Here is a 259,873-nt window from a genome sequence, read left to right on the forward strand (position 1 = left end):
GTCATTCGTTTGTCACCTGTCCAGATGGCTGCCTGCCCTGGGGACTTCTCTCCTGACTCAGGTGGTCTCTGCACCCCCACCCTTCACCATCGCTGGCTCAGCTGTGCCATGCAGATCTCCCTCATGAGAATTTGGCACTTGCTCTGAGTGAGATACCCAAAGGTGGAAGTTGTCACAAGTCTCAACAGGACAGCTCACTGTAGAGGAGGCCCACAGACTGTCCCCAGGTCCCTGGAGTCTCTCTAGTTTCAGCCCTTCCTAAAGATTGCTTCTTCAGCCCTTTTCGGCATGGCTCGATTGGTTGGATGTCCTCTGGTGCATCACGAAGTCGTGGGTTCCATTCCTGGTCAGGGCACATGCCTGAGTTAGAGGGCCTGCAGGAGGCAGCCGATCACATCAATGTTTTTTTTTCTCTCTCTCCCTCTCCTCCTGGTCTAAAAAAAAAAAAAGATTGCTTGTTCAATTCTGGATTTCTAGAACCCTACCCTCTTTACCTTATTTATTTGTTTTTGGTTAATACTCACTGGAGGATATTTTTTCCATTGATTTTTAGAGAGTGGAAGGAAGAGAGGGACAGATTAAGAGAGAGAGAAACATCGATTGGTTGACTCCCACATGATGCAGGGGATCAAATCTGCAGCCCAGATATGAGCCATTGACGGGGAATCAAGCCCTCAACCCTTCCATGTGTGGGCTGCTGCTCTAACCATTGAGAACACTGGCCAGGGCTTCTTTATTTATTGAGTTGAGAGAGAGAGGAAGGGAGAGAGAGAGACAGATACTGATTTCTTCTTTCACTTATTTATGCATTCATTGGTTTGTTCATGTATGGGTTCTGACGGGAGATCTATCCTGCAACCTTGGCCTATTGGGATGCTGCTCTAACCACCCGAGCTATTGGGGCAGGGCTCCTCTGCTTTAAGTTAGCATAACATTCACCACTCTGATTGCCAGTGGAAAAAACCCCAAGTCCAACCAGCACTGCCTTGGGCCCCCTGGGGCTCTCTCAGGATGAGCACCAGGCTGTGGAGCAGTCTCCATCGTGCCTTCCCTGGCAGCACAACTTCCAAGGCCATTACAGCTTCCATGGTGGAGGACCCTCACGCAGGTGAATCGCCCAAAGGTGTCAAGGGGGCTCAGACCCTGGTTAGCCAAAAAGAGCAAGTAAGTACTGCAGTTCTTTCTTCCATCCTTCTCTCTCACTTTAAAACCCCTTTTTCTACCACAACAGCAATACATGCCTGTGATTCAAAATTTAAATATTACAGAAATGCACACGGTAGAAAGTGAAGTTCCCCAGTATTTCACGCCCCAGAGCTCTCCTTTACTAATGTTTCGGTGTATACTCTCCTGGCTCTTTTTCTATGCATACCCTGAACTATATGGTTATGATACGCATATGTTTTTTATTTCCAAAACTTCCCTCATGGTGACATGTAACCTAGACCTAGTTTATTTAAGCTGTCTCCCTCTGGTGCACATTCGAGCTGTTTCCATTGGTGACATAATTGCTGCAATGCTGCAAATGCCACAGTTACAATTCAATGACCATCCTTGCACATTTTTTTAAAAAATCACATCTCTGATGCTATTTTCAGTATAGATTAATTAAAATGGAACTGCTCAGCCAAAGGGCGCTCCGACGGACAATGCCACAATGACCCAATCACTCACAAGAGAGCGGGCTGCTCCCCACAGCCTCACCAGCACTTGAAATTATCAGTCTCTTAGTCTTTACCAATCTGCTGGGTGAAAATATGAAATTTCAACTTGCATTTTTAAATTGTAAATAACGTTGAAGTTCTTTTCATTTGTTAACTGTGTTGTGAGAAGGGTCTTTGCCAGTCTCAGGGCTGTGTGCAGGGCCACTGGGCCTCCTTCAGGTCACCAGCTGGTTCCAGGAAGTGGTTCAGTAGGAACCAGGGTTCACTGGTTCAGGTAGGTGATGGTATCTGGCGTCTAAACAGACCAAAGCGTTCTAAGAGCATAAACTAAACCATGGCTGGTTGCTCCAAAGAGGAAACAAACATGCCCACCCCTGGCATTTGGAACCTTCCAGGGCACCTGGACACAGATAACGAGAAGGAGGGGGGTTTCTGCATGGCCAGCTCCCTGGCATGGTCAGTCCATCCTCACATTCCACCTGCTCAGAGACTCAGGGGCACCCAAGCCAGGATGGCACTCTCACCCCCCCCAGCTCCCCGTCCCTCACCTGGACTTCATAGCACTCAGCACTGTTTTCAGCCACCTGTGCACATATGTGTCTTGTTATTTCATGTTTGTCTCTGGCCTCTAGGAATCATTACCGTAGCTCCACAATAGAATGGTACCTGGCATGCCCATTCCTGGTTCTTGGCTGGTCACCCCCGTTGCTCAGTGAATATTTGTGAAATAAAAACTGCTGAACAGGGCACTGTGGGGGTGCTTGACATACATTGTCTTTATTATTTCTCTCCCTCAATTTTTATTTGACAGAGATTAAGCATTAAGAAAAATGAAAAGAGCCCTAACCGGTTTGGCTCAGTGGATAGCGTCGGCCTGTGGATTGAAGGGTCCCAGGTTCGATTCCGGTCAAGGGCATGCCCCAATAGGGGGCGTGCAGGAGGCAGCTGATCAATGTTTCTCTCTCATCCATGTTTCTAACTCTCTATCCCTCTCCCTTCCTCTCTGTAAAAAAATCAATAAAATATATATAAAAAAAAAGAAAAATGAAAAGAGCCCTAGCCAGGTTGGCTCAATGGATAGAGCATTGGCCCTCGGACTGAAGGGTCCTGGGTTTGATTCCAATCAAGGGCCATACCTCGATTGCAGGCTTGATCCCTGTCCCTGGTCTGGGTCCATGTGGGAGGCAACCAATCCATGTGTCTCTCTCACATCAGTGTTTCTCTCTCTGTGTCTCCCCTTCCCTTCCACTCTCTGTAAAAATCAATGGAAGAAAGAAAAATTAAAAGATAAAAACACTTGAACACCCTCCACCTAGACTCAGCAGTTAGCATTTTACTGTATTTGCTTTGTCTTTATCTTCATGCAAACATACTTTTGTGGTTATTTCCATAAAACATTTGCATGGACTGCAGACCTGGAGAAATTTCACCCTTAAATACTCAGCATGTATGTTCTATGAATACACGTATCTACCTAAGTGCAGTGTCATTCTCACATCAAGGAGTGAGCAATTAGTCCATGCTAGATGATATATAGAAGTCATATTTAAATTTCCCCAATTTTTTCAAACCAGGATCTAATCAAGTCTCATACATTGCATTTGGCTGTTATGTTTATTTCCTCTTCCTAATAACTGTGAGGAAGGCATGAATATGCCTACTTTACAAGTGAGGAAAGTGAGAGAGTCAGGGAGGTGGAGTAACCTGCCAGATCATGTGACTCTAAGATGGAAAAGTCAGGATGCCTTCATGTGTCTCTGACTCCCAAACATGTCTCTTCTCCCTCTTTCCTGCATCTCGCTCCCCTACATCTTGGTTCCCTAGAGGTTTCATTTCCAGATTCTTGCTTGTCTGGTCCATGCAAGTCATGGGCTGGGGCCAAGGTGGAGGTGCCAACCCAGTTACCTAGCCAACTAGGCTTCACTTTCAAGTCCCTCCAGCCACACCCCCGCTGCAACATGGACTGAGAAAACATTCCACCTGGATATGTGCGTGCTCACCCAAGGAGCCTTAAGGAAGAACCCTAACAGGGCAGAAAAACATCTCCCTGAGTCATCAGCTGCTTGCTCTCTGCAAGTCAAAACGCAGACCCTCCCTTGCTGGGAGCTCCACCCCTAGAATTCATTCCTGTAGACTGCAGTGCGCTAGGATTGTGAGTATAACTAACGTGTGTGAGCAGACAGTCTGACCCACACAGTAACGCATGGCTATCCTCAACTTCCTGTGTATGATTATTTTATGAGTCTAGGCCAGTGGTCGGCAAACTCATTAGTCAACAGAGCCAAATATCAACAGTACAACGATTGAAATTTCTTTTGAGAGCCGAAAACTGACTTCTGTGCATGGGCCACGAAGTTTCAGTCGCACTGTATGTGCGCGCCCGCACGTGGTATTTTGTGGAAGAGCCACACTCAAGGGGCCAAAGAGCCGAATGTGGCTCGCGAGCCATGGTTTGCTGACCACTGGTCTAGGCTTTTAAAAATGAAACATTCAACTCTCCCCTGGGTCTAGGAACACTTCAGTTTTCAGGACAAAAGGTCCAACTGTCCTCTAAAGAGGAAGAAGCAGAAAATAACTTTTTTTTTGGTAATGAGTTTATAGGAAAAAAAGATGGCTACCTATTTTTTCTTACTTATTTCTATATTTATTTGTTTTCTTTTTCTTTTTCAATTATAGTTGACATTCAATATTATTTTATATTAGTTTCAGGAGTACAACTTGATAGTACACCTGAATATAATTTACAAAGTGATCCCCCTGATAAGTCTAGTGCCCAGCTGGCACCATAGTTATTATAGTACTAGGGGCCTGGTGCATGGATTCGTGCACCAGTGGGGTCCCTCGGCCTGGCCTGTGGTGATGGGGCCAAAACCAGCTCTTTGACATCCCCTGAGGGGTCCCGGATTGCAAGAGGGTGCAGGCCAGGCAGAGGGACCCCACCAGTGCACGACTGGGGCCGGGGAGGGACCACGGGAGGGCTCCAGGGCATGTCCAGCCTGTCTTGCCCAGTCCCAATTAGCCAGACCCCAGCAGCAAGCTAACCTACCGGTTGGAGCGTCTGCCCCCTGGTGGTCAGTGTGCATCACAGCGACTGGTTGAACAGTTGAACGAACAGTTGGACAACTTAACATATTAGGCTTTTATTATATAGGATTATTGATTATATTCCCTACGGTGTACTATTTTTTAAAAATATATTTTTATTCATTTTAGAGACTTTGCTGAATACTATTTTTAACTACCAATTTGTACTTAATCCCTTCATGTTTTTCACCAAGTCCCTTAACCCCCCTCACCTCTGAAAACCCTTAATTTGTTCTCTGTATCTATGATTCTGTTTCCATTTTGTTTTTTAGATTCTACATATAAGTGAAATTATATAGTATTTGTCTTTCTCTATGTGACTTATTTTACTTAACATAATACCATTTAAGTCCATCCATGTTGTCACAAGTGGTAAGATTTTATTCTTTTTATAGCTGAGTAATATTCCATTGTATGTATGAACCACATCTTCTTTATCCAATTGTCTATTGATGGCTTGTCTGGTCAATTGATTGCTTCCATATCTTGGCTATTGTAAATAACACTGCAATGAACATAGAGGTGCATATATACTTTTGAATTAGTGTTCTGGACTTCTTCAGATATATACCCAGAAGTGGAATTGCTGAGTCATAATGGAATTTTGTTTTTAATTTTTTGAGGAACCTCCATACTGTTTTCCATAGTGGTTGCACCAATTTGCAACCCCACCAACAGTGCATGAAGGTTCCCATTTCTCTACATCCTCTCCAACACTTGCTGTTTGTTGATTTATTGATGATAGCCATTCTGACAGGTGTGAGGTGGTACCTCATTGCAGTTTTAATTCACATTTCTCTGATGATTAGTGATGTTGAACATCTTTTTATTTTTTAATTGGATTGTTGTGGGGGTTTCTGGTATTGAGTTGTATGTGTTCTTTAAAAGTTTTGGATATTAACCCTTTATTACTAGTGAATATCTTCTCCCATTCCATAGGCTGTCTTTTCATTTTGTTGATGGTTTCCTTTGCTGTGCAAAAACTTTTTAGTTCGATGTAGTCCCATTTGTTTTTTTTTTTTTTTTTTTTTTTTTTTCCTTTTGGTTCCCTAGCCTGAGGATATATATCAGAAAAATTTTTATTAAAAGAAATGTCAGCCCTGGCTGGTGTGGCTCAGTGGATAGAGTGTCGGCCTGCGAACTGAGGGGTCCCAGGTTCGATTCTGGTCAAAGGCACATGCCCGGGTTGCAGGCTCGATCCCCAGTGGGGGGCATGCAGGAGACAGCCGATCCATGATTCTCTCTCATCATTGATGTTTCTATCTCCCTCTCCCTTGCTCTCTGAAATAAATAAATAAAAAATTTAAAAAAAGAAAAAGAAATGTCAGAGTTTATGGTCTATGTTTTCTTCTAGGAGTTTTATGGTTTCAGGTCTTACATTTAAGTCTTTAATACATTTACGTTTATTGTATATGATGTAAAAAGGTGGTCTAGTTTAATTATTTTTGCATGTATCCAGTTTTCCCAATGCCATTTATTGAATAGACTGTCTTTACCCGATTGAATAGTCTTGCTTCCTTTGTCATAGGTTAATTGACCTTGTAAGTTTATGTTTGTTTCTGGACGTTCTCTTCTGTTCCATTGATCTATATTTCAGTTTTTATGCCAGTATCATGCTGTTTTAACTGCTACTGCCTTGTACTATAGTGATATCATGTATTGTGATCCCTCCATCTTTGTTCTTCTTTCTCAATATTGCTGTGGCTACTTTGGGTCTTTTGTGGTTCCATATTAATTTTAGAATTATTTGTTCTAGTTCTGTGATAAATGACATTGGTATTGTGATAGGGATTGCACTGAATCTATGGATTGCTTTGGGTAGTATGGACATTTTAACGATGTCAGTTCTTCCTATACATGAAACAGTATATGCTTCTGTTCATTTGTAACTTCTTCAATTTCTTTTTTCAACATTTTATAATTTCTGAGTACAGGTCTTTTACCTCCTTGGTTAAATTTATTCCTAGGTATTTCATTTTTTTTAAAATGTATTTTATTGATATATTTCACAGAGAGGAAGGGAGAGGGATAGAGAGCTAGAAACATCGATGAGAGAGAAACATCGATCAGCTGCCTCCTGCACACCTCCCACCGAGGATGTGCCCGCAACCAAGGTACATGCCCTTGACCGGAATCGAACCCGGGACCTTTCAGTCCGCAGGCTGACGCTCTATCCACTGAGCCAAACCGGTTTCGGCGGTATTTCATTTTTTGATGCAATTGTTAATGGGATTGCTTTCTTAATTCCTCTTTCTGATAGTTCATTATTGGTGTATAAAATGAAACGAGTTTGTGAATATTAATTTTGATCCTGGTACTTTACTGAATTCATTGATCCGTTCTAGTAGGTTTTGGTGCAATCTTTAGGGTTCACTGTCAGAAAGATGGCTGACTTTAAATCAGACTAATCCTACACATCAGCTTTGTTACTTTTTGTCGGAGCAGAGATGGTGAGTGCTCCACTCAGGGATGCTCAGCCCTCAGAGTCTAGGTGCGTGGCACTCCTTGGGCTTAGGAGTTCACAGCCTGCACTTGAACACATACCCTGGTCAAGAGCCCCTCTGCTGGGTTCTGGTGGATGAGGATCAAACCAATGGGAGAAAGAAAGAGAGAGAGAGAGAGAGAGAGAGAGAGAGAGAGAGAGAGAGAAGTTGGACCAGCTTTTGTCCTAATTATACACATTGTGTATTCTTTGGCCAAGTAGAAGTTGTCTGCCATTCAGCTCTGGCTGACATAAACAAAAGCCTTCTATAAAGGCAAACTTCTGGAGGAAGAATCTTACATCTCTAACAATCTTGGACCAAGTTCATGGATTCCATCAAGGTCCACCCTTCTCCATAAAGAAAGAGACACTTCTATTCCTGGGGGCCCACCAGAGACCCCAGGCCACCAGGGACCACATCATATGCCGTTTTGTGACCATAAGAACCTAGCCTGCACATTCTCAATTATAAATGTACATACATAACCTGGACAGGAGTGTCGAGGTCCAGATTGGGAGAGTAACCATTATCAAGTTGAAAGGTCTTGCTCCCATTGCTAACAATTCTAAATTTCTTGATGAACTTCTACACTTGGAAGAAAATTGAATTTACTGTTTTACCATAAAGACCTGTTAGTGAATGGGAGTTTTGGGGGTAGTAACTCTTTTTTACAATTATTTTTTAAAAATATATTTTATTGATTTTTTACAGAGAGGAAGGGAGAGGGATAGAGAGTTGGAAACATTGATGAGAGAGAAACATCGATCAGCTGCCTCCTGCACACTCCCTACTGGGTATGTGCCTGCAAGCAAGGTACATGCCCTTGACCAGAATCGAACCTGGGACCCTTGAGTCCACAGGCCGACACTCTATCCACTGAGCCAAACCGGTCAGGGCTGGGGTAGTAACTCTTAATAGTTTTTGTATAGATCCCTTTGTGACTCTAACGAAAGCTGGGAGCCCTATCCCTAGTAAAATATACACATTGTGCAGTTCTCAGTTTTCAGGGGTCACAGATCCCCTGAAGCGCACCCATGAGCAGCACTGTAAGAACTCCTGGTCTGCAGGGCGAAGCTCTAACCAGCTGGCTCATTGATTGCATTGTGTTTTTGCCCATGAAGCTTTCATAGGCCATTCGGGAGCAGTTTTACCTGTCTCATCGGATTCCCAGACTGGGATTCTGGATGACTTGTATATGCAACAGACTTGAAAACCATGGCTCAGATAGCATGGGAGCCAATTTGGCCACGTTGCTCAAGAATTAAACACTGAGTTCCAGCCAGAACTGTAACAGGGCTGCAAGCAGAATGTGGAACTAAAACAGGCATTTACGCTATTGTTAACTTTAGGGAGACCTTCATCGTGATGATTAAGAAAGCTTATATGTTCAAACCCAAAGGGGCAACCTCTTGCAAGGCCTATGACAGTCACAGTGACTGGGTTGGCCAGGCATTCCACAGACCCATGCTTCTCTGGCCACTGAGGTATTGCAGGGCCTGTTTGAAACCTCCCTCTCCTTTGTGGTCTGGGACGACACATAAATTAGAGACTGTCTGGCTTGTTTGTCTCTTAGAGATTTTAATGGTTACCTGGGGATCAGACACAATCTTGAGACAAACCTGCACAGAAAAAAAAAAAAAAAAAAAAGCTAATAGCATTTATGAGCTGAACTTCCCCTGTCCCTCCAGCATCTCCTCCTGTCACCATGGCAATGGGTAGAAGATGAGGGTTGTAGTGCTATCTTCTTTGGGGATCTTCCTGTATAGGTTGATTTGTGTACCCCCTCTCCATACATATGTTGGAGTCCTAACCCCTGACTCCCCCTAATGTGACCTTATTTGTGGAAAGGATCACTGCAGATGTGATTAGTTAAGGTGAGGTCATTAGGGTGGGCTCTAACCCAATATACTGGGTCCTTAGAAAAAGGGGAAATTTGGACACACACACAGGGAAGCATCCTGTGAAGGAAGGCAGATTGGGGTGATGTGTCTACAAGCCAAAGAATGGCCCCCAAACCATCAGAAGCTCAGGGAGAGTCATGGGACAGATTCTGCCTCACAGCCCTTGGAAGGAACCAATTCTGCCAAGACCTTGATCTTGGACTTCAGACTCCAGAACTGTGAGACCATACACTCTATTGTTTAAGCCACCTAGTTTGTGGTGCTTTGTTACAGCCACCCCAGCAAATGAATACAGAAATGAGCCAGGCCCACAGAAGCCGAGGAGACCTGGGCTGGGGCTCCATGCGGGAGCCTTTTCTCCAAGGAGGGCCTGGGAACTCCCCGCAGGCCTTTGTGAGAATTAGCAACACCAGCGAGGCACAGCCGGAAGGACTCAGGGCCCTGCTCATAGAGAGCAGGTGAATTTGAAGAGTGCACCCCTTCCTCCAGCACACAGCCCCTTGCCAGGTGGCGTGGCTTTGTGATCAGATAAGGGTTGCACTTACTCCAGCTCCCAATGGCGCCCCAGGGCAGGCACCTGTGTGACTTACATAAACATACAGGGCAGCGCTGATTGCTCCATCTCTCCTCAGATCGAATCTGCTTCTATCCACACTCTTGTCCCACATGGGTGGGGGATTTGTCCAGTCGCCCATGAGTGGCAGCAAAAGCCCAGAGCGGTGGATAAGGTGCTAAGTGCCCCGCATTCTTGGTGCACGGAACCTCAGCATGCAGGCCAAGCTCGCTGCAGGGCGTATTGGCGGTGCCTATTGAGAACCTTCTTTCCCTCTCCCCTCACCTCAACGTCAGACACAGGAGGGAGGAGGTCATCTCCCCGGGAGCCGAGTGCTTGTGGAGAGATGTTATCTCCTTAAAAGGGGTGACTATCCCTCCCTGAGGCCAATGTGGGGGCTTCAGGAAAACCCCTAGTAAAGATGCGGGGTGTCTAAAGGGAGAGAGGCGTCTCACCTGGCCTGAATGTTTGCTGAGCTGTGGAATATACCTGCTCCTTGGGTCTGTGCCTGGAGCAATTGGGATGGGGGGTAGCTCTTGGGGAGACTGTTCCAGGAACCTAGGAGCCTGCCCTCCCCTCCCTGTCTCCAGGGTCCATAACAGGTGCACGGTCTCCCAGAACACCTTACTGACCCCCAACAAATAGTGGGGTTTCTTAAGCAGCAGCCTTACAGACAGGTCTTATGCCTAGTGGGGGCTCCCAGAACCAAGGTCAGGGGGGGTCACAGGCTTCCCACTTTGAAAGAACGAGGGTACTGCCAACAGGAGGCCCTTCCTCTGTGGAGGGGGCCACCAACCCTCCTCCCCAACAGGGTCTGGAATTGGGTCCACTCCCCACCATAGGGCTTCCCCACCCTCGTCCCCCAAACCAGAGCCTTCCAAAGCTGCCCGTTAGACGCCTTCAGGTCAGAACGTAGCAGTCTATCTTGCTGCCACTAGATGGCGACCCTGTAAAGGCAAAGCAACGCGGCACAGGCCGCCGCCACGCCGGGCCGCCTAAGGCCCCCAGGAAGCGCGGACCGCGAACCTTCTTCACCCAGGCGAGGTCCCTCGAGGGATCAAGACTAGCGAGGCTGAATAAAAGGGGCGCTGCTTTCCTGTCCGCCAGCCCAGGGATGGGGGGGGGGGGCGGGGGGAAGCGGTTCTGGAGGGCAGTTCCTCCCCTGGCCAAGAGCAGGGGTCCCGACCCCCTCCCCGGAGCCTCAGGCTGTGCGCAGAAGCAAGTGGCACTTCGCCACGGGATGGGGAACCTGTTGGGACAAGGACTTGAGCCTTGAGGGAGGGTCAGAGAACACCCGCCGGAGGGTCAGGGGCCTCGGAAGCACAGACCCCGGGCTCAAGGCCACGGCCGAGGTGGCGCCGGTGCGCAGGAAGCAGCGCGCGAGCTGCAGAATCCGAAGGTAATTCAGTGCCTCAAAATGTGTTTGGAAGCTCGTGGAATTGCTTCACAGTCCTGCACGCCACAGCGCCCAATCTAAGGTTTTGTGTGCGGATGAGTCTCATGAGGCACGAACAGGGCATTGCTAGCGAATTTTCTGCAACACGATTAGACCTCAGGCTGACGTTAATGCACTCTGCCCCGCGAATATGCGGGCTCAGGTGCCGGAACCTCAGTCCAGGAACCTCAGTCCAGGACGTCAGGTGGAGGCTCCCGGGCCACCTGTGGGTAATCGACAGAAAGAATGAGGGGTGGGCGGGGCTCCAGAGGAACTTGCTTCCTTCGTGGGTTCCAAAGCCAAACCAACGGATATACGGTTGTTAAAAAAAAAAAAAAAAAGGCTGTATTTTTATTCCATTCAAAATGGAAATAGTCTTAGTTCTACAGGGAACAGTGCTTATTCTTACAACATTCACTGTATTAACTCCACTTTTGTTCAAAAAACAAGTATTTAAGTATACTTAAAAAGTGCTTAGAAGCACATACTACTATAATATACCAAACTCAAAAGAAAAGTTGTTTTAAAAATGTATATATTGTTTGCATGAAAACAGCCTATGTATTAGTTTTGTAATAAGAGCATCTGTTTATTTTTGTCAATTTGGGGTTTTTCCTTAAGGTGGAGCTGTTTTCCGTCCCTTGCAGGTCCTGCTACCCTTCAGGGAGAGGGCTAATGCAGAGACAGCGGTTTTGGCAGGGTTATTACTGAGATGTCATTCTCTTCCAGAAGTCAGTCTCTGAGCCAGGACTGGCTTTTCTTTTCTTTAAAAATATATTTTTATTGATTTCAGAGAGGAAGGGAAAGGGGAGAGACATAGGGCGTCCTGCAGAGGGAGGGGGGTGGGAACTGGCCTTGGGGAAGTGGGGACGTGAGAGGGGGAGCCCCTGCCTGGGAAGGCCTGAGAGGTTGGGGCTAACCCCGGGCAGTAGGGCCCACCACCACTCCATGGTAGCCCCTGGAGGTGGCCACATGACAGTGTGGCCAGGAGGTCAGGACTCTGGCCCCAGGATCTCAGCACCATCCAAGACCCCATATCCCATGAAAGGCAGGAAGCAGGACCTGTGGGCTCCGAGGGACATGCTGATTTGACAATGGGTGTCATCCATGACTTGTCTCTCTTTTTTTAAAAAAAATATATTTTTATTGATTTTAGAGAGGAAGGGAGAGCAAGAGAGAGATAGAAACATCAATGATGAGAGAGAATCATGGATCGGCTGCCTCCTGTAAGCCTCACTCTAGGGATCGAGCCCACAACCTGGGCATGTGCACTGACCGGGAATCAAACCCAGGACCCTTCAGTCTGCAGGCCGATGCTCTATCCACTGAGCAACACCGGCCAGGGCCATGACTTCTCTCTTAAGCCTTGGGTGTTCTCATGCAACCTGGGAAGGGCAGCAACCCTCAAAATGGACTGAGATGAAAGGAATGGAGGACTGACACATGCTACAGCAAGGATGGTCCTGGAAAACAAGCTAAGTGAAAGAAGCCAGTCGCAAAAGACCACATATTGTGTGATTCCATTTTTATGGAATGTCTAGAATAAGCAAATCCATAGAGACAGGACGTAGGCTAGTGGTTGCCAGGGGCTGGAGGAGAGGGGATGGGGAGGGACTGCTTGATGGGTGCTGGGTTTCTTTTAGGGTGATGGAAACATTCTGGACTTAGATAATGGTGATGGCTGCATGACATGGTGAGCCATATTAGAAGACACTGAAATGTAGACTTCAAAATAGTTAAAGTGGTGCATTTTGTTATAACAATTTTATTACAATCAAAACATTTTTAAAAATCTGAGATGGAATTTTCTATAACCAAATAGTATGGTGACCTAAAGTTAAAATTAAGTTGATTTAAAAGAAGAAAAGGTGCCCTAGCTTGCTTGGCTCCGTGGACTAAAGGGTCATGGGTTTGATTCCGGTCAAGGGCATGTACCTCGTTTGCAGGCTCCATCCCTGGCCCCAGTTGGGGGAGGTGTGGGGTGTGGGGTGAGGCAACCTATCAATGTGTCTCTCTCACATCGATGTTTCTCTCTCCCTTCCACTCTCTCTAAAAATCAATGGAAAAATATCCCTGGGTGAGGATTAATAAAAAAAGGAAAAAAAAGAAGAAAAAGGAATGTTGGTATTTTTCCTTTGAACGAATGAATTCTTATTACCTAATTTGAAGAAAAGGAGACTGAGTCAATATCCTGAGACAGGGTCACACAGGTTCACCTGGGCTGGAGCCATCTAGAGAAAGGGACATGCAGTGTGTCAGAAAGTGGTTAAAAACAATGCCCAGGGGACAAAGGGAAGGGTGGTGCTGGCCAGGGAAAGTGTGAGCTCTTCCCAGACCTCTGCTTCTTAAGCTGGGAGAGCGTACCCCAATTCTGATCAAGTATCTGTTAGGCCTCCTTACCAGTTATGTGATGTGGGGGTTCCCTGGGGAATTTTTGGTGTCTTGTGGAAGAACCAAAGGGATCTGATAGCAGAGGATTTGGTTCCTGCTCCACCCTTGTCAGACGAAACTGAGTGCCCACCAGGTGGGTAGCACACCCTGCTTGCTCCTAGGGTACAGCGGCCACAGCCTTGCCACCCACATGCCTGAGGAGGGCCAGCTCAAAAACTCTGTGCTCTCTCAGAGCCAGGGCAGGGTGTCTGGGGGGGGGGTGGGGTTTACCTCCTAGCCTCTCTTGGTGACTGCAGCAGCCCCTTCGATTTAGACAGCCCCAATTGCCATTAGTTGGGGGTTTCACCAGAGCAGACCCTGGCCTGGGGATTAAGTGCAAGTAGTTTGTCTGGGAAGTGATCCCAGGAAGCTTTGGTGGGAGCAGGGGAGCCAATAAGGGCATGTGAGGACTCTGGGAGCTGAGTCCTTACCTCTGATCAGGTCCTCGGGGCTGCGGATTGGCCCCTGGGATGCTGCTCAGGTCAGGGCCACCGCCAGGGCTTTGGTGCTATTGTTACTGCTCACCTCCACTGGTTACCGCAGGAGCTTCCTCACTGTCCCACCACTCCCAGCCTTGCACCTGATACCACAGTTGCTGTTTCTGAAACCTGACGATCAGGACGTATCCCTGCTCCAATGCCTTTGATGTTTCCATGTGTCTATGTGACCACATCTGAAGCTTTAGGTCTTGTGTTCCAACCAGGCAGTGGGCTAGAAGCAGGGGATATAGCTGTGCCTGCCCCCACGCAGCTGACCATCTGGCTGGGGAGATGAGCAGTGACAATAGGGTGTGGTCTGGGCCATGGTCAGAAAGGGAGAGGGTGTCCTAGGAACCCAAAGGAGAGGTGCCAGACACAGTCTTGAGTCACAGAAAACTTTTGATGTAGAAACTGTTGGTTGAGCATGGAATCCCTTCTCTCCTTCTTGCTTAACAGATTTCCTGCATTTTGGGGCAATGACTCTTTTTTTTTTTTTCTTCAGATTTTTTATTCACTTGATTTTTAGATTCACTTGTTGGTAGGTATGTATTTGATGTCATTTTGTTGTTCATAATTTTTATCTTTACTTTTTTCTTCTTTTTCCTCTTCTTAAAGAATACCCTTCAGCATTTCATGTAATCCTGGTTTGGTGGTAATGAACTCCTTTAGCTTTTTCTTATCTGTGAAGCTCTTTATCTGACCTTCAATTCTGAATGATAGCTTTGCTGGGTAGAGTAATCTTGGATGTAGGTTCTTGCTGTTCATCACTTTGAATATTTATTGCCACTCCCTTCTGGCCTGCATAGTTTCTGCCGAGAAATCAGCTGACAGTCGTATGGGTGCTCCCTTGTAGGTAATTAACCGTTTTTCTCTTGCTGCTTTCAAGATTCTCTCTTTGTCTTTTGCCCTTGGCATTTTAATTATGATGTGTCTTGGTGTGGTCCTCTTTGGATTCCTTTTGTATGGGGTTCTGTGTGCTTCCTGAACTTGTAAGTCTATTTCTTTCACCAGGTAGGGAAAGTTTTCTGTCATTATTTCTTCTAATAGGTTTTCAATATTTTGCTCTTTCTCTTCTTCTGGCACCCCAAAAATTCGGATGTTGGTACGCTTAAAGTTGTCCCAGAGGCTCCTTACACTATCTTCATATTTTTGGATTTTTTCTTTTTGTTTTTCTGGTTGGGTGTTTTTTGTTTCCTCATATTTCAGATCTTTGGTTTGATTCTTGGGGTACGTTGATCTACAGTTGAGTTTCTGTATATTCTTTATTTCAGACAGTGTATGCTTAATTTCTGACTGGTCCTTTTCCATTTTTTTGGCATTCTCATTAAGGTCCTTGAAGGTCTCACTAAGCTCCTCGGAGGTCTCATCAAGTTTCTCGGCGGTTTTTAGAAGATTCTTGAGTAACCTTATAAATGTGGTTCTGAACTCTATGTCGTCCATTAGTTTGCTTTCCTCCATTTCTCTCATTCGTGACATGTTTCTTTGTCTCCGCATTTTGCTGCTTCCTTCTGTTGATGGAGTGGCTTTGTGTGGTAGGTGACCTATAGGGGCCAGTAGCTCAGCCTCCCCAATCACCTGAGGTGGACGCCTTTGGTACACCCCTTTGTGGGCTGAGTGCAAAGTCTTGGTGTAGTTAAGCCTTGATTGCTGTTGGTACACTGGGAGGAATTGACCTCCAGGCCAATTGGCTGTGAGGACCCGCTGTGTCTATAATGGAAGAACTGCTGCGCTGGAGACACGCTTATGGTGCAGGACTTGTTTCAGTGAGGCTTTGGTGCTCACTGAGTCTGCCTCTTGAATGTATCACTTATGGATGTGAGGAGTTGAAATCTGGTGTCTCACACTGACCACTAGGTACACTGGCTTCTGGATCTCCAATGGGGTGCAGGTCAGCTACTGTCTGAGGCCACCCAGCAGGAGCTACAGCGAGAACTACAGTTTTCTCCTCTTTGCTTGGGGTTTGGAGGTTTTGGAGCTGTCTGAAGCGGGCTGCAGGTTTGCTAGGTTAAGCTGTGATAGGGCAGGCCATTCATATGCTAAAGCCGCTGCTTGGAGCTTGGGTGGGTTCGTAGATTGTGCAGGGTGGGGTCTCAGGGCGTGACTAGGCTAGGGCGTGGCAAACAGCGATGGCTGCCAGTAAGCCGGCTCTGTGGCTCTGCGTCTCTGACCGTGTCCCCGCCTCCCGTGCCCCAGCACAATAAACAATTGTTCCTGCGCGCAGCCCTGCAAGCAAGCCTCCCACACTTTCCGACCCCACGGCAGACAGTCCAGCTTCTCCCCGTAGGAGTTTGGGTTCCCCGCGTCTCCCCAGAAACGAGTTCGGAGTAATCGGGAGCTTATCTCCCTTCGGCTTGAAAACAGCAGCGCTTTTAGTCACCCGCCACCAGCCCGATTCGCGCGTCTCTGTACCTCAGCTTTTCAGCGCTTGTGCACCCCTCAATGCTGTTTGCTCTTTCCTTCTAGTTGTAGAACTTCCACTCAGCCAGTTTTCCCGTGGTTCTGGGTGATAGACGTTCTGTCTTTTAGTTGTAGTTTTGAAATTGTTGTGCGAGGCAGCAGTTTAGGTGCTTACCTATGCCGCCATCTTGGTTTCTCTCTGGGGGCAATGACTCTCGATAAACACCACTACACTCCCCAGACTTCCTGGCAGATAGAAGTGGTCAGTGAGGAGAAACCAAGATGGCGGCATAGGTAAGCACCTAAACTGCTGCCTCGCACAACAATTTCAAAACTACAACTAAAAGACAGAACGGACACCATCCAGAACCACAGGAAAGCTGGCTGAGTGGAAATTCTACAACTAGAAGGAAAGAAAAAAGCTCACGGAGAATCAGAGGAGCGGCAAAGGGCTGAGGTATGGAGACACGTGCGCAGAGAGGAAGGGCGACTGAGTGCCTGGCTGACTTTCTCTGGCGGGAGGGGGAAGGAAGCCCCCGACTGCACTGAACCCCAGTTCCGACTGCACTGAACCCCAGTTCCGACTGCACTGAACCCCAGTTCCGGGTGAAACCCCATGGACCCAGGCTCATACAGGGGGAGTCTGAACTGTCAGGTAGAGAGAAAGGCACACAGAGACTCGGACACTTGGGGGAGCTGCGGCAGGCAGGGGTCTGGAGGCGCGTGTGTGCGAGTAATCGCAGAGAAGACTGAATGTGGAGGTTGCCACAGGCTTTCCCCAGCGGAAGGGAGACGGAAGCTCCTGACTGCACTGAACCCTAGTTCCGACTGCACTGAACCCCAGTTCCGTGCAAGCCCCTGGGGACCAACGCTCCTATGGGGGGAATCTGGACTGTCAGGTGGAAACTCAGGGGAGCCATGGAAGGCAGAGGTCTGGAGGTGTGTGCGCAAGGGCAGGGCTGACGGGAAGCCAAGACTGTCTGCTCCGCCCGGAGACTCTGCCCCATCCAAGCTGAGCACAGAGGCTTTTGCAATTTTGCAAGTCTGATCCTATAAGGCTGTCTCCAGCACCGAACTTCTCCCAGCATAGACACAGCTGATCCTCACAGCCAACTGGCCTGGAGGTCAATTCCTCCCAGTGATACCAACAACAATCAAGACTTAACTACAACAAGGCTGTACACACAGTCCACAAAGGGGTGCACCAAGAGTGTCCACCTCAGGTTAACTGGGGAGGCTGACCCACTGGGCCATATAGGAAACCTAGCACACAAAGCTACCCTACCAACTCAGGGAAGCATTGAAAATGCGGAGACAAAGAAACAGATCACAAATGAAAGAAATGGAGGAAAACAAACGACTGGATATAGAATTCAAAACCACGGTTATAAGGCTTTTCAAGAATATCCTAGAAAAGGCCGATAAATTTAGCGAGACCCTCGAGGATATCAAAAAGGACCAACTAGAAATTAAACATACACTGACTGAAATAAAAAATATTATACAGAGACCCAACAGCAGACTAGAGGAACACAAGAATCAAGTCAAAGATCTGAAATACAAAGAAGCAAAAAACACTCAACTGGAAAAGCAAAAAGAAAAAAGAATCCAAAAAGTTGAAGATAGTGTAAGAAGCCTCTGGGACAACTTCAAGCATACCAACATCAGAATTATGGGGGTGCCAGAAGAAGAGAGAGAGCAAGATACTGAAAACTTGTTTGAAGAAATAATGACTGAAAACTTCCTCCACCTGGTGAAAGAAATAGACTTACAAGTCCAGAAAGCGCACAGAACCCCAAACAAAAGGAATCCAAAGAGGACCACACCAAGACACATCATAATTAAAATGCCAAGAGCAAAAGACAAAGAGAGAATATTAAAAGCAGCAAGAGGAAAAACAGTTAATTACCTACAAGGGAGCACCCATATGATTGTCAGCTGATTTCTCAACAGAAACTATGCAGGCCAGATGGGAGTGGCAAGAAATATTCAAAGTGATGAATAGCAAGAACCTACAACCAAGATTACTCTACCCAGCAAAGTTATCATTCAGAATGGAAGGTCAGATAAAGAGCTTCGCAGATAAGAAAAAGCTAAAGGAGTTCATCACCACCAAACCAGTATTATATGAAATGCTGAAAGGTATTCTTAAAGAAGAGGAAGAAGAAGGAAAAAGTAAAGATAAAAATTATGAACAACAAATACATATCTATCAACAAGTGAACCTAAAAATCAAGTGAATTAAAAATCTGATGAACAGAATAAACTGGTGAATATAATAGAATCAGGGGCATAGAAAGGGAGTGGACTGATAATTCTCAGGGGAAAGAGATATGGGGGGTGCAGGAAGAGACTGGACAAAAATCATACACCTATGGATGAGGACAGTGGGGGGGAGGTAAGGGTGGTAACTGGGTGGAGGGGAGCTATGGGGGGAAAAAGGCGAAACAATTGTAATAATCTGAACAATAAAGATTTATTAAATTAAAAAAAAAGTGGTCAGTGAGCGATAAGAGGAAGTCACTGGATTTCCAGAAAAGCTCTCTAAAGGAGCCCTTTCGTCCTTCCTACTTCCTGCAATTTGGTACCAGTTGTGATGGCTGGAACTACAGTGGCCATATTGTGACTATGAGGGAATCTTGAAGATGGATGTACATGGTAGGGATGATGAGCAGAAAGAGAGAAGGAGCCTGGGTCTCAGAAGACCTCTGAGCTCTCAATTCAGTCCTGAACTGACCACCTCCAGACTTTAAAAAAAAATTTTTTTTTTTATTGATTTCAGAGAGGAAGGGAGAGGGAGAGAGAGATAGAAACATCAGTGATGAGAGAATCATTGATCAGCTGCCTCCTCCACGCCCCTCACTGGGGATTGAGCCCACAACCCAGGCATGTGCCCTTGACAGGAATTAAACCCAGGACCCTTCAGTCCGCAGGCCAATGTTCCATCCACTGAGCCAAACCAGCCAGGGCCAGACTTTTTTTATGAGAGAAAAAGTAAACTTCTTTCTACTTTAGCCGCTGTTATTGGGGTTTTCTCTTATTGTCTGCTGAACCTAATCTGAGTGAATGCAGTGTCCTAGGATGTGCAATCTGCAGCTTTAGCAGAGGTTAGATAGGCAAACGGGGATTCCAGGGGCTGCAGGGAGGGGTTGAGGAGGCCAAGGAGAAAACATGTTTTGGACAGAGGGGAGAGAGTGTCTAAGGCCCAGAGCAAAGACAGAACAGAGTGGATGTGTCTGGGGCCAGCAGAGAAGGGGTAGAGGAGATGGAGCCTGAAATGTGAGCAGGACTAGGACCCTGAGGGACTTGGCAGTCTGGTAACCCACAGGCAGAGGGAGCCCAGACAACTGGTGAGGTTTTCACTTTAGGAAGATCCCTCGGTGCCCAGACAGAGGGGCTGGATTTGAGGGAAGAAGAGTTGAGACACCTTATGAGGCTGCTGCTGTGGTCAGATAAGAGATGAAATTGGTTTGCACTCGGCCAGTGGCTGTAGGAACGGAAAGAAGTGGGCCGACCCCGACTTTAAAAGGGAGAATTCCTCATTATTGACGGGTGTTTGGGTGTGGGGGGAGAGAGCAGGGGGAGCTGAGGACCAGGAGCCACAGATGAGATAGGAAACAGGTGAGAAGTTCAGGGCTGGACGCCTGCAGCTGGAAGTGAGGCTCAGCTGGGGGGAAAGAGTCCGTGGGTGGGGAAGGAGCCCTGGGCTGCGCGTGGGAGAGCGGCCACCCACACACTTGAAGGTGCGGCCTTCAGAATTGCCCTTGGCTTCTTTAATTCCAGTTCTCAACCTAAACTGGGGCTGTCGTCAGCTAATTTATTTATTTTAAAAAATATGTAGCCCTAACCGGTTTGGCTCAGTGGATAGAGCGTTGGCCTGCGGACTGAAGGATCCCAGGTTCGATTCTGGTCAAGGGCATGTACTTTGGTTGCGGGCACATCCCCAGTGGGGAGTGTGCAGGAGGCAGCTGATCGATGTTTCTCTCTCATCGATGTTTCTAACTCTCTATCCCTATCCCTTTCTCTCTGTAAAAAATCAATAAAAATATGTATTTTTATTAATTTCAGAGAGGAAGAGAGAGGGAAAGATAGAAACTTCAATGATGAGAGAGAACCATTATCAGCTGCCTCCTGCACGCCCCCTGCTGGGGATGGAGCCCGAACCCGGGCTTGTGTCCTTGATCAGGATCGAACCTGGGATCCTTCAGTCCGCAGGCGGAGGCTCTGTCCACTGAGCCAAACCAGCTAGGGCTCGTCAGCTACTTCATAAAAGTTCCTGGCGCTTAGTGAAATGTTAACCGAATCTGAAATGTTGCTCCCCGTGTCCCCTCCAACTCCTGCCCTCCCGGTGCTCCCTGATTCTGTCCTTTCCTCTGTGCAGGGTCCCGGCCAAGTCCCAGCTCCGCCCTCTAATCAGGCGCCAGGACAGCCCGGAGGAAAGCCCCTCACCTTCAGAGCCGCACCGCGTCGACCCCTGAACTTTTTTTCCTTTTTAATTGAGCCCAAGAGGAAGGAGGCTGGGAGGTGGGGCTGGCTTAGAAGCCAGGTGTCCTGGGTTTAGGATCCTCGCTCCTCGTTTTGTAGCACCTGGCCTTCCCCACAGGAGAGGCTGCGGGTGGGGTGTCACTGCTCCTCGCCTCCCCCTCCCCCCCGGCGCACCCTCTTCGGCTCCTCCCCGCCCTCCCCGCCCGCGGTGCGCCGAGGCTGCGGCGCGGCAGGGCAGGCGAGGCGTGCTAGGCAGCAGCCACCGGGCGCAGCGGGCCGGCGCGGGGAGCCGGACTCAGCCACTGCCTGCGCGAGCCGCGGCCCTCGCCCACCGAGGTCGGCCTGGGGGGTCCGCAGGGTACGCGGAGCGCCGAGTGCGCGTGGGGCTGGGCCCCGCACCCGGGCGCAGGAGCGCGGGCGCGGCGGGGCGGAGCGCCGGGCATGGAGCCGGCCCGAGAGCCCCCAGCGCGGGCCCGGCCGCCGCCGCCCCCAGCCGCCCGCCCCGCGCCCGCCCCCACCGCGCCCAGGCCGCGCTCGCCCGGGGAGGCGGAGGCCCGCGGCCCCGAGGGACTGCTGCGGCGATCGGGCTCCGGCTACGAGGGCAGCACCAGCTGGAAGGCGGCCTTGGAGGGTAAGGTGCAGCGGCCCTCCATGCCCTGACCCGGGGACCGGGGACCAGGAAGGCGGGTAGAGTCACCTTGGCTGGTGTCCCGGAAGGGGGTGGGGGTGGGGGCGGCGAGTGGGACTCGAATCCGGAGGATTGGTTTGGGGCAATTAGGTGACACATTGCGGGGAGAGGGGTGTAACTGGGGACCACCCATGGTTATAGCCTTGACCCTGTCTCTGCAGCTCACTCACTTTTTGACCTTGGGAGCAGGCTCCATACTCCGAGCCTGTTTGCTCATGAGTGTCCCGTCCTCACCTGATGGGCATGAGGGGGTGCTTGACTGTCTGTGGCAGTGGAAATGCTTTGGGCAAAGTGAGGAAAGCTGTAGACCCCAGAGGTGTTGCCAGTGTCCAGTGAGAAGGGGGGCACCTGGTGGGGACGGGCCACTTAGGGAGGGAGAAGTGGAGGACCCCTGGCTGGCCAGCGGGCAGTGAGCGAAGTGGACAATGGATTCCATGTTCATGAGTTCTAGAAAACTTGTGTTGGCCACTGGTGGTGTGTGCTGTGGAGTGGCTGGAGTCGACAGGACAGAGGACCTGTCCTCAGGAGGCTTCTCATACTCCTGACACCCCAGTTCCAGGGCCGAGGGCCTCGGCAGCGTCACCTGGGGAAGCCCAGAGTCTGGCTCACCCAATCCTTAGGGAGGGCGAGTCAGAAAAGGAGAGCTTCCTGGGGTAGGTGACCTCTCAGGAGATCTGGGGAGGAGAAGGAAGGCGTGCCAGGCGCAAGGAGTGACATGGTCAGGGGCCAAGTGGCCAGAGCCAGCCTGTCCCTTGTGGGGAAGTGAACTCATGAACACCAGGAATGGGGGGGGGGGGTTTGAGGAGGACTGAGCCAAAGAGTTTGAACTTTGTCTGAAGGAGCCATAGAGATTTTAAAGCATAGAATGAGATAGTGGGTTTGTTCTTGGAAAAGCAGTGGTGTCGCAGGGGGGTTAGACCAAGGCCAGGTCAGGAGGAAAGTGGGCAGTGGTGGTGGGGGTGGGGCGGACCATAACCAGCACCTGGCAGGGCAGGTGCCTTGTGGAGGAGGGGAAGGTGGGGATCTACATGTCAGTGTTTGGCCCGAAGGCTGGTGAGCAGGGGATGCGGACTCCGGAGGGGAAGGCTGGTGCCTGGGTGGTGACTTGGGACAAAGGAGGCAAAGATGTTGGATCTTGAGCTGCAGGCTGAGGAGAATTGAGTGGGATCGCAAAGCCCTCACTCTGAAATAGTCTCCAGGTGCGTAGCATTGCTGGATTTGCCCGTGACCCTCCCCGTCTCCACTTTCCTCCTGCCTACGTATTTCCTAAAGTTGTTCACTCCTCTTGCCTGTTGTATTTCTTCATTCATTCATTTGTAAGATTTCTGCAGGGTCTGTCCCAAGTTAACTCTAGTCCCCAATGGGTAAGGTCATTTCAGGGTGGTGTGGTCTCCTTCAATGCCTGGGCTTACCTCTGCTTCCTCCTCCCAGCTGTGGCTGGCCAACCACCTGTAAGTGAGGCAGCAAATAGCCCAGCATCTCTCTTGAGACACTGGGTCTTTCAGCCCCTGGGGAGCCCACTCCCTGCTTAGTGCCTTACCTTTGGCCCAGCCTTGTCTCCAGTCCTGGTCTGGCTCCCTACCTGGCCTGTCTCTGTGTCTCCGTGTCTCATGCTCCCAATGGCACTGCTTCCTCCAGCGGCTCCACCCAGCATCAGCCCCACCCTTGATGCCTGTGGTCCCTGGGGGCTCAGCATCTGGGGCCTATGGACTTTCCCACAGGTGTTTTAGGATCTACAGTCTGAGTCCCTGTGAGGGACCTCCCCTCTGCCAGTCCTCTGAGGGTCTCCTGGGTGTTCCCTGGGTGCCCCATCTCCTGTCAGAAAAGGGGACCTTGTGGGCCAGGCTGGGTGCTCTCCAGGGTGCTGCCGTGTGGGCCCAGGGCCAGCCTTTAGTGCACTGCTCTCCCACATCTGTTCACTTGTCCTCCCCTTGCACAAACATTGATGGGGTGCCCACATAGTCCAGACACAGTGCTGGGCACTGGGAACACCCCTGCCCTTGAACAGTCACAGGGCTGGGGCTGAGGCAGCCTGATGGGTCTGGAGTCAGGTAAACCCAAACCCCGGGTTATCAGGTTTTTGAACTTGTGTGAGCCTCAATTTCCTCATCTGCCAAGCTAGATGATAATTCCTGCCTCTTAAGGCTACACAGACAGGTGCTGGGGTGTGGGCTGTGTGCAGGTGACTCCTCTCCCCACCTCCCTAGACGTGGCCTCCTGCAGTCCTGAAGGAGGAGCTCAGTTGAAATCCTTTGACTGCTGGTCTGCTAACCTTGAGTCCACTCCCCACCCCAAACTGGAGTCCATGTAATGGGCCCAGTCCATGGACACTGGCACCACCCATGATGGGTGAGGGGTCTGCCACTTTTGGGGGCCAAGGGTTTTGTAGCCTCTGCTTAGCCAAGCACATCTGGAAAAAACAGGAGACTTCTTGACTTGACAAAGTTGAACACTTAGGGCAGGGGTCCTCAAACTTTTTAAACAGGGGGCCAGTTCACTGTCCCTCAGACTGTTGGAGGGCCGGACTATAGTTTAAAAAAACAACTATGAACAAATTCCTATGCGCACTGCGGGCCCGGGACGAGTCGGCTGCTAAGCAGAACAGGCAGCGGCACCCGGTGGGCCGGATAAATGTCCTCGGTGGGCTGCATGTGGCCCGCGGGCCGTAGTTTGAGGACCCCTGACTTAGGGGACCTGTGCTCCTTTTTTACCACGAGCTTAACATTTATCAGACACCTACTATGTGCCGGACACTTTGCTGCAGGCTTTCCTATCAGCTGTCTCATTTGACCCTCACATCTACCCTTGCAGGGGGTTGGTGAGTGTCATATCTAGTTCATAGAGGAGGAAACTGAGACTCAGAGAGGCCACGGGTGTTGCCCAAGGACACATGTTGGCTGCTTACACATGAACCCCCCTGTCGGGTTTGCCACAGGGTCCAGTGAAAGCTCTTACACGGTCCCTCGAGGACCAAGCACCTTCGGCGTGGTGAGGCGAATTCGACAGAAACAAACTGCTTTGGGCGCAGGTCAGTCTCTTCAGGCTCCTCAGATGACCCGCCACCTCCTGCACAGACGGGTTAAGTGAAACGGAGAGCTTCTTAAGTCCCACGGTTGGGAATAGAGCCCAGGTCTTCAAGACTTTCCTTAGCTTAGACCAGTGGTCGGCAAACTCATTAGTCAACAGAGCCGCAGTTTGCTGACCACTGGCTTAGACCAACAATTAGCTTTATAAATCAAAAGCCAGTTGGAACTTCTTAATCAAATCTTCTCTCCCTGTGGATGTTAACCTTCCCTTCCACTCCAGCCTCAGGAGAGAGGCTGGGAAGGGTGACCCAGAGCTCTGGCCTGGGTTTTGGAAAGACTGGAGGTGATCTGAGATGGGGATATATCTGGCCTTGGGGGTGGAAGTGGGGAAAGGGGACTGGGGGCACGGGAGGGGGACAGAGTGATCCTGCAAATCTCAGGCCATAGATGTGTCAGTGCTCACCAATTCTGAATTTTTAATGTTGAAAGCTCCTTGGTTATGCATAAACCCACAACTTCCTGATCCAAACCACACATGCATTTAGCAAAGCCTCTTAAAAACTTAAAAATTACCAAACTCTACATTGGATAGTTTTGAACAGTCAAGATTATGCTCGTCAGGCTGTGACCCTGACAACTCAGAGACGTCCGCTGGGAGGCTCTTGGGGGCTGTGGGTGTGAGGGTGATGGGAGATTTGTTGGGGCTTGGAAGTCAGCTTGTTTTTCAGTTGTTCCTCTAACATTAGGCGAAGTCATATACATTCATAAACATAAATAAACTGCACCCCAATAAAGGCCATTGCACTGAAGGAAGGATTGCTGCATTAGACATTTGTTTATGGCTTGAATTGTATCCCCCCAAAGAGATATGTTGAAGTCCTCATCCCCCAGCACCTCAGAATATGACTTTATTTGGAAATGTGGGCGTTGCAGGTATTAGTTAAGATGTGGGCATACAGGGGTAGGGTGGTCTCCTAATCTAATGTGACTGGTGTCCTTATACGAAAATACTCATATGAAGATGAAGATCCAACTGAAGATGGCCATGTGACAAGGCAGAGAGCAGAGTGACCCATCAGTGAGCCAAGGAACCCCCGAGCTCGCCAGCACATCACCAGAAGCTGGAGCGAAGCAAGGAAGGATCCCCCAGGTTTCAGGGGGAGCACGGCCCTGCTGACACCTTGACTGTGGACTTCTGGCCTCCAGAACTGAGTGACAATACATTCCTGGTATTTTAAGCCACCTAGTTCATGGTACTTCGTCGCATCAGCCGTGGGAAATGAGTACAACGTTGCCTTGGATTGTCCACCCCAGAGCCATCCTGTGCGAGGCAGGCTCTCTCGTGCACTCTCTGTGTCCCCAGGGCGGGTCCAGAGCAGTTTTCCCAGGAGGGAGTGGGGCTCCCCAGTTCCGGTGATGTTGGAGACGCCCAGATGCCCCTTTCTTGGAGAGCAGGTGCACCTGTGTCCCTTTCTTACAAACTCAGTTGAGTTTTAGGCTGACGAAGGACATTGCCATTCAGTGTAGCTAAGTTCCCCTGTGTGTTAGTGCCCGTGGTGCTCTGTGATATGCAAGGCCGTGGCTCAGCCCTGTTACAGGGACTCCAAAGGCAAGTAGAACACAGCTCTTACCCTAAGGGAGCCTGTGAGCTTATTACCATCACCACCACCACCACCACCACCACCACCACCACCACCATCATCACCATCACCACCACCACCACCATCACCACCATCATCACCACCATCACCACCATCATCACTACCATCATCACCATCACCACCACCACCATTATCACCACCATCATCACCACCATCATCACCACCATTATCACCATCACCACCATCATCACCATCACCACCACCATCATCACCATCACCACCATCATCACCATCACCACCACCATCACCACCATCACCACCATCATCATCACCACCACCACCACCACCACCACCACCACCATCATCACCAACACCATCATCACCACCACCACCACCACCACCACCACCACCATCATCACCAACACCATCACCACCACCACCACCACCACCACCATCACCACCACCATCACTACCATCATCACCATCATCACTACCACCACCACCACCACCACCAACAACAACAACAACAACACCATCACCACCACTATCACCTCCATCACCACCACCATCACCACCACCACCACCACCACTACCACCATCACCATCACCACCATCACCATCACCACCACCACCACCACCACCACCACCATCACCACCACCACCACCACCACCATCACCATCACCATCACCATCACCACCATCACCATCACCATCACCATCACCACCACCACCACCACCACCACCATCACCATCATATCTCTTACCACTGAAGTAGAGCTTCCATACCAGACGTTGTTCTACGTGCCATCATTGAATTCTCGTAAAGTCCTAAGAGGCAGATACCACTATTACTTCATTTTTAAAGATGAGGAAAATGAAGTAAAATAGGAGCCAAGTAACTTTGCCAAGCTGCTCAGTCATCTAGAAAGTGGCAGCGCTGGGGTTTGAACACAGGCGAGTGGGTTAAGACACTCTGCTCTGATTCTCCATGCACAAAGGGTCACACAGCCAGTGTTAGAGAAGAGGGTGGAGAGGCAGGCTACATCTAGCGTGGTGGCGACAGGCAGCCGTCCTGCAGGGGGATCCCGACGACAGACTGCCTGTGGGGATACAGAGGACACACAGAAAGCCCAGCCCTGGGGGGCGGAGGGGAGCTTCCCCTCTCACTGAGCCTGGAGCCACCCGCCTCTGGACTCCTGGTCACCTGCCAGCGTCAACCTTGCTCACAGGAAGGACTCCAAAATGTTTGTTGGGCTTTCAGATGAAGGTGGCAGCCTGAACACGTGCATTTATTCTCTTTCCTTTCTGAAGCCCACTCAGACAGCAGTAAAGGAGTTTTCAAAAGGCCACAAGGACCACAGAACAGTAGAGGCCAGAAGAGCAATAAACTTGGGAGCTAGGAAGCAACAAGCGGTACCTGACTCCACGGGCAGAGGACCCACCCGAGTGACCCAGGGATGGGGGCGCGGTCATCGCGGTGGTTGGAAACAGGACTATGGGACATTCCTTTAGGAGGATTTAGACCCCCAGCCCCGGCCCACTCCATACAGCTTCTTCCCAGCCTCAGCAGGAGCCGAGGGTAAGTCTTGGGGGAGAGGGTCTCTAGACACCAGAACATTAGAGAACAAGCAATTAGGGTGACATTTACACAGTGAATGTGCAGTGCAGCCTCCTAGTCGCGTCTCCTGACCAAGCCCCTCCGGGAGAGAAAGCAGGAGAGCCTTCTCCAGGGACCGACCCACCTGGGAGGAAGAAGCCCAAGGAGGTCAACGCAGAGCCTGGAGGGTCAGCCCAGCTGGACCAGCTGCTGTGACCCCCCGCCCCCCCACCCAAGTTACCAAGCCCCTCCCATGGTCTCAGGGACACTGGTGAACTCTCTAGTCCTCCTGCCTTAACCAGGAATGAATAACCAAGGCTCTAATAAACAACAACAAAAAGCAAGCTGGAGGACACAGCGACTATAGAGGGAGGAATAAACTTTACTCTCCCCCCTCCCCCAGTAATATCCTCGGACAGCTGAGAGGAAGGGTTGCATCACTAAAATAAGAACAGGATGTTTTAAGAGGAATATTCAGATATCAGTAGCCTCTAAGCCAAAAACAAACAAAAAACTTTGGAGATTGAAAATAATCATAGAAATGAAAAATTTCAACGAAGGGTAGGAAGGGAAAGTTGAAAAAAATCTTCCAGGAAATAGAGCAAGAAGGCAAAGAGATACTGGATAAGGGAGAGGGAGAAGAGAGAGAAACAAAACATCGGTCCAGGAAGCCCAGCATTTCTCAAGCCTTTGTAAAGGACAACACAAGTGAATTACTAGAAGCATGACCATACCTGGGGTGCCACGGCATGCTAAACTGCTGTCAAAGGTTCTAGATACTTCTCATCATGGAGGAATCATGGTGTACAGACCAGCACCCATCTGTGGAGGTGCTGCTTCCAGCTATGTTCATTCATACCTTTGGTTTTAAAAAATGACTTAAAAAAGGGAGTTCTCACTACTAAGATGGCTATAATAATAATAAAAAGGAAACTAACAAGGGTTGGCAAGGTGGTGGAGACACTAGAACACTTGTGCATTGCTGGTGGGAAAGTAATATGGTGCAGCTTCTGTGAAAACAGTCTGGTGGTTCCTCAAAAATTTACCCATAAAATCACCACATGACCCAGCAATTCTGCTCCCAAGTGTTTACCCAAAAGAATGAAAACAGGGACTCAAGCAGATGCTTGTATGCCAATGTTTACTGCAGCATTATTCATAATAGACAAAAAGTGGAAACAACCCCAGTGTCAATCAACAAATGAATGGATAACCAAAGTATATATATTCATACACTAGAATATTATTCAGCCATAGAAAAGAACGAAATTCTTATACAACATGGATGCTACAACATGGATGAATCTTGAAATCATTATATAGTATTAAATGAAATAAGTCAGATACAAAAGAACAAATACTGTATGTTTCTACTTAAATGAAATATCTAGAATAGTCAAATTCAGAGATGGAAAGTAGGTTAGAAGTTACTAGGCCCTGGGGGTGGTGGGAATGGGGAGTTAATGCTTAATTGGTACAGAGTTTCTGTTTGGGGTGATGGGAAAGTTTTGCAAACGGACAGTGGGGATGGTTGCACAATATTGGGTATGCAATTAATGCCACTAATTGTACACTTAAAAATGGTTAAAATGGCATTTTTATGTTATGTATGTTTTATCACAATAAATAAACTTTATTTATTTATTTATTTATTTATTTTTTAAATAAACTTTAAAAGACCCTATGTCTAAAGTCTAAAATGGTTCTTTCATTAAATATAAAAGAAAAATTTAAGTGGTAACAAAAAAATACAAAAAAATTTTTCTTTTTTAAAATGTTTTTTCTTTATTGATTAAGGTATTACATATGTGTCCTTATTGCCCCATTGCCCCCCCCCACCCCCCTACAAAAACTTTTTTTAAAGGGAGAAGCCAGAGGATCTGGAAAGGTTTTGTCAAGAGGGTGGAGGGTGTATGCTCGGCCAGTGTGGCTCAGTGGTTGAGCGTAGACCTATAAACCAAGAGGTCTCTGGTTCAATCCCCGCTCAGGGCACATGCCCTGGTTGTGGGCTCGATCCCCAGAAGGGGGCATACAGGAGGCAGTCCATCCATGTTTCTCTCTCATTGATGTTTCTATCCCTTTCTTTCCCTGGAATCAATAAAAACATATTTTTTTAGAAAAAGAGTGTGGAGGGTGTAGACGTGGGCAGATTTCAAGACCTAGCCTTGGGGGAGCAGACCTTTGGGAGCAAAGATCCAGCCGCAGGGCTAGGAGGGTGGGCTGGGTTATTTCAGTGAGTCTGTGTGGCTGAACGGGGACATAGAGAAACAGCAAGAAATTAAAGATTAGAAAGCTCTATTGACCTATGAACCAGAAGGTCATGGTTCGATTTCCAGTTAGGGCACATGCCCAGGTTGCGGGCTCTATCCCCAGTCAGGGGTGAGCTGGAGGCAGCCAATTGATGATTCTCTGTCATCATTAATGTTTCTATCTCTCTCCATCTCCCTTCCTCTCTGAAATCAATAAAAATACATTGTTGTTGTTTTTTTATTTTTTATTTTTTTAAAAAATATATTTTATTGATTTTTTACAGAGAGGAAGGAAGAGTGATAGATAGTCAGAAACATCGACCAGCTGCCTCCTGCACACCTCCCACTGGGGATGTGCCCGCAACCAAGTTACATGCCCTTGACCGGAATCGAACCTGGGACCTTTCAGTCCGCAGGCTGACGCTCTATCCACTGAGCCAAACTGGTTTTGGCTTTTTTATTTTATTTTATTTTTTTAAAAAAGCTCTGCAGGTCACAGGAGGAGTTCAGGTGTGTAGCCCTGGAGGGAGGGCGATCACACAGGGGAACGTGGGAGTCAGGACTGTGCTCTGGAACAGCGCCTCTCAGGCCTGAGTGAGATCAGAATCACCGGGAGCACTTGTTACAACCCAGATGGCTGGCCCCACCCTGAGTTCCTCACTCCTGGGATGTGGGGCTGGCTGTGGCAATTGGTGGTGAGTGGGTGGCCTGGAATTGAACCCTTTTTCTTCTCCTCAGACACCACCACCCGTCTCCTGCTCGGGGCCATTGCCGTCCTCCTGTTCGCCATCCTGGTGGTGATGAGCATCTTGGGTGAGCATGGATGTTAGGGCATTTATGCGGTTCAGTGTGCCACCTCTTCAGAAGCGTGTCTAAGTAGGTCAAGAAAAGCTCCCGGCGTACCATGAATTCCATGGGGGACAAAGTAAATAGCAAACCGAGGAGTGTTCGTTCTAGAGGTGATTTTAGCTTAGAATACTCTTTTCACACCTCGACTCACAAGTCCCCTTTCTTAAGCGATGTAGGGAAAGTGGAGATGCCGTGAGAACTCAGAGCAAACTCCAGGGGGGTTAGGCGGGCAGTGCTTCTTGGAGGAGATGAGTTTGGGACAAGGGCCTTTAAAGATCACATTCATTCATTCAAGGGACATTTATAGAGCCTGCTGTGTGGTAGGCCCAGGGCTAAGTACTAGTGATAAAAAAAAAAAAAAAGATGTTTGTTATCTCCCATGTGCAAACATAGAGGTGCTCCTGCCTGGGGGAAGGGGGACTTCCCAGAGGGGGAAACACGGGTGCCAGATCCTGGTGAATGAATGGGGGCCTCCCTCCGGGAGGCAGAGGGAACAGAACAGCCCAAGGGGTGGGGCCTGAGCCACAGGAGGGCTGCGTGGGACTGAAAGGGGAGGGATGAAGACAACAGGCACCTTCACTATGGACAGCCACCAGGGAATTTGGCTGCTTTTAATGGATTCAAGGCAACGGATGCCGTGGGACCTGAAGGGTTTGCAAAGTGATTTGTCTTTAACCTTTGAGGCGCACCATCAAACCAGAGGTGGGCACCTCCAAATGGACAAAAAAAATCCACTGATGACATCAGCCCTTACTAAATCCTCGCCTACAGGGGTGCATGATAAGCAGGGAGTTTGTGTTTAGGGAAGAACCTGGTGACCTCTGGCGGCCGCTTGGGTTCCCCTAGAACAGTGGTCGGCAAACTCATTAACAGAGCGGCAAACTGCGGCTCACGAGTCGCGGTTTGCTGACCACTGCCCTAGAATAGTGACTGCAAATGAAATCGGTGCCTCTGGTCTCATTGGGAGGCCGGGAAATGTGTAAAGGTGGCACACTGTGACTTCAGTGAAGTCTCCTCAGAGATCCTGTGGAAAAGCAGCGGAAATGCAGCCACGCCAGGGTCACTAGTCCCGAGGGGACCTGTAGCGCACGGAGCAGGTGTGCCATGTACGCTGGTTAACCGGAGTCCGTGTGGCTGGGATCCCTCTCTTGGCGCTGTCTGGTCTACATTTAATCAATCACTTGTATGAAAACAAACAAAATGAATGCTTATAGAATGCGTAGGTGATACAATCCAAAGAGGGATGTTTAATATGACAGACGAGAAAAAAATCAAGATTAACATGTGTCTTTAAAAACTCAGAGGAGCCAACACGAACGAGATAAACGTGGGAGAAATAAATATAAGACCCTTCATTTGGGTTTGAAATTGACTTATACATGTTCTGGCCACGGGGGAGGCCTGACTTGGAGAGAAAGCATATGAACACGATCAGAGCGTGGCTTAATTCCTATTGGCAAGGAGGCCCTTGGAGAATCTGATGGATGCTCTGGGCTTCCTTCCCAGAACAGCACGCGTGTGCACACAGCCCAGACTCCTCTCTGATGCGGTCTGCAGGCCAGGAGCCCATAGCAGCTGGAAGGCAGCGTGGTGATCGCTGTTGCTGGGGGCGGGGTCCATCCGAGGCTCCTGTCTGTTGAGTGGCAGCGTTGTGATGATGCGGGCACCCTGTGGTGAGCCAGGCAGGATGAAGGGTCTGGGGAGAGGCCGTGTCTAAGCCTCGAGAGGGAGGCTGCTGTCCTTCAAGTGGGTGCTAGACGGCGACCGGCTTTGCTCTGGGTCACCCCAGAGGCAGATCCCGGGCCAGCAGGTCTAGGTCACAGGAGGGCAGGTTGGAACTCAGAACCAGAAAAGAGCTTCCAGCAGTCAGTGGTGGAAGGGCTGCCTTGTTAGCTAATAGGGCATGGCCAGGGCCTGCTGAGCCTGCAGGTGGGTGCCACCCAGGCTGGAGAGAGGACGCGTCCCGTGGCTCCAAGTCCCTTCTGAATCTGAGTTTCTGGGGTTCCATGCCTTGAAGAGTTCGGAGAGAGAGGAGGTCTTAACCCAGTAGCTAACCTGTCACGTCCCTCCTCCCGCCCCAACCCCCGCCCCGTGTCCCTCAAACCTCCCAAATTTCTCTTTCTGCTGCATTTAGCCACCCACCTTCTCCCTGCCAGGCACTGTGAGGTGCTCACCTGAGCCGTGTCAGTGAGGGGCACCCAGGTGGGGCTGGTGGAGGGAGCCGCGGGGGCAGCGTGGGGTTCTTTGGGCCAGGCCTGCTGTGATGCTGACCCCTCTCTTCCTGCAGCTTCCAAGGGCTGCATCAAGTGTGAGGCGCCCTGCCCGGAGGACTGGCTGCTCTACGGCAGGAAATGCTACTTCTTCTCCGAGGAGCCGAGGGACTGGAACACGGGCAGGCAGTACTGCCACACCCACGAGGCGGCGCTGGCGGTGATTCAGAGCCCCAAGGAGCTGGTGAGTGCTGGGAGGGGCCCTCGGAGACCCCGCCCTGGGACTCGGTGTCCGTGTTTCCAGCGCCCCCCCAGCCGCCGCACAGCCAGCGTGTGCAGGCGGGCCCCTCAGGGTCTGCAGGCCCGGGGTGGGTGTCCACTGCTCTGGTCAAGGCCAACTATGTCACCGCAGGCTGGGTTGCTGCGCTCAGCTCGGTATTGTAACGTAAGAATTACAAGTGACCAGTGCACCTGAGAAATCATATCGCATCTCCTAGGCCAGTGGTCGGCAAACTCATTAGTCAACAGAGCCAAATATCAACAGTACAACGATTGAAATTTCTTTTGAGAGCCAAATTTTTTTAATTTAAACTTCTTCTAACGCCACTTCTTCAAAATAGACTCACCCAGGCTGTGGTATTTTGTGGAAGAGCCACACTCAAGGGGCCAAAGAGCCGCATGTGGCTCACGAGCTGCAGTTTGCCCACCACTGTCCTAGTCCAACTGGGACAGGAGCTCTTGTGTCACCCCCAAAACGGTTTTGTCCACAGACACGTGGGAGAAACAGGCCGTCTTTTGGCTGTGTGGGAGTTGGGTGCCATGGTGTGGGGATGTGGGTGCAGAGGTGTGGGGATGTGGGTGCAGTGGTGGCTGTGCGGGAGTTGGGTGCCGTGGTGTGGGGATGTGGGTGCCGTGGTGTGGGGATGTGGGTGCCGTGGTGTGGGGATGTGGGTGCAGTGGTGGCTGTGTGGGAGTTGGGTGCAGAGGTGTGGGGATGTGGGTGCAGCGGTGGCTGTGCGGGAGTTGGGTGCCGTGGTGTGGGGATGTGGGTGCAGTGGTGGCTGTGCGGGAGTTGGGTGCAGAGGTGTGGGGATGTGGGTGCAGCGGTGGCTGTGCGGGAGTTGGGTGCCGTGGTGTGGGGATGTGGGTGCCGTGGTGGCTGTGCGGGAGTTGGGTGCAGTGGTGTGGGGATGTGGGTGCAGTGGTGGCTGTGCGGGAGTTGGGTGCAGAGGTGTGGGGATGTGGGTGCAGTGGTGGCTGTGCGGGAGTTGGGTGCCGTGGTGTGGGGATGTGGGTGCCGTGGTGGCTGTGCGGGAGTTGGGTGCAGTGGTGTGGGGATGTGGGTGCAGTGGTGGCTGTGCGGGAGTTGGGTGCAGACGTGTGGGGATGTGGGTGCAGTGGTGGCTGTGCGGGAGTTGGGTGCCGTGGTGTGGGGATGTGGGTGCCGTGGTGGCTGTGCGGGAGTTGGGTGCAGAGGTGTGGGGATGTGGGTGCAGCGGTGGCTGTGCGGGAGTTGGGTGCCGTGGTGTGGGGATGTGGGTGCCGTGGTGTGGGGATGTGGGTGCCGTGGTGTGGGGATGTGGGTGCCGTGGTGTGGGGATGTGGGTGCAGTGGTGTGGGGATGTGGGTGCAGTGGTGGCTGTGCGGGAGTTGGGTGCCGTGGTGTGGGGATGTGGGTGCAGTGGTGTGGGGATGTGGGTGCCGTGGTGTGGGGATGTGGGTGCCGTGGTGTGGGGATGTGGGTGCCGTGGTGTGGGGATGTGGGTGCAGTGGTGGCTGTGCGGGAGTTGGGTGCCGTGGTGTGGGGATGTGGGTGCAGTGGTGGCTGTGCGGGAGTTGGGTGCAGTGGTGTGGGGATGTGGGTGCAGTGGTGTGGGGATGTGGGTGCAGTGGTGGCTGTGCGGGAGTTGGGTGCCGTGGTGTGGGGATGTGGGTGCCGTGGTGTGGGGATGTGGGTGCAGTGGTGGCTGTGTGGGAGTTGGGTGCAGAGGTGTGGGGATGTGGGTGCAGTGGTGGCTGTGCGGGAGTTGGGTGCAGTGGTGTGGGGATGTGGGTGCAGTGGTGGCTGTGTGGGAGTTGGGTGCAGAGGTGTGGGGATGTGGGTGCAGTGGTGGCTGTGCGGGAGTTGGGTGCAGTGGTGTGGGGATGTGGGTGCAGTGGTGTGGGGATGTGGGTGCAGTGGTGGCTGTGTGGGAGTTGGGTGCCGTGGTGTGGGGATGCGAAAGGCAGAGAACCTAACAACACCTTGTTTGTCTCTGATGCACAGGATAAGAGCCCTTCTTCAGAGAAAGGCCAGAGGATGTAGGTAGAGGGACGATCGCCCTGAGCGCTGAGGGTTGTCCCAGGTGCCTATGAAGTGGGCAAGCCCAGGCTTCCTATGCGTCAGGGAGCTAGCACCTGGGCTGCTGGGCCAGGGCACAACCTTGTGCCAGGGTTCCTGGCCGGGGGCAGGCCCCAGAGCCGGGTCCCCTAGGGCCACTGCAGGCACTGCTGGGCGGTCAGTGTGAGTGCAGGGCACTCTCTGACCCTAGGCCTCACTTCTGGGGTGCAGCTAGGCGCCCCTCTCAGTGTCTGTATATCTTGGGAGCCCTAAGCAGTCAGGAGACCACATCTGACTGAGCCTTCCCCTTTCCTTGGTGCAGGAATTTATGTTCAAGTTCACGCGGAGGGAGCCCTGGATTGGCCTTCGCAGAGTCGGGGACGAGTTCCACTGGGTCAACGGGGAACCCTTTGACCCCGACACGTGAGCTGAGGCTTCGTCTTCGTCCTCCGCCCGAGCTTAGCCCGGGCACCTCCCGAGGGAACCGCCTGGAGCTGTGCTAGCGAGAGCTCCCCCGAGGTTCAGCGGGTGTGACGGCCCTTAACCACGTCGCTTTACTTCATTTCTCGCCCATGAATTTAGCCTGGGGTGCTGGCTCTGCTCCAGCGAGCCTCCTGTGCCGCCCTGTGACTCCCTTGTCTGTGCAGGGCCTGTCTGCACGGCTGTGCGGTTCAGCCCCAGGGGGAGGGAGTCCGTGCCTGGACGTCCCTCTGTGCTGGCCAGGGCACACCACACCTGGCCACAGGGCCGGTGGGGAGGGGGCCTCTGCTCGGGGCAGCCACATGCCACCCAAAGGCTGACACTGCAGGAAAGGGGCGGAGCCTGGGCACTGTGAGCGCTGGAGGCCCTGCTGGGGTGTGGGTGGTGTGTGCTAGACCCACGTGTGGGAGTGAGTGTGTGAAGGGCGAGGCGCCAGGCACTGGTTTGTGGGGTGATGGTGGCAGTGGTCACGGGTGGTGGGGTGTACGATTGGGGCAGTGAGGGTGGTGACAGGTGTGGGGGGCGGTCTAGGTTAGAGAAGGGCAGGGAATAAGGGAATGAATCCTGGCTTTCAGTCCAGACCTTATGGCTGGAGGAACAGGCCACGAGGAGGTGGGGGGCCCTGCTGCTGAGGACCACGCCGGCCCCCAGCCCTCCTTCCCACGGAGGCCGAGTGAGGCTCCCTCCGTCCCAGCAGCCTCCAGCAGCAAGTAGCCGGTTGACAGTTCCTGTCCCCTCTCCATTGCTGCACCTGCCTCTCCTCATCACCTCTTCCTTTTCCCGCTCCCATCGCAGATCAGCTCTTAGCACTGCTGATAAGTCTTCACTTTCTGTCCCCTTATCCCCTTCTGGAAGCTTCCTGCTCCCAGAGGCAGGGAGAGCCCTGGAGATGGGTCCCCACATGCTGACCACCTGGCAACCATGGGCCTTGGGCCATGTTTCCCTGACACTGAGGTGGTCCTGCCCCCACACTCCCTCTCGGGGTCATTCTGATGCCAACGCTTGTGGGACCCCAGCTCCAGGCTTGGCAGGGGGCTCAGATCAGGGTGAACAGAAGAAACCTTGGACTCTGAAGGCTGCTTTCAGGCGAGGAGAGCCCTCCCACACAGGCCCCTGAATGACGTCCGGTTTCCTGGGCAACAGCCCCAGTGTTGAACGTTGGAGTGATTGGGGTCCACCCCAACCTGTGAGGCCCTTTAAATCAGCTCCTCTCTCCCCAGCTCTTCTGTGCGGACACTGTGCCAGGGGACCCCTGTTCAGGAGCTGACCTGGGGGGCTGGAGCCCGGTGCCGGGAGCAGGGAGGCAATGGGAAGCCCGTTAGGAAGGTCTTGGGGCTGGATGTCCTGGGAGGTGTTTGGAGGGGCAGACACCACAGGTTGAGCGCTGGTCGTCTCTCCTGGCCACAGATTCGCCATCGCGGGCCTCGGGGAGTGCGTCTTCGTGGAGCCCACCAGGCTGGTGTCGACGGAGTGTCTGATGACCCGGCCCTGGGTGTGCAGCAAGATGGCCTATACGTGAGGTGGGTCAGGCCAGGCCCGCCCGCCCCAGGCCCCTCTCCCAGGCCCATGAGTCCTGTCTCCTTGGCCCCAGGCAGGTCCTGTGGCTTAGCAGTTGAATCCCATGTGCTCAGGAGGGTAGGGCCCTCTCCCCAAAACACAAGCACAGAGCCCACTTTTAGCACCTAACAACACCCCCCACCGCCCCATTCTGGAACCTACCTTCCTCCTGCGGCCCTGGCACTGACACACCGCATTGATGTTGGCACACACAGCCCCCTCCCCACACTCCCCAAGTCATTTCTCTCGTGGTTGCTGGGGAGGCTGGGAGCAGGGCTTCCCTGGCCTGGGTCCCGCACACCTGCCCTCCTTGCCTTGTTTGGGCCGCTGCCTGGCAGGCCCCGCTGCGTGGCGGTGCTGCGTGGCGTCTCCGATGGAATAAAGACATGACCGGCATCCAGAGGAGTCGGCTGCCATTTGCTCCAGGGCTCGGGGAGGGGCAGAGGGCATGGCTCTGGGTGCTGTGGGAGGGGCCACGTCAAGCCCACTTGACCTAGCTTGGCGGGTGGCAGTACACGGGACCTGAGGGCAGAATCAGTGTGGCCTCAGGGCACCGCTTAACTTTGCAGGCCCCAGTTATTCTTAGATGCAGGGTGGGCTCCTGCTGGCTCCTCATTACTATTCAGCTCAACATGAGGAGCGTTTATTCACACCCACCACGCGCCAGACGCCACGCCAGGCATGGGGATCAACAGCTTTATCCCCCAGGGAGCACGCTGGGAGCAGAGGAAACAGCTTGGAAAGTACCAGAATGTTCTGGAACGTAGCCCAGGGATGGTTTATGCTGTCTCAGGGGAGGATTAGCCATGGGCTAGAGATGATGTTTGTGTTGGGCCTGATACAGTTTGTGCAGGTCCTATGGCCCCTTCCCAGGGCCTTTGGTCTGCCTGGGGCCGGGGGGGGGGGGGGGGCGGGCGCAGACAGGACGAGAGGGGGATGGCAGGTCCACCAGTGCCCCCTCCCCCGTCCACCCCCCCCCCCCCCCCCGAGGGCAGAGCAGCTGGCCGTGGGGCCCAGGCCGCCCCAGCCTCCGCTCGGTGCCCTGGCTGGCGTCACGTGGGCGGCCTGCCTGGGAGCTGCCTGTGTGAACTGGGTCCTGGCCCATTTTCAGAAAATAGCTCAGGGGAACCAGGTCCAACTCTGCCCCGCTCAGCCTTCACTGCTGGGTTTCAGACAACACTGCCAATGTGGTTTTGTTGGCCTCTTTGCATGCTTTCTAGATTTCTAGTAAAACATGGGTATTCTGGGGTTCTGTATCTTGTCATTATTGGGGAGCCAGAGGGGGACTGGGTGTACAATAATGAGGTTAAAGGAATTCAGGGTGGTGATGGGCCTGTGGGGGTGGCAGGAAGCCCACCCCCTCCCAGCACCTGCAGGGAAGTGTTGAGTGGCTGCAGGCTCAGGCTGAGGACTGGCCAGCTGCTCCTGCTGGGGGGCGGGGGGAGTCCTCTCACTCACACCTGTTCTCAGTCGTGCTCAGGTCTGGGGTCTCAGTGTCCTCCCCTCAAAGACAGGGAGGCTCAAAAGCCTAGAGTGGAGAGATCAAGAGACTTGTATGCATGTATATAAGCAAAACCAATGGACGCAGACATCAGAGGGTGAGGGCAGGATTAGGGGGATGGGGGGGCAACGGGGAGATAAACACATTTATAATACCTTAGTCAATTAAAAAAGTCCCTCCCCCTCCTCCCCTCCCCCGCAAAAGAAAGCCTAGTGCCTTGCTTTTCACGTGGCACAGCATTTAATTCTCACAGAAATGCCCGGAGGCAGGCAGTGTGCCACAGCGACAAAGCTATACCTGGGCCGGGGCCCCGGAGGAGGAGGAGGAGGACCCACGAGTTGAGTGCTCTCGTCCTGCCCTGGGGCTCAGGCAGGAAGAACCAGCAACAGGAGGTCTGGGAAGGAGGCCGTGTGACAGGAGCCGTGAACCCTTGCGATTCGACTCTGCAAGGCCTGCTCCAGCTTTGGAGGCACCTGGTGACTAGGCTGTCCTGACCCTGGGTTTGTCCTGGGACCACAGAACAATTCCAATCCATGTAGAAAAAGGAGCCCTGACTGCCGGTCACCAGTTTTGAAGGAGTGTTCCTATCTGGTTACTGCAGGGGGAGGAAACAAGGCAGACACAAAACACAACACAACACTGGCGTGGCCTGTCTTCAGAAAGATAGACCACCTGCCAAAGGTTACTACCAGCCCGGCAGCCCCACTCCCTTGTGGGCTGAGTCCACTGGGTGTGCTGGGCGGTGGAGCCTGGTGCTGTGCTCCTGGCGGCCACAGCGGGGAGGCACCAAGTAAGCTTAGGTCAGAGCCCCTCCTTCCTTGGCCCATTTGAACCCAAAGCCCAGTCCCTTGGAGCCAGCAGGGTGCCTGGGGAAGGCTGGAGCATGCAGACGGCCCTTGTGAAGATGGGGGGTGACAGGGAGGGCTTTTTAAGGAGGACACATTGGGGTGGTAGTGTTTGGTGCTGTGCTGAGTTACTAGTGTTTGCTTAGTGAATCCACACCCTGCAAGGTCGGCACCATCCGCCTGAGGAGACGGGCTCAGAGAGGTAAAGGACTTGCTCATATACACAGCTTGGAGGTGGTGGGGGCAGAGTTTGAACCCAGACCATCCCCACAGGGCTCTTGGGGAGACACTTGTATGGCATGAGCGTCCCCGCCCAGCCAGCCAGCTCCGAGGAGGGAGGGGGTGTCCCTGTGAACCCACGATGGAGAAGGGGCGCCCTGGGAAGATGTCCGGCCACAGAGTAGGGATTGCTAGTAATGACTTCCGTCTCTCCTTCAGGGCCCAGCGCCAGCCTCCCTGCCAGCCTCCCTGCCAGGACAGCAGCAGCCCTGAGCGACCACGCCCTCTCCCCAGCACCTCCACCTCTTGACACTGAGCCTTTCACACGGCGCCTGTCACTTTGCCATCCTGACGTTTCTTCATGTTACCTGACCGCTCCTGCACCTGATGATAAACCCCTGGGGAGCAGGCTTTGTGTGCCCTTGGCCTCTTGAATGTACAAACACGCACTCAAAGATGATTGTACATGACAAGTGTACACAGCATCATCAACGGTCTCCCACGGTGGGAGAGAGCGGGTCCATCATCAGAAGACTTGTGCTTGGCCTTGGTGGGCATGGCATGATTTTTAGAGGCACAACAGAGATGGACTCTTGAGTTTGTTCTGCTTCAATTAAACAAGCTCATGCACACACTGGGTGGGCTGGGTGGGGGTGGCCCGGAAGTACAGGGGAGAGCTGCCTCAGTCTCCAAAACGTCCTTTGCATCATTCACGCAGCCTGATGAGGAGACAGCTGCGAGTGGGACCAGGCTCAGGGAGTTTCCATCAGGGAGGGGGCTGACTGCTGAAGGTTCCTGTGACCCCCTGGATATAGCCCTAATTAATATCACTGCTGTTTCGTGACAGCCGAGACCTGGTTTCCAGAAATGGCCACTGCCTGCTGAGTGCTTACAGCAGGAGGGGAGGCGGGGAAGGAGTAGCTGCCTCTCTCCCCTTCCTGCTCTGTAGCCAGCTCCAAGCTCGGAGTATGAAATTGAAACAGGCATCCAGGAAGGCTCCTGCCACCCCCATCCGAGATCCCACCACTCTGCTAAGGCGGCGGGGAGTGGACACACACTAGGTCTGGCTCCAAAGACCTGCCCTGGGCCAGTCAGGGGCTAGCTCGTCCCAACAAGCAGTTGTGGAGTTCAGCCCGCTGTGCGGAACCTCTCTGACCCCAGGCTTCACCTCTGTCAACTAGAACCATACCTGCCCTGCCTACCTAACAGGGTTTTGAGACTCTTAGATGTTAGAATTTCAGGGGTTAGAAATGATCGACCCCGTTCTGACTATCCATGAGGCCCAGAGAGGTTGAGTGACATGTCCAAGGTCACACAGCTAGTGGCAGAGCCGGGCCCGGTCTGGCGGCGGCGCTCCTGTTTCCTGTTTGTTCTCTCATCCCTGCATGTGTCGTGCTTTGTGTATTTGTCGGCCGCCCACGTGGAAATTAAGCTCCTAGAGGGCAGGGGTCCCCTCGCACACTTTTCTGTTTCTCTGGCGCCTGGTACATACAGAAGGTGCTCAATAAATGTGTGTTGAACTAAACTGATCTTGGCTTCTAGTTCAAGTTCTCTTTCCTCTACACCAGGGGTGGGGAACATCCTGCCCTCGGCCGTATAAGACCCAAGAAATCCTTTGGTCTGGCCTGCCAAGGCACTAGGGGTGAGTTGATTAAGTGTTTGACCACACACAGCAGGCTAATTTTTAAGGTGATAACTTTGTATGGCCTGTGAAAGATGTTATGACTATCCAAGTGGCCCTGGGCAGAAGAAAGGTTCCCACTCCTGCTCTATGCCATGCTGCCTCTGGCCCTGGAACCTGCATTTCCCATTCAGCTGCCCACAAACTAGGAAAACTTTCAGACGTTTTTGAGAAAAAAAATAAGCAAGATACTCACCGGCCTTGTGACACCCATTCTGGACCATAGTCTAGAGCAGTGGTCGGCAAACCGCGGCTCGCGAGCCACATGCGGCTCTTTGGCCCCTTGAGTGTGGCTCTTCCACAAAATACCACGGCCTGGGCGAGTCTATTTTGAAGAAGTGGCGTTAGAAGAAGTTTAAGTTTAAAAAATTTGGCTCTCAGAAGAAATTTCAATCGTTGTACTGTTGATATTTGGCTCTGTTGACTAATGAGTTTGCCGACCACTGGTCTAGAGCACAGGACCCATTTGAGCGAATACATACAATTCTAAGACAAAATTGGAATAACAATAACAATTAATACTAATTACTAGTAAGAACTTGTTAGGGCCAGACATTGTGCTATGCAGTTCACACACGAAGTGCTCGCTCACTTAGCCCAGTGCCTGGTCCACAGTAAGTGCTTAATAACAAACCACATTCTCGGAGGCTTTCTCTCTCACACAGATTCCGCAGATTCTGCCATGGCTCTGGAGACCTGCCTGCCACATTGCCTTAGCATATCAGGATGCTTTCCTCCAAACCGACCAATCACAGTTAGGGGGAGGGAGAACCTGCAGAAGCGTGCATTGCTTCCCAAATGCTTCCACCTGGAAGTGACTGGGACTCCTGAAACCTTTCCTTGATTAAAGGAAAAGCTTGAACACCTAACTTCAAAAAGACCAAGAAGTCCTTCCATGTGCCGGAAGGAAAAGATAGTGAAAAGGCTTGTTGCATGGCAGACCTCTCTGTGACATCCCCACCCACATTCTGTGGGACCCTCTCCATTCAAAGCCCTGGACGGAGTGAAGCTGCTCCCATCGCTGACCTGCATTAGTCAGGCTACAGGCTAGAAAGAGACCTTTATTTTGTTAAACCTCTGCAATTTGGGCATTGTTCTAGAACAAGCATGTCAAACTCAAAGGCTAATATGGGCAAAATAAACAAGGTTTAAGTTTATGTGGGCTGCAAAAACACAAAGGCTTCAATTTTCATAGAAATGTAGGTATATTTCGATAGAGACATGCTGAATACAAAGAGCTGAAATAAATGAGTAATCTACACTAATAAAAGAGAAAGATGCCAATTGACTGTACCTTCGCGATGCCACCAGCCAATCAGGAGTGAGTATGCAAATTAACCCAACAAAGCTGGCGGGTTAATTTGCATACACAGGTGCTGAGCAGCCGGGGGTGGGATGTTTGCGTCATCACCAGGTGTTCTGCACCGCCCCAGCTGCTCTGAGCCTCTGGGCAGTGTGGGAAGGCGGAAAGGTGGCTCCGGGCGGAGCGAAGGTGGTGCTGGCAGCCAGGGGAAGGCCCATTCTTACACGAATCTTCGTGCATTGGGCCTCTAGTCGTTAACATAAAATAATAAAACATTTTAATAAAAATATTTTTTCTTGAACATTAACTTACCAGACACTGCATAACTGCACAAATTAATAAGCGTTATGCAAATAAATCTATTTTTCTTGGTCTCCGAAAGCAAAATATTTTCTGTTGCGCCAAACAAGTCAGTACAAGACTAATGACGTGGCAATCAGCTGCTAAAATACTCGCTGCTAGTATTAGTGGAGAGAAATGGTGTACCTGTGCATAAGGCATGTAAGGAAAATGAATGCAACATGATTATAGTAATCATTAGCGAATGTTGTAGTTCGTTATTAATAATTATGTATAACAGGACATTGTAAAAATTAAGTTATGAAATTCTTATTAAAATGTTTTACATACCGTTATATTGTCTGGGCTGCAAAAATATTCATTGTGGGCTGCATGCGGCCCGCGGGCCATGAGTTTGACATGCTTGTTCTAGAAACTAGCATACTGATACCCTACTCAACCTACATGAGAGCTAAAGTTAAAGAAGATAAGAAGGTAGACTACTTGCAATAATAAATAATCCTAACATTTCAGTGGCTTAAATATAATTGAAAGATTTATCTCTTGCTCTTTTGTGGTTTTATCCAGCGTGGTTTTGCTAGGGGACAGCCACCTGGGCTTCTGCCATCTGGTGGCCCCACCGCTCTCTGGGCTCTCAGAGTCCTGCAGACCTTCCACATCTGCCTAGAAATGGAGGGACAAGAGTGTGGATAGTGACTGAGAGCTTTTTTAGGGGTCAGTTCTGGCCATAATTATCTGCAAAGAAATCTAGGAAATATAAACCTCTGTGTCTACAGGAAAGGACTGGGGAACGTCCAGTCTTCCGCATGTAATGGTATCCCCATTGCACAGATAAGAAAGCTGAGGCATGAGAGGTTAAGTGATTTCCCAGCTCAGTTCCTGGGACTGAACCGGAATACCCTGCCTTCACAGCCCACTCACATTCCCTGGCCACTGAACCGCCTTCTCTCCTAGCGCTTCACTCGCTCAGCACCGCCTCTCCCACTCAGGAGGGCCTCCTCCCAAGAATCGTCTTTTCCTCTGGTCCTGGCCCTTTACCGATGGGAAAATTGTTCTCTTCCCAGCAGCCCCATCCATGGGCTTAGTCTGCAATGGATAAAGATCCTCAGAGAGCCAGTGTAATACAATGTAGGAAGACATTGAAACAGGATGTAAAAAGACTTAAAAGTAGACTGTCCAGTGGTTTCTTTCCAAGGTGCCTGTGGCCCAGAGTCGTTTAGAAGTGCTGCTGATGGCAGTGTCTCAGGAGGAGGGACTAGATCCCTCCTACAGGTCAGCACCTAACCATGGAAGTAGATCCTCTTACGTTCGGACGCATGCCTGGCTCCCAGGTCTGTCTCTTCCCTACAGAGTGAGGATCAGGGGTGTTGCTGGACCCTGCCATGTCCCACCCTCGCGCAGAGCCAGCCAGTGTAAGGGAAGCTGAGGAGGAAGTAAGTCTCGCAAGAGGGCATTTACAGGGCCTGGGGAGTGTGGTGAGGCAGGACCTTGTCCCTCGAAGGCAGAAGCCCGGGGGCAGAGTCCTGAGCTGGCTGCGGGACTTGCTGGGGGACCCTCCTCGGGGTTCCTGGCTTAGCCGGGAAATAGGCCTTATGGACCTAGGCGTCTGCTTCCTGGTCTTCAGTTGGAGAGTAACTAGGACAACCTAAGCCTTGTCACCCAGGATCAGCTATGCCCGAGGGAGCCCATTGAAGGCAGTGAGTTTTTCACTTGAGATTTAATTTTTTTTTTTTTTTATTGATTTCAGAGAGGGAGAGGGAAAGAGAAACATCATTGATGAGAAAGAATCATCGATTGGCTGCCTCCTGCTTGCCCCCTATTGGGGATGGAGCCAGCAACCCAGGCATGTGCCCTGATTGGGGAATCAAACCGTGACCTGGTTCATAGGCTGACGCTCAGCCACTGAGCCACGCCGGCTGGGCTCACTTTAGATTTAAATCAGTTTCCAAACTCACTGCTGGCGAGACCCTTCCACACAGCTGCCCTGCATCACCTGGGCGTCCTCTCACCTCTCTCTCCACTCCCGTGGCTGTGATCCCCGGACACATTCATCGTGTAAAGAGCAGTATGACAGAAGACTTTTGTCCAAGTCTTTTGCCTGGATTTTTTTATGGAACTTGAACTTGGCTCAACCTAGTTTAACCCACGTTCAAGTATTGTCTGTTTTGGGTTCCATTGGTCTCACCTGAATTCTAGGAGACACAGAATGTGGAGTGGAAACGAGGGTTGATTGGGGCATGAAAATGGGCTGAGTAATTTGTCCACTTATCCAAATGTTTACTGACCACCCTCTCTGCCTGGCGTTGTAACAGATGCCCTAGAAAGAGAAATCCTTCCCGGGAGGATTTTGTGGTTTTGTGGGGAAGGAAATCAGCAAAGAAGTCTGACAGTGTGGTAAAATGACAATTATACGGGGGTGGGAGGGAGGGGAAGGAGGATGTAGACAAAAAGCACCTACCTCATCAGGAGCCTGAGGGCAACCTTCCCAGAGATGACGCAACTGGTTCTCGAAGGGCATAGGGTCCAAAACAGGGAGAGGAGGCTACACAAGGGCGGGCTCGGGCTCGGGGCGAGGTGGGCGCAGGGCCTTCTTCCTGAGGCTGAGGGAGAGACCTGCCGGCACACAGCCTAGTGGGAGGGGCAGGGCTGAGGGAGCCGCATGGCCACCTGGATTCCTCCAGTGAGAGTGACGGGTGGGGGCTTGGAGAGAGTGGGCGGTTCCAGGTTAGCCAGGAGGGAGCTAGGAGCACCTGGCAGGCTGACCCAGGTGTGCAGGGTTGGGAGGCCTTCCCAGAACTCTTCGAGCCTGGGTGTAGGAGCAGAGACGTAGACGACTGACTCTGTCCACAGCAAGTGGGTACAGCAGGGAGCTGTGGGTACAGCAGGGAGCTGTGGGTATGGCAGGGAGCTGTGGGTATGGCAGGGAGCTGTGGGTACAGCAGGGAGCTGTGGGTATGGCAGGGAGCTGAGGGTCCAAGTGAGAAGGTGGGTGGGCCTCATGTGAGCCCAGGTGGCATGGAGGATGGGGGCCAAGAGCCTGGCAATCCTGAGGGCCCCGAACACAGGCAATAGAGGTCATGATGGGTGTCAGGTGAGGAGCCTGCGTGCATTCCTGGTGGGGATGTTAAGATGGTGCAGCAGCTGTGGTGAAGTTAAGACTCACCATATAATCCAGCGACTGCACTCCTAGGTACTGTATCCAAAAGAATGGAAGGCAGGACTAGGTGCCTGCACGCTACTGCTCACGGCAGCACTGTTTGCAAAAGCCAAAAGGTGGGAACAACTAACCCACTCATCCATCCACAGAGGAACAGATAAACAAATCGTGGTGCACACGCTCAGTGCAACGCTCCTCAGTCTCACAAGGACATTCTGATGCGTGCTGTAACTAGATGGACGCTGAAAGCATTGTTAAGTGAAACAAGCCAAAAAAAAGGGCAAATAGTGTATGCCTCCACTTACAGGATGTAGCCGGAATGGGCAAATCCAGAGACGGAAAGTGGAAAGGTGTTTGCCAGGGCTGGGAAGGGGAGTTGTTCTTTAATGGGTTCAGAGCTTCTGTTTGGGATGATGAAAGTTCTAGAAATAGATAGTGGTGATGGTCGCACAACATTGTGCATGTACCAATGCCACCAATTGTATCCTTTAAAGTGATAAATTTGACGTTATGTATATTTTACCATGAAAATGCTGGAATGACGGGAAGCCACAGTGGAGGAGGAGGAGTTGCTTCTGCTTCCCTAGGTGGCCAGGAGGGGGCTGTGGGGCTCATGGCTCCAGGAGGGGCTCCTGGGGAGGGCCCAGGTGAGCAGTTCAACGAGGAATGGCCTGACATTGATGTCTGGTGAAGGGCAGGACTTGGGTGCAGAAGGAGGCTGTACCCTGCACCCCACATGAATGTAGGAAAGCTCTTATGACGGTGATGACAGCAAGGCCTCCGGGATGGGTTTGGAAGCGGACGGGGTTGAAATGGCTCAGAAGAGGGAAGGGAGCTAGGAGACCTCAGGGGCGGGCAAGTGAGGCCCCCCCCCCACAGCCACACATGGGCATCTTGGCAAAATTTAAAAAAAAATATTTTTATTGATTTCAAAGGGAGGAAAGGAGAGGGAGAGAGAATCACCGATTGGCTGCCTCTGCACGACCCCTACTGGGGATCGAGCCTGTAACCCGGGCATGTGCCCTGACTGGGAATTGAACTGGCCACCTCTCAGTGCACAGGACGACACCCAAACAACTGGGCCACACCGGCCGGCATCTTGACAAATTTTAAATGTGGCGCTGGGTTATTGCCAGAAACCAATCATTGTCTCACTAATAGAAAGAGGCTGGTCAACCTTGAAGCTCTGAAAGGTCAGAGCCAACCACTCCCTATCTAATTGAGACAATGGTAACTGAGGCAACTTCCCCATCTTGTAATCATGTAAATCCTTACTGATATGATAATCTGCTTATTACCTGCTTAAGGGCTATGGGTGTTTCCCCAAGCTGCTTAAGGGTAGTGGGTGTATCCCATAGCCTCAATAAAAGGGATAGCAAGGCCAGAGCCTAGCGGTAGTCTTCCCACTAGAGGTTGACTCCCGCCTGGCCCCCCATTTTCCCAAATTAACTCTTTTCTAGACTCTCTCTTCATTTTAGTGTGCGGCCTCCTCCAGAAACTGGACCCTGAGTGGGCCCTAACCACGCGGGTCGTGTTAAGGGATCCCACAGGTTATAAACATGTTCAGATGTATTAAATACTTTCCGCAGGGCTAAATAACTTCTGAAGGCTGTTACTCATAGCAGTAACCTCTTTAGTCCCGTGACGGGTCTGGTTCCAGAAGAAATAAGCGTGCCAGGCCCGTGGACAGTGATTCCAAACAGTTTAATGTAATTCCAAGACAAAGTGTGATTACATCGCTACACATATACAATATGCATATGTGAGTTTACAAATTTTAATTAATAACTCGTTTCACCTCAGAGACCGAAAAAATGATCAAAAAGAAACTGTGAGTAACAAGCTATAACATAGTTCACCACACGGGACCCCCTTCTCACCCTACAGTTAGTAATATTACAATTAAAATAACTATATTCTTCTATAATTTTTTTTCTGTTAAAATCATCTCATAAATTTACAATGCTATTATTAGTTTCCAAGACTAATATAAATTCACTCCATTTTTCTACAACGAAAATGATTATTAATTTAGAAGCACACGACGTCATGATGAAAAACACAAGCATTTTAGTAGCAAGGACTTGATCAGTTAAGAATTATTTTTCTTGTAAAACATTCTAAAGCCAAGTAAAATATCCATTCTTATAACATACCTATAATATGAGACTAAGGAGTAGTTACATAGAGGACTACGACACATTGGTTTGTCTTTAAAAAAAGTAGACATTTATAAATAAAAAAGAAAAGCGGGACAATTCACATAGGAAAAAGAGGTACACGAGAAAATACTGTTGCACGCAATAATTTTCACAAAGATTAACGTGGATTAACACTTTTTATTACAGAAACAGTACAGTGAAGGAACACAACAGACCAGGGCTTCCATAGGGTTATTGAGCTGAGATGACCTGGAAGAGAAAGATCTAGACGAGATGACCTTGGGGAGGGAGCCACGTCTCTTGGACTGGTGACCAAACGTCACCTGGTCTCCTCTTCCCTGTTCTTATTCTGGGGCGTGAGCCTTCCATCCAGAGTGTCCTAAATTCACGGGCAGTTGAAAGGTAAACATTTCTACAGATCCGTTCTCTTTCCACCCTAATGGATACCATTTTTGGAAACGTGATATAATACCAGAGACGGCAGCTCAATATATGTGGTCAAAGCAAATCGAGATGGAAAATTCCAGTCATTCTGATTCGTTGCCTCCCTCACTCATCTATGCCCTTGACGCTGGGGACCCAGAGAGCAGTGGCACGCTCAGGGCCACCCGCCTCCACTGCGGCGAGCTGTGACCCCTGAGCCCAGGTGTGGCAAGTGCAGCCTGGGGCTGACTCGAACTTCTAAAAGCTCCTCCTCCACCTCCTCCTCCTCCTCCGTAAAGCTATGCTTCTCCTACCCGCCATTTGGTTTGATGTATATATATATACATATACACACAAACATACATATCAACCTCTCTATCTACACAGTGATTCTCTACTAAACTAGAAATTCTGATGCCCCAAAGTATGCCTTCCTGGTCTACTTCATTTGGTTAAAAAGATGCACACAGAGGATGAGGAGTTGCTTTGGGGTGAGAAATGATTGTGCTCTGGGAAAGCACGAAGAAATGAGCAGTAACACGAGGGAGGCGAGTGGGGGGCGGGGAGAAACCATGCCATGTGGAGGCATCACCAACAGGGATGCCTGCTGGGAAGGGAGGGGCTGGGGGTGGGGACACTATGTCCCATTCAGAAGTCACAGAAAGCTACAAAGAATGGGCATGGTCAAGCCACTTTTCCCTTCCCAAGTCCTCATAACCTGAGCCAAACTATTAAAATAATAATAAGTCCATGGCCCCTTCGACCAAGCAGGCGACTAACAGGGAGGCAAGACCACCCCTCACAAGGCTACGTGGGCCCTTCTTCCTGGCTCTTGAGAGCTTCCCGGGAGGCAGGGTGCCTGGCCGTGGGGCTGTGGCGACAGCAGGGCAGAGGCCGGCGTGGCCACGGGGACAGTGACACGACACCAGGGGGGGAGGCGGTACGGGGAGAGACGCGTGTGGTGACTGGTTGAAAGGAAACTAGCAAGCAATGGCAGAGCCCTTTTCCAGATACAGTATAGTTACTTAAAAAAAGCCAATTTCCATACCTCTAGTTTTAAAAAATATGGTTAAGACCCAAAGACAATGACGTAAAACTCATTTGGTTAATTAAAGCAAAGGGGAAAACCAATCAGAGGAAATCGGGAGTATAACTAGAAGGGGCGAGATGAAAAATATTTCACAATAAATTTCTAACAAAAACCTGAAATAAGAACATACTGTCAACAGAGTTCACAGGGAAAAAGCAAATGCATTTTAAAAACACCACCACAAACAGGTCCCTGGTCCCAGGTGTCTGCGGTTTTCAAGGTCTCCTCTGCTAAAGGAATGCCCTTTAGTTCACAGCAGGTCCTCCTCACACAACGAAACCCACAGCTGCCGGGCTGTTCCTGCAGGACACGGGCCTGGCTTTGAAGTCTCTCGCTTTCAGTTCTGACCTCTCCTTCAATGGGCCTCAGGGGCCCCACGGCCCTCAGTCCCCAGCCCCTCCTGCTCAGCGGACTCACAATCTCTAGGAAGGATCCAGGCCCCCCTCCCACTGACCTAGGCCTCAAATCTACGTTTAACAGAGTAAACACATCCTTTTGCATGTATTTTGTGTCAACGGAGAAAAGGACTCGATGACAGCAGATATGGTCAACGCAGCCAATGAGTATAGGTGTAGGGATGGATGGATGACCTCCCCGGAAAACCCCAGCAGAAAGTCGGCAGGGGGCCCCGAACCAGCAGCTGTACTTCAGGGCTCCCTGGATCCCAGTGTCTCCTACTGCCTAGTGAGTGGAGGTCAGTGGATCATCAATACGTTAAACATTCAAATCAAGACAAAGTCAACAAACCAGCTCTCTGTTCTCTCTCCCTCTTCTGAGATGTCAAGGCCTTGAAGGGTTGATACATGGCACGAGGTCTTCCCATCTGGCCCAGGCTGTGAAACTAACCTGGAAACCCTTTCCATGCTCTCTCGTTCCCATGGAAACCGTAACGCGGAGGGCGGTGCTACTTAACACAACAGTACTGGTGGGACACCCTGCCTTGGGGGCTCGGCTTCCGACTAAAGAGGCGCTGGCTGGTGTGAAGATGTCAGTTATAAACAGAAATGTTTTTTTAAAAGTGCCAGTTTAAATGTAAACTATAAAACACTTTAACTATAAAATGTAGCCAGAAATATGCTTCAGCATCCACGGTCAATTATTTAATGTACACATTTAAAATGTGACTCTATCGCTGTCTTAGAAGGCTAACAGCGTTTTACAGTAGCTAAGAACATATAGATTTAACATGTGCATTTGAACATCACATTTGATTACAACAGACAGGGAATCAGCTCTTCCTCGGTTTAATTTTCGTCGTGAAGATCAGCTATTTTCGGAATTCACTCAAGCCCACAGAGTTCACAGTCTTCTAAATCCCAAGAGCAGGCCGGCTACATGACTTCAAAAGAGGCTAAAACCAGGATGAATGCCCACATGTGAGGTATTATTGCCATTAGGTCACAGTTTGTGTAAGATAATGTATCTAAAACCTTCTTTCGAAGAACCTTTAGGTGCTCCGTCAGAATTCCCGCACGCCTACCGAAACCAACCAGGATCTAATTCCAATGAGTTGGGTTTGCTTCCCATGGAGTCCAAGTTCTAGAAGACTCCAGAACTTGTGTAAACTACCCAAGAGTTTAGGCAGACAAGCCTGGAGCTGGTCAATAAAGACGTTTTTAAAATAAAAAAGAAACAAACAAAAAACTCCCACCCAAAACAACTGAGGAGATGTTTCATTCTGTATTGCTACCAGTCTCGGACCCCGGCAAGAGACTCTCCCCTCCTATAGTTTCCCTCAGTTTACGCATCACTGCTTTCCACGAATTCTTTGAGAAGACTGTCTCAGAACAAAATTTATTTTGCTCCTCTTTCTAAAAATCGTCTTTCTCCTTCTCCTATTTTTTTTTTTTTTTAAATAAAGAAAGAAGTTCCTGGACACCAGACTCACACATGGTATTTACAAATTTGGTGTGAACCCCACCCCTGGTTCTACCCAGAGATGACGCGTGGGTCGGTTACGAGACCAGACTTGTCATGATGTTTATCAGTGCAGTAAAAAATAGCACTTTGAATATATATATACCTTTAGTATGGTCTTTCTAGAATTAACTATAAGCAAGAAAAAAATGTTTTTTTTTAAAGAAGGAAAGAACACTTTTTTCCTTTTCACTCTCATGAGTTTGTGGTAGCAGCAGTACTAAGACTAGTTGGTACACTGGAAAGGGACCTAAAACAAATTCTATTATGAATCAAAAGAAACACCCCTATGATTTTCTCTAAAAGTCAAGCTACTACTGCCCCTCTGCTCGCCTCCAATTTGGGACTCCCTCCCCATGCAGACCTGCTGCTGAGTCCCCATGCACGGTGAGCAACAGCGCGGGGACATCCCAAGGCCTTTCTTTGCATTTAAACATGGGAGACACCAAGGCTAGCGGCTCAGACCTGGGTTCAAGGCCCGCTCCACCCTAGCTGGGTGACCCTGGCAGCTGCCTCCTCTGTAACGGGATGACTATTGCTGATTTCGTCGTTTTTCTGAAGACCAGGTTAAACAAGCTCACTGATGAGCGATGTTTAGCACAGTGCTTGGCACACCATCGATGGGAGTACCATTAAATGGTTGGTCAGAAATATGAGGCTGTTAATTAAAAATCCTATCTCAGCCAAGGCCTCCTTAACAAAAATTTCACTAGAAATGTGGCAATTTCAGACCACTATTATATTTTCTTTTCTTTAGCACATGCTATTTTTTCTTTTGTTAGAACATCAGCTTCCTCACCAACCCCCCACCAATAAAGGGGGCGTCGTACATGGGGTGGCTCTGAGGGCACCATGAGGTCCACCCTCATAGGGCTTGGCCTGGGCCTGGAGTACTGAAAGCATCCAACCAATGTTGGCTATTAGTTGAGGGACATTGCAGGTTTTGAGAAGAAATGAGATCGTCAATCTAATATTCTTGAGATTAGGGGCTCTCAGAGGCTTGTGGGAGTTGTTGGGGGAACTCAGGAAGGTCCCTCTGGAACAGGTATTCTGAGAGCGTGCCCTATGGAGGGTCCCTTCTGTGTCAACTGGGTCTGAAGGGAAGAGCTGGCATGGAGCTGCAGGCATGATGTGAGAAGCCTCTGCCAGGTGGGGTGATGCTAGTGAGCAGAGGCGCCAATAGTCTTTGAAAGTCTCTATTGCATTTAAGTGTCATTTCACCATCTTCAATTCTCTAGTAGCCCGGCTGAGATTTTATGGACTAGTCTGTGGAGATTAGAAGTGAGAGTCCAAAGGCATAAAAGCGGAGAAGTACTGATTCCTGAGCCCGGCTCCGGCGCTCATCCAAACCCCAAACGCATCTGAACTTCCCGGCAGGTCTGCCCGGTCAGACCCATGGTGACACGGAGTCAGTTAAGCTCACAGATTCGCGTGGTGTCTCCAGCCCCACAATAGCAGCAGCGTTAGGGTTACTAATCTACTTCTCTGAGAAGATGAGTACAGCTTTGAAATCAACGTAACAACAAAAAGTCAGGATACAGAGGAAAGAGAAAGACAAATGGAATTGCATCACTAACGATGTCATTATTGCCCCGAGAGGAAAGACAGGAATGCCATCATGCTGTCCATGTTTGGAGGTGTCTCCGGGAAGGGTTCTTTGGCTAAAGAAAGGAACAGTTCCACCTTCCTTTCCAATTTGGTAAGGACAACTCTGGCCTGCTTCCTTTTGAGGGTTCCCCATGAAGTCTGTAAGACACACCAGAAAGAAAAGACAGACCCAGTGGACGAGAAGCACGCCAAGTCCCCAGGGCTGGAACGCTTTGTGGCAAAGCTATTATGCTGGTGCTGTGAGGTCCCCGGCAAGGCCGTGGAAGGAAACCTCGCCTCTCTGTTGAATTTTCTCTGCTACTAAGGGTTGAATTTCCTCTGCTACCTGGTTATATTCTCCTGTTTTCTGTCCCAGACCCCCACATCCTGCCCTAGCCCCAGCACCAGACAGAGTCCGGATGAAAGCTGGGCCAGCCCGCGGACACCGCGTTTCACCCCCCACAACCCATCAGTAATAGCTCCTCAAGCCTCCTCATTTCCTTCCTCCATTTTCCAAGAAAGTCTGCTCCACTCACTCACTCACTCTCACACCCCAATCCTCCACCACAAGCTTGTTCAAAAACGAGTGTCTGCAATTCTACAGGTCTGGTCGAGGGAAAGCAGCTGTTAGCAGCTGCGCTGACCTCGTCTTCCCTCCGCACACCCAGCAGCCTGGTGTCTGGGTGGGTTGTCTCCCAGGGTGAAGGGGACTGCCAGCTGGCTCCCATGGCCTGCAAGCCACTCAGCACCCGTAAGGCCTGGACGCAAATCCGATCTGGGAGACAACCGCCGGCTTGCCCCCACCCTCCTTTTCCCTCTGAATCGATCAACCCATGCTCTTTCACAAAAGTAATTGGCATCAAGCCTCAGACTCTCCCACCCATCGGCCTGCTCACCCCTTCCCTTGGAAACAGCCAAATCATCACAAAAGAGGCCCTAAGCGCAGACACGGGTGCAAACACCCCGGAGGGCGGGCGAGGACCCAGCGCAGGACCGTGTGGACCTGCGGCTCCCTGGCTCCCACGGCAGTCTCACTTGCCTGTCCTTTTGAATTTCCCCTCTCACTCTTACGATGTTTCCTCAGCAAAGAAGGATGAAGCCAATTATTGAACAGATGATGCTCTAGGTTAGGGTACTTGAGATCTAAGTAGGACTAGGTTGATACCCCTCTACTTGAGAGCTTGGTCCTAGGGGTGGGCAGCCTGTTGCTCATCCTATTTGCTAGGGTGACTCCGTTGGAGGACGGGATGGGAGATGCGGGCAAGTGTCAAGGAGCACGTGCAGAGGTTGGTGCCTCTCACTGGGGGCTTCTGATCCCACAGCTCTGTGCTGGGGACTGAAGGAGGAAGGCAGGCGGGGACTAGGGGAGCACACTAAAGTCTGCCGAGTGTCTGTGGGACTGGGTCCTGGCTATCTCCCAGCTGCTCCCCACCCCCTTCAGGGAAGCTGGCATTTCAACCCTTTCTTCATCCGGGGCTGGAGTTTCTGGGTGTGTGGGCAGCGTGTGAACACCTTGCTGATGGCAAACGCAGGGCACCGTGGGCCAATGATCTCACCTTGGCCGCAGTGTCTGCGCAGCTGCTGGGCGTGTCCGGGTCCACCGGCCTCCTAGCATCCCTCCACCTTTTTTGGCTCACTAGTTTGTCCCTAGGATTGCAAGCTGAGATGTCTGGGGGGCAGGGGCCAGACGGAGGAAGTGGGCAGTGTGGTGGGAGGTGGGATGGGGGAGGCGGCAGTTTCCCAGGTGGCACTGCCTGCCCGGCAGCCTTACCTGGGCTTCCAGGAGGGACCACGGTCTCTGGGCTGAGTGAGCCACCCTCCTGGTGCACCGACGGGAAAGGGGGGGCACCTGGGAGGGGCTGCATCAGCTGCGGGCAGGGGGCTCCTTTGGCTGGACAGGGACATAGCAGGTGTGAGCAGGCCCAGGATCTGGGCAGCAGGGTTCAGAAGCGCAGGGCCTGGCGGAGGCCCACACTCAGGCTCAGCACGCGCGGCCTGTGTGGTCAGCGCCCAGGCTGGGCTGCGCAGAGGAAAAGGCCTCCATTCTTCACTCTTGTTCTGCGGGGATCTTTCCTGACAGCTCTTTGTGGAAGAGATGACAAACAATTCACCTAATTGCTTTTGTCTGACAAAACTGGACATCTGTGTGTCCTTCCTGTCTACTCATGTACTCACAGATATAATAAAATAAGTTTAAATATTAAAGAGAAAACACAGAGATACATGGAATAAATGTGCATTTCAAACCCCAGCTAAAATATCCACACATGATAATAATGATAATAATAATAATAATTAGTACAATAATATTATCCTTATGAGCAGCATGGACCTTTCATTCCTGGTCTGGAAGAAAAGGAAAGAAGTGTCAGGTGAAAGTCGACGTGGTAGACAGAGTCATCTGCTTCGAAATGGAAGGCTAGTTGTCTTTTCTGTGAAGGTCAGACTGCGCGAGGGCTGGGCGCGCACTGGGCGAGGGCCCAGGATGTTACAGTAAGGCCAACGGAGGCTCACGTGCAGCCCCGACAGGTAACTGGGCTCGAGAGCTGGTGGGGAGCCGCTGCCACCCGTGCCGGGAGTCGGGCCTTCCAGGCCAGCGTGGCCTCCAACTTCACCCCCTACCCCCCACCCCCAACAGACTGGCCGTCTCCTGTCGCCTCAGAAGGACGCACTCCCCACATCACACAGACTATGGACAGAGCGTCCTGTCCCGCTGGGTCCCTGGGGCTGTCCGCCCGCCTGAGAGAGTCATGGCGTCCTTCCTTCTAGCCTAAGGCCTGGACTGAATGGGATCTCTTTGTAAGGTAAGTAGGACTTGTGGTCGGGAAGGGAAATTTCCAGAGTTAGTTCACATTTCACAGCTAAGAGCTAAGGTAAAGGTTTGGCTTCCTCACTGAATTAGGTCGGATGTGACTATAAAAACACTGTTCACGGCAGGCAGATCGTTAAGGGAGACTGTGGAGGGAGGCGGGAGGGGGACGAGGACGGGTGCGGCCTCTTTGCACCTTGGGAAAGCTGCGTTGGGCTCAGTTAAGGACTCAGCGTGGAGAGCTGACGTTTAGGGCCTCCCTTTAAAACCTCACTATGACCACACAGTCTCCTAACCTTCATGAGTGTGCGTTGCTGTGAACAGAGACCCCACCTGCCTCCAGCAGTTCAAGCCTGAGAAACGTCCAGAATGTACCAAAGGTGCAAAGAGGGCAAAGGGCAATTTCTTTGGAAACCTAACTGGCGGCGGGAGGGGCCTCCAAGGGGTGGCCGAAGGCCTCCTGGTCACCCCCATAAATGTCCCCCTGCCTTCTGCCCACCAGACCCTCAAAAACCAAAACCAAGTGGTGCCGTGGGCAGGCCCAGGTAATGGGGAAGAGGCCGCAGTGAGCACGGGCTGGTGGTAGTCTGCAGAGGGAAGGGCCTGGCAAGAGGGTGAGAGCGAAAGGCAGCCGGGAACCAGAGGAGAGGGGCGGAGCACGTGGCTGGGGACCAGGCCGGCTCTCCAGCCCGCAGAGGCGGCAGGAAGTGTGCCGGCCAGGAGGTGGCAGGCGGCTGGCGGCCTCCTCTCCTCTGTCCTCTCCACACCAGGAAGGAGGCAGCCACTTGCAAGGCCAGCGTTCCTGCAACACAGAGGGACCTCTGGCCCCACAAATGGCAGAGCAGCCATGCAGGTAGAACTGGGGCGGGGGGGGGGGGGGGGTGGGTGGGAGGGAGGAGGGGAAGGTGCAGCAAGGGGTGGGGAATCGCTCCTCCTCTGTCCGGATACAGTCATCTAAAACCATCATGCCCACCAGGCCACCCCCACCTCTCAACATCCGGGGGCTCTCCGGGCCTTGCTAGCTCCCTGACACCCCTCTGCCCGCAAACAGCCCTAGACAGACAACGGGCACTAAAATTAGATTAAATTAACATTTAAAAACAAAAAGAGGAAAGACCAGAGTAAAATGTTTCAACAGCACAAAAGCGCCGAGATGCTCTGACTCGCCCGTCAGCTTCTTGGAGTACCGTGGAAGGAAACCCTCACGCTCTGGTTCCGTAAGGCACTAGGAGGGAATGATGTCAAGTCAGGACGGAGCCGTGGCCGTGCCCAGGACTCACAGGCGCGTGCGCTCCCACGCCTGGGCCACCGCATTGGTTGCAGGCCATGTTGTATCACTTGTTTGTGTGCAGTTACACTGAGGATAGTCTATTGGTATCACTGGAGCTGAACACAAAGCAGGAACGGGGGCAGAGTGCTACATTCCACCGGGAGCCGGCAACGCCGCCAGCCCTGCTACCGACTAGGGATTGATTCAAAGAGGAAAGAAATCTTCAGAAAGAAAAAACTAAAGTTTGCAACACACATTATTAATGACATCTGAGGAGTAACTTTCTTAGGGACTTATCCAGAGCGCTCAGAGAGGGCTCCCTGCGGCCTGCCACCCCCACCGCCCCCCTCGAGGAGCCAGCCCAACCACCCACATCAGCCTCGCAGGCCGAGGCCTGACCTCTCGGGCTGTTGACCCTTTAGAGTTCTGGAAAAACCCCTAATTCTCATGTTCAACCATGAAAAATCTATTGGATTTCCATATCAGGTGTCCCCTGACAGCAAATTCTTAAATGTCACTTGCTGCCATATGAAAATAACCTTTGAAAAGTTCATAGATAAAGTTCTTCAGAAACTGGCCCCCCTTCTGGAATCTTCCATCGCTCTCTCTTCTCCTTTCCAGTTTGGTGCAGACTGGGTTCGTGAGCTGTGTTTTTGTTACTGACGTTTTCTTTTTTTTCTTTTTCTTTTTAAAATAAAAAGCATAGATCCCCTCCTGAATCCCTTCTTTTTAAAAACGTTCTCTTCTCGGCTCAGTCCTCACACTTCCTAGTTCAAGTGTCATCAGTGCCCCGCCCCGCCCCGGCCCGGCCCTTGCACTGCTGCTGTGCGGTGCCGTCTTCGGTGCACGACGCCCAGCGGCCCCGCCCTCGCGTGCCCCCTTCCAGTGTCTATATGTACGGGTACTGGTTGACCTTGGCGGGGCTCAGTGGGTATCCAGTGTAGACTGTGGAGGCTGGAGAGGCGCTGATGTAGGTCTGGTGGGCAAACTGGGCTGGATACTGACTCGGGTGGATGGTGGGCGAGGGCAGGACCCGGGGGCCCATGCTCACGGGGACCTGGTGGACGATGCTGGCCGGGTAGGCAGTGTGCTGCACGGTGTGGCGTGCCGAGCCTTGGGAGGCCACCAGGTGGGCCACGGTGCCGGTGGAGCCCAGGGCCGCAGGCGCCGTGTAGGTGTAGAGGTGGGGCTGGGTGGGGAGGTGGGCGGCGGCAGCGGCGGCAGCCAGGTGGGGGTGCACAGTGCCGTGGCTGGGGCTGTTGTGCGGGAAGGAGTACGGAGCCTGGGCCATCGTGGGAGTGATGTAGGCCTGCTGCCGTCGGTGGCTCCCAGTGCGGTCTGCAGTGATGTGCTGCTGAGCCTGGACAAGGAGAAGCACCAGGAGAGGGCTGCACTGGGGGCTGGACACACGGGAGAGGAGGAGGGGGAAGTGAGGGCAGGAGGAGGGAGAGGGAGAGGAAAGGGGGAGGAAGAGGGGATGTAAGGAGGGGAGGAGAGAAAGAAGTGGGGAGGAGGGACAAGGGGAGGGGGAAGTGAGGATGGAGAGGAGGGAGGAAGGAGAGAGAGGGGGCAAGAGAAGAGAGAGGAGAAGGGGGAGGAGGAGGGAGAGAAGGGAGGAGACAAGGAGGAGAGGAGAAGGGGGCAGGGGGAGAGCAGTGGGAGTGACAGAAGACACCTCCCGAGGATGCTGGGAAGTAAATTAGCTGGGACTGAGAAAGGAGGCCAAGCCCAGTGTCCCTCAGGCGGGATGACACACAGGTAAAGCCGCTGCAGTTACAGTCACAGACCTCTCCCACGGACGCCCTGCAGCTGGGAAGGAGCCTCTTTGAGAGACCGGCTGTTTCTCTCACTGTGAGATCTTGTTCTCTAAGATCCAGGCCCTCAGAACCTCCGCTGTCTGCCGTGTATCAGACACACGCGCCAGCCCTCTCTTACCCGGCGTTCTCAGTCCTGGTGACAGACGCGGCCTCCGTTCACGGCCCAGGCGCAGCACCGGGCACGGGGCTTCCTGACACAAACCCCTTTGTCTCACTCGTGGCTCCTCAGGAAACGGCCCGAGTCCACTCTGCACCGAGCTGACCCTTTACGCACAGGCTGGCTCTGCCCTCAGAGGCTCTGCTTTATTCACGTTCCACCCCCAAACCTCGACCGCCGTGGTCCGGGCTCGGGCGTGGCCTCCTCCACGGCACGCGCAGTGCCTTTCCCTGTGCTGGGCTGAACTGGCGAGCTGTGGGCCACCCTAACCTAAGCGCTGGCACGTGCCACTCGGAGCTCCATGACTAAACAAGTCGCCCTGCTTCTGGCCAGCTCTCCCTGAACCAGTGGTACCAGCTTCCCCCGGGTGACCCTCGGAGGAGGAAAGCAAACACCAGTGGTCAGTCAGGGCACCTCCTGCCCCCACTGGAGGGGCGGTGAGAAGCGCTGGGCTTACCTGGCTGAGGTTGAGCGGCTGCTGCTGCTGGAAATGTGGCCCTGGCCGTTGCTGCCGGAAGGCGACGGCTCCCGATGAACTCCCTGAAGAGTGGCCGCTGGTGGAGGTCACGTTGCTGGAGGACTTGGACTTGTAGGAGGACGAGTGGTGACTGGTGTTGACTGTGTCGGGAGGAGAAACAGGTCACAGGTCAGTCCCGAGCCCTCGGCTACCCCTCTAGGGCCAACAGGGGTCTTCCAGGAAGGGACCCGTTTCCGAGACTGGCCAATCACAAACCAGTCTCACTTCCCCAGGCCCAGGTGAGACTGGCCCAGGTCCCAGCAGCCCTGGCTCTGGCCCCACCTTGGACCTGGTTGTTGAATTTTCCCTTAATCTCGCATCCCTCCAACACGTTCTCGCAGAGTTCGCACTGTTGCTTTCCAAAGAACTTAACTAGCCCGAGAGACCTGAGAGGCTGCGAGAGGAATCCTGTGGCTGAGAAGGAGGGACGACGAGCTGTGGGAGATGGACAGTCACCCACACGACGTGCGTCCTGGGTCAGCGGCTGGGGACCCAGGGGGTGGCTGCAGCCAGTGTGCGCCTTGGCTGGTGTGGGCCAGCTGGGCTCTGGAAGCCGAGGAAGGCTGCTTTCCTGGCCTTCCCCGGCCAGGGGGTCCTGCAGCCAAGGGTATGTGAGCACTGAGAAAGACGGGCAGGCACCAGGATGAGGTCCTGCCTGCCTCTCACCTGCCACTGGGAAGACTGCGCAGCAGGTCCTCCGGGAGAAAGGAGTCTCTACAAGAAATGACACCACGGGGCTTCCTGGAGGCAGCGGCACTGGTTGCTTTAGAACCTGCAGCTCACTGAGAAGGACCTTCCACTTCTCTCATTTTTTTGGACATATCCCTGAGATTCTCAGCTATTCAGGCAATTGTTTCTGTTTTTCAGACATAACACGTCCTTGGGGAAGTGCAGTGGGGCGTTCTCAGGCCGCCACTGCTGCACGCTGTGCAAGGGGCTGCGGATGGACATGGCTAATGCAGCTCCACGGAGCCGGCCTCTGACGGCAGGACGCTGCTGTGCTACGCTGGGCGAGGCTGGCCCTCGGCTTCCTCACCTGTCTGTACGAGGGGGCTGCACTGGGTGGTCTTAAAGTTTCAGTAACTTTTACCACCATGTCCCCTTCCAGAGCGGCACCAGCACCACGGTCGACAGAGCTCAGAGCTGGAATATTCGACCTGGACATCTGGCCGCTCTCCTGCGCACCACCCACCTTGTTTTAAAAGGCCAAGGGAGGCCTAGCTGGTTCTGCTCCGTGGTTAAGCATCGGCCTGTAGAATGAAGGGTCTCAGGTTGGATTCCCTTCAAGGCCATGTACCGCAGTTGCAGGCTCGATCCCCAGCCCCAGTCAGGGTGTGTGCGGGAGGCAACCAGTCAATGTCTCTCACATCCATGGTCTCTCTCTCTGTCTCTTCCCCTCCCTTCCACTCCCTCTAAAAATCAATGGAAAATATCCTTGGGTGAGGATTAACAAAAAACAAAAACAAAAACAAAAGGCCAAGAGAAATTTAGCATTGGCCACTTGAAAAAAAATCAATTCCTACATAATCTGCATAAGGTCTATCTTGAGCCAACTCTTAGACACATTGTTTTTTTGTTGTTGTTAATCCTCACCAGAGGATATTTCCCCCACTGATCCCTAGAGAGAGTGGGAGGGAGGGTGGGAGGAAAAGGGGAGGGAGAGGGAGAGAGAAACATCGATTGGTTGCCTCCCAAACGTACCCCAACTGGGGCCAGGGATCAAACCCCACACCCAGGTACATGCTCTTGACCAGGAATTGAGCCGCAACCCTTTGGGGCACAGGCCGATGTTCTAACCACTGAGCCACCGGCCAGGGCCACTATCACGTGTTTTTTTTAACTACTTCTTTTTTCTTTTTCTTAAAAAAGATATTTTTATTGATTTCAGAGAGGAAGGGAGAGGGACAGAGGGATAGAAAAATCAATGATGAGAGAGAATTATTGATTGGCTGCCTCCTGCACGCCCCCTACTGGGGACCGAGCCCACAACCTGACCGGAATCGAACCATGACTTGCTGGTTCATAGGTCGATGCTCAACCACTGAGCCACACTGGCTGAGCACACTTCTCCCATTTTACAGGAGAAAGACTCCCTCACTCTCCAGGATGTTAGCATGTGCACTGGCTCTCCTGTGAGAAACCTCAGGGGCGCCCAAACGGGATAATTCCGGAATAGAGAGCTCCTGAGGGACAGCTCCTGAGAGCAAAGCCAAACAAACATGGAGGCTGCCCCAGCTTATTTTATTCAGGCTACAAACTCTTTGCCAACTCCTTACTCTATCTGTCTACTCCCGAGATGAAATCAGCCACGAGGCGGCGGTCCTACGGAGGTGAAGGCAGCTTTGGCCGCCTGGGGAGACAGCCAGGCAGCATCTCCATGGATTAAATGCGTCCACGCTGCAGCCTCAAGGTGCTGACAAAAGTATTTAAAGTACTTAAGTAATGATCAACACGCAACACGGCAGAAATAACACCCGTGGCAAATACTTAAACTGGTAATGTGCGATGGATACAGTTGTAAACAATCATCTGATGGGTGTCTGAGCGGAAAAGTTTGAGGAACCCTGCCTCCTGGGTGAGCTGTTTGCTGCAGGTTCCTTTGGTCACAGGCAGAGAGTGCTGCCTCCGGCCGAGGTCTCACTGAAATACTCGCCTGGGTACTCATTACAGAATTAAAAAATGAAAATGCTGCTTATACGTGATATTTAGTGGAATCCTCCTTTGGTGACTTGGACAGGAAGAGGGTTTGGGGAGAGAGAAGTCCTCCTGTCCCCCACCACGTACAGTAGAATGACCTACGCTCTGGGCTGGACAAGTCCCCACATACCCCATCCGAAATTCTCTTCACCCTCAGGCGCAGCACCTGGATCTCCCAGGCCTCCTGGGCCTTGCAGCTGGCAACCACCTAGGAAGGTTCCCGGGTGACGCAGATGGGATGAATGAGTAACAGCCGATGAACAGTAACTCCTCACATCTAAACAAAATCTTTCTGGCGCTTCCTGTCCTTTTCCTTCGAAAGGGTGCCACCAGGAGAGCGCTGACTGGCTTGGATGGGCTGGTGATAGTTCGGGGCAGAAAAGCGAGTGTGTGTTTTATCTCCCAAATTCTCCTCCTGGTGAGTCTGAGCCAGGGAGACACTCAATCTGGGGTCAGGCACTAAACGTATCTAGGAGGTTAAGATCTCAGCTTTTCTTCTCAGGATGGAGGGAATACTTTTGTTGTTGTTAATCCTTACCTGAGGATATTTTTCCATTGTTTTTTAAAAATATATATATTTTTATAGATTTCAGAGAGGAAGGAAGAAGGAAATAGAAACATCATTAATGAGAGTGAAGTATTGATTGCCTGCCTCCTGCATGCCCCACACTGGGGATCAAGCCTGCAACCCAGGCATGTGCCCTGACTGGGAATCAAACCGGGACTTCCTGGTTCATAGGTTAATGCTCAACCACTGAGCCACACTGACTGGGCTTTCCATTGATTTTTAGAGAGAGTGGAAGGTAGGGGGAGAGACAGAGAGAGAAACATCGATGTGAGAGAGAGAGAGACATTGATTGGTTGCCTCCCGAAAGCACCTTGACCAGGGCCGGGGATTGAGCCTACAACCGAGGTATGTGCCCTTGACCGGAGTCGAACCCGGAACCCTTCAGTCTGAGGGCCAATGTTCCATCCACTGAGCCAAACCAGCGGGGGCTGGAGGGAATACTTCTAATTAAGCAATGTGTGATGGACACACACCTCATCATGCCCTTTGAGACGTGGGAAGGTGTTTCCCCCTCGCTGAGAAGGCTGGGAGGTTCTGCCCACAGAGCCAGCCCCACCCCAGGGCTTCTGGTGGGAGTGATGCCAGAACGTAGTCAGGGACTCGCCATACCAGGTGTCCATCCAGACCGGCAGACAAGGAACTGGGTGGCTCTTGTTTATTATTTATCAACCAAATCAGAGGGAGAGCCATTGTAAAGGCAGCGAGGTACTAATTACAGAATTAAAAAAGGAAAACGCTGCTTATACAACGTGATGTTTAGCAGAATCCTCCCTTGGTGACTTGAGCAAAATTTGTAGTAACCCGGAGCTTGTCAGCGCTCACACAACAAAACTGCTAGCAGCAGAGAGCAAGGCCACCTCCAGAGGGGTCACTGCCCGGGCCTGGATTACCTGGCACCAGGCTGTCACATTCCACCAGCACTTCGCTGGCCTGGGTCTTCAGGGGGGGCACGATGATGGTCCGGGGGTTCCCAGTGCAGTGGCTCTCCAGGCTCCCCTTGGTGTCGAAGGCGTTGGTGTTGTGCCCGGTGCGGTGCTGCACGGAGTAGGGGCTGGTGTTGCTGGAGGAGTCGGAGTACGGAGAGTCGTGGACCGTGACACAGCTGATGACGTTCTTCCTCTGCTTGGAGACGGTGCTGGAAAGGGACAGGGCAAATCAGAACCGGGAGGTGAGACACGCCAGAAGTTCAGGCCGGCCGGCTGTGGGAAGAGCCCCTCTCCGTGCCGGGCAGGGGACGAAGCAGAGCAGAGAGGGCAGGGATGGGCACACGTGGGGAGGCAGGGCACACAAGTGTCACCTGTCACATGTGTCACAGGCGATTCTGGAAGCTGCGAGTGAGACGCTTCGAGTGGGCCTGGGCTCTCCCTGGTGCGGCAACACCCCTGAGCCACCAGAAAGGGACGTCTGGGCAAACAAAGCCCAGAGCCCCAGGCCACCCAAGGCCGGTGTGGAGAGCACCGCCACCAGGAAGGACGAGCACAGCGAGGCTCGGGGCCGAGATCCACTGAACTTAGGCAGGAGGGACAGGAACACCCAGGAGCAGCCAGGACGCAGAGAGGGACGGAGAAAGGGAGGTTCTGGGGGCTGATCCCACACACGGTCCAGACGTGCTGAGAAAGAGCCATCGGAGCTGACTTCACACCATCGGCAACCTCTCTGCTGGGAGGGTGCTGCGTGGGATGGCTGTGGAGCCCGCACCCAGGCCCTCTGAGAGTCCCCTTCTCGGGGAGCCGGCCCTCGAATTGGGGAGGGTCAGCACTGTGTCCAGGTGAGGTCAGAGGGGCCCCACTGGGAGGATGCCTAGTGGAGAGCTGCTCTGGACCCTGCTCTTCTTCCTGAAACTCAACACGCTGATAGGAGGCACTGGCTTTGGATGGCTCTCGGCCACCACTCTTTTTTCTGAGATATTTATGTTTGTGTGGTTACTTTGGGAACCAATTCTTTCTGCACCAAGCTCAGTGAGAAGCTGGTAGGATGATGCATATAAAATTTGTTGTTTACTGTGAAGATTTCAAAAATGGGTTTTCATCTATTTTTATATATTGATCATCTATTTTTAAGAAATATCCATTGCCTAAGTAAGATGGTCAGTTTCCAGCTAATTTGGCAAGAGAAGCTGGTATTTATAGATGCCTAATGGGGACAAACAATCACGGAGGTGTCTTGGCCAAGGTCACAAGGCCAGCCACAGGCCAGCCCCTTTCCAAGGTTGCTCTCTGCCTCCTAAGGGCAGCAGAGAAGGGGGTCAACTCAGGAGCCCCAGGCAGCCGGGCAGAAGGGAGGGGCTGGGCAGTGACTGCGTGTGATTGCATGGCCCCAGCTCCTGACACTATGACCTCTGGGCTCAACAATTCTTCTAGGGGCAGCACAATGTCCTGGTTCAGGGAAGCAGGGTCCCTCCCCAGCTGTGTCCGGGGCGAGAACAGGGCCCTGCAGCCAGACGTCTAACACCAGCACTTGCTGGGGGAGGGGGTGTGTGTGTGTGGCCTCAGGCAGCTTTTCAACCTATGAGTGATTCAGTCTCTTTATCAGTAAAATGTGGCTAACTAGTAACAGTAGCTATATTATAGGCTTATTTGGAGAATTAAGTGAGGAAATACAAGGAAAATGCTTCAAATAGTATATGGCACAAAGCAAGTATTCTATAAAAGTTAGCTGCTATTATTATTAGTTGTGTTACTTCATTTAACATGTGAAAATAGGTTTGCAAAAAACCTATCTTGACAAAGTGAATTCTACCAAGGCACAGACTCGCTGGATATGAAGGAAATTAAAACTCATCAGTTAGGTATCTTGAAGGTCTATGCTAGGTGCTACAGAGAATTCCTGCACACAAACATACAATACATGTGTGCCCAAGAGATTAAAGTCTCAGTGTGGTACTGTACAAAAGCATGACAGGGTAAATGGTACAAGTTTTAAAATAACCAGTAAGAGTGTAGTGGATGTCACAAAGCCTCCCATGATGAACTGTCAAATGGGTTGTACTGATGATAACCATCAAGAACTCAAAAGAAGGTGAGGAATGAACATGCATTTATAGCTCTTCACATTAATTTTGATAAAATAGATACATTTTAATTAATAAAGACCTACTCCTCCCACTTGTAACAGTTTAAATGCAAAAAATCCATATGCTTGTTCCTCAAAAAACTAGAGAGTGACCACGTGACCAGCAATTCCACTCTCAGGCATGTACACAGAGGAACTCAAACAGATACTTGAATGCCAATGTTCACAGAATTATTCCCAATGGCCGAGAGGAGAAAAAATATATAATCTAAAGGTGAAAATAACCTGTGTCCATCAACAGATGAATAAACAAAATGTGGTATGTAATGGAATACTGTTCAGCCATAAAAGTGAATAAAGTTCTGATACATGCTACAGTATGGATTAACCTTGAGATATTGTGCTAAGTGAAATGAGCCAGACATAGAAGGGCAGATACTGTATTATTCCACTTACATGAGTACCTAGAATAAGCAAATTCATAGACAGAGTAGGTTAGAGGTGACCAGGGGTTGGGGGAGGGAGGGACAAGGAATTACCGCTTAATGGGTACAGAGTTTGCCCGGGGTGATGGAAAAGTTCTGGAAATAGACAGTGGTTGTGGCTGCACACACAATGTATTTAATGTCACTGAAGTGTATGCTTAAACATAAACGGCAAAATTTTTTTATCACAATTAAAAAAATTAATGTAAAATTCCAAAACCACTGAATTATATACTTTAAGTGAGTGATTTGTGTGGCATTCGAATCATATCTCAATTTTTAAAAAGTCTGTATGCTTATTCAGAAACAAGAAAGGGGTGGGCGTGGCACTGAGATCTGGCCCAGGAACTAGAAAGTGGGGCAGCAGTAAAGATCCCCGAGCCTCTGAGTCGGCAGCAGGATTCGAGGGCAGGGACATTGTGGGAAGCTGTGGCACCAGGAGGAGGGAGCCCTGGGAGGGTGAGCTGCTTCAAAAAGACCAAAACCAGGGAGACCTGCAGTGGTTTTCTGTGGTGGGTGGGGCTGGGCAAAGGGAAACCCCCCAGTCTGTGGGGTGTCTGCTGTGTAGAAAGATGCTATTAAAGGGAAGCCCACCCCAGCCCGCACTGACACAAGGTGCTCCAGTTCCTGGGGGATGCTGGGAGGCGGTGCTGCCCTGCCTTTGCTCTCAGCTCCATCACAGCCAGTTCTGCATGATTAAAGCGAACACAATGCAGACGGGTTCTGCTGAAAGTGTGTCTGGGGTGGTGGCCCCACATGAAGAACAGAGCTGGCTCCCAGATGAGTCCTGAGAGTGGTGTCTAGTTCCGGCTCTGCTGCCCACTTACTGGTGTGACCTTGGACAGTGGCCTGGATGTTGGTGTGACCTTAGACATGCCTCCAGCTCCAACCTGTGAAATCCATTAGGGAGAGTGGCATTAAAGGATCCACTGTGGGGATCCTTCTGCTGACTTAAAGATTTATTATTAAAGACACATAACATAGGACTTGGTTTACTCCTGATTTGGAGAGGAAATAAATCCCTCACATGTAGACCCAGTCCCGGCCAATTCCTGCTGACCGTACCTTCCTCAGGTTCTGAGTAAATTAAAAATGGCACATCCTCACACAACACTAATTTTGGCCAAGCTGTAATAAAATTCAAAGTGGACATATTTCAAAGTCTTCACTCAAATTTGGAAATTGTGGAGAAGTTTCAGCTCAATATGAGTAAGAATTTTCTGACAACTGGAACTGTCTGAACATACACTTCATGCATCAGTGAGCTTGCTGTCACTTGGGATGGCTTTCTTAGAGCACCTGGCAGCTTGGTCTAGATGACCTGTGAGAAGTTGGGGCCATTTCCTCATGGAAACCCAATAGGTAGTGAGCCTTCCCACCAAGGAGGCCAAAGAATCTGGGTGTCCATGTCTCGCTACCTATCCAGGGGTGTAGGATAAAGCCTCTCTAAACTTCATGGGTCCCCTCCCTTTTATGGGAGCTGGAAGGTCCCTCCGCCTAATGAGCAAATAAGTACAGCACCGTCGAAGGCTGATTTCCTTACCTTCTTGGATCTATACGAGACAGGCTTGGAAGAGATGAATTAATTTGATAATTTTTCATTTTCTTTTTTGTTAATCCTCACCTGAGGATATTTTTTTCATTGCTTCTCAAAGAGAGTGAAAGGAAGGGAGGATGAGAGAGAGAGAGAGAGAGAGAAAGAAAGGAAGGAAGGAAGAAAGAAAGGAAGAAAGATGTGAGACAGACACATCAACTGGTTGCCTCCAGCATTCGCCCCAACTGGAGGGTGGGGGTAAGGAGTGAACCCACAACCCAGGTATGTGCCCTTGACCGGAAATCGAACCTATAACCCTTTGGTGCACGGCCATTGCTCTAACCACTTAGCACCACCAGCCAGTCCTGATAGCTGTTTTTAATCTCTCCTATTGTTAGGAATATCTGTGCTCTATCTGATTATACTATGCAGATTAGAGAACAAATGGGAAGCTACTAAATGAGTCACCTTAAAAATGAGCATGCATTATTACCATGGATTCTTTAGGCGCGTATGCACTGATTCTACTGGGATTCATTCCAGTATAGTGTCTAATTATTACTGATCGCTAATCAATCCCATTATGAATTGGTTAATGGAAGAGAGAGAGAGGGAGGGAGGGAGGGAGGGAGACAGAGTAGAATGAGAAATATTTGCTTAATGGCCTTAATAGAACATCACTTCTGAATAAAGCCACCAGAGTTCACAATTGCATTGTGTTGTCATGGCAATAGATGATTTTCATCATTTTAAAATGATGGAAAGAGATAAGGAGAAGCAGTAAAGAAATCAGCCCCAATGGAGAAAACACTGCCATAGGATCACATACAAACCTGTGACCCCTCCCGGCAGGGCGCCGTCTGGAATGTGTTTCTGATTTCTATTTGCCAGTCTCAGTCAATTCCATCCTTCAAGACCAGGGTCAAAATTCATCTCCACCAATAAACCTTCCATGACTTACTTCACTCCTCTGACTCCACAGTCAAGGCTACATGTGAACAACACTTCTCTTCTATCACGATGACACTGATTACAAAGTCTAGGTCACATTTACTGGGTGCACAACTACTGTTCAAAGTGCTTTACATGTGTTGCCTCCTCTAACGCTCACAGCGAGAAAGAATATTCCAACTCTGGTTTTAAGAACAATGAACTCAGATGTGGAGAGCTTAGGTCACTTGCTTGTTCAAGGTCACATGGCTAATTAGGGACAGAGTCAGGTTTGAACCAAGAGCTAGCATTCTCTCTGTTTTTTGGCGACTAACCATGGTCTTAACTTTATTTATTTTTTAAATTTTATTGTGATAAGAATATTTAACACGAGACCTACTCTCCTAATAAAATTTAAGTATTGTTGACTACAGTGCAATGTTGTGCAGATCTCTAGAATGGATTCATCTTGCTCAATTAAAATTTATGTCCATTGATTACCAACTCCCCATTTCTCTACCGATAGCCCCTGGCCACCAAGAGTCCACTCCTTGATTCTATGAATTTGACTATTTTTATGTGTCCAGAGTCTGTGTCAACTCAAATCTCATTCTTCAAAAATGACATTCTAGTCTCATCATTGTCAGATTTTTAAATTGCTTCTGCTTTTTTCCAGTTGTGGCAAAGGGCTGGGTGAGGCTGTTGGGCCTGTCTTGTGCCGAAGGTTATAAATGTGTGTTCAGGCTGCTCCAGGCCGGGGGCCAGGCTGGGGCTGGGAAGAGCCTTTCTCTTTGTAAAGGAACCACCTAAGCCCATCATATTCCTGGGCTGAGGGGCATGAGGCACTGGGGAGAACGGAGTACTGACTCAACTCGGGGCTCTATCAGAAAGGAAACTGAGGCCAGTCCTGGAATAGGCAGGTGGGGAGTGAAGCACTGCGCCTGGCATCCCTGACACCAAGGCCCCTCTGGCCCTTGGAGTGATGCTAGGACCAGAAGTGCTCCATTACATTCCTTGAGACACACTGAACAGCAGGCTGAGCCATTAAACAGAAAAGAGGACACTGAGACTACACCAGCCCTACCATGAAACAGCAAAGCACTGAGAGTAGCTACAGTGGGAATGCTTCAGCCACCCTATCTGTACATTTCACATTGATCTCAAGTGTGGGAATTGATTATCTGATCAAAAGGATCTGTGGTGACTAATTATGGGCATTATACCCAATCAGAAATTAATAATTCAGGCCTATATGTGGATGTTAAGCTTTGTATCCAGTTGTGGGATGCGTGCTGACCGGCAGTGCTGGGCTTGGGAGCAGGCTTCCCTTCCCTGGCCCTCAGTCCTCATGTGAAGAGCCAGCAGGTTGAAGCTTGGGGTCATGAAGCTTGGGATCGCTAAGGTCCTGAGGCCAGTGGGGTGCAGAGAGCCAGGTGCCCACTGTGCCAGAGGGGCAGGAAAAGAGGCTCTGGCGCCAGGGCTAATAGTCGTGCAAGTACTGTATTACATGCTTCTTCCCTCTTCCTGGGAGCGCGTGGAGAGTAAAATGAGTTCTCACTACTTGGAATAAACAGCAGTGCTCTCTGGGTAAGAGCCAACTGGCAGTTTGAAAGATTGGGTTAATCAGACACAGAGAAATTTCTGATTAATTGGACAATTATTTCAAATTCTGAGAGAGCCAAGGCGATACTGGAGAAATATTTCGACCAACGGGGAATAAATTCAATAGCCTGAGGCAGAGCTTTGTAAGCTTACGGGGGTTGAAATACACTGGCATCCTGTGTCTGGTTTTTATAGTCTCAAGTCTCCCAAATGAATAGGGCCCATAACTTTTTTAATACCCAAGGGATTCCAAATTATTTTGGTTTTAAACAGTTATGGAAAGTCTGTTAGTCCCCTGAAATCACGTCAGGACTCTAGGGCGGGGCAAAACCACAATTTGGGGGCCAGGAGAGAGGGACCTTCATGTTTGATGATGAAAAGTGGCCCAGATGAGCTGTCCTGGTGCTTTCTGGGAGTCTGATGGTGATGCGTCTCACCTGGTGGGAGCGTGCTTCTGTTCCTCCTCCTCGTCCGTGTCGCTGCTGATGGTGATGACGCTGACTGTGGGGCTGGGGGTGTCTGGAATGACAATGGTCTGCCGCTGCCTCTCCCTGGTGGTGCTGGAGGCGCCGTCGCCCCAGCCGCATGTGACGGAGGAGCTGCAGGCCGGGCTGCTGTGCACCAGGGCGCAGCGGGGCGGTGTGTTCTCCTTGACGCGCTTGGACCGCTGAGGGGAGCTGAGGGCCTGAGAGGAGGACACCTCACAGGTGGAGACGTTTCTGTAACGACAAAGCCACACACACTCATGGAGGAAGGTCAGCCCAGCAGCATCTTCCTAGGAGCAAACTGCCTAGAAGTCCCAGCTTTGCCAGATCTCCACAGAAAAGTCAGAGGCCAGGGCACTTGGACTTCACCTGTCACTGCAGAAGCAGGCTGAGCCATTAAACAGAAAAGAGGACAAAAAACCAAAAAACCAAAACAAACAAACAATAAACAAAAAAACAACAGAAAATATCCTCAGGTGAAGATTAACAACAACAAAAAATTAGCCAATGGAGAACTCATTTTACTCTCCACGCGCTCCCAGGAAGAAGTATGTAATACAGAGGGGACAGCAGCCTGGCCTCCTTGGGGCTCTGGTTTGGCTCCATGTGCCTGCTCCCAGCAGGACAAAGGGAACAGCCAGGGCTGAGGACAGGAGGGATTGTGCCCACGGACTGGGCTGGTCGTGTGGAGTCACATGTAATGCCCAGGATTTAAGGGGTGTCTGCCCCAACACAGCCCTGTCTTCAGGGTCCAGGCCTGACTTCACGAGCTCCACCTTGTCATCCTCCCAAACATACTTAGGTCTTATTTGGGCGAGAGGTGGAAGAAATGGTATTTGACACATAAAGCTCTGGTTTCCTCACTAATAGCTGGTTTACCATTTAATAAACTAAAGCACTCATTTCTTAGGAGTTTCTGGATCTAATGCAGGGGTCCTCAAACTTTTTAAACAGGGGGCCAGTTCACTGTCCCTCAGACCGTTGGAGGGCCGGACTATAGTTAAAGAAAAAAACTATGAACAAATTCCTAAGCGCACTGCGGGCCCGGGACGAGTCGGCTGCTAAGCAGGACAGGCAGCGGCACCGGGCGGGCCGGATAAATGTCCTCGGCGGGCCGCATGTGGCCCGCCCGCCGTAGTTTGAGGACGCCTGATAATGGCTCTAATGTTGGCGGTTGGCTCTCCCTCCTTCTTTCTCTGGGAAAGGGACATGGCCATGAAAGCATCCGTGTGCGTATAATTTTTTTAAATGGATTTTTTTTTTAGAGAGATAGAGGGAGAGAGAGATCATTGTTCTACATCTTTATGCATTCATTGGTTGATTCTTGTATGTGCCCTGACCAAGTATCGAACCTGTAACCTAGGTGTATTGGGATGACACTCTAACCAACTGAGCTACCCGGCCAGTGCCTATAATTCTTATTTCCAAAAAAGATTCTTCTGGATTTAGACACTGAACTTCATAGGAAGCTTACCAGTCTGTTTCAACTGTAATGGAAAATTCGGAAAAGTGCAAGAGGAAAAGGTGTGCTTAAAAAGGGACCTTTTAATATTGATTTTGATTTACCTGAAATTCCTTATCAAACTAGCCAATGTAGTTCTATCTGGTTTGGCTCAGTGGATAGAGCATTGGCCTGACTGAAGGGTCCCGGGTTTGATTCCAGTCAAGGGCAAATACCTCAGTTGCAGGCTCAATCCCCAGCCCTGGTCAGAGCATGTGAGGGAGGCAACCAATTAATATTTCTCTCTCACATTGATGTTTCTCTCTCTGTCTCTCCTGTCCACTATCTCTAAAAAACAACAACACAAAAAACCAAAAACCAAAACAAACAAACAATAAACAAAAAAACAACAGAAAATATCCTCAGGTGAAGATTAACAACAACAACAAAAAATTAGCCAATGTAATTTCTGGTAACTTTAGGGGAAAAAAATTCCCTTACTTTCCCCCTCTTCTCCATCAATCCTTGAGACCAAAGCCAATCTATAATGAAACTGAAGAATCTGATATGTCCTTAGAGATTCTAGCACCTTCTAGCTAATGGGGTGGCCGTAAGATGAGAATTCTGTAAAAGTGGATCTATTTAATTTTCTATTTAGTTGGTATCAGATATGATGCTTGCTCCTTTTTGGGGGCTGGTAATTATATGTTTTACTGATAAGATGGTTCTGTTGTTTGTACTTACCATACTACTTTTTATAGGTAATACGTTACAATTTTGAGATTATGTTTTCACTACTTCAGTAGTTAAAATACTTCCAGTGGGCCTTATTAAAGAAAAGTATGCCTCGCTGCACCACCCAGCAAGGGAGAGCATTCTGGTCTTTCAGGCTGTTTTGCCAAAGCATTGGTCTTAAATAATAGGCAAATACATAACTTTCACTATAATTATATTGATCTTGAAATGCACTAGCAATGAGTCTCATAACACCAGCTACGTGGGGAGCAGGCAACAGGGAAGGACTTGTGAAGTTTGGGAAGCAAAGGGTTCTTATGTCAATGACTAGTGACCCGGTGCACGGAATTCATGCACATTAAAAGGGCATTAATTACAGGAAATAACTTAATATTGCTATTTGCCCTTTCTCTATAATAGAAGTGTCAGAGATGAAAGAAAATTAGTAAAATGTATATGAAAACCTTCCTCCTGTCAGAGTCTGAGGCACACCACGGGACCCAGAGTCAGGTTCCCACCCACCCACATGCACCTCAAAATCGAGTGAGACCCAGACCCGGCCACCCTCCGCATTGAGCTAGATCCAGACCCGGCCAGTCCCACCCTTGTCAAGCCCTGTCGGGCAGGGGGCATAGCCTCAGGTCCCCTGGCCTGGCGCCAGGATGGGGGGCGTGGCCTGAGGTCCCCCAGCCCAGACCAGGGTGGGGGCATGCCTTGAGGTCCTCCATCAAGCCCCGCCAGGTGGGGGACACGGCCTGAGATCCCCTGTCAAGCCCCGCTGGGTGAGAGGCACAGCCTGAGGTCCCCTGTCAAGCCCAGACAGGCAGGGGGGCACAGCCTGAGGTCCCCTGGCCCAGTGCTGGGGTGGGGGGAGTAGCCTGAGGTCCCTTAGCCCAGCACCAGTATGGGAAGCGCACCTTGAGGTCCCCCGTCAAGCCCTGCCAGGCGGGGGGCATGGCCTCAGGTCCCCTGGCCTGGCACTGGGGTGGGGAGTGCAGCCTGAGGTCCCCTGTCAAGCCCCATGGGGGCGGGGGAGGGTGTAGCCTCAGGTCCCTGCTGATTGCTCGTTAAGGCTCCTTTTGGGAACTTGGCCTCAGCTGTGGGTGCAGCCATCTTTGTGACGGAGTGATGGTCAATTAGCATATTCCCTCTTTATTAGATAGGATGCTAAGGTCAGCTCTGGGTCAGACCAGATTTCTGTGTGATGGCCCACTGGCTGGGCATGCAGTGTGTGAGGATTGAGATGGTGGCCATTTCTGCTGCCTGATCTAATAATGACATGGGTGTGTTGTCACAGGGCTGACAAACTAAAGTATTTTGGATGGCTGCCACTGATCTGAGATGAATTTCCCTGAGTTGTCAGCAACACCCAAATAAGAAATATTGAAAGATGACAACTTGAGGGAGTGAGCTCTTGGATTAATTTCTGAATGAGAACGTAAAAGGCAGGCCTAATTTCTGGCACCTGGCTATATGAGGAAGTAGAAAACCAAACTTTCTAGACATTTTATATACTGAACTTCTCTTGATTAAGCAATCCCAAATAAGCAATTAGGTACCTCCACCTCAGTGCCACCAGGGAGAAATGCAGGATAATTCTGCAGCTGCTCAATCTTGATTTCAATTTTGTTTGGAAAACTCTCATTTTGTTAAAAATCAGGTTTACTGAGGTATACATACAGTAAAAGTTTCCCTTTTGAAGCATTCGATGAGTTTTGACAAATGTGTGGTCAGGTAACCCCACCACAATCCAGACACAGAGCTTTTCACCCCCCCTAAAAGTTCCCTCATGATCCTTCCCTGTGACCCCCTCCTCTCCTACCCTAGTCCCCGGCAATCTCTGTCTCCATAGTTTTGCCTTTTCCAAAGGCCATATACAGGGTGTCCCCTTCAAAACGTATATACACTTCAACAGCTGACAGCTGAAATGTATTTAATAAACACTACCTTTATAATTAGTCAAAGTCTGTGTACACACTTTTTTTGGGGGGGATACCATGTATATAGAATCAGAGTATGGGCCTTTTGTCAATCTTGACTTTAAAGAGTCTACGGAGATGAGACTGGATTTAAAGGGAACGGGCAAGATTACTGTTCTGGCTAATGTGTAGGATTAATCAAGTTATTGCTTACACTAATGCAGCTAAATAACTTAAATTTCTGACCTTAGTTTTCCAGGAAAAAAAAAAGCACATTTTAAAGAAAAGTTACGGTTTCCAAAGTGCAACTTCAGAGGTGGGCCTGAGTGTTTTCCAGAGAAGTGAAAGGGGGCAGAATTGCTCAGGGCCCTGGCACTGAACCCTGAGCCCGGGCCCTGTGTGGGCTGCTGGGAGGGCCGACCCCTGCACAGACCAGAGCTGGGAGAGCGCCTCCCTCACAGCCCAGTGCCGGCCACGTGGTTCCTGTGTCCCCAGCCACTCCCGGTGCCAGGCCAGGGGCCGGAGCACAGGCGATGGCCCCCGACACTGAGAGGTTTCTTGGCCTCCAGGCCGATTCACCACCCACCTTGCAGAGGACTGGTGCTGCTTGCTTTTCCTGGAGGAGGTGGTACTGGTTGGCTGCTGCCGCATCACGTGGGCCACACCCACATTTAAGGGCTGGGCTGCTGGGAGGGTCACATGACCAGTCAAGAGTGCAGGCTGCTGCATGATGGGATTGTAATGACTGCCGTGAGCATGCGTGTTCCTGAAAGAGAGTTGGGAAAACAAGGCTTTTTATTGGTTTTATAAACACAGGGCTTCTTTTTTAAGATAAAGGATCCTCCCCAGTTAAAAGGCAAATTAACCCCCCGAGTTGGTTCTGTTGCTAGCTTGTGGGGTTCGTGAAGAAATGAGCCTCGCTCAGCGAGCTCATCAGGTGAGTTTCCCAGGGCAGTGAAGTGTCAGGGCTGTTCTGAAAGAGGAAGAATGAATGCCAAGTATGCAAGCTCAGCCCCAGGTCCGGGGAGAGCAGATAAACATTCCCTCCAACTTTCACAGAATTTACAAAGTGCCTTCAATGGGTTAGCCCACTCTGTGAGGTAGGCAGGATATAGTAGTAATACCGTTTTATAAGTGAGGACATTGTAGTTTATGTGACAAACGCTGCAGATTGGCAGCCATAGGTGTTTGATGTCGAATGCTATTGAATTCTCTCAGTGGCTAGCTCAGTGTTCAGCATGTAACAGCTGATCAATTAATTACATGCTTGCTGAATGAACAATTAGAGTAACTGAAGGTTGCCTAGATATATATATATATACACTAGAGGCCCAGTGCACAAAATTTGTGCACTGGGTGTTGGGGGGGAATCCCTCAGCCCAGCCTGCCCCCTCTCACAGTCCGGGAGCCCTCAGGGAATGTCCTACCGTGGGGAGCGGGCCTAAGCCGCAGTCTGGCCTCCCACTGCAGAAAGCGACTGGGCTGATCAGGGGAAGGCACCACCCCCATCACCCCACTGCTGCTGCCACTGCCGGCTGCTGCAGCTGCCAAGGTGTTTTCATCAACATGGACTCCAGTCCCTTCACCACGAAAAAAATGATAACTTTCTTTAGGCATTTTCAAGATGTCTCTTTCATAGGATATGCCGTTTCTTCCTTTCTTTTTTTTATCCTCACCTGAGGATATTTTTCCATTGACTTTTAGAGAATGTGGAAGAGACAGGGAAAGAAAGAGAGAAACATCAATCTGCAAGGGACACTTCAATTGGTTGCCTCCTGCATGAGCCCTGACCTGGGCCCCAGCCAGGGAGGAGCCTGCAACCTAGGTACATGCCCTTGATCGGAATCGAACCGAGACCCTGCAGTCCACAGGCCAAGGCTCTATCCACTGAGCAAAACTGGCTAGGGCAGGATATGACATTTCTTAGCCCCTCCAGCAGCGGACCTTCATTTTTTCCTCCAGGAGTGAGGTGGAAAAACCCTAGATCACCTTCTTGGATTCTTATTACCCAAGTTACTAAGAACACTGTGAGTGCCATACAAGGAGCTTAGCCAATGAGCGGTCAGAAAAGGTGTTTCCTCTGCAGCTCACGCGCAGAGGCGGGACTGCTGGTGCACCGCAGTGTGTCTGCTCCAGGCCTGCTCCAGCCGCATTGCAGCGGCTGGGGCGGGCCCCCCTGTGTGTGTGTCCGCTCCGGGCCTACGCCATCCGTGGCTTGCCTCACTGCGCACGCAGCCTCCTCCTGAGACGGTCGTGACTATTACAGGGTCCTGGCTAATTTGCATATTACCTCTTTGCCAGAAACTGATCATTGTCTCACTAATTAGAAAGGTGTGGACAAGGAACCCAGAAGGCTGGTCAATCTTGAAGGTCTGAAAGGTCAGAGCCAACCACTCCCTATCTAATTGAGACAATGGTAGCTGAAGCAACTTCCCCACCAAATAATCATGTAAATCCTTACTGATAAGATAATCTGCCTGTTACTGGAATTGCCTGCCTAAGGGCAATGGGTGTATCCCAAACCTGAATAAAAGGGGTGGCAAGGCCAAAGCAAGGCACAGTCCTCCCACTAGAGTTGGGCTTCCGCCTGGCCCCCACTTCCCAAATTAATATTTTTCTAGTCTCTTTCATTTGTGTGCGGCCTCCTCCAGACCCGAACCCTGAACTTGAACCCTGAACCATGCGGGACGTGAAAGGGGTTCCCACACCTCTTTATATATATAGATAGAGAGAGTTTGGTATTAAATCAAGATAAATAACAGTCAGACATGCTGATAGTAATGTTGGCAGCCATTATCTTGAAAATGGGTTGTTTCAAAAGCTCTTATGATTTGGGTTGTATGGAGCTCAAAGGTTGTTTTCCCACAGAAATATTAAAAGTGGTGATTAATTCAGAGGCTTGCCCATAAAAGCCCACTTAATACATAAAAAAATTAAAAGCTATAAGATAATTCATTTGAATTTTTAAAATATTGTAAAATTTATCTTTGCAACTTGGGGGAAATTAGTAGAAAAAAAAGAGGGAGACACTTTTGTAGAGATTTGATAATGTCTTGAACATTTACATGGATTTTAGAAACTGATGTTATAGCTTCTTTATTTTGTTTTTGCTATTTCTTCTACTGACACGGTTCTCTTTTTCCATTGATACAGGTCTAGCACTGGTACTTGTCTTTTGTTTATTAGCCATGATTATGGATGTTCTTTGGTCTACGCATGAAATGGAGAAAGAAAGGGTGTAGGCTTTCAGTGTTTTCTGCTGTAACCAGGTAAGAGGAGGGATGAGGAGTAAGAAAATATGCATGGATCAGTGAATATGTGAGCATTGCTGAAATGAAATGAACTATAATGCTGATAAAGGGAAAACAAAAAAGAGTACACTATGTATGTGGTCTTTTAGGAGAAAAAGGGGTGAGGAAAAACACCTGGTCAAACAGCTTCCCATTTGGTGGTTGTTTCTAATGAGCTGGAGAGGGAAGATGGTCTTTCTGAGCATGAGCCGATGCCAATGGGGGAAGGGAGGATAGATTTATTTATCCCCCGTCATGTATCAGGCACTGGTATGGTACATATGAAATACAGGTCAAGTGCTTTGTATTTTATCTTAATTTCAGCCTCCAATAGTCCTCTGAGGATTATTATCCCCACTCTACTGAAGAAGAAACTGAGGCTCACAGAGGTTAAGTAACTTGCCCAGGTGATGCAGAGCCAGAATTGAATCCAGTTTTACCTGGTTTGAAAGTGTTTCCAATGAGTGAGGTGCTCTTAGGGGAGGTGTAGTCAGTGAGAAGTGCATGGGGTTGTGGGAAAGAGCCTATGTACTCTCTTTACTAGACAGAAAATTAAATGAGGAATGGAGGAACCTGTAGTTGAGGCTTGGCTGGGGGCTTATATCTCTATATTTCTCTACGTTTTACCGAGAGCTGTTCATTCACAATAGTCTTTTAGGTCAGAAAAGGAACTGTGGGGGAGGCCACATGGCTGGTATGCAGCCTGTCAGAGGGTAAGGGGTATGACCTGCCCCAGTGTTTGGGCCGAATGGGAAACAGCCCAAACTATCTCTCATGGGGAATGGGAAGCTGGGGACAATGTGGGAGGGGGTGCCATGTGGCTCTGTGCTGGTGAAGGGGGGCACTGTGGTGGTGCTGGGATGGGGTGGGTGAGGAAGTCAGAGACGGGGGGGGGGTATGTTCTGGAAACAGATGCTGGGGGTTTGGCGTGCTGGTGGCTGCCAGCTGGATGCCGCTTGGGTCTGTGGAAAGTGGACTTCGAGCTTAACTATTAACTGAAAGCTACACTCAGCAGAGTCTACCATTTGAAATAAATCCTGTTCTGTCAAGCCTTCCCCTGGGAAATCTGAGAAGGCTCCAATGTGTCCACATCGCAAAATACCCTGAGAACACTTCCTAGAATTGCTGAGGAACCTCAGGGACTCTCTTCTGCATTCTTTCACTGGTGACAAATCTTTTTTTGGGAGTGGAATTTAATTCTGAGAAACAAAAGATCATCTGGAGCCAAGTTTGGTGAATTATACTGGTGATTAAATGATGTCACTGAATTTTGGGTCGAAAGTGACAACTGACCATAAAGTAATGAAGCTGATTTTCTCGTTTCTTGGCACACTTATTTAAAAATTACATCTCCTTACACTGTAGTCATATTCCACATAATATTCTTAATTTAAATAATTATATGCGAACCAGGAATTCAGGTACAGGCCAGAGCAGCGGCTCTCAGGGTCCATGGTGGACCCGCCTCCCAGGCCAGATGCACCAGCTCTCCTGCTTACCTCCAGTCGGCCAACTGCTGGGTGCCTGCCATGGTCTCAGGAATCACAGTCGCATGCTGCACTGATGTGTGGGTGGCCACTCCAGTCAGCTGCTGCCATGCCGGGGGAAGCAGGATCTGCTGGGTCCCACTCGGCCAGGCCTGCTGTAGAGTGAAGGATGTTTGCAATCAGCATGTTTGTTAATCACATGATCAATTTGCATGATCCAAGCACTCAGTATGCTAGACCCTGTGATAGGTGTGAAAGAGGAGACCTGGTCTTTGATCGGCTATTAGAGAAGAATGTAAAAACTTATTATTGCAAGGGCAGAGTCGACAAGGATCAGGCAAGCAGACATCTCCACACGTTGGGGGGCTCTGAGTTTCTGTTCCAGCCTCGCTAAGTGAAAGCGGGTTTTGGAGCCTGCCATTTGAAGAGTGAGATAAATTAAGTTCTGTCTCAGTCAAGAACTGTACTTCCCATCTCTCCACCTTTACCTACTCACTCACCACGATGGTGGTCAAGATGTTAGCTCTGGGTAGGGGTTTGGGAGCATAGAGGTGACAGCAGCTTTTAGGCAGTATCAAAACAGCATTATTGTTAAGGCAATCCATAAAGATCACTCTCATGTCTCTGAAATGAGGGAGCAAGATCACACACTTTCCTTCCACGCACACATCCTCAGGGTGCCGCAGCGGGTCTGTTCCCTTTAAGGACGTGATGCTGCTGGGATGTGGGGAGGAAAAGGACACAGCAAACAAAACTAACATGAGGAATGGATTTGAAAGACTCCGTCTCTAAACGTGCACAAATCAAATCCTTGGAAAGGTTTAAATACTTAGACAAAAAGAATGATGCCAGTTTTCTGAATATATTTAAAGTAATTAATAGTATTTGGAGGCTTCTGCCTGAAACCTAGAAATTTACCCAGAGAAAAATGAAGGCACCAGTTTAAACGTTTAATTATTGCTTTTTCTTATAGTTATCATACTCATTTTTAAAAGTTAGCTTATTTTTGTCCTTTGAAGGGACCATTTAAAAATATTTAGGGGAGAGCTCCATTGTAACAGGCTAACATATTGGCAGGGATTAAGTGACAGCAGAGAGAAAACTAAAAAGCAACCAACAAACAAAAGACCCAGCATGACACTGGATAGGGTAGGAATTTTTTCCTCAGCAGATTTTAGAACTCTTTGCATGTGAGGACGCACTAGTCTACCATGTCCTTTTTAATGGCTGCATGGTGTTCCATTTTATGCACACACAAATTTAACAAATCTCCTACTGATGAACATTCAACTTGTTTCCAGCAGTTCCCTGTTATATATACTGTAGCAATTAAAACACACACACACACACACACAAACACACACACACACAAACACACACACACACACACACGCTTTTTGTTCACTTTCCCAATTACAGCTTTAGGTTAAATCCACTCAGAGATTTATAATACTCTAGGGACCCTTTTCCAAGTGAGCAAAAGGTAAAACTCTGCTATGATTAAAGAGAGATGCTGAGCCTGTTGGTTTCCACCAAACTGAACAAAGAAGAATGTCTATGTTAGCTAATAAGAGATGCTAATGTAATTTCTTTCAGAGATAGTTCTGGGCTTACAAGGGTTAACTGTGCAAACACAAAAAGAGGATTTAAAAGTACCCTTTAATATGCATGTGAATCTATAGATTTTGGCTTACCGAGGAGTAGCACTGGGAGACTGGCCTGGATTTCTGCTAATCAGATAAAGTACGAACAAACTACTTTGCTCTGGAATGAGCTGTAGTTCTTTCTCTTGATCTACCTTGGCCTTTTCTGAATGCCCTGCTACCAAACTGTGCTAACAAAAGGAAGCTATGAGGACGAGTGTGAGAGGCAGGAGTAGAAGGCCTGCTTTAAATACAGAAGGTTATCTGTTTATAATTATCCAAAAGATGAGACTTTGCCTACAGAAGCTGGTAGTGTGAATTTGGAAGAACAAAGAGACGAAGAATGATTAATATCAATCTTAACCAAGCTGTTCCAGAAAACAGAAGAAGAGGTAATAATCAACATATTTTATGAGGCTGGTGTAACCTTGATGCCCAAATCAAATAAGGATTCTGTAAGAGAAAGAAATTATATGCCATTTCTTACGTATGAACGCAGATGCAAAAGTACTAACTACAGTATTTACAAACAATTCAGTATTGGAAAGCATAAAAACATCAAACACAACACAATCAAATAAAGTTTATCTCAGAAACACAGGATAGTTGAACACTGCAAATCTATTAAGTAACTTGCTACTTTAACAGATTAAGGAGCAAAAATGTGAGTATTTCAATAGATGCAGGAAGAACATTTGATATTAATTCATTAAAAATTAGCAAACTTGATAAAGTGTCTTTATCAACTATTTATCCTAAACAAAATACCAAATGGCAAACAGCTAAAAGAATTTCCTTTAATTTTTTTTTTTAAATATATTTTATTGATTTTCTACAGAGAGGAAGGAAGAGGGATAGAAAGTTAGAAACATCGATCAGCTGCCTCCTGCACACCTCCCACTGGAGATGTGCCCGCAACCAAGGTACATGCCCTTGACCGGAATCGAACCCGGGACCCTTCAGTCCGCAGGCCGACGCTCTATCCGCTGAGCCAAACCGGTTTCGGCTAAAAGAATTTCCTTTAAAGTTAAGGATGCCCAATATCAACACTTATTAAATATTGTTTTGGAGGTGCTATCAGCACAGTGATAGAAGAACAACAAATAAAAGGTATAAGGATTGTAAAGGAAGAAACAAAACTATCATATGCAAATAAAAAGATAGTCCACATAGAAAATCCAAGGGTATCCATAGAAACAGAACTAAACAGAGTCTAGTAAACTCAATAGACCAAAATCAGTATATTCCTATACACCAAAGACAAGTAATTAAAAGACATAGTGAATGATATTTCTAATGACAACAAAAACTATAAAATATTTAGGAATATTCCAACAAAAGAAAACTTTAATGAAAGGAATAAAAGGTAACATATACCATGTTCAGGGATGGAATAACTTAATCCTTAATCTTATTAAGCTGTCAGTTGTTCCTAAAGTAAATATAAATTTTAGTCAAGTTCAATAAATACAAGCCAACAATTTTTTTTTGTGGGGGGACTAAAATTTTTATGTAGGAGTAATCTTTAAATTCACATGGAAAAGTGAAGGGACAAGAATAGACAAGGAAATTTTGAAGAATGAGATCTCTACCAGATACCAAGATATATTATAATTAGAACAGTTAAGACAATAGGATATTAGGCCAATGGAATGGAACAGAGAGCCCAAAACAGAACTATGCAATCTGACTACATTAAAATGAAAACTGCAAACTTCTCTTCAACAAGACACATAAATAAAGTGTTGTTGGAAACACTTTGGGAACCTGCCTTATTTAAAAACTGAGGCCCGGTGCATGAAATTTGTGCATTGGGGGGGGAGGGGGTTGGGGGGTCCCTTAGTCTGGCCTGCATCCTCTCCAATCCAGGACCTCTTAGGGGATGTCTGGCAGTCAGACATCCCTCTCACAATTCGGGACTGCTGGCTCCTAACTGCTTGCCTGCCTGCCTGCCTCATCACCCCTAACTGCCTCTGCTTGCTGGCCTGATCATCCCCTAACTGCCCCCCTGCTGGCCTGGCTGCCCCCTAACTGCTCCCCTGCCAGCCTGATCACCCCCACTAACTGCCTCTGCCTCGGCCCCTGCCACCGTGGCTTTGTCTGGAAAATGTCTGGTATAATTAGCATATTATCCTTTGATTAGTATAGATAAGGTGCTTTTGGGAGTGGGTGGAAGAGGGCATAGAGGGGATAAATGGTGATGGAAAAAAACCAAAATAAAAATCAAGGTGCTTCAACAACACTGAGGTCAAGCTGTCCTCGGCAGCAACAGCGGAAATGATCACACAGAAGCAGATAGCCTGGGGGTAAAATACAGGTGCTGGTGTCATACTTCTTTGGTTTGTGTCTTGGTTCTGTCACCTAATTGCTGTGTGACTTTGTGCCAGTGACTGTGCCTCATCTTCCATTGTTGTCAAAAGGCGACACATATCTTACTGCGTTGTGGGTCATAAATAAAACATAACTAAAGAACTTGGCATAATGATGATGTATCTGTTATTAAAGTCCGTGTTATTACTATTACTGTTGTATCACTGTGTTACCTTAAATTTCCGTAACACTTTACAAATTTTTCATCACTTTCACCTCCATGGTCTCATTCTACCATCAGAGCACCTATATGAACAGATAAGGAAGGTTCCAGCTCACTGTTTCCGTAACCCTGTTTTTTCAACTATAAAATAAATCACCTCCAAGGCTTTTTTTGGCTCTAAAAAATAATTTCTATTTTACAAGAAGGAAATTTGGGGCAAAGAAATGTTCGCTGAGAGTTATTAGTAGAGTTAGGATTAAAACCTAGGTCTCCTATAATAATTTGCATTACAAAGATACAATAATAATCTCCCTAGATTCTCCCTCTGTCTAAATTTCTTCTTGGAATTGTAAGCTAGGCACTTAGGAAGATAATTCACTCAGGCATCATGCAGAATATTACTGATATATTCTAATGACTCGAAGCACCTAACTCACTGCCGGGGAGGGAATTAGCAGAGATACATCTCTTTTGTGGAAAACATTAACAGGGATAATGGCAATACGGGGAATCATAAAGAAAGAATTACCTGGGCAAGCAGACCTGGTTGGATCTGAAGAGGCTGAGCTCCTGGGGCTTGAGTGACGATGGGAACAGCATTTTCCATTCGCACAGAATAGCCAGCATGCTTCGAGGGAGAGGCCTGCAACCCTGCTCCAGACAGCGGGCGAGGGAGAGAGGGGTTGAGCGATGGAAGTAAGCTGGGGAAGACAGCTCTCCCCTCCTCTCCGCACTGGTCCCCTCCAGGTATTGCCTGGTCCTTAGGAACTCTCCCCTTTAGTTTCTAACTTAAATTAGAAACCAAAACCAAAAAACAACCTTGAATGGGTTCAAAGACTAGAAGTGAAATTAAGGAGTCTGTAAAGCCAAGAGTGAAATGTTATGCTGACAAGTCATGACAGGAAAACGTGCTTCTGACAGGAAGACACGTGTGTGTCACTACGTCACAGCTGGTGCGGGGAGAGAACGGAGGAGTCCATCTGGAGTGGCACTGACTCTGAAACTGGGCACCCACACATGCTTGCCCCATGGGGCTTGCAACAACAAATTCTTGGGCTTTCTGTGTAAACTATAACCAAGTACATGGTCAACTCTAGCTTCTCAGAGGCTCCAGGAGGAGCGTGTTGGAATGTCTGGCTGAAGAATCACCAGGGGGTAGCCTGGGAGGTATGTTCTTCATGAGACCTGGGCTGCCTTGGCAGTCAGGGATCGGCACTTTTCTATAGGTAAGCCACACGGCGGATATTTCATGTGAGGTGTCCAAGAGCTGGTACCAGCATAACAATGGGAGCACAACCATGTGCTTAGTTAAAGACAGTCATTCAGGGACAGATCACTGGCAGGTGGTGAGAGCAACAGTCCCACGGTTTCTCGGCTGGCCACAGTGCAGGGATGCCAGTGCCCATGGAAAGCAATGAAGAGGGCCTTACGCCAGGAAAGTCGGCGTGACGGAGCCCGGCGGTCAGAGCCCCTGAGGTGGTCCGGTCAGAAGCAGCGAGAGGTGGTGTCTGCTCACCCTTACCTTGGAAGCCGGGAGGACACACGATGAGAGCTTGCTGGAAGGGGTCCGGCCGGGCACAAATCTGGGCTGTTCCCGTCTGCAGGGGCATGCTCCGCTGGGCCACCGCAGCCATGGACGCCGCTGAGGGCTGGTAGAGTGCAGATTGGTAGTTTAGTATGGAGACCTCAGGATTGACTAAGGAAATAGTGGCACTGGTGGAGGTGGGAGCCTAAAGGAATGATGGGGATTAAACAAAAATAAACAAAAATAAAAAATGAGGGTGGTGGCAGGTTGGGAGACACGAATCTAAGTCAAATAAATGAACTCAAAGAAGAACAAACAAACCAAAACCAAGGGCAAAGAAGCAGAAACAGAGGGGAGTGGAAATTCGGTTGGAAAGTCTCAAGGAGAAGCAGGTGCCTGCAGCCACATGACAGTCGCCTTCGGTGCTGTTCCTGATGTTTGTGGGGCCCAGGCAAGAGAGCAAACGATGCTACCAGATCACATGTGTAAACACTACTAAGTTAAAACTCAGACTAGAAATGATTTATGTTCTGCCCTCCACTTTGACAAATATATCTTCATAACACTGTGGAAAGCCAGGTTTGAGTTTAGGATTCCTGGATTCCTTGGGTTCTGCCCTGGAACATAGTGACGGGGGCAAGCTGAACCCCTGCTCTGTCCCACACTTGAGGGGCTTGGGGTGCACATACATGGACCTGGCGGTGCAGGCCCAGGGCACACATGCCTGGGGAGGGCTGAGGGCAGTACTGGTTGCAGAGACCCTCAGACAGCCGTACAGCAGTTACTGAAAAGAAATATGCTATAGAAACAGAGAGGGACAGGGACACACTGAGCCTGGGCTTTCTCCTTTAAGTGTGTGAATTCTCACACTTGTGTTCAGCTACTAAGGCTGGAAGGCAGAGAGAAAAGATGCTAGGTCAAGAGAACTGAAATGGAGATAGGTTAGAGCAATTTTGAAATTATGTCCTCTCTCCTTTCTCTTTCAGAAAGCAACATCATTTGACATCGAACCTCCATGGGAAGCAAGGCGGCAGAAGGAAAATAACTTCTAAATTGGGAGTTGTCCAATTTTACCCCATCTCAGCTTTATTCACACTGATCTTCAGCATGGCAGGTGGAGGTTACCAATGGCTTCAAAGTCACCACTGCTTACAAGAGGGCTGGCCACCAGGGGTTACAAGGACCAAAGAACCACAAGGACATCTTGGACACGTACAAAAACAGAATTACAAGAAGGGTATGTATTTGTGTCACATTTGATAAAAAGGGTAGGGTCTCATTTCACATATTTTGTTATACTTAGATTTTATGCTGCCTTTCAGTGCAAAGCACGTTTATTTGTTTGAGGGTAATTACTAAATGATGTGGCGCACGTGTTTGCATTTTAAGATACACGTTGTAATGTTAAGTGTCTGTGCAGCACCGAATGCTGGGCCTCCAGGTAGTGTGAGGGGAGTGAGCACAACATGTGGGGGCCCGTGTCCGCGTTTTGTTACTGATGACGTGCCTTGTGCTTCCTCTTGGTTCTCTGCAGGTCCCCATCTCTCCGGGAGGCTTCCCCTCAGACACAATTCCCACTCTGCTCAGACTCCACACGTCCAGGTCCAGACTCTGCAGGTCATGGAGCCTTGGGCTTCCCTCTTGGGGCACCGGTATCCACAACTGTCCCACCTTCTGGTCAGCCATGAGGCCTGCTGCTTCTTCCTTCAAAGTGTCCCTGGAACCCACTGACTCTTGTCAATCGCTACTTCCCCAGTGGAGGTCCTCTCCTCGGGTGCCTGGGACCTGGGAAGCCGTGACCAGAGATGTTCTGGCCTCCACTTTTTTTCTTCCAATTCTTGTTGGGCACAGAGGCTAGAACGGTCTTTCCAAAAGACTACTTTGTGCATGTCATCTCCCGCTCAAAAGTCTCCAATCACTGCCTAATGAACACGGTCTATGCACTCTGGTCTCGCACTCCCTCTTCCCCTGGGTTTGGCCAACCTTCCCTTCTAAATCGATCTCCCTCTGCTCTGCATGCTCTTGGCACGCCAGATCAGTCTATGCACTGTGGTGGGGTTCTGGTGAGGAAGAAGAAAACCATGGTGAGATTTTGTCAAGGACTTCACCTGTCTGGCTGTGGATGCCTTGGCCTGAGGGCTGGGCTAGGGGCTGGGAGGGAATGCTTGTTTCTTTGCACGCTAGGCCTTAGCAAGCTTTAGGTCTTCCCCCTCAGGAGAGCTTTCAGAACACCAGTGGCCCCCAGGGGCAGCAGATGTCGGTGTCCTCTCCTAGAGTTTAGGCAGAGGGAGAGAGGCTAGGCTGGGAAGTAAAGCCTCTCTTCTGGAGGCGTGTGTGTGTGTGTGTGTGTGTGTGTGTGTGTGTGTGTGCACGCGCGCGCGTGAGCATGTGAGTATACACACACAGGAGTGTTGTCACTGCAGATTGATATTAAAACTGAAAAAATCTAGGGAGACTCTTTGGGGGAACTGGTAACACTGGAAGACGGCAGTAAAGGTCTCTTAGACACCAGAGACTGCCTAAGGTAGGGCCTGGAGATTATTCAGTCAATAAATATTTCCTGGTGTAATCCATATTTTAAGCAGCATGTTAGGTGCTAGATTCTGCTAATTTTCTGTGAAAGGTAGGACATCTATGGGAAGAAAACCTTAGCTTCCTGGTCCCTTTCAGTTCCAGGTGCTGGAATTCTGATGACAGACTGACTTGATTTTCCCCACGACTTGGAGAAAGGACAGGTTTCATCTGTCCTGGAAGGAGGCCATGTGGACACAGCAGTCTGGGGACAAGGAGGAGGGGCCTGAATTGGATGATCGCTAGTGTCCCAGTTCAGAATTCTGTACCAGGCAGAAGCTGGACATACAAGGATCATAGCATCTCCTTTACCTTATTCCTACATCAGGACAGAGAGAAGTGGTAAGAGGTACCATCTCAGAAACAACTTCCTTAGTGAGTTGCACACAACTTGTTCAATAAAGCCACCAGTAGACAGAAAGCGCCGGGGTCTCAAAGGAAATAACCTTGGCGCAAACACCTTCTTACAGGGTTGAATGTGACAGTAGAGGAATTCTGTCTTCTGACTGGGTTTGCTGGGGAAATACAGTTCCTGATGCTGTCAACCCTGCCATTCTTCTCTGCTCCCCACTTACCTGGTTGTGGACAGTGTTCAGCTGGTTGTTGAAGGTCATGGTCAGGTTGGTGGATGTGCTGGGGGCCACATGTGTGATGAAAGGGGTTTTGCTCTGGTTCACGGTGTCATACATATTCACCCGACGCTTGCAAATCTCCATGTTCTGGAAACATGATTTGACGCTGTTCATGAGAAAGGCAGAGACAGAGGTATAAGGGAAAGAGAAGAGGGTAGCATGGGATAAAGTGGAGAAAATGGTGAGAGAAAAAGAGAGAACAGTTAATCTAGTAAACAAGACAAGTGGGGAAACTTTAGGCCTAAATTTCCTGGATTTTTCATGTAAAGTCTGCGTTTGCTACAGTTAACGTTATTTAGATAAGTTTCACCCTGTCTTACTGCCTTTTCTCCCCAGCCTGCACAGGTAACAGTTCTCCACAGCACAACAGATCTGATGGCTCTCACTGCATTTTCCTCATGTCGCTGATCTGTCTCCACCTTCCCTGCTCACTCTCAGCTTCCAATAAGGTTTCTGGCCCATAAACAAATGTGTTTGTTCTGATGCATGACCTGCTGCCACCTTCCACAAAGACAACTCCTTGCGCTAATCCTTCCCAGCGAGTCTGGGGCACGAGCGCCATCTAGGGGACAGCCAAGGAACTAGCCAACCCAGTATCATGACCCTATTACCCACTTTCTCCCCACTGGAATTGGGCATGTAATGAGAAGTGTAATGATATTAGTAATTAGTAATAGTGGCTGACAGTGACAGAGAGCTGTGGTAGTTGAGTGCAAGATTCTTACACTCAGTCCTAAAACCACCATGAGAGGGAGAGATGAGTGATGGCCCTATTTTAGGAGTAAGGATGACGTTTAGAGAGGACAGGTAATCTGCCAAGGTCAAGAGCTAATTACTGGCAATCTTCACATATACATATACATCCTCTTGAAAGTTATAAGTGCCCTCGACCAAGTTCGTGAAAGTCCACCATAATGTGTTCTTCAGAATTTATACCTTGTTTCTCAGTCAGTTTGTGTCTTCTTCTAATTAAACTTACTTTTCCTCAAATGCTAATATTCAAAATAAAACAGCATTTAAGGCTCAGTTTTAAATACTTATTTAATTATAATGTAATAACTGAATATAAATATAATAATTTTCTACTATTTTAAGATTACAAAGGTAATACTATTGCTGCATTCTATAGGTAAGCTATGTTTTGGGCCAAGCAGGTGCTTGTGGGCCACCCCAAAACATCCTTTCCATAAAAGATGCTCCAAAGTGTCTTAGACATGCCAGAGACTCCTCTTTCTTTCGGAGTTAAGAATTACTTACATTGGCCACACAATGCACACGAAATCATTTACTGACTGTAGACTCTGGAGAGAAGGGAAAATGTATCCTACAATAACCAAGAGCTAAAAAAAACTAATAATGCTGGTAAGGCCAGCATGTTCTGAACATCTACTAAGTACCAAACACAGTGCTAAGTGCTTTCCTATAGAGGCTGAAGGAATAAAAATATAGATTTTATATTCCCTTTGGAATGTATGGAAAGCACTCAATAATTTTGAGACAATTCAGCCAAAAGCTATTAGACTCAGAATTTTCTAAATGAAATGGCCTGGCAGTTGCACTTTGGGTTATTTCTATGAGACTCGTTTTTAAGGAACTCGTGCACTAGAATCCTGGTATGGAGAAATGGGTGGGTCTCTTTCACTTCTCATCTAGATGTTGGAGCAGCTCTGGCCCAGTCCCAAAGGTGGGGGGTCTACAGCAGGGTGGGCCTGGAGGTTTCTTCTCACCCTGGAGTTTTCCTGGTCTTCTCAGCAAGCTCTAGGGGCCCTTAGGGATTAGGCTACTCTCAGGTAAGCCTCGGTGTGTTCAAAGACCTGTTTTTCCTTCTGAGGCCCATTTTCTGAGTTATAAATTGCCAGTGGTCCTCTTGGGACCCACACCAAGTTCTGAATTTGAAGCTGACGCTTGTGGTCTCCCCGCTTGGTCTTCACCAAGTACAGTGAAGCATTCTAGTGTGCTTCCTCACAGAACCCAGAGATGGACAGGACCCTGAGGTCATTCAGCTGTGACTCTGACTTTATGTGGGTGATTGTCTCACTGACAGATGGCTAATGTGAACCCTCTGGAGAGCATCCCTCCATCTCCTATCCATAGTTCTTTCTCAATCATCCTACTTCACCCCGAATATAAAAAGTGATCTTTTGGGGGTCCTATTCAGTAAATCACCAAGTCCGGCTTCCCTCTGTGGTACCGAATGACCCCCCCCCCCCCCCCGCGCCGCCCTTGAAGTACTCCTACCACACCCAGAAACAGAACAAATACCATAACAAGAGTTTGCAAGGGATGGGTCCAAGTTCTTTCTTTGTACTGGAGTTCGGTTGTTTCAAACATGGTTCTAAATTAAAGACTCACTGTTTGTTGTAATGCGATTTGACTTGCTTAACATCAACTGATAAAGAATGGAATTGAAATTAGAGGAAGTGCCATCTGTGGCGGGCGCCACCAGTCATTTCTTGTAGGCTGGTTAAGTTCAAGTCCAGCCTGAGATTCAGCCCAATATGAGACTTGTCATGGCAGGTCAACCATGATCTGCAAATGTTTCTCTTCCCCAGCCTCTTCTCACACATTCTCCCTTTCTCCCTGACCCTATCTAATCTGGTGCTCGTGAGCACACTGCTTCTCCCTGCAGACGTCCAGAGATGTGACTTTCATCCCACATACTTCTGGGTTGAGTGGCTGAAGTGATATTCCTGGTTATCCTGTGTTATGAATTGAACTGTGCCCTTCCCCCCAAATTCATGTTAAAGTTCTAACCCCCGTACTTCAGAATGTGACTGAATTTGGAGATGGGCTCTTTAAAGAGGTAAAATGGGGTCAGTAGGGTGGGCCCTAGTCCAATTCATATTGAGGAGGAAGGAAGACCATGTGAGAACACAGGGAGGAGACAGCCATCTACAAGCCAAGGAGAGAGGCCTTAGAAGAAACCAGCTCTGCCAAACACCTTGGTCTTGGACTTCTAGAATTGTATGAAAACAAATTTCTGCTTTTTAAGTCCCTCAGCCCCTCAGTGGTATTTTGTTATCGCAGACTCTGAAAACTAGTACTGTCTCCCATTCTCTCGCCGTGGCCTTTTCTCTCCCGCTCACTCACCGGGCCTGTGCCTCTGACCCAGTCTTCCACTTTAACACATGCCCTGCCACCGAGGGGTTCTTCAAGGGGCACACGGATTACCTGCCAGACACCCTGGCTTCTCAGTTACTTCTCACCCCGGGGATCAGTGCTGGCTGTGGGTTCTTTGGATATTAAACCTGACACTGCTCCACTCCCCTAGACCACACATTCAAAGTACCCCATCCCCCAGCCACATTGTCACCCATCTGGTTCATCTGACAATTACTAAAGTAGCCAGTCTGAGTTGATCAGACTGTTCAGTGTCTCTGGACCTGCTCATCTTTACTTCCTTTCCTTTTCAGCTAAGGTCCCATAGCCATCCATTGGGATTACAATGCTCTATTCCAACATCATGAGTCTGTCAATCTCTTTTTCTCTTAGCAGCCTGACAAAACTCCAACCTGGATGAACCCAACTCTCTCTTTTCTCCAGGCCTTCACCCGGGGAGTTCAGTTACACCCTACTCTTCATGTCCAACCTCTGTGCTCAACAATTCCACTGTATTTCTCTGTTCAGTTTTCTCTGCCACCTTCTGCTTCAACTACCTAAACTCTCCGACCTAAACACCTTGCTCTCAACAAGAGAAGACAACTGTCTGAAGAGCTCCCTCAACTTTCCTCTGCTAACCCAGCACTCCAGCCAACGTCTGTGCCCCTCCTTCATCCACAGTGACACTGGCCTAGTCCTCCACCTGTGCTCTGAGGCCTAGCCCCTTCCACTGTCTCAGGAAACTTCTCTTCAGAGCATCTTTTATCTTTAGTTTCTCACTTGGTACCAGACACTTCCAATCAGCATTTTCAATTGCTCAAGTCTCTTCCAAAAGCCCCCTGGGGCCCTCCCTAGTCACCCCTCCATTTCTTCCCACCCCTTTCACAGCCTCCTTTCTTGAAAGGATCCTGTCTATTTCTTCACCTTTCCCTTAGGCTTTCAACCAGCTAAGCTGGTTTCTGTTTCCATCATCTACTGAAACAGCTTTAAGTCACCAACAGCTTCTAAGCTGCCAACATGATGGCCATGTCTTCCGGGCTCATGAACTTGACACTCTAACCAGCCAGTTCCTTCTATAGGTCCTTCAACGACTCCCCATTGCTCAAAATCCTGTTCAAGGTAGGTTTGCCCCATCTGGTCCTGGGGCCTCAGCTCTCCCACTGTCCCCCAGCTCTTGGGCTTGGTCCTGTCCATGGTGGAGTCTCCCCACGAGCAATACCCTTTCCACCCTCGCCAGCCTTCCCATCATTTACCTCTTACTCGTCCTTCTGCACTCACTTCCTGCCCTGTCTCCAGGGAGGCTCCCTTGTCACTCGCTCTCATCACACCCCATATTTGCCCTGATATCAGCCTGGTTATTTGGGCATCACTAACTTTGTACCTTTCTCTCTTCTAGACTGAAAGCCCCAGTGGGAAGGGGCCCCATCTGCTCTGCCCCCCTCTATACCCCAGCAGCTGGCACAGCACACAGCACGCTGAATGAATGAATAAATGAATGAAACCAAATCTAAACTAGACAAAGTCCCCTCCAGAAGAGTCTGGGAGTGACCTCTGGCACGGAGAGTGGCTTTGCTTTGCGGACCCTGCCATTTTGAGCATTTCCCTTCATGCACAGACACCCAGAGTCCAGCCCACCCAGCCCTGGACTTTCCTATGCTCCGCCACCTGTTTTTATACTGTTTTATTGGGACACAGCCTCACTCATTTGTTTATGTCTTGTCTGCATCTGCTTTCAGCTACAATGGCAGAGCTGATTGCGACAGAGACTGTTTGGCTGCAAAGCCTAAAACATTCACTCTGAGGCTTTGAAGAAAAAGTTTCTGAGCCCTTGTATAGAGCACGGAGCAGGGCACCTACTGTGTGCTATGTGGAAAGTCGAGTAAGTGTGTCATGGTGACAAAGGGGTGGTTCAGGGTTTCGATCGGAGTGATTCTCTTATCAGCATCAATGGTCAGCATCTTCTTTAACAGGTCGATGAACTCCCGCCGGTCTGCCTTTTCCACCAACATGTCACTCCCTTCCAAGTCTGTGGTCATGTTCACCTGGAAGCAAGGAGGACAGGTTACCAAGACCCCGCTATGCCTCCTCGACTCCCCTTATTCTCTGCAACTCCATCCAATCTCTCAATCCCCCCTTCTCAATTCCTACAGGGCGGTGTCTGCCCTTTGAAGGCACTGCCACATGTCATTGTTGCCCACAGGATATGGCAGGGCTCTCTGCAGGAAAGGCAGAGGGAGGCCATGCACGGGGAAGGGGCGGTCGCTGCCGGTACCTGTGACATACGTAAGAGACAGGATGTGCACCCTCTTGCTATAATCAGTTAAATAAAAATGCGCCTCACATCACACCTCATGGAAAAGAACCACAAGATGAAAAGAACTCTGGAGGCTGGTTGTAGAACAGTGTAAATGAACTTAATACTACTGAACTGTACAGTTGAAAATGCTGAAATGGTAAATTTTGTGCTATGTGTATTTTACCACAATTAGAAACAACCAAGCAGTACAAAATAAGATGCAAAAGGTTTATGTATTTAATCTTCGGAGGGACATGCTGGGGCCTAAGTGCCCTCCCCCTACGTCTACAGTGTGTGGTCCTCTGTAGCTCCCTGAGTTAGGGCCGGATCATTTCAGTCCCTGTGTTCACTGCGTCACCTCTGCCAGACAAGCAGGGTGTTTGAGCAGGATTTTTCCTCCCAGATCAAGTCTCTACTAGCATAGCTGTTAAGAGACGTGTTTTGTGGTGCTTTCTATGTTTTTCCAAGACATGCTCTGGGAAAGCAATTTCTGTTTTCTAAGACAATCTAAGCTTCTAATCAACTGACAAGGGTACTCTACTCGGCGTCATGATTTTGGGTTACACTTGTCTTCTGTAAGAGGGGTGCTGAATGGTTATTGATCTCTAGCTTTACTTTTCATTGCCTTTAAGAAAAATTCACTTTGGGTTGCCCTGATTTGAGACTAGTCTTTACACTAAAGATAGCTGAAGTTCTAGCACTTTCTCTGGGCACAAAAGTGAGAGCCCGTGGCCCCTCCAGCGAGCTGAGAGAGACTGAGTGCGATGCATGGAATTGTGTCCCTGCAAAAGACATGTTTAAGCCCTAATGCCCGGTACCTGTGAATGTGACCTTATTTGGAAATAGAGTCTATGAGGATGTGATCCAGTTAAAATGAGGTCAAACTGGAATAGGGTGGGCCTTAAGTCCAATGACTGGTGTCTTTATAAGATAAAGAGGAGGGAGATTTAGATGCAGAGACCAGAGGAAACACAGGCTGAAGCCACATGAAGAAGGAGGCAGAGACTGGGGATGCAGGGACACTGAGCCCATCCAGGGGCCACCAGAAGCTAGCAGAGAGGCATGGGACAGTCTCTTCCCAGAGCCTTTGGAGGAACATGGCCTGTTGGTACTCTGATTTGAAACTTCTAGCTTCTAGAGAATAAATGCCCATTGTCTTAAGTCACCCAGTTTGTGGTACCTTGTTACAGCAGCCCTTAGGAACTAACACTGAGTCAAGGGCATTAAGCTCAAATGTACTCGTGGGCTTAAATTCTTCTCATGATAACGTCAGTGAGATTGGCCAGTACTATTTTGCAAATGGGAACCAATAAACTGAAGCTATTTTTCAAGAGCTGGTGTAAGTCTTTAAAAATGTCCCACAACCCAGTGGTATTCTTACTCAGGCTGGCAGGTCATGAGGTCAAGGGTCAGCCATGGCAGTTGAGTAATGTGGATTTCTACTCACCACCCTATATTGCCTTGCTCTGCTTGGTTTTTAAGGGCTGACATTGCATGCTTGCCCACGGACCTTACCTGGGCCATGTCATCTAAACAGTTGAAAATGTACTTTCTTGCTTCTTTTGACTTAATCCCCGTCTCTGCTTCATGGTCATCTGGTGTCTGGTCAAGAGAGGCAAAAGCTGATTGGTAATGTGAATTACTTCCTGGTCACTGTGACTTAAAACCTCTACCCTCTGTTTCTTATGGAGGGTCTTTCCCCACCTTTTGGAGAAGGAGACTTTGATTCCTCTTACAGTGACCTGCCCTTAATTACTCTCTCTCTTCATCCTCTACACTCACTCATCCCTCTTCCTTCCTTCCCACAAACACCTGTCAGGGGGCCTGCTCTGAGTCAGATCTGGAGGATTCCAAGATGAACAGGAATGCAGTATCCATGAAAACCCTACATTTCCCCCTAATTTAAGGGCTACGGTAAGATTCCATATGTAGAAAAGCAGAAGCCCTCTTCCACACATTTTAAAATTTAATTTAGTTTTTTATCAAACGTTTATGGGTACAGCTCTCCCTATGTGCCAGGCACTATTATAAAGCACATGAACTCATTTAAGACACTTTACAACCATCTTAGGCAGGATGATTACCAACCCATTTCCAGAGGGAGAAACAGGAATAGAAAGCTTAAGGAGCTTGCCAAGGTCACATGGCCAGGAGGCAGCAGCAGGCTCTGGGGCTGTTCTGTGCTGCCCCTCTGCCTGGGGCTGGGGCACACTCATCCAGGTCCCCATTGGCCTTGGTCTAGGAAGCCGCTGTTTCCAATGACTATGTGTTTTGTTTTGTTTTTTGTTTTTGTTTTTTTTTGCTCATCTATGGATCTCAGGTAAGTAAACCTCAAAATCTCATTCCAGGACAGCACACGTGGAGCAGCTAAAGATCTAGGCTTCGATCCTGGGACAAGTAGGACCGAGGCTCTTAACTGAGATATGGACGTGAACCCTGCCTGTCTGGCCTCATTCTCCTCCTCCCAGGACTCTTTCTACTGGACTGACCTTAAGCCTCTCACAGTCACCAAATGCCAGCCCTCCCACCAATAGACCAAGAGTGCTCGCTTAGCTCCCAAATCTCTCCTCTAAATCTTTTTTGACTGTTGGCCACACATGAACTTTATTTTATTTATTTTTATTGATTTATCAGGTGACATTGGTCAATAAGGTTATACAGGTTTCAAGAGTACAATTCTATAACACATCCCCTGTATATTGTATTCTGTGCTCACCATTCAAAGTCAAGTCTATTTCCCCTCACCCTCCTTCCCCTCTGATAATCACCATACTGTTGTCTGTGTCTGTAAGTTTTCTTTTAAATATATATTTTTATTGATGTTAGAGAGGAAGGGAAAGGGAGGGAGAGATAGAAACATCAATGATGAGAGAGAATCATTGATCGGCTGCCTCCTGCACGCCCCCTACTGGGGACTGAGCCCTCAACCCGGGTGTGTGCCCTTGAACAGAATCGAATCCGGGACCCTTCAGTCCGCAGGCCGATGCTCTATCCACTGATCCAAACCAGCTAGGACATGTAAGTTTTTTTTTTCTTCTTAATCCCTTCACTCCCCCCCCCGACCCCCGCCCAGCTCTCCAATCCCTCTCCCCTCTGACAACTGCCAGTCTGTTTCCTTTATCTATGAGTCTGTTTCTATTTTGTTTATTTATTTTGTTCATTAGATTCCACAAATTATCTTTAAATCATATTAGAATTTGGCTATGGTTTCTGTCAAAAAGCCAAACCAAACAAAAACACCCACCCACTCTCTTACAAAAAAGGAAGCACCTAAAATGAACATAAAACACTTAAGACTAGCATTCTTTTCTCCCTCCCAGGAAATTACGTTAATTTTTAACTGCTAGGCACAGATAAAAGTGAAAGCAAAATACGTTTTTGTTGAAGTAAAACCACCCGAGTTCCTGGTGTGCATCGGTGAGTGGCAGCACCTGCCAGCTGGATGAACAGACCCCTTCTTGGGGCCTCAGAGGTGTGGCTGCCAGGGCTGTTTCCTGGCCCGGGAGACCCTCCTCATCCTAAGGGCCCGGCTCAAAAGCTCCTCTGGAGCCCTCGCCAGGCAGGGTTCAAGGTCCCCACACCCTGCTCCTCCCAGGGGTAGGACACTTACATGGGGGCCACGTGCTGGGTCTCCCTCTGGACTGGGAGCTCCTTTAGGGCAGGGGGTGGTGCATTTCTCTTTACACAAACCAGACAGGTCATCAGGGTTCACCTAATTGAATACTGGGAGTTCAGCAGTCGGAGTTGGGACTTGAGCTTTGCAGGTGGCAGCAGCCAAGCTAAGTGGTGCTTTTGAACACTGAAATTCATCCACACTACATATCACAAGAGCCCCTCCCCCGATGCGGGCTGCTGTCAAAAGCTCCCCCACGAACCTCCCCACCCTTTTTCCTGAATGCTGGGCCTTGGTGAGGGATGGAGGGGACGCTCTTCCTACCTTCAGCCTCCACAAAGGATACGGCGAGTCTGTGTCACGGTTGAAAAACCTAGTTGTCTTTGTCCCTGCGCTTAATAAATATTCAGCTGGCAAACCCTGTGTTTGTGAAATATACCGAATCTGCAAGAAAAGAGGAGAACGAGGTCAGAGAGCTTCCTGTCACCTTGCATGTGGTATATTAATGGCTCTAGTGCCTTTGAGATAAAGACAATGTTATAGGGAAAGAAAGAAGTGAAAAATGAAAAAGGGGAAAGCAAGAAGAATAAAGAGAGAAAAGCAAGGTTGAGGGAAGCAGGATTTGGGAGACGACATAAACCCTCTACCCACGTGTCCTGTTCTAAATGAAACAGGAGCGACTGTCCTAACACCTGTGCGGCCTGGACCCACCTGGTCGTACTCTGAGGCGCCTGGGTAGAGCGGCCAGCCCAGGAACAGCTCCGCGATGACGCAGCCCAGGGACCACATGTCGATCGCCTCACAGAATGGTAAACCAAGGATGATCTCAGGGGCCCTAAGAAAGCAGAGAGGAAGAAAGCATTAGCAGTTTAGAAATGCAGGAGCGACTTCGACATGAACTCCACATAAACCCTATCTGTGAACCCCAGGGCCTGTGGTTCCCAAACTGAGTGGCAGTGACACCTCCCATCTTGGCTTGGTCCTTCCATGAGCACGGGGCCTGGTCCCGGCTGCTCTGTGGCTCCAGAACAGACCCAGAGGGAACCAAACTGCTGGCTCCATCACCATCACACTCCACCAGAGGAACAAGAGCCACTTTAGAGACACCCAGGAGCTTTCCTTTGTAAGAAAACTCGGGCAACCAATGTCTACAGAACGCCCAGATTTACAAAAGAATTCTGAAATACAGGCATTCTATTTTCAATAATATACCATATAAACAAGAGGCCTCCCCCAGAATAAAGGGATAAACTGTAATATCTGTTCATGCCAACAATCCCTTCCTTAGGAGTTGGTATCCCACTTTCCCAAGGAAGTACTGTTTTTTCATTAGCTTCTAAAAAGTTAGTTTCCTAAAAAGTTCGCCAGCCGTGACTGGGTAGCTCAGTCATTTAGAGTGTTGTCCTGATACAACAAGGCTGCAGGTTGGATCCCGGGTCAGGGCACATACAAAGATTAACCAACAAATGCATAAATAAGTAGAATAACAAATTGATGATTCCCTTTCTCTCTCAAATCAATAAATAAAAGTTTTTTTAAAAATATATTTTATTGATTTTTTACAGAGAGGAAGGGAGAGGGACAGAGAGTTAGAAACATCAATGAGAGAGAAACATCGATCAGCTGCCTCCTGCACACTTCCCACTGGGGATGTGCCCGCAAGGTACATGCCCTTGACTGGAATCGAACCTGGGACCCTTCAGTCCGCAGGCCAACGCTCTATCCACTGAGCCAAACTGGTTAGGGCCAATAAATAAAAGTTTTTTAAAAGTTCTCTAATATTACAATTACAGAGCCATGTTCATGAACACACAGTCTGATGTCAGTCAGAAGCCCGCTCTGACCCGCTGCTGTGAGGTGCATGCTGAGCTTCTGGAGAAGAGCATCGGAGCTCAGAGAACATTTCACACAGAGTCAGTCCCCAAAACCAGAGAGCACAGTGCATATTCCTTTCTAAGAACCTGCCATAATTAGGTAGGGGTCCATTTAGGAGAAAACCAAGTTCAAAGCATGAGATATGAACGCAGCTTGTGTTTCTAAAATGTGGCTCAAGGCACTCCGCTGCTCATGACCCACATTAGCCCAACTTCTGTTTCCTCCAGAAATTTCCTGCTTGATGAAGCGACGAAGAAGGTGCTGCTCTCCTAGCTTCCAGCAGCGGGAGTGGGCGAGGGAGCTGGGAGGAAGGGCGTGATCAAAACCACCTCCACTTGCCTTGCTATTTGGAGCTGATTTTTCCCACTCACATAGCACCTCCCCACCTTGCTCCTATAAATTTGCTCTCATTGCTCATATTTTTCATCCAGATAACAGTATTGAACCACCAAAACCAAAACCAAAGTGTCTTATTACCAAGTCTTGATTGTTCACCTGTACTAGTAAAAAGGAGTTTCTGTGCTGGGCGCTGGCAGAGAGCCACAGTCCTCATCTGCAAGACGTGCTTCTCCCACAACACAAGGCTGGTCTTCCCAGGAGGGAGTTATTGTAGAGGCGGGTAGCTGCCTTGGGGCTACTTAATGGTCCTGTCCTGTCCCTGTCCCTGTCCCCTCCCTGCCGGGCATCTTCTGCCGGCACCTGGCCCCTCTCTAGTCCTGGTCTCCTGCAGTCCTGGTTGTGACCATTTGTGTGACCACGGGAGGCCGCGCCTGTCCTCTGGCACTGATGCCTTGGGGTGCCTGTGATGGTTTTAAGTCACTGCCGGTCTGTCCTGTGTCATGGGGCCTTATCCCACATCGGCCTAGGTCACTGTGTCCAGCGTGCCCACACACACCAGGGCTTCTAAGCCACCTGACCATTGCATGCAATTGATGGGATTATTGCAGGCTGCCTCTAGCCATGCAATCTCTTTCGAGATGGTTTTAGAAACCCACATCCCTTAGAAAAGAAGCAATCTCTGAAAAGAACATTAGAGAGAAGACTACACGTTTGACGACAGGTGTCTGCCTCGCTGTTGTAGAGTCAGGTGTGCTTGCCTGCTCCCCTCGCACACAGGCTCAGGCGCCTTCCTGGGAGAAGAGTCCTGGTGTGGGCTCCAAGGAGCCCTCCTTTGCAGGCTGCTGACTCCAGATCACGCATTTCTGAACCTGCGCCCCATTCCTGTCACCTGTACCTTTGCCCTTGGTGGCCAGACACTCCAGTCCCCAGGTGGGTCTGAAGAACAGGCTGGTCTGGCTTCATGGGGCATCTGGACGTTACCATGGGGCTGCTCTTCCTATGAGGTCAATCAACTGTTCTCATGCCCCCATTTCCAGTTTCTGTTCCCTGAGGATGTGCCAGGCAGAACCTAACAGATGAGCCTGTCTCGCAAAGGGCACCTCAGAGATGTTCTCTGGCGAGAACACCCAGGCAAGGATTTGTCAGCTGACGTTCCTCGAACAGCGCCTGTGGAAATCACTGTTAGTCCTTTTTCCATTAGAAAATGAAAGAACAGCCGTTCGTGGTGCCATGCTGTGTACAGGATATTTTTCTTGCCATGACCATAATGAATGAGTGTCAGGCTAGACGGTTGCGAGATGAGAGAAATAGAGGGCACAGGCCTGCCCCTGAGGGTCCCCAGTGCTGGGAGGCAACGCGAGAACACACGTGATAACGAAAACTGAATACAAAACACACACAGTACGAAGACAGAGCTAATTCAAGCACACAGACATGCTCTAGCATCGCCCTTTAAAAAAAAAATAAAGCACAAACACAAGAACAAAACACACCAAAAACAAAACAAAGCCTTCCTTAATCCCTTCTCCCAGCAGCTGCTGCCCTACTTCTCTGTTCTCCCTCCAAAGCCAAATCTCTAAGAGTGATCTGCCTTTTCCATGGCTTTGCCTCCCACCGTCTTCTCACCTCCTCCAGTTGGGCTCCGCCCTCTGCTCCACTCCTGTGCTGGCCAAGATCAGCAGTGACCACGCTGTCACTTCCATCGGTCAACTTCTCGGCCCTGTGACCCAAGAGTCCACCATTCCCTCCACATTCATCCTGCCTCTCTGTGGGTGGCTTGTCCATATTCTTTGCTGACTTGCCCTCTGACTGCTACAAGATGGCAAAGTCTTAGGACCCTTTCTTTTCTCTTTTCATCCTGGCTCCAGAGATTGTCATGGGTTAAATTGTGTCCCCCGCAAAGGACGTGTTGAAATCCCTTAGAACATGACCTTATTTGGGAATGGGGTTACTGAAGATGTAATTAGTAAGAGGATGTCATACTGGAGTAGGCTGGGCCCCTAGTCCAATACAACTGGTGCCCTGTAAGAAGCAGGAAATGTAGGCATAGGCGCAGAGGGAAGACAGCCATGGGAAGGTGGACGCAGAGACAGGAGTCACGCTGTCCCAAGTCCAGGGATATCTGGAGCCATCAGAAGCTGGAAAAGGCAAGGAAGGATCCTCCCCTACGGGCCCCAGAGGGAAGATGTCCCAGCCACCACCTTGATTTTGGACTTCTAGCCTCCAGAAAATAAATATCTGTTGCTCTAAGTCATGCATTTTGTGGAACAATTTCCATAGCCCTAGGAAACAGGTATAGTAATCGTACCCACACCCACAGGTTTAAATTCCATTTGTGTGTGTGCGCGTTTTTTTTATTTTATTTAAAAAATATTTTTATTGATTTCAGAGAGGAAGGAAGAGGGAGAGAGATAGAAACATCAATGATGAGAGAGAATAATTGATCGGCTGCCTCCTGCATGCCTCCAATTGGGGATAGAGCTGCAACCCGGGCATGTGCCCTTGACTGGAACTGAGCCAAACCAGGGAGGGCATAAATTCCATTTGTATTCCCAAAAGTCTGTCTCCAACCTGAACCTTTCTCAGCTCCAGATTTATGTTCTGATGGCCTGACACCTCCACGGGAACATCTCACAAACAGCTCAGACTTTGTGTGTTTAAGGGAGAACTGTCCCCCTGCTGCCCCTCCTGTTTCACTAAATGCAATCACCACCCTCACCACCATGGGGATGGTCTCTGATTCCTCTCTCTCTCCCTCCCCCTCACCACCCAATCCATCAAAAAGCCCAGGTCTGAAGTACATCTTGAATTAGCCCGTGGCCCCCACCTCTGCTGCCACCACTCTGGCCCTGGCCACCCCATCTCACCTGGAGCTTCCTACCTGGTGTTTCCTTCCTCCAGTCCACTCTCTACGTAGCTGCCCGAGTGAACACGTCCCACCTTCCTTGGATTTAAGCCCTTCAAAGGATCCCTACTCAGAAGGAAATCTAATCCCCGCCATGGCCCACAGGGACCGCCACGATCGGGACCCTGCCCAGCTCTCTGCTGTCATTCTGATTCACTCTCCTAGTTCAAAGAGCTCCAGTCCAGTGTGTTTCCTTTCAATCTCTAGAATACCTAAGCCTGCTGACCCAGAGCCTTCATGTAACAGTGCTGCTTCTGCCTCCAATGCTCCCTCGCTGGCTCTCAGATGGCTGCCTCCTTCTCATCCTTCAAACCTCAGCTTAATTGTCACCGCCACAGACAGGCCTCCCTCGACACCAGTCGGTTTCCATCCACACTGCCATAAATGTCACTTTACAGCACTTCCCCCATAACCTGCTTCCCCTCTCGTTCCCCTGCTAAGTCCACGAGGGCAGCACAGTGCCTGGCATTTAGTAGCCACTCAATCAATAAGGGCTCGCTGATTGAATAAACCCTTATTAAATGTAAGACAGCGCTAAACTATGGGTTTCAGATGGAAAGTTCCGAGGCAGCACAAACAAAGGAGAGTAAAAGGGGTAAAGGTTCATGAAGGAGTGGGACCCTGGGCATGAGGGGGCAGGGTTCAGCCTGAGGAAGAGCGGCTTCCATGCCGGCGGGGACCCCAGGAGAGTGGACCCAGAGGCAGGCATGAGCGTGCAGCCCACGCTCACCTGAGCAGGGCACCTGCGGCACGGCGAGCACTGAGGTCAGAGCACGCCTACCTGCGGGTGGCTCCCCAAAGAATTGCAGCAAAAAGCCAAAGAGAGCAGCTAGGGGGTAGGAGATGGCACCAGGATAATGGAGGGTCAGGACTGTGGGCTAAAGGTCTCTGAGAGCTGGTCCTCTGGCGCCTCTCTCTTAACTCTCTCTTGAGGCCAGTAATCCACTTGGCTCCCACGGCTACGAGCTTGACCAGGCCCCTTCAATCCGGGCCTCTCTGCGAATCCCTCCTGGTCTCTTGCCTTTGGTTCCAATCTACCCTGAAACTCTCCCTCACCCACAAGGATGTGTCCTTTTCTCTGCACTGATCATGTTCTGATATAGCGTGTCCCCCTCCCTCCTTGCTAACGCTAACACACGCTGCTCGCCTTCTCTGTGCTGGTGCACAGGGCGATGAAGACACAACATGAATAACCGGATTGGCCCCATAAGTACTAATTGAGCACCTACTGTTCTAAATACCTGTCCGCATATCTGACCCTACTGAACCCTTTGAAGGGCAGGGTCTGGGCCTCACACTTCCATCCTTCCTTTAGCCAAGGCAGGTGCTCTGTGTCTGCTCAACACCCAGGCCAGGAGCACGCAGGGAAGGAAGGCACTTCTCTATCTGGCCCCCAGGAATCGCTGGGGGACTGAAGACCATTCTGCTGCGATCTGTCAGATGCCAGGTCCCCTGCTCTGCTGGTCCATAAGGCTCTGAGCTCCCAGAAGTTCAAAGTCAAGTCCACAATCTGCCTCTTGTTCAGCGCACATGAAGCACATGCTGTTGTATGGTCCCTAAGGTGTATTTACTCTGCAGTGACGAAGCACCATTCTTACCAATGGTTATTGTGAAGCCAGAATTGGTTCAAGCTCTACTCATTCACTCATGTATTCGAATACTCCACCTCCGTTTCCTAAGCATCTGCTATGGCCAGGCACTGTGTTGGGTGCTGAAGATTGAAAACCAAACCAGACCCTAAGGCGTGTCCATCTAGTTGGAGGCAACAGCGTGCCAACAGTGAACATACAAGATGCCAAGTGTGTGCCCAGCACATGAAGGAGGGACTAACGGGGGTAGGAGAGACAAAGCAGGGAGGGCTTCCTAGGAGGAGAAATTCTGAGCTGAGTCTTGGGGAGCGGACATGTGGGGGTGGCCTGCAGGGACAGGGCAAGGTGAGTGCATGCCCCCCCTCTCCCACATCACTGCTGACCTCCAGTGCCTAGTTCAGTGCCCGGGGCAGGTAGGTACACACTCCACATTTGCAGAAAAAAATGAATCTTTCTGTTTCAACCCTGAAGCTGGCCCCATCTCCTTGGCAACACCTCCTATGACAAGAGGCAGACTACTTGGCCTTTCTGTTTCAAAGTTCGCCTGCTTTAAAAAAACAGCCACATTCTGGTTTCTTCCATGGGGCTGTTTCTGCTCCTAGTTCGGTTCCGAAGCAGGTAGGACTGCTGGCCTGAGAAACGGCCTGCCCACTGGGCTCAGAATCACCCAGGTTCTGTTAATGACTCACCCTTCATTCACCACCACACAGAATCATCTTACAGTTTCCTCATTGCTATTTCGGGACATCAAAAATGCTTTAAACACGCATGAAGTATCAGACAAAATTTGCAGCTAAGAAAGAGAGGGACTGACAATAAACAATTGCCATTTCCGACACATTAATTATTGAAGCTTTGATATTTTGCTCCGCTAGCTCTCCTGATGGTGCGTGTAGCTGATGGGGCATTCCCAGATCACGTCCTAGTCATGGGACCCTGAGGGGCACTGCCCTGTGGGGCAGCGACCCCGTCAGGAGGGGAGACCACGAAGTTGAGTGGGAACACACGCTCTGGAGCCCCTGGTCATGGGGAGACTCCAGCGCTCTCACCTTCCAGCTGTCCACCTGCTTCCTGATGCTGGGATGAGGATGAAATTACACAGAGCGCGTAGGAAGCTCCTAGCCTAGGGCCTGGCATGGAGCAGGCTATCAACAAATATTAAATCACTTATCTACAATAGCTCTAACTCCATGTCACAATTATATAAAGAGCATCATTTAAAAAAAATCCTCACCTGAGGACTTTTATTTATTTTCTGTTAATCCTTACTCGAGGATATTTTTCCATTGATTTTTAGAGGGAGTGGAAGGGAGGGAGGGAGAAGGAGAGAGAGAGAGAGAGAGAGAGAGAGAGAGAGAGAGAGAGAGAGAGAGGGAGAGAGAGAGAGAGAGAGAGAGAGAGAGAGGGAGAGAGAGAGAGAGAGAGAGAGAGAGAGAGAGAAACATTGATGTGAGAGAGATACATGGATTGGTTGCCTCCTGCACGCACCCCAACTGAGGCAGGGATCAAACCTGCAACCCAAGTACTGGCCTTTGACCTTTGACCGGGAATTAAACCCAAGGCCCTTCAGTGCGAGGGCTGACAATCTAACCACTGAGCAACACCGGCCATGGCCTGAGGATTTTTTCCCATTGATTTTTAGGGAGAGTGGAAGGGAGGGGGTGGGAAGAGCAAGAGAGAAAGAAAGAGAGAGACATCGATTGGTTGCTTCCCGAACGCATCCCGGCCAGGGCTGGGGATCACACCTGCAACTGAGGTATGTGCCCTTGGCCAGAAATAGAACCTGTGACTCTAATCACTGAGCCATACCGGCCAGGCAAGAGCATCGTATTTAAAGTCCATTTTTCTCTATATATGTTGAAACATTAGGACACCTCTGTTTAAATATATTAAAGCATACACATTAAACACTTTCTGTTTCAATTATTTATATAAGAAGGTATGAAGATTCATAACCAACAACCAAGCACCCAGTACCTACCACCCAGCTTTAGAAAGAAAGCCGCCTGTCCACAGCCCCCATGCCCTCCTGGCACAGGCAAATGCGCCCCTGACTCGGCATTCCCTCTCATTCTCCTCCTCACCCCCGCGCCCCCGCCAAGGAGGAGATCAGAGCCACGGTCGCGATCATCGCGCACTACGCTGATAAAACGAGTGCAAGGTTCCCAGCACTCCCAGCTTGGGCAATCAATCTGTAACACCAATCAGAGCACAGGAAGGGCTGCATTTCTGGAAAAATGTTACTCAATTTCTCTGACTTTTTATTTCATCATCTCTGAGATGTGATTATTAATCTTGCTTTTTTTCTTGTCTCTATAACAGTTTATGAAGATAAATTACGGTGGGTAGAATTATAAAGCAGTTTGAACTCCTTGGAAGCAAGGCACTCTATTAGCCCGTGGTATTTTATAATCACCAATATTATAAGGTGTACTCCCATTGAACTGCAGTGGGAAAGCCCGTTCCCACAAATACATGTAGATTGAAAGGAACCTCAGTATGGCTGGGGCAGAAGCAATTGAAATGTAAATTGTATTTCAGATGGCTTGTTAAATCTTACGTTTGGTTCCGCTAGGAAAAAAAAAAGCAGATTTGGAAATGCTGACAGGAGCTCTGAGCTCCTATTTGAGCTGGTGACCCGGAGTGAGAGGCAAGGGGTTGCTTCACAGCAACTCAGGGCCTGGGAAACAGCAGAAATCTGAGGACTAGGAGGAGGCTGTTTCAGAGAAAATGGACCCAAAGCCAGAAGGATCGTACAGAAGACAGCCTGGAGGGAGCGTGCTGGAGAGCACTTAGGCAGCCAAATGGTGAGAGAACACATCCTGTGACCACCGGCCGGCTGCCGGGAAAATGGGGAGCAGCGTCCCTAAAAGGTGGATTCATACCAGGTCTGCGGATCCAGGAAGGTCCAAGTGGAGATGTAAATATTGACTGAGGCTTGGATAACCCAAGGCCAGCCTGGGATTTGATAAAAGAAATAACTTAGTTTTTGCCTGGGCTGCCAGGTAGATGAGAAGGACAAAGGGACCCTGGGCTGGAGTTACTGGAATGAGATACAGAGTGAGGTTGACCCGGAGCCCACTTACTGTTAGCTGCACTGAGCGAGGGGACAAGGAGACTGTTCTTGTAGTGGCCTAACCAAACACTGTGGACCCTAAGATCTCTAGACACACTCCCCAGAAGGGTGTTTTTGCCCCGTAATAAGCTGAAGATGGCCTGCGGTGGAGAGAGGGCTGTGGCCGAGGAGCAAGGCTCTGGTGTCAAAGGAGAGCCAGGAAAGACACCCAACTCGGGCCGTGGGTAGTTCCAGCTTGATGTCACACACACAGCAAAGTCACCGGGATGTTCCAAAAGCTCTACCTCGGGGTAAAGCTGTGCAGGTGAGGTCACTCAAGACCCTCCCCAGCAATTCTGTTGTAACTGCGTGTCTCTAGCTATCACCAATAGAAATCCTCAAAATATCAGAACGAATCTCTGCATCCACATGGAAGGCTGGTTATATGTAATCACAGTTTGGCCTAGATGTTGACATCATTCTCAAGCCACCCTTGGACCATCTCCCAGAGGAAGTTGGCTTTCTCCATTCATCAGACCATCTGCAGAGTGGCAGGTGCTTTTTGATTTATATTTGCAATGAACATCTTGGCTCTGAACAAGACTTTCCTGGTATGCATATATATAGACTTAGTTTTATAAATATACTAGAGGCCCGGTGCACAAGATTCATGTACTGGGGGAGGGGGGCGGGGGTGTCCCTCAGCCCGGCCTGAGCCCTCTTGCAGTCCAGGACCCCTCAGGACATTACTCTCACAGTCCGGGGCTTTTGCAGTCTGAACCCCTCACACCTTACCGCCTGCCCGCAGCAGAGGTGGGAGAAGCTCCCATCACCACCTCTGCACTTGCCAGCCATGAGCCTGGCTTCTGGCTGAACAGCGCTCCTCCTGTTGAGTGTCTGCCCCCTGGTGGTCAGTGTGCATCATAGCAACCGGTCATTCCGCCGTTTGGTCAATTTGCATATTAGGCTTTTATTAAATAAGATTTAATATAATTTTATGTAGTCACCCCATGCTGATTCCTCGTTCTAGCACTGCTTCAACTCTGCAAAGTGCAGTGTCAAAATCTAACTTTCTTATTTATATAAGAAAAAAAGGTTAGATCTAGAACTTACCTGCCTAGAATCTCCAAAGGCTTCTAATGATGTTGGTATAAACTGGAAACCAGGTCTAAGATATCCAGAGCATATTCTGATGTTAGTCAATAAATTCCTAGTAAACCTTAAAGAGAAACGTCCTAGGAGGAACCAGCCTGGACTCCATAATGGGCCATTTCAAAGATGTTCACCCTGTCCTGTAACCCCCACCCCCCCTTGTGCTACGCCTACTTTGCCTGTCCCCAGCCCGGTGGCTCTGTATCTCCCAGTCTGGTCCCTGGTGCCTTTACCATGAAGTCCAGGGTTGCAGGACAAAGCCTGGTCTTGCTTCCCAACACCCCACAGGACTGCAGTATTACCAGGTTTTATGCTCGTTGTTTCTGCCAAAGTACATGCTCAATAAATGACTGTGAAAGCCCTGTCAGCCAGGGAAACGGAATCATGGTTTTCTGCATGTATCTACATACAGTGATTCTTTTTTTTAAAAAAAAACACATATTTTTATTGATTTCAGAGAGGAAGGGAGAGGGAGAGAGAGATAGAAACATCAATGATGAGATAGAATCATTGATCAGCTACCACCTGCACACCCCCTACTGGGGATCGAGCCCACAAGCCGGACATGTGCCCTTGACCAGAATCGAATTGGGGATCCTTCAGTTCACAGGCCGACACTCTATCCACTGAGCCAAACCGGCTAGGGATTGGTTTACACATACACTGCTCCCAGTTATTTTTATTTATTTATTTATTTATTTATTTATTTATTTAATAAATCTTTATTGTTCAGCTTATTACAATTGTTCCTCTTTCTTCCCCCCATAGCTCCCCTCCACCCGGTTCCCACCCCACCCTCTGCCCTTACCCCCCACCCCCACTGTCCTCATCCATAGGTGTAAGATTTTTGTCCAGTCTCTTCCCGTACCCCCACACCCCTTTCCCCCTGAGAATTGTCAGTCCACTACATTTCTATGCCCCTGATTCTATTATATTCACCAGTTTATTCTGTTCATCAGATTTTTTTATTCACTTGATTTTTAGATTCACTTGTTGATAGATATGTATTTGTTCATAATTTTTATCTTTACCTTCTTCTTCTTCTTAAATACCTTTCAGCATTTCATATAATACTGGTTTGGCAGTGATGAACTCCTTTAGCTTTTTCTTATCTGTGAAGCTCTTTATCTGACCTTCAATTCTGAATGATAGCTTTGCTGGGTAGAGTAATCTTGGTTGTAGGTTCTTGCTATTAATCACTTTGAATATTTCTTGCCACTCCCATCTGGCCTGCATAGTTTCTGAGAAATCAGCTGACAATCATATGGGTGCTCGCTTGTAGGTGACTAACTGTTTTTCTCTTGCTGCTTTTAATATTCTCTCTTTGTCTTTTGCTCTTGGCATTTTAATTATGATGTGTCTTTGTGTGGTCCTCTTTGGATTCCTCTTGTTTGGGGTTCTGTGCGCTTCCTGGACTTGTAAGTCTATTTCTTTCACCAGGTGGAGGAAGTTTTGGTCATTATTTCTTCAAATAGGTTTTCAGTATCTTGCTCTCTCTCTTCTTCTGGCACCCCCATAAGTCTGATGTTGGTACGCTTGAAGTTGTCCCAGAGGCTCCTTACACTATATTCAACTTTTTGGATTCTTTTTTCTTTTTGCTTTTCTGGTTGGGTGTTTTTTGTTTCTTTGTATTTCAAATTGTTGACTTGATTCTTGCGATCCTCTAGTCTGCTGTTGGATTTCTGTATATTATTTTTAATTTCAGTCAGTGTATGCTTAATTTCTAGTTGGTCCTTTTTCATATCCTCGAGGATCTCACTAAATTTATTGGCCTTTTTTAGAAAATTCTTGAAAAACCTTATAACTGGTTTTGAACTCTATATCCAGTGATTTGCTTTCCTCCATTTCTTTCATTTGTGACCGGTTTCTTTGTCTCCACATTTTGGCTGCTTCCCTGAGTTGATAGAGTGGCTTTGTGTGCTAGGTGTCCTACAGGGTCCAGTGGCTCAGCCTCCCCAGTTACCTGAGGTGGACACTCTTGGTGCACTCCTTTGTGGGCTGTGTGCACAGTCTTGTTGTAGTTAAGCCTTGATTGTTGTTGGTATCACTGGGAGGAATTGACCTCCAGGCCAATTGGCTGTGAGGATGAGCTGTGTCTATGCTGAAAGAACTTCTGTGCTGGAGACACCCTAATGAGGCAAGACTTGCTTCAGTGGGGCTTTGATGCTCACTGAGTCTGCCCCCTGAGTGTATCCCTTATGGATCTGAGGAGTTGTAATCTGGATGGTCCCACTCTGACCCCTGGGTACACTGGCTCTTGGATCTCCAAGGAGGTGCTAATTTAGCCTCTACCTGAGGCCACCCAGCAGGAGCTACGGACAGATCTGCAGATTCCTCTTCTTTGTTTGGGTTTTGGAGGTGCCCAGATGAGGCCCAGCTGTGAAGCAATGCAAGCTGCTGTGGGGCCTTGGGCCTTCTTTTGGATGTTCTGGGTCTCACTGACTCAGCTGCAGTTTTTTAGGTAATTTTAGAATTCAGAAGACCAGGCCATTCATATGCAAAAGCCTCTGTGCTCAGCTTGGATGGGGCGGAGTCTCAGGGCAGAGCAAACAGCAATGGCTTCGTGAGGTGGGATCTCAGGGTGGAGCAAACAGCTATGGCTTCCTGTCAGCCCTGCCCTAAGAGGCCCCTAGGTCTCAGTGTCTTGCGGTAATCCGGTAATCACTACAAGCACCTCTGAAAGAAAGCCGCCCTCAAGTTTCGCCTGCTGCCAGACAGTCCAGTTTCTCCCTGTATGAGTCTGGGTCCCCAGAGTCTCACCCGGAACTGGAGTTCAGAGCAGTCAGGAGCTTTTGTCTCCCTCCCACTTGAAAAAGATAGCCGCGTACTCAGTTGCCAGCCTTCTCCGCACGCGCGCCTTCATACCTCTGCCTTTATTTCCACAGCTCCTCTGAGTCTCAGTGTGCTTTTCTCTTTCCTTCTAGTTGTAGACTTTCCACTCAGCCAGCCTTCCTGTGGTTCTGGGTGATGTCCGTTTTGTCTTTTAGTTGTAGTTTTGAAATTGTTGTGAGAGGCAGGTTTCTCCTAGGTCACACACCTGCTCCCAGTTTTTTTAAAAAGATTTTTTAATCTTTATTTTTTGTGTGAAAGATAGCACACACACAAATAAGTGCACAAAGCAAAAACACATTATAGTCCAATCACATCAGAAAACAACGACTAGAAGGTGAAGAAACAGAATAGGGTGGGCATCACAAAGCCCCTCCCATGTTCCCGCCCTACCCCATCCCTCTCCCTCCAGCATGTGGTGGTGACCTGCACCTGCACCTGTGTTTGTGCACATTGGTGATGGGGACCCCAAGCTCCAGCTGGGCCCGGCCACTCTGCCTGTTGGAGGCCCCTGAGCACATTGGCTCGATGGGACCTCCAGCTGAAACGGGCTCAGTACCAAGGCCTGGGGCTGGAACATGACCCACCAGCCGGCGGGGCAGGAGACAAAGCCTCACACATCCTTTTCAGTTCCTCTGGCTGATTGTTCCCTTCTACTTTGTTGTTATTCTGTTGACTGCAATGGAGGGTTGAAACTGTGCATCAAGAACTTCCCCGGGAAGCCTGCTGATGCCAGGAGGGCCTGACCAAGTCTCGCTGTCACCTTTCAGCTTCCCGAGCCCACTCCTCTTCTCTCTGCACCGGGAGGGAGTTTGGTATGTTCAGAGCCGTGATGTGCTACCTACCCACGGAGTGAGCATGAGAGAAAAGGCCGGGAAAAAGGCTGGCCTCTTTCACGCTAATCAATTAATTCAGCGCGCACCCTCTATCCCACACAAAAGCACACTAAGAAGGTAACATCACTTACTTATATGCAACTTGATTGATTTAAATGTAAAACTCCAATTGGTGAACATTTAGCTTGGACATTTAGGTCTGCAGCGAGTACTCAAAAGTATTTGTCGGATGAATGAATGAACCAACACAAGGCTGGAGGGTCCTGCCCCTTGGCTGCCAGGGGTCCCCGCGCCTGCACTGGGCAGGCCCCGGAGCTCCCAGCTCCTAGCAAGTGGACTGTAACAGGGACAAGGATCATCCTCAGGGTACTTCCTTTCCTCACAGCCCATCTCCTTGTGTGGCTGAGGGCTAGCTCAGGAGGCACCCACTCTCCATGGCTGATGGCCTGGGACTGAAGATGGGGACCTATTTACGCATTTGGTGTCACTGACTGGAGACATACAATTAAGAGAGCAGAAGCCAGAAACCCGAGCTATAAGAAAGAGCCCAGTGAGTAAAGACCCAAAAACGTAGGAAGGTGAATTTCCAGTAGCCGCAGGGATACTCCTAGGTCTCAGAGGCCTCCCTCCCTGTGTTGTGCTGCTGATAGAGAATTACTGAGAAAGGAGATCTGAAGCCCACTGATACGCTGCCTAAGCAAGTTTTCAAATAAAGCCCGGAGCCATCCTGGCGATGACGCCGGCTCTGACCCAGCAGGCAAGTGTGGGGGTGAGAGGAGCCAGGTGGGTGAGGCTAGCCTTGCGCTGTGGAAGTGCCCACAGCCTTCCTTTTCCAGATCAGACCTGCAGAAGAGGACAGAGGACGCGTCCTTTGCCCAGTTCTACAGCAGGACTTAGCCACGGCCGCTAGGACCTGCCGTGCTCAGGGCAAGGAGGGAGCTCCCGGGTGGCTGGTGTTTGTTCCAGCACGACTTAGGAATGGAGAGTTTTGCCAAGCAAAATGGGCATACATTCCAGCTCTTCAGCCAAGGACAGCTTATTTAGGGAAAACCTTCCAACATTCAACTTTTCCTAAAGGGGCTGGAAAAACAACAAAACCCAGGTTTGCTGCCTTGATTTGGGTCGCGGAGGAAAAATTCAGCTGGCTCTTTACAGCTCCCACTAGGGGGCGCTGAAGTGCAGCCCACACGCTCTGAAAGGCAGCTGAACCTTCCCTCCCATGGGACACAGGGGTGGACCCCACTGGGGACAGCCGCCAAACTCGGTGAGAAATCCACACAAACTGCGGAGCAGAGCCGGGGGTGTTTCTGTCAGTGGAAGGAGCGCCAGCTGTCCTCAGACGAAGATTCCACGGCCCCCTCTTCCCATAATCTGCTTTTCTCATCCTAACAATGAGGCCTCCTCATAATCCAGCAGCCAGGACTCTCGCACATGCCTTTGGAATGGAGCAGCCTTCAGCAAAAGAGATTAAAAGTTCATTTTGTTCTCTCGTGCACCGAACACTACTAGCCAATGAGCTAGCTGTGCGTGGAATCGCGAGCTGTCAGCTGGAACTCAAGAGGTAAAGTAAAAGAGAGAGAAAGGAGGGACTTACTTGGTGGGAGCAGAGAGAGGGGCTGAGAGGTCGGGACGAGGCCCCAGGATGCCCCGGGCGCCCCAGGCACCCTCGACCAGCTGCCCTGTGGGAAGCGCCTCTCTGGCTGTCCTCCGAGGCCTTCGATGTGCTCACCTCGAATCTCGCCCCTCCCAGAACCCTTCCCTGACTCAGGCTCCCGGTTATTCTGTTTCTGCAACTTATCTACGGGCGATTCCGCTCTTCCACGCATCCTTGCGCTGATAGTTATTATTTTAAAAAATGAGGATAACCTGTAATCAGCTTCTCCCAAACTGGAAGCATCTCGAGGCGGCGGGCCGTGCGTGGTCCTCTCTGCACACCTCGCAGCACCGCAGACACCGGGCCACGCTCCACACTCACGAGGCGGAGGAGGCTGTGGACCCCTCTGTCTTCCTACCACCAAGCACTGTGCTCAACACTCAGAGGGGCACTGAACTGATTATCTGAGGGAGCAGTGAACACGGATTTCTTTCTGGTGGCTTATTTATTTATGTATGCACATATTTATTTTTAAAGAAAGAGAAGGGGTAGGAGCAGGCCGGCTCTTTCTAGTTCTTCTCTGATAAGAGGGGTTTCCAGAAGGCATCTGAATAGAAACTGATAAAGCTCTATTTATTTTATTTTATCTTTTGTTAATCCTCACCCGAGGATATTCCCCCCTCCCCATAGATTTTTAGAGAGAGTAGAAAGGGAGGGAGGGAAGGAGAAAGAGAAACAAGATGTGAGAGAGACACAGTGACTGGTTGCCTCCTGCACGTGCCAGGCTGGGGATCCCGCAGGCTGACATTCTAACCACTGAGCCACTGGCCAGGGCAAGCTCTATTTTTAATGGAAGAAACTTGACATAGGAAGTTTGTCTCCTTAAAAAATGATGCATGGCTGGAGTGGGTGAAAGACAAGAAACTATCTGGAGATGAAGAAAGAAATAAGTGGAGTGTGGAAGAGAGGAGGCAGCTAGGGAGATTTTTAAAAATTCAAGTATAGCCCGGCTGGCGTGGATCAGTGGTTGAGCGTCAAACCTATGAACCAGGAGGTCACAGTTTGATTCCCGGACAGGGCACACGCCTGGGTTTCAGGCTCGATCCCTAGTAGGGAGCATGCAGGAGGCGGCCGATCAATGATTCTCTCTCATCATTGATGTTTCTATCTCTCTCTCCCTCTCCCTTCCTCTCCAAAATCAATAAAATATATTAAAAAATTAAAAAAAATTCAAGTATAAAACCCACAAGCAGTGAACTGTATGTTTGAAAGAATGGCAGTGATGATTGGTGCGAAGAGCTCAGTCTCTTTTCTGCCAAAGAATGAACGTTTTGAAATGTCATTTAAAGTAGCCGAGTGCTGCTTGTCAGGCTTGCCTCACTGAGTGCCATCTCTGAGAGGCGGTCTCTGTGTGCACAGACCTCGGCTGGCCCCGCGCCCCCAGGAGATCAAAGTTCCTCGAGGAGAAAGAAGTGACACGTGCTTCCCAGGGAAGCGCTCAGCGGCCTGTGTGTGGCCCATGGTGGCTGCAGGTGCCCCACCAGCACCCACCAACTACCTGGAGCCGCCATGGACTGTCCCCAGTGTGCAAGGCTCTGACACACAACTTTCTAGATCCCTTTCATGCAGCTTCAAAAAGGGGCTGTTTTTCAAGAAACAAAACCACCCTAAGTAACCCAAAGATTTCATTCTGGATGCGGCATTGAGGCTGGCTCTCTAGCGATCCTGCCTGGTCTGTAGCGATGCCTACTTGTGTGGAGATCAACCTGAGGTCTCTGCTCCTCCCTCTTCGGGTTCCCTGACCTTCCAGGGGCTGAGACTTCAGATGATCACGGAACCTTCCGACCATCACCGGGGACTCAGGTTCAGACCAGGAAACCAATGGGATGGAGGGAAATATGGAGGGTACAAGATTGAGTATTTTGAGTTGCATAGAGGAGAAGGCTGATGAAAGACCTGGCTCACATTTCCCAGCCTTGTTATTTCCCCTCCCTGCTCCCCGCCCCCCCCCCCCCCCCCGCCGGGATTGCATCAATAGCTTAAATGTGAGAGAGCATCATTCCTGCGTGCACCTTAACGTCTGGTTAAAATGACTGTTCGGCAAGCCAGAGCTCAGGCCCATCGCTGGTTCTGTCACCCCTCCATCTGAGCAGCCACATCCCACACACTTCTCATCGCTGCCTGCATCACCATCGAGGACCATCCTCAGGATTGCCTTGCTGGGCCGGGGAGGGGAGAGCAGAGGGAGGGGAGGGTGCGGCAGGGGTATTTTCTTTCCCCATGTATCCTGTGTTCAATATGGACAAATATTTGTGTAGCCTCTGTATTTCCCATTAACACTGGGATAAAGTAATTAGCAATCAGATTTTTCTAGGGGAAGCAGCAAAGCTCAGGGGAGTGGGGATGGGGGGAAGCAAAACCCTAAACTGAAGAACAGAAAAGCAAAAAGCTGGCATCTAAAGGTATTATTCAAAAACAATATGGGAAAAGGCAGAACTGTATTTCCTCTGTTCTTCTAAGGGGAAGTTCAGACAAAGGTCAGAACGAGAACAATGCGGGGCCCTCGATCACAGCAGCCTCTAACCTAGAAAGGTTACTTACGCACTGCAGCCTCATTTCTCAATTCTGTAATCACCACCCCCCCTCCCACAGACCGCACGCCACCTCAGCCTTATGAATTATACATTTCATTTCCATTTACCAACACCCCGACTCGGTGACCACCGCCAAGGCGGCATGGGCGGGTGGGGGTGGGGTGACGTGGCCCCCTGCCCCAGGTGCACAGGCAAATGTTCCACGTGGGTTCTGCTTGTTTGACCTTCAATTCCCAGTCTAAGGTTTTGTTTATTGAACAAATAAGAACTAGCTACCAGTGGAAATTTCCCTAAGGGAAATCACACTGGGGCACCTTTCCTTCCCCTTAACATTTTTATTCAGGTGAAATCTGGTTAAAACGAGATTAAGAGTGGTCGTGAAGGAAGCAAAGGCAACACTCAAGGGTGAGGGGTGTGTTTGTGTGTGCGTGTGTGTCTATTACCTTTCCTTCCCCTTAACATTTTTATTCAGGTGAAATCTGGTTAAAACGAGATTAAGAGTGGTCGTGAAGGAAGCAAAGGCAACACTCAAGGGTGAGGGGTGTGTTTGTGTGTGCGTGTGTGTCTATTAGCACCAGCAGTGCCCACGCTGGTGCTGTTTGAGTTGGGGTGGGGAGGCTGGAAAGTGGGTACCAGAAATGGATACCATTGCAGGAACTGGAGCGACCCCTCTCCCTAATGCCTGGTTAACTGGCCAGAGGGCCCCGGGTTCTCTGGAGGCTGTCTTCACAAGTGCTATTAATATATCAAAGGGGTATACTAATATATATCGGGTAGCTGAGTTGGTTAGTGTCATCCTGATACACTAAGATTGTGGGTTTGATCCCTGGTCAGGGCACATATAAGACTCAACCAATGACTGCATAAATAAGTGGAACAACAAAGCAATGTTTCTCTCTCTCAAATCAATTTAAAAAAAAATATATCGAAGGGGACACTCCTCTTTGTCCACGATGCTATTCCTTGGAATTTTTCTTTGAAATCTTTTTGAAAACATTAGGTTCAGAGAAGTGTCATCTTGTGAGAACAAGGAGTGCCCAGGAAACAGGCAGAGGTAAGCAATGATGGAAAGATTCCTCGAAAAGCAGATGGTGCATTCTACGAGATCATACAGATAAAACTGTTAAATTTATTTTTAAAAAATGATTTAGACCTGTTTAGGGAAGACGGTTGTGAGATAGCCTATCACCATAGGATATTTTATTTCTGAATTGAGCTCAAGAACACAACAGTCTGCAGCATTCCTGTTAGGTACGAATCACTATGACATAAATGTTATTCCCTTGAGGTTTTTTGGAAAACTCCTCTCAGTGTTGGATCATTTGTTTAAACAGGATTGACTGAGGGTCTGTTGCGAGCACAGCTGGGACAGCAGCCCCCAAATGGTCCCCTCCAACACCCAACGGGGCAAACCTGCGTAACCGAGAGCATATTGCAGAAGTGACTCCTGAGACTAGGAGACGCTGGGCCTGGGTCCCGCTCTCTCTTGGATCACTCGCTCAGAGAAGCCAGCGCCCTTGTGGGGAGGACACGCAGGCAGTCCTATGACAAGGGACTGAGGACTCCTGCTAATCCCAACGCCAGCTTGCCGCCATGAGAGCGGGCCACCTGGGGAGACCCTCCAGCCCAGGCAGGTCCTGGGACGATGCGGTCCCGCCGAGGCTCACTCAGGAGGGAACGTGAGCGAAGTGTCCAGTCGAGTTGCTCCCAAGTTCCCTGTCCACAGAAACTGCAGGTGATACAGGCTCGTTGTATTTTAAGCCAGGAGTTTTGAGGCCATTTGTTATGCAGCGACACAGAACTAATACCCACGTGAGGGCATATCTCTAAGGGAGGAGGATCGTGCAAAAGACGTTGAAGCCTCGTTCTTTTGACGAGTCTTAGTTGAGCCCTGCCTGGTACCCAAACGCCATCTGGTCCCTTCCCTGAGGGACAGACACTTTGGACGGGAATCAACCACACGGCCCCTTGAAAAGGTAGGGGTCACAATGAAAATGATGCCTGAGGGGGCTTTCAAACATCCAAAGGCAGGAAGGCCTGAAGGGAAGGAACAGAAGTTGCAAACTGTATCCCACAGGAAGCACCCAACACAGAGACATAAACTGGCTTGCAGAGAGTTTAAGAATTTTTTGAAAGACTTATTAACATTAGAAATCAGGCAACGTTTCCTAAAAGTTTGAATTTCCAGCTTCTCTTGAAAATCAAAAGCTCTGGCAATTACACATTTATTTCTGGTAACAATTAACTCAGGCTGAGTCCCTGTCCCCTCAAATGGTGCACCTGGTGCCACCTGCCTTGGCCCCACAGCCTTTGGGTCTGTGACCCTAGAAGAGAGGTCAGAGGCAGAAAGCCAGGTGGAGCAGCTAGGCAAAAGTACTGTTTCCAGCTGTGTGTTGGAGACTTTTGAGGGGTATAAACCTAAACCTAGTTTCCTTTCATTAAACAAAAAAAGTTTTAGTCAATAGCTATCCCAGACCTAATAAGGAAGCCCTACTCGGTTTGGTGTAGTAGAAAGAGCATCGGCCTGGGGACTGAGAGGTCCCGGATTCAATTCTGGTCAAGGGCACGTACCTCGTACCGCGGTTGCAGGCTCAACCCAAGAGGCAACCAATTGATGTGTCTCTCTCACATCGACGTTTCTCTCTCTCTGTCTCTCCCCTTCCTTTACACTCACTCTAAAAATCAATGGGAAAATATCCTCAGGTGAGGATTAACAAACAAACAAACAAAAAAATAAGGAAGATGAACAGTTACTCCACTCTACATGGGATAGCATGAACTTTAATTGGAGACCTGCCATGTTAAGTTCACGCAATGTTTGTGCGTGAAGGTCTTCATTATATAAGGCCTCAGCTGAGAGGAAGTGCAATGCTGGAGTCCCACTCTGCTGATCTGGCTTTCTCCCATAACAATAATTTATAATAACAGGAGAAAGGAAGGCTCTGGCGCCATAACTCAGTGAATATCTGCTGGATTCTTCCCTCCTACAAGATACAATAATATACCCTTTTTTGGCCTTCTCCCAACTCTCCATTTGAAACAGGATTATAATCAGTTTTCAGAGTGGCTTACTCAGGAATTACCTAGCCAACCACCGGATAACTGATTCTTGGGCAATTCTTTGCAGTCCCTCGCAAATTTTTAGAAGAAAAACTAATGTTTACAGCATTGTGCTTTTAAGAATATTCTTTCTAAATAGTCAAGGTGGGTGGGAGGAAGCTGGCCTTGGTATGCTTAACATGCTGCCCAAGGTGGTTTTGTGCTACAAGTGCAGGAGAAGGACAGTGTCCTGCCTCCCCACCCCACGCTCAGGGGACCTCACTGAGTGATCGTGTAGTAAACGCAATCTCCAATATTTATTCAGCTTCTGTGTGTTCGAGACTCTGTTATACAGAGATACAAAGTCATAGTTCCTGTTCTCAAGAAGCTGAGTGTGCAGATCCGAACCAAGATGGCGGCGTAGGTAAACACCTAAACTGCTGCCTCGCACAACAATTTCAAAACTACAACTAAAAGACAAAACGTCTATCACCCAGAACCACGGGAAAGCTGGCTGAGTGGAAGTTCTACAACTAGAAGGAAAGAGAAAAGAGCATTGAGATGTGCACAAGCGCTGAAAAGCTGAGGTATGGAGGCGCGCGAATCAGGCTGGCGGCGGGTGACGGGGTGCGCTGCTTTTTTCAACCCAAAGGGAGACAAGCTCCCGATTACTCTGAACTCCAGTCTCTGGGGAAACGCTGGGGACCCAAACTCCTACGGGGAGAAGCTGGACTGTCTGCCATCGGGTCGGAAAGTGAGGGTGGCTTTCTTGCAGAGGTGCGCGCAGCAATCATTGTTTACTGCGCTGGAGCACGGGACGCGGGGACTTGGAAATGCGGAGACGCAGAGACGGCTGACTGGCAGCCATCGCTGTTTGCCACGCCCTCGCCTAGTGACTCCCTGAGACCCCACCCTACACAATCTACAAACCCACCCAAGCTCCACGCAGCAGCTTTTGCATACAAATGGTCTGCCCTATCGCAGCTTAACCTAACAAACTGCAGCTCTGGTCAGATAGCTCCAAAACCTCCAAATCCCAAGCAAAGAGGAGAAAAGTGTAGTTCTCGCTGTAGCTCCTGCTGGGTGGCCTCAGACAGTAGCTGACCTGCACCCCATTGGAGATCCAGAAGCTAGTGTATCTAGTGGTCAGTGTGAGATGACACCAGATTTCAACTACTCACATCCATAAGTGACACATTCAAGAGGCAGACTCAGTGAGCACCAAAGCCCCACTGAAGCAAGTCCTGCCCCATAAGCATGTCTCCAGCACAGCAGTTCTTCCATTATAGACACAGCGGGTCCTCACAGCCAATTGGCCTGGAGGTCAATTCCTCCCAGTGTACCAACAGCAATCAAGGCTTAACTACAACAAGACTTTGCACTCAGCCCACAAAGGGGTGCACCAAGAGTGTCCACCTCAGGTGATAGGCTGAACTACTGGTCACCTACCACAGAAAACCACTCCATCAACACAGGGAAGTAGCAAAATGCAGAGACAAAGAAACATGTCACGAATGAAAGAAATGGAGGAAAGCAAACTACTGGACATAGAGTTCAAAACCACATTTATAAGGTTACTCAAGAATCTTCTAAAAACTGCAGAGAAACTTGATGAGACCTCCAAGGAGCTTAGTGAGACCTTCAAGGGCCTTAACGAGAATGCCAAAAAAATGGAAAAGGACCAGTCAGAAATTAAGCATACACTGTCTGAAATAAAGAATATACAGAAATTCAACTGTAGATCAAAGGACCCCAAGAATTAAACCAAAGATGTGAAATATGAGGAAACAAAAAACACCCAACCAGAAAAACAAAAAGAAAAAAGAATCCAAAAATATGAAGATAGTGTAAGGAGCCTCTGGGACAACTTTAAGCGTACCGACATCCAAATTATTGGGGTGCCAGAAGAAGAGAGAGAGCAAAATATTGAAAAGCTATTAGAAGAAATAATGACAGAAAACTTTCCCTACCTGGTGAAAGAAATAGACTTACAAGTCCAGGAAGCGCACAGAACCCCAAACAAGAGGAATCCAAAGAGGACCACACCAAGACACATCATACTTAAAATGCCAAGGGCAAAAGACAAAGAGAGAATCTTGAAAGCAGCAAGAGAAAAACAGTTAGTTACCTACAAGGGAGTACCCATACGACTGTCAGCTGATTTCTCGGCAGAAACTATGCAGGCCAGAAGGGAGTGGCAAGAAATATTCAAAGTGATGAACAGCAAGAACCTACAACCAAGATTACTCTACCCAGCAAAGCTATCATTCATAATTGAAGGTCAGATAAAGAGCTTCACAGATAAGAAAAAGCTAAAGGAGTTCATCACCACCAAACCAGTATTATATGAAATGCTGAAGGGTATTCTTTAAGAAGAGGAAGAAGAAGAAAAAGGTAAAGATAAAAATTATGAACAACAAAATGACAACAAATACATACCTACCAACAAGTGAATCTAAAAATCAAGTGAATAAAAAATCTGATGAACAGAATGGACTGATGAATATAATAGAATCAGGGACATAGAAAGGGAGTGGACTGACAATTCTCAGGGGGAAGGGGGTGTGAGGTGTGCGGGAAGAGATTGGACAAAAATCATACACCTATGGATGAGGACAGTGTGTGGGGGTGTAAGAGCATGGGGTGGGGTGGGGAATCAGGTGGAGGGGAGCTATGGGGGAAAAAAAAAGAGGAACACCTGTAATAATCTGAACAATAAAGATTTATTAAAAAGAAAAAAAGAAGCTGAGTGTGCCTGGCTGGTGTTGCTCAGTGGTTAGGCGCCGACCTTTGAACCAAGAGGTCACGGTTCGATTCCCGGTCAAGGGCATATGCCCGGGTTGCAGACTGGATCCCTAGTAGGGGGCGTGTAGGAGGCAGCCAATCAATGATTGTCTCTCATCATTGATGTTTCTATCTCTCTCTCCCTCTCCCTGCCTCTCTGAAATCAATAAAGATACATTAAAAAAAAAAAAAGAAAAAAGAAGTTTAGTGTCTGGTCAACATGTCAGATGCCGGCTAAGCTTACAGAGAGCAATCACTGTCCCAGTCAGCAAAGGTTTATTGAGCACTGAACACTGAGCACTCGGCAATGAATAGAAGAGATGGTGTTTGCCCTCATGGAGTTTACATGCTAGTGGACTGCAGTGGACTCATTCCAGGCTGGGAAGAACAGGGGAGAACTCAAAAAGGTGGGGTTTACTATGATCATCAGGGATGGGCGCACTGTAGGGAGTCCAGAGGAGGAGGAGGCCCGCAGGCCAGAAAGCAGTGTGCGTGCGGTGAGCGGCAGAGCACAGGGTCCGCTCGGAGAGCAGGAAGGCACGAGGGCTGGGTGGCCTCAGGGGGCCATGAGACCAGCGCAGCAAACGCTGTCTGTGCTGCTGTGGCCCGGCCCCGAGGGGAGACAATAAATTGGTTTTTGGGTCCTTTAGTAGGAAAGTGCAGACACAAGGGCGTTGGTCTCTAGACGTGAGTGACTGGAAGAGATGGTGCTGGGGACTGTTAAACGTTGTGGGCAGTGAGCTCAGAGAGTTAATGGGACAAATCACGCCCCCACGCCGCCACCACACTGTGAGGGTCCGACACACAGACGCAGAGACGGCCACTGAGAGGGGAGGCGTGGGAAAAGGAAAGAAGCGACCACAGCTTCAAGAGCAGGGCCTGGGGCTCCCTGACCTGGTGGCTGGAAGTCGTGGCGTCTCAGCAAAGCTCCTCCACCTGCACGGAGCTGGTGCTCCCCGAAGGGTGTGTGTGGGGGGCACACACCACGCTCCCGCTCCCAAGGCCGTGTGCAGCGAGTGTTATGTATGTGCATAAGTGACAGAGATGCAAAATGGGGTCCCCATGGCACGAGGCCTGATGGGCCCACGTGGGTTCACGCAGGTTTAATGGCACGGAATCCACAGATGAAGCTGTGAGTTAAATGTCATTGAAAACACATCCCTGGGACCGCCGAGTGCACATAGGAAGGAGGGGGGTCCTTGCAGTCGCTCGGGCCAGGGCTGAGGCTGCAGACCCTGTCCTCTGCTCCCACGGGGCCTCCCGGACAAAGGCCCCCAGTGAGGCCTCTGTGGAGCGGAGGCAGCGATTAGTGAGAGAGCGAAAACTCGGCAGGGCGATGCAGCTTCTTCTAAGTCCAACACAATTCCGATATTTTTAAAAAGCTTGCTCATCTCGATACTCCTGCTAATCTCAACCCTCGAACCACTCCCGGGATCACCCACCCGATATTTATTTTGGGAACAGTTTAAGACAAGAGAAAAGCTATCAAAATAAGTTAAACAAAAGCTGCTGACGGGATTCCCTGTGAGTGGGAGGTTGAGTGGGGTGATTTCTAGGTTTCTTGCCAACACCATGATTCGAGGATTCTATTAATGCTTTCCTTCTGATCAGGTGCCATCACAGTGACAGGCAGCAGGAGCAATGCAGGAGGGCTCGTTTGCAGGAGGGACTGTTAGGACCGTGGGCTGGAGGTGTGCCCTGGAGGAATTCTCTCGGATCAGAAGGCCCTTAGGAATGAGGGTCCTCAGCCTGGAGCTGACATACTGATGGTCAAGTTACTGCATTCGAAGTGCCCAGAAGGTAGCGAGCTAACAGCAGCAACCACAGGCAGTTAAGGGACCACAGTCACAGCAGATGCAAAGCAGGGAAAGAGTGGAGGAAAGTACTGAGAAGGCAAACAAATCAAGAGCAAATGAAGCGACTTATGATAAATAAGCAAATATTAATTTCCCCTTTGGAATGAAGGGAAGATTTATCATAAATTAAGCTGCAAGTTACAGTACAAAGGAGGTTGTAGGAGCTCATGGGGCCTCTCTGCTGGGGAAGGAGGCGCCTGCCCGGGGTCTGTCTTCCCACAGTGGCTTCCCCATACCCCACATTGCAAGGTCTTTGCTTTTGCTCCAAACGTCTCACTTCCTTTTTCTTTCCTCCCTTCCCTGCTCTCCTTCCCCTCGCCCTCCCTCATTACTGCTCTCTCATTCTCTCCACTGACAGATCGCTCCCATGTAGTCTACACAACTTTCCTTCATTTCCAAAGTAACCCACAACTCCGATTTAAAACGTACGATTGGATTGTACTTTAGAAACATAGCTATCCATTGATTATCGTTTTGAAGAGAGAGCGCTCTCCTGACAGGCCCCTGAGAACCAGGAGGGCTGTGAAGGCCGGGGCAGGAGGCAGGTATGGGGCCAGCACGATAACTTCATGCTGGTTGAGTCCCACAGAAACCAGAGACTCTGCTCTTACAAACCACCGCTGACCTGCTGCCTTCTTCGGAGACCACTGGCCTACTCCTCAGTTTCCATCCCTAGCTTCCTCTCCCTTTGATAACAAACCCTCTGTTGATGTCCAACTCACTTTCAAAACCCCCTTGGGTCTAGACTGTGTTTTGCTGGCTCTCTACTGACATCTCCCATCCTTCTCTCACTCCTTTACCTCCGGGACTCATTCGCTGTCAGGTATGAACAGTCAGCCAGCTGCAGCCCCAGTCCCAAACTCCCTTGGGTTCTAGGTCCAAGTTCTCAAGGCTGATGAAGTATCTCTACTTGGATGCCTCAAATTGACTATGACCTTCCCCCTCCAAATCACCCCAGTTATCCCAATAGAACCATTATTTTTCATCTCCCAAATGAGGACCCTCTGGAGTCACCTTTGCCCATCACATCTTCCCTGACCTCTCCAGGTTCTGCTTTCTCTTTGAAATGTACCTCATAGTCCTCTTCCCTCTTCATTTTCAGTGTCACCACTCCCATGGCCTCGCCCAGATTACCAACAGTCTCCTGCCTGGTTCCTCTGCCTTGAATCTCTCCCCCTTCCCAATCTCATCTACAGACTTTGGCCCCACTTGGCTTCTAAAACTGCTTTCATCACAGCAATTCCTTTCTCCAGAAGCAATTTGCTTATCACATGAAATCCACATTCTAATTGCTTCCCAGGCCCCAGAGCAGCCATTCCCACCGCTTTATCCCAGTGTGTTTCTCTCAGTTCAATTCATCACTTCCTCTTCTTTCAGACCAGGACCTTGACTTCTTACTCCACACTTTGGTGTGGGTAGCTTTCTCTATCTGAAACGCCTTTTCCCCTTTTCTATTCAAATTCACACATCCTCAGAGTTGAGTTCTACCGCCCCCCCCCACCGCCCCCGCCCCCGGTTAGCAGTTCCTCCACGAGCCCTCCTCCGGGCTTCTGCTCAGTGACCAGCCCCAGACTGCGGTCTGCCACCTTGTCCGCTGCCACTCCACAAAGGGGGTCTTCTATCAGACAATGTTTGCCTTTGCATCACAGACCGTGATCATGCTCGGGTTGACCTGAATGCTCCTTCAGACCTTATCTATTTGAGTTCTCACTTTACTGGTCCAAATCCCCAGGCCTTAGCTATGCTGAGCTTTCAGACCTCACCTCCAGCTTCCTCATCTCTACATACAGACAAGAACCTGAGCATCCTCCCTTCAATCAAATGACCCCTGGCCACAATCCCCTGCTCCCTAGAGATCCTCGCTCTTGTTGGCCTCTGGTTACATCATCTTGTCTCTGCCTGAAATTCAGTTTCTTCCCCCCAGGAACTTCTTTGGTGCATTCCAGAAGTCTCTTCTTTTCCTTCACTCACCTTCTGTTAAACTTGTAGCAGTTTGATCTCCCCAATTAAGCTGTAAGCTTCTTGATGATACACTATGGCATCTTCTTTTCGAGGATGCCCACATCACTGAACAGTGTTACTATATAAGCGATGCTCAGCAAAACACTGCTGGTTGGCTGAGTTTTCTCATACCATGCAACTGGCCACTCTTCTTCCAGATGCTCTTTAAGAGTTCTGGATTAGTGACCCAAGAGACTTGGGTTCTACACCTGACTTTGCCACTTACCTTCTTTGTGTTTCTGGTTGAGTCACTTAAGTGTTATGTGCCCAAGGTTACTCAACCGTTAGATTGGTAATTCCTACCCAATCACCTAATATATTGGGATCAACTGAGTGTCAATCTATGTGAAAGACTCAATCATAAGCTTAATTCACTCACTCGGTCATTCAATGTATACTTTACAAATGACCAGGCTATTACGTGATGATGAACCAAGAGTTTCCAATTCCACTGAGTTACTTTCAAGGGTTAATTTCCACAAGAAAGGGAAAAGCAAAAACAAACTTTTCTTTATAGAAACTAACTTGTGAGAGAGACAAATCGATTGGTTGCGTCTGGCACGTGCCCCACTGGGGCTGGGGATGGAACCTGCAACCCAGATAGGTGCCCTTGACTGGGAATCGAACCAGCATCCCTTCTGCTGCGCCCAAACTCTAACTACTGAGCCCACCGGCCAAGGTGAGACCATCAGCCTTCCGATGCGTAGAGCAAAGTTGGGAGGTGCTTACAAAGTGGAATACGATCTTGCTTTGCCCACTCCTAATTCCGAGGGTCCGTGATTCCAGCTGCCTCCTGCAGTCTTCTTCAGGCAGAACCCAGCAGGTGGCTAAGAGGTTGCTCTCTTTATATTGGAAGGCCGGTCTCAGTCATGGCCCTGCCAGCCTTCCTCAAGGAGGGCTCTTCCTCTGAACCACAGAACAGCAGCTAACTACACAGCAGCACTCCAGGCGTCCAGGAGAGAAACTGATTGGTTATACACACGGATGTCTTAGGGCAGGAGGGCTAATTCTCGCAGGGAACCCTGGCTGGAGAAGGCTAGATGCTGACTGGTGGACCTATTTCTCACTAATGCATCAGTATGTGGCTGACCAAAACAACTGGGCGCCCGTTTCTTTGCTGACACCAAGGGCAAGGGGGCGGGGAGGGACTTTCTTTACTGAAGAGCGTTACCTTAATGAACTCAGTCGCTTTTCTACGCCCTTGTCCACATTTCCTCCGCTGCCCTACTTCTTTCCGGGGAGTATCCTTTTCCCAAACATTTTCCCTGCCGCGCATCACAATCAGGCCATTCACACCAAACTCTCCTCAGTAAGCACGCTCAGGTATGCGTCTCATGCGGCTGACCATTTAACGGGCAAAACTGAACAGCAGTCAGTTCTTTCTGTACTCGGTCAAGTCAGAAGCAATCTTTATCAAGTTCTTCCTTTTGCCTAATTTCTGAGACCCAGCTCTGACCCCAGGCCGCAGCTGTAGCTTTTGTAAGTCTACAGTGAGCTTCTTCCCCAGGTCCTAGTGTCCTGAGGCAGGTATCAGGTTAAAATGATCAGCCTGTCCAATGTCATTTTATAGCTTCACAATAGGACTCCCACTTTCTCCTCATTCCCTGCCCTTGGCCTACAACATAGGCGTCCCTGTGAAGGGTGTCGCTAGCCTGTGAACTGGGGGTTGGCTAGAGCTGTATTCTGCATCCTTTCTGCCCTTCCTTCCTGCCTTGCCTTTTTCTTCCTTTATTTAATTCTTCCTGAACCCTCTTCACACTCCATCATCATACAGGGATATAGCTCATCTTTACTTAGTTTAGTCTCCTCTAAAATAGACCTGTTTACAGCTTCACAATACATCACTGCATATTAAAACCAACACTTATACTTCAACTTCCTTATTTGTAATTTGAATATTGAGATCTAGAGTTCAAAAATCACCTTTGGATGCGTTATTTTGACAAGGACTTTTTATTAAATACAAACAGTTCACTGGCTGGCAATGCAAACTTTACTGGAAGGACTCCCCACAGCTACAGAAGCTCCTATCTGGGCAGAGCCTAACCAGTCTATTGTCTCCTGGGAAACCCACAAGGGGAGGGAGTGGGGACAAGGCAGCATTGGGGAAAATACAAAAGCCTTTGGGGTTTCAAATGGGACATAGTAGATATATCAGACAAGTAAAAACAACACATGTTTTGACCTAGAGCCTCAGAACAAACTCAAATAGAATTTGCATGACCTCAGCTGAATTTGCCTATCACGTCTACCACGGGACAATAGCTTTCCCTACACATCATGATTCAGATTTTAGTGAAATCCTCTCTTTAAAAATAAAATGAGTGATAAATAGGATTGAAATCACTGTTTGCTCTAGGCCCATCAGGCACTGGGACAAAAACTGATCTGAGGTCAATGCACACAGCTCCATAATTTGGGCTGCTGTGGCCACGTGGCCTGCAGGGCTTCGTTATGTTCATGAGTTGGACCTTGCACCTGTAATCACATGTTCTCAACCAGGTGTTTCCAAATCCTGCTTCAGTGGTTGAATTCATCGCGATTTCACGGTTCTTTGGGCAAGTGCTGAGAATGGATTGAGAGCCACCTTTTGCACAGGGCTAGCCAGTCTAGATACATAACAAGGAAAGACTTATTCCAAGAAACAGAAGACAGCCGAGTTTCCCTGGCAGATCCGGTGACAGAGAAACGGCCAGGCCCCAGATCTCGGCAGGAGATAGAAAGCGCTTTGAGCACCAAGAGGAGTTGCGTACAATGTCGGGAAACAAACATGGACGTCCCCTTCCCCGGTCTGTGCTTTCACATCCAGAGGACCACGGCTTCCCACAGACACTCTTTATTCTGCACAACAGTGGTGGCGTGCTGGTGCGCTGACGCTGGCTGGGGACTTCTGTGGTATAAATACTGCCCCCGTGGCCAGTTTTAAGCCACCAACCGTTTAACTACTAGCTTGCAAAATTCTTGATTACTTAGCAATCGGCTCCTGAGATCTGGTACAAGCCAGCTCCAGCACACAACTGGATAATCCACACTTAGAAACCATGACGTACATGTCTGGACTCAATGTAAGAGGCTCTTCGTCAGAACCCCTGACAGCTGTCCACTGAACCTCTGCTTAATCCTCCGCTGATGAGTTGCTTGCCAGCCAAAATCTGCTTACCCTAGAGCTCCCTAAGAGTGTCCACTGGAGAGATCTACCCGCCTGTGCGACTTCAACATGTTTGCAGAGTTATCACGAACCTTGAGGTGCTTCATCTCCATGCTAAACAAGCATCCCAGATTCTTTAACCACCACCCTTCACACCAAAACTAAAACTGCAGCCCCCCATAAAGTCAACATAAAATGTTCCAGATGTAACATGACTAAAATATGATAAAATGAGACTATTACCTTCCTGTTCTAAATACAATGTTTTTCTTACTCTGTCCTGAGATGGCATCCTTTTGACCACTCATCCTTACATAACTCTCTTAAACCTTCTCCCCTTCCCCAAGTCTCTTAATAGGCTCTACAATTAATTCACGTTTCCCCCATCAGTTTTTTCAGAGAGGAAGGGAGAGGAATAAAGAGACAGAAACATCAATGATGAGAGAGAATCATTGATTGGCTGCCTCCTGCATGCCCCCCACTGGGGATCGAGCCCACAACCCAGGCATGTGTCCTTGACCAGAATCGAACCTGAGACCCTTCAGTCTGCAGGTCGACGCTCTATCCATTGAGCCAAACCGGCTAGGGCCATTAACTGATTATTATTATTATTTTTTTTTCAGGCCTGTTTTGAACACTCTAATGTTTTCAAAGTAAATGCTTCGGGCCCCACAGGACACTCAGCATTAACTGATTCTCAAAGAAAAAAAAAAAAATCCATGCTAAGACTCTATCATTCTTACTAAATGTTACATGGTTATCTTGGCTCATGCTTCTGTCCTATTGTGATCTTTTTCAATGTTGATTCTATCATCCAGGAACTTAGTTATTCTCCCAAAGTTTATGTTACCCACAAACTCTGTGCTCAAGCCTTTTATGTCTTCATTGGATTCACTCCACAGACAGCATCCTGCGACATGCTGTGAGACTTCCTGTCGGTGGAACTGTTCTTTAACAGGCTCTTTGAGTGTCGTCTCCCCACCCGCTAAAATCCACCCACCTCCAACACTGTCCAGTCTGCATTTCTCCATCTCACTCCAAAAATGTCAAACGTTTGTCAAATTCTAAAATTTAGAATGTACTTTTACCAGAAAAGCACTATCAAGAGATAAGGATTTGCCCGTTATCTCCCCCTGCAGATCTGTCCCCCAAGAATGCTATGAAGAAAATAAATGGGACCCACTTGGCATGCTCTTTCTCAGTCGAGTCACATGGGCATCTTGTGATCGTTCCGTAGTTTCTTATAAACCACTTGCCAAATACTCCCGATTAGAATCTTCCTGGAAATTAATGACCAGTTTACCCTCAGGTTCTTAGCAGGGCTCCTGCAAGCCTTCCCCCAGCTCTCCCCTATGCACTATTGTAAGGCTTCTCCCTGAGCATCAGGGCCCCTCTGTCACCGGGCCCACCATCCACCCGCCTCCACACCCTGCTGTCTACCACCAGCTGCCCTCCTTCCTGCTAACACCTCCCTCAGCCCATAAACTCTCCCTGCTTCCTGCCCTGCCAATTCCTACCTGATCTTCAAGGTGCAGCTCAAGCCCCCTCATCCATGAAGCTTTTCCTCTCATTTCTGGTCCCTACTGACCCTTGCCTTCGTTAGAGAGAATTCCCTGACATGCTCCCAGTTGTGGATTCACAGAATAATGGCCTTTATGACCTGGAAGGCTGGACTGGGATCCCCAGGAGGAGCTCTCTCTTTAGCTCTGATGGAATTTATACTCACAGCAGCAGCAAGAGCGGGGCTGCAGAGCCAGGGGGCCTGCCACTTGGAGCTGGATGACGTCATGGCTTCCTCAGCTGCCTGAGGTTCATTTCAGATAGACTCCACTGAAAGTTCTTTAGCTAAAGGGCATATAAGCCATAACCTAACTGATGGGTGAGGGGAGGTCTCAGGCAGGGCTGGTCTTAATGCTATGTATATGCTTAGGGACCAAACAAATTTTAAATAATAGCTTCAGGTAAAACTGGGTTCCTGAGACATTAGAAACAACCAACCAAACAAACAAAAAGCATGTGGAAGTTCAATTCCGTCGGACCGTGGGTGGAATGTCACCTTGTGAGATGAGCACGTCCCACCTATGGAGCCTAGAGACAAAGTAACTGATGAGAAGCCACAAGCCTAGAAACCTCCCGAACTCTGTCTCCTGGGTTCTCTCACGCCGCCTGATCTTCGTTTCAGGAGCATCCAAGAGCTTCTTCCTTTCACGCCCCTCTCCAGCGAGTGTCACAGGCAGACTGAAGCGTGCGGGGCGCCACAAGGCTGTTCCCTCCTCACACTTGCTCACTTGCTTCAGTGCCACCCTCCTTCATGCCGGACCACCCCGACTTCTGAACTGAAATATCCCTCCCCTCAGTCACCCTGTTCTCCTCTTCAGCCTTTCCCCTGCCACCTGCTTTCTCCTGCCCTCGTTCTCAACTACCCCAACGAGCCCTGGTCCTGCAAACTCTCTCCTCTGTTCCTACAAGGCAGCCCTGTCCTCACTGCTGTGTGCCTTAGGAGGGCATCAGAGGCTGCCCTGCTGGTCGGGAAGAGGGATTGAGGCCACTGTGCTGTCTCTTCTTCTTTCTCCCCCATTAACATAACCCTCCCCTTAACTTTCAGCTGTTCGCCTTCTGCATATTAATGCATCCAAAGCACAAAACACGGACAGATGTAACCTCTGGTCCTAATTGCTCCTGAATCCTATCCCTTAATTGTCCACAGGAACATCCTACTGGTATTTACAACACAGGCAGCTTGGAATCCCTTCTCTGATATCGCAGGGACCCTGTCCCCAGCTTATCACCAACACCCCCCTAACAGCAGTTTCCAAGGCTTAACATTCCTTTCGGCTCTTTCCCCGAGTTGCCTTCCTCCTTATCTCACATCCAATACGTTATAAAACCCAGCAGACTCCTCTTCCGTGCCTCTGCCTTTGCTGCACGTCCCCATCCTCCCAGCAGACGCCCCAGCTATGCAGGCTGACCCAGTCTCCTGGCTGGACTCCTGTCCTTAGCCTCCCGGCCACATTAATCATTCAACCCACAGCATAGCCACCATTTTTATTCTGTCACCCACTTGCCAAAATCTACAACTGCTCTTTATTCTCCTCACATTACCAAATGCATCCCCTTTAAATTAGCACCTGGTACTCAACTTTCTCTTACGTGTAGTGTAGGCACTCCACCTGGGACGCCCAGGGCCATCTGCTGAATTAATCGGACCCTGTCACTCATTTGTTCAGATCACTCCATACTCGGTTCAGTGCAAATGCTTATGGAGTATCTGTCCTTCCCAAGCTCGGAGAACGTTCGTCAGCCATTTCCAACTAGACTGTGAGCTCTTTAAAATCAGTGAGCGGATTTTAAAAAAATTTCCCTTAAAAAAAAAATTTTTTTTTATTAACATGGAGATGCCCAGATGGTGCTTTCAAGATTGCAATTACTCGGTAGGCCCTGCTGATGGGTAGCGACTATTAGGAGCCAGAAGCCAATTTCTTTCTTTTTTAAAAATATATTTTTATTTATTCCAGAGAGGAAGGGAGACGGACAGAGAGATAGAAACATCAATGATGAGAGAGAATCATTGATCAGCTGCCTCCTGCATGCCCCCTTACTGGGGATCAAGCCCACAACCCCGGCATATGCCCTTGACCAGAATCGAGCCTGGGACCCTTCAGACGGCAGGCCGACGCTCTATCCACTGAGCAAAACCAGCTAGGGTCAGAAGCCAATTTCTATAAGGACAAGCAATAACACCCAATCCAAAATATATCAAGAAAAGGATAGAGAGGGCACGGTAAGCATGTTTCTGAAGGCTGTGATTTTTCAAAATAATTTACTGGTATACATAAAGAGCAAAAATTTTACCTGTTTGGGACTTCTCTACTTTAATACAAAAGTTAAGAAGAGTACTCATTAAATCAGAGTTTTAAATGGGGTGGGACCCAGCTGGCATGGCTCAGTGGTTGAGTGTCGACCGACGAACCAGGAGGTCATGATTCGATTCCCGGTCAAGGCACATCCTGGGTTGTGGGCTTGATCCCTACTGTGGGGCGTGCAGGAGGCAGCCAATCAATGATTGTCCCTCATCATTGATGTTTCTATCTCCCTCTCCCTCTCCCTTCCTCTCTGAAATCAGTAAAAATATATTTAATAAAAAGAAATGGGGTGGGAATGCCAAGCTATTCTTTAACTCGCAACCTAGTGACCCTGGGCTCAGGCTTCTGAGATGAGAAGGGGGCTGGCTGTGGCCGCCCTCATGAGGGAGGCCGTGGCTATGATAACACAGAAAACCCAAGACTCACTGGAACCATTAAGGACTCTCTGATACTTCTAAAAGTCAAAGGTCAGGTGGCCAAATGTCAGTTGTGTCCTGGCAAATGTCATCTTCTTCCTTGAGGTTTTAACTAGACAGATAAGACATCACAGAATGAACTGTCACCATGTGTAAAGGACTTTGTGGGAGTTGGTGAGGGTCTCTTAGAAGACGCAGTCATTCTTTCAGGGTGCCACACAAGGTGTCGTTCTTTGTTAAAATTGCTGACACACCTTCTGCTTGGTGACAGGACATGCAGTTACTGATGGATCCCTTCTATTTCCTGCCAGTGCTTTGTAACAAAGTATGTTTGGAAAATATAGTAGACAACTTGGCAACAATATGAAAAAACTAAATAAGAAATCCATCTTCCTACTCTAACACAATAATTTTTCATTTTAATTTTTTACTCGAGGACATGTTTCCATTGATTTTCAGAGAGAGGAAGGGTAAGAAAGAGAGAGAGGAGAAAGAGAGAGAGAGAAACATCAATGCAAGAGAGAAACACCAATCAATTGCCTCCCACACGCTCACTGACCAGGGATTGAACCTGAAACCCTGGGCATGTGCCCTGACCTGGAATTCAACCCACCACCCTTCAGTATAAGAGGCAACACTCTAAGCAAATGAGCCACACTGGCAGGGATCATTTAAATTTTTATATTATATAGTTATACTCTTAGTACATGTACAATTTGTGTCCTTTCGTCACTTCACAGCTTACTCTCATATACTTTTGCTCTTTTTCCTTTTTAAAATATTTATTGATTTTAGAGCAAGAGGGAGAAAGAGAGAGAGAGAAACACTGATTTGTTGTTGCCCTTATTTATGCACTCATTGGTTCCTCCTTGTATATGCCCTGACTGGGGATAGATCCCGAAGCCTTGGAGTAGGAGACGATGCTCTAACAACTGAGTACCTGGCTAGGGCTACTTTTGGTCTTTATACTTATAATCCAGAGTACCAACTATTAATATTCTGTTTTTCAAACTTTTATTCTTCATTGCTAAGTGCTGATTTTGGTTGTGTCCAATCAATATTTAGAAGCAATAGTTGGATAACCATAGATATGTATACAGCTTTAAAAAATAAATTACTAATGGAAACTAAAGAGAAAATAAACAAATGGGACTATATAAAAATAAAAGCTTCTGTACAGTAAAAGAAACCATCAACAAAACAACAAGAAAGCCCACTGCATGGGAGAACATATTTGCCAATGTTATCTCCGATAAGGGTTTAATCTCCAACATTTAAAGCAAACTCATACAACTTAACAAAAAGAAGATAAACAACGCAATAAAAAAAATGGGCAACGGACCTAAATAGACACTTTTCGAAAGAGGACATAAGGAAGGCCAAGAGACATATGAAAACATGCTCAAAGTCACTAATCATCTGAGAGATGCAAATCAAAACGACAATGCGGTACCATCTCACACCTGTCAGAATGGCTATCATCAACAAATCAACAAATGACAAGTGCTGGTGAGGATGCGGAGAAAAAGGAACCCTCGTGCACTGTTGGTGGGAATGCAGACTGGTGCAGCCACTGTGGAGAACAGTATGTAGTTTCCTCAAAAAACTAAAAATGGAACTCCCATTTGACCCAGTATCCCACTTCTAGGAGTATATCCCAAGAAATCAGAAACACCAATCAGAAAGGATATAGGCACCCCTATGTTCATAGCAGCACAATTTACCATAGCTAAGATTTGGAAACAGCCTAAGTGCCCATCAGCAGATGAGTGGATTAAAAAATGGTGGTACATCTTCACAATGGAATACCATGCTTCGGTAAAAAAGAAGGAATTCTTACCAGTTGCAACAACATGGATGGAACTGGAGAGCATTATGCTAAGCGAAATAAGCCAGTCAGAGAAAGATAAATATCACATGATCTCACTCATTTGTGGAATATAATGAACAACATAAACTGATGAACCAAAACAGATGCAGAGACAGAGAAGCACCAATCAGTTGCTCAAACCTCAGAGGGAAGGTAGGGGAGGGTGGGAGTAAGGGGGAGAGATCAACCAAAGGACTTGTATGCATGCATATAAGCCTAAGCAATGGACACAGACACTAGGGTGGTGAGGGCATGAGTGCGGGGGTGGGGGGGGGAGTGTAGAGGGGCAATGGGGCAGGATAAGGACACATATGTAATACCCTAATTAAAAAAAAAAATAAAAAAAATAAAATTCAAAAAAACGCCCATAAAAAATTAAAAAAAATAAATTACTTATTGTTTTAAGGAACAAGATATCAAGTAAAAAAAATATAAGAACCTAGCTGTTTGGCTCAGTGGATAGAGCGTTGGTCTGTGGACTGAAGGGTCCTGGGTTCAATTCTGGTCAAGGACACATGCCCAGGTTGTGGGCTCAATCCCCAGTGGGGGTTGTGCAGGAAGTAGCCAATCAATTATTCTCTCTCATCACTGATGTTTCTCTCTCTCCCTTCCTCTCTGAAAACCATAAAAATATATTTTAAAAATATAAGAATATTTATGGCTGCTGATATGATTTGTTACAATGACCTTTATAAGGATTGCATAAATAAACTAGTTTTAAATTTAATTTTATAATTTTTGATCCACCTCTGTGCTGAGTCACTGCTGCAGGATCCTAAAATAGTGACTGCCACTTCAGAAATGGCATTGACTTGTTGGCTTTTATAATAAAACAACAACAAAGAAAGAGCTCTTTAAAGAAAAATTACCATAGTCCCAAGAAAAAAACATACTGGTTAATTTCCTTTATACAATAGGACAATCTAGTTTCATATGTAATAAGTAGTAAAAACATTCTATTTTACTTTGGGTTACCTTTTAGGTAAGCAGGAAGAAAGCATTTATTTGCATGTGATACACATCAATAAAAATCAACAATATCTTATGCAACAATAGTTAGGTAACCTCAATATTAACCAAATAATCTGATTACTGTTAAATGTTGTGGGCAACAGACATGATTTACGTTTTATTTCCTTAGGTGTCTGGTGAGACATCTCTCACTGGAAGCACTGATAAATATGTTTCATCACATGTATTTCTTCTAGATGGACTAGAAGAAATGAACAAATTAGGGCTTAATGGCATTAGTTTTGTGATGAAAAGTTGCAAATACTGTTCAGATTTTCTGGGCCTGTCTGGTTAATGTTAAAATTGCACATTGGATTGCGTATTAGCTGATCTATTTAGCTGAGACAAAATCCAGCTTGGAATTCAAGTGATTAAAAATGGTAAAGTGCCCTAGCCAGTTTGGCTCAATGGATAGCGCGTTGGCCTGCGGACTGATGGGTCCTGGGTTCGATTCTGGTCAAGGGCACATGCTAGGATTTTGGGCTCGATCTCCATTGGGGGGCATGCAGAAGGCAGCCAATCAATGATTCCCTCTCATCATTGATGTTTCTATCTCTCTCTCCCTCTCTGAAATCAATAAAAACATATTTTAAAAAAATGGTAAAGTAAAAAAGAGCTGATGACGGTCTTTTATTCCTCTAAATGTAACTATTTACATCGATTGGCTTTTGTCTAGATGCCGCTCAAATGTCAAGATATTTTAAAAATAATCAAATAACTAAAGAATTCAAGTAGCAGGGTCACTCTAACCTGTTCCTTCTGTGATGCAGTGAATTTACAAAAGGGTGGATTCAATTTTCTTATCAAAAACAACAAAACCAAGGACGGGCCTTAAAATCCCTTCCTTTGAGTTAATCCCTTCAGCCAACAGCTACACTCAAACATTGAGGGCTTATCGTCCTGGGTATGGAGTGACCTTTCCGGAAGAATCCCAGAGCCCTCTTCCCACCCTACGGGCTGCAATCTACCCTCTAGACCAGTGGGTCACTGTGTACTCAGCCTGCTTTTAAGACATTTAAAAGGATGAACCATAAATAGAAGCCATGATCTCTCACTTGGAGAAGTTGGAGATCTGGCAGGGAAGAAAAAACCCAAGAAGGGAGATAGCTCTGCTTGTGATTCCACATAATTAAAGACAGAGGCAACATCAATAAGCCAGTTTTTCTTTTGTAGACTGAGAGAGAAAGACCTTAAAAGTTGTCTTCTTAAATTCAGCCTTGCAAGACTCATTTGTGAGAAAGAAAACAAGACTGTAACAGGATCTCCAAAAATTATCTGTTGAGGACGGTTCTTACACGGGTGAAATTTGGCAAATGGAGAGATGACCGTGAAACCACATAAATGAAATGGGAAATTCCTACATCTCACTAAATTGGGTCACGAGCAACAATACTATCAGTCACCAAAAAATTAAGAGATGAAACCTAGAATAATCAAACAGATTATATCTCACAAAAACTTCAACAGTGCTAAACGACCTTAAATGCAAAGGGGGATGGGGTTGGGAGGGGGGAGTCCACAAACATAAATGTGTTAGTATGGCTTTTAGAGGAAATGGATTAAGTATAAAGAGCTATTGATGGCAGTCACATGGCAATGAGGTCAACACCACAGCCAGGCACAGGCATACCCAGAGCTGCATTTTATACTGGGATGACCAAGCTTCATTTACTTCTATAACACCCATCATTTTAACCTCTTATGTATGGAGAGGCCAAGACAGAGCAAAACATAGCACAATTAACAGGTTAAATTTGTCACTAGATCTACTAAAGATTTGGTTTAAATTACGCTCAGATTGCTCTCAGACATTTGGCAAGTGAGAAGTGACACAATAAAAGCGAACTATTTCCAACTCTCATGATTGGGTTGAGACGGGCCTGACAAGGTTCAGAAGTCATACAAGGCTGTGCTTCCACAAGCGGGCACCTTTCACTTCATGGCTGGGGCCCCCTCCTTGGGTCTGTGCCCTGATTGAAGATTGCAGACGCCCTCCGCCTGGCTCTTTGTATGGGAAGAGCAACATCATAATTGGTCATTCCTGTTGACTGCAACAAAGGAAGAGAGAGATGGCCCTATATTCACATGGATTTTTTTCAGCCAAGTTTAAATATCTTCTAGTTTTGATTACACCTTGAAAAATAACACTTTTAAATCCCACAATTTAAGACAGTGAACCAAACGAGTAATCAGTGACAGAAAGAGCATTACAGTAGTTTTATGATACTTGAAAACAAAGTATTACAGCTGTAATTCAGTGATGAGAAAATTGGCCCGTCAAACACTAATAGCAGATTATAAAAGTAAAAGGTAGAATAATTAAAAGAAATAGTAATTATACCAAAGACAGGTTTACAGAAAACAACACTGGTGAACTTTGTATTTATAGACTTACTTGAAAAGAACCGCCAGTGTGACATTTTCTCTAATATTGTGATTGGTAGGTACCCCTCACCACGCCAGTCTCTATACAAACACCGCTGAATGTAGAGCAGAAAATTAAAGCTGATTGAGAACTATTTATATGATCTGTGTGCCAAAATGGATTACACATTACACTCTCTTAAAGTTCTTTTAGCTGGGTGTTACGTTTTAATGAAGTCACCTGACTTCAATGCATTTATTAGAAATGGGCATTGCCAAACTCCTAGGCACTGAGTGGGATAGTTCAGATGGGCAATGCCAAAATTTTTAATTATTCCCTTTGGTTCACTATTTATAGTTCTAGCTTACACTGAGGCATTTGAATTGTGACATTAAAATACACTGTTCTGGATTTTTATAGAAAGATTTTTATTGATTGCTTATAGTTTGTCTATAGCTCATTCCATCATTCATTCATTTATTCATTATTCACTATTTAGCTCGTGACCATGATGTATTATGCTGGGCATTGTTTTATTTTTTGTTTTAAGCTACTGATTTTGTGTTAAGTTATTACAGCAGCATTAGGAAGCTAACACATTTGCATGTCTTAGGGATCATTGCCTTTTTCCCCCAATTACAGTTGATATTTAATATTATTTTATATTAGTTTCAGGTGTACAGCAGAGTGTTGGACAATTATATAATTTACAAAGTGACCCCCTGCTGGGCATTGTTTCAGATGCTAGAGATAATACAGTGAATAATATAGGTGCACTCCCTCTAAATATCCCTGCCTTCATGAAATTTATATTCTCTCCTAACGCTTGAATGTTAACAGCATTGATTAGCTTCTGACTTACTGATTTACATTTATTTAAATTGGCATGAAATTATAAAATATCTTTGATAGGGAAGACCAGTCAAGTTTATAAGAACAACTGGGAAAGTTCTAACTATGTTATATCAACTAACCATTAACTACTGTAAAAAAGGTCAGTTCAAGTCCGGACTTCAGAACATGAGGACTTCAAAACAGCAATTAAAAGCAAAATTTTTATTAATCCTGGGGACTAATTAAGCTAAGTAAGCCAGAATCACAATTTATTTCATCACTGTGGGCTACCTCAACTTTAACTCCTACTATATTTATAAAGAATTTACACTTTTACTATCTCATCTTTAACTCCTATTATATTTGTAAAGAATTTACACGTGTACTATTCTCAGTCGTGGTCTGATTTAATATTTTATAACTTATTCAGTATCCTTGCAAAAAAATAATGCAAGTTGGAACAAAGCCCACAAGGCAAACTTTATCATCTGCAATAATAAAGACAAATATTTTAATAGCAATAAATTTGCCTAGAACAGAAAGTCCCAGTGGTTAGAACAGTGGTGATGAGAAAAGCAGTGGTTAGAACATTTTTTTAAAAATGAAAACAAAAAAAGGGGGGTAGGGTGGGGTAGGAAGAGCATGGCCACTAAATTATATTAAAAACCTCCAGTTATCCCCCCAGCTCTGGGGTCCAAGGAGAGGGCAGTGGGCAGAGGATGAACAGCGAATGCAGGAGACCGAACGACTGTGAGTTTGGAAACAAACAGGAGCACGTTGGCTAGCAGCACACGCAGACAGTAGTAGCAGGCTTCTGACCTTGACAGTGATGTAGTCTTGCTCTCATTCAGACTGTCAGTTCTCTCTCTCCCACAGAGAGGAAAAGGCAGCCATCAGTGCTTCTGAAGACCGCCAAATCCCCCTCTGAGCAGTAGCCCTGACAGGCCTGGCTTCCTTTTGGAAGAGGAAATGTTGGAAGATGAGTGCTGAGGAAGTCTCTGGAGCCAGAGGTCTGTCAGGCCATCTGTGTGGGGGCTCCGGGGCTGGGGAGGCCCCTTCTCAGCCTCTGGGGCGGCGGGGAGAGATAGAGGCTGAGCTGGCCCAGGTGTTTACCACCTGAATTCTCACACTGTTTCAAGTGGGTCTTCTCTACCCTTCCATCTACAATGGGGACAGGTAACCTGAAGGAGACTGTTTATTTCCAGCACATTATTTTTCCACAGAGGAAAGCCCATTAGCACAGGATGTTCAAAAACTTGTGTGGTAGATATTAACTATAAATGTCGCAGAGAAGCTAAGCTATAGAGAGCCAAAGACAATAATGATGCAATAGCTGAAAGTCGTGTGGCATGCCAGGTTATGAGGACTTCCCTACACTCTCTCCTCTGATCCTCAGAGCTGCGCCCAGCGTCTGCTCATCAGCTCAGTGAGGTCAGATTTCACACTACGCAAAACGAGGGGAGATTTTTGTTTTTGATCTTTTAATCCTTTTCCATGATCCCCCACATAGAGCAATAAGAAAATGAAATGCTACACGATATGGTATTGATTAGGTAAAATGATGACAAAGAGAGGAGGTGGAGATAGCCCGGGTCCATCTGGAGGGTGAGATGTAAGCTGAGCCTGAGTGCTGAGGGGAGGGCCTTTGTGGGGAGAGTAGGAAAAGCAGCACAGGAACAGCAGCCCCGTGACTGAGTGGAGAAGGGTAACAACGGACTCCAGGCAGCATGATGTAGCCCAGCCACACGCACCAAACCTGGTGCGGCCCAATAAGTGGCTCCTTTCAAGGAAGACAAATGAACACAATGATTAATCATATTAATCAGTTAGTCTTCTGTTTTCAACATCAACTCCCAGAGCAAATTAATTACTTCATTAAGTAGGAGATTCTCCCTTGATTTAGGTCATTAATGAATATTACTAAGAAAAACCAGATCTGTATTTCCAAAATGTTGGCATTTCATACCCTTGATAGGGCTTAGGGTCACGATGAGAAAGAGGGGCCAGGGCTGAACTTGAGGATCCAGCCCCCGCCATGACCTTCCCTCCCTCCACCGGGCTCTCTCTGTAAGAATCTCTAACTGAACTGCCCTTCAAGTCCAGATGCTCCGGCATCTGCCACTATCAGCTTTAAAACTAACATTGGAATAAATACTCTCGCCTTGACTGTATTTGTACTGTCTAATTTTATTTTTATTGTACCAAAATGACTGATGTGGGCTTAACTGTTTTATCTGCTGAATGAGGGTGCATCAGACAGACAGATGCTTGCTCCTATAATTATTAGCCTGATGTATTCTGACTAATTTATAGAATGAGTTAGGGGATGTTTTCTCCAACCTCACATCTTGCTCAGTGACTGTGTCATCACGAAACATTTTGAAAGGACTAGTTATGTTCAGAATATTACTCTAACCACTGAGAGAGGGGTGGCTGGCCTCCGGGAACTGAGATAGGCCTCAGGTTGTGAGATAGAACACTCACTGACATACAACAACTCTAGAAGTAAGGGTGTAACCAGTGGGTGGGGCTGACTTGAGTTTTCTGCAAGGAACTGAAGGTGGACCCCCAAGCTAGTGATGAGAACGAGGAGACGTTTCTAGCCCAGGGGACAAGTGTGCTAAGCCAACTCTTAGATGTGGAAACAGCCTAAGTGCCCATCAGCAGATGAGTGGATTAGAAAACTGTGGTACATCTACCAGTGGAATACTACGCTGCTGTAAAAAGGAAGGAACTCCTACCATTTGCAACAGCATGGATGGACCTGGAGAGCATTATGCTAAGTGACATAAGCTAGTCTGAGAAAGATAAGTATCTTTCTTATGATACTTATGATCTCATTCATTTGTGGAATATAATGAACAACATAAACTGATGAACTAAAATAGATCCCGAGACATAGAAGCATCAAACAAACCATCAAACCTCAGAGGGAGGGCAGGGGAGGCTGTGGGGGGTGGGGAGAGGGGTAAGAGATGAACCGAAGGACTTGTATGCCTGCATATAAGCATAACCAATGGACACAGACAGTAGGGGGGTGAGGGCATGTGCTGAGGGGTGGGAGTGGGCAGGGAGGGGTCAATGGGGGAAAAAGGAGACATATGTAATACTTTCAACAATAAAGAATTAAAAAGAAAAAAGAAAAAAAGACTCACAATTATGTGCTTTCCTCAGTGATGCTTGGAAGCTCCTGACTGGTTCTCTATACCCGGCCCCTTCTCCAATATGAATCACTCCCACATTAACTTTCTGAAACCATACCTCCCATCAATCAGGTCAGTCCCCTGACCAAGAGGACCAAGTACCACCTTCACATTACAATATGGTCCTCAGGTGACTGCATTTATCCTCATTATCCATCTAGGCAGAGGGCAGCATCTTTTTATAAAGGGATAGATAGTAAATACTTTTGGCTTAGCAGGCTCTATGCTGCAATTACTCACCTCTGTTGACATAGCACAGAAGTGGCCACTGACACCTGGGAAACAAGGGGATGTGGCTGGCCCGCAGGCCATGGTTTGCAGACCCCTTCACAGGGACCCCAAGGTGAACCCTTGGCTGTCCCCTCCCTCTGGGCCTTCCAGCCAAAGACCAGTTTCTTCACACTCACTTCTGACCGACAAAGTCATACACTTTCTTCTGCCCACCTCACAGGCCCCTCCACCCCACACCTTTCCTGCTCTCCCAACCATCTCCTGCAGCAGACCTCTGTCCCCACTGGTGCCCAGCACCTGCCAAGTGCTGGGTATGCGAAGTGGAAGGCAGGCTCCTGAGTGTGAGCATTATAATCCAGCAGGGTCCACGGACAGGTGGAAGGTACCCTTAAGAGAATGAAGGTCGCCTGGCAACCTTCCTACAGTGAAACTCACACGCTTCTGTTTTTACACCATACCTCACGCCATTCCTGGCACGCAGTGGGTACTCCTGAACATTTACTAAATTCTAAGAAAGGGAATTTAAATTAATAGTGTCTTATGTCTACCTGACACATGAATATAAATTTTAGAACCCTCGAATTTCTCGACATGTAAAGGACTACGTTAAGGCGAGAGAAGGGATCTCTAAAGAACAGGATGGGGATAGAAACAGGGAATGACTAGGAGCTAGAGGCTGGCATACATATCTATTTTTGGCATATATGTTAAACAACAACAGCAAAACAACTCTGTGACCATCCTAGTAGCCAGGTGGAGAGCCGTTTATTTAGTGTAAAAGCAAGTCTGAGGGTTCACTAAGGCGATGTGGCTACTTGGAGCAGATGAGAGAAGTGTCAGTGCAGCCATGGAGTCGGCTTAGGAACACCATGTGCGTGCAGGTACCGATCTTTAAATTAAACCACCTATCAAACCCCCTTCACGGGGCACTGCTAGCTATAGTTGTGCTACCCCTGCTGGGTGCAAATTCCACAAGAGCTTACAAAACCTTGTTAGAAGCATTAAAAATTCCTGGCCAGTCATTATTTGTCATTCAGCCCATGTTAATACTTCTTTTTGTTTTCCTACTGAAGCTTGAAATTAACATGGCTTTTTGTTTATTTGTTCATTTCTGCATCCTTGTCAGCTCATCTCAGGATTGCACTTTGTTAGTTGGCTGCCACAGGGCCGAATCAAAACACCCAAAGACCCCCACATGCTGACTAGGAAAAGGCTGTGCATGAAAACACGTTTGTTTTTTAACCTCTCAGAAATAGAACACTCAGCTGAAAGTAAACATTGAACACCTTGGAGGCCTTCAGCAAGAATCATTTTGACACGGGCATTACCTCTTCTGCATCCCCAAAGCCAGAACCCCGGGGAGCAAAGCTTTCTGCAGATGACGCCCAAGCACAGTGTATGGGGTGTGAGCAGGCAGGGGAGCAAGGGTGAACACCCAAGTTTCTTGGGGTAAAAGGATCTCTGAAAAATGCCCCTGGCTTTTAAGCAGAACTTAGTGAAGTTTAGCATTTTCAAACCACTCCGGACAAAGAAGGTCCCCTCTGCCCCAGGTCTGTGTGTGGGGTTCCACAGGCTCCCCCTCTTCCTCTTTCCAAGGGCCCACCTCCAGAGGGCCTCCTCCCCACTGGAACTCTGATTTATACCCCAGGGTAGCTGGTGCCCAGTTAGCAAGCTGGGCCCAGGGAGCAGGGAGAGCCCTCCCCTGGGCGGAGCACTCGACGTCTCACAATCGCGGGCTTAGGTTTCTAACATGAAATGATGGCGGGAGTGAACATCCTGCCCACAGGTGCCCTGAGCATTGAGGGGATGCTGTTCTATGAAGGCTTTTGTGGGCGCAAAGGATGTTTTGAAAAGCACAGACCGTGACAGACATGGGTATTGAATGTCCCCAGGAACAGATTAATCAGGAATGTATCCCGAGCCGGTTGGAAGAAACGCCTCCACTGTGGCAAATTGCTTTTAACTTCACGTTCAGATCGACCAAGAGTCCTCAGAAGGCAGACTCTTTTTCACATTCGTGGGCACGTGTGTGTTTAGATGCGTTTCCCGAACTTCCCGACCAGGAGAAGGGCACGGCCCTCCCATGTGGGAACAGGGCCACGTAAGCCTGAGGTGGCTCTGCATGTCCTGTAAGCCCACCTCCTCAGGCTGCGTCTCCAGTCTGTCCCGGGCTCAGGACCTCAGGGCCACTGAGTCACACAGCACCCCCACCCTGGGGGCCTGCCCAGGACTGTCCCGTGGAGAACAGCACGATGCCATACTCACCCTTCCGCTGGGCTGTCGTTGACTCACTATATGATAAGACCACACTGAGTCACTGTATGACACAGCCACTCCTCAACCTCTATTTTGGGCAGACTTTGCACTTTGGGGGAGCTGGTAACACAACCTTCCTAATATAAATGTACAGGAAAGGCCGGTAAAGGCAGCTCTCTGGTGGAGCCTAGAAGTTTTAATTAGGTCAGTATCTTAACTGCCACAATATAGAACTTGTGAAGTTTTCTCTGGCTTAGCTTGTAATTCTCCCCTCCTCGGCTTGTTTTGATAATGGAAGGGTGCTGTCACCCCCAGTGAGACTGGGACAGGATGGAGGTGCGTGGGGGACGGGAGGAAGCAATCCTGTCTTTCAGGTCCCAGTTGTCATAAATAAAAGCTGATTTCAAAATTTTGTGGTTAATTTGCAAAACACCTCTCCCTATAAACAAGCACAAATCCATTTCCATAGCCAAAAGCTCTCTGGATTCCCTGCCGTTTGCATACTGAGCTCCTTGCTCCACCCACCCTCCCCTCCCTTCCCCATTAGTGTGGACAGTCAAGAGGCAACTATGAGACATGAACTCCAAGGGTTGCTCAAGACCATGTAAGAAAAGAGTCTCATGTTCTTTAAATCCAAATTAAGCTCATTTTACATGAAAATCGAGGATGTTGCGGCTACTACCAGGGAGCATATTTAAAGACCTTCCTGAGATCTTCCTGGTTCTCCAGGGAGAAGGGTTCTCTTCAAGGGAGCCTCGGCATGCGCCTGCACTCTCCACGGCAGCAGCATGCACTCTGGGAGCGGAAGGCCGGGACGCAGTCCCCTGAGACCGCATCTCCTAGCATTTCTTCACCCAGTGACCCCGGGGCCCGCTCCCAGGACAGTCTCTCTCTGCACCTGGAGTTATCCCAGACCACAGTGGTTTGGCCTGAGTGGGTTCTGCTCTTTCTAGCCCAAGAATCACAACTGCATCCTTCAGGTCTGGTTCCTTCCCTTAATTTGCTGCCTCTGTGATGGCACACAGCTTACGCCACTTTAGGTACAGATCCTGGCAATGCTGAGGCATGCGGTAGGGCACCAACTGAAGTGGCTACTGCCCCAGCGTCCATCCCGGAAGGAAATCACCCTCTACTGCCAATTGGCTCAACGCTCACGGCACTCCAGGCCTTTATCGTTCAGGCCATGTCAACTCTCCAGTCTCATCAGTCACTACGTATGTTCATTTGTTCGTTTGTTCATTCATTCATTCATTCATTCATTCATTCATTCATTATCTCCTGGGGTCCTACAGTGAGTCAAGCATTGTGCTTGGCACCAGAGACATTAAATAACACCCATCTCTAGATGAGTTTCCTAAAGAAACTTGACTCATCTAGGTAACCAGATCTATAAACACACATGAAAATAAAGTGTCAAAATGAGGGTTCAGTTGGGGCAACAAGTAGGGAGATGCCAACTCTACTTCCCTCGGGGGCCCAGTTTGGATGCTACCTCCGATGGGAATCTTTCCCCCTCAGCTGTGCACCTGACCCACCCCCGCCACCCGGGTCCTTTTGGTGGGTAGGTCATAGTTGGGTATCCATTAAACAATAACCCCTCACTCTCCCATAAGCACCTGCCAACCATTATTCTTTCCGTCTTAATGAATTTGATTACTCTAAATACCTCATATAAGAGGAATCACACAATATTTGCCCTTTTTGTGACTGGCTTATTACACTTAGTACAATGTACTCAAGGTTCATCCATGTTGTAGCCTGTGTCAGAATTTCTTTCCTTTTTAAGGCTGAATAACAATCCATTGTCTGTAGACTGTATACCACATTTTGTTTGTCCATTCATTGCTGATGGAAACGTGGGCTGCCTCCACCTTTTGGCTATTGTGAGTAACGCTGTTATGAACATGGGTATACAAATATTGTTTTTAAACATGGTATGTAAGTATGTAAATATCTTAAACATTTTAACAATTCATGTCACCAATATAGCATCTTTTCAAGACCTTAGCAGGCAATATTCTTGCTTTTGAATTAATGTCAGGGCTGGGAAAATGTAAGGAATGAAGGTAGGTCTTTTCCAGACCCTTGTGGTTTAGGTCTGGGGGTGGCAACTTGGTGAGTGTCCAGAATGACTATAAAGACATTCAGGTTCAACCCTACTCAAAAAAGTTACATTTTGGTTAACTCTTTAAAAAAATAATGTTCTATGGACACAGACAATAGGGTGGTGAAGGCCTGGGGTGGGGAGCGGGGGGAGGCTGGGGGGGACCAATGGGGGGAAAAAGGGGACATATGTAATACTTTCAACAATAAAGAACTATTAAAAATATAAAATATAATGTTCTACAGTAAAACACACATATTCTTTCAAAATTCAAACAACAGCTCTACTGAGAGACAAGTGTACAACAGGTCCCGAGTTAGAGCTGCTGCAACGGAAATATTATAACTAAACGTTGACTCTTATGAAAATGCGGGTAATAATTCTAAACAGCTGGGGGTAGGAGGTTTAAAATAAAAAAAATCAATATCTATATAAAGATAAAGGTTCTTCCCTTCTCTCCAGCAGGAGGGCACAGTAAGACCACCCCACCTATGAAACTATTGCTTCAGGAGGTCACGGTTCCCATCAGGGAGGTGAAATAGGTGATGAGCAAATGAAAGAGCTCTGGAGGCCAAACCACCCAAAGGCCTGGGGCCATTTGAAGAAGAGGAGGAAGTGGATAAAGAAAAAGTATTCTGCTCACCTTGGTTTAGCCAGGCTGTCAATGATAAGGATTAAAGGTAAATGACTAGTGATTAAATATTTTGTACATTTTTCAAAACTCTAAATGCCTGCTACTTTTTACAATTACTCTGTGACATTCAACAACTTACTTATTCATGATATGCCAGGCATTGCTAGGTGCTTGGGATACAAGATACGTGGGTCAAGAAGATGGACAAATGTGCCGAGCACAAAGCATTTAATGTTACTTAAGAATTTTGGTTGTAAATGTCTCAATCGGTTCCATGTATCAAGCCCACTGCCAGCCACCCCTCATCAGGGCCAGTGTACCAGCGCCTGGGAGGAAACACCTGGATTCTAAACTTGCCAATCTCAACCAGTACAGGGTGGGTCTCATCGCAGCCTCTCCTGCCCCTAAAATAAACAACATTCTGGCTCAAACGGCTCAGCTTTGTGCTCAATAATGTTCTGAAGCAGTCTGGGGGCTGGAGGGTGGATGGGAGAAAAATCCAGATCTGAGATGAAACAATTTCTCACAGAGAGGGCAAGGAACTCTGGGGAGAACCAGATCTGGGGTCCTTGCTGGACAAGCTCTGAACGCTGAGCTTGAGCACAACCAGGCCTCCGGCTGCCCTTGTTCTAGAGCAACAGGGATCTTGTCACCCCGACCCACTGTGCGGCGCAGCCACGGCCTGCACACAGATGGCCCACTGGGCTGGAGGGACAGTCCAGGGGCTACTATGTATGTGCGCATGCGCACACACACACACTCTCTCTCACACACACACAATCACACACAGGCATGCATGTGAATGCACATGCTCCGTCCCTCTTGCTGTCCCAGGAACCTTGGCTTGGTTGAGGTCCTGCTTCTTCTTGACCCATGTGAGTCTGGTGCTGATGACTCTCTCATCTTGGGGACTCCCCGCCCCCATCTCTTGGCTCTTCAGGCTCCTCAGCTTCTCCACGTTACCCTTTCCAGCTCCTCCATGGCTCTGCTACCTGGTAGTGATCGTCAGGGAAAGGATAGCCTGACTTCAGAATGTTAGAAGCCACTGAACAGCCACAGGCTGGAAGACCGGAAGGTCTGGAAACTGGCCTCTTACTCTCTCACCTCTGGAGTCTGGGCCAGATGTCAGGGCCAGAAGGTGGGAGCTGAGGGCTGCCACCTGGTTCTCTTCCAAGGCCCATGCTGGGGGTTGTGTCTGACACCAGTCACAGGTAAATATCTCAGAGGGCTGGTCTATTTATCTTTCACGACACCCTACGACTTTAGCATCAAATGCTTTCCTGAATACCGTAGTATGGGATGATATTTGTGTATCAATCGTATGTCTCCAGTGACTACTGTTTTAAACATCAGAGATGAATTGCCATGCAAAGTCACTTTCCCTTCTCCCACCCAACCAGCATCCAGACGGCTAACTTATAAACACGAATGTTCATTACAAGGAGCATTCTGCCTATTCCCAGCACGGTACCTGAAAGAAGTGTTAGCGAAAAGACCCTGGGGGAACTTCAGGAGCACTGCATATTAAAATACACCACAATGTTGCTTTCAATTTTATTAGTTCATGTCTTATGGTGTCATTGCAAGTCAAACCCCAATATTCATAAGGCAAATGGAGAGAGATTCTCAAAATGGGAATATTCCTAATTGCCAGTTGGCGAGCCAGAGCAATAGCTGAGGATTGATCCTGCTGCAGCCTGGAGAAGCCCGAGTGCCGCATTTGCCTGGGGCGTAAATGCAGCCACACCCTGTGGTCTCATCTCCTAGAGCTGGGGACACCATGGACTTCGCCAGGGAGGCCTGCTCTGCTGCAGGGGAAGCCGTACCAAGTCGGGCACGTGCAACCAGAGAAAAGTGATCGCATTTTGTTGGTGTTAATGGGGCTCCCGAATTCAACAGAGTTCACACACGCAAGGGAATCTTGAAGTTCTCAGGATTAAGACCTTAAGGTTTAACTTACATTACTTATTCTCTTATGAGAAAGAATTGGGAGAAACCAAGATGGCGGCATAGGTAAGCACCTAAACTGCTGCCTCACACAACAATTTCAAAACTACAACTAAAAGACAGAATGGACATCATCCAGAACCACAGGAAAGCTGGCTGAGTGGAAATTCTACAACTAGAAGGAAAGAGGAAAGCTCACGGAGAATCAGAGGAGCAGCAAAGGAGGGCTGAGGTATGGAGACGTGCGCAGAGAGGAAGGGCGGCTGAGTACCTGGCTGACTTTCTCTGGCGGGAGGGGGAAGGAAGCCCCCGACTGCACTGAACCCCAGTTCCGACTGCACTGAAACCCAGTTCCGGGCGAAGCCCCATGGACCCAGGCTCATACAGGGGGAGTCTGGACTGTCAGGTAGAGAGAAAGGCACACGGAGACTCAGAGATTCGGAAACCCAGGGGAACCGCGGCGGGTCTGGAGGCGCGTGCGCGCACACGCGAGTGCTCACAGAGAAAGCTGCATGCGGAGGTTGCTGCAGGCTTTCCCCAGCGGAAGGGAGTCGGAAGCTCCTGATTGCACTGAACCCTAGTTCCAACTGCACTGAACCCCAGTTCCGGGCAAGCCCCTGGGGACCCACGCTCTTACAGGGGGAATCTGGACTGTCAGGCAGAAACTCAGGGGAATCGCGGAAGGCAGAGTTCTGGAGGCGTGCGTGCAAGGGCAGGGCTGATGGGAAGCCTAGACTGTCTGCTCTGCCCTGAGACTCAGCCCCATCCAAGCTGAGCACAGAGGCTATTGCAATTTTGCAAGTCTAATCCTATAAGGCTGTCTCCAGCACCGAACTTCTCCTAGCGTAGACACAGCTGATCCTCACAGCCAACTGGCCTGGAGGTCTATTCCTCCCAGTGATACCAACAACAATCAAGACTTAACTACAACAAGGCTGTACACACAGTCCACAAAGGGGTACACCAAGAGTGTCCACCTCAGGTAACTGGGGAGGCCGACCCACTGGGCCATATAGGAAACCTAGCACACAAAGCTACCCTACCAACTCAGGGAAGCAACGAAAATGCGGAGACAAAGAAACAGATCACAAACGAAAGCAATGGAGGAAAACAAACGACTGGATATAGAATTCAAAACCACGGTTATAAGGCTTTTCAAGAATATCCTAGAAAAGGCCGATAAATTTAGCGAGACCCTTGAGGATATGAAAAAGGACCAACTAGAAATTGAACATACACTGACTGAAATAAAAAATATTATACAGAGACCCAACAGCAGACTAGAGGAACGCAAGAATCAAGTCAAAGATTTGAAATACAAAGAAGCAAAAAACACTCAACTGGAAAAGCAAAAAGAAAAAAGAATCCAAAAAGTTGAAGATAGTGTAAGAAGCCTCTGGGACAACTTCAAGCGTACCAACATCAGAATTATGGGGGTGCCAGAAGAAGAGAGAGAGCAAGATACTGAAAACCTATTTGAAGAAATAATGACCAAAAACTTCCCCCACCTGGTGAAAGAAATAGACTTACAAGTCCAGGAAGCGCACAGAACCCCAAACAAGAGGAATCCAAAGAGGACCACACCAAGACACATCATACTTAAAATGCCAAGGGCAAAAGACAAAGAGAGAATATTAAAAGCAGCAAGAGAAAAACAGTTAATTACCTACCAGGGAGCACCCATATGATTGTCAGCTGATTTCTCAACAGAAACTATGCAGGCCAGACGGGAGTGGCAAGAAATATTCAAAGTGATGAAAAGCAAGAACCTACAACCAAGATTACTCTACCCAGCAAAGTTATCATTCAGAATGGAAGATCAGATAAAGAGCTTCACAGATAAGAAAAAGCTAAAGGAGTTCATCACCACCAAACCAGTATTATATGAAATGCTGAAAGGTATTCTTTAAGAAGAGGAAGAAGAAAAAAGTGAAGATAAAAATTATGAACAACAAATACAACAAGTGAACCTGAAAATAAAGTGAATTAAAAATCTGAGGAACAAAATAAACTGGTGAATATAATAGGATTAGGGGCATAGAAAGGGAGTAGACTGATAATTCTATGGGGGTGCAGGAAGAGACTGGACAAAAATTGTACACCTATGGATGAGGACAGTGCGGGGGAGGTAAGGGCAGAGGGTGGGGTGGTAACCGGGTGGAGGGGAGCTATGGGGGGAAAAAGGAGAAACAATTGTAATAACCTGAACAATAAAGATTTATTAAATTAAAAAAAAAGAAAAAAAAGAATTGGCTTGCTATCCAATTTGGAATGAAAATAAATATTTCCTGTGAAATAGCCCAGAATTATTTCATACAACACCATTTATGTGTATTAGCTGAATTGATGCAGGTGCCTAAGTGTGGCAGCGAGCTGTTCAGAAATGTTTCTCACCTAAAGAACCTGTACAAACCTGCCCATCCCTGTCTGTCACCAGCTCCCAGCTGGTCCGAGGGGAATGTCTGGCTGACAGCTAATCATGTGGCTCAGAACTCCAAAGTTACGATGGAACGTTGCTAGAGAAGAGTCAGGACTAATTGGGATCTAGAGATTTCTAACTCTGAAATTAGAAAAAGATGAGGAGGAAAAGTTGGGAGAATGAGTATGTAACCCTGAGAGACACAGAGCTTCCCTGACAGGGACAGGGACAGGGACAGGGACAGGGACAGGGACAGGGACAGGGACAGGGACAGGGACAGAGGCGGCATGGGGGGCCCAATGCCTGGTACCTGAGAAACGGAGCAGCAGGAACGACAGGGTTTAAAGGGGCGACAGAGCAAGTGCTTGGAAAGGAGCCCAGAGGACCCCAGAGACTGGAGAGCGCTTGTTGTCTGTCCTGTTTAAAGAATGGAGACTGCCCTCGAGGGTGTGGCTCAGTTGGCTGAGTGTCATCCCATGAACTGAAAGGAAAGGTTGCCGGTTGGATTCTACGGCCAGGGCACATGCCCAGGGTACCGGCTGGTCCCCAGTAGGGAGTGTGCAAGAAGCAGCCTATCGATGTTCTGCTCTTACATCAATGTTTCTCTCTCTCTCTCTCTCTCTCTCTCTCTCTCTCTCTCTCTCTCTCTCTCTCTCTCTCTCTCTCTCTCTAAAAAAAAAAAAAAAAGGAATGGGGACCACACCAACCCAAGAGAACATCTGCCTATGGTTAGTGTCATGAGCACTGGACACGGAGCCAGGAGAGCTGGTCCTGGATCTGGTCCTGCTCATTGGACTAGGGGCGAGAGCAGGGCCACGCAGCAGGCCCTCTGTGAATGCCCGGCCCCTACCAACCTGGCCAATCGCGGCCACTTAGGCCTTCAAACAGCTCCTTCCGCTCCTTCCAGCACCTGGCTGAGGACCTGAACCTGGCGCATTGGACATAACGTGTTGAGTAGGCTCTGCGCTGAAGGAGGTGGGATTAGATCGTCACCAAGATCGCGCTCGGCGCCACACTGCTGGGATTCTGTGGGAAAGGCTCCCTTTAGACAAAAGGAAACTGCCCTCCTTCCTGTCACAGGCTGGCATGGGCGATACATGTGGCTAGCCGGAGAGCCCGGTTTACAGTCCTATGGTTCTATAGTTTCTATTGTGCAAACATCTGGCACTGTTGCTGATAATACTGAGCATCCAATGACACTGCAGTTCTGGTAATTTGGCACTGGGACCAGCCCTTGACCATTACAATGAACGAAGTTCAGGCTTCGTGTCTGTGGAGGGAGTGCCAGCGAAGTAATGTCCTCTTTTCATACCGTAAGACAACAGTACTCGATTGAACAAATGGATCGAGGCGTGCCCTGAGTTTTTAGGTTCCCCCTCCCCCAGTAGCAATACAGTGCTTGGAATTATTTAAACTCTGACCTGGCACTACCGTATGGAACACAATTTATGTACGAGGAATAGGACTTAAATGGAAGCCGAGTCAGGAGAGCTGGCTGGGGCTGGGACGGCTGGCTTGACTCCTTCCTGGCTCTGTGTCCCCAGCAGGGCAGGTTCTCAGCTTTCACATGTGTAAGTGGGGCTGAAACGGAGCTGGTCTGATGATTAAACGAAACAGTATACATGACCGTGCTCCATAAAGTATAAAATTATGCTCATATATTAAAAAACAAATAATGAATTAAGAACTGTGTTCCATGAAACAAATCCAGATGTTCTTAGAAATAGAAATATACCACATGGTACACTTTTTTCTTCTTTTAGAGAAGGTACTCAATCTATCATGATCAGGTTATATGAAAAGAGAAATAAAAAATTATTGTATTCAAAAATCAAATTTAAGAAAGGCGAAAGGCTTTTAAAGTACCAACATGCATAGCTACAAGCAGACATTTTAAAAAATTTTTAAATAAGCCAGCACTCAGTAAAATGACCAATCCCACTGCAATTTCTAATTACCAAGTGTCTAAAACAGTATATACCTTTCAGAAGAGATTTATAAATTTAATAACATTTGGAGCTCATTTCTTTGGCATCAACAACTACCTGAACGTAATTTAGAACACCTGGAAGTAAACTCCAAAACCCTCTGTGCCCCACAAATAGATGTCCTCGGGTCCACACACCAAGTTCATGAACGCTGCACGGACAGGGCGCCGGGCCCTCTGGGAGAGCCTGATTCACACAGACACCGGCGTGGAGCTGGCTCTGTGCCCCCTGCCCAGTGTTTCCACGTCCTGGACGCGCACAGCAAGCCTATTAAGGTGTGCAGGGCAGGCCTCTCCCTGTGGTGGGGACTGTGGCCCCGACATTAAGTACAACAACTCTGTCCTCTCTTTAAAAAATTGGGGGTCGGAGGGAGAGGGAGTGTCAGACCATGTGATAGGAATTGTACTTTTATAATTATTTTCCAACCCAGAAAATATAAAATGCCAACAAACTATAGCAGCCAAGTAATGTTTTTCAATATATGAGTTACAAGAACATCTATCTACATCAGAAAAAATATAAGTGTGTCCATATGTACTGAACATAATCCAGTCTGTGCACACAATGTGGATGGAGCATACAGATTCTCCTACATTTGGGATGAATGCCCAGCCCAGGCAGGGAAGTGGGACTAGGGGCTTACAGTTCTAAAATCCAGGCGTCAGTGACCTGTTCAAGGTCACATGTCCAGCCTGACACTAGAATCCAGGTCCTTTGGCTCCTGAGCCAATATTTTTTCATGACCTCTAACAGGTCTGGTTACCTGACTCCGCAGTCATGAACAGATTAGAACATCACCTTGGAAGGGGGGCAGGGCTCGCACAGATAGCAGTAGGCAGGGGTGGCTGAACCCCGAGAGGACCAGAGGCCAACTAGTATGAGAAGACGTGAAAGCTCTGGAGGTAGAAACACCAGCTGTACTGCTTAGTGGTTATGCGATCACTGGCAGTTTCCTTAACCTCTCTGAGCCCGTTTCGTCAGCTTTCAAACGGGGGTACTATCTATAGCTGCCAGAGTTCTGCAGAATTGAGATACTGTATGTAATGTTCCTGGCACACAATAGGCACTTAATAAACGGCAGCTCTAGTTATTCTTTTAAAAACTCAATGAATATAGATAACAGGAGCCTGTTAACTTTGGAGCAAAGAGAATTAAACATCTACATAGAATGCACAAGTGCATCTCTGTAGTTGGACACATTTCATCACACTCATGCTGGTAGCCTAAGGGATGGAGAAAAGCTCAGGTGCAGAGAGGCACCCTTTGGTGGAAGGAGCGTATGTTTGAGAGTGGGACACATGTGGTTTGAATCCCAGTGGCACCATGTACTAGCTACGTGTCGCTTGGCAACTGGTTTCCTAAGACTCAATTTTCTTATCTACTAAGTGGGGATAATGATAGTTGTCACAAGGATTAAAGGTGGGCCCGTGGCTATGAAATGTCAGGGCCATCTTCCTTTGTCCTCTACTCTGTATCGGGAGGCAGTGGGTGTGATGGTGACTTCTTGTTAGATTTCTGCCCAGAAAAATGAAAACATTTAAAGTACAGTGGAACCTCGTTTCTTGAACTTAATTCATTCTGGAAGGTTGTTCGAGAAGCAATTTGTTAAAAAACTGAATCATTTTTTCCCATCAGAAATAATGTAAATGGAATTAATCTGTTGTAGATTCCAAATAATTCCCTGTTTTAACCTTTCTCATATACAGCTTAATCTAATGTACTGTTTAATCTGTACATTTCTTAAGTTTATAGAACCACCTTCTACTAGCCTTAAATGAATTTTTCATATGTCACTGCCTCTGAAATACTTTCACCTGCTAACTGCTTTTCATTTATCCAATCAACAGTTTTTCTACTCTTCAATGGCCTGGGATTGTTGTTGTGTGAGCACTTTCACACCCTCAGCAATATTAACACTGTTGATGGCCTCTTTATGTTTTAAAATTGTGCTAATCTGTGGATTTTGCCAGCAACAAAAGCATTCTCTCCTTTGTTGTTGCCTGAGAGACCCTTTTTGTCATGCTGAGGTATCAGCATGAATGGGTTGTCAGGTCTAAAACTGAAGTTTTGGCAGACAACCCAGACATTTTTTTCTGTGAACAAGTTGGTCAAGAATCGAATTGTTTGAGATGGAAGACATTGCCGAACCAAGGTTTGACTGTATGGTGTTGAAATGGACACATTTCATCACTTGGAAAACTTTTACACATAGGATATTCTTTATTCTCCAATATTGGGTGACACGTAGAACATTTATAAAAACACCTACACTCATCAGAGTACTGAGATACAGTATCCAGCACGCAGTAGGCACTCAATAAATGCTTGCTGCAAACTGAACACATACAAGGAGCGATGACCCAACTCTAAACATGAGCAACTTCTATGTGCATAAAGAGTGCAGTCTTGCTTGGCTGGCATGGCTCAGTGGTTGAGTGTCAACCTATGAACCAGGAGGTCACGGTTCGATTCCCAGTTGGGGCACATGCCTGAATTGTTGGCTCGATCTCTAGTGTGAGGCATGTAGGAGGCAGCCAGTTAATGATTCTCTCTCATCATTGATGTTTCTATCTCTCTCTCCCTCTCCCTTTCTCTTTGAAATCAATAAAAATATATTTTTTAAAAAAGAGAGAGAATGCAGTCTTTCCTTGAATTATTCCTAAACTGAGAAAAAATCTGGAACTGAAAAAGCAGGAACATACTTTCCCCCCATTCAATAAATAATCCAGATGGTTGGTCTAAGCGTCCTGCATTACTCAGTACTGTGGGTTTCTCAGGTTTCTCTTTTGACCTGGCTGAAGAAGACGATTTAATTTGGAGTTAGCAGAAATCCATTTGATCTTCCTGACTCATGAAACAAATATATTCCGTTAAATCCATCCCCTACAACTCTCACACAGCCACGCTCCACTCTCCCAGGGACACAGGCACTCACGCGCTCCACAGACACCAGCTGTGACAAGAGGAGGCCTGTCACCTAGCCCAGTGAGAAACACCTCCACCGCAAAAATAACATGCGGACCCGGACACATCCCACCACACTCACCGCAGAGCCCCACAGGGTGTCCTCCCCGGGCAGGACCACCTCCTGCCTCTGCAGCCACGTGGGAACTCCGTCCTGGTGACCTGGGGCTAAAGGGCCACATGCCAGGCTTCCGTGGTCTGGACACGTCCGATCATTCCTGCACCTTCCAGGGCCGTTCATGGTCACACAAGATCAGACACAGGAGGTGAAAAGTAAGAACGGGGCAGGGAGGGTCTGCTTTGGTTTGGTGGGAAGATGTTGGATGAGCAGAGAAGGTGGAGGATGAGGGCTCAGCGGCGCAGTGAGTGGGGAGGGGGGGGTGGCAAAGCTCCATGCCAACCCCGGGCTGGGCATCCCTTATGGGGTGGGCTGCTGCCACCTGAGAAACTCCCTGCAAAACTGCTAGATGATGGCTTTTACCTGCCTTGGGTGACAGAGACAACATAAAAGTCACATGTTCACCCCCTTTTCTACGGCCTGCCCTGGTAGCTGGCACGTTTCCTAGCTCGCTGCTCCTAAGTGTACCCCAGCCCCAGCTGCGAGGTTGGCTGTTTTGTCAAGAAAACAGAATGCCTGTCTATTGTCTATACTATCGCTCAGTGCATGGACTTCACTCACAAGCTCCATCTCCATGAAAACCCAATAAAAAAGTAATAAAAGTGAAATACAGTGTATTAATATTCATACTGTCCCCCACCGGCAGCAGCCACGTGTGCTCCATCATCAGAAGAGGAGGCGGCCTGCAGCCAGTTCTCAGGGGACAGCAGTCCTCGCCATCAAAGTGCCCCCCACAGCAGGCGGCTCCAGAGCGCAGGCCGAGGCCTAAATATAACTGTACGGCCGCCAAGAGGTCCGGAGCCACCTTTCATGCCGCTGGCTGCGTGGTCTTGGGGGACCCACCACACCACCGCCTCCTGGGGCCACTCCAACCAGCAGGGGGCTGGTATGCCAATCCATGGCCTGACGCCCGTGCTCCAGGGAGGAAAACTTCTGAGCTGAGGACATGAAGAAGTTTTCCCAGGGGCCAGAGGAGAGTGAAGACCCAGGACAAACTCTGCTCTTCTACTGACCAATGCCCAGGACCAGCAGCTGGCCACACCCTCCCGGAGGCCAAGGAACACGGCCTCGAGAGAGAACTGTGGGAGAGGGAGATCACACACAGTCATGAATGACACCCTGCAAGGAATGTTTTGGACAAATTATCCCAAATCATGACTGGGGAATAAAATGGCTACGAAAACAGAGTTTCATGCAATCTTGTCCCACTTAACCCAGCTTAACTGTGATCACCGTGGTTGCTAATTTTCCATGCTGGACCCTCCCTGAGGCCAGGCCCATTCTGGATTCATGTGGCACACTGCCTTGCTTATAACAGGGTCCAAAACATGTTTCCTGAGAGAAGGGGGAGAGAAAAGCACTAACAACTCAAGATTAAAAGACGGGAAGGTCAATTGGGGGGAAAAAAAGGAGATATATGTACTAATAAATGTAATATTTTAAACAATAAAAAATATTAAAAATAAATAAATAAATAAATAAATAAATAAATTGGATGCTAAAAAAATAAAAAAAAAGCTTAGGAGAAGGGCAGACATACTGTGAATGTTTAGGCCCTGGGAGAACTGGCCAGAGGGGAGTGGGCTGCAGACCAACAGGCCGCTGGCCAAGGAGAGGGCACCCGGAAAGCCATGGGTCACATCATGCTTGCTGAACTTTGGTTGGTTTTGTTGACAGTAGGAGGAAAAAGCCAATATGTAAATACACCTGTTGTAATATGCAAATTTTTCTCATCTAAAGGCGGGGTGGGGGGCAGGGATCAAGTATAATTGTCTATGTGGCAATCCAGGGGTCACCGATTAGAGAACATGGTCCAAGAAAAAACAACAAAACGAAACCCAGGTACTCTGCACTTCCTTTCAAGGTGGTGCAAAGAAAGGGTGTGGCACAGAGGGGCACAGATGTAAGGGAGGTGAAACGGGTGAGGGGGGAGTCGAACACGAGACAGAGAGGAACACTTGGTGTCTCCCAGGTGGTGACACTCTACAGGGGACATACTTCCACAGCATTTTCCTCTTCAGAGAGGTCAATGTTTCTGTGCATTTCCACAGGCAAGGCACTGCATATGTGAATTTCATCTAATCCTCACATTTTTATAAGACAGTGTGATTATCCCTGATGCAGGGATCAGAAAGGTTAAGTAACTTGCCCAAGCATACACAGTAAGTTGTTGAATTTTACTTCAGCTGTGCCAACTCTGAAATCAACTGTACCATATACTTTAGAAATACTAAAATAGCATAAACAAAGGTCTTCTTCCCTCCCCCGACAAAGTTTAGTGTCCCTTATGAGACACAGAAAGAAGGGGTGGGGTGGGGTGGGGAGGAGGGTAAGGGGGAGAGGGCATTTCGCCACAGAGGCGGCCGGCCAGGCTCTGGGAACTCCTGGCTCATTGTACATATTGCATCTGTTCTTCAGGTGTTATCATGATCATCAGAGCAACACAACCTTCACTTTTACACAAGGGGCCTCAAAGAAGGCTAGGATAAAGCTGTTCTTTCTTTCCAAATCCAGGGGGAAAATTACTTTACTGTTTTATCCTAGCACCAGAAAAGTATAAATCATTCTAAAAATTTTGCTTTTGTAGGGATTTTTAAATCAGCTCTTATAGCTACTAACACAAATACAGCTCTCAAAGCTACTCATAGTCTAGCTGGCATTTTAAACAATTCTATGTCCCATTACAAATAAAGCAAAAAGGGCCAAAATCTCAATGCCCAGTGAAATCTCATCCCAGGCCAACTTCTCAGCCTGGAAAAGTTCCTTTTCCTTCTAAAATTTAATTTATTGGGGTGAAATTCACATAACATAAATTAACCACTTTAAAGCGAACTATTCTGTGGCATTCAGTTCATTCACATCGTTATGCAACCACCACCTCTACCTAGTTCCAAAACTTTTCTCTCACTCGGAATAGAACCCTTTCCCCACTCAGCAATCCCACCCTATTCCTCCCTCCTCTCTGCCCATCAACCACCAATCTCTGCATTTTGTCTTTATGGATTCATCTGTTCTGGATATTTCATATACAGAGACTCATACAATATGTGATCTTTTGTGTCTGGCTTCTTTCACTCAGCACGATGTTTTGAATGTGCATCCACATTGTGGCATGTATCAGTACTTCATTCCTCTTTATGGCTGTTTAATATCCCATTGTATGGACAGACTACAATTTGTTAAATATTCACCCACTGATGGGCATTTGAGCTGTTTCCACCTTTTGACTGTTGTGAATACCAATGCAATAAATGCACAAGTATTTGTTTGAGTCCCTGCTTTCAATTCTTTTGGGAGTGGACTCACTGGGTTATATGGTGATTTTATGTTTAATTTTTTGAGGAACCACCATACTACTGTTTTCCACAGGAGGCTGCACCAGCAATGTATAAAGGTTCCTGAAAAAGTTCTTTTAAATACAGCAAATTTATGAAAAAAAATTTCTGAAATGATTTTCATTAATGCTGGCCTTTGTGGCTCATAAGAAGCTTAGGGGATTTATATAATAGCTTTCCTTTCACAGGCCTTGTGAAATCTCTAATCCTCAAACCCTACCATCGAGTATGGAGAATATGTTAACCACCAGAGCAACACAGACACTGACAATCTAGCTCGTTGCCCAGGACTAAAACCCAGGACACAATTACAAAACAAACGTTAAGTCCCAGAGTCCATCAAATGCAAGGGAGCATAAGAACAGCTTTTAAATGCAGCAAGGTTTACAGCAGACGAGGGAGAGGGAGAGATGCATGGACAGCAGAGTGGCCAAACGCTGATGGATAGAGAAAGGAAACCTGAGTGAGACTTGAAGGACAGGTGTGATAAGAAAAACAATAACCGGCGAAGACCACTGAGGCCCACAGCCCATCTCGATCAGATTCAATGTCCTGCCTTAAGGATGCAGGTGCCGGCCTCTGTTAACGCAGGGGTGGGCAGCAAGCACCGTGACAGGGAGATGCGAAGAGCTGGAATCCACCTCTCTTGCCAGCCCAGGCACCGGCTCATTTCCCGAGGGCTGTGGGGGGCACATCTCCTGCAGAAGAGCGCTCCTCCTCCTGCTATGAAAGGCAATGTTGTCATGTTTCCTCAAAAATGTTCAATTTCTGTTGGCAAAACACATCCAGCAATTCTCACACTGTGCAGGCAAAATGGAAAGCATTTAAGCATGGTGAGTCTTGCTTGATGGAAAGTGGAATAACCTGAATATGTTTGGCCCTCCCCGCCTCCTCTCTAGCACCTGGCGAACTAGACCAGGCGTAGGCTGAGCGTGCATTCCTTCCACAGCAAGAAGTCCGACTTTGTGTACAGCCTGCTGTCAGAGGGCAAGGCAAGGCAGGGCCTGCACTGGGGTTGGATGCACCCAACTCGGGTCCCTCTACGCCACGCACCAGGTGACCACCCTGTTCTGAGGCTGCGGAGCGCTTGAACGTCAGTGAGCTTAGGAACTGATTGCTCTCCACCTGGCGCGGCAGTTACCTGCATCCAACCTGTTTGTTTTCAGGGGTAAGCTCTTGGGGTCAAGGCTAACCGTGCTGGAATCCACTGCGGGCCCAGCCGGCGGGCATGCGCAGAGGTGCGGCACACCCCGCCGACACACGTGTGCACTGAGGCTGTGCGTCCACACTGCCGGGTCTCGCTACAGCCTCCTTCGTTTCAGAGGTGGTGCAGCCACAACGTCGAGGCCATCACGTTTCACTTCCACCGGGACAGGGACAGAGGGAGCAACATGCAAAATGGGCTGGTATGCAAATCGTGTCCGTGCAGAACTGAGCAGGGCCTCCCAGCACAAGGGGAAACACTTGCTGGGCACACTCTCCAGAGGACAGAACACCGCCTGTATGAGGGTGGGAGGCAGGAGGACAGACAGGCGACTGCTTAGATCAAACACATTCCTGGGCCTGTCCAGAGGAGCTAGAGGCTGTCCCTCTGCATCCTTGGGATTTCGCCTCAGCCCAGGGTCCTCAATGCCCTCAGCTTCCCGCAGGGGTCAGAAGTCGCCTGGACAGGGTGGGATACACAGGCTGCACGCACGGCTTGGTCACTAGCACATGGGTGATTCCAGGCAAGGCACTGACCACACAGTGAGATGCTGCAGGATCTACTCTCAGAATCACAATGACAGTCACACAAAGCCAGCTCCTGGAACACTCGAAAGGTGTCACCATAGTAACCAAAGGCCCAGGCAAATACAAACTTATGTTTAGTTCAGATAGAGAGCTATGCACCCAACTTTCTAAATGGCTATTTCCTGTGGGTAAGTATGTACTTTATTTTCTGAAATCTGCATTTCTACAGTTAAACCTCCCTCCGATGTCGGCCTAAACAGGCTCTTGCTTCTTAATTTGTTTCTCATGTGAGACTTTCTGGACATTATTCCCCTCACAGGAGGGGGTGTGGCCACCTGGCACCTCTGCTAACTTCTTTGGTGCCTTCACGTTCCTGAGACTTTCTCCCAAATGGGTGTGCCCACAAGCTGTTCTTTCCAAAGAGGCTGCCGCACATGCCCCCCAAACAGGGGTGGCGTCCGGGGGATCTGCAGGGTCATACCCGGGGTAGGTGTGTGATATCGTTCGCTGAATACAGCGTAGGAAACAAAGCAATGAGAGGAAGATATGCGCTTTCTATACAAACCATGGCACAGAATCTAAACATAAAACATTGGAAAGCATTTTAATGGCACATTTCTCAGAGAAAAATCCATCTTGAACTTTATTGGTTCTGTCAGCGCCAGCAGAAACCTCATTTGGATCTGCATGGCCCCAAATTGGGAGTCACACACGAATACATTTCTTGCAGGGGCAGACTTGACATATGACAGTAAAGCAATTAATTGGCAACATTCTGAAAGCCGAGATTTTGCTTAACGGTGTCCCCCTGGTGTGTTAGTACGGCGATGCCTGGAGACTTCTCATCTCCTGCTGATGTGTCCACCTGGATTAGCTTGGGAGAATCTTGGGAATGCAAACAGGTGTAGGGAAGAGGAGAAAAAGAAAAAGCCAGACATAGAAAAGAGGGGGCCACAGGTCATGGCAAGAAACACTAGTATATTTACGGTCCCCACTATGCACAAGACACAGAGGGGCTACGTGAAGCTGAACACGTGCTTCAAACTTACGCAGACCCTTGCGGTTGCCAAGGTCCTGGTGTGGAAGGCCACCTGACCAGTGAGCTGAGGAAACAGCACCTCTGGGAGGGTGAGACTCATCCTGTCACCAGCTGGTGGGTGCTGAGACCCAGGCCTCTGTCCCCATGCCCCTTCCCTAGATTAAGCTGGTGGCAGCCAGTCATGTCAGCTCACTCTAAGACTGGTTGATGGCATCCCAGGAAGTGTACAATTTCCGTGGAGATCCAATGGATGAATGAATGACTAACAAGACAGATGACACCAAGTCCAAATATTTTGAAGAAGAAGAAATCACTTCTGGTTGTGGCAAACTGGGCACGTGAGTGGGGCAGGGCTGGATTTGGGCGGGGTGGAGGGGGGTACCCTAAGCAGAGGAGCAGAGCGGGCTCCTGGCAGGCTGGGTGCTGAGCCATGTGGGGTGAGGGGAAGGCTGGGGCCTGCAGAACAGGACTTTGAACTCCAGTTAGAAACTGGGATGTGGGAGCCAGAGCAGAGACAGAGGAAGTAGCAGAGTCAGGGGAGGGGCTCTGGGGAGTGTCTCCTGAGAAAGGAGAGGGGACATTTAAGAGCAAGGATGGGCAGTCTCAACGCTCCTTGGAAGGAATGCAGAGAGTGTAGCCCGAGTGGCACGATGGGTGGGTCAGTGGCGAGGCCCACATGGTGATGTGTCCATGAGCTCAGATCTGCAGAGGACGCTGTGGAATGACATTCACATGCTGTGGACTGCCTTGCTTCTTCCAAGGAAAGAAGTTCAAGCTCCTGTCAGTGGGGAGGGAGAGGGAGGAAGATGGCTCTGTGCCCAGCCTGTGGCCTTGGGCCACAGCCCAGTTATTGGGGTGCATGGCCCAGGTCATTCCGCTGGGAACCGGCCTCATCTAGCTGCCGATGCGGGGGCCCCTCTCCATGACACATCACTTAGGACAAACCCATTGCATCCTATTCCTGCAAAACCAGCTTCTTCTCTGTGATAACCACGAAAATCCCCTTGCATGGGAGGCTGGCTGCAGGGAAAGGCTGGTTTTGGAAAAACCAACTTGTTTCACACATGAGTGCTGGCCATACTATGACAATGTCAGAGCCAAGGGCAGGACCTTGTAGGCACGAAAAAGCTGGATGAGGGATTCCACATAGACTTAATCTTCTTTCTGGAATTCCAAAGCCTTGGCATGTCAGAGGTAACAGTTTGTCATATCTCTGTTTCTAATGGTTGCTGCCCCTAACTTTTAGAGGACAAGTCCGTGACCTACACAGTGAAACAGCACATAAAATAAAGAAGCTGCCTGATAACAGTGCTCCCGTCACCAGCAGCTGTTTATTCTCAGACTGGTTTCCATTGGTTCCCGTCTGGCTGTTTCTAGAAATGATTGTTACCCTCCTGGCCATCCTGTTACAGGATGGACAAAGATATCTCTTTTACCCAAATGCAACACAACAAAACAAAAACAGGAAGAAAAACTAGGCAAGATAAGGTTTAAGAATTTAATATTATCAACAATTTCCTTAGAGGTCTTTAGGGGTAAACAGATTTCAAATTAAAAATATTCTTTTAATTTAGTTTTTTAAGATAAGACCACCGTAGATTTATTTATTTATAAAATATAAATAAGGGAGAGGAAGAGAGAGAGAGAAACATCAATGTGAAAGAGAAACATCTATCGGCTGCCTCCTGTACACACCCTGACTAGGGATCGAACTCACAACCTAGGTATGTGCCCTGACCGGGAATTGAACCAGCGACCTTTCACTGCATGGGACAATGCTCAACCAACGGAGCCACACGGGCCAGGGCTAATTTAATTTTCTGATGTAAATTTTATGAATGTCAGGTGATGTGTAGATTTGTGGCAATGTGACCACAATCAGGACAGAGCAGTTCCCTCGCCCCAGGATCACCTGGCTGCCACTTAGGGAGACATCCGAGGTTCACAGCGAGAACATCTGACTCTCGGTGCCACATCTATTTACATCCTGGGGGCTCACACTCTGTGCATTTTTATTTGCCAATATAAATTCTAATTTACAAAGAGATGAGGACTCCTTCGCTGGAGGTCACTGGATGGCAAACTGGCACTGACAGTTTGTATCTCATGTTCTGGCCAAAACCCCCCCTTATTTTATGGTCAACATTTACATAAATAAGGTTGTCCCCCAGAGAGTACACTTCCCAGTCACATGAATCAGGAGCACAAGGGGCTCCAAATGCGGGGGGCTTATGGACCAGTCTACCTGCTGCAACTGAACACACACCCACACCAACACACACATCACACATACAACACATTCAACAAACTCACATAACACACATATCCAACACACACTCACACACCCAACACAAACATCATACAACAACACACACACCCCAACACATGCATCACACATATAACACAAACATCATACAACAACACACACATCACATATACAGTGCACACCAACATACGCTGCATTCAGGGGTGTCTTTGCAGAGAGCCTTCAGTATCACTCCAGTCCTGGCTCCTTGACCCTTCTGATGTGGCAGAGATGGGGGTGCACGCAGGAAGCCAGGGCAGGTGTCAAATGCCATGTAACGGCAGGAGGCTTCCAGGGCACAGCCTCCCACTCTCCTGAGACCTCTGGGCCAGCCCCAAGAGCACAGACGTCACCGTGAAACTTCCAGTGTGCCTGGCCGGCTGCGGCCTTTCTCCCCACATTGCCCTCCCAACCCAGGGAAGAGATGTCACCTTCTCCTCAGATGGTAACCCTTCTCTGTTGGGCTGGACACCATCCCTCCTGACACAGGAGGAAACTCACTAACACGCTCCAAACACGTGGGCCCTCATAAACGATGCACCTACTGCGTGTGAAGTACAGCGCTGGGCCTCCATGTGTCTACAGAGATGTAAAAGAAATGCAACATGATCCCAAGAAGCTTGGGAATGCTGGGGGTGTCGACGGCTAACTATGATACCAGGCCAAATAAAAGAAATGCTAAACCAGAGGCACACAAACTATGAAGGGAGCCCAGGGCAAGCGTGATGGTTACTAACGATACACAGGCTGTGTGCCAGCAAGGAGCACACAGGTGAGTCACACACATGTGCTGAGCCCATTGAATCCTTATAACAACCCAGGAACTGCTGTTATAAGAGCAAAGAGCCTCAGAGAGGTTTGGGAACTTGCCTGAAGTCACACAGCTATAAAGCAACAAATCTGGAATTGAAGCCCAGGTGTGTCTGCCACATACAGTGCTGATGATAAGAACAATGACAACGACAGCAGTAGCAGTAAAAGTAGTAATGGCAGCTACCACTTACTGAGCACTTCCCGCGTGCCAGGCACAGGGAGCAGTGCATGTCCTTATTCTCTGTAGGAGATCTTTGCTCATTTGCTCATAAGTACAGAGTTACAGGGCACATGTCTAGCATGTCCATGGTCTCGAAAACAGAAAAGCAGATAAGAGGTCAGAGGCCCTCAAGGCTCCTGGTCAGGGCTTCCTGCACTCAGCCCTGCTCCGTGCCGGGGAAGTCACTTCCAATCTCCCGTAAAGGGAGAATGGGACATGACAGGTGTTGGCTGATTTCGGGGAACTAATCTGTTAAATGCCGAGTCAGCTGTCTTCAGGTTTTAAATTGAAATCTCACAGGTGGAAAGATGGGAATGAACATTTCTGGCGAGATGTATATGCTCCCCAAGAGGCTGATGGTGGGGGCCCAGAGGACCCGGGGTTCTGAGATGCCAGATGCCATGTGCCCAAGGTTGTGGTGAACAGAGAAAGACTTGTGTGCGAGACTACAAGAAACTGACCATGTGAGAGTTTCTGGAGTGTGACAGTGTGAGTTGAGCTATAAACATATGAGGCCACTGGCACCATTCATTCATTCATTCACTCATTCATTCATTCCGCCAGTTAGTCATGCACTCATTCCACAAAGGAGCCTTGGGGAATGGTATCTACAACAGAAGAAGAGTAGTTCATCTCCACCTCCCTCCACTGTTTCTGATAAACTCATATTCCAGGCCCTCTGGCACCCCCTGCTCGGGTATTCTCTCTCAGAGCCCAGCCTATCTCCCGCTCTCACTGGCAGGCTAGCCAGATAAAAAGGAGGGTGGGGCGGAGGCAAGATTTATTATTGTTAACTTTTATGTCCGTTAACAATAACCTCCCCAAAACCAAAGTTCATCTCTGAATTCTGAGCCTACGGTCCTTAAATTTGCCCAGGATGGCATTTCCCCTTTACTCCCTTCCCATTTGCAGGTGCCGCATGTGTCACGTGTGATTGGTTGGGAGGACAAACACGGATGCCCCGGCACAGTGCTGAAGCTCTCACTCTGAGGCCTCCTGAAACGCACGCCACTGTCACTCTGGTTCCAGGGTCTGTCCTGTGGCCCACATCACCCTGCTGCTTTCTGCTCCACAGGCTCCCCGAGTCTGCTCCAGCCTCCCCGCCCCTGCCCGCGCCCCAGTTCCTGCACGACTCGGCTCACACAAAGGCACGGGAGAGCTAACACGCTCGCTCGAGGGCCCTCCGTCCTCCACCCTTCTGGGGCATGATGCCCTTGGAGGTAGATTGGAGCAGCCCCCCATTCCCTTATTCCTGCTTCATGAAATCTTCTCTCAAATAGACACCTGCAACCAAGCCCTGTCTCAGGCTCTGTTTTTGGGGACACCCAACCTCAGACAATTGCTGCCACAATGTCACCATCTCCATCTCTGCCCAGGAACCAGGGCCACACCCCAATACCAACACCAGCAGCCATGATCCTCCATTGGCTTTGAGACCCGTGAGCCAGCAGCCGATGGGGCCGAGGGAGAAGAAGAACTTCACCAGCTCAGCAAGGCTGTGCTGGCCGCTCACTTCTTCTCTGGGGAGCTCGGTGAGGGAGGCGGGGAGGGGAAAGGATGGCCAAACAGGTTTGGGCATGCAGTTGGCATGTGCCAGGGGTGATGCAGACACCCACTGGCATGGAGAGGCAAGGGCAGGAGGGAGAGCACCCAGGACGGAGAATACACACGTGGCCCAAAGAGCCAGGGAGAACAGGCAAAGCCATTCAAGGGTGCCATGCTCTGCTTTCTCAGTTTAACCAGAGGACAGCAGAGGCCGACACGCCCAGCCGCAGGCTCCCCGGGGACCACTCATTCCATTACAGCTTTGGGGCAGAACGGCACAGCCCAGGGCACGCCTACTCATTTCTGGAAACCTCAGCACAAAGCACAGCGCCTGGCAAATCTTCGGAATTAAAAAAATTACTCGTTCGATGCATAAATGAGGATTACAGCTCCAAAAGCAGCTGTGGCCACAGGGAGAGTTCAGTAGCTACTTAGCAGTAAGTGCCACATCGACTGTGAATTATGCGGAAAGGAGTGTATACTGATGTCTCCACTGCTGTTCATCTGCTCTCCCCGCAACTCTGTCCTTCTCAGACCACCCACTGGCCAGTTCACTCACCCACATGACCTCTCACTGCACTCGTCAACTATGGTGTTTTTTTTCAGAGAGAGAGGAAGGGAGAAGAATAGACAGATAGAAACACTGATGAGAGAGAAACATCATCAGTCAGTTGCCTCCTGCATGCCCCCCACAGGAGATCGAGCCTAAAATCCAGGCATGTGCCTGACTGGGAATTGAACCAGTGGCCTCTTGGTTCCTGGGTCGACGCTCAACCACTGAGCTACCCCAGCTGGGCTCACCAATTATTTTTGATCTTCACTGTCACCACCAATGGGGCATAAAGGGTCCGACCACAGGTACTATAACAACTGACCCCACAGAGGGGCTATCCACCACTCAGAAGAAAGGTCAACAGCTTGAAGCCAGGATGCCACCAGTGGCCCTACTTCACCCACCGTGGCATTCAGTTCACCCCTGTGGGTGATGGACTTGGAATCCAAGCCATTTGGAGCAACAGTTCTCAAAGGATAGGATGATGAAGAAGATGATGGTGATAAAGATGATGGTGATGGTGATGACAACGACAATGATGAGCAGGGTAGGAGGAAACTTCTGGAGGTGATGGCTCTATTTAAGGCCTAGATTGTGGTGACGATTTCATGGATATGCACCTATCTCCAAGCTCACAGAGTGTTCACATTAAATACCCACAGCTCTTTGTATGCCCATCACACCTCAATCACGTGAAAAAGGGAAAGAACTAGCTGCAGAGCTTAAGGAACCCCCTGCTCCACCCCAGCGAGCTTGTTCCTTAGATTTGTTTGGCGACCCAGGGATCTCCATTTTTAACCAGCATCTGGTGGCTCTGGACAGGAGGGTTCTTGGATCACACTTTGAAAATGACCAGTTTATGCCTTGAGCCAAGAGTGGTTCTAGTCCTACTGTCCTCAGGTTTGGGGCCATGTAGTTGGCAGCTCGGCATCAAGGCAGAACACTGGGCCAAGTTCCTGGGGCATTAACACTTCTGAACCTGGGCCCTTGGTCTCTGGGGACCTCAGGTTGGCTCATGTGACTTGTGAAGGCGCAAAGGTATTTCAATGTCTTTGAAGTGGTGCGTGTGTGTCCTTGCATGTATGCGCGTTTGTTGCATGTGTCTGTGTGCCTCCCTCCACGTGGTCAGCATCTCTGTTAAAGCTGAGTGTTGGCTTCTGTCACCAAGGTGCTCACAAGTACACCTATGCCGGTGTCTGTCATGTGTGGGCTTACATTGTATTATGAGAGAGAGAGAAAGGGAGAGAGAGACAGAAGGAGGGACTGGAGCACCTGGGCAGAGATACACTCAAATACATGCAGAGCTTCCAACTTCAATTATTTCATAATTAAGAAAATTTTAATTTCAAATTATTTCACCATACAGTTCAAGGTCGAAGAGATGGGTAAGGGAAAATTGAGGATAAGCTAACAACCAAGATACCTTACTTGACTACCTCTCTTCGGAAAAGTGCTGCGACTCTAAAAGCTTTCACATATTTATTTATAGCCATCTCCCTGGGTGAATGACATTGCCAATGGGTTGAATATTTTGCTTAATATCCTCAGGTGTAAACTAGCAACTGTTTGTATTGTTTGTAGTAGTGATAAAAGATTAATTAAAAAAGTTAACAGCTACAATGGATTATCTAACTTCTAGGTCTTTTGAATCAAACCGAACTTCTAGTCAGTCACCTTTATAATCTGCACAAACTATGCAGTTTTTAAAACTACCATACGGCTTTATAAAGCTATGCCCCTATTTTGAAGTGACTTAGAATATAGGCACACCTTGGAGATACTGCAGATTTGGTTCCAGACCACTGTAATAAGGTGAGTGTAGTAATAATGAGAGTTGTCATTTGTTCTGCTCTTGCCTTCAATTTGTAAAAACTGCAACCAACATCTGTGTAGTGCAATAAAGTGAGGTCTGCCTGCAAAGCATTCTAGAATATGCCATGTTCCCTGTTGATGGGGAAGAGATCATGGAGGGTTCCCAGTTTGGATAATGAGGCCAAGGTCAACCCGCAGGAGAGAAAACTGTCCTCTGGCCACAGAGTGAACCCTGGCCAACTGTCTCATAAACACAGCCCCAGTCATAATGGGATCCAGATGCAGGCGTGTTGATGGCTCACAGTTGACATTCTACCGATAATGACTCAGTGGAACAGTTCGCTGGGGACACACAGGGCCAGGATTGCAACTAAAGTCTCCCGACTCTGCAGAGCCTGTTACTCAATGGCTGTGGTGGGATTGGAAACCAGGTCCTGAAGTGACAGAGCTTCAGAACTTTTCTCAATAAACAAAGGACAGCAAAACAAACAAGCAATGATGCCCTCTAAGCCAATTCTGTAATCACAGCACAGAACAGTTAAAGCACTAAGTGTTCACATTTATTCTTGAGGTGGTGGTGTGGGGGGAGGGGTCCCCCACTATAATCTAGGGCCTCTTCCCTTTATTCCTGAATAACTACTTTTTATTGTTTCCTAGCCTCTGAATTTTCCCCAATGTCTTTTTGTTTTTCCCATTCCAATCGATTAACCTCATTAATATCCTTAACTTCATGAAATTACTCCTTGTTATATCCAAGCTCCTCAAGCCTTCATCAAAATCGCCATGGTCACACGCACCCACCTAACCCCTATTTTCCAGCTCAGGCCTTCAACTCCTCCCAGGTGTCACCGTTTCCCATCTTCCCTTATTTATTCCAATCTCCTGGCTCCCAGGTCCTCCACCCCCATCTTGCATTTCCTTTAAGATGTACCTCAATGTAGCTCTTTCTCTATAACCCTTCCCTATTAACCCATCTTGCAAAATCTATCCTTGACTTTGAATTTCTTTCTTTTTAAAAAAATACATTTTATTGATTTTTTACAGAGAGGAAGGGAGAGGGATAGAGAGTTAGAAACATCGATGAGAGAGAAACATCGATTCAGCTGCCTCCTGCACCCTCCCCACTGGGGATGTGCCCACAACCAAGGTACATGCCCTTGACCGGAATCGAACCTGGGACCCTTCAGGTCCATTTTTTATGTCCTAAATTTTGATGCCCATTTTTTTTTTGGGGGGGGGGTCCTAGTAATGATCATAAGTACTTCAAATTAAGTATAATAGACAAGAGTACTTTTAAAAATATTTTTATTGCTTTCAGAGAGGAAGGGAGAGGGAGAGAGAGAGAAACATCAATGATGAGAGAGAATCATTGGTTGGCTGCTTCCTACACACCCCACATTGAGGATCGAGCCTGCAACCTGGGCATGTGCGCTGACTGGGAACCGTGACCTCCTGGTTCATAGGTCAATGCTCAACCACTGAGCCGTGCCGGCTGGGCTAGACAAGAGTATTTTTTAAAAAATAATATCAATGTACTGTTTCTGCTCCAAAAACATGACTGGCACCAATGCAGAGTCAAATAGGAAAATGGCAAGGGCTTCCAAGGTGAGGTGACAAACAGGATTACCTACACCTCCTTCTTTAGGGGAGAACACCTGAAAGGTGACACCATTGAGGAAACCCCTTTCTCCCCTGAGCAGTGTTTCCCAGTGGGCCTAAGGCAGACCACCTCACCTCCAGTTCCGTGTGTGTGTGTGTGTGTGTGTGTGTGTGTGTGTGTGTACTTTCTCAGGGGACACTCCCCCTGGAGAGTCTGGTGCCCTGGGTCTGGGGCAGGATCTGGGCAGAAATCTGTTTTTAACAAGCTCTCCAGGTGATTCTTGTGCATAACAAAGCTTGAGAACCAGGGTGATGACACTTAACCCTGTAACTGACCTTCAAGTTGGAAGAGGATACCCATGCATCAACTTAAAAAACTAAAAATGCAGCCTTTGTTTTTTTACACACCCTGGCTTGCCTGGCAGAATACCTACAGCAAGATGCCCCCAACCTCAGCCACGCAAAGGACTAACAGGTAGGGAAACAGTTCACTCCCTCTGCCCTCACCTTCGTAAGCTTTGTGGTTGGCTCCCTGTCCCTCTGCTCTGTCCAGGTACCCCAGGCTGCGGATGGGAACATCTCTTTACATCACACTGTTTCCACATCACTAGGCAGGGACCAGACGCTTAGTACTGTCCCATGTAAAACAGGGAGGGACACGGAAATGCTCTCCCCTTTGAAAGTGAGAGGTATGGGGGTTGGGGGGTGCACCCAGCTCAGACACGGGGGACCCTGGGAAACCAAGCCCTGTGTCTGCTTGGATCCACAGCATAAGGCACCTCCCCGCAGGCAGCTCTACCCCAGGCAGCTCAAGCACAGGCACATCCTCTTAAGATGCAGCTGAAAACGTCTTCCTTCTAGATTAACAGTGGACAATTGAAGTGCTCCACCCCACTCCATCCCCTCTCCCCCATAAGAGGCAAGGCAATCAGGGAAAATCAACTTGATAAATGTGGCCAGGACTTGGCTGTCCCACAGCCAGGACTGGCGCAGACATAGCTGGAGACTGTCCTGAAACTCTCAGCGGCTACTCCGGGGCTCAGACGAGGGCCAGGGGAACAGGATGGAGGAATAGGACACGGTGACCAATTCAGAGACGTAGCATCGTTTCAAGGACAAAGGCTGGGCTGGCTCTGGGTCTGACTGTGCCCTTGAAACCAGAGTTGGGCATGATGGGGGTGAGGGGCATGGGGACCGGAAGGATGGACACTTGCTCTTTTGGCCAAAGCAACCATGGAGAAGAGGTTCTCCTCCTCAGAATGCTGGGCAACAGCCACTTGAGGGTAAAGGCAGGGGATGCGGCACCAGAGGGAGCCTGGGAGGGAGGGGGCAGAGGTGGAAAGTGGGGGCAGAGAGAGGAGAGCTGAGAGCCCTGGGAGCATCAGCAAACAGGCCTTCACCACCCCTGGAGATGTCCCTCCTGCCCCCGATTTCCCGAGTGGGGGTCCCGGGTACAGGGCACAAGGGGCAGATGTACAAGCAAAGTAAAACAGCACCCATCTTTTGGGACAGGGGCAGGAAGTGTCACATGGACACAGGGTGAGAAGAGAGAGTGCCCAAGGATCCCAAAGTCAACATATTGGCTCATCAGGTTTTGCCCTAAGCGTGCACTGCCTTTCAAATGGAGCTTGTTCAAGTCTTTTTACAGGCGGCCATGCTCACTTTTCAGTGACTCGAATAAAGCCAGTTCTGTTCACTGAACAACCACCGAGTATAACTAAATCATAAAAGCCCGAGCAGCCCGCCTTTGCTGCAGTTCACCCTCAGTTCAGGCCAGGGCCTAGGAAGCAGCGGCCTGTGGCACGCCGAACTGGCCACCAAACGACACAGTGACCTCAGCAGCGGGAGCCAGGGTGACCGCAATGACGCCACCACGCTCGCTTTCAGAGAACCCGCTGGCCCACCCTCCTTCACCCCCGCCCCCAGGGACACACGGGGTCCTCCTCCTCTCCCTGCAAGCCCAGGGGCCTCGGCTGTGATGAGGATCGCCTGCTCCAGAGCAGAGGGACAGGAGCCAACCGCAAAGCTTACGAAGCCCATGAGTGGACAGGAAGGGAGTGACAGGAGGCAGCGGCAAGCTCGCTCTTCCCAGATGGGAGATGCTCGCACACCTGCACTGAGGGGGGAAGAAATGGAGGGAAGGACGGATCAGGGACCTAGAAAGGAGCTGCTGTAGCTCAGGAAATGCCTCCTAAGGGGAGGGTGGGCCTAGGTAGGGCGACAAATAGCACAGGTGAGGGGCCTAGAGACCTGAGTCAGGAGTGAGGAAGGTGAGAGGGGCACGTGGGGGACCCTGTCTTGTAGGTTATGCATGAGGTGCAGGCTGAGGGATGGGGCAGAAGGATTGGCCCGAAGGTCAGTGCATCAGTAAACAAGGGGAGCTGATCGGTGGAGTTCCAGATGACGCCAGCTGTGCCACCCAATGGCTCTCGCTTGCTTTCCAGCCGTTTCTCTGTGGCCGGGAAGGAAGTGTGGCGACAAAGATGAGCCTGGGATTCTGGTTTTCTGAGCTACATGTCAGTCTCTGATAGAGTCCAAGTTGCACAGCTTAGCCAATGCAGGGATCAGGGTCAACCCAGGCTTCTCACTCCAAAGCCAGTGCTCTCATCTGGGCCCCCCACCCTGCAGCATCGGTTCTCAACCCTGGCTGGGCAGTGGAATCCCCAAAAAGACGTAGATTCAGTTTGTGGAGACTGGTACCCAAGTCGGGTTACTTTTAAAAGGCTTGGGGTGATTTTACCGTGTAGCCAGGGGTGGGAACTGGCATGCAAGAGACCCCAATATTCCGGCAACAGCACGGTGGCTGGCTCAGGTGAGCAGTGAAGTCTCCTTGTGGAGTGGGTGAAGGAATGAAAGCTTTGCCCTTCCCTACAATCCTCCCACCATCTTCCCATCATCCTGACCCAAAACTTGGCCTTTTCTCGCCAGGAGCAAGCCAACGGGCCCGAGGCATCTATCCTTCCTTCGATCCCTTAAACATGGACATGTAAATGCCACCTTCTCAGAGCATCACGTTCGTCCTGTTGTAACACTTAGTGCTTGCTCCATGGTTAAGGATACAGTTGCATCCTTTTAGTTTGGTATTTAAGACAACCATGCCCCAACTTATCCTTTCAATCCCAGCTCCCATGACCCCCAGATGCTCTGTTCTGACCAGGAACGGGTCCTCCTTGTCACCGAAGCGAGTCTTGTGTGTTCTTGCCACAGTGACTTCAATAATGCATGTCCCCCTCTCTCCTCCACCCACGTCTGGATCCATGAGGACCCTGCTCTGCATCTGCTCTTCACCCCAGCCCCCAGGAGCCCCTTCCAACTCTGAACGTGTGTGCCAAGAACCTTACCTGGCTCCCTTCTACATGGTTTCTCATCACCATTTCCACGTGCACACGTCCTAATTTCCTGACTGAATTCTGATCACTGGAAGGCGGCACTGCAGGCATAGAAAGTCATCTCCCCACAGTGACTAACACTGCACACTCTCTGTGGATGCCACCGGGCAGCCAGCATCTCCTGTCTCAGTGCGAACAGTCTTACCTGTAATATCTGGACTGCAAGTACGTGGAACACACAGCCTTGGACACGTGACTGGCTGACCCAAAGTCGATGACCTTCACTCTGTATGGTTGTCTAGACGGATCCACCAGCATGATGTTTTCTGGTTTGAGGTCTGCATGGATAAGACCCAGGCTCTTTAGTTTCATCAGGGCTGTGGCTACCTGCTGGAGGACTGGGCGAATGTACTTGAGGGGCAAGGGACTAAACTTGTTCTGCTTCAGAAAGTCATAGAGGTTCTGCTCCAGCATCTCAAAGACCAAGCACGTGTGATTCTTGTGCTGGAAGCACTCGTAGGCCCGGACAAAGTTGTAGTCGTCAGCACTCTCTGTGCTCAGGCGGGCCAGGATGCTCACTTCGATCTGACCTTGCCGGGCATAGGACGGGTGGTTCTTCAGGATCTTGATGGCCACAATTTCATTGGTGCCCCTTTTCCAGCACTTGACCACTTGCCCAAACGTCCCTCGGCCCAGGAACTCTAAAACTTCGTAAGTGTTGGTCATGGAGCACAGCACCTCATGCTGGACTAGCTGATAATCGCCTTCACTGTTGGAGCCACTGTTTTTGGAGGTGGCAGTTGACGTGGTGGCAGTGGCTACAGTGGCCCCGCTTGCATTATTCTGAATCATGGGTGGATGCTCTTCGATGATCTGCACGCTGCTTGTGTTCTCAATCTCCTCACTCTTACGCTTGAGTCCACATTTTTGGTAGGTATCAAGGAGGCTCACAGTGCTTCGACGCATTAGGTTATGTGGTCCGCCGAGGACTTGCCCAGTGACAGAAGTGCTGCTTGCTGATGTGACCACTATGTGCCCGGTGCTTCCTGGGAAGATGATGGTCTGCTCGTAAGGTAGGCTCGGGTTTGGGATGGGCAAGGAGGTGCTGACGGTTGTGGTGGCTGGCTGAGAAGGTGGCACGTTCTTGCTCTGGCTATACACTTTGCTGTGGGAGCCGTACCCAGTCATGTCCCAGTTGGAACTCGGCTCTACTTTCAATTTCTTCACACTACAGAAGGCACTTGATTGAAGGGTGTGAGGGGAGAAAACTTGCACATGTGAGGCCATACCTACAAGAGAAAGAAAGGAAAAAAATAAATATTTAGTTGCCATCACATGAATAAACTCAACAGATTCATTTCCGTTCTGAGCAGTGGCTGGGGCCTATAAAATATTCCCCCCCCCCCCCACCATTACACAAGGTTGCAAAGGTGAATCTATTCCGTCCAGAAGCACATTCTGGTCACTCAGTTTGTGGGGCCAAGGAGTTCATTGTTCCACTTGACACCATTAGGAGGGTGAGAGACTTACAAAGTCAGGAATATATTTAAGATTGAGATACAGAATTTGAGTGTCAGGACTTTGTTCATTATATATATTACAAATAACATTTGTGATAGAAATGAATTCTTCCTCAATTCTCACTGGTTGCGATCCCAGTAAAACTGAAGACTGTATTGTTATGCAATTGTTATGTATGTTGTCCTCCATGGTCAGTAACTCTTTATCCCAGATCCTGACTGTCTGGTTCAATCATATGAAGAAACATCTTCCCACATAGGTCCAATCATGGAACCACTCACCATCTGCTAGCTTCTGGATGACCCATAATTACCCTGGGATCTTATTCTTAAGTTACTCTTAGATGAATTCTGTAGGGTTGAGCAGATAAGCAGTTGGTTCAATATTTGCATTTAGATAGTCTAAAGCAGTGGTCGGCAAACTCATTAGTCAACAGAGTGGCAAACTGCGGCTCGCGAGCCGCAGTTTGCCGACCACTGGTCTAAAGCATTTTATCAACCTTTTGGGGGAAGTGGGTAATACAATTCATGCGTTTCAGTCACTAACTTTTTCTGCTAAATGCATATATCAATAAATTAATTCATCTAGAAAGTATTATTCCAGACCAACATCTCACCCCACAATTTAGATAACCTCAGGACTCTATAAGAGCATAACTCTGGAATAGTTGTGCAATTTATAATTATGGTGATACTAGAAATAAAAAAAATTCATAGAAAATGTATTAGGGAAAATAAGACAATGAGGAAGAATAAGTTCTTAAAGGTGAAAGTAGAAACACACAGTGCCTGTCTTCTAAGCTGCAGTCATGAACATCTCTTATAAGTGGGTTTTCTATCAAGCACCGTTGGTGTTTAGCCATCCTAATGTCCGTGTTTCTCTGACCCCCTCGTGTTACCCAGAGTGGTATTTAACATTTCCATTTTCACCCCATCGCCTATCACCCTAGTCCAGCCTCTCTCTCAGCGGGCCACCCACCTTCCACTTTGTCCAAAAGCCTAAGGTCAGCAGTCTTGCTTTCCACCTTTATTCTCTTCCTTTCAAAACATTGCTGAATCTACATCCATCCTCCACTCTCTCCTCTCCATCTCAGAGGAAGGGGTGTCTCTCCTTTCCAACATTAAAAGTTCCCCTATTCTCATGGTTCATCCTTTCCCATTTCTCTTGAACCCTGTTCCCTCCACTGCCCTCTTTCTCCTACAGCTTTTAATTTCTTCTTGTTGATGGGATCTGAGTCCTTAATGAATCAATGGCTTAATCTCTGTCTTCACGTGTGTCACACACACATTCCCAACTTGGAAGGCAAGGGGAGTAATCGCTATGTTCTCCACTTTGTTCCTTCTTCTCACCTGTAATCAATGTTAGACCCCTGTCCTTCAAGGCTCAGTCCTTAACCCACCTCCTCTCCACTGTCCCAAAGGTAAATGACTTCCTGCCTAACCAGTGGCCTTTCTTCAGTCCCTAGCCCAGGGGTGGGCAAACTTTTTGACTCGAGGGCCACAATGGGTTCTTAAACTGGACCGGAGGGCCGGAACAAAAGCATGGATGGAGTGTTTGTGTGAACTAATATAAATTCAAAGTAAAGGAGCGGAGGGGAGAGCAAGAGAACCGGATACAACAGCCGGATCCGGCCCGCGGGCCGTAGTTTGCCCACGGCTGCCCTAGCCTTTCTCAGTGACCTCTCTGCAACATCTGATACTGCTGACCACAGCTTCCTCCTTGATGCTCTTATCTGTGTCTACGTGAATCTGTAACCTCCTCCCTAGTGTCTCACTGCACGCTGTGTGCTGGGTGGTTTCTTTCTGCTTCCTCCTTGAAAATGTTGGTGTCTCCAACATGTTGACTCTTCTCTCTCTAGAAGATAGAATCCATTCAAACAGGTAAAACAGTCATCTCAATGCAGGCGACTCCCACACGTTTATCACAGGCGAGGCTCTCCCTTGTACCTTCCAGTAATACATCTCTGCCTCCTGCTTCATCAAAGACTATCATCTATAGGGCAACTCATTATCTTTCCTTAAAAACTGAGCCATCTCACCCTCCAACCTAACATCCCATTTCTGTTCATTAAATAGTCTTCTAGTCACTTGGTTCCAAAACTATGCATTTACCTTTGATGATTCTTCTTTGCCTCCATGGACAAAAAGGTGCTAGGTTTTATTACCCTCTCCTTCTTCAAAATGTGTCTTATATCCATCTCTTTATTTCTGTCCTTGTTGCTTTTTCATAGTTAAAACATTTATCACTTTCTAGCAGGATTAAAGCTAACACAGACATCTGGTCTTTCCGAGCGATCTTTCTTTTTCTAATTTGCCACATTCAGCCACCAAAGTAATTTTCCCAGGATTTTTCTAAGCATGTAACTCCTCTGTCCAAAAACTTTTAATGACTTTTTCGTCTCTAGAAGAGTCTTGAGGACTCTTTAACTCAGCATCATCATGTTTTTATTTCAACTACCTGTTGGCTTCATCTCCAACTATTAACCTTCCTCAATCTTCAACTCTAATGAACCTGTTTTACTGTTTTTAAATGCCTTTCAAACTTCCTACCTCCACACTTTTACACCATTCCTCCATCTGGCATGACTTCACTATTTCTCTCAACTTATCTAAAGACAAGACAATTTAGATCACTCCCTTTCCCAGACTTTGCCAAGCCACAGTGGTTACTCTCAGCTCTCCATTCCTATGGCATCTACCATATAGTACCACCCATTTGGTCACAAAATGCATTTCTGCCCTGCAAAATCTCATCTTACTGGGTTGAATCATTTATCTTTTGGGCTGTTTAACTTTTTATACCTTTAGGTCCTGTTTTCATAACCAGGCTATATTCTGAGGGCAAGAACTACAGTTCATGCCTCATACTTCGTTGTGTTTTCCCCAGCATTGAGCTGAGTTTATGATACATGGAAGGCACGCAGTTGATGGAAGAAAGTACTCTAACTGGCCTGGCCTCCAAGAGACAGCTTAGCTCTCTGGCTACAGAGTCACAAGCACTTATTGAACCTGGACGCACTTCTCTGGGAAGTCCAGAAAAACCTGCTAAAACATTCCTAAGCAAGACTTTTTAAAAAACCAAGGCTCCTGTCCTGGGTTCGGTATTCAGGTTCTGCCTGAACTTCACCCTGGACATGCTCTGATGTCCCTACACCTGCTCTGAACCCCACTTTGAGCCTGATCCCTTAAATCTGACAGAGGCCTATTTACTTGTTTGGATCCTGAACTCCAATATGTGTGATATGACTACACTTCTCTGTACATCCTTCTGCTCACAAGACTACTAATATTTCAGTTTTCTTATTCAGAACCTGACCTGTTTCTTCCCACTGCTCTTTTTGTTCAAGTCAACCTCCCCCTAATTCTATAATAACACAGAAAATGATTTTCTCTATTTACCAGTATTAAATATCCATATGGTTCTAGATGATGTATATAATATAGAAATGACCAATCCCTTGGCTTTTAGTAACTAACTCATTCACTGAAGAGGCAATGCAAATAAGCGTTTTCTTTATCCTTTGGTATCTAGCTTGCCCCTTACTCCTCAATCCTCAAGTACTTCAGGGGAATGGGGAGGTGTCAGTCAGGGCTGCAGTAGAAAAAATATGCTGATGTTACATAAAGGAGATGTGGCTCTGTTTTCACTGTTTCAAAAAGATTTTGGTGGAAAGGCCAGGGTGTAGAAGTGGAATTTTACAGACGGGAAGAAGATGGCTTATGACTTATTGGGATGACAGCCAAGGGTCATAAAATTGTGGAAATCATCATTGGCTACCTCTGGTGACAGATGCCAGCATCGGAGAGGTTCCTGCATGGCTGGAAGTGCCCTTCACCACTGGCTGCCTCAGACCCTGGCTTGGCCTCATGTGGTCCCATTGCTCCTTTTATAAGGTCAATAGCTACTGTTCCAAGAACTAGACACAATTCCAATGCAGCCTGATATTTTCTAGCTTGACTGAGATGTAACTGACATGACATTGTGTAAGTTTAAAGTGCACAGTGTGACGATTTGTATATATTTACACACACATATACACTGAGTGGCCAGATTATTATGATCTCTGAACGCATAATAATCTGGCCACTCAGTGTATATCCTATATAATAAAAGGGTAATATGCAAATTGTCCCCTCAACCAGGAGTTCGACCAGCAGGCAGGCTGGCCAACTGCCCATGTCCCCTCCCCCTGGACAGGCTGGCCGGACCCCACCCATGCATGAATTCATGCACCGGGCCTCTAATATATATCCTATCTAATAAAAGAGCAATATGCAAATTGACCATACCTCCACTGCACCCACATGCCACGCCCACCAGCCAATCAGGAGCGAGTATGCAAATTAACCCAACCAAGATGGCTGCGGCCACGGACCTAGCAGGAGGCTTGGGTTTCCCTGGCAATGGAGGAAGCCAAGCTTTCTGCCTGTCCTGGCCGGCCCAGGCCTCCGCTCAAGGCTACAAAGTTTCAATTATAGAAGATAAATCCCAACAAAAATGGCTGTGGCCACAGAGTGAACAGAGGCTTGGGTTTCCCCGGCAATGGAGGAAGCCATGCTTCCTGCACACCCTGGCTGGCCCTGGCCTCTGCTCAAGGCTACATAGTTTCAATTATAGAAGATAAATAAATCTCAACAAAAATGGCTGCAGCCATGGAGCAAGCAGGAATGTTGGGTTTCCCCGACGATGGAGGAAGCCAAACTTCCTGGCCGGCCCTGGCCTCCCCTCAAGGCTACAAAGTTTCAATTATAGAAGATAAATAAATCCCAGATCCCAGGGCCTCCATTTGGGTCACCGGGGGGCGTGGCTGGCCTGCAAACCACCACAGGCCCCTCGCCCAGGCTGCCCCACGCCCCAAGGGAACCCCCACCCTGATCCAGGACAACCTTCAGGGCAAACCAGCCAGCCCCCACCCATGCACCAGGCCTCTATCCTATCTAATAAACGAGTAATATGCAAATTGACTGTCATGCCAACACACAAGATGGCTGCCCCCATGTGGTCAAAGATGGCTGCCCCCATGTGGATACAAGATGGCCACCACAAGATGGCCAGCAGGGGAGGGTAGTTGGGAGGGACCAGGCCAGCAGGGAAGGGCAGTTGGGGTCAATCAGGCCAGCAGGGAAGGGCAGTTGTGGGGGGACCAGGCCTGCAGGGGAGGGCAGTTAGGGGTGACCAGGCCAGCAGAGGAGGAATGTTGGGGGCGACTGGGCCTGCAGGGAAGGGCAGTTGTGGGGGGACCAGGCCTGCAGGGGAGGGCAGTCAGGGGTGACCAGGCCTGCAGGGGAGGGCAGTTAGGGGCAATCAGGCTGGCAGGGGAGCAGTTAGGTATCAATCAAGCTGGCAGGGGAGTGGTTAGGGGGTGATAAGGTTGGCAGGCAGAAGTGGTTAGGGGCAATCAGGAAGGCCAGCAGGCGAGCAGTTGGGAGCCAGCAGTCCTGGATTGTGAGAGGGATGTCTGACTGCCTCGAGGGGTCCCAGATTGGAGAGGGTGCAGACTGGGTTGAGGGACACCCCCCCCCCCCCATGCACGAATTTCATGCACTGGGCCTCTAGTGTGTGTGTGTGTGTGTGTGTGTGTGTGTGTGTGTGTGTGTATGTTATATATATACTGAGTGGCCAGATTATTATGCGTTCAGAGATCATAATAATCTGGCCACTCAGTGTATATTGTGGATTGGTGACCATGATAAGGTTAGTGCATTGATGACCATGATAACACATCCATGACCTCACATAATTACCTCTTTTTTTTTGGTGGTGGTTAGAACATTTAAGACCTACTCTCTCAGCATCTTTCAAGTATTAGTACAGTATTGTTAATTGTAGTCACCATGTTGTACACTAAATCCCACAATTGACTTTTCTAACAACTGGAAGTTTGGTAATACAGCCTCATTACCATTATTCTGTAGCAGAGGCCTTTTGGTCTAGGAAATGAATTATTATTATTATTATTATTATTATTATTATTATTATTTAAAAATCTCTAATATACCTTATAAGGAATAAAACACTGCTGGTGGTTGCATAGCTTAATCCTAAAACAATCTTACAGCAACAACCAAACTTATTTCCAAACATCGCTCCTTGAGAATATTTTTCTGGAATAAACTCCCCTGATCAGTTTAGCTCTCCGTGAGTCAAGCACATGCCTTTTACTCTGTTTATCAGACCCCTGTGCGGGGCACGAGGAGGGGGCACCTTTCTGCTTTCCACTCTCATTTCTGTGTTGACCTCCAAGCTCTTTAAGGCCTGCTTCCCTCCTTACCTGTCCATTTTCTTTTCTGAAAAGCCAAGGGCTTAATGCACATTTTCAGTTTGGTCCTATGGCAACATTTCAGTTGTTTTGTAGGTCATCTCTGTCCTTCCTAATGGGCTCTCGGAGGACAGCGGGTTTTGCTCTTCTTTGATGGAACACTGGGAGGCTACAATCCAACTGTGAGGGTGGGTTCTGAGCCCATGGGGCGCAAGTGGTGTGAAGTATCCGGAGAATCACTGCAGGATAAACCTTCGATCCTCACACCTGCTTCCTACAGGGGTCGCCAGACCCAGACTTGGCCACAAAAGCTTACGTAGCCTCCTAGGGTTACACCTGACAAGATGTTCCTATTTTCACTCAGCAAGTCCAGACGATCTAGAACTATAACTTCTAAAGGCTGCATATTGCCTTGCTACTCACGTTTGACGCAGGTCAAAATTAGACCCCTGAATGTCAGATATACATTGGGGCCTTACACGCCTTTTAATGTTACTGATACAAGTTTATGAGGATGTTATAAAAATGACCAGTAAAAAGCATTTTAAAAGATACTTATTAAAATTTAAGACAACTTATACAACCATATGCACTATAGTCCTCCTTGCATGTGGCAAGTGAAAAACAGCTCCTAAAAAATTGACATTAGAATATACCCTTCAGTTACAGAACTAAAGCCCATTATTTATAAGAAGTCATTTCTTATTACCACAAAGACAACAGACTGTCTCTTTTGTGCCCCAAACACATTCGGTTTCCCCAGTTGCGTAGGGTGCATTTTAATAGCCTGTACGCTGAAGGCAATGAGGGCAACTGACCTCCTTTTGGCTACTTTATTCAAGTGCTCATTTTGCTTTAAAAAATGCAAGTAAGTCTGCATTTCAAAGAACCAATTTTAAAACATTTGCCTTCTAAACGTTATCATAGATGCCATTTATGTCCATAAAATGCTATTACACTTGAGTTCAAGCCTGATGGCTATGAGTCTCATGACTCCACAGATTTTAAAATCTTGAGCATCTAGTACACACCAGGCTCTGGGCCCAGTTTTTTTTTCTTTTTAAAGACTAGTTTATTTATGTTTAGAGAAAGAGGGAGGGAGACGAGAGAAACATCGATGTGAGAAGAGCAGAACATTCTATTGGATGTGAGAACAGAACATTCTATCGGCTGCCTCCTGCACACCCCCAGGGGGATCCAGTCTAAAACCTGGGCATGTGCCCTGACCGGGAATCGAACCTACGACCTTTCAGAGCACAGGGACAACGCTCAACCCCCTGAGCCACACCAGGGCGCCGGTGTTTTACGGATAAGCCCACGCCTGATTTCGTCTGGGACTGTCTGCAATCACCCCGATTGTGCCGATTCGATTGGTAAGAGCACCCCCTGCACTTCCCTTCTCACAAGGGTCCTAGTTGGAAAGCTAGGACGTCAGTGATGGGTGTAGGCCCATATGGTAAGTGAACAAACCGGATCCTGACCCAGAACATTCTATGTTCCTCTTTGTCTTAACGATTTAATGAAAAATTCATTTTTCTAGGGTTGAGAATAAATTTTTCCACTTAAAAAAATAGCTAAATATCTTCATGATTTTCCTGAAGTCTTAACTCCATTTTTTAAAAAAATATCATTTATTGAAGGATTGGCTCATTTAGTTCTTTTGCTTTGTTTCTTCATAACTTTATATTTCACAACTAGATGAACTGAAAAGTTGCTTCACATCTGAGTGCCTTTCCTTTCCGTTTCACCACTCCAAAATTATCTCCTGGAAGATCGGACTCTGGTGAAACTACAGGGATGAGTAAGGGTTCAACTCTGATTTAAAAAAAATTAAATTGAATTCTATTTCACTGAATTCTATCAAAGCTTGAGGGAAGGAATTATAAGTAAAACAGTGGCACCGTTTTTATCAGTATATAAAGTTTAATTTTGGTTTGGCAGGTATGAAATAGATTATGACTCAGAATCCAGTTACTAAAGGGAACACAGCCATGAACACCTTAGTTTAAGAGGTACCAACTTTCCCACTCCCTAAAATCCACTGGACACACACTTCTGCTGTAAAATGAGTATCTGATAGAAGCTACAGATCTTTTTTTCGTATTCAAGAATTCAAAGGAAGAGTTAATTTCCATACCTAACACAACGTCACATCTGTCTTATACCTCACATTATGCAGACATAACAAAATTATAGAACATACAAAAGAAATGTCAAATATATGTGAATATTAGAAATACACATCTGAATGGACATTTTTAAACATCTAGAAAAGGGTTACTCTGTATAACCATTGAGTAACCAGTAAAACATGATTAATTTGATGCCCTTGGGAGTTAAAAAATACTAGAAAAAAATGTCTTCATTGGCATATGAAACAATATTCATTAAAATTTTAATGATAATCATTTTATCAAGTTTATATTTCATAAGTAGTGCAAAGATCATTTCAGATTACACCATTTCTAAATGACACATTTCCAAAATATTGTATAGTAAATGTCTATGGGGCTTTGATATCATTTTCAATCCAAGTCTGTTTATCCACTAGTTGTGTAATGTTAGATATATAGTATATTCCACCAGCACACAGTTTAGGATCAACCACAAGCTCTGCAGAATTCTTTTGTCAATAATGACAATACTATTGTTTGCATCAAGGTTCTCTAAATAAAAAAGACTGGGGTTGGGCACAAAAGGAAACAAAGACATTTGAGACATCGGCACTGCTCTAAAAGAACTTAAATCTCATGGGGTTGCCAAGTTCATTGCAAATTAAAAGGGACAACTGGCAAGTCTAAGCAACATAAGCAAGTTGCCAAAGTAAACGCGAGAAGAGTTCAGAGGCAGGAATCACTATGGGTTGTGGTTAGGCAAGGGTTTACAGAGGAACTGGGGTTAGAGCTATGATTAGAAAGATGGGGTACAGCCCTAGCTGGTTTGGCTCAGTGGATACAGTGTCGGACTGAAGGGTCCCGGGTTTGATTCTGGTCAAGGGCATGTACCTTGGATGCAGGCTTGATCCCGGCCCCAGGTCGGGGAGCGTGCGGGAGACAACCAATCAATGTATCTCTTTCATATCGATGTTTCTCTCCCTCTGTCTCTCCCTCTGCCTTCCACTCTCTCTAAAAAAAATCAATGGATTAAAAAATAGGTATATTTTGAAAGGCAGGAGAGTATTCTGGATCCTGCTCACTGGGTGTGAGCAGGGGGTGGGGGTGAGGACAGCCTCCACAAGGGCCTCTGTCCCGAGGAAGCGTAGGCTTTGCTGGGAGACCACAGCTTAGGGGCATTTACACAGGAGTAAAACAATCACAGATGCAAAGCTACTAAATAACCACCAGTCTACACTGTGCACCAAGAGCCCACTTACCCAGAATTACTGTCTTCTGATACGTTGATTCTTCTAGAGGTAATTATTAAATAGTCAAAACAGCTGGTGTGAAGCCCTACCACTAAAGCGACCCACTTTTACTCCCTCGGGTCTTACTGAGTGTCATCCAACACAATTAACAACCAGCTGTAGCTCTCTAATGGATTAGGAAATGGAGTTGTGGGAGATGACATGGTCTGTCCCAGACCACTTGGCTACTCCGAGTCTGACTGACTCCCACATCTGTGCTGGTCACCCTTCTTCTTCTTGCTCTTCAGTTTCTCAGACGAGAACAGGGAGTCAGGGGCAATAATGGCCAAGAAAAACAGAAGCTGATATGTGAGAAGAGGCAGCTCTGAAGTGTGGGCACCCCAATTGTACACCACCTGGTCAATAATGGGCACCCACCACAGGGACCCTAAGTCCTCTCTCATTTCTGCATCCTCTGGTTATGATGACATTTGAGAAACATAACCAATCGAAGTTGTTAGACAAAAGAAATTCACCTCCTTAAAGAGGTACACTTCCCCTATTGGTGCATAGTGGCACATGGACAGGGACTGGCCTTGAGTAAGAGGATGCGGCTGTCACGGCACCCAGGGATGAGGGAAGGAGGGTCCGGACTAGTGCGCTGCCTGAGGAAACAGAAAGGAAGCAGCAGAAACGTAAGACTCTGCAGAGGTGTAAAGGCAAGGCATACTGACAGATGGGATGCAAGGGCGAAGGAGACAGAGGAATCGAGTATGTCTGGGGACTGGAAGGAGCGGGCTTCAGGGATGGTGCTAGGGAAGATGGGAAATGGTATTAAAATGTTGTTCATCTCGGGGTGGGGTGGGGTGGGGGGGAGGGATAACGAAACAGCTTTCAACCAGCTGAATTCCAAACATTGGCAGGATATCCAGGTTGAAACATTGTGTCCAACTATTTATACTGAAAAGGAGGCAAGGAACTGCTTCATTTACCGAAGTGAAAGTGTCAGGAGCCGCTGATCATTGACAGTCAGCATCCAGTTCCACTTGCTGCGCCGAATCTTGAATGAAGAGAAACCATTTTGAAAAGCGGATGAAAATCAATAGAATCAGCTAAGCTTGCACAGGATTAATCAGATGGGGAAGAGGGCAAGGTGACCCTGAACCAGTCCATGCATAACGCCACCGACAAAGGGCAGAGCCAAAATTAGTGCTAAACACAGATGAGCAGCAGGTCAGAGAGACAACAAATAAAAAAGAAAGAAAGAAAAAGAAGCAAAAGTAAAAAACCTCAACTCAAAGGTTCACCTCCCAGAGGCTGAGAGGAAGTGCCGACGGGGAGAGGGAGCCAGCTGTCCAGGGGGAGAGTTCTGTTCTGGACAGACTTCATTTGAGGCATTACTAACAACACAGAGGAAGTCTCTCCTACGTGTGCCAAGACGAAAACCAGGACAGGATACTGGGCGAGAGGTCACGCTGGAGACGCTGACCTGAGGGTGGTCAGCAACACCTAGATGAAAATGGAGTGCACGTGGGTTAGCTGCTTCCCGGGAGAAATGGTGCAGAAAGTAGAGCAGATGGCAACTGAAGTGATCCTTGGGGCACCGACGTCAAATAGCACGGGGAGGACAGCATGAGTCACAGGGAAGGTCAAGGATAAGATGATGATAAACACAACTAAGGAATTGATCTAGGAGAATGAAAACAAGGGGAGGAGCTACTGGGCCTGGCTGGGAATAACCCAATAGCCCCCTTTTCCCACAGGAGCAGGAGGAGAGAAAGACGGGGTAGGCTCCTGGGAAGAGAAACCAATGCGTCACGTTATGCCTCTTGCTTTTCCAAGAAATGAGATTCTCTTAAGGACTTTCAAAACCTTTTACCTCATCTTTCTCGAATGTGCAAATGCCACCATAAACTGTATTTCTTCAATTCAAAAAATCCTTGTCCTACCATTTGCAAATTCTCCACATATCTCTACCTACTGGCTCGTTATTCACTGAAACCAGCCCCTGCCTGGGTTCAGAATTACTTCTCCTGAAAGTTGCTAACTTCACCCAGAACAGCCTCTCTCAAGTGACTGCCATAAACCTCCTCGGGTGAGCCAGCCCTTCACTGAAGTAGCTAAATGGAGTTCATAAATTGATAATCGGGGCCACCTTACCAAACATGGCGAACACCAATCCAATACGACTCCGGTGAGGTAGACCGTGACACCAATATGACACACATGATTTTCAGTTTTTTCTCCAGGGAATTGGTGGGATCAATGAAAACAAAGCAACTCAAAAACTCCTTTTTGAAACAGGAGCTGCATTAACTAAGAATCTTACTTATTTATAAAAAAGACACAACCTTCTAAACGTAGGTGCAGTAGGTACCAGACTGGGTGGCTTAAACAACAGAAAGTAGTTGTCTCGAAGTTCGAGAGGCTGGAAGTGCAAAATCGAGGTGTGGGCAGGGCAGGCGCTTTCTGAGGGCTATGAGGAAGGGGTCTCTCCATGGTCCACAAGTGGCCATCTTCTCCGTGTCTCTCAGTACATGGTCTTCCCTCGATGTATGTGTCTGTGCCCGAGTCTCTCCTTGTTTAAGGACACCAGTCTTACTGAATTAGGGCCGCCCGCGTGACCTCACTGTAACTTGATAACGTCTGTAAAGACCCTGTCTCCAAATAAGGCCACATTCTGAGGTACTGGGTTAGGACTTCAACATATGAGGGGTGCTTTTTGTTTTTTTTTTTTGCGGGGGGGGGGGGGGGCACAATTCAACCCATGACAATAGGTATAAGGAAACTGAAGCATTTTACTAAAGCATAATTTTCTCAGGGTAAACAGTTCATGACATTCCAAAAACGAATTGTCTGCATTTTTCCCTCTGTGGAGATAAGACATTTCATTTTGTGATTTCCCTCTATCTTGCCTCAAGGACCTAGGAGGGCATTTCAATTAGTCACATGTGGAAACAAGCAAAAGCAAAATGCTTATTTTAAATTAAATTCTGCATAAGTTTACTTTACAGGACTTCTGGAAATGCCATGCAGGCATGTAGCTAATATAGACCAAGGCAGTGATGTATTAATAACACCCAAGTGGGAAAGAGCAAAGGAAGCTTCTAGTTCTGATTCTGAATGTGTCCAACGTTTCTCAAGTAGCATGTGAGGAAGCTCAAAACAAATCTTGTGGGCTATGGGATGGGGAAGGTTAGGAGGTTTCCTCCCTCGGGTCCACTTTGTGTTAAAAAAGGAGGCTCAGATCCCCCTTTTCTCATGTGCACCCCAATTCTCATTTTCATTGTCCTTTTGTTCCAAAGGCCGTGAAGGCTGTTGCATTTTTCAACTTGGCATTTTCCTGCCAAGTGAGGATCTCAAGAAAAGACCTTATAAACAAACTTGATGGGATGAAAAAGGCGAACACCCACAAAGTAGAAAAACAAACCCAGCTATACTTCTGGTTTCAGCCCACAGGGATTCCACTGAAATCCACATTTTTCAAAGATCTAGAAGGCCACTCACTTTGTCCCTGAGACGTTTAAAGAAGGCAGTTAAAGTTTCAACAGTATTAATTTTCAGGTGTTGGAGTCACAAATCTTTACAAAAGCACTGTCCCCCAATCTTTCAGCCACTCCTTGTCATTGGCACACCAACCTCCCTCCATTCACCACTGTTTCAAAATCATTACTGACAACCTCAAAAAGCTGAGCTGGTACTGACAGGATGGGTGGCTGGTAATGCCAGGTAAGCCTCAGACTGAAATTTCCCATCGGTTTATAAAGTTCAAATCAAGCCCTGGCTGGTGTGGCTCAGTTATTTGGAGCATCGTCCTGTACACCAAAAGGTGGCAGGTTCAATTCCCAGTAAGGGCACATACCAGGTTGTGGGTTCAGTCTCTGGGTGTGAGAGGCAATTGATTGATGTTTCTCTCTCAGACTGATGTTTCTCTCTCTCTCTCAAAAAAAAGTCCAAATCAAGACAAAAAGCCTGGTAGGATTTTTTTTTCTTTTTTATTCAGAAAAGAATTAGCTGTTCTTACATTGGTAAAGTGAAATATGTTAATGTTTTACATAACCCTTCCCCTGTCCCATGCCAAGCCCACAAATGATTTGTCACTTGAGCTCACTCAAGGTTCTCCTTCAGCAATGTTTGCATGCTCAGAATCAGAGCCGGAAACCTGCTTTACTCTCTGCCACTACCAGCTCTCTTTTTTACCAACAAATATGTAAATTATTTTACTATGTGTTCCTTAAAGATAGGTTGGCGCTCTAACCTCAGTATCTGTGAACTGACTTTATTTGGAAACTAGAGGCCCGGTGCATGAAAATTCATGCATTGGAGGGGGGTCCCTCAGCCTGGACTGCCCCCTCTCACAGTCTGGGAGCCCTCAGGGGCAGGAGGCGACCTGACAGTCAGGGGAAGGTGACGCCCCATCATACCTCTGCTGCTACCACTGCTGGCAGCGCAAGCCTTGGCCGGCCCTGGTTACCTGAGCCTCGGGCGACCCTGGGCGGCTGGGCAGCTGCCATCTGAGGCTTGCCTGCACCTCGGGCTGGCCCTGGGCGGCTGGGGGGCTGAGGGGACTAGGGGACTCCGGAGGCAGGCGCGCGGAGTGGCTGGGCCCTCCTGGGGGAGGGCCTGGCCTTGCCACATGCCTGCCGCCCCAGTGGGGCTGAGGGGACTGGGCGCTGCCATCTTGTGGCTGTTGGTGCTGCCACCTTTGAGGGTGTGGCAGTCAATTAGCACATTCCTTCCTTATTGGCTGTGGGTGCCGCCATCTTTGTGATGGTGTGAGGGTCAATTAGCATATTCCCTCTTTATTAGATAGGATAGGGTCTTTGTAGATGTAATCAAGTTAAAATAAAGCCATTCAGTGGGTCCCTTTTTTTTTTTTTTTTTTTTTAGTTAATCCTTACTGGAGGATATTTTTTCCATTGATTTTAGAGAGAGTAGAAGAGAGGGGGCAGAGGGGGGGGTGGTGAGGGAGAAACATCTAATTGAGAGCCACATCAATTGGTTGCTTCCTGCACACGCCCCAACTGTGGCGGAGAACCTGAAACCTAGGTACGTGCCCTTGACTGGAATTGAACCCAAGACCCTTCATTTTGTGGGCCAACACTCTAACCACTGAGCTTGCCGGTCAGGGCCATTCAAGGGGTCTTAATCCAGTATGACTGGTGTCCTTATAAGAAGAGGAGGAAAGACAGAGACACAGGAGAGAAGTCCACGCAACGACAGAGGCAGAGACGGGTGATGCTGCAGGAAGCTAAGCAACAGCAAGAAAGGGTTCTGTCTCGAGTGTGAGTGTAGCACGGCCAGCTGGACTCTGCACTGCTCGCCTCCAGGACGGCGCGAGGGCACATTCTGCTGTTGTAAGCCACCCGGTCTGTGGCACTTTCCTCCCGTAGCCCTCGGAAACTCACTCTGTAATATCACTCAGGATGTATTTCATTGAAAAGACATGTTTGTACTCAAGCTGTGATAAAGTATTTATAACCACCGCGGAGTCACGCGGGCCAGATGGCAGGCTGCCCTCGCTGCCTGTGTGCTGCCTCTTGGTTGCAGAGCCATAGAAGCCTCCCCAGCCTTACTCCATGCCTAGGTTCCAATTCCTGCCAGGCCGCTAACACCTCCGCTCTTTATGCAAATGTATCTCTTCACTGTGATCGAAGGGAGGCACCTGAGAGCTTAGTCTGTCCTCAGCAGCTCCAGCTCCAATTCCAGGGATGGCCCTCCTCAGACCTGCCCTTTCCGGTCCCAACTGCTCGGTGACACAAAGAAGGCAGGACAAAGGCCCACCGCCGGCACGCTGCTCTCAGCAGCACCTGTTCGCTGCCTTTCCTCATGTGTATGTATTTCCCGCACATTTCCCTTTTGGGGGGGTCTTCTACCCGCAAAGGAAACTTGGGGAGAGATGCTGTGCAGACCAGCGATGCCTGTGCCGCCTGTCCCCTGGGCTCTCTCCAAGTCGGATTCAGGCCGTCCTCCTCTGAAAGCACCGTCTTCCATCCTTTCTTGATTTAAATGGCACCTGCAGTTTACAACAGTAACTCTACATTATAGTGCCTTGTTCCCCGGAGAACGTGCTCATTGCTCTCAGTTGCCTTTAACTGACATCTGACAAAAAACTCAATTAGAGATTACCTTGGGAAAGGAACAGGAAGTGCCCCCCACCCCAGGGTAAAAGGAGGGGGAAAGGCACAGAGGAAGAAAAGCAGGAGGGATGGGGGAAAGGCGGTGGGGGGGGGGGGCGTGCTGTGAGGGAAGCAGGGAGGGGAGGGAGGAAGGGGAGGATGAAAAGGAAAAAGCAAAGATGGAGACAAGGGAGAAAATAGCAAGTGAAGCTGCACTGGGAGCACACAGTAATAAAGTGACGCTGTGCTGCGCTGTGCAGCGATAAAGTGCAATAAAAGCGCAACGGCGGTCTCCCTGACAATATTTGAGTAGGGATTTGTGTGCGGATCTTGTGGATGTGAAACCAGTTGGCACAGACGGCGCCTGGGCAGTGCGGCCGCGGCCCATCTAAGCCGTGCATATTAAAGTGGGCCCTTTGGTCTGTTGTAAGGACATTTTTGTGCTCTGAGTCACTTACAGACAAGCTCTCTTTTTAACACACTTACCCATGAGAACATACACAGTTCTTTCCCGTGTACCATTTTAACCCAAAGCACCACCTTGGCCACAACTGGGCCCGGTTTCTAAGTACAACATGCTCACTGCCAACTTCTATCTACTGTGTGAACTATGACCTCAACGTTTTTGATTGTGCTCTTAATCAGTAAAACACTCCTAATACATGTGACATTTATTTTAAATCAATTGTATATGTTCTACTTTACTACTACAGAGTGTTTGCTAAAAACACGAAAACAGAAAACGTAAAAGGATGAGATAAAACATACACATTCTACAGTTTTCTCTGTATTCCCAAAGCAACTGTCCGGAGCCCTTCACTTTGAAATCCCTTCTATGACGCAAGTAACCCAAGCCAAGCAGCTCGGGGTTGGTCCTGGCGATCTGATAAGAAGTGGGTGGGAAGCGCCCTTCCTGGGAGGAAACCTCTCAGGGCCAGTGCACTTAACTCCCGCCTGGAGCCGCTCTCCTGGCTGCACCAACCAGGGGTGAGGGCTCCTTTGCTGGGAACCCAGTGAGGATGACAAGGAGCAGAGACCCCAGCAGCCCCGGGGGCGGTGGGGGAGGGCGAGGGTGAGGGTGGGGGTGGGGGATGGGAGTGGGGCAGGCTGCAAGAATGTGAAACAAACCTTGGCTGTTTCAAGCCCCTGAGAGGTGGGGTGTTTGTTGCGGCGCTGTAACGTGGCCCATCCTAACTAGCACTGCCACGCTCCTTAGAGCCGCCCTCCTTAACAGGTCTGGATTAATGAGGTCGAATGGAATGATGTTTCAGTGCTCAGCATGCTCACCTCCCAGAGCCAGGCACACACCTTTAGAGACGGCTTTAAAAAGTCCCATAGTTCCGTTCCCAGCCCCCATGTTTAGGCATCACCTCTGTGCCCTGTGAGGATGCTTCGCCACCCCACGTGTCCAGGGCTGGAGCAGCTCTGTCCTCCTGGCCGTGAGTGACCTCAGAGGTGCCCCCCACCCCACCCCAGTCCCCGCCCGACAACTCCCTTGCACCGGTTGAAGGTATGGGCTCGTCCGCCACGAATGCCTCTTGTTTGGTTTGGAAACTTGGAGACAAATGACCTGGTGACTAAAATGGGAAGTTGCTCTTCAAACTGACTGTATGGATTCAGCGCTGCTGAATTCAGGCCTCGGTGCCCTAACAGGGAGAGCCAGCTTATGTCCCATGTTGCTGATTTCTCTGAGAAAAATGGGCCTTTCACGCCCTGCCCCCAGGTGCATGATGCAATGCGATGCTCTTGGTGAAGAATACTCGAGTTCTGACATCATGACAACCATGGTATTACTCATGGTAAGCGCACAAGCCTGGCCAGGCACATTCTGTCCCCTCTTTATCACTGAAGTCAGCAATGGGCTTAAAAATAGCAGGGCTCACACACCCAGGGTACCACTAACGTTAATGGGAACAAACACTATTCTGGACTCCTTACTGGCATGGGGTTTAGATCGAGACTCCTGGAACTGAGCATGGCATGTGTCATCTCCCGAGTAGGATGCTGAGTTGCACTGACTTGTAAATAGAGGATCTGCAGGGCCTAAGAGAGGGAATCCTCATACATTACCAAACCAGGATTTTAGATGCCATCTTATTTGTGACTCAAATATGATCAGTCTAAAATGTAATTAGTGAGAATGTAATAAACTGGGGCACCATAAAATGCTGAACATACCCAAAGAGGGCGATGACTTGATGATAAGTGACAGCTGTCTTAGTGGTCTATGACTTAGAGCCTGAGATGTTTCGTTGTTAAGAGGGTAGTTCACTCTAGAAGCCTGATTTGGGTTCTTTAGAGAGAACCACCCCTAGAGCAGAGAATGTTCTTTTAATTTATAGGTATCATTAAAAGCACATAATGTTGCCCTGGCTGGTTTGGCTCAGGGGATAGAGCGCTGGCCTGTGGACTGAAAGATCCTGGGTTCCATTCTGGTCAAGGGCACATGCCCAGGTTGCGGGCTCGATCCCCAGTAGATTCCAGCTCAGGTTGCAGGATCAGTCCCCGGTTGGGATGTGTAAGGGAGGCAACCAATCGATGTTTCTCTCTCACATCAATGTTTCTCTCTCTCTGTCTCTTTCTCTCTCTCTCCAGTCCTCTCTCTCTAAACAAAACAAAAAAAATCCATAAAAACATTTAAAAAAAAAGCATATAATGCCTATTATTCAAATTCTGTGCTCAATAAGCAACTTCGGATCTCTGGCTGGGCTCCAGAAAGGACCTTCTCCATAAGGAGGAAATGCCCTGGCCTGTGCAGGCTCGGCCTCTCGGGGATGCTGATGATCTCTCTCTAAACGACTCAGATGGATCCACTGGCCGGTCTTCTTCCAGATAAGTTACTATGAACCCGTCCCGCGGAACCTAATAGTCCTTGATGAATTTATGCGTCAAATTCCCAGCTCTGCCAAACTGAGGATTCCCGAGGCCATGGTGAGATCCGGAAACACTGCTGGGTGCCGGCTATGTTCAAGCTCTGCCCCGAGAGGTGAGGGAAGGCAACTGGCACTGAGAAAAACAGTACTGTCTGCTTTCCAAGAGGCCAACATGCGAGATGGGTGATAGGAGAAAAGATCACCGGCCACATAAGGCAGTTGCAACCAGGAGTGATCGACGGCTGCAGGGCTCAGAGCGAGGGTGGAGCCAGGAGAGGGAACCCCATGAGGAAGGAGGGGTGAGCTGGAGCACAGAGGCAGAGGACAGGCGCCAGTGTCGGGACAGATCCATTTACTTGGGATTTATAAGACACACTTTGCACAGGGCCTGAGGTAGTAAGCAGTTGGCACATACAATATCAAAACATAACAACTTGTGATAACACAGGACTGAGCCCCTCGGAAGGGGAATGGAACACAAGGAAGAATAAGGACACCGACTGCAGCCGAGGGCTCCTACAGGAGGGGAGCGTCTGGAGAGACAGGCTGGAGGCAGAAGGGAAGGAAGGGCCTGCAGATGCTATCGGTTTTGTCAGGCAGCAGCCAGGAGTCGCAGGAGGTTCAGGAGGGAGGAGAGGATCAGCCTGGCTTCCAAGGGCCTAGGCTACCAGCCCACCTGGGAGGAGCATCTGTGAGATGATAAGAGCCTGAGTGAAAGGTGGGACTGTAAAGCAAGGCCACAGACAGAGACAAAAGGAGTGATCTGAAGACCTTGGCCACTGATGGGGGAAGAGAGAGGGCAGGACATGGATCCATGACGACGTAGAAGTCACGGCGACAGGTGACAGAGCGAGAAGGCTGGTCCTTTTTGGTGGCCTCGCTGGCTTGGAGCGGCAGAGGAAGGCACGTCCTGGGGGCATGGAACTCTGCCGCTGGGAAGAGCTCGGACACAGCAGTGACCAGTGGCCACAGTGCTGCCGCGAGGGAACTCAGACAGCAGAGGACACAGGCGGGCAAAGCCCCCGCCAGCCGGCCTGATTCTCAGTGAGTTTACCTCCAAGGCCAGAGGTCATGTGAACTCAGTCAGCTCTCAGGCTGGTTCTCTGAATTACAGATCTGCGAGGATGCCCTCCAGCCAAAGCTGGGGCAGTAAACCTTTATCCTCAAGGGGTCCAGGAGGGACAGAGACCTGCAACCCTCGCGTGAACACACAGCAACCCTTACAGAGGCCAATCCAAACACTTTGGCCAAGGAGGGTGCCCCTTGTTACATGCACGAGGTTCACGGAGCACATCCAGGTCCTCGTGGTCATTCTGACGGCTGGATGCCGTGGTCACGCTCTGGTCCTTTCGCCAGCATCAAACACACTCAATTTACTCGGCTGAGCTGAGCGGACCCAGCGGCAGTTCTCAGAAGGCGGTGAAGGGCAGGACTGCCCGTCCAGCACACAGGGCTCTCTGCGGCCCACCTCGTGGCCTTGACCCTGAAAACCACGCCCTTTGCACTCCTTTTAGTGAAGCAGAAAATGAAGCTATCGGCTCAGTTTCCTTGCTCCGCATGAACCCATCTCCCTTTCTCTCTTGGCTCCAAACCTGTGGCTCATACAGGCTTCCCACGAGGTCTTTGGTGACTCTTACCTTGCTGAATACTTTTCTCCTCTGAGAAATGGAGAACCAAAATAAAAGGAGGAGAAAGCATAAGAATACATTCTAAGGGACAAATGGAAACATAAGGAAGGTAAAATAATAAGGCTGTTGATTTCTTGTTTCCCAGCTTTTATTCCCATAAAAAGCTAACAACCTTTTTTTTTGGGGGGGGGGGGGTAGCAGAAGTGAAGTCAGGAACCCCGGAACCTGCTTTGCACACTTACTTATGCCACAAAATCCCATTAAGTCACCAGGAACCCCTGGAGGAAAAGCTCTGACACCAGTTAGTTCACAGTAGAAACCGCTGCAATTTCCTCATTTCTCCTCGCTCTTCATTTAGAGAAAGCGTGGTTGAAAATCGCCAGGAGCCTGCATGTCCCCTGGACCGGAGGAAGTGGCCAGCAACGGCCAGGTCCCAGCGCCTGAGACTGTGTGGATGGGCAGCCCAGGGCCCTGCAGGCCTGGCCCCACCACACAGGCCCCCTGGTCCTGGGCCACATGATGTGATTCAGAGCTATGGGACCACGACTCAGCCATAAAACAGAAACCAATGAGGAACAAGATAAGCCTTTTTTTAGTTGCGGGCTAAAACTTGGGAAAAGTTATCACAACAAGGAAAAATAGTGCTGTTGCTGGGGCGGCCAGTTTCTGTTTCCTACAGGAAATCTTTCCTGCTGATTTGAGAGCAGAGCCACACCTGCCCGGAGAGCAAATACATGACAGTGCAGAAGGCAGGGGAGCTGAGGTGTGGGCTAACCAACCGGGCACAAAGACACCCAAACAAGTCGAGCTGGGGAAGGATTCGAGTCTGCGGAGAGACGGCCACACTAAAGGGACAGCCTCGAAGCTTAACAGTCTTCAGTCCAGACGCTTCCTCTGAGCACAAGCCAGGCTGACTTGGGCCACAAACAGGACTGAAGACCTCATTCCTCGGCCAGCGGACAGCACCGGCGTGTGAACTGTGGGCTCGATACATACTGAACAGTGTGAAATCCTCTAAGGTTGGGAACTGTGCTGTGTTATGTGGGAGTGCACCCTGTGCTGAGGAAACACAGGGGAGTACTTAGGGGTCCAGCAGGGCCCCCCAGAACTCTGTGGGTATTGGAAATGCTCTGTAACCTCTTCTGACCAACATGCTCGCCACAGGCACACAGGTGGCTACTGAGCACTCGACAGCGTGGCGAGTGTGACTGAGGAACTGGCTGTTACTCTTTACTTCATTTTAATTTAAACAGCCACTTGTGGCGAGTGGCTGCTACAAAGGGTGGTGCCGAAGGGCCATGACCTTGATAACTTACCCTCAGATCACATATATACACACACGCCTGCGACAAGAAGAAGTGAGAGTGTGCAGGCCAGTGCTTGCACATGAGAAAGCCGAGGGGGTCAAATGCTAGCCAGTGGATCTGGGTCAGAGGTGAGAAGCTAGTCTTTGTATCATTTGAATTTTTGTAAATTATCAGTACGTTTACAATTATTTCCAAATAAAAACCTTTTTGTTTTAAAAAAAATGCATGTGGGTGAACATTTATTTGCTAATCAACGAAATCTAACAGGGTCCTCCTGGAACTTATTTGTAGGTAGGGGTTTGGAACTGGGCAGTTCAAGGCATTCCAAAAATTTGAACGAACGCTGTGGATTCCACAGAACACTCCACGTGTCCCCAGAGCTCTGCTCCTCCTAACCCACCACGTGGTGCTTCTTCCCAGTGGCGGGAGCCTCCCACCACGGCCTTCCCACCTCACTCCCCTTGACCCCGAGAGCCAGCACACGTCCACGAAGGACTCGACTGCAATGGCAAGTTCAGGGCAGCTCTTCAACAACAGCTGTATTGCCATAATTCACATACCACGAGGTCGTCCTTTAAAAATGTACAGTTCAGCATCAACCTGTGAACCAGGAGATCTTGGTTCGATTCCTGGTCAGGACACAGGCCTGGGTTGTGGGCTTGATCCCCAGTGTGGGGTGTGCAGGAGGCAGCCGATCAGTGATTCTCTCTCATCACTGATATTTCTATCTCTGTCTCCCTCTCCCTTCCTCTCTGAAGTCAATAAAAATATTTTTTAAAAAAAGTACAGTTCAGTGGTCTTGAGTATATTCAGACTTGTAGATCATCATCACTACCTAATTCCACAATGTTTTCATCATCCCGCACCCTTAGTGGCCACTCCTCATTCATTCTCCCTCCCCTCAGCCCCTGGAAACCACTAACCTACTTTTGTCTCCATGACTGGCCTATTCTGGACATTCCATGTAAATAGTATATCATATAACACGTGGCATTCTGTGTCGGCTTCTTTCACTTAACACTTTTTTCAAGGGTCATCCATGCGCAGCATGTGCTAGCATTTGATTCATTTTTATTGCCAAATAATAGTCCATGGAATGGCTACAGCACGTTAGTTTATCCTTCCAAAAAAAAAAAAAAAAAAAGTATTTTTATTGATTTCAGAGAGGAAGGGAGAGGGAGAGAGAGACTGAAACACTCTGGGGATCCAGCCAGCAACCCGGGCACGTGCCCTGACCGGGAACTGAACCGTGACCTCCTGGTTCATAGGTTGATGCTCAACCACTAAGCCATGCTAGCCAGGCTAGTTTATTCTTTCATTAGCTGATGGGCGTTGGGATTGTTTCTATTTTTTGGCTGTTATGAACAAGGCCACTATGAAATTCTGTACAAGAGTCTGTGTGGACAAATGTTTGCGTTTCTGTTGGGTGAAGACCTAAGAGAGGAACTGCGTGGGGCTGGACAGCAATGCCGGGTTTAGCGTTTTGAGAAACCACCGTGCTGTTTTCTAACGTGATCCTGTAGTCCCCGAGAGTCGCACCACACAGTGGTCCCAGTCAGAGCCCACAGGGCCATTCAGTGGAAACGGCAGCCCTTCTGCCATTCTGTGAAATACCACAGTCTACATTCAAAGCGGGAGGCAGGGTTTGTTTGACTCGAGGTAAATAAATGAAAGAAGCTGTGACTCGCTCGGTGCCAGCAGCATGCTTAGCCTCGCATCGTCCCGGAGAATGAGCCAGCACCTGGCATGGCAGACGAGGTCTGGCAGCGCCCACTGGTGCCAGATGAAGAGGCTCTCTGTGTGCACGCAGCTGCCCCAGGGTGCAAGCTGGCACCCCCTCCGACTGTCCCCTCACCACGCGAAGCTGTCTGAGCTGCTGGTCAAGACCCGGGTCGAGTTATTTACCACCCTCCACAGACTGTGCTCCCAACCACGCCCGTGAGAAACTGGCAGCGAGAATTGGAAAGGGCGAGGACCATGAGCAATCGGGGAGCAACCAGACGAGGAAGAGGCTGGTCCTGTGGGGCCTGTCGCCTGTTAGTCCTGACACATTCCAGAGTGAGGGCTGAGACGGGCATGGACTGACGCCCAGGAAAGCAGCCAGGCCCACCACCGATGCAACTGGTGCCTGGATCAGCAGGTGGCCCCTGTGAGCTGGTGGGGAACGAATGTCTGAGCTTCCTGTGAGGGCCCAGGACTAAACTCCCAGGTGTGAGTACACCCTGCAAAGCCACTCAAGCATGTTTGAGCACGGGTGATGGGTTGGTGAGGTGAGGAAGACTTCTGCAGAGAAGACGGAAGTCCTGTAGTGACTGGCTGGGGAGGCACTGCTCCATCACAGACCAAAGCAGCCCGGGCTTTTCCAGGAAATCAAGACGGCAGCCGGGCAGAGGCAGGTCCACATGGTCAGAGGAGCAACAGGAGCCAGAGGGAGTTCCACTCTGGACACTCACTCCTGCAGAAAACACGGAGAGGCGCCTCTTCCCTTTAAAGATAAGTAAGCACCAGCCAAATGCCACTGGGCTGGCTTTGTCCTCCAAACAAATTGCCCTGGGCATCAAGGGATTTTAGCTCCACCAATGTGGCTTAGTGGGTGAGCCTTGACCTATGAACCAGGAGGTCATGGTTCAATTCCTGGTCAGGGCACATGCCTGGGTTTCAGGCTTGATCCCCAGTGTGGGGTGTGCAGGAGGCAGCCGATCAATAATTCTTTCTCATCATTGATGTTTCTATCTCTCCCTCTCCCTTTCTCTCTGAAATCAGTTAAAAAAAAATAAAAAAAAATATATATATATACATATTGTATGTGTGTGTGTGTGTGTGTGTGTGTGTGTGTGTGTGTATATATATATATATATATATATATATATATTTTTTTTTTTTTTAAGAGATTTTAAACTTCCTTGACTGACTTAAGATGAGGAATAAACATATCTGTCCATGACCCTTCAAATCCACATAGAAGAAAAGGCCACGTCTTTGGGACAGGTCTGTGGCTTGACTGCTTCACAGATGCGTGGGGATGGCTCTCTAGTGGGGGGGGGGGGGGGGTCCAGGCTGGATGGCCCAGGCCTTCACTTCTCTGCAGGCACCTCCCCACGCTCCTGTGCAGGAAGAGGCTTGACCAACAGAGATGCTGCTGGCAGGCTTCTGGGAGGGGCAGGGGACCCTGCTAACCCTGAGGGAGGTGATACACACCAGGTGGGAGGGATGGAGGCAGGATGCCGCCTGCAAGGACAAAGGGGCAGCCAAGTACAGAGCAACACTGAGCAAGGTCTCAGAACAGAATACTGTCCAGGTCTTCCAAGTAGCTTCGAGGGTTTCCCATAAACTTCCTTCTCTTTTAAAGTAGATCCATGGTTTTCCTTGGGGTGTTTTCATACATGACTTAGAAGTGCCAGATCACTCTTGGAAAACATGCTGCTCATCTTGGCAGTGACACTGTGGACAGAAGCCAACGTCCTCAGCCCCCATCAAGGTGCCCGCAGACCAGGATGGAGGATATCCTGGTGCAGCAGCAGCAGCACAAAAAAAAAAAAAAAAAAAAAAAAAGCTGCACAATCACCCCCAAGTCCTCCCTCTAGAAAAACCAAGACTTAGAAATAACCACTGCCCCATGGATTCTGCCCCAGACTTGGGCTGCAAGATCAGAATGGCTCAGGGCTCTGTGCTAAGAGCTCTGGACAAGATATGAGGGTGTAGAACTCAGGGCACTTGGGGTTCCGTGTCCGGGCAATGAGCTCTAGAGGCCACCTGAAAGGTGATGCAGGCGTCTGTGAGAAACCTGGGAGCAGAAACTCACATTGGTCGCTGCTTATAGGAAAGCCGGGCACAGGATCCAGAATGTACTAAGGATTCTTACAACTCAACAATAAAGAGACAAATAACCTGATTTTTTAAATGAGCAAAGAATTTAAATAGACATTTCTCCAAAGGAGATACAAATGGCCAATACGCACAAGAAAAATGCTCATTGCCGTTAGTCATTAGAGAATGGCCAGGGGGTGGGCGCAACAGGGAGTGACTGCCAATGGATATGGGATTGGGGGGCGAGGGAAATGTTCTGGAATTAGATAGTAGTAATCATTGTACAATTTTGTGAATATACAAAAACCCAATAAATTGTACCGTTCAAAAGGGCAAAACTTATGGAATTATATCTCAAAAAACTGTCTAAGAAACGGCACAGTGGTAGATGTTTGATACATGTTATCACCATGAAATGCATATTATCACCCCTTTTTACAGGTGAGGAAAGGAGGATTAGCCAAGAAGAGCTAACTGCCGAGAGCCGCACAGCTAGCCTGGCCATGAGAGAGGATTTCCACGTGGGTCGCTGCCTCCCAAGGCCATGATCTGCCACCTCACCACACTGTTCTTGCCAAGAGGTTAGCAACTGAAGAATGGTTTCTATGGGAAAAACAGCACTCCCTGGACCAAGAACCACTCACCGACTTAAAACACTGGTGTTAGAAGTCATGCTAAAGGGCGTCTAGCAAGTCCCTGCCATTTACAGATGACCACGTGGAGCTTCCAGGCGGGCCACTGACCTGCCCAACCAAGGCGGCCCGGCTGGTGGGGACGATGGCCCCTCTCGTGTTAGACAAGCCCGTGCGTTGTTCGCTGCAATTAGCAAGGAATCAAAAGGTAGGTGGAGCTCACCCAGTTGGGGATTGAGGTCAACAGGTAGTTACCAACCTTCAAACGCCAGCCTCGCAGCTGGCCCCAGCCGGGAGATCACTCACCCGGTGACAGCTCCCATTATCCTCAGGTACCCTGAATCCCTCTCCCGCCCCCAGCAGTGCTCTGAGAGTCCCACAGGGTGCGACTGTTCCAAGGAGCCTCAGAGCTTTCGAACTACTTAGCAGAAACGGGGAGTTCTGGATTTGGCGTCCCAGTGTGAGGAGGAGGCCGAAGAAACCCTCTCCCTCCTCACAGGAAGTGACTCTATGGGTACCACGGGAGCTGGGGAGGGAAGGAGAGCGGGGCCAGAAGAATCCCCACTGTCACTACGGGGTGTTGGGTCCTCTGCGCTGGAGGTCTTCTAAACGCCTGCTTCACGTCTCCACAGGGATGTCCTGTCTCAAACTTAAAACGCCCCAAATTGAGGTCACTACCCTGTTCTCCACCCCACAAACCTCCTCCCTTTTCCCATGACTGCAGTTTCATCACCATTCTCCCAGTGGTCAGAGCTAGATGCCCTGCTTACCTTCCACACACTTTCCCTCTCCCCAGAAGTCTCCAGGGCCCACTGGTCTAAGTCCTTGTGAACTTGAGGGCTAGAATCCACCTCGTCCTTTGCACACTCACTGTACCCCTGTCCTAGACTCAGAACATGCTCACTGAACCGAGGCCAACTCCACCCACCACTAGGTAAGCCCTTCCCAGTAAACAGCAGCCAAGACTATTTCCACATGGAAGAAAGGGGGAAGAGGAGATGGATGGATGAAGAGGTCACCCGGACGGGTCACAGAGAGGTTATTGGATCAGAGCTGGAGCCAGGACGAGCAGAGCAGATGGGCTGTGAGCTGCTCTTTGCGTGGATTCTGCTGGAATGAGAAGACATGCTGACACCGGGCTCCTGCAAATTATTAATTATTTCAGTGTAGTTCCTCTGAACTCTCCATCTGCTGACGGCCACTACCAGCCACCACCGTCCAATAATTACATTCAAATGGAAAAACCTGTGACCTGTAACTTGTTCCAGTCATTCCAAGTTAGCCACCCACTGCCCCCAGCGTGCCCCGTGCACCACTGCCTCCAGCAGCCTCAGGCTCCCTGGGCGCCCATCCAGATCAGGGCCACCCTCCCGAGACCAGACCAAACAGAGCGTCCGGTCACTCGGGACCTCGGGTTTCTCTTCGTAGCTCCTGATGGGGGTCGTCACATATTACCTTGAATCGCTTGCCATTGTGCTGCGTTCATATTCCCTGCAATGGGTTTCTAAGTTTTCGGAGAAGAGAGCGTTGTGTTGTGCTTCAATGGGCTTCTACATTGTAACACGATCTATTTGAGTATTAGCTACTATTAGCTCTCGCTTCTCATTGATGACCCCAAGCAGGAGGCGGGCCATGCACATGGTAAGCTACCAAACGTGCTGAAGGTGGACGAGCAGGCTTCCCTCAACCTCTCTTCTCACCTACCCTCTTCTCAAACTAAATCCCCTGCCATTGGAGACCCAGAAACTCGGGCCCAACACCCGCCTGCTCACCGCTCAGCTCGGGAATCCCACTTCCTCCCAGGACACGCCCTGCACTGGGGAGAGCCCAGCATGCAGATGAAGGGGGCACAAAGGGGGTACGGAGGGGCAGACACCATGCTGACACAAAGGACTCTGCCCTGCACCCCTCGTTTGCCTCAAGGATTAGAAAAATCCTAAGACTTGCCGAGCCATTTACTTCTCTGTGAAATCAAAATGATAACTAAGTAGAGCTGGAAAAAGAAACACATTCTAAATTATACTGGGCACTGCGCCAGAGTCGGTGGGGATACAGTGACAAGGGTCATTTGTCCCGGGCTGGCCAAAACAGTCTCAGGGACTTGCTCTTCTGCAGCGTGAAACTGCAGCAATAATGCCCGATGGGGCTCCCTTTCCCATTATAAAACAGCTCTGTGCGCTCTCTCCAAACAGCCTCCCCTGGCCACCCCGCGATGCAGAGGGCGGGGCTTGGACTCCACTTGCATTTACAACAACATCTGGGACAAAACATCCCCCAGGCGACCCTCCTGCCTTCAAAGAAGGCGTCTAACCTGGACGCCCCACCCTCCTGACATTGGGATGCAAGGCCCCTCAGGGGCCCCGGGGCCAGCACACACCACTGAATATCCCCTCAGCCCACTGGAACCACAGACCCGGCTTCCCACTTCCTTCTCTCATCACCATTGGCCCCATCTCTCTCCTGACCACTGAACTAAGACAATCCGGGCTCTGAAAAGCAATGGCAAACAAAGCCTGCAGGAAGCATCTTTTTAGTAAAATGCCTAGGAAATCCTGCTCATGTCCCTTCACTCCTACTCCCACCAGAGCCCCATTAGCTGAGGACAAGAGCACATACATGTGCACTAGCAAACCCAGGGGACCAGGTAGCCCAGTCCGCCAATGCTCAATCAAAACCCAGACACCTCGGGGGGTGTGTGTGTGTGTGTGTGTGTCCCTGCAGTCGTAAGGGACTAGGGTCCCGCATCAATATGAACTCATTTCAACTATGTAAATAAGGTCACATCCTGAGGTACGGGAGGTTGGGACACCAACATGTAAGCTTGGGGAGGCGGGGGGAGCACACTGTGATCTCCTTTGGGCCGAGCTCATGCCTTCCTTATGTTCTAGATCCAGTGTCCAATCGGTGCCACTCGCCACAAGAGGCCATTCAAGTTAAAATGAAAACATCGAAAATGAAGTTCCCCAGCCGCACCGCCCATATTCTGAGGCTTAATGACCACACGCAGCGAGGGGCTGCCATTTGGGAGAGAGAGGCTCAGAACATTCTCCTCAGTACAGAAGGTTCTGGCAGACATCTGTTCTAGATGGTGGGATTTAAACCTGCAGGCGCTTTCCCTTTTTAAAGTTACCTTGTGGCCCTGCGCGAAATAGATTCCCAGCCCTAATGGATAGATGCTTTCCCGGAGAAACCCCCGGGGCGAAAGGTCACTCAGAGCAGCATCCCTTACACATGCTCACGCTCTTCCCAGCTCGGTCTGCTGGCCTGTGCTGCTCCTCTTCTTCCCACCTCCTGCTCCCAGCCTCACGTCCAGCTCCCACGGTCCAGCGGAGCCCGAGCCAGAGCTGACGAGTGACTCTCGCTTCTCGTCGGAATGTATAAGCCACCGTGTCTCCGTGAGCCCCGCGTTAGTTTGCTGCTGTGTTACATACCAGAAGCAGGGTGGTGTCAACGCCTGGAGGCTACAAGTTCAAGAACAAGGTGTTGGGGTGTGTCGTCAGGGAGGTGCCTTCTGAGGCCGGGAGGGAGAATCCGTCCCCTGCTCTTCCCAGCTTCTGTGTTCCATGGGTTGTAGATGTGTTACCCCGGTCTCTGCCTTCATCTTCACATGAAGTTCTGTGTGTGTGTGTGTGTGTCCCTGTTTCCCCTTCTAGAAGGACACCGGTCAGAAAGGACTAGGGTCCCACATCAGTATGAACTCATTTGAACTATGTAATTATATCTGCAATGGTCCAATAGCCAAATAAGGTCACATTCTGAGGTACTGGAGGTTAGGACACCAACATATAAGTTTGGCGGGGGGTGGGGGGGTGCGCAGGGAGGGAGAGAACACACTTCAACCCCTAAGAGGCCCTCAAAGCCGTCCCCCTGGCACACCATCTGTCCTCTGTTATTCCATTAATATGAAAAGATCTGTAAGGAGCCACTGGCTACTCAGCTTGTGGGAGCAGGTGGTGACCCCAGCAGAAGCTTAGCTCACATAAGGCTGTTTCCATTGCACACCGAGTCACGTCAGGCCCACTGTACTAGATTTAATGAGGTCCAAGACCAAAACAAAACCCTTGAGGTTGAAGGAAGTGCAAGAGGAAAACGGTCACAACAGACACGCTCACGAGATACAGTGCGAGGTCCTCCACACTGGCCTGGCCGAACCCCTCACCGTGCAGGGACGGTCTCCAGGCAGCATGGCAGACGCAAACGGGAAAACTCCCCTCAGACCAGACTCCTTAACACAGTGGCTGGGCGTCCCAATCGCCATACCAATCGCTGCCCGAGCTCATCAAGCAGAAAGCCGTCCGCCAGCACGGAGCACCCAGAAAGGTGCCACAGCCCCCGTCGGCGTTAGAAGGTAAGAGCGCTAACGGTAAATTCAGGAAGCATGGAACTGAGAGCCACCAACAGGCTCCAGGGCCAGAAAACCTGGTTGGAATCCCAGCTTTGACACTAACCAGATGGAAGATACTGGACAAGAAAGCTAACTTCCTTAAGCCTCAGTTTACCTATCTGTAAAATGGGGAGCATGAGATTCACCTCACAGTATGTTAAGACAGACCAATTGGTGGCCACCATTCCAATAACTAACATTGACTGAGCACCGATGCCGTGTTCTGACACCTCCCAGCGAATGTGGGGTAAGGGACCTTCATTATCCCCATTTCTGAATGAGGAAACTTGCATTTAGATCCTAGAGCAGCCGTGGGCAAACTACGGGCCCGCGGGCCGGATCCGGCCCGTTCGGCTGTTCTATCCGGCCCACGGAGCCGAAAGAGCGGAGGGTTCTCTTGCTCTCCCCTCCGCTCCTTCACCAGCAGCAGTGTTAACATGGCAACGTCGGGAAACACGGCCGCAGCTCCTTCTTCTGAGTGGGCGGATTTATATCCGCCCATTCAGTGGAAGGAACAACCTCTCAATCTTCCAGAGGCTCCTTGTAATGCCCGCGGACAAGTCCTCCGACATCACCCTGGGATTGCGTAGACACGTTATCGTGGTGATGTAGGGAGACATGCCCCTGGAGAGCACAGTATCAGAGCCTTTCTGAGGTAAGATTAAGAGCTCTACTCAAACACAATTTTTTCCTGTTCCCACATTCTGTACATCACAATGACTTGTTAATAAAACAACAAAGACTTTCAGCTTTTAGTCACTTCAACTGGTGGCCTGTCCTTTGTCACAAAACCCTGAAACAACACCAGAAGAGGTGCAATTGGAACTCATTGATCTTCAGTCTGACTTTGTCCTAAAGGAGAAATTCAGCTCTCTTGAACTAAGAGACTTTTATGCTTCACTTAATGAAGCCACTTTTCCAAACATCCGGAGGATGGCACAGAAGATACTGGTGCTGTTTGGGTCAACCTATGTTTGTGAGCAGACATTTAGCGTCATGAACATCAACAAAGCCCCTCACAGATCCAGCTTAACTGACGAACACCTCAGATCTATCCTGAGAATAGCCACAACAAAACTAACTCCAGACTTTGATGCATTAGCTAAAAAAGGAGACCGACAACACTGTTCCCACTGAAGTTGATGTTTTAAAGACCAAAAACCTTTCAACCCAGTCTACATTGCCATCTACATCTACGTCCCGGGCATAATTTGGAAATTGCACTAAAGAAAATGTTTAATTTACTGTTTACACATTTTGTTCTTTTCTATTTGTTTTAGTTTTAAATTATTTTATTATATTTAAGTTTAATTTGAAAGGCTTTTGTACCTTTCCTTCGTTAGGCAATTTTATTTTGCCTTTGCCATCTTCAATATAAGGTATGTTATTGTGCTATGATTCCTCCATTTTTTGAAGTTTCAAATTATGATAATTAGTGTTTACATTCTTGTTAAAATGTTTGAAATGAATAAAACTATTGAAATAAAAAAAAAAAGACCATACCCTTTTATGTAATGATGTTTACTTTGAATTTATATTAGTTCACACAAACACTCCATCCATTTGTTCCGGCCCTCCGGTCCAGTTTAAGAACCCATAGTGGCCCTTGAGTCAAAAAGTTTGCCCACCCCTGGTTAAGATAGACCGATTGGTGGCCACCATTCCAATAACTAACATTGACTGAGCACCGATGCCGTGTTCTGACACCTCCCAGCGAATGTGGGGTAAGGGACCTTCATTGTCCCCATTTCTGAATGAGGAAACTTGCATTTAGATCCTAGAGCCAGGCCTCTTTGATTGCAAAGCCACGCTCCTAACCATTTTGTGATATGCCTGTACACAGTAGGAGCTCTATAAATGCTTGTTCCCTCTGCTTCCGACCCTTCCCCGCCCCCCCCTTTGGTACTGTACACACTGTATAGCAATCCATGCTGTGCTGCCACCAATCACGCCTCTAACCTGCACAAGGACAAGTCGTCAAAGGTCATTTAGAATAAATATCACTTCTATCAGGACACAATCTCATTTGACATGTCCCCAAATCCTCTTCTATGACCTCTTCCCACATAACACCCCTGGCAGCTGGTGCCAATGTCAGCGACCACTCCCCTCTCCACACTGCTTGCCTCTGTCCACCTGCTCATTCTCACCTCCACTCACATACTTGGAACAGTAACATGGACTGGAATGGTCTGGCCTTTGACTCCCCCATTCCTTCTAACTGCTTAGCCTGTATATAGATGGCACTGTTGCTGGGTAAGTGGTGGTTTCTTGTATGGCCTTGTGGTTTTAACAGAGGCTTTGTCCCTGGGAGTGGTTAAATAAAGACAGATATTAGCACAGTTTTCCACCCAATTATCCTATTTACAAAAATAGAACTCTCCTTTGTGAGCGTTTCAAACAGAGCCCTTAATTTCTACAGATGGTGTCAACCGTACCAGGTCAATTCTAATGCCCCAGTCAGTGAGCGACAATGTAACACATGATGGCGGGCAATGGGACAGAACCTCCAACTGCCTCTTCCTAGACCTACAGTAGTACATGAATACATGAGGGGGTGTGTGCACACACACGCCTCCCCACACCTGCACACACACATGCACCAGTTAAAGGAAATAATGGTGTAAAGACTGTCTGAGGCACAGGCAGATCAGCAATTCTGGTGTCTGGGTTCTAGCACTGCAGCAAACCACACCAGCAGAAAGCTAAGTGCTTAGACCTGTTATTCCGGCCTCTGGAGAAGCCCGTTCTGTGTTGCACTCATGTTTTGCCTTCAGGTTCCAATGAGGACTGCTGTGGGAAAGGCTATAAGAACCCGTTTCCATTGACTCTGGGGATGTTGGGAAATTCAGTGTAAAAGAACTAAAACACTCTGCTTCTCTTGAGGACTTGGTGTGCCTCCTTCTCTGGAGCAAGAATTACTGAAGGGACCACATGCCCCCTTCTCTGTGATCCTAGGAAGTGTTAGAGACAATGTGAAGCTCAGCTAAGTAATGTGGGCCTCACTGTCTGTATATCTGTAGATTCTTTTCCTCCTGACTTTGAACTTTTATATTTATTTGTATTTTCCTGGTCTGGTTCTTAAATCCTTTTGTATTGTATTGGTTATTGTAATGTAAGTGTTTATACCATAAAAAAAATCATAATTTATAGAACAAGGTGAGGTATAAATAATTGATTGCATAGAACTCAATTAAAATAATTACCATTGCAAATATAGCCAATATGCTATGGTTTTAAAAATGACACAGAGTAAAACATAAAAAAATTAACATGTTGAAGTAGACAGATTAAGCTGCCTTCCTAATAGCCATTCCTGCCTCCTCTGGCAGAACCCTGATTTAGTTCAGATGTCACCCCCAACTGCCTCCCACCTTCCCCCTCCTGACTCTCCTGAGCCCTGGTTAGTCTGAGCTAATGACTTCCTGTGTCTGGGAGTAACTGCTCTGAGCTGGGCATGTTACCAGTTCTACCTATAAGAAGGGAGTGAACAGCTGGGGGAGCGGGGGTGTCTTTGGTGAAGGTTGTCTTGTTTGATTGAGAGGATTATCTGGATGGATGGATGGAGGAACATGTATTTCTGCTGGGTGAACCACACATATTAATTTTACCACTATTAGGTGCTAGGCACTGAAATGAACACTTTGAGAGATATAAGGATTAATGAGAAATGACAAAGGCCTGAAGGAGGTAGAACTCAAACACTCCTGAAAACACTCCGCAAAAATGCAGCTGTCCAGATTCTCCCCTGAACTACAGGAGGGCTCAAAGGTTAATCTCTGATAAATGCTATTAGAAACTTTTTTTTCACCACTATATACGTATAGCTCCTGTGCTAAAAAACACAGAAGAAAGGGAGCGAGGAAGGCAGGAAAGTTTACTACTACCCCATTTCAAAAGTATACTTTGTACTAGTGTATTCTCTGGACCAGGTAGAACTGTTTCCACCTTGAATTGCAATTGTTCTCAGATAGGCAACAATGTTGCCTTTTCTAACAATGTTACCTTTTCTCTTGGACACCAGACACGCATGAGCACACATACACACACTCAGAAACTCTTTTAAATGTTCTCCAACCTCCACTCACCCAGCCCCTCCCGCACAGACACAGCTTCCTTTGGCTGAACGGGGACTGAAGTTCAAGCTGTGCTGCGGCTCCGTCCTCCCTGTCTCCCTGTCTCCCTGCTTGCTCTGCCCCCAATGCCAGTTGTTTCCCGCTCTGAGTCTGCTCCTCTTGCATCTCAAGGATACTTGCGTAGAGGTCCTGGAGACACCTGGAATGTAATGCGTCAGAGAGCTCTTTATTCTCCAATTGATCCTGCACACGGCAAAATAAAGGATGTTCTTTTATCTTCTAGGAACTCCTACTGCCAGGTTCTGCAGGGCCTCTCCTGGTGTGTGATGTCTGTCTCAGGCCTCCTCATTCCTCAGTGTCTGCATGTGATTTCCTCACTTCCACTCTCATCTCGCACCCTTCTGCACCCAGTCACCTCCACCTTGCTTCTGAACTGCTAAAAAACCAGGCACCCAAAGCTAACTTATTGGGGTTAGACTGCTACACCCAATACTCCCTCCCGACCCATATCTTTAGGTTTCTTTTGCTTTTGAGGACATGATTCTCCAAAGTCATCTTCTACAAAGCAAATCCCATTTCTCACTGAGCCATATTTCCTCATGGCAGAAAAAAACAAAAACAACAGACACTGCCAAGCGCATGGAGAACTGGCCGCACCTGCTCTGCTGAAACGCGAGGGGCTTTCCAGGCTGAAAATGCCTGAACTGCCAACGTTAGTCAATGCCACTGCTGCAGGCTGAACTCTGGCAGCTCGGGCTTAAATCAGAGAGGGGACCTGGATGATACACTAGGCGGACATGTGCACAAGTCTGTCCCCACCACCAGGAAGTCAACCCCAAGTTCACATCCTACAAGAGGGCGTCTTTATCTGTGCCTGGGAGGGCGCGGTGGGCATCTGTCCAAGGTTCTCCCGACCCTCTTCAAATGCTCCAGGAGGCCTGGGTGTGTTTTCTGTTCTGTCCCCAGTGCGACCACCTAGCCCAGGGCTTTACACACAGTGGCCTCAAATGTTGCCGAAAGACTGACTTTTGAGAGTGAAGCGCTCAGAAACAGTGGCTGCCTGGATGGAACAGAGGGTCGCAGCAGCCACAGACACGCCCTTAGAGAGGTGTCTGGGTTAACCAAGCGGCAGGTAGGAATGCAAATCCAGGATCCCAAGGAGCTCAATCAAAGGGGCTGGCTCGTCAGCTGACCTGGAAATCAGAGAGGACGAGCCACCACGGGAGACTACCTACATGTCACATGGTTTGCAGACCAGCCCCGACTCGGTGATGAAGAACACCAGGGCACGCACCTGAGACGGCCTAGAAGGAGGAGAAAGGGGGAAATGGTAGTGGAGAAAGACACCAAGTGTCATGAGTGATAAAGTCAATTCCGTTGGGGCCCATGCAGAGAGAAGAATCTCTCTTGGCTCAGCATGCATTTTTTCAAGCAAGATCCAAAAATCGTGTGTATCATTGTAACCAGACTGCTTTAAAAATATTCTTTTTAGGTTGAGCACAATAGGGAAAAAGCAAAGGTAAAGTTATGCATACCTATGACTCTTAGCACTTCTGAAAATCACCACTTTGAGGGCTTGAGGATTTGATCTTTGCTCGCGCTGCGTACACACACACACACACACACACACACACACACACACACACACACCACCCCCAACATGGCCCCCAGACACCCACCCCGACCTAGCTTGTACAAGCAGTTAAAAGGTGAGCCTGTTCCATTAATTATGCCAATTGTGAGATGGGGAAGGCGCCAGTGGAGAAGGCATTTAAAGCAGATTGCCCTATTTAGGGAGATATGATTCTTGTAAATGAAGACTGGCACTTTTCCTAGACTAAAGGTTGCACCGAATAACCAAGGAACAGGAAGGCCGTGCCCTGCCCGCTGGCTTCAACCTGACTTCAAGGACAGGCGTCACCCGGAGCCAGACGGGGGACTGGAGGGGGCAGGGGGCTGCTCGAGGCCCAGCTGCTGTCTGCTCCAGCTTAGGACCCAGTCCTGGTTTCCGAGTTTACTTCTCCTGAGGCACCCATAGGAAGCACGGGGAAAGCTGCTAACATAGGCCTGACCCGAAGGCTGGGAAGAGGCCGTATGGTTTATAAGGCCATGTCCTTTCATTTCAGGACCAGTTTAAGACAGTTGTGATTCTGTCTAAGTCTCCCATGATAGGAGCACAAATGGTAGATGCTCCATGAATGCTGTCACCTGGCTCTAGGTCAAGGCCTTCTGCGGGGGTGCTAAGGAACAGACAGTCTAGAACACCAGCACTACTCCATCCTCTCTCGGGAGAAACTGTGAGGGTCACCTCATCCAATCATCCATGCTCCGCGGGACCCAACTATCAGCAGTCCCAGCAAAAGGTGCTCATCTTGAACACCTCCGGGACCAAAGGAATCCGTTCCCCAGGACTGTCCATTCGGAGGGATTCGGCATCAGCATGTCTTCCCCACAGCTGGATCAACTCTGCTCCCAGTGGCTTTCAAACCATCGGTTCAAGTTGAATCCACAGCTACCTATAGTCTTTAATCCATCTGCCCTTCAGATATTGCTTCTATTTCATACAGTTCAATCCTTAATTAACTCCTTTCTGACAAACGTTTCCTTATAGCAAATGCATATTCTTTGAACCATGCTCTCCCTTCCCCATCTCTCAGGCCCAGATACTAGGAAATCAATCTGACTCCATCACCAATGAACGCATGAATCAGTGGGTGAATCAACCTCTCACTCTTCCTCCTACCCTGAACCCAGACATGCCTCATAAGGGTAATAATCATGTTAAAAGTCACATACTTTGAACAAAATGGTGGCAATATAAAAATCCAGTATTGTCAGCCTCTAAATCTGTGGACAGTGCCCAAGCCTCCTACACACACACACACACACACACACAAACACACACACACACACACACAACCTCAGCTAGTTCTATAATTAAAATAGCCTTCTTCATATACTGACTTTAAAGCTAAATAATCATTTCTTAATATTATTTTTCTGACATGTAATTATTTCCCTCTTCCTATAAAATATATGTATTTCAGATATGCTCTCTTCTTAAAAAAATTTATTAATACTTTTTTTCTGGCTTCTTTAGCTATTGAGCCCATGATTCTCCAAAGTCATCTTCTATAAAGCAAATCCTACTTCTCACTGAGCCATATTTCTTCAGTTTTAGGTTCACAGCAAAACTGAGCAGAAGGTCCAGAAATCGCCCATATACTCCTTGCCTTCACATATGCTTCATCTATGCTCTCTTAAGTATTCTTTAAGGTTAGCTTGAGACCTTAATCTTAACTGATACCACTTTATTGTTAAAAATTTGTGATCTTTGTTCACACAACCACCTTACAAATATATGTATTCTCCAAAAAATGTATACACACATTTTGAATAATTATAAAGGCAGTGTTTATTAACATATAGTTCATTTTCAAAATTTAAAAGAATCTACAGAAATGAATACTTTTGTTAGAGTGTGCATACATTTTGGGGGACACCTGTATATACATAAGTTGATCGATCTCATTCAAACTCCCTATTCCCAGGCCCAGAACGCCTTTACCTAATTTCTCTTACATATGTTACCAAGTAGTCTCAATAACAATAAAATCTAGAGTCTAAAATCATCCTCCTAAAAAGATAACGAGTCTCCTACACATGTACCAGCCATTCTCAGGCATTCATTCTAATGTAAGAAATAGTCATGCAGATTGTCACAAACCCCGTATCATCTGGTGCTCTGGATTCACACATGACTTCCTGGGGGGGGGAAGGGAAGGCACCCTCTACCAGTAATTAGGTTTTGCCTAGGGTAAAATAAAAATTAATTTATAACATTAAGATGAGAATTAAATTGATTTATAAATCACGTTTAACTTTAAGAAGTGGAGGTGACCTAGAACTATAATAGACCAATCATTCGTTCACTAAGCATTTACTAAATACCAAGTTTTGCCAGGCACTGTGGTAGGCACTACGGACTTAGAATCAAAAGCCCATTCCTGCCCTCATAAAATCTTACCAGAGTGGGTAGCAAAAGGAAATTAAATACATATGGAAGCCCGAGGACGGCTAGGATAAAAGACACATGCTCATGGGTGAACCCTGGAAACACTAAGCGAAAGAAGCCAGGTCCAAAGGATCCCATTCATGTGAAATTCCAGAATAGGAAGAAGTTAGTGGTTTCTTGTGACGGAGGGGAGGGTGGGACTGTGTGATGCCTACTAATGGGCACAGGGTTTCTTTGTGGGTGATGAAATGTTATAAAATTAGATCGTGGTGATGAGTGCATAATTCTGTGAATATCCATAAACCACTGAACAGTACACTTTAAATGGGTGAATTATCTGAATCATATCTCAATAAAGCTGTTAAAAATACATACGGAAATCAACAGTCTTCTTTTATACAAACATCCAACAGAATACAATGAAAGACTATTTATAGCGTAAACTTGAGAGATAAATATATACAAAAACTTTAAAGTACACTGAAAAAAGAACACATGAAAAGAAAACATGATCTTAGATAAGACTCAACCTTGTAAATTTTACTTTCCCCTGGGTAATTTATAAATATAATGTGATCTCAATGGAAATACCAACAGGTTCCTCTCTGAAATCAAGATACGTTGATTCTAAAGTTCATATGGAAAAACACACAAAGAGAATAGCCAAGAAAACCCTGAAAAGGAAGAGCAATGAGGGAGAACTAGTCCTTTCAGATATAAACCTCAATAATTATCAACAGACTGACCAGTGGAAAAATATATAGAGCCCAGAAATTTAATATAAATTCCTACGGGAAAACATACACTGTGTTTTCATAAATGGTGTTGGGACAATTGAGTACTGGAAATATATAAATTTGGCTGCAAACCTCAGAACATAGTCTAGTATAAATACCAAATGAACCAAGATATAAATGGAAAAGATAAAATTACAAAAGTACCAGAAGGAACTTAAAAACCTTGAAATAGGAAATGTCTTTCTAACTCTGACTCAACATAAAGAAGCCATAACCAAAAACATAAAGTGAAATACATAAAATTAAATAGACTTTTGAAGGGCAAAAGACACCACCACAAGTGAATCAAAACATACATGACCACCTGGGAAAAAACATTTGCAGCTAATGTTACAGACAATATAAAAAGAGCTCTTAGAAATAAAGAAGAAAAAGACCAACAACATAGTAGGAAAATGTATAAAGTTCAAAACCTAAAGCTCACATAAAAATAAATATAAAGTGACATTTAAACAAACAAAAAGATGCTCAGTCTCACTTATAATAAATACAAATTAAAACTACATCAAAAGACCATATCTCACCCACCAACAAGAATCCAAAAGTTTGACAACAGATTGGAAGCAGTGCTCTTGGGAGACAGGCATGTTCATATACTGCTTGCATGAGAAGCTATGGCACAAATCCTAACAGGAGGAATTTGTCAATATCTATAAAAAATTACAGACGCACTTACCCTTTGACCATACAGTCCCTCTTACAGGATTCCATCACAGGCATGCACCAGCATGAGTATGAAGTGACTTGTATATAAGGTTAGCCATTACAGATGATTTGTAAAGAGCGAAGAACTGGACACAATCCAAAATATGTTAATGTTTTATAACCATGGCATGTCAACAAAATGGAGTATTTTATGGCCATCAAAAAGACTGAAGATAATCTCTAAGAACTAATATAGAGAGGGCTCTAAAACATTGTTAAGAGTAAAAAAAAGTTAAGATGTAAAACAATACATATAGTATGCTACCTTTTGTATAATTAAAGGAGAATAAGAGTACACACACACTTTGAATCTGCAAAATAAAAGACACGAAGGTTTAAGGAAGACACTAATAATAATTATCTAGGAGGGAACAAAGTAAAAAGGGCAAGACTTCATTACAGATATCTTTTTTAAAAAGTTTTTATTGTTTTTTAAAGAGAAAGGAAGGGTGAGGGATAGATAGAAACATCGATGAGAAAGGAACATCATTGATGGGCTGTCTGCTGCACACACCCCTACTGGGGATTGAGCCTGCAACCCCGGTATGTGCCCTGACCAGGAATTGAACTGGTGACTTCTTGGTTCCTGGGTTGATGCTCAACCACTGAGCCACACCAGCTGAGCAATTACAGCTATCTTTATATATATTTTACATTAATTATTTTAACGTTTGAACATAAAGAAATGTAGAGAGAATAACAACAAATTCCTCTATACCTGTCATCTGGATCTTACATTGGAAGTTTGGACCTTTCAGTCATGTAAATGTATTACCTATCTCTTAAAAGCTCAATTAAAAAATGTCTTAGCCCTGGCCATTTTGGCTTAGTGGATAGAGTATTGGCCTACGGAATGAAGGGTCCCAGGTACAATTCTGGTCAAGGGCCTTTACCTTAATTGCAGGCTAGATCCCTGGCCCTGGTCAGGGCACATTCGGAGGCAACCAATTGATGTGTCTCTCTCACATCCATGTTTCTCTCTGTCTCTCCACCTCCCTTTTACTCTCTCTAATAAGAATCAATGAAAAAATATCCTCAGATGAGGATTAGCAAAAATAAATAAATAATCACTTTAAAATATCTTAAACTGGTGTGCTCAGTGGTTAGAGCATTGGCCCATGCACTGAAGGGTTGAGGCTTCGATTGCTGGCCAAGGGCACGTACCTGGGTTGCAGGTTCAATCCCTGGCCCTGGTTGGGGTGTGTGTGGGAGACAACCAATCAATGTCTCTTTCACAACCATGTTTCTCTCCACGCCCCCCCCCCCCTTCTTCCCTTCCACTCTCTCTAAAAATCAATGGAGAAAATATCTTGGGTGAGGATTAACAGCAACAAAAATGTTTTGCACTGAAAAGAAATTGAAAGATATGAGCCTAACCATATATCAAAGTGGTGACATAGTCACTCTGAGGAAGAATTTATTTTTAGGGACTTTAGAACAGGGTTTTTAATTACATATCCTTAGCTGGGTGCACTCTAAGGACAAGACAAAAATAACAAAGATGTATTAAATTTTCCCTGCAGTTTCAATACTTACAATAATATAAATATTGGTATTTTGAAACTTGATTTTTACATTTATAGGTTAAAGAAGAAATGAAGGTTTTCTGTAGTAGAGAAAGGAGCTACAATGATAAGAGGAAACGAAGTGAAAGCACAGGGAAACAAAAACTACATCGAACATGTCCGTCTGACTCTTAATTTGCAACAATATGCTGCAAATTTTCTTGCTTTTGTCCACTGAAGTTCCCGGGGAACAAGTCACCTCTACTGCAATAACCACCCCTCATTAGAGACTGTGGTCTCTAATACCATTGTCCAACACCCTGGAAAACTCCACGACAACAGGGGGAATCGTGCCATTGAACAAGGAAGGGCAAGGAGCTAGCTGAAGGGGTCTCACTGCCTGAACTTGTAACAAAAAGATGAATGATTAAAACACACCAAATCAATTTAAAAAAATCTATGGCTGTATAATGAGGAAAAAAAAAAGAAAAACTAATTTCTCACTCTTTAAATGGCTATTACACAATTCCTTACTTTGAAAATTAATGATTAAAGGGAAAGCATTAGCAAAGATCCTGCCTTTCCAGTTAGAACTATTATTTCAGGGAAATCAGACAGCCCCAAGAGATGAGGGAAAGCTCTACTTTAGCCAAGAAACAGAAGAATTAGAAAAACATCGTTTCACTAAACTTGATGAACATAGGAGTTCAGGCAAGAACTAACATTTGGTGCTAACACCATTCAGGAAATGGTCTCTTTGCCAAAGTCACACCACACAGATCCCTTTCTGGCATCGCCTGCCAGGGGGTCCATTTTAGCTTCACTAATAGAGTCACTAGGAGGTGAGTGAAGTGGGCAAAGTCACCTGTGGGATTTTCCAGCCCCAAATGATGAGCTTAATAGTCAAGCCTTTAGATACAGGCAATACAGGCGATGGGGCATGACACTCAGCACGCCCTAAGGAGGCGGCCCCAGTCATCCAGAGGGTGAGCTTCCACAGGCAGCCGGCCCATTTCTGCAGCGGAGACTGTGCCAGGTGGAGAGGCTAAAAGGAAGCTACAGCCAGATGCACTGCATGGTCCTCGATTAGATACCAATTTCAACAAACTGGCTTCCAAGAACATTTGGGGGCCAATTACAGAAATCTGAATATGGACAAGGAATGAGATGACCTTTATTGATATACAAGATTGGAAATTGTTCACTGAAAAAGGCAGATTGCAAAAGAGTAACATATCACTTGGGGGGTGGGGAGAAAAAAGAAAAAGTACATATATAAATGTGCATAGAAAAGGGGTGTAACAGGGCAATTTTTATTTATTTTAAATTTTTAAAAAATATGTTTTTATTGATTTCAGAGAGGAAGGGAGAGGGAGAGGGGGATAGAAACATCAATGATGAGAGAGAATCATTGATCGGCTGCCTCCTGCATGCCCCCTACTGGGGATCGAGCCCACAATCTGGTCATGTGCCCTTGGACATAATGGAACCCAGGATCCTTCAGTCCACAGGCTGACGCTCTACCCATTGAGCCAAACCAGCTAAGGCTGCAACAGGGTAATTTTAAGAGAAGAGAGCCCTTCTGCACACCCCACACCGGGGGCGGATTCTCTCTCGTCATTGATGTTTCTATCTCTCTCCCTCTCCCTTCCTCTCTGAAATAATATATATATAATTATTTAAAAAGCAGTGCCAAAATTCCTCCTCCAGCACACAGTGCCCCAATTCCCTGTGTGGAAACCTTACCAGCCATGTTCAAAGAACCTGTAGGAGAAAAGGGAGCCTAACAGGCTTTATCAGGGTGGGGAACGTAAGGCCCATGGGCTGTTTAAGTCTTGTGAAATCAAAGGATCTGGCCCTGCCAAGGCATTAGGGGTGAGTTAATTAAATGTTTGACCAAATATAGCAGGCTTTAATTTTTAAGTTGATAATTTTGTATGGCCCTTGGCAGAAAAAAAGGTTCCTCACCTCTGCTTTAAGGCAACATTCAAATCCCAGGGAGAAAACAAGGAACTAGATAGAGCTGTTGGCAGAATCGTCCTTTGACAATAAAGACGTACATTCACACCCATTTATAAACTCACCAGGATGGCTTTTCCCTTTAATCATCACTCTCAACTTTAGAAGATGTACTATATGCTCCAAATGGTGACTCTTTCAGGTTTCTCTACTGTAGCTTCATACATAAAGCTGTATAAGCAAAACTACATTGTACAAACATCCCATTTAACAAGTTTTGGAAAGTGTCTGCAGTTTTTCTGAAGTCAACACAGGAACACAGACACGTTCCTATCTTTAGAGTGTTTGGTCTAGTGGGGGAGGCAGGGGAAGAGCAAATGAGCCCTAATAAGTGGTATCTCAAAACCCTACTTGTTATGAAGGGAAAGGAGGGTGTCCTGAGATCAGAAGAGGGGTGTCTAACTTAGGTTGGAGGAAGTGACATTTTGGTTATGATGGCAGAGTGAGTAGCAGCGAGCCAGGCTGGAGGCAGCACAGGCCTGGAGGAGGCCAGGATGGGGCGCAGCGGGGAAGGCTGGCTACCAGGACATTGGAGAAGCATGCAGGGGCCGTGGGGTAGCCATGCTATTCAGGATTTGGGATTTGATCCAGTGTGATGGGAAACAGTGGGCATCTATAGCAGGAGTGATCAGATCTAACCTACACTTAATATCACCATGGAAAGAGGCTAAAGGCTCGAGAATGGGTGTGGGTGAGAGGTCAGGGCAGTCAGGTGAGACCGTATGGTGGGTTAGGCTGGGCTAGGCTATGGCAGGTCCAAACTACAGCCCAAGGGCCAACCCAGCCCAGAGCCTGTTTTTGTAAAGAAAGTTTTACTACACGGTCCTGCCAACTCATTTATGCATTATCTGCTTTTATGCATTTATGCTTTCACAGCTGCAGAGACACGTGATTGCTAGAGTCCATCTGGCCCACAAAGCCTGCAATCCCTGCTAGCTGTCCCTTTACGTAACGAGTTTGCTGACCACTGGACCAGCAGAGGGCAGTTGAGATGTGGACAGGTTCACCGCATACAGTTGACATTCATTGTTCATGGATTCAGAAATGTATTTGTAACCTCAGAATCCATACTGAAGAAGGTGCTCTCAGCCCTTCCTGGACATGTGCCAACTGTGGCAAGAAACTTGGGCTGCCCGATGCACATGGTCCCAGCTGAGGTCAAACAAGGCTCTGCTCTCCTGTGAGCTCTTATACACCCTGGGCAAGCGTACTTTCCACAGCCTAGTGAGCACCGTGTTTTTCACATTGTTGTTCAGGACTGAAAAGTGACCTCCAAGCAGGGTGCTAAAGGACTGTCAAGTGTTTCTAAGCACAAATAAGCGGTGATGTGCCTCACGGAAAAATATGTGTTCCAGTCAACTTAATTCAGGCCTGAGCTGTGGTGGAATAGGCTTCGAGTTCAATGTTAATGAATCAACTGTGGATTAAATAAGGGGTCTTTAACCAGAAACACACATAAAATAAGGCTGTGTATGGATCAGCTGATGAAACTATGACCAAAGGCTTGTAGGAAGCTAACCTAGGAGCAATGGTTCGTATTCGCTAATTCGGAGTTTGTAGTGACTTTGGAGAGCATAACCACAGTGAAAAATAAGAATCCCTATATTTAGGAGGCAGAATCAATTAATCTGGGGGTGGATTACATGTGAAATGAAACGATTCAAGAATGACTCCTGGGTTTCTGATGTGCAATACTAGGGGGAAGACGATGCCATGGATGGAAGTAAAGAATTATGGAGGAGGCGTGTATTTCAGAGGGTTGACCAAGGTTTTTTCCTTTGTGTGTGTTAAGTTGGAGATGCCTGTGAGCTATCCAAATACAGATGTCAAACAGGCTGTTGGCTTTAGGACCGGAGCTCAGAAAAGAAGTCTAGGTACAATGTAATGCTGGGAGTCACTACCATAGAGAGGGTGTCAAAAGCCCTGGGAAATCTCCTGTCCTCTGGGAATAGAGGGCTCAGGCCTGAGAGCAACGAGGAGCTCAGCTCCTTCTTGAGTGAACAGGTGGATGAATTTAAATCTCTTTCTAGGTGGTATGACTTACTATAAAAATACTTTGGGGAGGAATGTAATATGGTTATATATGGAGAGAACCCTATAAATGTTCACACTCCTTGTCCCAGTAATTATACTTTGGAGAACCTATCCTAAAATTCAGACACCCCTCAAGACTACATGGAATAACACTGAGAATAACTCATGAAAGTAAAACAGAAAGAGCCTTAACATTTGGGGAATGCTACACTGAAAAACTTTTGTTTTTCCTCTGTGATTTCTTCTACCGAGTCTAAGCTTAGACATTTCAACCCCTCTAAATGTTTAATAAAGATCCACCTCTATTTATTTCGAGCTTTTTAAAACAATGAATTATTTTATCTACTGAAATGCACACTGCTTCAGGGTAAGGGTTCTTACCTGCTTCGTTCATTGCTGAACCCTCAGCTAGTAGAACAGTCCCTGGAATATCTCATGTGCTCAACAGACTCTTGTTAAATTTAACATTTTAATCATGTAGAATTTATGTTGGCATGATGATGTGAGGTGAAAACACCCATTGAGATTTTTCAAGTTGTTATCACATGGTCCCCTTCCCATTTGTCAAATCAGGTTTCCTCCCCCCATGCTTCGAGGCACCTCCTTCATCACCCAATAAGTGCCCGCAGACCACAGGGCCTTCAGGGAGGGGTCTGTCCATCTGGGCCACACCGGAAGCTTTACAGTTGGTGTGAACACATGGGAGAGAGCTCACCCCTTCCCTCCTTTTTACCTCTCAGACCTGACTATTCTATGCCCAGTTCCTTATCTTTCAAGACCGGCAGGACTCAGTTTCTTGAATTTTAAAACATTTATTCGGATTTTGATTGAAACAAAGAACACATTTGGAGAAGAACCAAAGAAGAGCACATTACACATTACACTCCCTTATCTAGGAAGGGGTTGGGAAGACTTTCTACCTTGTAGCTAGAGCCTGTGGTCAGGGGTCCGAGCTCTGGATCCAGGCTGCCTGGGGCCAATCTCAGCTCTGCCACCTTTGAGCTGTGGCACCCCCCTTGCACCTCAGCAACACAGAACTGCAGCTCTACTGGCAGCATCACTACAGGATTCAGTGAATTAATATACGTGAAACTTGAGAACAGAACTGCCATCGCCAGGGCTCGAGAAGTATCAGCTCTTAGCATCTTTTCATGGCATTTCTTTTCTTAGCGGTCTCAGGAAGCTTCTTCTTAGATATTTTATCTGTTTTGCTGCTCAAAGGGGGTTCATGGCTTGGCTGCCCTTTACTGAACCCTCCTACGTGCCAGCCCCTGGCCTCAGTGCTTTGCATTCACTCTCATGTGACCCTATAGCGCAATGAGGAGACAGATGGGACAACAGGGCCTCAGGGAATGTGTGTTTGTGACATTACCACTCTAGCCCCATCAGTGCCCACCGCAGTAGCCCCTTCTCCAAGGATCCCAACCATGTGTCTCCTTGTTGTATGCTGCACAGATCACTGTAACTTACCTGTGGGGAGCAAGGCAACCGGCCGCTCAAGAGAAGAGCATGCTTTGGTATCAGGTGGGTTCAAGCCCTGGCTCTACCAGCTACTGCTTATGAGACCTTGGACATGTAACTGAATATCTCTAAGCCTCAATTTCCCCTCCTGTAAACAGAGAAAATCATAGAGTTCTTTATGGTAGTTAATAATAACATATCATTATTGTGAGTATGATATCTACCCATTCTATTCCGGGACACCAGGGTCATGATGGATGAACTGTAGACTGACTGGATCTGGGAGAAGAGAAAGTAGATCCTGCATTTACGACAGGCCCTGGAGAAGTTGGGGTCTCGACTCTCCTGGAGCCAGAGGCTGGAAGGCCGGAGGCTGGATCTGTACCATGTTCTCCGCTTCAAGAAGTCAAGGACACATAAGGCAGTTGAGTTGCAAATAATGCCAATGCCAGGAAAGTTTTAATAAAAACAACTCCCTCTGATTTTAAATACTGCCTGCTTTTTCATTCTGAATGCATTCCTCTAAAATAGGGGTTCTCCATCAGAAATGCAAATTCTCAAGCCCCGCCCCAGACCTAGGACAGGAAACGGAAGGTGGGGCCCAGGGATCTGGTTTAACAAGCCCTCCAGGTGACTGACAGTCAGCGAAGTTGGAGAACCACTTCTCCACGGAGTTTCGTTGTGAGAGGAACATAAATGGTATGAGATTTTCTGAGCAGGCCACAGGAAATGCGTCTGTTTCGTCAACTCCCATTAATGAAACAACCGTAAGTGTAAGAGCAACTGTAAGTGTAAGATCAAGGCTGAGGAGGAGAGCAGTGTATCCAGTGAAGCAACCACCAGCCATGACTTGTATAAACAGGAAACATTTCAAGTTGCCTCTGTTGCCCAAGTTTTCACAGCAAGAAGTCACCCCATCAGCACCACCCTTAGAGGAGGACATCAGGGGCCCCAACCGTGGACCCCATAGTTCCATGGTGCCAGCCACACCTCGCCCTAAGGGGAGAGGAGTCCCCAGAGTCATGAGGTGTGCCCACTCCTACCATGCTCTGGGTCCCTGGGAATCCCAGCCCAAAAGGCCTCGTGCCCACTCCCAGGCCTTCTCCAGGGCCATAGCTTGGACACCCAAACCAGGGGTAGAGAGAACTGGTGTGTCACAGACTGGGAACCTTGTTTTGCACTTCAGTCCCAGGACTCACTAATGTCAGGGCAAGCCCGTCCCTTAGTGTGTATCTGTGTGTTCAAATACTAATTTAGTTTACTATTCTGGACAGACCACACCAACAGGATCTAATTTGGGGTCAGAACGTCATGTCTGAAACAGGACAGATCTCCACTTTTGGTTATGTCAATGGGAAAAAATGTCTCTAACAGGTACCTTGGGGAGCCACTCAGTGACTGAAAGGGCTCTGAGGTTCGGTGGCTCACGTCACGATGGTACTGGTTTCTCTCCTGTGATTTTTTTTCTTGTTAATAAGTGGTCCATGGTGACAAGCTCTGACTTTCTCAGGGAAACATAAAGAACAACTTCCTATCAGAAGACCCTTTAAACACTGGTGCTGAGGGTGTGTGGCCTTGCTTTCCTTGGGCAAGGGGGACATCCTCCCTCTGGCTGGGCTCAGCGAGGCACTGTGGGCTGCAAGGGACCCAGAAGCCCCTTATGGGCCTGGGGGGGAAACCTACCAGCTCTGTAGAATAAATATCACATATTGCTAACACCGGCAAGCTTCCCTGACCCCGTATTACAACCATAAGAGGTGGGGAGGAGAGTGAAAGGAACAAATATTTATTGAACCCCTGGGGCAGACATGCTGAGAAGTGCTCTATGCATTTTCTCCTGTGACCCCAACAACTGCCCAGTTCCACTGCCACGGTGCTCACACCTTCCAACACACCTCCCAGCCTCCCAGCAATGGCTCAGCCTCTTGGCTACCTTATTCCTTCTATTATAACCAGGCCAGGAAAAATAACCTTGTTCAAGCATCATTTTGATGATATTGGTCCCCTTCTCCCTCTATACCATGAAATGTTCTTGAATTAGAACCCCTTTAAACCTTTCAACAGCTGATCCCAAACACTCAGCGTTCTCCTCTGCTGGTCTATTTTGTGCTTACCACTCCAGCCAAGCAAAAATTACTCTGCAAATGAATTCCATCGTGCCCTCTGCTTATTCACCTTGTTAAACCCGAACAAGAGCTGTGTCTCTTTGTATAGGAATACCTCATTTATCCAACCTCCTTGGAAATCAGCTGCACCACAAAAACTGATCTACATAAATTAATTCCCTTTCTTTCAGAAACATAACCCTTTAAAGTGGCCTTAACTCCTTTTTGGAGTAGGTCTTGGAATAATCAAATGAAAGAGATTCTTTATTTTAGCCATTTTCTAATGGACACATTTCTCTAATACATTAGAGAACCTCCTAGTCTCAGTTAACAGAATCTAATGAATATCGATTAATCTCTTCCTGATGGTGCAGGTCATGCTTAATGAATAACAGTAACCACAGTGTGCTGGAGCTGGACATGTAAGTGGTTCAGGGGGTAAAGCCGAATGCATGCGTGTGCGTGTGCATGTGCGCTCTGTCTCCATCTCTCCTCACCTGTACATTCCCCTGAAACGTACTTTCCCATGGAAGCTCCTGCTATCAGCCTAGGTTCTTGTGAGGAGGTGCCGTTACAGAGGACTCAGGAGGGTAACTTACTGTCTTTCTGCATAATTTCAAGACTTTACATGCTGGTTTTTGTCAGCCTAACAATTCCTCATTAGAGAAAAAAATAAAAAATAACACATTTCCACAACCAGCAACAAGCCAGAGTTTTCCAAATTTCCTTACCATGTGACTTTCAACAGGATTCCAGGAACACATACCATTGAAATGTGCCTCTTTAATGCTATGAAATGAGAAGTTCTACATAGAACTGGCATGATGGATCCCTCGTCTTATGCCAAGCCCTTGGAAAAATCATTTTACATTGTAACAATTCTATTGGTTGAACCAAGGAGGTAATATTGATTGATATGGAGGAAATGGTAAAAAAAAAAAAAAAAAAACAAAAAACAGGAACAAGCCTTATTTCATCAGGATGCAATCTGTAACTGCGTGAACCCAAAGTGCTTTTTCCACCCAATGTTATGGCAAGTTCCACAATCCTTCACTGAGGATGGAGAGCATAACCTGGAGTGGGGAAACGGGAGGCGGCGGGGAGCCCTTGTCCACTCATATATTAGACTGCATTCGTATTGTGGAAACAAAGGTTTTATAATGTCTACAGCATTAGCACATGCAAGAGTGAATCAATCTTAATTCTGCTTAAATGCGGTGGCATTTAATTAACCAGAACCTACTAGAGCAAAAGAAGTTAGGCAAGAATTGCTAAAACACTGCAAATCTGTTCAGCGCTGTGTGTAGAAATAAGTGGCTGTAAAACCACAAAATTATTTTGCAGTTTTAAAGGCTTGCTCCTTCTTTTTTTTTAAATTGGATTTTGCAGTTTCAAAGGCTTGCTCCTTTTTTTTTTTTTTAAGCTGGCAACTATTTTATACTAGCTCACTTTCTAATGGCAAAGTCATCCGTTAGAGAATCCCAAGTTGAATGGCTTTGTCTGTCACGTCTTTTGCTTTTTCCATTAGCTTTAGACCAGAGAGAGGGAGGAACTCCCACTGCAAGGCTGACTTGTAAGCACTCTCGTGACACCTAGCTTACTTGCGCAGAGAACCTGGTGAAACAGGTATGGATTCAGCCGACTCCAAATCTGTAAAGAATTTGACTGACTGTCCTAAGTCTGAATGAATGGATATTACATGGAATCATTAAGATTCTTCTGTGCGCTCTCCTCCTCATCTTTCAAGAGTAGTTCACGTTCTTATACTTAATGTCCTCTGTATTCTGTCTGTCAGATCTGCAGGAGAAAATGAGGGTCTAAAAGAGCTGGAAGTAGACGGGTGAAATTCAAAGTAACGAAGCTTAGATTCAAAGAGCAAGCAGAAGACGGCATTATTTGGGGTGAGGGATGCTTAGACACGAGTACAGGAAAAATACTCAGGACCAAGGTGAAAGCAAGGTAACCAGAGGTCACCAATCCAGGGCTGGTGGGATTATCAGTTATTACTTAGGTACTATATTAAAGGAAGTCAATGGAACAAACATTTATGAAGCGCCTCCTAGGTTTAAGGAACTGCACAGCTGCTGTAGGGGATACAAAGATGAATCAGATTTGGTTCTTGCCCTCCAGGGGTTCACAATGATGCAAGAACTGTAAGTCATTTTTCTTGACACAATGTACTAATGAGACCAGCATTAAAGACCTTTACTCAGTTCTGGTCACCACCATGTGTTTTTATGTGGGGAAACCAGAGCGTTCAGGAGAGAGAACACAACACAGGCCCTGCGAGGACAGAGCTGGAGACCAGTTACTATCTTCAGGTGTACGGGAGGTTTTAGAGAAAGGGCCCGAGTGAAAGAAAACAGGTTTGGAGGACAGCACGCGAGATCTCAGGCCGGAAATTTCTCGACAATCAGGTTAATAGAATACGGGAATTAGTCAGAGGGAGTTACTAGTGTGGCCTTTTCCTGGAAAATTTTTTTCTGATAACCTGATAATTTCAGTCAAGAACATTCACCTTCCGGAAGGCGGGAGCGTGAACTATATTTTTCCCAAGGTCCTCTCCTGCTCTGGCTCCAAGCTCCCAAGAGGCAGACCTGGGCTTTCTTCTTCCTTAACTCCTTGCCTGAGTGATCTGCTGAGTGACCACCAATCCATACCTCCACCAACAAGTGTCGCAAACTACCTGGAATGCAAGGCCTCAGCCAGGCAGCAAAGCCAGGAATTAATCTTCCAGCAGCCACGTATGCTGCAAGGGTCCGTTCACAACAGCCTGTGATGCTAAATACCAGAAATAAAGAGTCTCCAAGCAGCATATGCACATTTGAAATATATTTGCATTTATAAGGATATAAAATGTAAGTAATGAAACAGGAGGATGAAATCTGCAAATTAGAGGTGCTCATTTCTAAGGGAATTTGTAGTAGCACTTTTACATTCAGAGATACTTTTTTGACTCCAAATAAAGAAAATATTTCAAGAGAAAAGAGGGAAATGGGATCTTCCCTTTATACCGGGGTGGGGACCCTTTTTCTGCCAAGGGCCATTTGGATATTTATAACATCATCTGCAGGCCATACAAAATTACCAACTTAAAAATTAGCTTGCTATATTTGGTCAAACATTTAATTAATTCACCCCGAATGCCTTGGCAGGGCCAGCCTTACATGGCCCATGGGCTGGACATTCCTCACCTCTGCTTTACACCTTAAGAAACATTAACAGATGAAAATGATGAACTGGTACACACACATACACACGAGAAAAACATGCACCTTGAGTCAGACCATGGGCTGGTGAGCCCATGTTTAGTTCTGACTTTGACTTTCTCATACCCCCTGAACTCCTTGAGGACAGGGACCGCACATAAATGTCTGTTAAAGGAATGCATCAAAGCAGTGCCCTACCTGTAAAGTGAGGTGGCAGTGCCTCCCTCTCGGGTCTGCTAGGAAGACAAGTTAATGCGCATAGAGAGTAAAGCACAAACTAGGTGGGGTCTAAGTCACAGTTATCGCTATGAACTTCAGGCCTGTCCATTTCTTTTAGAGAAAAAATAAAGATCCTCCTATTTACTCCAGGTTTTCAATTTCCTTTTTCTTTTTTCCCCAATAGGGTATTGACATACGAACTTGACATTATGAGTTTGGGACTTTCAGGTTCACACTTTGTGGTGATTATTACAGTCAGCTCGCATTATTCTGAATCCTGTCTTTGACAGCAACCTGAAGTGCCTGAATTGTCAACATAAGACTACCAGAAAGTGTCAGCAAAATATCTGTTCAGAGAACAATGAAAAATACTTGTTCAGGGAATAAAAAAAGGTTCATGTATCATATCCTCTTGATCATCCCTACTTTGTTCCACCTAAACCTTGAAGGTGGTTCCCCAAGACTGGTTTCTATGAGCGGAAGAAGGAAGGGAGAAATGAAAGAACATACAGAATAAAATATGAAGACTACGAGCAGCTGAAACTTGCTTAAAGCACCAAGTTTCTTTTGTAGGAAAATGATGTGGTGTGCACGGTGAGCCTGCAGATGCTGGCTCATGGGTGGGTGGGGGCCTACCCTTGGAGGAGGCCCTTGGTAAGCCAGCCCTCCTGCCCCAGCCTGCTGCCTGGGTTAGGAATGGATCCTGATTAAGGGCAAAGGTCATACCTTTCAGACTTTGGGATGCTTTCCCAGAGGCACAGCTGCAGCCTCTGAAACTCTGTTCTGCAGGCTTGCCTCCTGGTGTTTAAAGTGGCACAGAATGTGCCTCTACAGATGTGAAATTCTCTACCTGAAACCAGCGGCAGCTCAGTGGGAATCACTGATCTGGGAAGGTCACAGAGGGGGTCAAAAAGGGCTCTTTCTTCTGTGGCCAGAGGGGGCTTATTGTTGCTGGTGCCCAAACTGGAAAAGGAATGGCAGGAGATTAATAATTGAAATGTTGCTATTATTGGTTTTCTAAACTGTGGGTTATTCTTTCCCTGGAGTCATCATGCCTGTAAGCAGCTCAAAAGATAGAGGGACTTAATACGCACTGAGAAATTTCCCACCACAGCCAGGCACTTTCCATCCACTCGTTTCTAAATGTGGGAAGTTCAGCAACACGTCCCGAGTCATACGCTAGCTCCCTCTGATTCAGATATTGTACCGCAATGCCTGGAACTGAGGTGACATTAACAAGCCTTGATCCACTACTCAAATGTGGTAAGAATGGAAACAATATTTATACTTACTCATTTAAAAAACATAACACACAAACACAAGAAAAGATATTTTAGAACATGTGTCATCAAATTATTTTAATGGAAGATGATTCAGAACCCATTTCTTGGTAGGCATCTTGGTAGGTGTGTTCAGGCCCATCCGACGGTAGACTTCAACACTTCGGGGAAGTCTGTGTAAGTAGTCAACGTGGCTCATCTCAGGTATAGTAGAACATAACTAACTTGGAACTTAGGGGCTTCTACTTCAGAACCTGTGGCAACACAGACCTTTGCGGTTGGCCTTTGCACTACATGTTGAAAAAAGCCTTGCTAAGCAAGTCGATGGAGTAACCAACAATCGTGAGGCAAATGTTTAACCTTCTAAAGAAAATAAACCTTTTTAAAGAAGTTGAACTTAATGAGTACCAAGCCACTGCAAACTAATGTGCTATTTATAAACCTATCCTTAGAAGCAAATTGTGGAAGACTGATTACACTTTGCCACCCAGTAATTCGCATTAGCAAACATGCCCTGTTTGGAAGATAGCATTTCTCTCTAAACATCGGGCAGTTCAGAATGCTCCTCTCATGCATCCAGGTTTTCACCCAATACCCAAGCTTGGGGCGATTGCACCCCATTTAAACAAATGCACACTCCTGAATTACCGCTGAAATGCCTCACCTGTCTCCTGAGAAGAACCCCAGGCCCGATTTTTTAGTGGCATAAAAAATATTAGAAATCACTCTTCCTGGAGAATTCCATAGGAAAATTCCTGCTCCTTCAGGACACACACAGGCAGTCCTCGTGTTCTGATTGGGATCTGGTAAAAATCAGGCTCACTGAATCCAGCAGGTATCGCCAAGGAGGGAAAAGGAAGTCACTGGAGTCTCAGAAGCACTCATCACAGTGAGTGAATGGAGGTTCCAGCAATACAATCCTTGACTCTGGAGGTCACTTGTCTGTTTTAGAGCGTGACCAACAGCCTCTTTCAATAAGACCCTGGACTTGTGCAGAGGGATGCTGAACTGGTTGAGGAGGGGAGAGGAGGAAGACTAGGAAAAGGATTATAGTGATGCACACAGACACTGAAGAATCAAAGCATACAAAGCCTAGGAATAATTAAGAGAGCATACAAATAAGACGGAGGGAAACCCAGGGTTGAAAGCAGTGACCAGGGAGATCACCTGGGACAGGGAGGGAAGGCTTGCAAATAAAAACTGCACTCCTGAGACCTCTAAGGTTCCTAATTAGTCTTAAACCCTAACACTTTGCACACCCACAGTCCTTTATCTGGGGTGAAGCACTAGAACACTGTAGAAAGAACAGGAGTGCCCAGGCTTAGCCCCAGGGGTCGGGGCCTACATTCCACATGGATTTAGAATGAAAGGAACAGGAGGAGAACAGTGCAGTTCCCAAGATGGCTTTCCACAAAGTTGACAAAATACATCCCAACCCACACACCCAGCCCCTGTGAAAGGGAAAGCAGCCGGTTACTGTAGTTCTGAATTCAATGCCAAGTTCCTTCTCTAATGCTCACCCGGAGTGTCCAGCAGAGGGAGTCTCAAGGAGGTACTTAATAAAGAGAAAATTGTTTCATTTTAACACTCCATAGACAGTGGGAGCATTGACGGTAGCCCCCTCCCATAGACACAGATGAACAATGAATGCCCAACATGGGTTCTCCTAGCATGTCACAGAGCCACCGGCTCCTTCTATTCTGCGTGGTGGAGTGATCAGAAATTTCGTTTTGTTTTGTCGAATGGTTAAATGGACCTTGTGTTCTTCAGAATCAAAGAGGAAAGCCCCTGGAATAACATCTCTCTGTTGCCTTCTAAACAGCCCCTTTGTTTCCAAGAGAGTCTGAAAAAAAATATTTACAGTCCATAGGTTATTTACAGCCTTGCTATCCAGGGCCTGACTGGTAACTTTATTCCACCCAGAAACCTAATTCATGTGGAACCCTGGAACTAATAACAGATTTTCTTTTCAGATAAGTTCTTTTTTTTTTAATCTGCCTCTTACAACAAAGATAAAACTATTAATGCGTTCCCTGTCTCACTCGCCACCACTGTTCTCTGGATTTATAGAAGGATTAAAATCGCCTCTCCTCACCCCTCCTCTCTGCTTCACACAAACCTTTTCCCCTCTCATTTGCTATTTCATCCACAGAATCTCTGAACAAAACCGAAAGAAAGCCAGATGGACTGCCGCTAAAAGTATGTAAAGGCTGCTATTCCAATGATTTCATGAGAAAAACATTTTCATGATGAAAAGATTGAAAAATCAGGCCCACTTGGGTTTAAAATTCCTCCTACTACAAGCACACAAAAACACACCGAAGTGTAAAAAACTTAGTTGATTCCGGTTTGATTCCTGGTTGGAAACTGACAGAACTGACTGAAGAAAAACGAGCGGTAAGGGAGGGCAGGGAAACGAAGCGCTTTTGCCCTGCGTTTTCTTTCTTCCTAGAGACCGTCAAATCCGACAAAATGACCCAGCGCCAGGTGAAGGTGCACCACGCAGAATACCCAGACCCATCCAGAAAAACGTCTTGGCCGCCTCCCCAACTTGAAAGCCTAAACTACATTTTCTCTTTACACTCGTCGATGCGGGGAGATTTGAGATTTCAGTCTATTTCATTGTTCTGCCCGGGTCTGACCCGGACTTTCCGCCCCGACCCCCTTCTCCTCACCTAGCCCCGCGCATTCCGATCCCACAGGCCCCCAAACCCGAGGCTCGCGAAGGATAAAGGAGCGCGGGTGGGAGTGGAGACAAATGGAAAGGGAGCTGCGAGGACGGAGTGGAAAGGAGATCACCCTAAAGGTAATCTTCGGGGGGTGGGGGATGAAAGCTACACCCATCACCTTTATTTATTACAAATAAATTAAAAGCGTAATCATGGGATCCGTCTTTTCCAGGCGCCCCCTCCCAATTTCTTTTCTTCGGGCAGTAGCCCACCCTCGCACCCCCGCCCCCTCCACCTTGGAAATAAGATCCTGTTAAATTCCGGATCCCGGCCGTTTTCTGGGCAGGGGAGGGGATGGCGGGGAGGGGTCGGAGCCGGTGAAGCCCGGGGGTGGGGCGCGGGGGCCGGGCGCCGGGCGCCGGGGCTGCGGACTGGGGGCTGCCCGGCGAGGGGCCGCGGGCAGAACAAAGCTGTGGGGGCCGCGGGCGAGCGGGTCGGCGGGCGGGCGCCCCTTACCTTCGTACACGGGGGCCATCGGGGCCGGGGTGTCCGCGATTCATGGCAACGGAGAAGGGATCGCGGCGCGCGAGCTCGGCCCCCCCAGCCTCAGTCGGAATCTGCCATCTTGAGCCTGTGTCTCCGCTCTCGGCGCAGCCGGGGCCGCTGGCGCCCGCATCACCGCCTCACTTGGCCGGCGCCGGGGGTGAGAGCCGGGCGCCGCCGCCGCCGCGGCCCGGGCCCTGCGCGGGGCTCCGGGGCGGCCGGGGGGCGCAGCGGCGGAGGCCGAGGGGCCGAGCGGCCGCGGCCCCCGAGCGGGTCCGCGGTGGGGCGGGAGCCGGGGCGGGCAGCGCGCGGCCAGTCCCCGGCCGGAGCTCAGCTCAGCATGGCTGTGTGTGGGGGCTTCGGCAAAAGTTGCACGGGAGGCGGAGGGGCGGGAGCAGCCGGGAGGAGGGGCGGGGGGCGGGGGCCGGGGGGCGGGGAGCGGCGGGGAGCGAGCGAGCCGGGGAGCGGAGTCCGCGCGCAATCGAGCGCCGATGGCACGGATGCGAGGCGGGGAAGGCCGAGCCGAGGGCAGAGCGGCGGGGCCGGGCCGGGGGGCGGGGCCGGACCGGGGGCGGGGCCGGGCCGGGCAGCAGCGATTAAAGGGAGCGAAGGAGGCTCGAGAGGGCGAGGGGTGCGTACAGGTCCATTTTGACTGGCGAAGGGGAACCGGTGGGCCAGGGGAGCAACCAGAACTTTGCGCGTCTGTGCGCGCGCACTGGGGCGGGAGGGGGCGCAAACTAGAAGGGGGCGCCGGCTGGCAGAGTGTCTCCCTCTGTCGCACCTGGTTGGCGCTCCCTGACAGAGGTGTGGAAGGTATGAGCGAAGGAGTGGGCGCAGGCCGTCCTCAGAGGGAGGATGAGTGAGTGGAGGAGCCTGACATCCGTAGGAGAAAAAGAAAAGAAAAAAGAAAAAGAAATCCATAGCAGGTCAAAGATGCTGAAGCCATTCATTCCGTGGACGCGGAAGGAATGCAGCACGCGGTGGTGGCTGAAGTCCTGAGGGAACCTGGTTTCCACGTCGTCCTCACGCCCACAGGGTCCTTACAGGCTCTTCCATCACCTGATGGTTCCCGCCGACTCGTTCCCAGGCCTCTGCCCTTCTCCGCGGAACCTTCCCAGGCCTCTGCTTTCTCCCATCAAGCCTTCAGCTACACCTCCAAACTCCCCAGTCCAGGTTCACTTCTGCAGGCCCTCCTGGATTCGGTGACAGGACGCACTGCCATGGCCTTCAAATTAAGAAGAGGAGTCTCCTGTTAGGCAGTGCTTTGAAAACTGTGGGTGGTGACAACAATCAATCATTAAAGAAATTCAGTAGATGGCAATCAGCTTAAAAAAATGAAATGTTTCAGAATAAATATTAGGGTCCATTGCCCTTAGTAAGGGTAACTGGTTGCATAAATCTCTTGTTTCAGTTATAGATACTGGACAACCATACTGTACTATGATGTAAATTGTATTTCCTAATACTGAAAGTCATGGATGAAAAAAGTTTAAAATCTATGCCTGGGGGTGTATAATAATGATTTCTAATACGGCACTACTTTCCTAAAACCAAACCCGTTATATTCTCACTACCACTTATCATTCCCAACCTCCATACCCTGTGACTCCACCCTCCTCAAACTCCTCAAAAAAAAAAAAAAAAAAGACAAGCCCTTTCATACATCTTTCTAGTTTTGTTAGTGGCACATCATTCCCAATTCATATCAGGATGACCTTAGACTGCCATCTTCCTTGCCCCCATATTCAATGCTACTCTTCCGACTGCTTCTTTTAGCCTGCCATTCACATTTGCAGGTTCCTAGAAACCATTGCTAGAACAGGACTCAGAGGTCTTCTGGACCAGTCCTACCCTTTTAAAATTGAAGGAATGAGGCCCAAAGAAATGAAATATAATGCCCAGTGTTACATAGTATTAAGTCTAAGGGTCACAGCTCTTGGATCCCCCTCTGGTGTTCTTTGCTTCGCACCATTCATTCATCCCTTCCCTTCTGTCCGCTCTGCCATCCTTACCTGGTCTCAGCACAGTTCACATAAGCACCGCCACCTTCCTCACACAGTTCTACCCATGCCAGGCTCCTGTTCACATGTGACAAGGACTCAACCTCTGCACACAGGGCTGAGGTTACTGGCTCCTTGGCTCTTAGTCAAGGCAGGCAAGCCCTGACTTACCTTTCCAAGCACATGAGTTCAACAAGTCTCTGCCTCTCCAGCCAGACTGGTTTACCTGTGGTCCTCTGCCAGCCTAGGCCATCTGGGCCTCTATCTTTGCCCAGGCTGCTACTTTCCTACCAACGGTGCCTTCTCTATCTTCGCTCTTTAACCAGATTCTACCTGTCCCCACGGTAGCGTGAGATTAAGACAGACTTGGGTTCAGATCCCAGCTCTTGCACTTAGTAGCTGTGTGAATTAGTCAAATTTCTTAACTTCTCAGACCTTCAGTTCCTGTATCTGTTATAATGAGAATAGTAATAATGTTCTTTTCATGTACTTATAAGTCTCTATCACAACCTTGTCAATGTAAGAAATGTCCAAACCTTTTCTATGAGTTTATTTGAGTCAAACTGATGGCATATCCTGGAGAGCAAGATCTCAGATACTCTGGAGAATAATAGTTTTGTAGTTTCTTGCATGCATTTGAAATTAAGAACATAAGGAAGATTATATGGAGGTGGGAGGAAGCCAGGTGGGGCTTGGATTACAGGATAGTTAACAGCTAACAAGATTATGTGCTCTCTTGAGGGTTAATGCCTCTTCCTGGGGTATTACTTCTGGCATCTCAAAGGTGTGTTAACCTTTCCTAGATGCCCAAGAACAATGGACAGGGCTGGCTTAAAATCTTTCACTAAAAAAGTTGTAGGCCTGGGGTGTGACTACCCACCACGACCAGCCCAGTTAGAAATTTATGATCAGCTCACCCTGTGAGGTTACTTCCCATTGAACCCTCCCCCCCCCGCCCCCGCAACCACCACCTCTTGTTTGTCCACAACCTTTACCATAAAGGCATTATCTCTCTTCCCCTTTCCCATGCTGCACGATAGAACCTTCTGCAATGCTGGAAATGTAACAACTTGCAGCTGCTGAGCACATGAAATGTGGCAGTGTGACTGAGGAACTGAATTTTTCATTTTTAATTGATTGTCCTGTGTGGTTACTGGCTACCATGATTGGACAGTGCATTTCCAACCTGTAAGCTCAGCTGGGGAAGAACCCTTGCTGATCCTGCTTGACGTCATATCCCAGCAGCGAGCACACTGCCTGGTAGATGGTAGGCACTGCACAAGTATTTGTTGAATGAGTGATAGCTGCCTTTTATTGCATGCTCACTTGACACTAAGAACTTGATGTAAGTAATGTGGTATAGTCCGCCCCCCCCCCCCGCCCCCGCCCAGCCCAGCCCCTGAGGCGGGATTAGATCAGAGTTTGTATAGAGTGCTGGCAGCTAGTAGAAGTTCAATAAAAGGTGGTTATTATCATTAGTAAGACCTCCCAGTGACCATGACCATCCAACTGATTTTTATTTCTTCTTCCTCTAGGCTTCCAGAGCAGTTCCTGCCTGTCACACCCTCTGTTGTCCCATGGCATACCTCAGCTTAGATGGCAGACTCTCCTCTGTACAGGGGCCCTGTCCCCACAACTGGGTTGGCAGCATTTGGGCCAGGCCCATGGCATTCTTGTTTGGATGTCCCTCAGCTCAGGGCCTGCACTGAGTAGTGTTCAATAGTTGCCTCTAACTTTGTCCGGTTTCTGCCAAGCCATGAGTTTCTTTTCCTTTTTTGAAACAATCTTTATTGTTGAAAGTATTACATATGTCTCCTTCCCCCCCTCCCCCCCATTGAACTCTTTCAGCCTGCCTTTCACCACCACCACCACCACTACTACCCCCGCCCCCCCAGGCCTTCAGCCCACTATTGTCTGTGTCCCTGGGGCATACATGCATATAAGGTCTTTGGTTGATCTCTTCCCACCCACCCACCCTCCCCGGCCTTCCCTCTGAGGTTCCCCAGTCTGTCCCATGCACCTTGAGTTTCACTCTCTCCAGCACACCCGCCTCTGTGCTCTCAAAATTCGTTTGCTAAAATCCTAGCCCCCAGTGCCTCAGCAGGTGACTGTTTTGGGAAGTAGGTTCTTTAAAGAGGTCATGAAGTTAAACTGTCATGGGGGTGGTGGTGGGGCTAATCCAATATAACTGGTGTTCTTGTAAGAAGGGAATTAGAACGTGGAGACACAGAGGAGAGGCCATGTGAAGATATGGGGTGAAGGCAGCCGTCTGCAAGCCAAGGAGAGAGGCTTCAGAAGAAACCAAGCCCGCTGATCCTTTGATCCCAGACTTCTAGCTTCCAGAATTGTGAGACAATGAATTTCGGTTGTTGAAGCCAGGCCGTCTGTGATGCTGTGTTATGGCAGCCCTAGCAAATTAATACACCCCATAGCAGGTGCATTAACATAAAGAAAGATCGTGCCCTTGCCAGGTCGCTCAGTCGGTTGAGCGTGGTCCCATGCACCAGAAGGCTGCTGGTTTGATTCCCAGTCAGGGCACATGCCTGGGTTCCAGACCTGATCCTTGGTTGGGGTCTGTGTGGGAGGTGACGGGTCGATGTTTTTCTCTTCCTTCCTCTCTCTCTAAAAATCAATCTATAAATAAAAACATATTAAAATGAAGAAAGATCACCTGTGTGAACTGAAAACATCTTGAGAGTGGCCTCCAGAGAAGAGGGTGCCAGAGAAGCCCCCACCTCCTCTTCAGACCTCCATGTCTAAAGCTGTACCTATGTATGTGCTGCTCCATTTCAGTAAAAGACATTCAGTCAAGCCCCAGCTGGTGTTGCTCAGTGGATAGAGCGTCAGCCTGTGGACTGAAGGGTCTGGGTTCGATTCCGGTCAGGGGCACATGCCCGGGTTGCAGGCCTGGTTCCCAGTAGGGGGCATGCAGGAGGCAGCTGATCAACGATTCTCTCTCATCATTGGTGTTTCTATCTCATTCCCTTCCTCTTTGAAATCAATAAAAATGTGTTTTAGAAAAAAAAGACATCCAGTAGAGCTAGCATAATGGGCATCACACAGGTGGAAATGTTACTTAAATGAATTTAGATAGTTTTGGTCATGAATTGGCAGGTTGAGCACGCCTATCTGTCTCCCCCCAGTGACTGCAGCCGAGGGGGAACAGGCTCTAAACCCAACAGTGAAATACCACGGACGGAGAGCGTGAGGGCCGGAAGGGAGAGGGGCTGAGACAGAGCCCCGAGGAGCACCGGTATGGACAGTATGGGGAGAGGAGAAAGGACTTCCTGTGGAGGGAAGGGGGAGGGAGGAGGATAACCTGGACAGAATGGTACCGGGACATAGCAGGGCAAGGACATTGGGAAGGGAGACGTGGTCAGCAGTGCTGGTTCTAATGGGAGGTCGCGTCACATAAAGCTAGTCAGGAGGTTTTATGTATTGAGCACTGTGAATTATACGTGAGTGACTCTGGTGATACTAATTTGAGGGAAATGTGGTGTTCTTAAATTCAGCCTGAAAAGAATGTGCAGTGTTTGGAAGTTGGAGGTGGGAGGGTGAGGAGGGTTAGGGAGGCACCAGAAGAGGGCACGAGAGAGTCTGCTTCCTCCCCTCCCTACCTCCCCCAACCTTCCCTGGATATTACTTCTGGCATCTCAAAGGTGTGTTAACCTGTCCTAGATGCACAAGAACAATGGACAGGGCTGACAAGAGAGAGAGCACAATATTTGGCTAGAGATAGTATACATTGCCATTTATTTATTTATTTTAAATATATATTTTTATTGATTTCAGAGAGGAAGGGAGAGGAAGAGAGAAATAGAAACATCAGTGATGACAGAGAATCACTGATCGGCTGCCCTCTGCATGCCCCTCACTGGGGATTGAGCCTGCAACCCGGGCATGTGCCTCACCTGGAATTGAACCGTGACCTCCTGGTTCATAGGTCGACGTTCAACCACTGAGCCACGCCGGCCGGGTGCATTTTATTTATTTAATACACCCAGTAGCACTTAGTGTTCTGAGAAGTTTACAAATATCAACTCATTTAATAAATTTGATTTCTTGCACAACAAGGAACTCTAGGTTGCCAAAGCACCTTTAACTGCAGTGTGCCGGAGAAACAATAGCAAAGGCAAGAGAACTGGAAAAGATTTAGTAGCCATGTACGCCAATCACCTCTTCTTAATTGCCTTTCTATAAAAGGGCGCGAGTAGCATGTTTCTCAGGGGTTAGTAGAGTAAGCACGGGGGAGTTTTGCCCTCGTTTCAAGTTCATTTTGCCCACAGGACAAGTGACAGAGGGTCTTTCCTTCATTTATGCCTGTAGTTGTGAAAATGCACACCACCACAGTCTCTTCCAGGCCCCAAGATGGGGTATTTCTCTCCGGGGTGGGTCTCCTCAGGTGAGCACGTCCTTATTAGTCTCAAGGTGTTCACGGTACGGTGTCTGTGCAGCTTGAATCTTACTGGGTCTTGGCGTGTGTTGCCCTCATTTTCCTGCCTGGCCCCATTTCTGTGTTGGCGGATCCTGGGGTTTTGTCTTTGAAGGATGTGTCTCGGGGGAGGCAGGTCACTTTTCAGAATGTCTTCCGAGATCACACCCCTCTTTTGGTCTCTCCATCTATGCGTCGGTTTACAGCTCTCTCTTCGACCATGATATATCTTTCTATCCCTTCCACACTTACTTCTCCTCTGTCTCCTTTCCCCCTTTTACAATTCTGTTTCTTAACAAGTCATAATACAGACCTGCTTGTTTTAGTTATTCCTAAGAAACTACTGCAAACTTCTGAATTAAACCTTTGATCGGCTTAAAGGATACATTTTAAAAATAGACCGTGTCAATTTCTGCAGGAACCCTTAAGTAGCTGCTGTGGGGGTAGAGTATGACATGGATGAGGATGTGGATGAGGAAGCATTGCATTCAGATGAGGAGACCATTGCAGCTCTGGCTCTGAGGGCAGAGTAGAGCGAGTGTGGCAGGTGGAGGGAGTCTGATTGTGGAAGAGGCAGCCTTGGAGGGATTGCGCTGGCAGGATGGGGGGAGAGGGGGCATCATTCATAGTTTGCTTCTACTCCTGGAAGAAAACAATCAGACGTCTGAACAGGGATACAGGAAAGGCAAAGGGAGGCAGAAAACCCCACAGGCAGCCTATGCGTGTAAGAGAAGCCGGATGCAGGGGCTGGGAAGGTGGGGTGATTTGGTTGGAGGTTGCGGGAATGGGAGATGAGGATGGGTTTGCACGTGAGAAGCAGCTCAGAGAAGCATTCCATCCCAACAGAGAAATGTGTGATGAGGGAGGTGGGTCATAGCCTGCTCTGCCTGACATGCAGTCCAGACGGAACTTGGACACTAGGCAGAAATGGCACAGAGAGAAGCTTTACCTGAGAGTGGATGTAGAAAGGAGAGTAGACACAGGAGAAGTCTTTATTTTTTTTTAAAAAAAATATATATCTGTATTGATTTCAGAGAGGAAGGGAGCGGAGAGAGAGATAGAAACATCAATGATGACAGATGCATGCCCCCTACTGGGGACCGAGCCCACAACCCAAGCATGTGCCCTGAACAGGAATCAAAAGGTGACCTCCTGGTTCATAAGTTGATGGCCAACCACTGAGCCACACTGGCCGGGCAGGAGAACCCTTTTAAAAGTTCGTTAAGGCAAGTTAAGCCCGGCTCAGTGATGAAGGGGTGGGCCTATCCATGTCTGCACTGTGTACATTTGTATCGTGAAGTGTCCTCCCTCTGGCATGGTAGAGCTTGCCCCTATGTGGCAGCGCCTAGAGGGAAGTTACGGTGATGGCAGAGGGCTGTTAGCACTGACGCTTGGCTCTGACGTTGCCAGTGACCTCTGCGATGCCAAATCCAGTGCCCCTTTTCCGTCCCTGCCCTGCCTGATCTCCAAACAAACATCAGTTAGACACTAATCCCTTTATTCTTCTTGGATCAATCCCCTCCCTTGACTTTTCATAATGATGCACTTTTAAATTTTCCCTTCAGCATCCCTGGTTATTGCTTCTCTCTTTCTTGTTTTCACCAAGAAATTCAATTCATCCAATGTTCATGACTGCGCCCTGTGTGTGCGATTCTACAGCAGGAACGGATTGTAAAAGGGAATAAGCCACAGCCCCTGCTTTCCAGGAGCTCAAGTTCAAAGCCATCAGGTAGACTCTCCCTGGTGAGGAGCACAACTCAACCTGATGAGTGCAGCACATGAGGAGGCACATGGTCAACGCAGGCACAGAGGCCACCGACCAGGAGCATGTCTGCAGGAGGGAGGAGAAGGCGTGTCTGCGCCCAGAAGCGTGAGTTCTGGCAGGGGGACAGCAAGGAGAAAGGCAGGTGTCCAGGATCCGTAAGAAGTCACAATATTACTCAACACCAAGAACAAGGCTCAGGCAGTGGTCAGGGACCAGGCTGGGGATAGAGGCAGAGTCTTGTATGCCACGCCAAGGGATTTGTACTTTATTCTGTATTCACCAAGTGTGGGGGGTAAATGAGGAATTAGTTTTTTGTTTGTGTGTGTGTGTGTTTTCTCTTTGTTAATCCTCACCCGAAGATATTTTCCCATTTGATTATCAGAGAGAGAGAGAAGAAGGGAGGGGGAGGGACACAGCGAGAGAGAAACATCTATGTGAGACAAACGCAGGACCCTTCAGTCCGAGGGCCGGCACTCTGTCCACTGAGCCAAACTGGCTAGGGCAAGTGAGTTCAATTTTGAACCTGTGGAGTTTAGGATTCCTAAGAGATTGTCAGGTAGGGATGCTCACAGGAAGAGTTTGGGTCCTTGGGTGACCTGCGTCACACCCTACAGGAACTTTCTAAAGATGCAGAACTCAAGCCCATCGACTCAGGAATCGCTGGGGGCAGTGCCTGGGAATCTGCATTCAAATGCACTCTCTAGTCCAGGGGATAGTTATAACAGAGAACGTCAACAGGCAGAGGTATGGAAACAACCGCTGGTGTGAGACGCTGAAGCTACAGGGAGGAGCTGGGAAGGGGAGGCGCCATCATCTGAGGTGCTGTGTGAGATGCTCTGGAGGTAGAGGGGCCGACCCAGAGTCCTGGCATCTTGGAGATGAACTGACCTTGGAACCACAGACTTCCTGGCCTCTTGCTTTCTGAGTGGAGCGAGGTCCTTATTAAGCCACCTTGAGCTGGGCATCCCATTACTTACAGCTATCAGCATCTTAATTAATACACCGAAGAATTTAATTTTGTGATTTCCAGATAATGTTTTATCACAGTCCATGTGGAGATCTTTTACAAATATTTCAACAGCCTCTGCTGTACACCTAAAACCAATCATGTTAAAAATCATATTAAAAAATACGTCAACAGCCTCAAAGGGCAATTTCTAAAACACAAAGGCTCTTTTGTCACAGAATTCTGGGGGTTTTCATTGTACGTGTGAGATGAATTTGAATTTTTAAAGACGTTCTTGTGAAATATGGCAGCAGCTTCAGCTCACATCCCGCTTGCCCTAGGTGGTACACTTAATCAACATTCAGGAACTGCTGATTTGCTATCTTTTCTTTAGGAGACACACACTGCCTGGCAGATTGGAGCTAGTTTGTCTGGTTGAGTTAGGTATTTACATAGAAGACAGAACAACAGAAAGGAAGATTTAAAATACAGTCTTAAATTTCCTTGTGTTCTTTTGATATTGTTTTGTTGATCCTGAACTTCTGAATGTTAAATAACAGCCACCGAGAAGGGAAGGTGGTGAGCGGCAGGGAGGGGTCAGAGTTCTCTCATCAGAGAAGTAGGCTGGTCAACAACACGACGGCCTCCTTGGACACCTGAGTCTGAGCTTTGGGCAAAGCTAGGGCCATGACAGGGGTCGCTGAGGAGAGCATGTGCTAGAAACAGGCTCAGCAGGGCATTCGTCATGAGACCACGCTGCCCACTCTATTTAGCATCAAAGGGGAAATGTTCTGAGATATACATCATTAGGCAATTTTGTTCTTGTGCAAACACCAAGGAGTACACTTATGCACACCTAGATGCTGTAGCCTGCTACACACCTAGGCTGTTTGGTACAGGCTATTGCTACTAGGCTACAAGCCTGTACAGCATATTAGCGTACGAATCAACATGAGATGAAACCAAGCACAAGAGAAAATGATGCAATCAGGAGATTGGTAAACATGAGGTGGATGAGGCTGCTGCCAGTGTGACACAGCAGACTGTTTTACAGCAAGCTTTTTTGTTGTAAGTAGAAAGATTACACTCTAAAATAACGATAAAAACGATGGTATAGTAAATACATAAATCAGTAACATAGCCATCGACTATCGTCGAATATTCAGTACTGTACATGATTGTATGTGTTGTACTTTTGTACGACTGGCAGTGCACCAGCTAGGATGCCACTAAGTTATAGGAATGTTTCATCTCCACGATGATCTTCCGGGCCCATGTCCTCATGCAGAACATGACTGTATTGCAACTGGCTCTCCTACCTGCACTATCCTGTTATTTAACATTCAGAAGTTCAGGATCAACAAAACAATAGAAAAGAACCCAAGGCAGTCTTGTGGAACCTGGGAGTCCCTTCCCAGAATAATGTTTCTAAATGCATTAAAAAATGTATAGTGTTACCAACTTAACAAAAGGAAGATAAACAATCCAATAAAAAAATGGGCCAAGGACCTAAATAGACACTTTTCGAAAGAGGACATTCAGAAGGCCAAGAGACATGAAAACATGCTCAAAGTCACTAACCATCTGAGAGATGCAAATCCAAACAACAATGAGATACCATCTCACACCTGTCAGAATGGCTATCATCAACAAATCAACAAACGACAAGTACTGACGAGGACGTGGAGAAAAAGGATTCCCACCTCGTGCACTGCTGGTGGGAATGCAGACTGGTGCAGCCACTGTGGAAGACAGTATGGAGTTTCCTCAAAAAGTTAAAAATGGGACTCCCATTTGACCCAGTAACCCCACTTCTAGGAATATATCCCAAGAATTCAGAAACACCAATCAGAAAGGACATATGCACTCCTATGTTCATAGCAGCACAATTTACAATAGCTAAGATTTGGAAACAGCCTAAGTGCCCATCAGCAGATGAGTGGATTAAAAAACTGTGGTACATCTACACAATGGGATACTATGCTACTATAAAAAATAAGGAACTTTTACCATTTGCAACAGCATGGGTGGAACTGGAGAGCATTGTGCTAAGTGAAATAAGCCAGTCGGAGAAAGATAAATATCACATGATCTCACTCATATGTGGGACATAATGAAAAACATAAACTGATGAATAAAAACAGAACCAGAGACAGAGAAATACTGAACAGATGTCAAACCTCAGAGGGAAGGCAGGTGAGAGGTGGGGGGGCTGCGGGAGGAGTGGGAGGAGCGGTAAGAGATCAACCAAAGGACTTGTATGCAAGCATATTAGCATAACCAATGGACACCGTGGGGGCTTGTCCTGGGGAGGTGGGAGTGGCCGGGGAGGCGTCGCTGGGGGAAAAGGGAGACATATGTAATACTTTAAACAAACAGAAAAGTATAGTGTTATAAAAGAAACTATGTTTCTTTATTTTTTTAAATCCTCACAGGAGGATATTTTTTCCATTGATTTTAGAGAAAGGGAAAGACAGAGAGAAACATCGATGTGAGAGAAACACATCTGACTGGTTGCCTCCTGCATGTGTCCTGACCAGGGCCCGGGCTGGGGAGGAGCCTGCAACTGAGCTACATGCCCTTGGCTCGAATCAATCCCGGGATTCTTTTTTTTGTTGTTGTTAATATATTTTATTGATTTTTTTTTTTTTTTTACAGAGAGGAAGGGAGAGGGATGGAGAGTTAGAAACATCGATCAGCTGCCTCCTGCACACTCCCTCCTGGGTATGTGCCCACAACCAAGGTACATGCCCTTGACTGGAATCGAACCTGGGAACCTTGAGTCCGCAGGCCAATGCTCTATCTACGAGCCAAACCAGCTAGGGCATATCTTTCTTTCTTTCTTTTTTTTAAAAAAATATTTCTTTATTGATTTCAGAGAGGAAGGGAGAGGGACAGAGAGATAGAAACATCAATGATGAGAGAGAATCATTGATTGGCTGCCTCCTGCACATCCCCCAGTGGGGACTGAGCCCACAACCCGGACATGTGCCATTGGCCGGAATCAAACCTGGGACCCTTCAATCCTCAGGCCGATGCTCCATCCACTGAGCCAAACCAGCTAAGGCAGCATATGTTTCTTAAAAAAAAAAAAAAATTGATTTCAGAGAGAAAGGGAGAGGAAGAGAGAGATAGAAACATCAATGTTCAGAGAATCATTGATGAGCTGCCTCCTGCATGCCCCCTACTGGGGATTGAGAAAGCAACCTAGGCATGTGCCCTGATGGCAAACCAAACCATGACCTCCTTCCGGGGTTATAGGTCAATGCTCAACCACTGAGCTACACTAACTGCAGGCCTAATAGCTACAAAGTAGCGATGAATATAAACCATACTTCAGTATACCAGTAACAACTCTCAACATGATATAAAAATACTTGTGACTTCCACTGGTAACAAAGCCGGAGGCACTGCAATTACTCCCCTGGCTGGTTGCCTACAGTCAGATTTGAAGATTTAAGGTTAATGAAAATAAAGAAGTCATTTCCCCCCATTCAAGTTCATAGACCCCCTGAATTCTAGCCACAAACCCCTTGTGCCGTGGTCGGCAAACTGCGGCTCTTTGGCCCCTTGAGTGTGGCTCTTCCACAAAATACCACGGCCTGGGCGAGTCTATTTTGAAGAAGTGGTGTTAGAAGAAGTTTCAGTTTAAAAAATTTGGCTCTCAAAAGAAATTTCAATCGTTGTACTGTTGATATTTGTCTCTCTTGACTAATGAGTTTGCTGACCACTGCCCTTGTGGATATGGGACTCCAGCATAAGAATCCCTTCTCTTAGCCTATTCTGCTATTTTTGTGTACTATTTATTGTCTTCTAACATCATAGGTTTTTCATTCATCTTTTAAGTCTGTTTTTTATGTCTGATTCTCCCTACTGAAATGTAAGTTCCACGAAGCCAGGATGTTTGCCTATCTTGTTCACTAGTGCCCAGAACAGTGCCTGACACTTACTGTAGGCTCCTTAAATATTGGCCCATGAAAGTACAGAAGGCACCAGCACTGAGCCCAGGCAGAGTGGCAAGGAGTGTTCTTGACCTCTCTTACTTCCCTCTCTCCTGTCTTCCTTCTCTGTATCCTATCCTCGTTCTTTTACCTTTACAATCTTTCTCCTTTCCCTTTATTTAAAAAAAAGTCACATATTTTTCATTTCTCTCTCATTCAACAAGTATGTGCTGACAACACACTCGTGACAAGACAGACCCAGAACCGGGGCTCCGAGAGCTGGGCAGTGGCTAAGAACATGGCCTTCAGGACAACCCATGTTCAATGTCTGCCTCTCCATCATGCTTGCCATCTGCCTACGGGTAAATCTCTTGACTCTCTGTGACTAGTTTCTTTTACATCGTTCAGTCAGTCATTAGAGGGCTGAGGATGTGTCTGGCGCTGTGCTAGGTACTTGTGCTACTCTGGGGAGAGAGACGAGTCAACACAAGCATACGGTGTGACAAATGTGCTGATGGACAAAGGGCACGTGCGATAGGAGGGTAACTCTTGAAATCCCGAGCCCCATGAAATTCGGTCTGAGAGCTCCCAAAGTCAAGGACAGTCCATTAGCTCCAAATAATTTCAAATAAATTCCATTGAGTTTTTTTGTATTTCTGGAACAACCCTGAGGGGACTTCAAGTTCATAATGCATGATAAGAATGATTAAATATCTTCTTATTCCATCCAGACGATTTCCTTCTCCCCAGCACGTCGCTGTGTGGATTGACTTAAACTCTTGCCTTCCTGTTGGGCGAAAGGAAGGGGACAGGGCACAAATTTCAGGACTGGTGATTTCAGGGTTCTCCTTGGTAGATAGTGAAGAAAGGGCTGTGGATGCCCTCTTGGTGCTAATTTTGCTCAGACGCAGGAGCATATGAGATGGGGGTGGGTGCGGGGAGGCATCCTAAAGAAAGTGATGTGTAAGCCAAACCACATCAGGAAGAGAGGTCTGGAGAACAAGAGATGCTGGCCCTGCACTGGGGGAATCCAGTCTCCCTCGAGCACAAGAGATGAAGAGGAGGCTAGCAAGAGAAAATGATGAGATGGTGGAATGGAGAGAGGTCAGATGGCTAAGTGGGGCCCAGTCATGCAAGGCCTCTCAAAGGGCTGTGATTGTCCAGAGAAAACGGAGAATCAGGGTGTGACAAGGTCAGGTAGAGGGTTCAGGAGCCCTCATCGGCTATAGAGTGGGACTAGATCAGACGGCCACAGGACTAGGAGGCAAAGGATGAGAGACCTGGGCCATGGTGATGGCAACAGGACAAATCACTGGTTTCAGGAGACATTCCAGAGCTGGAATCGATAGGACTTAATGACTAAGAGTGTGGAGGGCAGGTGAAGTGTTATGAGTTAAATTGTGTCTGCCTCCCCCAAAATATGTTGAAGTGCTAATCTCCAAGACTCAGAATGTGACCGTATTTGGGAGTTGGACCATTGCAGATGTAATTAGTTAACGTAAAGTCTATGGAGTGGGGTGGGCCCTACTTCAATGCAGCTGCTGTTCTTATAAGATGGTTGTGTGAAGACAGAGATGGGGAGAATGTCACATGAAGACAGAAGTGGAGTGGTGCACCTACAAGCCAGGAATTCCAGAAATTACCAGAAAACTGCCAGAAGCTAGGATGAGGCAAGAAAAGATCCCCGAGTTTCAGAGGGATCGGGGTCCTGTGGACACCTTGATTTCAGACTTCTAGCCCCCAGCACGGTGAGGCGATACATTTCTGGCATTTGTGTTACTTAGTTACAGCAGCTCAAGGAGACTGACACAGGGGGAGTTTAGCCACATCATTGTGGTGAACATTGAGGCTACTCTGAACGTTTATTATAAACACTAAGAGCAAGAGGAGCTGGAAAATATGAACAAAAATTAAAAGGAAGCTCTGGCTGGTGTGCTCAGTGGTTAGAGGGTCTGCCTCCAGACTGAATAATCTCTGGTTCTATTCCCGGTCTAGGGCACGTGCCACCTGGGTTACAGGTTCGATCCCAGCCCTGGTTTAGGTGTGTGTGGGAGGCAACCAATTAATGTGTGTGTGTGTGTGTGTGTCTTTCTCCCTCCCTTCCTTTCTCCCTTCAACTCTCTCTAAAAATCAATGGAAAAAATATCCTCGGGTGAGGATTAACAACAACAACAACAAATTAAAAGGAAAACCAGAAAATGCGATAAATTGATTCAGAGATGCTTCAAGACCCACACGTGCTGCTGGAACTCAGCACCCTCGCTCCACAGGCTTGCTGCTCGGTTTAGAGGAGGTGATGCGTGTAGCATTGCTTTGTACACATAAAGCACTCTAGTTATGTTAAAGCTTTGTCTCCATTTTAATTAAATAAAAACACAGGGCCATATGTTGGAGTTGCCCACACAAATAGTTCCCACCTACAGGCCTGGCAACATCATTTGTGGAGCTCAGTGCAAAATGAAACTGTGGGGCCCCTTGTTCAGAAATTATGAAGAGTTTCACGTCAGTGACAGCAGAGCATCAGGCCAAGCACGCAGACAGCCCTGTGACCTGCACCCTGAAGCCGTCCTGCCCTTGGGAGCCTGAGCCAGACCTCTGTGGAGCTCTTCGAATCCAGAGAGCCATAGGGTTGGACACGTGGAGGGAGGGGGAGAGGTAAGGAGGAAGGGCTGAGGGCTGAGAACCAAGGAATGATCAGGTGCAATGAGTAGAGACTGCCCGCCCCAAGAGGGGACAGATGTTGGGCAACAGTGAATATACAATATGTTCAGACAGTTAGATGGGCCTGAGGTGGGGGTGGGGGAGGGCCTTTGGGGCCAAGCAGAGGTATTTGACTCTATCTCTAGAAGTGATAGAGGAACACTGAAGGTTTTTGAGCAGGAGTTCAAGTTGGTAGAGAATGGAAGGAAGGGTTGGAAAACAAAAGCTATAAGGTTATAAATTGTTCTCCAAAGCAAGATATAGCCCCTCTCAAAAGAAGAAGAAGAAAAAAGATAGAACCCCTTCTCTCCAGCTCTGTATGTGTGACACCCAACTGTTTGCTGAATGGGTGGGTGGCCTTGATGTGATGATGTCATTCCAACCTGGTTTAGCCCCCAACCAGACACACAAACAGGGTGGGGCAACATGGGTGCACAGTTGTTCCTATGGATAAACAATATGATAATTAATAAATAATAATACAAGAATAAACTTTGTTTTGCATGTTCACAACTGTGAATACAACCATTCAGCTTTTTGTTTATAATAATTTGAGAAGTTGTAGAAACACCTATAATTTTAGTGTGCTTAATCTCTTTATTAGTGAAATATCTGACCCAGTGGCTAGGAATTGATGGCTGTTTTACTATGGTTTGAACTCACTGTGTTCTGTAAGCGTATTTTTTTCTAGAATATTTTTAGGCCTGAATATGTAATTTTAGGTCAACTCCCCCCTCAACCCACACTGAGCCCTAACTGCTGATTTGTAATCTGAGCAACATGGTTAGGTAGGCTCACGGATGCAGTGCCAGTCATCTGTTTATATGGTCCATCATTTCCTCTTCACCATAAAGGATGCACATTGCTCTACCATCATTTCCTTTTATCCCACATAGCTATGACCAAGTGGCAAGCATTCTGTCCCAAACTGCTGCACCAAGACCCTAGGCTTACAAAACAATTTGTCTTGGCTGTAAAGTCAACGTAGCTTTAGTTTAAAGTGCAAGTCGGGACCAGGAGGATCCTCTGGGTTTCATGTTTGAATGAAACACTCGAACTTCCCCACCATGACTACTGCCACGAACAGTCTTGTGATGATTTCTGAAAACTGAGACAATCCAAGTCCTGCTCATTTCCTTCAATTTTCTTTTCTTTCCCCAACTGTTTTCTATTTATTCTTTATCCTAACCATAAAGCAAGGAAAACTGAAATAATTACTTAGAAAATTTCCACTGCTGTCAAGATGACAAAAGCTATACAGTGTGGGTGATTAGGCAAGAACAATGGATAAAAAGACAGTGCTCAAAAAGAAAAATGATTTCTTAAACTGGAGAAAAGAAAGCAAGTTGGCACTATGATCAAACTAAATTAAGTTACATGGTAGTGAAGAAAAATTTGAATGTCAGACCAATCTTTTCGCTCCTGTGTACTCATTCTCATGGATAAGGTAGGTAGTTTGTGTGTGTGTGTGTTTTTAAAGGTTTTATTATTTTTTAATATTTTTATTGATTTCAGAGAGGAAGGAAGAGGGGAAAGTGAGACAGAAACATCAGTGATGAGAGAGAATCATTGATTGGCTGCCTCCTGCACGTCCCCTACTGGGGATCAAGCCCACAATCCAGACATGTTCCCTTGACCAGAATCAAACCCGGGACCCTTCAGTCCGTAGGCTGACGCTCTATCCACTGAAACAAACCAACTAGGGCAAGGTAGGTGGTTTAGGACTTCATAGTAAATTTGTATGAGATAGTGGATATTAAGAGAATGTGTAACAATGGCTGCATTATTAATTGGTATAGGTTCTGGATTTTATATCTGATTGTTCACAAAAATACAGAAACACTAATATAGTGAGAGCCCTTGCCTCTGTGAAGTAACACAAGCTGTTGTAACAAATAAAAGCTGACAGTGGCCTAACACAACGGAAGTTGACTTCTCATTCTTACAATAGCCCAGGGCGCGAGTTCAGCAGGAGGCCTTCCACACAGTGATTCAGGGACCCAGGCTTCCCCCACCTGTGTGCGGAGCTCCAAGTCCTTCGCTTCCCACTGGCAGTCAGGAGGAGAGAACGGGTCCTCTGTGGGAGGTTTTGATGGGCCCTGCCTAGGATCCGTGTCCCTGTCTTCCATCCACACTCCAGTGGCAACAATTCAGTTGTTGCTACATCTAAGCCTGAGGGGGCTGGGCAATGGGTCTGAGCATCCACGAGGAAGAGGACAAATCCGAGAGATGACCACACAATCCCTGCCACTATTGCGTGAAGCCAGACGGCCAAGGGTCCAGTTCCCGCACTGGGCCACATTCAAAGACACATAGGTTCAGCTGCAAGAAAGAATTAAAATAAATTTAAATTGAAACCCCAGCTGCAGTCGCTCAAGAAAGCTTCAAAGAAGAATTACCTTTTTAATGAACAGGCAAACTTTGCAAATCTTCTCCCATCTCCCTCCTTCTATGTATGTACCCCCTGCACACGGCAGCTATCTACTTCCCAGGTCCTCTTCTCCCCACTCCAGGCATTCAAATCTCATTGCAACATAGGCCTTTTCCTCCCCATTACCCTGATTGTGCCTGTTTAACCCTCTGGGCTTCAGTGTCCCTGTCTGTGAATTGGGAAACTTGAACCAAATGACCCTCATGTATTGAACACTCTAGAATATTTATTGAGTGCCCACTGGGCTAGGCCAGCTCAAACATTCTCAAATGCTACAAAAAGGGCAACACACTTAAATCAGGGACTTTATTCCACTGCGGCTGAAGTTTTATAGGAATCCACATCCCTTGCCTTGGCTGGTGTGCTCAATGGTTAGAGCGTTGGCCTGAGCACTGAGGAGTCCTGGGTTTGATTTGGTTTCCGGTTTGATTCCCGGTCAAGGGCACGTATCTGGGTTGTAGGTTTGATCCCCAGCCCTGGTTGGGGCACATGCAGGAGGCAACCAAATTGATTTGTTTCTCTCATATTGATGTTTCTCTCCCTCTCTTTTCTTTCCTTTCTTCCTTCCACTCTATCTAAAAGCAATGGAGAAATATCCTCAGGTGAGGATTAACAAACCAAACAAACAAAAAAGAATCCACACCCCATGAGTGTAACAGTCCCTTCATTTGAGTAGAAGATACACCTTTCCTGATAAAAATAAGGTCCTTATCTTTGTCAATGAAATTGACTGTAACACATGAAAAATAGCTTATAGAACTGGCACTACCATTTCTGTTAAAAGGAATTGATTCACTTTGGGGAAATATTAATATATCTAATAATATAGGCACAGGAGCATTTATTACTTTATTGCTTTTTAGTGGCCAAAAACTAGAATGAACCTGAGTAGGATGTTGGGGACATGCCATGGAATATGATGCAGCTGTTAAAAATAATGAGCTTGCATTTTATCCATTGACCAAGGGGAGTGTCTATGATGCATTAAGCGAGAAGAGTAAGTTTCAGAGTAAGGTGCATTGTATGACCCCATATTTGTAACAAAAACTTGAGACCCTCTAACTGTGCCACAGTGGAGAAGGCGGCATGGCCCCGTCTCTCCACATCTATTACTGCCAGGGCTGGGAACGGAGACCATGGCAGAGACATGAGATAATTAGCTTTTTTTTTTTTTTTTTTTTTTTATAAATCTTTACAGTGCTTTTTAGTTTTTTGCAATGATCACATACTTTGGAATTAAAAGAATTTTAAGTATGATTTTAAAATATTGAAACAAAGAAGTATTTTATAATGATGCATGTTAATGGGTGGTAGTCCTCATGAAATTTAGAAAAAAAAAAAAAAAGAAGCAAAGAGGAAGAATGCATCTATGTGTCTCCAACATCATGTCCTTTTCCCTGGGAAGATATTTCCCAAAGCAGGGCAGGGCTTGTGGGCACATCAGGCTATGCTGTTGTCTATAGAGAGTGCACTCCGAGACTCTGACTTCATGCTTAGCAAGCTGTCTCTTCATTAAAATGGAATTGACCAGTTTCATGTATATCAGAAGGTAAATGCCCTGGACCTAAATATTTGGGTCTTAGAAGAATATTCAACTCTCACTCTAAATTAACACATTGTTTTTCTGATTTGGGGGAAAAACAAAGCTAGTCTGTGGTTTGGTTAGAATAGATCAACTCATCAGATCCTGAACACCTTTAGGTAAACTAACAAAATAGAGTTACCAAAATCATAAGGCTGAGACGTGGGTCCCCCCGCCCCCGCCCACCCCGGCTCCACAAGACCCTTCAGAGATACAATCCTTATGAGGCTGAAAGTCAACCAGCCTGACCCATGATCTGCTTGGTGGTTTATTTCAGGCCTGTGTCGGCACCCACTCTCTTTTCTATATCCTCTCTTCAGGTCCCAGAGGTTGAAGACCTTGACCTTTAAGTCAAATTTACTATAGAATGTGCCTCAGCATCTGTGTATAGTTTATCGGCAACAAAAACAAATAAAGAAGCAAAACAGAGATAGACAGAGGCATTCTTTAGGAATTCCATGAAGCAAAGTTGGGTGAGTGGTTGGCCAGTCCCCTTCAACACCAGGGATGTGGGGCAAAGAGAGGAATCCGATGCCCTGTCTTCTTAGACAGGCACAGGAGCCTACGTTTGCTCTGAGCAAGGGCCTTGGTTACTAAGTTAACTCTGCTGCCAGGGAAGAATGAGGGAGGAGAGAAGGGATTGCTTTCGCTCCTGCCTTCCAAAAGATGTAGTCCTTAAGTTGTAAGCATCATTTAGTATCATTTGAGGCCCAGTTAAGAGAACATCAATAGGAAAAAAGGCAAAATGATAAATGGAAAGGACGACACGAAAATTTGGTGCAACATTATCTGACCTACACAAAGAAGGGTCATTAGGTTGTTTGTCTGCAGCCTGCTTAATGCATGGCTACATAGGCAAGACGTTCAGATCAGATGAGCAATTTCTAGGTATGTAATTGAATGATTATCTTTTATGTGAATGGCATACTCTAAAACATTGTGAAGAAGAGAAATAGCATAAAACATCCCTGCAGGAATCCCATTAGTCATGATTACTTTTTTTTTTTTAAATCCTCACCTGAGGATATTTTTCCATTGATTTTTAGAGAGAGTGGAAGAGAGAGGGAAAGACAGAGAGAAATATTGATGTGAGAGAAACACATAGATCGGTTGCCTCCTTCACGAGCCCCAACCAGGGCCCGGGACAGGCAGGAGCCTGTAACCAAGGTACCTGCCTTTGACCGAAATCAAACCCGGGACCCTTTGGTCTGCAGGCCGACACTCCATCTATTGAGCCAAAACGGCTAGGGCCATGAGTACATTTTAAAAGTATTTATTGAACACCTACTATGTGCCAGACACCTCTTTAATGCATGGCATACATCAGTGAACACATTTGTCTCACAATCTCATCATAAAAGACAAAACAGAGATTGGGGAAAAATGAGCAAACAAATAATATAAGGGCGATATGTGATACTGGCCAAATGAAAGACACTTTTTATAAATTCTATTGCCTTTTAGGGAATGGAAAGATCACAATTTGCAGAAATAGTCAGGGAAAGCTTAAATTTTGAGCCAGACACTTAGGGATAGATTTGATTTGCAGAAGCAGAGAAGAAAAGGCAACGTATTTTATAGGAGACAGGACAGCATAGCAACAGGAACATCTACCAAGTGTTTTCCAGGTTGCAGGGCTTTTTCTCATCCAGGCTGCAGAGGTGAGATGAGCAATGCTTTTCGTGGCCCAGTGCTGAGATCAACCTGACTTAGCGGAGGGAAGTCTTCCTCCCTCCCTCCCTCCCTCCCTCCCTCCCTCCCTCCCTCCCTCCCTCCCTCCCTCCCTCCCTCCCTCCCTCTCTTCCTTCCTCCTTCCTCCTTCCTTCCTTCCTTCTTTCCTTCCTTCCTTCCCTTCTGACCTTGCTTCTCTCTCCTGATCAGAGTTCATGGTTTCATATTCACTTGCTAATCTAAAGCCCCTTTACAGAAGTGGCAAAGAGAACCAGTAGGCTGTATTTCTTAAATTAAGTATTATTGCTGTATATCGTGTGTGTGTGTGTGTGTGTGTGTGTGTGTGTGTGTGTCTGTACACGCATGACACACTACTTGGGGGAAACAAGACCTTTTGTAGGTTATAATCCCTTGACTTGGAAGGACTTCCTTTCTTAGCCAACCTCAATTCCCATCTCTTCCCCATCTCAGAGTAAACTCATTCTTCCTCCCTATTTCACAGCTCTCCCCCGGCCAGCTTTCACCTCTCCACTCTGGCTGTATGCTCCTTGCTGCACCCAACCACGTCAAGCCACCTTCATCAGCTCCTTTCCAGTGACAAATGCAACTGGTGGTTATTTGCACCCCTCCTCATCTCTGGCGTTGGTAACATTGAGAGGAGGTATACTATCTCCCTGTGAGAATTTAATGAATGCCCTGGACCCTAGACACATATATACAATAAATAGGTGTCTAATTTCAAGAGATTCACATACCCCTGAAAATATCACTTTTCTAGATCACATTTATTTTGTGCAAACTACATACTTCAATGCTTTAAAATGTACTGGTATATTATTTTGTCTGACATATGTTTTATGTTCAGAATTAGATTAGCCTTGGAAATAAAGCTACGTTAGAACTTTTTGGCTAGCCCTCATAGAACTGGGTAGAAGGTAGAGCACACAGGGGAGGAGGGTTAGTTAATTTAAAAAATAATGTGTAAACAAACTGTGGTACATCCATACAATGCAATATCATTCAGTGATAAAAACAAATGAGCTACTAAGTCATAAAAAGTCGTGGAGGAATCTTAAATGTGTACTACTAAATGGAAGAAGCCCATCCGCAAAGGCTACATGCGTATGATTCCAATGATACAACATTCTGGAGCAGGCAAGACTATGGAGATATTATAAAGATCAGTGATTTCTAGGGATCTGAGGGGAGGGGGTTCTGAATAGGTAGAGCATGGGAGATTTTTAAGGCAGTAAAACTATTGTTTAATACTGTACGTTATACATTTGTCAAAGCCCATAGAATGTACAACACAAAGAGTGAACCCTAGTGCCAACTGTGGACTTTAGTTAAGAATAATGTATCAATAATGGCTCATCACTTGTAACAAATATACCACATCATTATAACATGTTAATAATAGAGGAAACTGGAGGGGTAGGGTGGGGTGGGGGTATATAGGATCTCTCTGTATTTTCTGCTCATTTTTATATAAACCTAAACTACTCTAAAAAAATGAAGTCTATTGCCCAGCCACTGTGGCTCAGTGGTTGAGAGTTGACCCATAAACCAGGAGGTTATGGCTCGATTCCTAGACAGGGCACATGCCCGTGTTGTGGGTTCAATCCCCAGGGGGAGGTGTGCAGGAGGCGGCCTATCAATGATTTTCTCTCATCCTTGATGTTTCTATCCCTCTTTCCCTCTTCTTTCCTCTCTGAAATCAATAAAAACATATTTAAAAAATAAAGTCTATTAATTAAAAAAGAGAAGAGTTTCAGAGTTTGACTGTAGCCACTAATGACCATTGGCATAAAGGATGTGAACTCCTTAATACAATGCATGCCTTTTAGCCTCTTAAAGGTGTATCTAGTGATATTGGACTCAGTTAAACTTGCTGCTTGATAAAATGTCAACACAATATCCAGAATTTTTTTTTTTTTTGGTTTATCTTAACCTGAGGATATTTTTCCACTGATTTTTAGAGAGAGTGGAAGGGAGGGAGAGAGAGAAACAGCAATATGAGAGAAACATCAATTGGTTGCCTCCCGCTGGTACCCCGACCAGGCATGTGGCCTTGACCAGAACGAACCCGGGACCCTTTAGTCTGAGGGCACACACTCTATCCACCGAGTCAAACCAGCTAGGGCCAATATCCAGAATTTTTAAGTGAAGTAACTGAATTGGTAAGATATGTTCCCTTGACATAAATGCAGTCCAATTCTAATGTCCACGAAGACTCAACATTCAACACACAAATTTCAGCATGAAAACAATCCATTAGCGTATATTCAGTGAGTCCTACACATACATGGAAAGAAGGGCCACAAAGACATGGGTGTCACTTAAAACAGTTCTTTCTTCTTGATCTGTCTTTCTATTCTTAACAGAAGCTTGGAGGAAAAACCATATCTACCCGGACAGAATGAGTATTTGGGGCCCCAGAAAATCAGTTCAGCGAGTGATGGGGCCAAATTCAGTGCCATGTTCTCAACTTTGAAAGAACATCGTGAAGGGTGGCTGACCCAGATGACTTCTCCCCAAGGTTATGCCGGAGCTGATTATTCTGAGGTCAGGCAAGGATGTTGGCCATAGTATTAGCACTTTGCCCCATGTGGCTCCTTCCATAATCTCATCTTGTTTGGTTATTAAAAAGGCTGAATTGATGGAATGAGTCCTTGCAAAGTCCTATTATTCTGTCCATTTGAACACATACATTAAGCATATAGTGATTCGGCTGGTTGGGTAGAAAGTGTTTCATTCTGAGATGGGAGAAAAGGAAGGTTTCCTCCCCTACTCTGCCACCCTTTCCTGTCACAAACAGATCACCCAGCTCTCCCCTATGCTTTACCTTCCTGTTTGGCTTTGGGTGGGGAAGGAGGGAAAGAGAGAAGAGTTAAGCAAAGGCTCAGCAGGCCAAGCCTCCCAGGTAGCACGTGGGTTGCTCTGAGGCCCCCCCGTGTCCCTCAAGTATTCAAGCCTCATACAAGGGGCCATGGTGCCTTTGCAGCAACTCCTTTGACCTCAACCACTAGACACGTGATGCATTCATTTGAGTCTATTTATTTCCTTCTTCAATGATTATAAAAATAATGCCTTCCAGATAAAACAGAGACTGTATGCTTCAACCCTTCTCCTTGGAACACGCATGACATGCATTCAAAGTGCAGAGCCTGGGGGTCGCCATTGTGTTCACACAATAAATCTTAGTTTATCTGGGATCCGGCAGTCACGAAGCTGCGATGACAAGAATTTTTTTTTTCTTTAACAGACAGAAGTCAGGGAGGGCAGTCATTACTCAGACAATGAGATTCCAGCAAGTGCTGTTCTGAATCCATGAGCCCTGTAGGGGAGAAGATGGATGAAGCAGGCAAACTGAGACAGCCAGGAGGGAAAGGGAGAGGATGGTGAAGCCAGAAGGGAAGAAGGCGTTAAAGGGGAGGAAGAGAAAAAATGGAAGC

The 259,873-nt window shown here is 48.0% G+C and overlaps 2 protein-coding genes across 3 annotated transcripts; one reads left to right on the top strand and one right to left on the bottom strand.

Moving 5' to 3' along the window:
* The first annotated feature begins 21,172 nt into the window (after window positions 1-21,172).
* CLEC2L (C-type lectin domain family 2 member L) lies at window positions 21,173-41,578 on the top strand. The gene is made up of 6 exons (XM_080665719.1): window positions 21,173-21,542; window positions 30,811-30,885; window positions 33,209-33,375; window positions 35,774-35,874; window positions 37,339-37,451; window positions 40,273-41,578. Exons 1-5 carry the CDS (start codon window positions 21,353-21,355, stop codon window positions 37,448-37,450), a joined length of 645 nt encoding a protein of 214 aa, XP_080521845.1. The 5' UTR covers window positions 21,173-21,352; the 3' UTR covers window position 37,451; window positions 40,273-41,578.
* A 16,413-nt stretch (window positions 41,579-57,991) lies between these two features.
* On the bottom strand, window positions 57,992-235,164 carry HIPK2 (homeodomain interacting protein kinase 2). Of its 2 annotated transcripts, none has more exons than XM_080665721.1 (15): window positions 234,924-235,164; window positions 176,646-177,729; window positions 99,052-99,175; window positions 98,665-98,784; window positions 96,243-96,329; window positions 94,289-94,473; window positions 89,276-89,438; window positions 86,127-86,253; window positions 85,134-85,255; window positions 80,441-80,583; window positions 76,238-76,417; window positions 71,509-71,790; window positions 64,399-64,643; window positions 60,184-60,344; window positions 57,992-59,112 (listed from the first exon to the last, which is right to left on the bottom strand). In XM_080665721.1, the coding sequence occupies exons 1-15, from the start codon at window positions 234,940-234,942 to the stop codon at window positions 58,642-58,644; spliced, it is 3,513 nt and encodes a 1,170-aa protein (XP_080521847.1). In that variant the 5' UTR covers window positions 234,943-235,164; the 3' UTR covers window positions 57,992-58,641. The 2 variants fall into 2 exon arrangements, with proteins under 2 accessions (XP_080521847.1, XP_080521846.1); XM_080665720.1 differs by having other exon boundaries at window positions 57,998-59,152; window positions 234,924-235,079.
* Between the last annotated feature and the right edge of the window lie 24,709 nt (window positions 235,165-259,873).

The sequence above is a fragment of the Plecotus auritus genome (assembly GCF_963455305.1).
Source record: "Plecotus auritus genome assembly, chromosome: 4".
Classification (NCBI taxonomy): Eukaryota; Metazoa; Chordata; class Mammalia; order Chiroptera; family Vespertilionidae; genus Plecotus; species Plecotus auritus.

Bases quoted from the DNA above. Each gene is read 5' to 3' on its own strand.
- CLEC2L (XM_080665719.1), top strand. From the start codon at position 21,353: ATGGAGCCGGCCCGAGAGCCCCCAGCGCGGGCCCGGCCGCCGCCGCCC. The intron at 21,543-30,810 runs GTAAGGTGCAGC...TCTTCTCCTCAG, and splicing joins CTGGAAGGCGGCCTTGGAGG to ACACCACCACCCGTCTCCTG. The intron at 33,376-35,773 runs GTGAGTGCTGGG...TCCTTGGTGCAG, and splicing joins TTCAGAGCCCCAAGGAGCTG to GAATTTATGTTCAAGTTCAC.
- HIPK2 (XM_080665720.1), bottom strand. The intron at 89,439-94,288 runs GTAGGTGCCCTG...TCTCATGAACAG, and splicing joins GACTTTCCACATAGCACACA to CGTCAAATCATGTTTCCAGA. The intron at 86,254-89,275 runs GTAAGTGGGGAG...GCACTCTACCAG, and splicing joins TGAACACTGTCCACAACCAG to CCCTCAGCGGCGTCCATGGC.